The sequence below is a fragment of the Thamnophis sirtalis genome, unplaced genomic scaffold (assembly GCF_051295495.1).
Source record: "Thamnophis sirtalis isolate CommonGarterSnake01/CBP01778 unplaced genomic scaffold, rThaSir2_p1.2 scaffold_7, whole genome shotgun sequence".
Classification (NCBI taxonomy): Eukaryota; Metazoa; Chordata; class Lepidosauria; order Squamata; family Natricidae; genus Thamnophis; species Thamnophis sirtalis.
The window spans coordinates 51,508,331-51,749,538 of record NW_028261387.1 but is presented as its reverse complement, the minus strand read 5'-3'; the positions used below and the strand labels follow the sequence as shown (position 1 = coordinate 51,749,538).

General features: G+C 38.5%; 3 protein-coding genes, 1 long non-coding RNA gene and 2 other non-coding genes across 16 annotated transcripts; 3 read left to right on the top strand and 3 right to left on the bottom strand.

The window, feature by feature from the left end:
* Nucleotides 1-79,120: 79,120 nt before the first annotated feature.
* MDM4 (MDM4 regulator of p53) lies at nucleotides 79,121-109,122 on the bottom strand. Of its 7 annotated transcripts, none has more exons than XM_087720024.1 (11): nucleotides 108,950-109,122; nucleotides 102,313-102,417; nucleotides 101,995-102,069; nucleotides 97,308-97,441; nucleotides 94,349-94,398; nucleotides 90,189-90,256; nucleotides 89,263-89,362; nucleotides 88,082-88,239; nucleotides 86,337-86,504; nucleotides 85,806-85,886; nucleotides 79,121-80,760 (listed from the first exon to the last, which is right to left on the bottom strand). In XM_087720024.1, the coding sequence occupies exons 2-11, from the start codon at nucleotides 102,382-102,384 to the stop codon at nucleotides 80,206-80,208; spliced, it is 1,461 nt and encodes a 486-aa protein (XP_087576150.1). In that variant the 5' UTR covers nucleotides 102,385-102,417; nucleotides 108,950-109,122; the 3' UTR covers nucleotides 79,121-80,205. The 7 variants fall into 7 exon arrangements, with proteins under 7 accessions (XP_087576150.1, XP_087576152.1, XP_087576153.1 ...); XM_087720026.1 differs by having other exon boundaries at nucleotides 89,263-89,359; nucleotides 108,950-109,121; XM_087720027.1 differs by having other exon boundaries at nucleotides 79,121-80,757; nucleotides 108,950-109,120.
* A 1,770-nt stretch (nucleotides 109,123-110,892) lies between these two features.
* On the top strand, nucleotides 110,893-110,965 carry TRNAK-UUU (transfer RNA lysine (anticodon UUU)). Its single transcript has one exon. It is a non-coding gene; the product is annotated as a tRNA-Lys (tRNA).
* Nucleotides 110,966-111,227: 262 nt separating this feature from the next.
* Nucleotides 111,228-111,300, bottom strand: TRNAK-UUU (transfer RNA lysine (anticodon UUU)). Its single transcript has one exon. It is a non-coding gene; the product is annotated as a tRNA-Lys (tRNA).
* Nucleotides 111,301-121,391: 10,091 nt separating this feature from the next.
* Nucleotides 121,392-227,254, top strand: PIK3C2B (phosphatidylinositol-4-phosphate 3-kinase catalytic subunit type 2 beta). Of its 4 annotated transcripts, XM_087720021.1 has the most exons (34): nucleotides 121,392-121,642; nucleotides 133,963-134,076; nucleotides 141,946-142,982; nucleotides 146,327-146,427; nucleotides 147,424-147,578; nucleotides 149,445-149,565; nucleotides 162,316-162,427; nucleotides 165,349-165,428; nucleotides 165,844-165,907; nucleotides 172,517-172,663; nucleotides 173,744-173,777; nucleotides 175,425-175,620; nucleotides 178,620-178,742; nucleotides 184,138-184,305; nucleotides 185,889-186,000; nucleotides 194,782-194,924; nucleotides 199,760-199,948; nucleotides 201,047-201,140; nucleotides 202,274-202,368; nucleotides 207,941-208,121; nucleotides 209,430-209,537; nucleotides 212,319-212,411; nucleotides 212,598-212,727; nucleotides 214,197-214,333; nucleotides 215,799-215,968; nucleotides 218,884-219,040; nucleotides 219,949-220,058; nucleotides 220,236-220,437; nucleotides 220,605-220,729; nucleotides 221,542-221,659; nucleotides 222,182-222,263; nucleotides 223,855-223,961; nucleotides 224,071-224,199; nucleotides 225,278-227,254. In XM_087720021.1, exons 3-34 carry the CDS (start codon nucleotides 142,032-142,034, stop codon nucleotides 225,464-225,466), a joined length of 4,923 nt encoding a protein of 1,640 aa, XP_087576147.1. In that variant the 5' UTR covers nucleotides 121,392-121,642; nucleotides 133,963-134,076; nucleotides 141,946-142,031; the 3' UTR covers nucleotides 225,467-227,254. The 4 variants fall into 4 exon arrangements, with proteins under 4 accessions (XP_087576147.1, XP_087576148.1, XP_087576146.1 ...); XM_087720022.1 differs by lacking the exon at nucleotides 133,963-134,076 and having other exon boundaries at nucleotides 141,946-142,955; XM_087720020.1 differs by lacking the exon at nucleotides 133,963-134,076.
* LOC148044654 (uncharacterized) lies at nucleotides 222,122-233,375 on the bottom strand. Of its 2 annotated transcripts, none has more exons than XR_015697320.1 (3): nucleotides 233,262-233,375; nucleotides 224,216-224,321; nucleotides 222,122-222,257 (listed from the first exon to the last, which is right to left on the bottom strand). It is a non-coding gene; the product is annotated as an uncharacterized LOC148044654 (long non-coding RNA). The 2 variants fall into 2 exon arrangements; XR_015697321.1 differs by lacking the exon at nucleotides 233,262-233,375 and adding an exon at nucleotides 227,892-230,251.
* Nucleotides 233,366-240,949, top strand: PPP1R15B (protein phosphatase 1 regulatory subunit 15B). Its single transcript, XM_014076266.2, has 2 exons — nucleotides 233,366-234,831; nucleotides 238,647-240,949. Exons 1-2 carry the CDS (start codon nucleotides 233,599-233,601, stop codon nucleotides 238,857-238,859), a joined length of 1,446 nt encoding a protein of 481 aa, XP_013931741.2. The 5' UTR covers nucleotides 233,366-233,598; the 3' UTR covers nucleotides 238,860-240,949.
* The last annotated feature ends 259 nt before the right edge of the window (nucleotides 240,950-241,208 follow it).

Here is a 241,208-nt window from a genome sequence, read left to right as displayed (position 1 = left end):
TCTGATGGATGAAGGCGTTCTTAAATACGCATAGAATAATCCCATTAGTTACATTGAAGCATTTTGATTTCAATTATATTTTAATCAAATTTAGTTTTTGTTCTTTCTCCATTTGTCTTTCGGAGAATGGGTCCCAATATATCATTTGACACTCAAGTAGAATCCAGTTCTGAAAAGTCATCCACTCCTAACTTATACAGAGGGAAGCTCTGCAACTGTTCCAGTAAGAAAGAGGGGCCGAGAGCATCAGCAGAAGGAGCAGAGTTATTACTATGGTTGATTGATTGCACAATTAGCAGATGTTTAGACTGGGTTTGACATTTTTATGTACCTGTCAAGTCCTTCCCAAAGACCTGGGATAGGCAAGTGTTGTTGTATAATGGTGTTAGAGGTATTTATTTATTATTTATTAAACAAATCTATATAACCGCACAACTCACACTTAGGTAACTCCAGGTGGTATACAATATTTTTTTTGGAAAAAAAATGTCCTCCTTGCTGGATTTGATTTTCAATAACAGATCATTATTTTGTTTTCAGACTTTGTATATCTGACATGAGAAGTATTTGAGAAAACAAGTTTTCTTCCAGCTTTCTGGCCCTGGTTGCTTAGCCAACAAATAGGCCTGAGTTCTGTGACCCATTTGTCATCAGATATCCAGGAACTCCAACATTATCAATATCATCACCAGCAGCACAAAAATGTGAAATCCCAGCTGCCAGTTCTTTAGCTGGTGTTTGCCTTCATATCAAGTTCTTCCCAAGAACTTAGGATGTCATAATGTATTGGTATACTGCATGTGCGAATCTAAACCTTTTGTAATTGACACAAGGAAATGTTGTCAATGTGCATATTTTCTCAATGCCATCCAAGATTTTTGGGTACAGCACTCATAGATAATATATATTATTTTTATTATAATATGTAATATATAATTACACACACACATTGTGGATGTGTGGGTATGGGTGTGTAATTATATGTAATTTTACATACACACAGAAATGTATGTATGGGTATATCCACCCGATATCCAATAATAGGGCAGTTTATGAATTGATAGAAAAATTTAACACAAAAAAAAAAGAAAGAAAAAGAAACAACAGTGGCAAAGATGGGGGCGGGGCAGATGGGAATGAACAAGAAAAGGGCCTTCATTCATGCTCACCCAAGGCCTAGAAAAGCCAGGTTTTCAGGGTCCTTTGAAATACCATTAAAAGTATATTTTGGTCAGACTGTATCAAAAAGCTGCAGAGCTCCCATCAACTCAGATGCTTTATCAAAATCATTACTGCCCACTGATTTTGCTAGTCAGCATATGTTTCCACTAATTTGTATATTGATACTTACTTATAATTTTTAGGATAAATACCAAAGAACAAAACACCACGGGAGATGCCAGGATGGCATTAAACTTTTTTAAAAGTTTAAGAAAATGCTCCTGAATATGTTCAAAGCACCAGGGGGCCTTCTGTAATCTTCTGCAATGAATCCACATAGCAAGGATGGACTCCAGAATTTGACTCACAAGGAAGTCAATTTTGTGAAGCAACTCTCCCCCCCCCCCCATCCTCCACTCTTTGGAATGTTCACCATGGGTTGAAGGTAATTAAGAAGAAGGGAAATGATGTCTATATTTACATTCATTGGAGAAGAAGGGTTTACAAGTTAATAAGCAGTTCAACAGCAAATGTTCATTGAAAGGAATGCAATAGCATAAGTTATTTGCAGATTGTGCTCCACTATGGAGTCAAGCCACCAACTGCTCAGGGGGCAAAAAGCATCAGCTCTTAATGTATTAAGGTCAAGTCAGGGAACTTGTCAGTTTCAGGCAGCAGCACAACGTATGCCAGAGGATACTAATTAACTAAGGTCACAGAACAGAGTTTGTTAACTTGCGAGTATCACTAATTAAGGAAACACCAGGTTACAGACAAAAGCTACTCAGGAAGAGATAGTAATCTGTCCAATTGTAAGTCAGGCAGCAAAGGATGGCATTGCAAGTCATAAACCAAAGTTGCACAGCCAAAACTCTTTTCTTGGTAATATGGTTTCCCAAGGTCTACAGGTTAGAGCGCAAAGGCCAGTCCTCCTGGATTCACCAACAGCCTCTTTCTATACTTCCATTTTAGAAGATCCTGACTAAGACTCCTTCAGATCATGCCTAGATCCTTATCTATTCATTTGATCCTGCCTTCTACCAGATTTTCACCAGGACCTACAAGAAGAGGATAATAAAAACTCTGATTATTCCGGCCATTACTCAACACTCAAGGGAGTGCAGCTAAAGAGAAGCAGCAGCACCAAGAGGACTTCTGAGTTTGGCAGTGGACTCTCTGCCATGTATTGAGTTTTGCATGTGACTAATGATACTGACTTGAGTGCTGAGACTGCCACCTTCCTCTGTGAGCTCTTAGTGCAAAACTAATCTTTGTATAGTATTTTAAGGAAGGCATTTCTAAAACATTGTCCTGAGATGTAGAGCTGGGGATGGAAGCAGTGTGATTGTCATTCCATTTAATGTGCATCCAAGACTGTAACTCTATTACCCTTTAAGCAACACAGGGACACTTAGAAGTGACCCTGCCGCTACAGACTTTGCTTTTCTTCAGAGCTAATAAGATGCAGGAAACAGTATAGTCCCAAGCTAGCTGTGTTGAAGCTGAATCTATTAAAATGCCCTTGTTATTTCTGCCTGCTCACATAAAAACTCTTCTTTTTTTTAATTTCTTCTCATCCTGCTATATTATCCAACAAGGGTTATGGGTAGCCCTTATTGCCTAGCTTTCCAGTGGGAACAAAACATTGTCATATGTGGTATTTAAAGACAGTTGATATGGGATACAACAAATATGCATGTTTTCTTTTTCTTTTTGGAACATGAAAGGCTCCTGTTTGTTATTCCAATGACTGAGCCTTATTCTCTTCCCTCAACACTTTTCCCAAGGCATTTTATGCCTCCACCTCCCCCAGCAATCACCTTCTGGAGGATTCTGGAGCAAGCACTTTAAAGATGTGTTTTTCAAACTTGACAACTTTTAAGATGTGGGGACTTCCACTCCCAGAATTCCCCAGCCTGCTGAAGTCCACACATCTTCAAAGTTGCCAAGTTGAGAAACACTGCCTTAAAATATTAGATGCTTTAGAAGAGCACGGTGTCAAACTCGTGGCATCATGTTGCCATCCCATAATGTTTCACGATGTTTTTCCCCTTCGCAGAGCTGGGGTGGGCATGGCCTGCATGTGACACATCCAGCCCATAGGCCACCAGTTCGACACCCCTGCCTTAGAGCATGTCTCTAAAAAAAATTTCCCAAATATTTTTTTAATAAAATCTATTTCATGCCTCAGGTTTTTCAGGTTCACTGATACCCTTCCTAGTTCATTGGTACATTAGGCTCTGAAACAGACAGGAATGAAAAGTTGAACACTGGGAATACAGGAGAGGGAATGAAAGAACAAAACAGATAAGGATTTATATAGAAAGTATAATTCAGCCATTTAGTCATCCCTGGGGAATGGTAAGAGTGAACATATAAATGCAACAAGTTGTTATATGGATATTTTGTTATGAACATTATGGACATATTAAGATCCATCCAGTATCTCAGGCCCAATCCATTTCCATCTGCACTAGTTAAAGACTTATTGAGTCTCAAGTATTCAAGCCAAAGTATAATAAGATAATCAACAGTAATTCATTACTTAGCATAGCACATAAATTTTGATGCTAGCAACAGTTTTGTTCCAATCCATTGACAAAAATATAGATGACAAATCTAGGTGGTAGTTCTGCCTTAAAATAAGAATCTTTCTCACAGAAACAACAAAGCAGCCACCAAATAGTAACAGCCACAAAATACATGGCTCTGAAGTGTAGCAGCCATACACTCATTGGTATAAATACAGCCAATTGCTTATGATGTGGATATCTTCCTTGTTGAATTGTTTCCTGCAAAGCACTTTTAGGCAATTGCTTTTCCTGCATTAGAATATTAGGAAACTATTCATTAGGACACAGGTGCATGATGGAGGGGTATTCCTGGCCTTTGACCCATGCCTGGAGACCACCCTCTAAGAAATGATGGATGGGATCAAGTCAAAAACTAAATCTGATTTATTTTCACATACATTTAAATGGGATTAAAATAAAATATAATTAATAGGATTTTTTTCCTAAACCCTATATATAATAATTTTCTCCTTCTGTCACACTGAAAATATGAGGTGATAATGACTTTTGAAAACCTATGGAGGCTATTTCAAGGGTTGGAGGGCTATAGGTGACTCTGAATGAGAGTGGGGAGGAGAGTGGAAGAGAGAGAGAGTGGGAGAGAGAGAGGGAGGGAGGGAGGGAGGGAGGGAGGGAGGTGTTGACCTATAAGTAATAAGGAGAACCTTCAACCCCTTCTTGAGTGTCTCCATTATTCCAAGCTACCTTAAGTATTTATTTTAAGATGTTACCATTATTTCTCTTGTCTTCTTCAACTGACAGTTTTGGTGAACTGGATGCTCAGTTACATTATTTTGCTCAATCTTTGTCCAAAAGTATTAATTTACCTCAAAAAGTAAGCTTTAAGTTTTATGGATCTAATACGTCCAAAATGTATATGTAGGTTAGTCCTTCTCCATTTTTGTCAGCAAAGGTTATAATACTAGAAACTACCAGACACCCTGAAACATGCATCCCTAGCCCTGTGTCCCTATACTTAATCAAGAAGTAGGATTTCTACTTCATTTTTTTTCTACTTCAAGACAAATTTAACTGGCAATTTTGGAATGCACCCATCTAGTGAGCAGACTATCAATAGGCTGCAATGAGGGTGTGTGTGTGCAGTTTTAGGAAGCAACTGAGAGTTCCTTTAACTCTGTCTACTTGTTTTAGAAATGTATGTCACAGTTTTCATTTATCATCTAAAATAGAAATCTGCCATCATTTTTCAACAGTTTTAATAGAATGGGGTGAAAGACTACAATATTTACGAAGACTCAGGCCTCATATGGTCCTGATCTTCAGATTAAAGCCTACCACTGTGGTAACCCTGAGTTTTTTTTAAAAAAACTTTGCAGATTTCTGTGAACCAGGTACACAATTAACGAATGGGCATTTTAGCAAAAATGAATACCAACATGCATCTTAAATTAAAGGTAGAACTAGGAAATGCAAGGATGTTCATAAAAACGAGTTTATGTTTTTGACAAGGCTACTGTTATCTTGAGATACCAAATTAGTCCATTCTATATGTGTGGAGGACTAATTTAAAACAAAACAAAAGGAACTAAGATGGTGGCAGATTTGGTAACAGAGAAAAGCTACAGCAGAGGAATGAGGGTCAAAGTTTGCAGAGAAGAGTTGCTCAGGGCTTTTTTGTACAATGATTATAAAACTCACTCTTCACTAAGTCAGTTGTATCAATTAAAAAAGAAGAAGTGTTGGCGGGGAAACTTGCGGCACTCTTCAGCAGTAATCATCTAATGCAGAATATTGCTGCATTAGCAGGTTTAAAAAACCCAGAGACTAATATGTAAGATGTGCCAAGATTCTGTAACTATAACGATGCCAGCTCTCTGTAGGAGACAGAAATTTGCCCTTGAGTATATCAGAAAGAATAGGAAAAACCAAAAAGTGTGAATTTTCATCAAGATGTTTGTAATGGCCTACTGCTAGAGGCACAATTGATGTTAATAGTAAAACAAGCCTAGGCTCATTTTTGGCAGATGCACCATCTATGATCCCACCTGGTTTGAAATAGCCTGCCTTCAGTAGTCATGGCCTTTGATTCGATCATTGCGATGTACTCCTCTAATGTTGGAAAATAGGACATTGAACAGGCGAATGTGGTGATTAACATAATAGCAATATAATACCAGTTCTGAAGGTGTTGCACCAATTGTTTATGGGTTATTGAGTCCAGTTTAAGGCTGTAGATGTTGACCAATGGAAGTTTTTTCCAAGATATGTTTTGCTGTGCCCCAATATTTGCTTCTTTCTTTGTTGTTGTTAGTTGCAAAGTTGTGTCTGACCCATCACGACCCCATGGAAAATGTTTCTCCAGGCCTTCATGTCCTCTACCATCCTCTGGAGTCCATTTAAGCTGACGCCTACTGCTTCGGTGACTCCATCCAGCCACCTCATTCTCTGTCATCCCTTTCTTCTTTTGCCCTCAATCTTTCCCAGCATTAGGCTCTTCTCCAGTGAGTCCTTCCTTCTCATTAGGTGGCCAAAGTACTTGAATTTCATCTTCAGAATCTGGCCTTCTAAAGAACAGTCAGGGTTGATCTCCTCTAGAACTGACCGGTTTGACCACTTGCAGTCCAAGGGACTCACAGGAGTCTTCTCCAGCACCATAGTTCAAAGGCCTCAATTGTTTGGCGCTCAGCCTTTCTCATGGTCCAACTTTCACAGCCATACATTGCAACTGGAAAAATCATAGTACTTCTTTCTTTAACTTCAATCAATTGAACTTCACCCAAACGTTTACTGGATAGGTCCAAATCTAGGCTGCCTTTATGCTTGCCCATTTTTAAGCAAGAATAGATTGACTGGAAAGTAGATGTGATATGGAAAGGTCTACAGTCTCCAAAAAAAGCCAATCCTCATTGTTTTAAAGTGCTACTTGCCACTCTCCTGAACCCCACAATGAATTAAACCTGTCAAGTTAGCTTTCCACTATTTGATTTACAGTATCTCAGCTAACACTGTGAAAAACCAATGTATCAGTTGCATTTTTAACCTATTACAAAACAAATGGGTTATCTGAATTGGCAAATAAGTCTGAATAATTTGGTTCTTGGGAAAAATTGATCAATGGCTTATAGTAAAATAGGAGCAAATAGCTCCATCAGCATATTTGAGTAGTTTGTAGTAACATGCATAAAGCTCAGTTCTATCTTTAGTGGCATCTAGGAAAAAAAGGCAACTCATATGCGTAGGAAGAATTTCAAATGGCTTTCTAGTGACTTTCACATATGAATATAGAAATAAGCAGATTATTTCATAGATACACAATAGTTTTTCATTAAAAGTCCCTTCACAGATTAATCTGCCCACATTCTCTTGGCATTTTGAAAATCTGCAAACATATATCACTTTCACCAGGCTTTTAATTGTTAAATTATGGTGATTGTTTTAACTTTTTACATTGTTTCTGTTTATAAATATTGATAATCTCTTTAACTATTCACCAAAGTAGATTAAATTGGTATCAGATTAAAATGGGACATGCAAAATCTTCTAGTACAATTTATTTTTCATAGATCTCTCAAATTTTGCATCTCTGGATTTAAAAGGACAATGTTGGTCCATTTGTCAATCTCGAATGAGCCTCCTAATTCATGAAGCCCCAATGAAGCATTTCTCTAGTTCAGTCTATTTTTTTATTCTTTAATTATCACTCAGGATTCAAATTAGGAAGTAAAAGTAGTGCTTTCTTATCTGCTAGTTAATGAAATTTCAAATCACATGTTCTAGATTTGAATTTATGTTTCTTCTCTGGGCTGAAGCATTATTACAAAGAAATCACTCTAATCTAAATGAAACAGCAATTGGGTCTCATCTCCATCCCATGGGCGGGATGAAGCAATGGATACAATTGCTCTCAAGTCCACATTTACCAATGTAAATGTGCAATTATATTTGGGAAATGTTCCATCTTATAATTCGGTATTAAGACTTACATGCAAAACCACACAGCACAGTTTTCATTGTATCAAATGTACCATCTAACATATATTACACCAAAATTGTTAGTACAAGTCAGCTGTTGCTTAGTTTTCCTGAATTGCTAACAATTGGGCTTCATAAACATAGAATTATATCTCAGTCATATCAGAACTAATCAAAGCCAAATCTACACCAGTGGTTCCCAATGCTCCACAGGGGGGAAATTTGATTTTTAATGGGGGCAATTTGAACCTTTTTGAACCACTGATCTACACCTTTGTCAAGTTGGAAAAGAGGGAATGGAACCAATGTTTTCTATGGCAAATCCATTTTCTATTCACACACAGGAAGGATAATTTTCCACTCTGAGCTTGTAACTCGGGTATATTTGCAGCCTGTTGCAGCATGTTCACCCTGGGAACATTGCCCTCAACAACAGAAGGAGCAAGGCTCTTTAATCCTTCAACTCCCCTTATTGGAGTCCTTCCTGACTCTGAACACTTTTGCTCTTAGCAAACATGGCATCACTAAGCACAGCATTTAATCTTCTGGTTAAATGTAATCATGTGCTTTAGCTCCATTGAGTAAATGGAGCTTAATTCCCATGTTTAAATTAAATGCATGCTTAAATAACTTCCTAAATGAAGGCTGCTGTCACCATGAAGCAATTTTTCTTTGATCTATGGTACACTTTCAAAGAAGTTACTCGGGGGCATAAATAGAGGATCAGCAGTGGCATTTTCCTTTTTTGCCATTTGATGCTCCAGTCCCCAACTACCCCTTTCTAAAATTTTCCATCCAGTCCTTGCCAAATACATACTATATTTGCCTTTTATTTAGTAGGAATTAATCCAAGCCTACACATGCTTAACATTTTTTGAAGAGAAAGGACACTTGGACAAAGATCTAAGAACAAGGTGAATTGAGACCTTACCTATCCTTACCAGATGAAGGGCCAAATAATACTGGTGATCATATTTAGCAATCTAGTTATGGCTGCCTCTCCTCAGTCTGACTCTCTCTGCTTTTATCTGGAAATGAAAAGAACAGGAATTGACTGAAAAGCAATGATAACCAATAAGGTCAGTCATGCCGATGTCTTATCAGGGATCACATATCAGTCACAGTAATGTCATAAAATGGGATGGGGAGACGTAACAGTATGAAATTGGTTCTGAGCAGTAGGGAAGTATTTTAGAGACCAAGGTCCTTGGGGAAGGTGGGCTGTAGGGAAGGGAACAAGAGAAGCCTGTGTAGAAATGTCATCTGTGGTTTTGAGCACAGCCCTACTTTACATTACCCTCTCATACCATCAACTATTTTAATTAGGCAGGTTCAGGGATGAAATTCATCAGGTTCTGGAGAACTGGTAGTGAAAATTTTGAATAGTTCAGAGAACTGGCAAATATCACCCCTGGCCCCAAAGTGGGGAGGTAATGGGGATTTTGCCGTATCCTTCCCCTGCCACGCCCACCAAACCACGCCCACAGAACTGGTAGTAACAAAAATTGAATTTCACCACTGGACAGGTTCTTCTGATGGCTTGCAGGGCCTTTTTACTTTGAGACAATAGTTAATGGTAATTCTCCTCCGTATTTTTAAAATTAATACATAAGTCCCGTTAAGCAAGCAGAAATATAAAATGGCCTTCAAAGTAAGAAAAGTATGCTTTGCCAGTGTTGAAATTTGTCAGGAAGAAGCCAAGATGGACAACAGTGGCTTACAAAATGCATTCCGAGATTCTTAGATTGTGAGATACTCGGTGACACAAATATTCATATGTTTGATACAGACCATTTTTCTATTGTTACTGTTGTTTTTAGCCTTCCCTGCGCTAAGGAATTTGGGAAGTTCTGGGACATGGTTTTTCTCTAGCTTGGTGACTACCAATGTGTCAGACTTAATTCTATAAATATGCATTCTGGGGAATTAGAGAAGAATCCCATCCATATTTATTTTGTGAAGCACAATCTTAATATGAGGAAAGGTCTCAGAGACAGGCCACCTGAAATAATCTGGATTTAGCAAAAGTCATTAGCCTTATAAAACAGCAAAGAACATAAGAACTGAGAAAAGTTTACTGTAACATACACTACTGTATCCCCAGTGGTGAGATTCAGCCAGTTTGCACCACTTCGGGAGAACCGGTTGTTAACTTTCTGAGCAGGGACGTGCAGTCAGGGGAAGCAGGAGAGGCAGAGCCTCACCACTGTCCTCATGAAAAGAAAAAAAAGGAAAAGGAAAAAGGCAAGAGCTGAGGTAGTTGCTGCCAGAGCCACCATGGATGACTCTGCTTAGTGCTTAACTGTTTAAAAAAGCCTCTAAAAAAGTGCCCTCTACAGGAGGCAGCAGGAGAACGATGTGCCTCATCTAGTCTGACTTTAGGCATTTTATGATCACTCGAGCAGAGTTAAGCAAGGGTTAAAAGCCAAAAAAATTCCTGACGTAGATGAGGCACGTTGTTCTTTTGCCACCTCCTGTAGAGGGCGCTTTTTAGAGGATTTTTTAAACTGTTAAGCACTAAGCAAAGTTATCCATGGTGACTCTGGCAGCAACTAGCTCAGCCTGACCTCAGCTCTTGCCTTTTTCCTTTTACATTTTTTCTTTCTTTTCTTATGGCAGGCAAGAGCAGAGTTGAAATCCTCTCTGAAAAGGTACGTGTGGGTCGGAGGGAGGGGGAGGAATTCAAACTTCATCCTCCTGGTGCAACTTTGTGTGTGTGTGTGTGTGTGTTTGAGAGAGGGGAGGGAGCATATTGAGACAGTTCTTTAGTGTATGTACTATGTAACACTCTAATACTATGCCTTTAGGTCTTCTGAAATTTTAATTATCCAATCATAGGCAAAAACAATGTTTTCAGTAGAATGAATTTCTACTTACACCTGCCAGCCAAAATGCTGCTAGTGGTATTGCTAACATGGGCTGAGAAGGAAAACCTAAATTTTCTGAATCCTGGTGCAATTTGTGTTTCTGTGTGTTTGAGAGAGGGGGAGGGAGGGAGAGAGGGAGGAAGGAGGGGAAGGGAGAAGAAAAAGAAAAAGAAAGAAGGAAACTTATTTAGCAAAGGAGAAAAATAAATGCTTTAAATCGGAACTGAGCATGCCTGGTTGTGGAATTCTGGGAGTTGAAGTCCACAAGTCTAAAAAAATTGCTGCCTCACCAGCCATAAATCTCACCGCACATCACTGTTTCTGAGTAGCTTGGTGATTGTTGGAAGAAATCATTAGGGCAGAGAACAGGTTGTTAACTTATTTGAATCCCACCACTGTGTATCCCATAGCTCCTTTCTTGTTAATCAAAGAATTGGTGCTGTTTGCTTGTTTCTCTTTCCTGTGGCCAACTGGAATGAGCCTCTATGCAGCTGTCAACTCCAAAGGGAGAAGAGGGCTGATCACAATGTTTTCTGAAAGGCCGTAATTTTTCAGGAGATCAAAAAGGAAAGTTAGGAATCATGATCACCATTGCAGCTAATATAGGTTAGGCTTCAGATGACTGATCATCATTTTAAAAAAAGTGGAAAGTTTCCCCCTCCAACTATAACAATTTCTTTTTGGGAGCCCATGTCACTGCTGGATATAAGCAAAACAAAGAGGAAGAGGCACAGCAATCGCATTGTCTTATACATATGAACATTCATATGTAGCTTCCATTCAATTTTCCCCATCCCTCCTCTTCTTCCGACCTTTTCCCTTTTTTATGTCAAGTCTTATTTGTAATTGCAATGAGTGTGGTTTTCAGGCTGGAGGGTCATAACAGAGTTACAGTTTCCCTCAGAAATTCACCTTCTTTATATATGGCACAAAGGCTTTGGGGAATGGAGATGGGGTAGGACTGGGGAGTTTTTATTAATGTCAATGTAAACTTTGTAAAAGAAATAATTGCTGTGCCCAGAGTGAGGATCAAATTGGGTCACTGTGAGCTAGACAGGAGCTCTTCTCAGTCTCCACCAAATCTAAAGGCAAGAAGTTCTCCACTTCAGCTGCAAGCAAAAATAATGTGGAGCCAAATATTATTTATTTTTTCATCCTGCTTTCTACCTATTATAAATAAACACAGAGGTACTTTTAATTAGCGAGAGGATCTTTATGATATTTAGGGAACACTGGAATGTCAACACAGCATGAAACGTTCAATTTTTGATGAGACTGACATTCACTCGGCAATGTGTTTCTCCTTATCTATTTGGGGATTTTAAATGTAATTACTGCACCAGGGCTGTGTGCTAAAGAAGTGATATGAATGGTGCAGGTACAATGCTTAAATAAAAAAGCCAAGAACATCAATATTTAGGAACCGTTGCTTCTTAGGCCAGATTTTGCTGCAGGGAATAAGAATGTGCCTTCTACCAATCCAAATCATATTTGGCTGTTTTTCTATTTTGCAGAATCTGATCAGTCAGTGAGAACTGAGCTCATACAAATCACTTTGGCAGGCTGCACAACTTCCTTCAGACTGATTGACTGGTTTCTGAGTGAGTTGCTGAAAGCAACCCCTCCAAAAGTAAGAGGAGTTAGGAGCTTGGGGGAGAAATAAGGCCAGGAAAAAAAACTACTTTCAATTTTGTTTTAAATTGAATGCAATTAGTATGACTGGTATTTAATAATGTTCCTCTTTCTGGCATTTTAAAAATTATAACTTATTGTCAACTTTCAAGAGCAATTGTGCAGTGCAACCATGGGCATTAACCACAAGTCAAAGTGATAAGAAAAGAATAACACACTGACTGCACAATACAACTCTGTCCGTATATATTTACATCCCAATGCTTGACAAAAGTACCCAAGTCATGCAACTTGTGTTATGACATTATGATGCATGTTTTTTGCATGTTTCCTTGCTCCTTTTCTGGATACTTCAAAATGCAGCAGTCAAGATTGAATGGAATGGATGGAAACAGCCTCAAGGCTTCCACTAGTGCATACGTGGGGTATAATGCTACCCAATGGAACCCCCCCCCAACACAAAAATATGGAGGGCCAATGGCATTGGATGCTTGGAGATACATAGCTTCCAGCATAGGTGATAAAAGGACAATGCAGCTATTTCATTTTTCCTTGCTTACTGAATTTTAAATGATGTTGGGGGGGGGGGGGAGAAATAGTGATGACTATGGAAAGCCTGAAAATTGAACATAGTAATGCATTCAACTTCTTCACTACCATCACAGTAAAAATCTATGGATGAGGCACAGTGATTCTATAATAAAAGTTCCCACTGAAACCACCCAATTAATGACCCAAATCTAGGATGAAACTCAATTCATTCAGTTTTACAGGTTATATTTTTATGGGTCTTATTAAGTAACTTTTGTGAAGTGTGGATACTAGAAGTCAACATGTATAAAATGTTATGCGTATGATTGCCTTCCAGGTGAGTTTAATGATTCCTTCACCTCATAATATGAAATGAGGATGCCACACCAGAACCAATTATAGCAAAAACTAGAAGAGAAATGTTCACATCCCTGTTAGTACGATGCCTAATGCAACAACTTCCATTAAACAAGCAATGGTACAAATCAATGAATTCACTAAAAGTTAATAACTGGATATCCATGCAACCCTAAAACAAACAAACAAAAATGATGTTACTTTTTAACAATGAAATGTTTCCCTCTTGTTTCACTGAAATAGGCCAACAATATTCTTTACAGACTTCTGTCATTCTACTTTTCCAATGGAAGGGGAAGGTGATGGAAGTGATCATCCAACATCTCTGAATTGCACAATCTTAGAGAAGGTTACTCTATAAGTTTTGTTATTATTATTTCAGAAGTAAGTATATATGCCCCCCCCCCAATAGAAAAATGCTTGTTTTCTTCAACACTATCACACAATAACCCAGAAATAAAGACTAGTTTTCTTCTGATTTCTGAGCATCACAATTTAATTGCCACTGGATATGTGTAAATGGATTGTGAGCTCCATTAATTGTTGGCACTAAATTATCCTTTGTGCCCATTTTAGTGCAGTTTCCTTTAGGAAAGATTAGCTGCACTCCATAGAACATCCTCAGAATAGCTGAAGGCATTCAAACTAATAGCTGTTCTCTACAGAGCTGAATACAGAAACCTAACATTGTAGACCATTGCTTTAAGATCTTAGTGGAACTAGGTTTGTTGAAAATATCCAATACATGATGGGATCTGCAAGCATCCTATTCCCAACAAACAACAATCTAGAATACCATGTTTGGCCATGGCATCCATCATAGTTCTAACTTTTTTTTCAGACAACTAAAATCTGTGAGGAGCTTACGATTACACAAGGTGGACATGGTCATCAGAAATAACCCTTTCAGAAAATACTTCATTAGAATGTTCTACACACTGAGTACAACAATAAATACTAAGGATTCATGAAAACCTGACATTTTGTTTTGCCCTTTCACTGCGTAGTGTTTTAATTTAACAAAGCTAATTGTTGTTCTTATGTTTGATTATGAGGCAAATAGTAATTGTGAAGCTGTTTTTTTCACAGTTCTTTTAAATATGTTTTTGTTTGTTGGAGGTTTTTTCTTACTGTCTCTTTTTCTTCCAAACAGAATATTTCTGCTGCCTTGTAGTACAATAAAATACAATAAAAGCATTTGGTTAACATAAGGACAGACATCATCAAATGTTACAGTTAACAGTAACTATATGCAACAATATATCATACTTACATCATTATGTATACATAAAAATATATAAATGATTGAAAGAATCAGCAAAAAAACAAATTAGAATTTGGTTGTTTAAAAAAATCAGACACAAAAGAAAGCACAGGCAATAACGAGGTGGCATTGCAGTAATTAGTATTTTAATGTATATTTTATGCCCTCTCTCTGTCTCTCCTTTCATAATCTCTCCATGCTGTCACCATGGAAAAGTAACTGGTTAAAGAGACCAACCTCAAAAGTCATCTAATGTGAGGACCTGTCAATGCCCTTAAAATACTAAAGATTTTTTTTACAAAAACAAAAATTTTCCATGCCATTAATGTTGTGGTCATAAAGCAGGTCACCACATGGCTGTACATAATAGTACAACTACTTTTTTTTTTTTTGCAGTAATTGTTAAGTGAACTTATTGTTCACTATTAGCAGTTTTTCCTGAAAATAAGAAAGCAACTCTGGTTTCCAGCAAAAATGTCGTAAATTGGGACACTGAAAATGGTCATAAATGCCAGCCATTTGCCAAGAATCTAAAACACAGTCATGTGACTGCTGAGGGAGCAGCTATTGAAACTTTGACTCCAGGGGATAAGTCTCTTTTTCAGGGTCCATCATAAGTTTAAATGGTTGCTAAACAACTGTTGTAAATCAAGGACTACCTATACATTATTAGAAACAGAGCTTCAAGAGAATCTTGGATCACAGATAAGACAAGGCAGAGATACATACTTGTTATTGTTGTGATACCTCAGGTGTAATGTGAACTTTTGGGGGTATATACCTTAATACTTTCATGAGTAGTTAAATACTTAATAAAGGATCCATTGCTCAGAGATACAAAGACGTTTTGTAATGAAATCAATCATAGGTTTAAATTATTGATTGATTCTAATTACCAATAATCAAGTAGCAAGTATTAAACCAGAAGGACAAATAGCCTGACCTTGTGAATTCAAGCATCACAGTTGAAATAAACATGAGTACCATTTTTAAAAATTCTTTCTAGCTTCTCTCCTTTGGATTTCTTCTCAATACAGATGTCCTGTTTGTGTTTGTCTAAATGGCTTTCTGCCTCACCTGCATGCCGGCGAATCAGAAAAGCTACAAATCAGTGAAGGTCCCATTAAAGACAGCCTGGACTTGCCTCCATGAATTATTAGCTTGAAAGTGGTGCCTTGATAACATCACTAATCAGGAAAGAATAGTCAGAGAATGAACTGCGTGCTGTGAATTATAATAGCTGCAAAATTTTATAGGACGTGCTTATTGGGACTTATGGGCCACTATGTAGCTCATGGGAGGAAGCAATTGCACAAGGGGGATGTTTTAGACTGCCAGGTATAAGTCCATTCTAGATGTTGTCTCATAAAAAGACAATGAAATGTCTTTCTGTAACCTAATTGTCTTCTCTTTATGTTCAGTTCAGAAGTCTGTCATTGGCTGGTCAGGTGAAGGTGGATGCTGGAGGAGAAAAACATGACAAGCATATTAATGCAGAGTACTCCTAGAGTTCTACTTAAACATCTTAAATGGAAGAGAAATATTAAATGAGTGAGAAAAAAATAACTAGTTTGATTTAGTTAAATAAAAGATCAAAGGTTAAATTTACAATTGTGCAAAATGGGAAAGAATGAGATAGTCAGGCAATACAAAATAATACTATGTTATTATTGCCATTTTTTAACTTGGACTACAGATTGGATTATATCACCCTACAACTGGATCACTTCAATTTGAGGATCAAGATTCCCAGAAAGTGATGTATTAATCTTTGGTTGAATGCAAAGAGAAGTGTACATTATATTACAGGACAACTATAACCAGCCCACTAAAATAATGGGATAAGCACAGAAGAAAACTAAGTCTGGGTTTATCACCCATTGCTTCAACACTAAATATTTATTGTTATGAACATGTATCTACCAAAATGTATCCAGGGAAAGATAATAATTTATATCAATTGCAAGACTTAATCTTTAATAAAACAAAGATGAAATCTTTTGAGACTGTTTCATTGAGATGATCAAACCCACTGTACCTTTTGCAGTATATTCAAATAAGCAAAATAGTGCAAAACAAATTACAAAAGAGAGTTGACTGAAATTGAAAACCTTGTAACACAAAACTCAGAACATCTGTTGGGGCTGATAAGTTGTTACTGAAATATGACTCGGAAACCTTACAAGTCAAAGATTGTATGATTAAATGGATACAGAATGTAAAGGAACAATTAATATGCAACAATGGAAATATCAATGGAAGAGAAGTATCAAATTTGCTGTGAATACTACACTGAAAAAAGTGATGAAAGATGTTTTATTGCTGGTATATTTTGTTGATTGCCAAAATAATACATATTGCAAAAATTGCTGGAAATGCAGCAATTAGATTGTATCATTGTTTCATACTTGCTGGAAATACTATAAAGCTCAACAATTTTGAAAGATAATTTACTACAGAATACCTTAACTATTGATTTTTCTTCCCTGCCAGCTGTTTTTCTGTTAAGCATCACTAAATTTTATATCTCTACAAAGTATATGGAGCTGGCTTTATGTACAATAACAGCTGCCAGGAGACATTATTTGTTTTTGTTTTTGGTTTTACTGGAAATCACATAGCACTCCTTCTTTAGAAGAACAGCAACCAAATTCTGCAAGTACACATCAATGCAAAAAATAACTTTGCATTTAGATTTTTTTAAAAAAAATAATTCAATCTGTAAATAATTTATGGCCCATAACTCTGCACTTATTTTTGTTTATTTATTAAGAAAATTATTTATATGCCACCCAACTCACTCAGAGTAACTCTGGGAAGCTTACAGAAACAAAATTTCAAATACAAAATCTGGTTTTGCATCCAACATTTAGATTTCTTTAATCTTAAATCTTGAGGATGTTTCCACTGGGATTGCTGAAAAAGCACATTGGAGACAATCACCTGTTCTCTTGGAGCCTGCTGGAAGATGTAGCTGCCACACACATCACAGTGTGAAGGGCATCGCTTCAACATCTTTCAGGCCTCTGTTTCAAAACTACAGTGGTGCCATAGAGAATAAGGATAGAAGAATTAAGATTTAATTAATTTAATTAAGAATTAATTAAGAGTTAAGGATAGAAGAAGGTGTCTATGCTGATTGTAGCACCTGCATTTGGGAAATCACCCATAAATTGCACTGCCAGAAATCTGTGATTGCTACTGAGCTTTAGTACAGGTAAGTACTTAGTTAAATAGAAGAGCCAGTCTGATGTAGGGGTGAAGGCTAAAAACCGACTACAATGAGTTATAGTGCTGCCTTAGGAACAAAACAAATGGGTGACCATTTGGGCCAGTCTCTCTTTTTCAGCTCTAAGAAGGAGGCAAAGGTAAATTATTTCCAAAATCTTGCCAAGAAAACATGTCCAGGGAGTTACCTGGAGTCAATGTTGACTCAAAATCACAAATATATACACATACATATGCTCACACACAGTGCTTGCGCATGTGTATCCCTCAGTTAATGTCTATCCTACATAGCAAACAAATTTATGACAGATTTAGGACTACTCAAAATTAAAACTGTCCTTGTAAGTATATGCAGCATCCACAGAGCCATGGCTTGCCATCAGAAGTGGGTGCTCGAACATTTGAGGGTTTTAAGAAGAAATTGGGCAACCATTTGTCTGAAATGCTATAGAGTTTTCTGCTGAAACAGAGGCCTCAATTAGAAGACTTCCAAGGTCCCTTCTAACTCTGTTATTCTGTAAGTGATCACAATTCAAGCACGTCGCAACCAGTGCACCTTTACAATGATTGCATATCATGGCCAAATGATCACCATTTGCAAGCTTCACAATCAACTTCCAACAAATCAAGTCAATGGAAAAGCTGTCAATGAATTGCAAGTTGTGATCACATGATGTCACACTTAACTGCAACAGAATTGGTCACATACGTTTGGAACTCTCATATCTTTCACTTAACAAAGTGTCTCTTAGCAATGGAGTTGGCAGTCCCAATTGTAACCCTTAAGTGAGGACTACTAAAAGTGAAGAGCTCTAGCACATGGGTGTCAAACTCAATCACGTCACATGACGTATTGTGATGTATCGTGACATTTTTTGCCTTTGCGGAGCTGGGGTAGATATAGCCTGTGCGTGATGTATCTGGCCTGCAGGCTGCCAGAGTTTGATAGGCTTATTCTAGCATAAACAAAAATTAGGCTTTCAGCTCCTGGTTGTTCACCTGAATCTAAAAATACAATGCAAGATACAGTCTTCCTATTATAGACATTGTGATTGGCTGCATCAGAGGCCCTGGATTTCCATTCATTTCTTTAAAGATCATTCGGAGGCACGGGATTAAGTACCATCAATATGCGGACGATACGCAGTTGTATCTGTTCGCCCCGTGCCAACTCAATGAAGCGGTGGACGTGATGAACCGGGGCCTTGAGGCTGTTAAAGACTGGATGAGAGCTAACAAACTGGTACTCAACCCGGAAAAGACCGAATGGCTGTTGTGTTTTCCTCCCAAAAATTTGGCTAACGTTCCATCAATCAGGCTGGGGGGGCAAAATTTATCCCCCTCAGATAGGGTCCGCAACTTGGGAGTCCTCCTGGATCCACAGCTGAGTTTTGACCACCACTTGTCGGCCGTGACCAGGGGGGCATTTGCCCAGGTTCGCCTGGTGCGCCAGTTGCGGCCCTACCTGAACCGGGAGGCTCTCACAACAGTCACTCGAGCCCTTGTGATCTCTAGGCTGGAATACTGCAATGTGCTCTACATGGGGCTGCCCTTGAAGAGCATCCGGCGACTTCAGCTAGTCCAGAACGCGGCCGCGCGAGTGATCATGGGCGCACCACGGTTCGCCCATATAACACCAATCCTCCGTGAGCTGCGCTGGCTACCTGTTGATCGTCGGGTGCACTTCAAGGTCTTACTTACCACCTATAAAGCGCTCCATGGTAGTGGATCTGACTATTTGAGAGACCGCCTCCTGCCAATTACCTCCCTGCGTCCCATCAGATCGCACAGAGTAGGCCTCCTCTGAATTCCATCCGCCAGCCAGTGCCGACTGGCGACTACGCGGAGGAGAGCCTTCTCAGTTGCAGCTCCGACATTATGGAACAACCTCCCCGTGGAGATCCGTACCCTCACCACAGTCCAGGCCTTCCGCACAGCCCTCAAGAACTGGCTATCCCGTCAGGCCTGGGGATAGGATTACACTAACCCCGCCCGAATGTTGAGTGAATGTTGTGTTTTTACGATTAATTTTCTTTTTATCACGATTCTTTTCTTTTTAAGTCTTGTCTCGCACTCCCTTCCCTTATTGTTGTAAGCCGCCCTGAGTCCCCTCGGGGAAAAGGGCGGCATATAAATTTCCAATAAAATGAAAATGAAAAAAATGAAAAAATAAAGTCCATTGCAACAAAAAATCGATCAGCAATCCTTTTGTACAGTTTAGTCGAAGATCATCATTATAGTTTGTCCATCCTTTGCAAAATGACACATTTTTCTTTAAGGCCTCCAGTGGAATAACAGTGGGGGGGGGGGAATCTAAATTCAGTTTTCTTTAAAAAAAACATAGCTGAACTAGATGCACAGGTAGAAAGTGTGGTATGATAATGAATAGTGCTGCATGCTTGTTTTATATGAATTTTGTGTCAAGAATACTTACTGCATGATCCAGAGTTCAATCAAAGTTCCAACACTTCCATAGCAATATTGAGGCCAACAAGTTGCATAACTAGCATCCTAATCCTCTGTTCTTAAATATCCTCTGGGTCTTCAAACTTTAGGTCTACTTCCTGCTTAGCAGTCATAGTTTCTTAGTTTCTACTGCCACAGCCTATCCTCCAAGGGGTATCCTATCCAATATCTACATTCCAACCACAGTATGCATTTCTGCTAAATGCTTTGATGGGGAAAAGGAAAAAGAAATTGCTAGTTCATATTCAGGATACTCACACTCTAGAACATATATAAAACAATGAGACTTGATAAACCAATTAAATCACTGCACAGTAATACAGTAAGTGGAGATGGATTTTTTGTAACTAGAAATAGTCATTATGATATTGATAACTGCTGCAATGCTATTTTATGGTTTTTACTGAGGACTATGTACAGCTTCTACTATAGTAAAATAGTTTCAAATAGTTTCAAAACGTAATGTTTGAAAATAAATACGACATAATTTCATTCAACCTGGAAATCAGTTCTAGATTGCAATGCCATAGATGGATTTGTATCATATTTGAAATTTAGATTTCCCTTGGCAAAAAACTAATGTTCAATTATTTGTCAAATGAGGGCAGATCTTCACTCTTTAGGCAAACATACCATAATTCCTTTGTTACATCTATCATTGTTAATATTCATATGTCAGACAATAATATGTGTAGAAATATATATTTGTGCCAGAAGCAATTTAATCCAAAGTGTAAATTCTCTACTTCCAAGTTCTTCACTCTATTGCAAATACATTTCTCCAGTTAGTGTTTGGATGTGTCTCATCAAGGCCAATATAAGGCTATGAGTTGGCACAAACAAATCTACAGAGGCAAGTTGTATGCAATATCTTGTGCCCTCACACAAGAGAACATTCAGAGTGGTCTGTGTGTATATGCCCTGCTTGTAATACGTAGTATTGACCAGTAGATTCAATAATATTCCCTCTTCAGTGTGGCTACTGAAATTGAGGCAGTTGTACATGCCTACATTTAAAAGGCCCTATCTATCACCCTATCCACTATCTGGACCTGTCCCAACAGTCAGTTGTGTTCTTCCTATTAAATGATAAAGACTGCAAAATCAACTAGGAAGTTGGCCAAATTCTGTGCTACAGTAATCATCAGATTTAAACACAACACAGATATGCTTAGCTTCTGTGATGGAAAGGCTTTTATCTTGGATATTTTGCATTTAGCCTCCTACGTTGTGTTCTACAACCGTACATTCTCAAATAAATAAAATTGATTTTTAAGATTCAATCATAGCAAGTCCACGTTACAATCATGTCTGTATTCTAAACAATTAACTGAACATAATGGTCGAGGGAAGGTTGTTTGTTTTTTGATAGTTCAGTAAGTCTCAGAGGAAATTCTCAAGAAGGACATTATGATTTGGTACAAAACAGCCAATACAAAAATAATAAGTTGTACACTGCTGACTTGAAACCAGATAAATTACAGCCTTTTCAATCATATACCAAACTCCAGTTCTGTGCTTAATTCCCCATGACAGTCACAGGCACATCACTGCTGTGCCATCACTGATAGAACTGGAATTTGGCATGCATCTTGAAATGGTCACACAGAACTTTATTTACTGTTGTTTTCTTCATTAAAATTTATCTGTGTATTTCAATACACAAATGACAAATATATAATACTTTTGTACAGGTTATGCAGAAGAAGTGCAAGCTGAGCTAGAAGGTAGGGTTAAACACATCAACTGTTTGGAATCATTACATTTCCACAAGAGACCCAAGTCCAACCCATATTCCCTATTTAGTGCCAATTTAGCTTTGACTCTTAGTTGACTAGATTCTTAAAGGTAGCAATAATAAAATCTTCTGTGCTTTGAACTCAATTAATGGTCCTGGTTATTTTTAGCTGCTAGGTAATCCTTGATTTACAAGCACCATTGGGACCCTCCATTGCTAAGTGAGGCAGTTGTTGACATGATTTGCACCCAATTCTACAACCTTTCTTGCCATAGTCATTAAACAAATCACAGTGGTCATTAAGTGAAATATGCAATCATTAAGTGAATCCTGCTTCCTCCATTGAGTTTGCTTATTGGAAACTGGCTGGGAAAGTTGCAAATGGTGATCACGTGACCTCAGGACATTGCAACCATTCTTATATGCCAGTAGGAAGAGCCCAATTTTTAGCATGTGACCACAGTGATACTGTGACAGTCGTAATACAAGGACTAGTCATAAGTCACTTTGTTCCGCACAATTGTAATTTCAAATGGTCACTAAACCAATTTCGTTGTATTTAAGTACAATGACAATAAAGATTATACTTAAATGAATGTAAGTCAAAGACTGCCTGTATCCAAAATAATTCTCCTTCTCTCCTTTTTGAAATGTAATGAAAAGAGCACAACAACTATTGTGTTTTTTTCTCTAAAGAACAAAATGCAATTTTAGGCACCAGTGTAATTAGACTAGGAAACAAAGTACTGCCAGTGAAAGTATTAATGAAGCTATCCTCTGTTGTAATTCTTTTGATGAAACTTGCTACTGCCAGAGTTTGCTTTTAATGAAACACACACAAAAATCAAACAAGAAAGCAACATATCTTCCAGTAAGGCATTATATGAGACCAGGAGTATTGACGAGTAAAGTATACATATGCCTGCAAGGAAGTGTGTGAAGGAATGCAATTTTAACTTGGAGAAGGGAGAAGATAAAGCTAAGTCATTACAGAAAATATATGAATGCTGAGAAAGTAGAACGTATGAGAAAGAAGCTCAAAGCAACTCCACCTTGACTGTGTTAGGTATAAGTCAAAGTAAATGTTGGCAAGCTTTCAAGATACTGTAACAATACTCTAACTCATTGGCCCCCAACCTTTGGGGCTCCAGGGACCAGTTCCATGGAGAGAGGTTTTTTCCATGGACTGGAAGGGATGTGGTTTCATCTGCTGCCTGCATCCTGTGGATGGGGATTCACTTCACAATTCAGTTTTTTCTGGAACGCCATCACTCTGCTAAACAAATAATTCCCTCACCACTGTCAAACCATTCACTAAGGCTGCATTACTATTACTATTAGTCTTCTCATCGTTCCTATCACCCATCTCCTCCCACTTATGACTGCAGGGCTATAACTTTGTTGCTTGTATCCTTACAATTTTTATTGATATTGATCGTTTCCTAATTGTTTCTTTGTACCCTTATGACTATCATTAAGTGTTGTACCTTATGATTCTTGATGAATTTATCTTGTCTTTTTATGTACACTGAGAGTATATTCACGAAAGACAAATTCCCTGTGTGTCCAATCACACTTGGCCAATAAAGAATTCTATTCTATTCCTTGCACACCCTGGTTTCTCACATGCTGAGTACCAGCATTAAAGAATATTCCAAGATTCCATGTGATTCCTGACTCCTAACCTTAACTACCTCAAAGAACTAACGTTAGGTATCGCCTTCTCCTATTCTGCCTCAAACCTTTCTTCCTTCAAAGAATGGAGAAATCAATGCTTTGCTTGCTAAGAGGCAGTCAACTGTAAGAGAATTTCCACCAGAATAGAATGTGGTTCAGACACACAATAATGCCTTTAATATGAGAATTATGAATAGTTTTCCACTTATACAGCAATGATTCATTGTACCTTTAAAAAGTACCTCTTCCTGAGTAAATATGAAGGACATTGGGGGGAAAAGATGTGAAGAATGGCTTATTTTAAAATAGGAAAAAAATACTGCATAACTTATAGTTCTATTTGCAGTCTAAAAGCTAGCTGTAAGAGTACACTCCTGTTCCATCTAAAGGTATCATCATCCTCTTGTACACCAGATTTATTTTACTTTTACAATGGGCACTTTTATATTCACTCATTACCTCCCCGTCCTCAGCTTTCTCACTGTACACATTATGCATAACTCCCTGGAAGTACAGATTGCATGCCAGATCCCTCTTTAAGTGCATAATAAAAATAAAATAAAATAAAACTTTGGAGTAGAGGTGGAGGGATAAACATTGCTGAGTTTTCCTTTTACAAGAGAATGGCTATTATTTGGAGTAATGAAAGCTCCCAGAAACTGCAGTCAAGGAACCCTCGGCTGGCTAACATTATGTCCAAGTCTTTATTTAGGAATTATGGTATGTAACAGAAACAGAAGAGAATTATCAGTCCTGTATATCATGAGTTTGGTTCAGTTGATGTTAGGCTTAGCTCTCACAAAACAGAGCTTAGCTCTCACAAAAACCAATGGACCATTTTCATAACTAGTGTTCTACTTCTTTTTGGTGAAGTAGACTTTTTCTTATTTTAGGTAAAGGTAAAGGTTCCCCTCGCACATATGTGCTAGTCACTCCCGACTCTAGGGGGTGGTGTTCATCTCTGTTTCAAAGCTGAAGAGCCAGGGCTGTCCGACGAAGTCTCCATGGTCATGTGGCCAGCATGACTAAATGCCAAAGATGCACAGAATGCTGTTACCTTCCCACCAGGTAAGTTCTTATTTTTCTACTTGTATTTTTACATGCTTTTGAACTGCTAGGTCGGCAGAAGCTGGGACAAGTAACGGGAGTTCTGTCATGCTGCCCTAGGGATTCAAACTGCCAAACTGCCAACCTTTCTGATCGACAAGCTCAGTCTCTTAGCCACTGAGCCACCATGTTCCAGGTACCTTATCTGCACATAATATGTTTTGGGAAAAGACTCTTCTGTAATCTTGGACAATTACACAACTAAGGAAGCTATGAGAGAAACAGTTCACATCCTTAGGTATATCTTCCACAGCATGGTAGTCTCCAGATACATTAAATTGAAGCAGACATGGTACCTGGTTAATGGCCATGCTATCTGGGATGATGAAAGTTGTAGTTTAGCAAATCTGAAAGATGTTGAACTATAGAGGGCTGTTCTCTGCTGAAATGCTGGACAGCTCCATACTCGTTTCTAGCTTTTGAGAGTCAACCAAGCTACCGGTAGTAGCTTGACTTGCAATGACATTCAAAATTAAGATGGACTTCAAAAAAGCTATTTCAGACCATATTCTTCTCTATGGTCACATGACCACATTTCAGGCACTTGATAACTGGCTCTCATTTACAATCTGTTGTAGCATCTTACAATCGCCTGACCACAGTTTGCAACATTTTTGCCACTCACTTAATGACAACTTGATTTGTTTAAAACCACATGATTTATATTATGTCTGGAGTGACTCGCCTTATAACAATCATAAAAATGGTCATAAAATCTGTCACATGGTGCCTCAACTTACAACCACAACAACGTTTGACTGAAATTCTGGGCTCCATTGTGGTCTTAAGTTGAAGAATACCAATAAATGGCCAGATTAAATTTCCCTTTTCCTAATCCAATTGAATTAGGCTTAAGTAGCTTCCTAAGCATAATAACAACCAACTTTCTTTTACTAACCCTTCATTTCTGATACAACTTAATTTCTTTCCTTTCCCTAGCAATTTATATATATTCACAGAAATCCTACGTTGCTAATAACCTAGTCACAATTTATTGTAATGAATTCCTTTTTTAAAAGCCATAAATCAAATCTTATACTTAGTAGATACTGTCAGTGGTGAAATTCAATTTTTTTACTACCGGTTCTGTGGGTGTGGCTTGGTAGGCATGGCAGGGGAAGGATAGTGCAAAATCTCCATTCCCACCCCACTCTGGGGACAGGCAGAGGTGGTATTTGCTGGTTCTCCAAACTACTCAAAATTCTGCAGAACCTGCCAGAACCTGCTGAATTTCGCCCCTAGATACTGTATATATAATACCAGGGCCTATAGGAGAAGGAATTAGGGAGGATATGGAAAATAAAAGCCAGTGTAGTGGGTAATAGGAGTCGTAGTATGAACAGTGGTGGGTGGTAGGAGCCATGGCCCTGACTCCTAAGTTAGGGGAATGACTCCAACAGGTCCTGGGAACAACATCAGAGCTCTCTGTCCAGAAAACTGCAGTATTATGTACAACTATAATACTCCACAAGAATTCTCAAACTCCCAGGCTTCTGGGTAGACAATTAGCTTTTGAAATTAAAAAAAATATACTATAAAACCAATTATTTTCTGATTGTAGCTCTTCCTTTCCCTTTTTCTATTAGAACATAATAATAATGTAAGAGAAAGAGAAAAAAAGAAAACCTTCTGTCCTATTTTCTATACTCCTGCCTCTTATCAATTTTCATTCCAGACTAAAGCACCCTAAATACATTAGTCTTTCTTTATAAGAGAAATGTTCTAATCCTATTAAACACTTTATTTCTTTTTGCACCTTTTCCATCTCTGTTATCCTTTTTTCAGTTACATTGATCAGAAATATATACACTGGTCCAAGGACTGTTTCACCATATATTTATAAAAGCACATTTATATATTGTTTATTGTCAGCCAAAAAAAAAAAATTGCAAGCAAGAAAAAAATTCCTTTTTTTAAAATAGCAGCTGCACAGTGAGTTTCCATGGAATTACTCCAAGACCTCTTTTCCGACTATTCACTGGCAGCTCAGATACATTAATCTATATATGAAGTTTAGATTTTTTTTAAAATCAATGTGCATCAGTTTGTCTGTGTTTACCTTTAACAGCAATTGCTATCTTGACACCATTTATCTAATCTGAAGATGCTCTTTTGAACTATTTTACAACCCTTTTTTCATTTTAAAACTCTGCTATTCATCTTTAACTCTAGATTGTTGAGAAACAGCTGAGAAGATCAGTCCCATCACTAAAGTCCATCTATTTTTTCCTACTCTCTTTATTCTTTAGACTCTTCCCAGTCCATAAAAACTTCTTCTCTCTTTTCCCAGGGTCCCTGAATTTGCTTCAGAGATTTGCCAAGGGACTTAAACAAGGAACATAAATTTTGCTCAGTAGTTGGAATAAACAGGCTGAATTTGTTTTGACTTAGAGGACACCCTTCCCTAGTAAATTAGGGCTGTAGGATATACTGGAAAAAATGTAGAATAAGCCACAATAAAGCAACTTTACTGTTGCTCATAAAACTACATAAGTGTGTCCATGAACTCATCAAAGGTTGAGCTTGAATTAACAAGGGCTTTATCTCTATTTATTTAGATTGTACAAATTATGCCTTGCAACAGCCATTGCAATGCTGCAGCCTGTACTAACTCAGTAGCTGTAAATCTCATTATACACGTCTTTTTGCTCGAAGTGCAGCCATAGGATCATGGAAGATTAACTTAACACAGCCTGAGCTTATTCAATTATTGCTGCATTTTGGACTGAAGTCTACAGGACTAATAATATGATTTTGCAAGTAATTTTTGCATATCAAGGATACAGATTTCCTTCTTGGTTATATCCCCTATATTTGGAATCCCCTAAAGTGTCAAGAATTATCTATCTTCTGCATTGTAGAAGAATGTGGATAGAATAACTGCACTAAACTGGAAAGCTAAATCTATTTCTGATTTGCAGAAATTGATTGTTTGTATGTGGTTCTCAATTAGCGCTTGACAGCAATTAACAAGAGTTGGGAGTTTGAATGTAGCACCTAGATGCATCTGCCACATAATCCTAAAAAAAAGATACAGGTAGTCCTCGAATTATGATCACAGTTGAGGCCAAAACTTATGTTGCTAAATGAGACATTTGTTAAGTGAGTTTGCCCATATAATTCATATTTGAATATAATTCATATTTGTTCCTGAAATCTGGCAACGGAAGTGCAAATCTCTCAGTAGCCATATAGATATTTACCACTTCTCTTGCCAGGGTTGTTAAGTGAATCATTGCAGTTGATAAATGAATAACCCAGTTGTTAAGTGAATCTGGCTTTCCCATTGACTTGGCAGCTCAGAAAGTTGCAAAAGGGGATCACATAACCCTGGGACACTGCGACCGTCATAAAAATGAGTCAGTTGCCAAACGTCTGGATTTTGATCACATGACCATGGGGATGCTGCAAAGGTCGTAACTGTGAAAACAGCATAAGTCACTTTTTTCAGTGCCGTTGTAACTGAACGGTCAGTGAATGAAGTGTTGTAAGTTGAGGACTACCTGCAATCTGCTTTAAAGAGTTGCAGACAGGTGCTACATTTGCACACCTATGCGCTCTGAAACTCCTCTTTGGAACACAATCCAAAGCATTGCATTGTCCTGGTCTCTATTAACATTCAGATTTGTCAGTTTACTGCTAGAGGACCAAGGAAGGATCCTTCCAAGTAATATGGTCAAAATGGATATTTATGATATGATAGTCCAGGCCTTTTTCTTTAATTTCAACATCATAAAGTTAACCCAGACTTAGATATAAATTTCTTTCTGCTAGTTGGATATCCTAACATGATTATAAAAATATTTAAATCACTGTAAACTGAAAAACAAAACCCATGGGGCTGGAAGGGATTTTAAGAAGATTAAACAATCCATATTCTTGCGCATATATAATTTTACCACTCATATTTCCTCTGCAGCAGCTTTTTGGGGCATACATTTACCTCGACTTATGATCGGACATAAATTCTTCTAAGCATTAGCACAGTACACTGATTTTAGAGATTATTTCTCTAGCTGGTGCTTTCCTTTGCAGTGCTAATGTTTTATCAGTTCATGAGTAATGGTGCCTGCCCAAGCCGTTATCATTTGAAATGGCAGGTAGTACAGAAGCATACCATAGTGCAATCAAGTCAGAGCAAGCTAAAGATTACGAAAGGCATGTCTAAATCTTTGGCTTGCCTGGACTGCTTTGAGTGAAGAGGAATTGTCTTAGGCCACATATCATATAGCCGTGATGGTGAACCTATGGCACATATGACATAGGCAGCATGCAGTACAAGCCGTCGCTCTAGTTCAGCCCCACCATGCATGCGCGTGCACTTCCCACCAGCCAGCTAGTCATTGGGTCTCTGCTACACAAGCACAGGGCGTGTTTGGGAGGCAGGGGTGCATACGCAGAGAATGGGGGCACATGTGGGGGCCATGTGCACATGCCTGAGGCATGTTCGGGGGGCATGTGGGGGGCATATGCATGTGCAGGGGCAGGAGGTGGGGGCATGTGCGGGGCCTCGTGCATTTCTTATTGGAGGTTAGGGCACGCACATGCACCTTTGCGCACACATTCATGCGTTGGCCACTCGCTCTGGAAAGGGTTAGCCATCACTGCCATATAGTAACTATCTCGAAAAAAAATTACACAATAATGTTAAAGATTTACAAACTTATGGGGCCGCTGTCCAGTGGGTTGAGCACACCTGGATTACAACATGGCTGGATTATGAACTCAGATCAAAGTAATGACTAAAATGGAGTGTCTAAGTATAAATCTAGCTGCAACACAGAAGTGTGCAGAGGAGATTAGAATACTTTCCCATTCTTGGGACCAGTAGAACAGGCCCGTTTTGTTATCCAGCACTACAGCTTTAATATTGAATCTAGCAGCTACTACATATTAGGCATATAATAGATAACCCAAAGATAGTAAAAACTGGATTACATGTTGCTGATGCTGAAAAGGTCCATTTAGTGTAGCCTTTCAAGCTTGAGGTCTGCCTATAATAAGAACAGGAGGAGAAGATCCCTGGGTGGATAAATACAGTTTCTAAAACTTTACATATTGGAAGTTTCCAAAAGCCTCATTCCATATCCTACATTCAGGCTGCACTGCATTTCTATAGGATTATTTTTATGATCATCTCCTGTATTAATTTGCTTCAATATATTTACTCTTACACGGCTGGCACTCTTCATTTCAGTCTCTGGTCTATAACAAAGCTTTTTTACACATGGAAACCAGTTAGGGGCAAGAAATCAGGAGAAAGAAAATAATGCTTTACAATATAATTTAGAAGATTTTTGAGATAAATAGGGATTCTTCTTAGACTGGATATATTTTGACCTATGATTCTACACATTGAATATGTCAGAGGTTTGCAATAGTGGTGAATATCTGTAGCTCGAATGTAGGATGAGATTAAACGTTCATGTTCTGAGTTTCTGGGTTTGTTTCCGAGTGTTTCTCATTCTTTTTTCTGTAGGTATTCCTTTTTTATTATTATTAAGAGCTTTTTCACATAAATAGCAGGATTAACACACATGCATCAAAAAAACTCACAAGCAAACACAACTTTTATCATTTGAGTGAGTTTAAGAAGAATCTATGTATTGTTTCCCTAATGATTAAGCTATCCACATTTTTCAGTTTCTATTCTATCCAGTAGCATACATCCTGCATAGGTTAAGACCGGTAATTCTCAATTTTGGCAACTTTAAGATATGTAGACTTTAACTCCCTGAATTTCTCAGCCAGCTATGAAGTTGAAGTCCACATATTTTAAAGATGCCAGGATTGGAAAAACACTGGTTTAGACCATGTTATTGAACCCTGCAAAATTTAAACTAGGACTTTTCAGATGTGGAAGTATCTTTCACATCTGAAAAGTCCAAGTTCTCCAGAATTGTTCATTAGTGCAGAGGTTGTATTCTGCCGGCTCGCCCTGGTTCAAGTGAACCAGTAGTAGCGGCCGTGGGAGGCTCCACCTACCTGCCTAGACATCATCACAGATGCTCTGTGCATGTGCAAAAGCGCTGTGCGTGAGCGAAGCAAGCACACGCTCCTGGTTCAAAACTGGTAGCAAAGGTAAGAGGATTTCATGCCTGCATTAGAGATGTGAGGTTCCCAGTTCCCAGCAGGGTTTCTAACTCCCATCTAAGCCCTTTGAACTTCTCCTACCAACAAGGGCTCTAAAAGGCCCTTCTGAATTAGCAGAGTTAGTTCAGACCACCTCCAAGGCAGAATTAGTTATGAACAGACAACACAGCTTTACCTTATTACCTGAACTGTAGAATACAAATTAAGAACAGCTCCATTTTACACTTGCATTAAAACAATAGCCCATATCCAGCCACAGCCAGATTTATACAGATACATAAACACAGAACTGCAAGAACTACTTTACATAACAATAACTGCTGAGCTGGATGAGAATTAATCTCTCCCCACATCCTTACTCTAATTCCCGAGGTAGGTTTGTTTGAATATACAGAGTCTCTTTCTCTCTCTCTCTTGCTCACACACACACAATATTCAGGTAGGCTTACAAAACAAATGAACAGTATCTTTAATCCCCAAACATATTCACCAAATTCAACAACCTTTCCTCTCCCTTACTTTTGATTCCTCTTCCATCTCCCCCTCACTGGGCCCAATCGAAAACCAAAGTCAAATCTGGTCCTTGAGACTTCTGTCATGATCATCTGAGGAAATGCAGGCAGCAGCAACATCCCTCACCCCCACCATGATGGTCACTAAATGGTATCACCTTCTTGGCATCTGTCCTCTCACCATCTGGTGTATTGGATTGATTTCAATACATGGGGGAGGGGGTTAAACCTGCCCGCCTTTCCCCTTCCCTTGAACCCAAACTGCAGCCAGACCTCTTCCCAAGGCAAAAACTCCCTCTTATTCCCAAGCAGGCCTTCTGATTTGTCACCTATATCCCCTTTCCTAAATTGCTTCTGACTGACAAGAAATCTTTCTTTAACTCCCTCCCTCACTGGAATGCTTTATCACTTATCTCTATTTTGTCTTCTTAAGCTGTGGGGCTCATCTGTCTCTAACTTGAAAGCTTTGCCTTTTTCCTCTTTTACGTTCAGTCTCACTTTAAATCTCCGATTCTCTTTTTATCGCCTCAGGTTGCCTCACAAACCTCAAGGCTTCCTTTCCTTTTTCCTAGCCATTTCTTCCAGGCTAGGTCAAGCCTAACTGTGCTACAAAGGGCCCTTAAAATTTGCTTCTCCCTCCTCAGCCTTTTAACACATTTTGTTTCATCCAGAATACCTTACATATCTTTTCCAAACTCTTTAAGTTTTTGTTATGTCTTCTTCTCAGTGTTGGAGCGACTCTGCCCTCCCTTATTCTGATTTCTTGCAGCTCCTTTTATCTACTTTATCTCATCATGTAATCTAATTTCATTATTTCCATGTTTTCCTTTACTTCCTGATAATTTGCTGATTGCAAACTCTAGATACATGGAGCCCTAGCATTCAAATGATTTCCTTGCTTCTCATGGCAAACTCCTAGTAGGTTGCCCAAGAGTCATAATTTCTCCCAAGGTATTGCAACAAGATACTGGGTTACACTTATAACACAGACCCAGTCCCAAAAATAGCATATTCATACTGAATGTGTTTGTCAGTGATAGAGTGGTGTTTCTTTCTTCATTCATTCAAAAGATTGATGTCCCATCTTTTGTTCAGGAGCCCAGGGTTGCATCAATAGTACTTCTTTCTTCATCATTTGCCAAGGATAACAACCTGCAAGATACTTCGAACTGAGAGAGATCGATGGGGTTCACAGGGAGTTCTGTAGATTAAACTGAGTTTGAATCTTGGTTTCCCTGCAGAAAATGGGTACAGAAAATTACTCTTCTGCTCCTATAATAAAAGAAATTGCAATTAATTAGGAAAGATAATTGGTAGGAGATTCAGAGCAGAAAAAATGCTTAGCTTTGCATGTCTAGAATTCTACTTTCTGTGACAAACTAAATCACCATCTTGAAGATTTACTTTTAAGATTATAAAATTAAATGTTCATAAAACATTGGTCGGTAATTGTCTATTGCAGAGCAGAAGAACTGGGAAGAGATGCCACCTTCGTGGTTAGATGTGGCTTTCCCAGAAGCAGTGGGCTGATCGTTGGAGGTTGCCTTGAACCTGAGGTGGAATTCAGCAGGTTCTGACCACTTCAGGAGAACCGGTAGTAGAAATTTTGAGTAGTTCAGAGAACCAGTAAATACCACCTCTGACTGCCCCTGCCCCCATCTATTCTCTGCCTCCTGAGTGCTACCTGATCGGGAGGAAATGGGAATTTTGCAGTAATTGTTCCCTGCCACACCCACCGAGCCACGCCCACCGAGCCACGCCCACTGAGCCATGTCACACCCACAGAACTGGTAGTAAAAAAAATTTGAAACCTACTACTGCCTTGAACCACACTCCATGAGGCACAGCCTGTCTAGAGCACCAACATTTGAATACTGAGTTCTGGAAGCCTAAATTAAATGAACCCATATAGTCTGATTCTGCTGGATTATTCCTATTTTCTTAAAGGTGTTTGGAGAGAGGAGAAATTTCCCTTCTTACAATGGGGCCAGATGCCAGAATCAAGTTCACAGTTTTGTTTTGTTTTGTTTTGCAATGGGCACTGGCAGATGAGATCATTCCTGACTACAAGCTCACTTTTAGATCTCAGAGGCATTTTGCTTGGATTCCTGTTGATTCCAGTCATGTGAAGAAGAATGAACAGTGTCCCTCATTTTGCCAAGGACAATAACCAAAAGAGAGGAGGGAGTAAAAATCCTGTCGCAAAAATGCCTTCCAGGCAAAACATCCTGGGAACTTCAGATTCTGCCCTCCATATCTGCCTGCAGGCTGCATCACAATTATGTTGCTTGAAGAATGCAGCCTTTTTATTAATCTCATTGCTGCGGTGCCATTCTGGAGCCATATTAAATCTTAATTAGGAGAAAATCTATTTCTGATTTGCGGAGAGAAAGAAGGTGTATGAGAAATTAATATTAATAGATACTAGCCGTTTTGTGTTACCCGCTGCTGAAATGCAATCCAGAAATCAGTGAAAGGTTGCAGGGCGAAGCGGTGGAGGGCAGCTGATCCACCCTCAGAAGCTGCTCAGCAATCATTCAGGTAGACTTTTGAGAAAATAGATAAAAGCTCTCTGGCAAAGCAGGCAAAGCTGAGCTGATGGTTGTGGCCTCTTTGGAGACCTTTCCTGAACTGATAGAGATAAAGCCAAGAGGGTCAAGTTGATAGGCAGATGAATTCCATTTTAGAGGAGCAAACATTTAATTAAGTCACATCAGCCTGTCTTCCCACATCAGCTTGCCTTTGTTTTGTGAAATTCTCCTATGTCTTAAGCAAAACAAAAACCACACAGCCTCTTCACAAATTTAATCTTTCAGAATAATTAAATTTCCTAATATGGAGTGTACTCTCAGTCATTTTGTTCACACACATTCCCAGGCTGGTGTTTAAGAGCTGAAAGGCAGCCGGTCAGAAAGGGCCTTTCCTTGAATTATCCCAGCAGACCTCTTTTTGTTTATGAAATACATGGCCCACCAGTAGCTGAAGTAGCAATAGCTGGATAAAGGCATGACCCAGTCCAAGATTATTCTCCCAATAGGTGCTGACTACGGGAGATAGATATGCATTTCAGCCTCTTTATATCTATTTGGAAAAAGGAATTGTTGTGAAGTACTTGCAACAAAGGTCTTTAGAAAATGGTAAGGGCATTCAAGTACTTTGCCCACCTAATGAGAAGGAAGGACTCACTGGAAAAGAGCCTAATGCTAGGAAAGATTAAGGGCAAAAGAAGAAGAGGACGACAAGAGAATGAGGTCGGCATGAGCTTAAATGAACTCCGAGGCAGGAGGGCCTGGAGGAACATTGTCCATGGGGTTGCGATGGGTTGGACACAACTTTGCAACTAACACCAAAGGCCATTCAGACAATTTGTAGGAAACCAGCAAGATCTGGCTACAAGCTCATGTGCACAGATTCTTTATGTGGCAATGGGAGTCCACAGCTAGAGTTATAATGGTATATGAGAAACAACTTTGGAGACGGGAGGAAGAGCCACAGACTTGACAACTGGTGATATCTCAATATCAGGATCAAGGCTCAGGGAGTGCTAGCCTAATGGAGCAGCATCAGCTGGGTCAATCAGATGAGCAACAGCTGAGGCTGAGTGAAGCAAACCACAGCTGCAGCAAGTTGGCCAGGAGATTCCAGGTGAGGACTGGGAGCAACTACCACCCATTAGCAATGTGGAGGAGATGGAATCCACACCTCCTCCTGATCCAAGAAGACGTAGACCAGAGAGGAGAAAGGTACAATGTTGGTCAGCTAGACTACTAAGGGTGAAAGAGGCACCCGTGCCTCTCATGAAGGACTGACCCAGCATTGCCTACCTAATCTAGCCTTGAGGACTTAAGCATTGGTGGAGCAACATGCTCAGTTCTGTGCCTTGTCTGTTCGTGCCATGTATCCTGACTTATAAGTTTTGGTTAATGCGACCTTACCATAAAGATAGCGCTAGTACTTCTGGTTTTGCTTCTTGTTTGGACTACTTCGCAGTAGTAACGAGCAGTTTTGTTACTACTAGTGAATGACAAAAAAGGGACTTTGGGATTGCTCAATGAACTCAATTAAAATGCTGATGCAAAAGGTGGCTTCTATGAAAAATATCTAAATGCTACATTTATATTATTACTGATGATGATGATTACGAATGTTAGTTATGGAAACAAGGCTGGGAGATACTCCTTCACTCATATTCATGGGTTTCCATTACTGTCTGATGAGCTATTATGACAATTAAAATGTTGATCAAAATATTGCTTCGTACTTGTTTATACCAATTTATAGGCTGCCCTTCTCAAAAACAAGTGGCTAACAAGTTAAAAACAACACAAACAACCTAATAAATGCATAATTGGCAGCAGAGATAAAACCAACCCGCCCATCAAATCAGCAGCTCCTTTATGTTTTTGTTTCTGAAATTCTAAAGTGCTGTTTATTATGTGCGACATGAATTCAAATGACTGAAACAAATTGTGATTCTTGTTTTTTTACACCAGTAACAACTATTTAATTATTTGCCTCTAATTTGGTGCTTAGAAGTTATTAACCTCAAAGTTCACATGAGAAACAGAAAACTTCCCTGTATAAACCAAATCAAGAGACTATGAAAATGCATGTGAGATAAAACTTTTGAAAGAGCAGAGATTCTGGCTGTAATTTTTTATACACAGTCATACTATTTGTAATATTGAAAACAAACTCAGAAAGCTCCATCAAATATACTCCATACCAAACATGATTGAAACAGGACTTGCTCTAGTAATACTGTATGCATTACACATTCATAATTATTATGCTGGATTATTTGTTCAGCATTAATTTATTAAGAAAATTAATTCTGAATGCTTAAGCTAAAATTAAGACAAGTGATGAATAAATCATGATGGCTCATCCCCCTGTAGCCTTAGGACTAGCAACTGCAGGTTGTACTGATCCGTGGTCTGACCTTGTGCTTGGCCAAAACTGGATTTTAATTATTTCTGATCTTCTAAAGTTAACAAGATGGTGGAGCTGATCTTGTCTTTTGAGAAAAAAGGTGCAAAATCAATGGACTTTAAAGAAATAATGTATCCTTCACTGCTGAATGCAGAGGCCCATAAATGAGGAGACAGACAGAGAAAGACTTCCAGAACATCTTCTAGCACTAGTAAGTTCAACTCCAAGCCCTAAATATCTTTGATCTTTTCCAATCCTTTCTAAATCTTGAGCAGTGCCTTGTAAATCTTTGATTATAAGAAAATTGCAACCCCAACAGTGAATACACAAACTGTGTTGCTAAATATTTAAAATTGCTACAGCAACTGATCTGAAGGGATTAGAAAAAGATCTATTGGAGTGACAGTTATTAAACACTAAATCCCAGTAAATGTTATAAAGCAGATGAATTATTCAGAGCCCTGACAGCCATCCCAGTGCTGACAAACCAGAAAGACATCTGCATTGGGGCTGGTGGGCTTGCTAGATGAGTGACAACTCCAGAAGTAGAGGTGTGTGTTTTCCAAGAGGAAGCAATGGCTTTCAGTAGAATCGAAGGAAAGGAAATTGACCCAGTGTAGCACAAAAAGGGTGATTGTATAAAATGGCAGCATGGTATAAGTTCAAAGGAATGACTGAATTATTAAACCACGTTTTGGTATATAAAAGGAGAGAAGATTAAGAATTCTAGTTGCAAAACAGCATGCTTGCAATAATTAATAAAAGGGTCCCAGAACATGTAGATCAATTGAGTTATTTTTCCATCTTGCCCAGTATATTTTTTCAACTGTACACAACGTATTGTCTTTCAGATAAGTTGTAGCATGGTCCACACAATCATTAGGCCACGTGATCCAATTGGAGAAGATTAGTTCTCTTTAAGAAAGCCAGTTTGATGTATCATTGTAGTTAAGGCATCTGGCTAGAAACCTGGAGATAATGAATTCTAGTTCTGCTTTAGATATAGAGTCCAACAAAGTAACTTTCAGTCAATCACTCTCTCTCAGCCCTAGGAAACAGGCAGTTGAAAACTATTTATGAAATCTTGCCAAGAAAAACTGCAGGAACTTGTCCAGGCAGTTATCGGACACAACACAGACTTGAAGATGAGAGTGAGTGAGTGAGTGAGTGAGTGAGTGAGTGAGTGAGTGAGTGAGTGAGTGAGTGAGTGAGTGACAGGGAGGGAGAGAGAGAGAGGGAGAGAGAGAGAGAGAGAGAGAGAGAGAGAGAGAGAGAGAGAGAGAGAGAGAGAGAGAGAGAGAGAGAGAGAGAGAGAGAGAGAGAGAGAGAGAGAGAGAGATCATTTCCTGTGGCAATGGCTCTAAAATACAGAGATCTACTTTTTTTCTTCTAACTGGGGCTCTTAAGGAGCCTGAGATTCAGATTGAATGCTAAATAATTATAACCAGAACTTTTCCTTTGAGGACTAATGGATGATTAGTTAGAAACAAGGCATGGTTATTTCAATATATGATTATTGTGATGAGATTATTATATGCACAGATTCAACATTACCCATTATGAAGGAATGGTTGGTGAAAATTGAGAGATCTTGCCAAGATGGATACATTAATTTCTTTTTATTAGAGAAAAGACACTCACTTTTTATGACCCTGTGGTCCCTATTTACATCTATTGGTGACTGGAAACCTTTTATGGACTTTTACTATAAAGTGGGAAAAAATGAACTGTTGATTTATGGCTTTGATAATTAGAATAGATTACAGAAAGAAGAGCAATATGATGTAACTTTAGAGAGAAAGATAAAAATACAATTGTACTTGTAACTGCTGTGAAGAATATTGAAACTGTTTTGTATCTTTTTTTCCTTTCTTTTCTATTTTTCTTCAACTATTTTCTTTCTTACACTTTTTGCTTTCTCTTCATTTCCTTTTTTTCTTATTTACTATTAGTTGTTTTATTTTCTTTTTCCAAAAAAGTCAATGAAAATCATATAAAAAAGAGATTGAATGTAAAACATGAGTTCAATCACCCCTTTCTTAGCATTAAGCAACTATGATACAGGTAATCCTTGCTTACTAACTGACTCATTCAGCAACTCCTCAAAGTTATGATGAAACAGTAGGTTTATGACCAGTCCTCAAATTTGTGTCCCTGCAGTTTATGGGATCACAATTCACAATCAGTACATTTTTATAATAGTCACAGTATCTCACAGTTGCATGCTGTCTTTGCAATCTTCACATTTGGCTTATGACAAACAAAGTCAATGGGGAAGCTGGCAGGAAGTTGCAAGTTACAGTCATGTGATGTCACACTTAATGTCTCATGGTGAATTGCTTAATAACTGCAGCAGATCTGAGCTGAATCCCATGTGGTCATATGACATTTCACTTAATGACAGAGTTGTCAGTCCCAATTGAGGTTGGCAAGTAAGGACCACCTGTGTAACAATCTTAGAGGCCTCTCCCCTACTTATACTTAATGATGACACAAACACACCTTAGCATTGCAACATCTTTTTGCTGTACAGTTCCCATGATATTGTCATCATCCCGTATTCAGCCCATGAATGAGACACTTTAATCTAATCTGCATGGTACTGCTGTTACCCACACTGTTCTCCTTGTTCTAGCATTGTCCAAGGGCAGCCACAGGATGAATAAAATCTTCCACCCATTACTTTGGAGTGGGCAGCTGATTGCAATGACTTAATCAGGTATCAGGAATAGGGACAACAAATTTAATGCCAGTAAAACTTATCTGCTGACACAGTGATGAGTAGAAAGCACTTATAGTCAGCAGGAGGGGAAAGGCTCTGAGATGCAACTTAACTCTCCATTAAAAATGTGAAAGGATTTTAGTACCAAAGAACTGTAGATGTATATGTTCAAAGGGACCATATAAGTCATTAAGACCAAACCCCTGCTTAGTGCAGGAATCTGCTGAACATTCACTGTGCTTGTCCATATGGCTCCCATTTGAAAACTACAGCAAGCAGGCATCTACCACTGTTCTAAGCAAACTGTTTCACTGCTTAACAGCTCTTTCTATCAGGAAATTCCTCCTAGCATTCAAGCTGTTAGTCCTTGTCCTGTTCTCAGTTCCTGTAAAGAATAGTCTGTCTTTTTCTAGTTCAATATGCTCATCTCCTTTAACCATTCCTCTTAGGGTTTGGTTTCCAAATTCCACTTTATGAGAGTCTTAGCTCTCCTTTGAACCCACTCTAGCTTCGCCCTGACTCTGTCAGAAGTGCAGTGCCCACAGCTAGCAGCAGTACTGTGTTGCCTAATCGATGCAAAATATAAATGAAATCATCGTCCATGGATGGGGAACCATTAAAGAATCAGACTCTTTAGGATACTGAGTGCCCTTTGCTTCACTGGGCCCATCTCTGGCATCTTGCAATGCATTCCTGATTCCATTTGTTCCTTTGTTTCCTGTCCCTTGAACTAGATAAGGACTTTGACTTACCTTGCCGTTGTGTCCCATAACCACAACTTCAGACTGCCTTATTAGGCTACATGATTTCTGTTCTTTGCCAGCATGCCAGTGTACACATCTCACTCTCCATCCATACACAAGCATGAATGCTTTCCATGCCAGCTCCTCCATGCACCACCCTGTTTTTTTGTTCCTTGCTGTCTGTATTAGCCTGTATTAGCCAGATTCAAAGCTTGCCTGACCTATGCTGTCACATTGACCTCTGAAGCATGTGAATACATGCACTTGGCTAGCACTTTCCTTGATGCCTACAACCAGACCTGAGATTACCTTACATGATCTATGTGCAAAGCTTCTATTAATACAGTCCAAGATTACAAATTGGTTATTATAGTTGCTCATTACACTGCTTATTCATGATCAGTTGGTGGTCCATTTGCATTTCTAGATTCTTCTCACATGCACACTCGCCAAACCAGTCGTCCCCCCCATAATTTTTTATCCATTCATTTGATTATTTCTATTCAGATGTAAGATTTTGCAGTTATCAACATTGAACATCCATGGATCTGCTTGGTGTCATCTACAGCAGGGATCACCAACCTTTTGGACCTCAGGGGCCACTAAATTCATAATTTTAAATCCCACGGACCACTAATATGATTTTTTAAAAAGATAAATAGTATTTAGAACAATATAAAAATGCAGGCCACCAAAATTTTCTCACAGACCACCAGTGGTCCATGGACCACTAGTTAGTGACCACTGATCTACAGAACTGATATTCCAATTTCATTGTATTTAAGTACAATGACAATAAATATTATACTTATATTCATTCCTTTCATTCCATTCTCAAGGATATTTATAATAATGTTGAGCAACAGTAGGCCAAGAAAAAAATTGTAAAGAATCCATCTTGATACTTCCCTCCAGGATTATTTAAAAGCAGCCTTTGGCTGTGATTATTCAACCAGTTAACTGCAGTACCATCTAGCTAACATTCACCCATTTTGTCCACAAGGATCTTGTGAAAGAATTTGTCAGATGCTTTAATGACATCAAGATAAGACTACATGTGCAAAATTCACTTTATTTGATCAAGTAATAATTTTATGATAATAGAGAGATTTATTCTTTAGATATATTCTATAGGTGTCCATTTGGGTGTTTTTACACTGTAAATGGAAATTCTATAGCAATATAATCAACATAATTTCCAAAACTTCTTAGAAATTGAACAAAAAACATTTTTTTAGTATCTGTACCCATCCAAGATCCAAGAGCTATCCAATGCATGTTTTATTTCTAAACATATTTTGTGGAATAAGATGGGATTAGAAGATTTGCAAAATTTTCATTCCAGTTTGATATTACAGGGCAAATTAAGTTCATATGTTCACCCTACATATTATGTAAACCTACATTCTTAGATGTAATAAGAAAGAAAGGCTGACTGTTAAGAGAGCTAATGTAGGTGTTATGGACAATTATATACTGGTTCTGCCTCATTCATATTTTCCAAGTGGTCCAATCGATGCCACCTTCTATTGATTTTATTTATTTTTATATGCCTTTATTATTTTTTATAAATAACTCAAAACAGTGCACATGCCTAATACTCTTTCCTCCTCCTATTTTCTACACAACAGTAATCCTGTTTTACTATCACTTTTTCTGTATTTTATCTTACCATAAACCCATCATTTCACTAGGTGAGATAGTATAATTTTACACTGCCTGTTCAATTGATGACAGTAATCTCTATGAAGGCACTCATTTCCTATTTCCACCTATTAGAGAAGCAGATAGTAAAATATTCCACAAAGCAGTTATGAAAATTTAAGCTGAAAGATTTTTTTCTCCTCCATTATTTTATATGTAGAATCATTTGCCTGCTGAAAGTATTAAATCTATTGACGTTTTTTAGAAAAATTCAGGACTAACATTTATTTTATTTTATTTTAAGGATTAAATGATGTCTACTATTAGATTTTAAAATGACAGAATTGTTCTGTTCTGTTACTCTGCTTTTATAAATACTGCTGATGAAGGTGAGAAAACACAGCTTATCAGTTGGTATCTAGTTTCTTGAGTCATATCTTTTAAGCAGTCTTAAGTTCTGCAATAAATTAATTTTATTACATGCAAACAAAATTGGTAGCTAATTTAAAGCTAGATTTTTGGAGTGCAATAAAAAGTCCAAAATCAATTTTAAAATCAATTTTAAAAATAATGCAATAGCAGCAACAAATGATAATTAAAAGAAAGTCTTATCGGAAGTATAGCAAATAAATTTAAGAAAAGGTGACTTTGGAAACAGAGCTGGAGGGATTTATCTTCAGAAAATTAAATTAAAATCAGACTGTAGTATATTTTCTCTTTTTATTTTTTATTTCATAAAAAAAGGAAGCGTTTAGTGTTACATTGAACAAATATTGAAACAAATTGTTTAAATTTGCTCAAAAGCTCTACCTTTCACTTGCATAAAAAAATTCACAGAGCTGAATTGGATTAATATTTTTTAAAAAAACCTTCTATAAGATAAATAATGTCATTCCCGGAGGTGAATTTATTACATGTAACTTTCTTAGTATGTATAATGAAACTTTGGTTCTTGCTTAGGATTGCTTTATAGGAATAATCAACCAACTATAATGACCCAGATTGTTTGGGGGCAATTTGTTGGCTCTGTAAACTGCTTAGACTTAGAAGGTGCTATAAAGCACTATGAAGCAGATTATAAATCTAAATGCTATTGCTATCTTATGCCTTGGCCCGGGGGGATATGCCATGCTCAAGACCCTGTTTCCAGCTACTATCCAAGCAGCTTCTGAAGACAAGGAAGCTCACAGCTGAAATGCAGGCAGCTGACCAAAGGACCAAGCCAAGAGCAAAACCATAAAATACATTAGTTCCAGAAAAATTGTTGCTCTTCATGTTAATACTATACTCAGCATGATTAAACTAGGTAAAGTCAACCTGTGTGACCCAAAGTGATAAACTAATCCAGGCTTCTTATAGGAGAGTGTTCTCCAACAGGTACCTGAGCATTCAGCAGAAATGTCCTTAGTGAAAACACTCCATCATGTATATCCAAAAATTTCTATATGAAATCCCAGTTAAAAAATAGGACAATAGTCCTACTTGTTTGGTAAGCTTCATATATGCATACATGAAAATCATCTCTGAAAACAATCTTAACATTGCAGGTGGAAACCTGTTGCAGTCTAGAGACTGGGTATTTCATCATCTAGAGAAACATTTCATAGTCCTATCCCGGGATTAACCTATGGGAGAGGCTCTTACAATTGTACTCCTAGAGAAGTTGATGAGAATAGGTGATTATGAGCTGCTTCATATGAGAATGGGCAATCCTAGAGGGATTTTGTTTATTAATCCCCTAGAGGGATTAAGGGTGGCTCAGTGGCTAAGACACCAAGCTTGTCAATCAGAAAGGTCAGCAGTTTGGCGGTTCAAATCCCTAGCCCCATGTAACGGAGTGAGTTCCTGTTACTTGTCCCAGCTTCTGCCAACCTAGCAGTTCAAAGCATGCAAAAATGCAAGTAGAAAAATAGGAACCACCTTTGGTGGGAAGGTAACAATGTTCCATGTGCCTTCGGTGTTTAGTCATGCTGGCCACATGTCCATGGAGATGTTTTTGGATAACACTGGCTCTTTGGCTTTGAAACTGAGATAAGCACTGCCCCTAGAATTGGAAACTATTAGCACATATGTGCGAGGGGAACCTTTACCTTTAATCCTAGAGAAACTTTAGCCCCAAGCTGTACAGGAGTTTATAGGTTAATTTCTGTTTACTTAATCTCATGCAAGCTATTTGAAATATCAGTGAGACATCAACTATGAAATACTAGCTAATGTATTGTGAAGCACTGGAAATTTCTAAGTCATCTTCAAAGGCAGGTGTATATATAATTCATTATAGTAAGTGAATCTGGATGTTACTAATACATGTCTAACTCAAGCTAAGCTATCTTTATGCAAGAGAAGTAACAGGTGATATACTATTAATCTCTGCTTCATGGCAGATGACATATGACAACTTAGAGCAAAGAATTTGATCCTTAAGCAGAAGCCCAGCCCTTCTTAAATCGGATGGAACCATGCTGCCAAAACTAGTGACATCCTCAACTAATAGCAGTTATTGATTTAACGTGACCTGGTTTGTTCTTATTCAACTCACTACTAACTCTAGATACTTATTTAACATATTCACCTACAATCCTGAATCAGATGGGTGGGGAGGAAGGGAGAAATGCATTCCTTGAGACATAATCAGTGGACAATAAACTAGATAGACATGAAAATCTAAGTTATAAAAGTTCCCCATCATATTGTTCTGGTCTATTAATACATCCACTTCGTTTAAAGGCTTAAACTAAGAGTACTGCTAATAGAACAGAGAATATGAATTTTTAAAAAGGATTGCACTGATATTCTCTCAAGAATACCATTAAGACAAATTCTGAATCAAATGAAATGAATGCCCTTTGTGAGAAGGAGAGATCTTGTTTAAATTATCTGGTCTATGAATATATTATAGCTGCACACATCTTTTTCTTCTTCTCCCACCCCATATTTCTGCTATCCTGTTTCTTGGGTATCCATTTTTTAAAGTGTTATTATTGAACAAGTTTTCTGAGGATTCTAGAGGAAAATTTCATTATCATTAAACATCCATGAATTTGCTAAAGGTAAGTTAGCAAAAGAGTTGATTATTCCTAACTGCAGCCATGTGGACAAAGATGCTATAAGCAAAAATTACTCCAGCTTCCAATGTAATAAAATTTTGATTTCACTCTAAAAAAATGCTAATTATAAATGTAATGGTGGAGAATTGACTAGAGGACTGTGATCTCTGTATTTACATCTGTCTCAAGTCTATTTCCTGACTTACCTGTGACTTAGGACTGATTCACACATCATTCAAGGTCTTTTCATTTGAAGATTTACATGTGAATGTATTATCCGTCTGCCTTCATTGGCATTTCATTGTTTCAAATTAAATTGTTGTACCTACCACAATGATTGGGATGGTGTAGGCTGTGATGTAAAAAGCCCCCCTCCTGTTAGATCATAACCTGCATAACATAGAGGGGTTAAGATGTTGGATTAGGACAACTGCACCCAGGATTCAAGTCTAGCCTCATCTATGGAAACTCATTTATACTTGCGCCCAAACACAAACCTAACTTACATCTCAAGTTTGTTGATGTAAAAAATTGTAAGGGAATATAAACCATTTTGAGTGCCTAAAGAAAGATGAGGTATAAATCTAAAAAATGAACAAAGGAATTTATAATCTAGTGTTCTGTTTTCTATATTGTCCAACCAAACGCCTATGAGAATACACATAAGCAGGACATGTATAGTCACTGCCAAACAACTTGTAGTAAGTTACACATGCCTAGAATCATGTGGGTGTCACTGATAACCTGATCTGTTTCAGGAATCTTTGTAAAAAAGAAATTCAAAGTCAGGAACTATTCTAACATTTTTGAGGAATAAATTCCCTATATTACAATAGAAGGTAAAAAGAGCAACCCCTTTTCCCCAACTGCTAAAATATAACTCCCTGCAATCCCAGTCTAACCAATATAGTTGATGATAAGAGATGCTGGGAGTTCTTTACATTATTATTTTTTCCTGTATTTTATCACATAGAAGCTCATTTATAAGACAACAATGAAGAACAAAATAAGACACATTCACAGAGATGTGGGGTATTTGCAAATCTTGGGTATTTGCTGCCCCATACATGCTTGAAAGAAGATGGATAGGAACCCACCAACACCTTTTGAGGGGGGGGGAAATGCCATAACGAGGTTGCTGGAACTGAGAAGGTTACTGAGCAGCTGAATCTGCATTGGTACCTTCCCGGTTGATCTTAATGCCTGGGTCAAATGATTTTTGGAGGAGACAATCTTTGAAATATCAAGGTAAAGGCCCTGAGGGCTTTATAAATTAACGTCAACTCCTTAATTTGGATCAGGGCACTCATAGACAACCAGTGCAGTATTTTCAGGATTCGCATTGTATGGTTCCACTTAGTGAACCTATTTATCTATAAGGCAGTTGAATTCTGTAGCACTTGTAATTTTGAATTATTTTTAATTGTATCCCATATAGGGCAGTGGTTCTTAAATGTTTGACCCAGTTACCCCTTTTCCTGGTCTCAAACAATAACATAACCTCCACAAAAACAGATTCTGTTGTTTTATACAAGTGTCTCAGCAATGGCAATCCCAAACTAGATGTTTGACTCAGAAAGAAACAATTACAAATTGTTCCATTACCTCCAGGTTATACCCCAATTACTCCTGGCATAGAGTATGTCAAAGTAATCCCATCAAGAGGTATTAAAGCATGTAACAATCACTAAGAGTAAACTATTCAGGTCTAAGTAAGGTCTCAGCTGACATACCAGCTGAAGATGGATACAAGTCCTCCTTGATATCGTCAATTCTCAATGACACCATGCAAAGCAACTCCAGGTGGATGAAAATCATAAGAATAAAGCCACTAAAATCAACAACAGCTAAATGTAGCCTATAAACCAAGAGCATGAAGACAAAGGCTCTTGTCTTACACTTCACCTCCATCATAGTGTACCCTATTGGTCCCCAAGTCAACCAGCAGAGTCAGGTTTTAAGGCCTTTCCACAAGCCCAAAAAGAGCTAGTCTCATCTCCCCCAGCAAGATGTTCCAGAAGACAGAAGCCACAGTAGAAAAGATTCTTCTCTTAGACTCTGTTAACCAAAATTCCTTGACTGATGGATCTGCAGCAAGCCCCTTCTGCTGAAGAAAGTGGGGCAGGCCAATTCTATTGGGGCAAGACATTTCCTCAGATAACCTGGTCTTATGCCAGGAAGGGTTTTAAAAATGATAATATCTTGAATCTATTCTTGATAGTATCTACAAGTGAAACTTGAAAAATTAGAATATTGTTCAAAAGTTCATTTATTTCAGTAATGCAACTTAAAAGGTGAAACTAATATATGAGATAGACTCATTACATGCAAACCAAGATAGTTCAAGCTGTGATTTGTCATAATTGTGATGATTATGGCTTACAGCTCATGAAAACCCCAAATCCACCATCTCAAAATTAGAATATTACATGCCATCAATAAAACAAGGATTCTACATAGAACAATATCAGACCTCTGAAAGGTATAAGCATGCATATGTACTCAGTACTTGGTTTGGGCCCTTTTGCAGCAATTACTACCTCAATGCGGTGTGGCATGGAAGCTATCAGTCTGTGGCAGTGCTGAGGTATTATGGAAGACCAGGATGCTTCAATAGCGACCTTCAGCTCTTCTCCATTGTTCGGTCTCATGTCTCTCATCTTTCTCTTGGCAATGCCCCATAGATTCTCTATGGAGTTCAGGTCAGGTGAGTTTGCTGGCCAATCAAGCACAATAATCCCACAGTCATTGAACCAGGTTTTGGTGCTTTTGGCAGTGTGGGCAGATGCCAAGTCCTGCTGGAAAATGAAGTCAGCATCCCCATAAAGCTCATCTGCGGAAGGAAACATAAAGTGCTCCAAAATCTCATGGTAGATGGCTGCATTGACCCTGAACTTAACGAAGCACAGTGGACCAACACCGACAGATGACATGGCTCCCCAAATCAACACAGACTGTGGAAATTTCACACTGGACTTCAAGCATCTTGCAGTGTGTGCCTCTCCATTCTTCCTCCATACTCTGGGTACTTGGTTTCCAAATGAGATGCATTTTCTGCTCTTATCAGAAAAGAGGACTTTGGACCACTGAGGAACAGACCAGGTCTGTTTTTCTTTAGCCCAGGTAAGACGCTTCTGACATTCTTTGTTGTTCAGGAGTGGCTTGACAAGAGGAATACGACATTTGAAGCCCATGTCCAGGATCCGTCTGTGTGTGGTGGCTCTTGATGCACTGACTCCAACCTCAGTCCACTCCTTGTGAAAGTCCCAAACACTTTGGAATGGCCTTTTCCTGACAATCCACTCCAGGCTGCGGTCATCCCTGCTGCTTGTGCACCTTTTTCTTCCACACATTTCCCTTCCACATAACTTTCTATTAATGTGCTTTGATACAGCACTTTGGCAACATCCAACTTCTTTTGCAATTACCTTTTGAGGCTTTCCCTCAAAAGGGAAATGATGGTTTTCTGCACAACTGTCAGGTCAACAATCTTTCCCACCATTGTGATTCCTATTGAACCAGAGTGAGAGACCATTTAAAGGCTCAGGAACCCTTTGCAGGTGTTATGGCTTAATTAGCTGATTAAAGTGGGACACTTTGAGCCTAGAATATTGCACCTTTTCACAATATTTTCTGAGATTGTGGATTTGGGGTTTTCATAAGCTGTAAGCCATAATCATCACAATTATGACAACTCACAGCTTGAACTATCTTGCTTTGCATGTAATGAGTCTATCCCATATATTAGTTTCACCTTTTAAGTTGCATTACTGAAATAAATGAACTTTTGCACGATATTCTAATTTTTTGAGTTTCACCTGTATCCCATCTGGATTCAGTTGTCAAACATGTGCCTAGCCTTATCCTGTTTTAGGTAACAAGCAGAAAGTGCTAAGTCAGGTACTCTAAAGCTCTATATGACTAAAATCCCCAGCAATTCTGCATAAATACCATTCAATAAAAGAAAACTAGAATCTTAAGATCGTACAATTCGAGCACCGTAGGACTGAATAGAGTCCTCTGCTGATGGTCCAGGAGGTAGGATTGGACCACCATAATTCCCAACTCACCGAGATACATCAGTAATATCCATGAGGAATAACTGCAGAAAGTTATAGCACACCCTATCTCTCCCTTAATAAAAGTCATTGCTCAAAGGAGATACTAATACAAAAATCTAAGAAGCACTATAGAAATATTACTTAGAAAATCACAATGGCTTTCCCTAAGTATCTCCAGAGTTACTAGAAATATAGTGGAAGAAAAGGGAAACTGAAAGCATAATTAATACCCATGGAAGCCAGAATGATTATCCATTTAATGTTTTTCTTTTGCTCAGAACAGACATTGGCATTATGACTATTATGGTATTAGTGGCTCTAAGAAGGTACCTCAGGGAAAATGTAGGCATTTTAAAAGTTAATTTTAACCAATTGCAATTTATATAGCTGCTGCTAAAAGTGCTTTTGCCCCCAAGAAAAAGCTGCATTTATATCTGCTTGCCTCCACCCTTAAGAATAGAATGTTGCAGAGGTGTGGGTGGCTGGGTGGGTATTTTACTCCCACAAAACAAAGATTGAAAGGCCACCAAGCCTGCAAATAGCAGAACTTTTCCACCATTCTCATAAAAGACCAGCAGTCTAATCATAGGACAGTGTCATTCAGATTGTTAGAGTGACTTAACTATTTGTATTCCAGAAATGTAAACCTTTGGCTTCAAATCATGACATTCTTCACTGTTGGCCATTTTATATGAGGGTGCTAGTTGTTTTACCTCAGTTATATTAGGGGCGTGCAGTTTCTGTACCACTTGATCTCTTTCATCCTACACCCTACTTCAGTTGTTCCCAAACTTGGCAACTTTAAGACTTGTGGACTTCAACTCCCAGAATTCTCCAGCCAGCAGACCTCTGCTGGCTGGAGAATTCTGGGAGTTGAAGTCCACAAGTCTTAAAGTTGCCAAGATTGGGAACCACTGCCCTACTTTAACTGATATCACAATTTTTAATGAGTTGTATTATTTGGGGGGGGGTGCTGATGGGTATGCCCTGTCCTCCCCACCTGCCAATCTTAGAGCTGCATTTTGCAAAAGCTGAAGTTCATTAAGTTATTTGAAAGCGACTTCTTGCCCATTGAGGTAGACATAGTGTTGTTTTCACTGCATAAGAACTAACACAAAGCAACAAAGTCAAGGGAAGGGTTGGGTTCTAATAGAATGCAATGTGTTTTCAAAATGGTTATGTAACTGAAAAGGTATATATTTAAATATATTTTAAAAGTGCTCTTGCTTTGGAGGAAGTTCAGCATAGTTTATCAATATTTGCCTTCAGAACTCAGCTTGAATTTCAAGATTAAGCACAGAAACATATGTAGCAATAGCAGTTAGACTTATATACTGCTTCATAGAGCTTTCAGCCCTCTCTAAGCGGTTTACAGAGTCAGCATATTGCCCCCAACAACAATCCGGGTCCTCATTTTATCCACCTCGGGAGGAATGGAAGGCTGAGTCAACCCTGAGCCGGTGAGATTTGAACAGCCGAACTGCAGAACTGCAATAAGCTGAAGTAGCCTGCAGTGCTGCATTTAACCACTGCGCCACCTGGGCTCTTGATTTTAGTGATTTTAAGGAGGAGGATGAGGAGAATGTCACCTGTCCGTTAGCTGGATATACCCTTCTAGGACTGAAAAGCTGAAGAGCTGGCAATATTTTCTGGTCACAATAGAGGCCACACCATATATTGTGACCTAGGCTTCCCAAGAGCATGAAGCAAACTCCTTGTCACGACAAAAACCCTGTTTATTAATTTACTGTGAATTCTTCTCATTCACATCCAACAAAGTCTTTCAAGGGAGGATTTAAAGCCACAGACCTTATCTGGCTTGGAGAGCTGCCAGTCCCAGGGAGTCACAAACTAATTAAGTAAACTAATTGTCTCCTGCAAACTCCACTCCCCTTTTGCTCTGCTTTTATTTCCTCTGGGAGGGGTCATCGTCCATCTGTGGCCCCCTGTTCTTTAGTTCTTCCCTTCTCCTGACAGCTCTGCTTATGCGCACATCAGGAACAGGCTCCAGCTGTTCATCTGCCTCACTGATGTCTGACTGTGAAAGCAGCTGTTAACTGGCATACGGTCCCAGTCTCCTCTCTGCCTTCAACACAGAGTTCTCATTAGAGCCTTCCCCAGATTCCAGGACTGGCCCATGTTCCTCCCCACCCTCACTATTCGAACCTGCTGCAGATCTGCTGGCGAGCCACACCACCATAGTTTTTTTTGGGGGGGGGAATAGCCTGGTGGACAAATGATGCCACAAAAGGCATCAAAAAAGCCAGGATTTTCTAAGTTGCTTTGTGTGTGAGAGAGAGAGGGCGGGGAGAGGGAGAGGGAGAGAGAGAGTTCCTAGTGTTATCCTAGTAATAATAGTGTTAAACCTATTATTGGCTTACCTTCCTTTTATTCTGGCAACATGAAGTCCCTTGATGAAGTTAAAAGGGTTACAGGGACTTTTCAAAAAGTTCTTTGGAGACTGCCTGTGGCCGAGCCCTATCACAAACGTTTCTAAGCCAGTTGGCAGGGTTTCTAGACACAGTGTGAGACCAAATAGGGTTTTTTTCCCCCTCAACTCCTGATGAGCAACCATTCTTTCAAAAAAGTTTCTCCTTCTGCTAATAGGCATGTGTTGTTTCATAAGCACTTCAGCTTCTGTTCTGGGGGGGGGGAGTGGAAACCCTGCGATCTCACTTGAGAAGCAGCCTTTTCAGCATGAAACAATTGTCAAAGAAATTTTGCTCAGCTTGTGATACATTTCTCTGAAGTGCATATATAAGAATTCAAACAACCAATCCGATCATGTGCTGAGCCTCTGGTGCACTATTCTTCAGTGCCTGCTTAATGTATGTAGGAGCTAGTATTTAGTCCCATTCAGGAGAATACACCACTCTCTGCAGAATTAGAAATTCCTCCATTTATACAATGCCCTTTCAATTTGCTGCCTAAGGATTTGGGGGGGGGGGGGGCAGAATGACCTCCATTCAAGTTCTGACTGCATTTTCATTTACAAAAGATGGAGGAGCCTCTAGTGGGTTTAATGAACCTTTGGCTCATCAAGAGTAGTTGGCGGCTTCAGCAGGGGAACAAAGCACAATTGTTCCTCAATTCATATCCCCAGCAATAGGGTTGCTTCATCCAAAAAAAAAAAAAAAAAAGCAAGCAAGCAAAACATTCAGCTAACGTGCCAAGAAATGCTCTCTGCTTGGCTTGATTGCTGACTTTGTTTGCTAAACCAGGTCTTAGCAATCTGCTATATGAATTAAGGATGAATGGATGGATGGCAAATACCAAACACATTTAGATCCTTATTTGATGCATACAGTATACAGCCACATTCCGATACAGATTTTCATTTCCAGAAAATGAGGGCAGTTCATCACTTTGATGTTTGCCACTTGCAAGTGCAAATGAACTATTGCAGAAGAAAACATCATGGCTAAAACAGCATGGAGCATGGCATATGATTCCAGGCACTATACTTGGAGCAGCCCAAATTATCAAATGCTAATGAATGTGGAATCAAATGAAGGGCCTGTTTATTTTCTATAAAGTGTATACAACAGAGCATTCATAACATCTGTCGACCTCTTAGTGTTGGTTATATCATTAAATATCTGATGTGGAAATAGTGGACTTTGGTCATTTCATGGAATGATCGAATTGTATGCCCATTCCTACTGCATTTATAAACTAATGTCAACATTTCCAATCACATGAGAATAGACCTCCAGTGAAACTACCAGTGAATAAATGCTCTATTGGGCTGTGCATAGAAATGAGATAAGAAATAATAAGTTGACATATCAACTAGACAGTTGACCTGAATTAGTATTCAAGTGTCCATGAGTGCTAATAAGGATTTTGAAACTCCTGGTTATGCATCTGCAACATGATCATCATTCAGGTGATTTCCTGACCTGGCCTCTCTCAAAGGATTGGCAACATTATTTCATAGTGCAGATTTTGCAGATCTGATCCAGAGGACTTTAAACTATTTTGCAAAAGAAGCGAACCTAAAAAATAGTGGAATGGAATTGAAATAGATAAACAGCTGTTGGAGGCAGTCAGTAATAATGCAGGAGGGAATAGATGAAGTTATGTGACCCCAAAACTCCAATGATTCTACACAAATGCAGAGACTATGGGGAACAAACAGAAAGAACAACAGAAGTCTTAATACAGAAAGAAACATCTTGTTTAGTAAGCATTACTGAAACTGCTGGAATGAAATTGATGAGTAGAATGCAATGACTGAAAGGAATAATTTATTAAACCAGACAAAAGAGGTGTCAGAGCTGCCTTTTATGTGCAAGAAGTACATATATGTAGTAGGATCTAATATTTTTAACATGACTGTCCAGGTGAGGATATTTGATTTTAAAAAAAACAGTCAGAAGATGTTATAACGGATTCCCACACAGGTGACTGAGTTGGATCCAAGATCCCTTTCAATCCTTATTATTTTAAAATTCTATAGATAAGCATTATTTTGGGGGTAGGGTTAATAATTTATTCATCAGTTTATGAACGTCAACCCTGGCTTATATGGATTCCTCAGCATCTCCCATTAAAGAAGCACTACTAACAATTTCAGTGGATAATTTCTGAGTTCCACACAATTCCTTGCCAGTTGGATGCTCTCTTTAGAAAGAAATTGAAGCTACCATCTATAGATCGCTATTTACTACTGTGTGTCAAAATTTCAAAGATTCAGAAACTGAAATATCTTCTCAAAGTGAGATAATTTATCACGGTACTTCTACATACAGCCCTAAATTGACACTATAGATCAGTGTTAGACTAGTAAGTTATTGGGGGGGAGACTCTTCAGAGCAACCAGTGGAAAACTACTTCCATAGTACAGCCAAGAAAATGACAAGAATAGTGTATCTCTGATAAATCACTGGGAGTCCAGTGATTTATAAGATTTCACCTATCTAAATAGCTTGCCGTGACATAACAATACCATTATAAAAAGAGCTGAGCATCTTTGCAACCCAGCAACAAAAAACTGAAATAGGAAACCCTGCCTATTTCAAAGTGTGTTTCTCCCAAGAAATGGACCAAACCCTAAGTACTAATCTATTTTAAGTGCAAATAATTTGCCCCTTTATGGCCCAAGATTCTAAAGCAGAGTAGCCTAGAAATACTAATTTTAAAAAGAATAAACAGAAGAAAATGCTGTTCTTATCTCTATTGTGTTATTTTCAAAGGAATTTGCGTCTGTCCAGAGAGAGAACATAACTGTCTTGTGGTCAGAACAGGTAGAAAGAAATTGGATAATTTTAAAAACTGATTCAGAATTGGAGAGTTATCAGTCACAGATGCACCAATAATTTCTTCCCAATAATCAGCATTTCCAGATCATCCAGTTGTGCATTCACATTTATCTGCTTTAAGCAGTTCTGTTGAAGGCTATGAGAGTCAAACATTGACCTGGGGAAAATTCCTTCAAGAACTAAATTGTTCTTTGTTGAACAATCTAGGAGGTGTATCTCATTAATAGGCTGTGATGAAGAAAACAGTTCTGATCCTTGGTGAGCCATATTAATCAAACCTGATAGGGCGGAAACATAGTTAAATCTTTGTATCCTAAATTCTTCACAACACCTGTGTAATTGGGCCTCCTCATGAAAATAATTTTGGATCAGGTCAGAAGGAAACAGCCTGCAACCAGATGCATCCAGTGCAATAATAAGGCCTAGGTGGGAATGTTTCCTTTAACCAGAAACAGGAAAGCTGGAGTCCATTGCACTGCTCAGGCAAAGCACAAAGACAGAACTTTGAATTCAGTATAAATAGGGCTTGCAATGGTGTGCTTGACAGTCACTGGAAAATTCTCTTCTCTAAGTTTTTCAGTAAATTTACTTATGAGAGATCTGTATATCTTTCTGTATATATCTGTGGACATTCTCAGTCATCCAGGTCATGGTTGTTTCAAAGGTGCTTTTTCAAGAGGCAACTGGACTTTGTTTTTCCTTTAAGACATTTTGCTTCTCATCATCTTTCTGTATACCTTTTAGTAGTAGCAGCAGCAGTAGAGGAAAATGAGAGGGAAGTCTAGTATCAATTAGAAAATCTTGAGGCTTCTCTTTTTTTCCTGTAGTCCTTTCTTTCTCAACAAATCCTTTGCATATGGGGATCTAGTTTCATTAGTTTAATAGGAAACTTCTTGGTAAAAGCTTTTCCCATATACAAAACTGCACAATTGCTCACTGCTGTACCTATTGTGCTTTAGGATTAGCACATATTGTTACTGTTAGGTAAGCTCCCCGTTGGGAGAGCGAGTACATTCAGAGAAGCGTTGTGAGAGTGTTGTTGGAGAACACACAAACCAGCATACAGAGACACTATAATTTAAGTAGGCTTTTACTTTCGTAAAAACAGTCAAACAGTCCAAAAACATCAAACAGTCCAAGTCATACACGGATAAGACTGTCAGTCATTAATGTCTTTCAATTAAGGGATAATACGAATAACATAGTCCATAATCACACATACAGTCCGGTACTCAAAGTTTGCTAGCAGTTGCAAAACTTACAATAGATCACGGCACTTTCTAGCAGCTAGCTTCCAAAACACTTAGATCAGATCAGCCCAGCATCTAACAAAACAGAGAGCAAACAGTCATTCTGGCTCCCTCTTATGGCCAATTGAGGAAAACAGCAACCAATCGCATTTTACAGTATGATTTAAAGAAACAGGTATAGCATTGTGTTCTGACCCCCCTCCTTCTCCGTTCAGAAACGAAAGCCAAAAGCCATGTAACGAAAAAGGTTTCTTTTAATCAGTCCAAGCTCTTGTTGGCTGCAAGCCCAAATAAACAAAGATAATAGCTCTGGCAAAAGTCCTATAACTCACAAAACACTGCAAAACAGGATTCTATATATCAGGCCACTTATCCAAGTTAGCTTCTCTCGCTATATGAACACGCATGAGGAACGATCACGAGAACGTTGACTTCTGCCAACAGGGCATGGCACCAGCAGTCTCTTTTATCAGCAGGAGGGAATCTTGATCAGCATCAGCTGTTCGTAATCACCTCCTGTAGTTATGCTGGTCAGCCCTTCCCCTGCATGCATCCAGATACAACTCCCAAATGCTTTCATGAACATTCCCTTTGATCCAATGCTCTGCTGCCACCTGGTGGCCAACCAGTCTCTCCTTGCCCTGCTCAGAGTGGACACCCTGTCCAGGGTCCTCCAAGGCCAACTCATAAGACCCCTCGCTGTCAGATCCGGCGGCAGCTCTAACGGCTCCTGCTGGGCCGCAACACTATCCCCCACCACAGGGCCCTTCCCCCAGGTCCGACGCTCGGGATGCGGTCAGGAGGGGTTGATGACGGCCTCCACGGGAATGGTCCAAGACACCGGTGGCTGAACTTTTTAGCTAACCAGTGGAACGAATGATGCCATGGGGACCACCACACACGATCTCCTACAGCCACCTTCAATACCGCACGCCGAGACCCATCTGCCGCCCTTCGGTGATCCTTCCTCACTCAGCCCAGATAGCAGCACCCCACCTGGTGGACCACCGGAATCCCAGAGATGAAGTCCTGTGTGTGGGGACCGGGGTCGGCAAAAGGCAGTGAAGCTTCTTTTACGGTAATATTGAATTGCAAACTAGGGCATACAAAACCTTTGCTAGACCAATTCTCGAATACAGCTCATCTGTTTGGAATCCGCACTGTATATCCGATAGTAACACAATTAATTAATCCAGAGGTATTTCATGAGAAGAGTATTCCACTCTCTGCTCACAACAGAATACCTTATGCCACCACACACGATCTCCTACAGCCACCTCCAATACCGCACGCCAAGACCCATCTGCCGCCCTTCGGTGATCCTTCCTCACTCAGCCCAGATAGCAGCACCCCACCTGGTGGACCACCGGAATCCCAGAGATGAAGTCCTGTGTGTGGGGACTGGGGTCGGCAAGGGCTGCAATAATCTTGGAGAAGCTCCCCTCACAGACCTGGCCCTTTGACACTGGACACACGACCCTACACACTTCCGCACATCATTTCATAAGCGGGGCCACCAAAACGTATGGGAGACCAGGTGCAATGTCCAGAAAAACCCACAATGTCTCGCTGCAGGAGTGTCATGAAACTGAGAGAGCACCCGTCTACGGATGGGCCCTGCAGGAACATAGAGCTGGTCCAGATACTTCAAAAGATCCCCCTCAAAAGTTCACAGGGAAGCCGGCCCTACTTCCGCCTTTTGTTGCTCTACCCATTCGTCACCCCGCTGCGCATCCCGTATCAGAGACCATATGCTCACGGGATGATAAACTGCAGTGCAGGATGCGACGGGTAGAACAGTCCGGGTTGGAAGCGAGTTCATAGGGGCACTTCCTCCATGGCTGAGGGGGGTTAACAGGTTAACAGCTGAGAAATTTGACCAGCCAATACAACAATCTGCTGAGCCAGCTGGGCATTGTCATCACGGAGTTGCTCCATTGTAAACAGAATGGAGTTTTGTCAGGGCAGAAGTCAATCTGTTCTGACCCCCCTCCTTATCCATTCAGGAACGACAGCCAAAAGCCATGTAACGAAAAAGGTTTATTTTCATCAGTCCAAGCTCTTGTTGGCTGCAAGCCCAAATAAACAAAGATAATGGCTCTGGCAAAAGTCCTATAACTCACAAAACACTGCAAAATAGGATTCTATATATCAGGCCACTTATCCAAGTTAGCTTCTCTCGATATATGAACGTGCATGAGGAACGATCATGAGAACATTGACTTCTGCCAACAGGGCGTGGCAGTCAGCCCTTCTCCTGCATGCATCCTGAAAGAACTCCCAAATGCTTTCATGAACATTCCCTTTGATCCAATGCTCTGCCACCACCTGGTGGCCAACCAGTCTCTCCTCGCCCTGCTCGGAGTCGACACCCTGTCCAGGGGCCTCCACCTCCTCCAAGGCCGATTCATAAGACCCCTCACTGTCGGAGTCCGGCAGCAGCTCCAACGGCTCCTGCCAGGCGACAACAGCATTGTTACATGATTTATATATTGCCAACCCAACCGTTAGATTATATTCCTAACATTCCTACATTTGGCAAGAAGATCCCAAGCAACCTGTCAAGGTCCTTGGAGTACTCATATCAAAGGATCTAAGTGCCAGAGCTCACTATAAGAGCATTGCCAAAAAGGCATTAAGAGTTGTAAACCTAATCTTGTGAAGCTTCTTCTCCGGTAATATTGAATTGCAAACTAGGGCATACAAAACCTTTTGCTAGACCAATTCTCCAATACAACTCATCTGTTTGGAATCTGCACTGTATATCCGATATTAACACAATTGAGCAAATCCAGAGGTATTTCATGAGAAGAGTATTCCACTCTCTTCTCACAACAGAATACCTTATGCCACCAGGCTTGAAATTTTGGGCTTGGACAACCTAGAACTATACCGCCTATAGTCTGACTTAAGAATGGTACACAAAATTATCTGCTACCATGTCCTACCTATCAATGACTACTTCAGCTTCAACCACAATAATACACAAGCACACAATACTGTAGATACAAACTCAAGGTAAAACGGTTCAAACTCGATTGCAGAAAATACGACTTCAGCAACAGAGTGGTCAATGCCTGGAATGCACTACCTGACTCTGTTGTCACATTCTCAAACTCCCTTAACTTTAACCTTAAACTGTCTACTGTTGACCTCACCCTATTCCTATTTGTCTTATTCTATTTTTAGTTGGACTAAAGGATGAAATTGTTGGTATGTAATAGCTCTCCAGCTATTTCTTTTTAATGTTTTTTAAAATTATCTTTAATAAATTGAAACTCTTTTAGTTCAGAAAGAACAGAGAACACTACATTTAGAAATCAATTACAAATTTAAAGTTGTGGTAAAACAAAGCAAAACATGAATATCGTATTTTGTAATACTCTTACACCTATCATATATATTCATGATAAATAAAAATTAAAAGCTTTCAGGCATAGTTTGAAAATGTGACTATCAATAGAGCATCTCCAGGAAGCTGTTCAATTATGTGCATGACATCTTCACTACCTTCATATTGGAGTGCAAATGATCCTATTCAGGGGTGGGTTGCTGCCGGTTTACTGCTGGTTCAGTGCATGCACAGTTGCCCATAAATAGGTCTGTGCATGTGCAGAACATTAAAACATGGGCAGGAAAACATGCCACACCGACCGGGGAACCAGTTCGGAAGCATAGCAGGCCTGGGTTGCTGCCATTTCCAGCGACCCAGGCAGGCAAACTACAACCGCTTCACCTGAACCAGTCCGAACCAGTAGGAACCCACCTCTGATCCACTTGTGTGGGGCACTCATAAAAATATTATAATAATATATAAAAAGTAGGTCTGTTTTAGGGGAAAATAATACAGGTCTCATCCTATGATTTCATAATTTCATAAGCTCCAACATTTAGTAAACGTATAATGTAACCCAAGGAGAAAATGTTTCACCTTTTCAGGATATATAAAATCTAAGATTAGGAACTATCAGGGAAAAAAATTGTTCAACTTTATCATCAGAATTTATGAATGGAAAAGAAAAAACTATTTATTAGCCAAAGTTAATAGGAAAATGGAAATACCTAGGCAATGAATTCCTACATAAAAATGCTCAAACAACTTCTCATTTATTTATTACTGATCTGGTATAAATGGAAATGAAGGTGAGAATTCTTATTAGTTGGAGAATTGTTTTATTTTATCATTTTATTTTATTTTTTTATTTTGTGCAGCTGCTTCTATCCTAGGAATAAGCAACAATGTGTAAACTGTCTCTTTCCCATTTGTTACACCAGGTTAGATTCTGAACTGGAAAGGATCCAAATAAATCAATGTAATCCAAAATTATCTGGAGCAGAACTGAAATATCATCAACTACTGCGACATCTTGCCAAAAATATTAAATTGACATTTAATGTTAATTATACCACTGTGCTGGATACAGGCTTGTTTTCCTTAAAGTGCCTTTAAAGCCGTATGAGCAAACCACCTTTCTTTCAAGCATGCATTATCCCAAACCCCAATGGGTAATCTTGGTCTAGCAATTTTTAACAATCAAGAAGGATGAAGATCCAAAAAAACTTCCACATGATATACTAAATAAAGATAAAGGTTCTCCTGGCACATATGTGCTAGTTGTTCCCGACTATAGGGGGCCGTGCTCATCTCCATTTCAAAGCTGAAGAGCTAGCGTTGTCCGAAGACATCTCCTAGTCACGTGGCCAGCATGACTAAATGCCAAAGGCGCACGGAATGCTGTTACCTTCCCACCAAAGGTGATTCCTATTTTTTTTACTTGCATTCTTACATGCTTTCAAATTGCTAGGTTGGTAGAAGCTGGGACAAGTACCCTAACTAGACACCAATTAATTTGAAATCCTGCGGGCTGAGTTAGAAGTAAAGCTAAGTGAACTCATATTACTTCCAAATTCACATGTACAGACTCAGGCTGTAGGTTCTACTGTCTTCATCCTCAGATGTCAAAAAAGAAGTTACATTGTCCTCCCACATTAGCTAAATTAATGTCTATTTTCTAAAGCACAATGCAGGCAGAGCCTCAGGTGGCTGGTTCAATAGAGCTTGATTATCTACTCCCATTGGAATGATGTACAACTCAAAATGACAGGCATACAGATGGCCCAACGTATGCGCATCCAGTTTGGCTCACTGCACTCAAATTGTTAATTTGTAGAAGCTTGGGAAGCGTCTCCAGAGACAGGTCCTATTGTCCTCAGGAGGCTTGGGAAGTAGATGTGGGATGAAAAGGGAGGCTAATGTAAAAGATGTAAGCCTTGCCTCTTTGAATTCTTATTAATCCAGAATGATATTTCCCATTGATATACAAAACAGCTTTCTGTCTTTTTTTTCCTAATACAGATATAGATTTTAAATCAGGAATCAGTGTTGCAAAAAACCCAGTGTTTTCTTCTTAATGAATAAAATAGAAATGGAGAGGTTGAGGCTGCTGTTTCTACTCTGATCAGGATTGCTGCTATTAGAATACCCAGATCTATCAAAACCTGGAACTAAATGACACAAGATAACCAGTAAATTGATTGCAGCTTAAAGAAGCTGTAAATAAACCTTAAAGTGGGAGGAGGTCACACCTTTAGTGACATCTATGACCAGGATTATTTACATTCTTATAGAAATGTGTGTGTGTGTGTGTGTGTGTGTGTGTGTGTGTGTGTGTGTACTATGTGCTTTTATCCTCCAAAAGAAAGCATGAGAATAGGAGAAACATCCCCTCCCTCCCTTCTGTACATCGCTCTCAATTTCTTCCCAGGTCCTACTTTCTTCCTCCAAGCAAAGAACGCATTATTACCACAGTAGACAAGAGAAAAACTGGAGTGACCAGACGGTATGGTTAAAAAAAATGTAAAATGATTATTGTGATGGAGAGCCCAAAGCTTCACCTGGTTTATTGGTTTGTTTTTGACACAGCTCTGATAGTATTGACATTGGTCTCCGGATATACTTCAAGGTGCAAGTTATTACTTATAAAGCCCTACATGGTATTGGACCTTGAGAGACCGCCTCCTGCCAATTACCTCCCATAGACCCATTAGATCCCACAGATTAGGCCTCCTCCGAATTCCATCTGCCGGCCAATGCCGGCTGTCGACCACCCAGAGGAGGGCCTTCTCTGTGGCTGCTCCAGCCCTTTGGAACGAGCTCCCCATGGAGATTCGGACCCTCGCCACCCTTCAGGCCTTCCGGACAGCCGTTAAGGCCTGGCTGTCCCAGCAAGCCTGGGGTTGAGTTCCCCCCCTACTCGAATTTGCTGTGCTTGCTGTGTTTTTTAAATTGTTGTATCACTGTCCTGTTTGTCTTACTTTCTGTATTTGTTTTCCCCTTCCACTGGTTTTTGTTCAGCCGCCCTGAGTCCCTTCGGGGAATAGCAAATACATGGCCACCATTCTGACTTTTTTGACTGTATACTCTTTGAAGATTCTGCAGGAATCACCTAAAGAAAGGCTGGAGATGTCAGCCCAGCAATATAAAGAAAGGAAAACAGCCAAGCTCTTGAGCAGAAGCTCAGCAATCTATAGCTGAATTCATACATGGCAGTAAGTCATAAGGTGGCTTGTTTGAGCTGGACTTAATCTAAGATACATACTCAGGGACAATGGCTAATCATGATTCAGCATATTATGTAGATTTCCAAAGAAAGCACAGCTTAGTATATTTCAACTTAATCTATGTCTAGGTCAGTGGTTCCCAACCTTTTTTTGGCCATGTCCCACCTAAGCATCTCTAAAATCCTGTTGCTCCCCGCCCCCATGTGACATATAATTCTTACTTTACTCAAAAAGTGAACTTACTCATACAGAGGAAGCCTAAAGGGCCATTTACTTGGTTTAAACAAGATTCAAATTGCCCCCCATTAAAAATCAAATTGCCCCCCTGTGGGGCAGAACTCCCACCATAGCATTTTAGGAAATGGACAAGATCTTAAGACAAGTGCAAGGAAGCTTCTGAGATGTGATGGTAAAAGAATCCAGTCCCATTGAAAATGAGTACTTTCCAAGCACATGGATTTTGTTGCCTTGTTGTTATGTTGGAAGGATCAATGGGGAAGTGTGACTTCAACTTTCTGAATCAGCCTTCCTTGACATGAGAACTCTTCAAATGTACTGATTCTATTTTCAGTCTAGTGGCGGATTCCGGGAGCTGAAATCCACAAAGCATAAAATAATCAAGATGAGAAGGTACTCCATTCCATCTTATACACACACAAATAATATGGAAAATCTCTTGTAAACTACATATATGCCTTAAATTATCACCCTCTTGTTCACAGATTTGGGGGGTCTCTAATATTACTGATACAATAAGGACATTTAATGCAGAAGTCCTGATGAAATTCTGGAGAACATGTGTAATACTATAAAAGACTAAGGACAGCCACTGAAAAATAAACCTAATTTAAATGGATATATTCCCAGGGAAGTAGCATAAGGATTGGGTTGCAAACTTTGCTATAAAGGAAGACTTCAAGAAAACATAAGATGTGTTTTCTGAATGAGGAAATGGTTTGCACTCAGAATTCCAAATGTCTTGTTGATGATCAACAGCATTCCTCCCAGGGTGTGCTATTGATTCAGCTGAGTGGCACTGGGAGAAGTTTTTAGTTGTTATGGTAATACTGTCAAGGTAATAATCTGAATTTGAAGAAACACTGTCACCTACTGGCTGCGTAGAGTAGGTGAGCAGAGAAAGGTTGTCTATGAATTATCTACTGGTGTAACTTAGTTTAGTTATTTGGTTTAGCTCATGGTTTATATAGGAATAGCTCCTCATATTTTTAAAGATTCACAAATCTACAAATAATTTTGTATTGTGACTAACGACATACAGACTTGCTGGCAAGTTTTTAAGAAATAAACCACATAAACACGACTCAAAAACAGCCCAAAGCACATATCCTAATAGAGAAGTTCCTTGAAGACAGACTCCAGTCTAAAAGCTCAGAAGAGGAAATCTCTGATCCCAGTGATCGCAAATTCGATCTTGCATCATTATCCTGAGACGCATATATTTGCCTTCATTCCTAAGGAAAATTGTTTAAAATGTCCAGACCTCATCAGGCCAGATGTTACCAAAACAATAGGAAAAGGTAAGAGAGAAAAATAATGTACTAGTGAATTCTTCAGGACTAAAACATTAGGAGAGAATGAAGAAAGATGCATTGATTTAAATGGATCGGTCTTTGCTATATGCTTGTGATCTTCTAAAGCTCTTGAAACGTAATTCGTAATTCCTGAATAGTACATCCAGTTTTGGTTCCATGATATAAAAAAGATGTTGAGATACTAGAAAGAGTGCAGAGAAGAGCAACAAACATGATTAGAAGACTGGAGGCTAAAACACACAAAGAATGGCTGCTGGAATTGAGTAGGACTAGGGCAGTGATAAAATTCAATTTTTTTACTGCCGGTTCTGTGGGCGAGGCTTGGTGGATGTGGCAGGGGAAAGATATTGCAAAATCTCCATTCCCATCCCACTCCTCTAGGGCCAGCCAGAGGTGGTATTTGTCAATTCTTAGAACTACTTAAAATTTCCGCTAGCGGTTCTCCCGAACCTGTCAGAACCTGCTGAATTTCACCTCTGGGGTAGGGGGGTGACATGATAGCAGTGTTCCAATATCCAAGAAGTTGCCACAAAGAAGAAGGAGTCAACCTATTCTCCAAAACACTTGAAGGCAAGACAAGAAGCAATGTGTGGAAACTAATCAAGGAAAGGAGCAACTAAGAAGAAATCCTCTGACAATTAAAACAATCAGTGGAACGACTTGCCTCCAGAAGTTGCGGATGCTCCAACATTGGAAGTTTTTAAGAGGAGATTAGACAATCATTTGTTTGAAATGGTGAAGGGTTTGCTGCCTGAACAGAAGGTTGGACTTGAAGACCTCCAAGTTCCCTTCCAACTCTGTTATTCCTATCTATTTAGCAAGATATAAACTCAGTTACAGGTTTCCCTCCCATTTTAAATTTTCAGAAATTTGTAAACACTCTATGGCTGAAAGCCATCTAATCAACTGCTTGAAGGGCTAAACCAAGGAAAAATATTGATTAAAACGGTTAATCCTTTCTTGCTTTACCACACTTATGATGAATAGTTTTCAGCAGATTGGATTTTGCCTTGAACTTTTGGGGAAAGCCCAACTGAAGCTTAAAAGTCCACTGAATAAATCAATGGAGAAGAGTGCAGAATTTTCCCTACTCCAAAGAAAAAGAACCATTTATTTTAGATAAACAGATGGAGCTTCTGAAAGGCTAATTGAACTCAAATAGCTGCACACTGAATTGTTACTCCCAACTTTGAAGGCTAGATAGTCACAAGGCATGCTATATAATACATTGATCACAATAAGGCAACCAGTATAGTTTGCAAGACCAGCCAGAACTTCTCCAGATTTGGCCCTTTTTATAACTATTTGTTATAAATAGTTGATCTGGATTTCTGTTTATCTGGTTAAAACTCAATATTCTCAGGAAAATCTCAACATGTCCATTCTAGGCCCCCTCTATGATCTCCCAACTGCAGAAACTGATCATCTTAGTTCATATTTCAGGTTCACTCCACAAGAACTCTGGTAAGAAAATGGTTTTTAAAAAGTCCTCTAGTAAAACACAATGCCCATACACCTAATCTTTATTTTTTAAAAATTTTATTGATTTTTAATTAACTAAAAAAAAAAAGAGCAAAACACAAAGATAAATTGAATAAATAATTATGAATATTCATTAAGGACATTATCCAAGAGAAGAAACAAAAAAAGAATACATAAAAAGTGCTTTTGCAAAATAGTGAACAAAACACAACGAAGAAAAAATATAGTACATCATTATAACAGTAAACGATTTCAATTCTGTGTATACTTATCTAATGTATGTAACTATTATTCAAGTACCTATATGTTTCTAATAAATTTATATAACTTTTTATTGAACTGAATACTTATTTGACCAAGTGTGATTTTACACCAGTGGTGGGTTGCTACCAGTTCGCAACCCATGCGTAGTCACTAAAATCCAAAATGGCCCAGCAGCAGCGAGGGAAGCAGTTCAGGGGCAGTGCAGGCCTGGGTCACTGCCGCTTCTGCGATCCAGGCCTGAATTCCACTACCGCTTCGGCCAATAGGAGCAACCCACCTCTGTTAGACACCCAAGGAACTTGTCAATGAGTCCCACATTTCATTATACTTATCCATACAAGACTGCATCTATCCACTTAAAAATGATGACTGCAATCAGAACCATTGAATAAATGAGGTCATACATTTATCTAGTACAATGCTGCAATATTAGTCTTTTGGCCATAATACAGGCACAGGGAATCTATTTATGTTGTCTAGTTGTCAAATTCCATGTACTAAGGCAGAGTCCCCATCCTCCAGGCCGGCATGCACATGTGCACATGCAGCTCAACTTGCACAAGTTGTGCTGTGTATGCATGCGTACCAGCCCACCACTCATGTGGCCCATTTCCCCTCTTTCTCCCAGCTTAAACTGTAAATTTAGTTTACAGTTTAGCTCCCTCCTTGGTCCACTACGCAGTAAACTGTATATTGTATACTAAGTTTAAAAGAATATTATCCTCTGAAACTTTACTTTTTGTCACACAATCACGTTTATATAATTTACTACCCAAAACTGTAGAAACATATGTTTTAAAGTAGCTTTATCCTTATTACAGCTATACAAAATGCTATTTATGACAGCCCCTTTTCTATACAATTTTAATGGAGTTTAATTCATTCTAAACATTAATTTTTTATATAGTTCGTAGATTAAGGTTCATTGGATTTTTGCTGTAGACGTTTAAACCCTCTCATTGTCTACACAATATAGGAATATCTAATTTTTATTCCACTCATGTCTTAGCATCTGCATATCACATTGATTTATTGATAATGCATATCTAAAAAGTTAGCGGGTTTTTTTTTTAGTTTTAAAGGATTTAACAAGCTGTTCTAATATCTCTGCTTAATTTTTAATTAAAAGAAACAGGCAAAGGCAAAAAGAAACAAATTAGTAAATATTTAATCTGAGTACACCCAGAATGGCAAATCCCAGCAGATCCCAAGATGAATAAAACTTGCTAATAAGACAGAGGTAAGTCTACCAACATACTAATTATAGTTACAGCTAAGAAACCTTTTGGGAAAAGAATGATGGACCATCATACCCAAGTTTCCATAAAAGCCTTGCACCATGGGTTAGGCTATCTTCCAAAAGGCTAAATTAGCATAACTAGTAGGAATTTTAGGAGCTGCAATTTTGGTACATTTGGAGAGGATCAGCTGGATAAGGTTGATTTCTTTTGTCTTTCCACATAGAAAAAAAAATATCCATATGCAAAAAGCCCACTGGGATATTGTGAAATGCGGCAGCACAGACATATTCCAACTTTACACCCTCATTCCTCATTACAATTTAATCACCATCAAATGCTGAAAGACTTAAAGTAGGGCCAATAAATTTAAAGTGGATTCATTAAAAACATACAGAGCCTTACATTAAAAGGTAAATTGTTGAAAGGGTGTTTTCAATTGTAAGGATTTCTGTAGAGTAATTTTGTAGGATACATTTTGAATATATACTGAAATGGAAATGTGAATTTTTAATTTAATTGTAATCCCTAGATATATCCAGGAAGCTTGTAGAACAATTGGTGCTTCATAGTATACACTATGTCCAGCTAGACAAAGGCACATACACCACTTTGATGGATTTCACAAAGTTAAAACAGATTGAACCTGCTGAGTACTTACTAAGACCCTAGTGAAGACAGAAAAATATTTTTAAAATAGCATCCTGAGAAAAAGCACTAGCAAATCATTTCTGTATTGCTAACAGGATAACTATACAGAGGCTTCTATGAAATTACCAGGAGTCAAAACTCAGCCAAAATAATTTTTGATTGTGTGGACGCTTCCAAAAAATTTAGGCCAAACAAGTGAGAAGCAGAATGAATAGCGAGTTCGGTTCCGGTAAATAAGAGATAAATAGACTTGTTTATCTGGGTAAATATTCCAGTTCAAGACCTTGGGGAATAACATCATCTGAGAGTTCAGAATCAGAATAAAATTAACATGAATTCAATCATTTCACCAATCAAGTAATTAATTCTAATAACTCTACTGACATTAATTTCATTTTTAAATTAATTACCCTATTAATGATATTAATAAGCTAATTTAAATTAAAAATAAACAGCTGTAATTACTTGGCATTTTGTTTAAACACATCTTTACCTAACTTATGTAATCATGGTAATTATTGCAGGCATCCACATAATTGGAACTTCTGGGAGACAAAGTAACTGCTAATCCCTATGCTATTACATGCTTATACCAGTTGAAACAGAAACCAATAGCTTCTTCTCTGATTTCTTTCATCTTTATTTTCATCTTACCTAGCCAGTGGAATACTTTGCAGATGTACAGACAATCACCCTGCCCATGAATAAGTTGTGTTAACACTGCCTTTTCTCAACGGTTATATAAAGATTAAAGTGTCATAATAGGACTAGAGGACCAAATTCACCAAGGGATGATGAAGTCGTCCTTAACCAGTGGTGGTATTTAAAATTTTTAACTTCCGGTTCAGTGGGCGTGACTAGGTGAGCATGGCGTGGCTTGGTGGGCATGGCAGGGCAAGGATTCTGCAAAATCCCCATTTCCTCCCAATCAGCTGGGACTCAGGAAGCAGAGAATAGATGGGGGCGGGACCAGTCAGAGGTGGTATTTACCGGTTGTCCGAACAACTCAAAATTTCTGCTACCAGTTCTCCAGAACTGGTCAGAACCTGCTGAATACCACCCCTGTCCTTAACTCACAGTACTTAGCTGGAATCAATGAGAAAAGGCACTGTGATCCCGGCTTTGAGGAAAGTCAAACTTTGTAAACCTGCCAACACAACAGCCCCATTCATGAATTCTGCAAATAAGTGGTATACAACCTTTTCCGGTTGAAAGTGAAAAATATAGTAGGACCAAGCCCAACAAGCAGGCAGAGCCAAGCTCATAACTTTTAATTAAATACATTAAATACATAAATATATCTTCTTAAGTTTTTAGTAGATCTACCATATTGTTACATTAAAAAGTTGAGTTTGCTGGAATCTTACAAAGACATTAGGAGACTGCATGCAATCCTCAAACTGTGGCATTAAATATGCACATCTGGGAGAAGGCAATGCACAGGCTGGCTACACACGTCAATCTGCTACGAAGGCTTTCACAGGCAGAAGCTTCACTCACTCATCTGTGGCAAAGGAACAAATCACTTTCTAAAATATCAGGCTAAGAGGTACTGTTGGTCTTTATAGCAATCTCTAAATATTAAAAAGACCTATTGGATTTTGTATCCATATACAAATTTTGAAAAATACATCAGATACTACATAGTATTTGTTCTAGCATAGAAAGCATCCTACTGTACCTAAGTTGGTCACAATGAATGCCAATATATTTATTTCTGAAAACCAAAACTGAAATATAGCAAGATTTGCATTATTTATTGCGGAGTCAAAGATCATTGCCCAAACGTGAGACATGAATTTTGTGTGCAAAATGGCATGAGTTTAATCCTTGGCATCTTATAAGCATAATTCCCCTCTGAAACGAGAAGCTGATGTTGGTAAACACAGATGGGGATGAAGAAAATTGAAAATGCAGATTTCCAGTGGGAATACAGATTCTACATCTGTTAGTAAATGCAGATGGAAAGAAGTAATGAATTTCCATATTTTGCTAGCTTACAGCTCTCATAATTATCTGACCCAGTAAAAGGTACTGCTTCTAAGTTTCATTTGAGCCTCAACATTTTTTGGCCCTATTGAAATGCACCTGTGACAACAGAGTAATTGTGTTATTTTAGGATTGACTCACAATTAATTACCTTCTACTTACTGTAGAAATTAGTTTCACACAATGGAAATATGCAAAATAAAATAATGTGGCCCTGAGGGGAAGGAGTCTAGATACTAGCTAGCAATACTGAGTATTTATGTCTGGTATTACACCAAATATATGTATTAATGATTAATGCACAAAATATTTGTATTAATGATTCACCTATGGAGGTGGTTGGCAGCATCACATTTCTGGTATGCAGCTAAGGAGTAGACTAGCTTGGTAGCTCAACAGTGAGACACTGATGAAGCAGGCACAAGAGCACTTGCATTTTCTTCATTGCATGAGAAAAGTACATCTTCCTTCCTCTGTCCTTACCACTTTCTATAGACAGATGATCAAGAGCATCCTATCATATGGCATTACTGCTTCGGACAATAAGGCAGTGCAGAGAGTGGTGAAGAAGGCAGAAAAGGTTATTAGTTATTCACTTCCTTCTATCCAGGACATAGCATATAAGCGATGCTTAAAAGGGTCCACAGTATTGTCTCTGGGATGCTTCGCATCCTCTTCATGACCTGTTTCCCTTGTTACCTTCTGGGAGGAGGCTTTGTGGTATCTGAAGCAGAACATCTAGATTCTGACACAGTTTTGTTCCATTTAGTATCAACCTTGTGAACTCTCAAGTTTCCTCTTTCCGCAATATATTCAAAATGGACAGTGATTAATATATATGTATAGAAATTCATTTTTAATGTGTGTCAATGTCAACAAGGACTTTAGTTCATACAGGTTACATTTATTGACATTTACTGTATAAAAAAATTAAAATTGATTGCATTTGGTGCCATTTCTCATGTTTGTTTGATGGGATTTTAATCCTGTATTATTTCTCAACATAGGCTGACAAATTATTTTTATTCTGACAATCCTAAAAAGTTTGGGGGAAACCTCTCAGAGGTTCTAGGACCACATGTTAAGAAACACTGTTCTTGAAATAGTTTCCCAGCGTTATTTATTTGCATAGCACTACAATATTCATATAATGACGTTCTTTTGGAGTACTTCTGTTGTTTTGAGTGTTGTTATTGCTATTAGACTCTGGCCTGGTCATAAGTGGCTGTTTATAATATTTGGGAATTATTCAACCATTTCATTAAGTAAAACAGACCTTTTATACTATAACATTTATACAAATTTCCCGAGTCAGCTAGACAACATGTGAGATTTATCATTTTAGTTTAAAGAGGTATTCTGGTGACACTGGAAGCCATGGAAACACAGGAGATATTGCATCAACATTAATCACAAAGCCATCAGTATAGCTGACAGCAAGAAAGCACAAAATAAAATGAAACATGGTAAAACGTCAAGAGCATGCATTGTTCAAACAAACTCATTTCTCAAAGATTTTTATCACAAAACTCATTCCCACTGCCGTATTTGCAGTTTTTGCCAATTGGAAATGTCTAGAATGAGTCACTCCAAATTATACTTAATGCAATGTGCTCTTTGCACACAACCCCAATAGTTTTCTAATCCCTTGGGATCGAACCACAACTCAAAATGCACAATTGGTGAACAGCTCCTCAATGGACAGGAAACTTTGCAGTGAAGTGCAGTTGTGCAGCCTTAAAGCTGATCCATTTGCACAGTAAGCAATATTAAAAATTTAGATCCACACCACTATAGAAATAAAATACTAATTGTCCGAAGGTGCTTTTTCAGGAGGCAACTGGACTTTCTTGTTTTTCTTTGAAGACATTTCGCTTGTCATCCAAGAAGCTTCTTCAGTCCGACAGGAGAGTGGGGTATGGAAAGATTTACACTACTTGCAGACAGTTGATCATTTGCATCCTTTTAGAGGGTTGTTGAAGCACTTGGCGGTTTATCTGTGTCTTTAGGGGCACTGAGAAGTGCTCCTGGTTCCTGTAGTCTGCAATTTTTTTCTCTGGAAATCCATTCCTACCCCCACACCAGAGGTGGGTTGCTAATTTTTTTACTACCGGTCAGTTGTGTTTCCGTCCAGGAGGATGGGCGGAGCCTCCCACCGCCACTACTACTGGCAGCAACTTATCTCTGCCCCATACCATTCAAAGGTGTTCATCCCAAATTGTATAGCTTAAACTCTATAGAGGTTCTCAGTCATCCAGGTCATAGTTGTCCCAAAGGTGATTTTTCAGGAGGCAACTGGATTTTTTCAGGAAGCTACAGGAATCAGGAGTACTACTCAGGTGATCCTGAGGACACAGATAAGCCTCCAAGTGCTTCATTGACCCTCTGAAAGATTGAAAATGATTCAGCTGTCTTCAAGGAATATCAATCCTTCTATTCCCCACCATCCTATTAGTACTGAAGAAGGTTCTTGGGTGAGAAATGAAATGAAATGAAAAAAAAAAGTCCAGTTGCCTCCTGAAAAAGCACTTTTGGGACAACCATGACCTGGGTGACTGAGAACCTCTACATAAAATACTGATTATACTCACAAATAAACCAAGAATTTTAGGAATTGAAATAAATTATACCCCCAAATGGGGTTTGATTTATTCATAGCTGTGCTTAACACAAGTATGTACAGTAATATTTTAAAGTAACAATATATCCCATATATACTCATGGATTAGATAATCCTCACATGTTTAATCCAAATACCATGAAAAATACCACAAAAATTAGGTAGATTTTCACAGAATGTTGGTTAGAAATTTGTGGTTGGGCTTATCCATAGATGGCCTTATCCATGAGTTTACATGCCAGTTGCAGGATTGATATCCTGCCTTTCCAACAAGATAGCTTTCATGAGTATCTTCTTTAATTTTATCTCAACAAATGCAATGAGATAAATTGAAAAAAGAACTGTCCCAAAGTTATTCACTGAGAGGATTCTATGCCAGAGTGAACTTGAACTTAAGTCTCCCCAGATCTAGTCCAACCTTCTAGCCATTATAGCTTGCTGACCTTCAAGTGTGAATATTGAATTTAGCAGACTTCACTCTCCCTTTCAACTGAAATGCACATACCGGTAGTAAATACTGCCTTTAAAGATAAAAAAATATTGCCATTTTTCTTCTGTGTAGGAACATGCAGTCTTTCATTTTCTATATAAAATAGCTAGATTTCCCTGATTCTCTAATAAATCATGGCTAGTATTTCATACTGCTATTATTTTTGTTTCAAACTTTATGAATTAGTCTTTTATTTGCATTTCCAGAAAATGTCAGCAAGGACTTAAATAGTAATCTTACTGAATCATTAAAATAATACATGAGCAGAATCCACAATTTAATCTTCACCCTCCAGATGTTGCTAATCTTAACTTAATAACTTAATACTGGGATTTGATTCATCAATAACTGCAAGGCTACAGGACCACCATTCCTATAGCTGGGCTGTTTAAGGTAATATTAAAGTTCTATACCTTATTAGGAATAATAACAGCACACTGAAGCACAGTAAATTATTGAGTGGAGCTATACAGAGAATTGACTGCTACAATGCAAAGCAAATAAACCAGAGAATTGGAAAGCATTTGGCAAGATCTCAAAATGTCAAGGAGCCACATGTAGAGGTAAACAGTTTCATCACACTCTAATAAGTTCACTTCTATTTGAAAAAGAGAGACTTGTTAAATCTACAAGGAAATTCAGGGACAGATGGTTGCAATTCACCCAGGAATAGGTTAAAAAACAACAACAGCTCAAGCCTTCTGAGCATCTGGCAAAACCAATGATGCGCTCTTATTACACAAAAATATGCCTGCTCCTGTGTCTGGGGAATTCTGGGACTTGAAGTCCACACATCCTACCATTGCTAAAGAAACACTAATCTAGTAAGATGTTGGGGCAGGTGGGGAGAAAATTATATGGGGAGAAGACTGGTATGAGAATATAGTTCTAATGGCTGTAGTTAGGACAGATACAATACAGAAAGTATTTTTCAAAGCATTATAAGAATAAACACTCCCTTACCAATATAAATAAAACTGTTAATATCATGCATACTTCTTTAATTTAGGAATAGGAATAGGAAAGTTTATTTATAGGCCGCCCTTTTCCCTGGGGGGACTCAGGGCGGCTTACAATCCATAGGGGGGGGGAACACAAACAGTAAAACATATAACAATACATAATTAAAAATAAAACACAACATTCATTCATTTGGGTGGGGACAGATTACAATCTAACCCCAGGCCTGACGGGATAGCCAGATCTTAAGGGCTGTGCGGAAGGTCTGGAGGGTGGTGAGGGTACGGATCTCCACGGGGAGATCTCCACGGGGAGATCGTTCCACAGGGTCAGAGCTACTACCGAGAAGGCTCTCCTCCGCGTAGTCGCCAGTCGACACTGACTGGCAGATGGGATTCGGAGGAGGCCTAATCTGTGTGATCGAATTGGTCGCGAGGAGGTAATTGGCAGGAGGCGGTCTCTCAAGTACCCAGATCCACTACCATGAAGGGCTTTATGGGTGGTAAGTAGCACCTTGAAGCGCACCCGGAGATCAACAGGTAGCCAGCGCAGCTCGCGGAGGATAGGTGTTATGTGGGTGAACCGAGGTGCACCCACAATCGCAATTATATTTGAATATAATTTTTTGCAAGTATTGGTTAACTAGTGTTTTAGAGTTGATATATTAATGGATTAGAAAAATGATTTTTCCATGAAAGATTAGCCAACATATAACTAATAGAATCATTTTGAAATTGTGGTTATGAAACTAGTTCAGCTGTTCCCTGTGGAAAGTAATGCAGAGAAATTCAAGAAAATATTGAAAACATGTTTATACCAACATTCCTTTTATTTGATGCCAGCGCAACATACAGTATCAATACAAGAATATGAAAGACCAAACATAATATGCTCAAACCTGTTCCCCCAGTTAAACAAATAGCACAAATCACATTAACATGTCCAGATAGAATGGTAAGAATGTTGATTTGCTACCATGACAGCAGGTTTGGTGCTTCATTAATGTCTACAATTGGGGCACCTCTGCCAAGAAATGTTTTACCTTTGCATTTCTGCATAACTGAAGGTATCTGAAGGACAATAGTAGCTACCAACCTGCTCAGCAACCAACTATAGCGAATCAAACTCTTTAAGATTCCTTTTGCCTTATTGCTGGGAATGCTAGAAGTGGTGGAGGCAAGGCCATAATAATATAAAAGAAATCAAAGGCATTCCAGAGGCTTTTGCTTGCAGTTTTCTTTTGTTAAGAACACAGTATAAAGAGGCATTCTTCTTCAGATACCTCAGGTGAAATATAGCTGTCATGATTACTAGCCACTGGTGGACTTAACTTTATATAAATCTGTCTTTGAAAGCTGCCCAAGTTGGCAACTATCACTACAGGTTGTAGTGGAGAAACCTATAACGATGTAATAAATTCTTCCATCTGTCGTAAATCTCCATCAAGTTGAATGATAGGATACTCTTGACCCATCTATTCTGGATGCACACACAAGAAGTCTCTCACTATCCATGTTCTGAACATTATGCATTGCCTTTACACACAATTCTGCTTTAATTGTTTTTTCCCTCTGCTAAAACTCCCCAACATAGCAACATTTCCACAAATAGGAATTTAGGTTAGGATATGATAGGACAGGATAGGACAGGACAGGACAGGACAGAATAAACAGAATTAGAAGAGACCTTGGAGGTCTTCAAATCCAACCCCCTGCTTAAGCAGGAAACCCTATACATTTCAGACAAATGGTTGTCCAATTTTATAGTTTTCTTATGTATGATGTACACTGAAGATAGCATTTTATTTCATGGTATGAGGTGCAATGACAATAAAGTAAACTAACAATCTCTGCTCAGGCAGGAAACCCTATACCATTTCAGACAAATGGTTGACCAATCTCTTCTTTAAAACTTCCAGTGTTAGAGCATTCATAACTTCTGGAAGCAAGTTGTTCCAGTCATTAATTGTTTTGCCAGGAAATTTCTTCTCAGTTCTAGGTTGCTTTTCTCCTTAATTTCCATCTCTTGCTTCTTGTCCTACACTCAGGTGCTTTGGAGAATAGCTTGACTCTCTCTCTCCTTTGTGGCAACCCCTGAGATATTGGAACTCTGCTATCATGTCACTCCTTTCATCAAACTAGACATACCCAATTCCAGCAACCATTCTTTTTTTAGGCTCCAGTCCCTAATCATCTGTGTTGCTCTTCTCTGCACTCTTTCTAGTCTCAACATCTTTTTTACATCATTTCTGCATCTTCATCTACAAGAAAAGCAGTACACTACATTTTTTCAACTATACGCAGTATTTAAATAACCTTACAATATTGTAATCGCTAAGATTCAGTTGCTAATACCATTTCCTCAAAAATACAACCTACTCAGAAAGTAAGTCGTAGCTTGATTTTTACACGTGAGCCCAATACCTGAAGCTCTACCCCTGAAATAAGCCCTAATTAAGACCCCACCCATTCCGGGGTGCACAGGAAAAAATTAAGCTAGGGTGGGGATGGGGGGGGGGGGTGAAGCTGCCCTACTAATCATCGGATAGTTGCAGACAGGCCTCGCACATCTTGGCTCATTTCTTTTGCGGCAGCCGGCAAGGCTTTCTTGAAGGTCTCTGTAGCTGATCCTGAAGCCTCTCTAGCCAATAACACAGCTCCGGGTTGATCCAGAGCTCTGTTATTGGCTACAGAGGCCTTCAGGAAAGCCTGAATACGGTTCTTTTTCACAACAGGCATCCACTGGATCATTGATTTTTCCCATTCCCATCTCTCCGTTTAGAACCCATCAGAAACTACATAAAATCAATAAAACTACATAAAATTAATCTGTCATTAACCTAGCACTGTTGCCCCATTGCCTCCACAAAATCTAGTATTTCCTGATTAAGCATAGTCTTTGAAGTGGATGGGTATATTTTCATATTAAGCAACATAATTTTCAAATTACTATTTGTGCCTTTGAATCAGTCATAATTTCTACAACTGGCAGAACAAATCCATGTGGGTTTTTTGGCAATGTTTTCAGAAAATGTTAACCATTGCCTCATTCCTAGGGCTCAGAGAAAAAGACTGGCCCAAAGTCACCCAACTGGCTTCATTCCCAACTTAAATGTCCTGAATTTCAGCCTGGTACTTTTAAACATTACATCAAATTGGCTATCTAACAATTAAAAAATGCCCCTCACAAAAGAATATAATGGAATATTTTATCTTTCTGCATAGATATGCACAATATAAAGCAACATTTTAATTGGACTGTTCCAATAAACTCAAATTCCAGAAGCTTAAAGCTCTCTTAAATTTGAAGTATTGCTTACCAATTTTCATTGGATAGATATAATATTCTAGCTGTTGATTAGTTTAGCCCCAATAAAATCATTTGGGAAGGGTTGAGCAGAAACTTGAGATACACACTACAATTTTAGATATCCTCACAGGACTATCATATTCATACTACTGAATTCATGATTCCTAGTTTAATGTATATTTCATGGGATAATGTCTTGAATGAATTTGCTGCCATCTAGTTGTAACTGCTGGCAGCAAACCTTTTTAAGGAAATAAAAGGAAAAGGAAATAAAGACAGTTTCTAGGAAATTTTCCTTTTACATTTAGAGATGAGAGATAAAGGAAGAATTGAGGCTAAATCATGGAAAGTATTTGTGTGTCAAAGTGTTACAGAAGTTAACATAAGTTCTTGAACTTTATTCAAGAAAGTTCTCAATTTAAAGATTTCATCCAAGAAACCATTACAACTTTTAGTGAAACCAGAATATGCATTGTATTTGTTGGCCTGTAATAATTTTGCTATTAAAAAGGTAATATATATATTAAAAAGCTCATTCCCATGAATCTCCCTAGCAGATAAAAATTTCTTCTTAGCAAACTTCTCTTGTATATTGACTAAGCCCTGTTTGTTACAAAAAGGACAATATATTATTAAATAGCTCATTCCCATGAATTTCCCAAACAGCTGAAATTTTCTTCTTAGCAAATTCCTTTTACATTTTGACTACCGGTAAGCCCTAACTAGGGTTTAAAGGTCTTTTTTTATATATTACACCTGGTTCCACTTAAATAGAAAGAAAAATTAACTGAATTAATGGATTGCTAAAGGCTTATATTATTTATTGACGTGTCAAGAAAACATCAGCTCAATTTCAATGGATAAAACCATTCTGATACAGTGCACATAAATGCTAACAGTATTTATTTATTTTAAAAACCTGGTCAGAAAGGCAAAAAAAAAGTATTTCTCCTAGAAATACATTCACCAAAATGATTGGTATATTGATACACTTTATTGGGGACTAGATATAAACTATCCTCACAAATAGTCCAGCAACTTCAGCAGAGTATTGATGGAATCAGTATCTTCAGTCTGCAGCCTTCAGACTTTCTGTAAAATTCAGGTAACTGAAGATATCCACCAATCTGTAGGCCGTTTAACTGCAGTTAAAACAAAGCTAATACATGTTGAGCAGTGTGCTCTCTAGGTGTCCACAGTGTTAACATACAAGCATACAAACATCATCATTATGATCATATATATTATGTATATAAACAAACATGCGGTAATATATAAACAAATATGCAATAACATCAATCATATTATAACATATATTATCTTCCATTATAGTATTGATTATATAACCGTCAAAAATATTTACTCATTTTTCTTTCTCCTATAAACCATATTTCACCTAATTTCACTCCTCTAACCTCAATATCTGTCATTTAACCATTTATAGAATAGTTCCCATGTTATGAAATAGTCCGAATCTTCCTTTCCTTTAATTTTTAGGGTTAATCTATCCATCTCTGCACATTCCAGAATAAATTTTGATTATATCATCTGCGGGGCTTTCTGGATTTTTCCAACATTGTGCATATGCGATCCTAGCTGCTGTTAAGATGTGTAGAACCAAATATGTGTTATCCTTATTATAATTTCCTGGAAGCATGCCTAACAAAAATGTCTCAGGTTTTAGAACTATTTGTTGTCCTATCATATTTTCCAGCCATGTGTGTATCTTCTTCCAGCATAAAACAATAAAAAATATTTCAAAACAAAAACAAAAACTAAACTAATCCAAATTCTTTAAAATTATTTCCTGAATCCAAAGACAGGCATAGGTCAGACTAAAATCTTACTTCGAAAATAATAGAAGGCAAATTTATGGTTAATACCTATGTTTTTCTAGAACAAGGCTGCATTATAAGCCATATTGTTTTATTATTCAAATCTTCATTTCTGCAAATTGCTAGTATGCAATATGAAGTCAGTGTTCGTTAAACTATTTTGCCCAATCTTGTAATATAATCAGAGGCCGGAGAAAAATGCAAATTTTGTTCTACATCATTATGAACCTTCTATCAAAAAAACACCACCAGGCTTTTGCAAGTTTATTAATATTTGCTTTATTATCTCTTATTGTTCATCAAATGCTTATATTAACTGAAGTTTTTAAACTGTGTTTTTAATCTCTTTTTGCTAGAAGCAGCTTGTCAGTTTCCCAATTTTAATCAGTTTATGAACTTCATCAGTCTACTGTATGAACTTCAGAACTGAAAGAGGATGTGGCTTCTCCAAGTCATAACGCAACACTCATGGTACTGTGTCATATGCAGAGATGGAAAGATTTTCATGTCCAATACATTATCCTTTTGGTTGCCAGCTTTGTGATGTAGTTACCAACTTCTATGACTACCACTAGACAACTGGTTATTTCATAGGTGGTGATACAGCAGCTACCAATGACAGTGGCACAGGAAAAAGTCCAATTGTTCCACTTCAAGCTTAGGTATGGTGCTGTTTGAAGATAATAAATTATGGCACAGAGTTGGAGCAACTGATTGCTCTTTAAAGTTTTCAGATTCCCCTTTAGTGGGAACAATATTCTCTGGTTGCATTATTAAGTTATTTAACAATTCTACTACAAAGGTTTGCTGCACACTAATTAGCTTATCTTGTAAGTTATCCTATGTCTGTAACTCAGTAATTGTTTTGAAATTGAGATGACAATGTTCAGATGGCCATCCCCTTCTAAGTGTCACATTACAAATCAGATTGGTGGGTAGCATTACTTTATATATAACTGCATGTATTAATAATGCTAAAATATGTGCATTCCACAAACCACACATCTATAATCTTCTTAAATAGCAGCTGTTCAACATAGAAAGAACTCATAGTTCTGAAAGTATCATTGAATTTTGTCTCCATAGCATGTATTGTTTACGCATGTTTCCCTATGTTGTTTTATGAACTCTGCAAGTAAAATCCAAGATGTTAAATAAAGATGTAGAAATTCACAACCTAAAACAATGTAGGAAAGAAGAACTATGGAACTGATATTTTTTGTTACATCTCTTCTGTATAAAATGTCCTATCCTTAATCATCTGGCATTGAACGAATGCTCCCAATTATTTTAAAAAGTTTAACATGCAAGTTGTCAACCTGTTTTAATAGAACTTTGACTATTATGAAATAAGAAGCAGCTCCAATAAATCTTTAGATATTTTATTGTGCATACAGTAAGGATCTTTCTTAAATGATAACTTTATTTAAAAGATGAGTCTATGAGATCACATCCCATTCTACCATGCACCAGTTGAGCACCTTGACAAAATATGCAGCAAAGGCATATAGTAAGAGTTGATGGAAACTTAAGAGTTGATGGAAAAAATGTTTACTTCCCAAAATCAAAGTCACCGGTATCACTGTCTTCCAACAGAAAAGGACTTGAAACACGGAAGCAGCAAAAAGCAACTTAATATACATTTGGCTTAAGGTAGTCAGAAAGAATAAAAATAAATTAAGTTTCCATGTGAGCAATAGAGGAAAAATGCATTTCTCTATGGAGAAATACTGTGCTACTTTCAAACTTTCAAAAGTCCACTGCCACTTTATATACATTGTTTCAGTGAGCATCAACTGTTCTCTCTTTTGAGAGAAATTTCACAGTTTTAATGTAGAATGTTCTACTACTTAAGTTAATATTATAGGAACATCAAAAGATCTGGGGACATCAGCTCCTGAACAGAGATTTTGTAAAGAGCAATGTTTAAATAAGGCCTTGAACTGTTATATCTATAATTTATAATAGGATACAAACCTATCATCTATATAGCTTTTTCACATATCCAAAAATTTCTTGTTTACTTACAAAGACAGTGCAAAAAACTCCAAAGAAGTATTAATTGTGCGCTTTAGAAATGATAAGAAAAAAACATACTGGCAACATTCAGCAATAAGACTTGTTGATTTTACAGTTGACATCTTTACGCATATTACTTAACTTACAGTTATCATATGGTCTAAGCATGAACAAAATTTGATTGTGATTCCAAACGTAACTTTTAAAATTCCAATTTATTCCAGCTGTCTTCCAAAATTGAAATGGCTGAGAAATAAGATTCATGAGATATGTTTTTGTGTTATATTTAATGGTGAGAAATAAATTATTCCTTTCGTAAGTTCAGAATAAAATATATTATTTACTTTCCTTGAACAATACACTCTTAGCATGCAGAATTTTCTTATAACAGCTGAATACCAAATGTCCATAGTATCCAAACAAATAACACAGCTATGTTATGAATGTCTTAATCACCATCTGAATCTGTTTTTTACAGACTGGGCAAACTGATCGTGCTTTCTTCAATCGTTTTGCACAAGTGAAACAGGCCACCAAGTGAGCTGTCCTTCCGTGGACAATATTCCCATTCCGCGGCCTCTTCAGGCACACAAGGCAAGGCTTCAGTAATTCTTTGCTATTTTCAAGAGGTTGCACTTCTTTTTCTGTGCACTTAACAAACCGCAGAGAAGGTTCTTTGTCTTCACATCCCAAGGCTAGATCCAAAGAATCCATGGAGCTTTTAGAGGACAGGTTGGGCTTTGCCATTGAACTGCATAAGTCTTTAGGACGTACAATTGGAGCAGATATTGTCCTTCGGCAATCTGGGACATCTATGCCTTTCGGGTCTTCTTTACCGTGAATTGTAGCAATGTTAGATGTAGACATTGATTGTATTAGCCTGGGACAATCAGAGAACCAGTCTTTTCTTAAGGCCCAGCAGCGGAAGCAATATCGTTTAATGGGAGAATTGAACTTCTTGCATTTGATACACTGCCAACTGTCCTGCTGAACGAAAAGAAGCAGTAAAACTAATTAGAGATTTATGGATTCATATATAATTTTTCTTCTTCTTTATAAGGAAAAAGAACTCAAGTGCATTCAATAGTGGACCATTTAGTCCCTCAATTAAAACCAGTCAATATTCTAATTTGTTTATTAAAAATACTGAAGTCAAAATCTCTGATTAAGAAGCCCTTTTCCCATGAATCTTTTTCATTTCTATTCTAGTATTTCATTTTACTACACTAATTTTTTAATATCACATTCTAAATTCAAGAGATATTTAATTAATTTCTCAGCCTCCATAATTGTATATTTGTTGAAACTACACAGTTGATGGTGGCTAACTTGCTTACTCTTCATAGAAGATTGATGGCTTTTCAGTTTGAAACTATAATTTATCTGACCAATGGCAAGTTTGTCAAGACGATGCATACTGCAAAATATAGTCGACAAACAAAGTTTGATCTGCAATATAAATAATATTTATCTATTCCTTTATTCCCAAGTCAAAACAGCTACTTGGGCCAGCCAATCCAACCCTGTTTAATACAGGAATTCATTTTTAAGCATCTCCACACAGAGGGCTCTTCATGCTCTGCTTGACCATAGAATGTTGATTAGCAATTTGCTTCGCTACTGAACTGCAATTACTATTAAGATGTTTTTCCTAATATTCAACCAGAATCTTATTTCCTATAAAATGAGATCATTGTTCTACATCCTACACTCTTGAATGATAAAGAGTTTTGATATTCACTTGCATCTTCCACCTTCAGGTACTTCAAAAGTGCTGTCAGTTACCATATTTTTCGGAGTATAAGACGCACAGAAGTATAAAACACACCAAGGTTTTGAAGAGGCAATTTTTTTTTAAAAAAGTAGGTAGGTAGATAGAGGGATAGAGAGGGAGAGAAAGATAAATACAGTAGGTAGGTAGGGAGAGAGAGTAGGTAGGTAGGTAGGTAGAGGGATAGAGAGTAGGTAGGTAGATAGATAGAGGGAGAGAGAGAGAGGGAGGGAGAGAGAGGGAGGAGGGAAGAAGGGAGAGAGGGAGAGAAATAGAAATACAGTAGGTAGGTAGGGAGAGAGAGTAGTTAGGTAGGTAGAGGGATAGAGAGTAGGTAGGTAGGTAGATAAAGGGAGAGAGGGGGAGAGAGAGGAGGGAGGGAGAGAGGGAGAGAAATACAATAGGTAGGTAGGGAGAGGGGGAGAGAAAGAGAAATACAATAGGTAGGTAGGGAGAGAGAGTAGATAGGTAGGTAGAGGGATAGAGAGTAGGTAGGTAGGTAGGTAGGTAGGTAGGTAGGTAGGTAGGTAGGTAGGTAGGTAGGTAGGTAGAGGGAGAGAGGGAGAGAGGGAGAGGGAGGGGGAGGGGAGGGGGAGAGAGAGAGGGAGAGAGAGGGGGAGGGAGGGGGAGAGAGAGAGAAATACAATAGGTAGGTAGGGAGAGAGAGTAGGTAGGTAGGTAGATAGAGGGATAGAGAGGGAGGGAGAGAGAAATACAGTAGGTAGGTAGGGAGAGAGAGAGGGTAGGTAGATAGTTGTTTCCAGGTGTATTTATCCATGTGTTGGAGAAGGAAATCACTGACAACCTGCAGCACCTAAGACTTATTTCTGCTGGCACAGCACTTGATCAATGCAATTCTCATCAATCACTCTAACTAAAGAGTTTTCCGAAAGGGGGGGGGAGTTTTTGCACTCTGCAAACCTCTCCAAAATGGCCTGTTTTTCACGAAAACGGACCAGTTGTTTTTCAAATAAAAGGCATGAATAGCCTTGGGGCAGCTTGCAAGTGCTCCAGGGTGGCAAAAAAGAGCAAAAAAAAACAGCCCATTTTTTTCAAAAACGGGCTGATTTTGTCAAAGAAATTGCATGCATAGCCTTATGGAGGATTATAGAATGCTGCTGGGGGCGAGAGGGCAGAAAACGGCCCATTTTTTGCTCATTTCTGCCCTCCCCAGCCCCCAGGAGGTCTCTGAAAACCTTCATAAGGCTATGTATGGCCATTTTAGTGAAGGGGACAGGGCTTTGGGAGGCAAAAAAATGCTGTATTCGATGTATAAGACGCACTCAAATTTTCAGCCTCTTTTTTGAAGAAAAAAGGTGTGTCTTATACTTCGAAAAATACAGTATCTTTTTTAACCTTTAATTTAATTTTCAGAGTTTCCTAATAAGTTTTCAGCCTTCAATCATTCTCATCTTTTTTAATGCACATATATCGGTTTTTCTGAAAAATATTTAAAGTATAGTGGCCAGAACAGCATACAGTATTCAGATGGGATCTATCCAATACAGATTTCAGTGGAAAATATGCATTTTCTTGTATTTACTAACCATTATTTAAAAACAATGTTTCTATTGATGCAACTTACAGTTGCATTTTCCTTTTTAACAGTGTGTTACAATGCTGACTTGTAGAAATACATCTACTCTGCCGATGCACCTTTCCTGCCTTTAACACACTGCATAGGGTTTGTCTCCTGCTATTTCTTTCCATCAAGTGAGAGTAGGAGCACTTCCGATCCTGTCAATTAAGGAGTGTCAACTAGCAGGACCCAAGAAGTGTATCAACTGCCTCAGTATCTGACTCCCCCCACACACACACACACACTCCAAAAACTGGATGGCTTCTACTCTGATGTCCAGAACCTATTGAAGGTCGAGTTATTCTCCCAGGGTATAATGATGGTTGAGCCCCTTGTTGGATGGGTTCTTTTCTTCTGTACTATGATTCTTACTTTTTACTTTTTAATTAGTAGCAACTAAAGTAACGAGGCAACCTCTAAGCTGAATGAATGCATAAATAAATAACAGTAATAGCAATAGCCCTTAGAATTGTATACTGCTCCATAGTTCTTTACAGCACTCTCTTGAGTGGTTTACAATGTCAGCATGCTGCCCAACAATCTGGATCCTCATTTATTGGAAGGATGAGTCAACCTTGAGCCTTTCAGGATCGATCTCCAAGTTGTGGTTAGAGTCAGCTTTCAGTACTATATTCTAACCACTGCACCACCAGAGCTCCCAAATAAACCCATCTGCCACAGAATCAAGTATAGGTAATAAAATATAGGCAGAAAAACTTTCAAGGTATAATAGCAAAAAACTAGTTTCACTGGAATATCATTATGGTAGTATAAGATATTTCATATCTATTGTATAATGTTGAATTTGTTATTTCCACTAGGAAAACAGCTGAATCAAGGCAATTTTGAATTCTGTTTATATCTTTTAGAACATTAGCTAGACCAGCCTGCAGAATTTCTGGAGAGAAAAGCCAGATTAATATCTTTAAAATTACGCTGAAGAATTGCTGCTATGCCGATCAGCTTTCAGCAGCAAACCGCAGGAAAGAAGTTGGCAGTGTCCATGAGGCTACCAAAGGCAGTCAGCAGGATGTCTTCCAGAGTGAACGTAGCTGTGAAAGCCTGCAGAACGTCCTGGCAACAGCCACAGTTGCTACCACTGGATCAGCTTTTTTTTTTAATCACTGGATCAGCTATTTTTTTTAAAAAAACTGACAGGCTGCACAAAGCTGTTTGAGAGGCTGCTGCATGCACTCTGGGATCCATATGTGATGCAGGCCCAAGATAGCCTAACCAGCTCCTGCCTGCCTTCCATATTCAATCCCTTCATCAACATGTTAAAAGCTACTGGGACCAGGAACAAGGCCTGTGAACCTTACCTAATACTTTAGTTCACTGATGATGAGTCACTGATGAGCACTCTACAAGATTTTGATTTTCAAGCCTCATACAGATCTACTTAACAGACATGCCTTCCAGGCCCTTTGCTAATCACACCATGGGGAGAAATATAAAGGTAAATGTTCTGCTTTCTTGTCCTTAAATCCCAGCCCTTTCTCCATCCCCTCCTTCCATTTACCTAATTCATTTCTAATATGCCTACAAAAAGATAATTGTGTAGGGAGAAAAAAACAGCAGGGATATTAAGTTTTTTTCACCTGAATTATCTTTTCTTCTAAAGCAGGGGTGTAAAACTCGCAGTGTCACAGCAGTGTCACATGACATATCAAGACTTCCCCCCCTTCGCTAAACCGGGAGTAGGCGTGGCCTGCCCATGATGCATCTGGCCTACAGGTTGCGAGTTTGACAGCCCTGTTCTAAAGCAAGGTACACTATCCAGATCACTGTTAAAGCTATAGTAAGCAGGACAGAACTAGCAGAATTAAGAAGTGCTGCCATGGGGATGCACAATGAGCAAAACAGGAAGCATTTCCACCTATTTGTCTCAGCTCCAGAACATTTCAGTTCCATCTCTGCACAGGTACAGACAGTGAAAAAAAAACTCCTTTCTAAAATGTTTAGTTTGATTACTCTGACATTTCAGCTACTTGTTGAAAACTAATCCTGTAGTTTCAGAAGCGTGAGCTCAAAAAGCTAGGTACAGGTAGTCCTCGACTTATAACCATAAATGTGCCCAGAACTTCCATCACTTAAGTGGTTAAGTGAATTACAGCTGATTTTAATGGACTTTTTGTCACAGTTGTTAAGTGAATCATTGTGGTTAATGAATCCAGCTTCCCCTATTGACTTACTTGGAAGACCCCTGGGAAAGTTGCAAATAGTGATCACATGACCCTAGGACACTGGAATTTTGTGAATATATACTGGTTGCCAAGCGCCTGAATTTTAATCATACGACCACTTATGTTGTGGTTGTGTGAGAACTGTTCCCAAGACATTTTTTTCAGCACCATGATAACTTCAAACAGCCATTAAACGAACTGTCATAAAGTGAAGACTACCTGAATATCAGACCGAGTGATCAATGAAATGGGGGAATGATACAGAAAGTTGAAAAATTAAAAGAAGCATAAAATGACTAAACAGTTACTCTGAATTTCTTTAGGTCAATTAGACATGATTACTTTCCATTACTTCAGATTGTCCAATAAAAAACAATAGTAATGAAAACTGTTGGGATCTACCTCTTAAGTACTGGAAAAAAAGTTTTAACAAATTTTACTCAGCTTATAACCATAAACATTATAATCAAATCAAGTACACTGAATCTAGAAAACATACCTCAGAGGGAACATCAGTATCTGTATCATCACTTAAAAACTGAGAATCTTCAAGATCATCAGAATATGCTGTTTCATTCATCTATAATGAATGAATATAACATATAGATCAGAAAAGGAACATGTTAGCACAGTAAGTGCAAAAACATTAACTGGTCAATGCTTTAGATCAAAATCTACATCAATGTTTCCTAATGTTTAATTTCTTACTATAAAGAAAAAGTTTTATTTTTTTCAACTGGACTATGACAACAATATGACTAATTAATGCAGTTGTTAGTCCAGTTTAGTCTAGTGGTTAAGGCGCCAGGCTAGAAAGCCTGAGACCATGAGTTCTAATCCTGCCTTAGCCTGCCTAGCCTCTTGGGCTGGTCACTCACTCTCAGCTCACCTCACAGGGTTGTTTTTGTGGGGAAAGGAGGAGAAGGAAGCTGTGTGGAATACGTTTGCCGCATTTAATTATTTGTAAAAATAATAAATGTGGGAATAAGTAAGTAAGCAAGCAAGTAAATTCTACTAATTTAACAAATACCTTCCAATTATTGGAACCTACTACTTTATTATCTTCTTTTCTTTCTTCATTAACTTGTTCACAATCAACTATTTTTGATGGAACTGTGACACTAAAGTTATCTGAAGTGGCTTCATTGAGGAACCACAAGTCATCTGTAGTATCTGAAACAACAGCAGTATCCACATCCTAAAGAAGAATGAAGAAATACACGTTGAAGATTGTTAGACTTGCTATTTATTTGACTTTATAAAGGTAACTATAAAGTATGATCTCGCAAAGCTTCCCTTTATAGCCACAGGCAGCTAGGTAAAAATAACTTGCAATTTTCAATAACACCGCATTCTTCCTGCTTCAGCAATGTGTGCTGAGAAATTTTATTTAACATCCAATTAAACAAAAGTTATAATATAAATTATACAATAACCTCAGGAAGGAGATAATTAAATAGAAACACGTACATATGCATCAAGTATTCTAGGGCCTGGATGCTTTAAATAGTTTCATTTTTCAAAGGAAAAGGCAGTCTCATTATTGTAATGAGAAAAAAGAATTGGTCTTCCATCATTCTTCCCAAACTTTACGTGATATAGTAAAGTCCAAGAGCAGTCAGATCAGGTATGAAATCTCCTTAATTTAATATTGATGGCTTTCCAAATCCCTATTTTTTCCCCCATTATCCTGCATTACTTCCAAAACACCACATTCTGGAAGTCTTTCTTATTTCCTTAAAAGTCACCAATTATATGACACCCCACAACAGAAAAAAGTTTTTACTTTTATCTCTGTGTCATCCTTTTGTGATATACTAATTAATATTAATCATACATTATTAATTATATCAACTAATATTAATGTAATCTATAGCAGGATTCCCTAACCACTACCGGGCCGTGAGCTGTTAAAAACAGGGTCACCTGAAGCAGCAGGCCAGCATGCATGCATGCATCCCTCCTTGTGTGAACAGTGGGCGAGTGCGTACACATCAGGGGTGGGTTGCTGGCGGTACGTCCCGGTACACGTGTACTGGAGCCAGCCCAGAGCACTAGATACCGTTCCGGTACGGTGCTCCAGAGGGCCCACCCGCCAGCCCAAGCTCCTTAACGAAGTTTAAAGGCTTTTGCACTTCCGCACAGGCGCATGGTGCATACAGCACCTGCGCAATGCTCCGCGGAGCAGCTGGAGCGTCATGGACGGTCACGGAGGCACTTGAACGCATGCGTGTGCTGCGTTTGTCCATGAGGATGCTGCTGGCCCCGTTCCAACCGTACCGGGAACAGGATTTGCAACCCACCACTGGTAGACATGCACTCCATTTTGCATGCCCACTGTCACGCAAATGGAACTGCATGCACACACTTGCTCACTACTCACATTGCCTCTCCTCCCCCTCTCCCCGACTCTAGTCCACAAAACTAGACAAGTTGGGAACTCTGATATTCAGGCTAGAAAGCTGGAGATGGTAAGTTCCAGTTCCACCTTAGCTATGTAAGTCAGCTGGGTGACCTTGGGCCAACCATTCTCTCTCTCCCAGTTCCGTGGTCATGGTATATTTCAGTTGTTCCCTAAGGTTATCTAATGTGCTGGTATTTGTTTAGACTAAGTATCTATGTATTGTTGTGTTATTTTTCAGCCTCAACACAGCAACCAAAAATGTCAAAGACCACTTTGAGAATAAGAATCCTTTCCATTTTTAATAAAATAATGAAATCAGGCTAAGATATACAGGTTTGTGCATATACATCATACTACTTGCTAATGTTTACCTTATTTGTATGTATATCTGTTGAATCATTGCTTCTGGACTTGTAATTGTTTCTCAGATTCCCTAAAAACCACCATGGAAGGCCAGCTACATCCCATTCTTCAACCAACAAATCCAATGTGGTTTGCTCTTTTGAAAGGTTATCTATCAGTACACCATCTTCAAAAGTGAAAAGACATTTAATATAAAATAACTTTGCTTGTGAAATTAACTGGCAAACCGGATCACTTGGATGCAACTTACTCTAACATTATATCCATGTATATTCATCTGTGTGAATTACCAGTAGTCCTCAATCTGCAACCACATTAGGGGCCAGAATTTTTGTCTTAAGTCAGTGTGGTTGTAAAGCGAGTCATCACATGACTGGATTCAATTTTATGACTATTTTTACCACTAAACTAATCCAGCTTCCCAAATTGACATTTCTTGTCAGAAACTGCCTGGGAAAATTGCAAATGGTGATCAGCTGACCACAGGATACTGCAACCTGTTGTAAATGTAATCCTATTCACAAATATCTGAATTGTGATCATTTGATTGAGCTGATGTGATAGTAGTAATTGGAAGGACAAGTCATAAACCACTTTTTCTGAGGCCACTATAACTTAGAACCGTCATTAAGCAAATGGTTGTTAAGTCAAGGACTACCTGTATATATTTCTATTTCCTCCAAGACACATTATAAGCAAAAAGCTCTTTGTGTTCACTTCTGTTCATATATTGTATAATATTTAATGATAAGAGTTTAAATCTAACTTGAGAAAGCAGAAACATGAGTTTTTCTAAGAAATCAACAATAAATTTGTAATATCTTAAGAAGTTATCACTATCTTGTGAGACTATTCTAAAAGCTACATGAAATAGCTATGAAAACAGCATTCCCCTTTGACATTTTATTTATATGTGCAATTTTCACAAATTAAATTGACTACTTGAATATTACCTAATTTGTGTATTCACATGAGAAAGAAATAAAATATTTTCTAAAAAATACTTCTGAATATCTAACTGTATTAAGAAGAAATAATAATAGTTTTTTTAAAAAAGGAAAACCACATAGTACTCACAGGTTCAACAAAAACAACACAGTATGTACATATTCTACAAGATTCATTAGATAAACAATAGGTCTAATAGTCAAAGCAATTTAATCATGTCTAATTGAGAGGCCATATTTACCTTCTTTCTCCTTGTTTATATGGTATGTATGGTTTAAGGAAGATAAATCACCTTCATGGTCTTCCTGTTCAGTGCTGAAATTGCTCTCTCTGTTATTCTGCTTAAAGGAAAAAGGGAAAATAACTATTAGTTAAGATCTATGACAGAAGCACAGGGATGTAACACTTCCTTTCTTAGTCACCAGCTTAAGACCAACAGTCACATACAGTTCAAATACCATCAGAGTTACAGTAGAAATAAGACTTAACAAAAAATTGCATTTATTAACTGATCAAAACATTTGCTAAAGATCAAATAGATGCAGATAGACAACCTGATGGTTCCCTAAGTCTTTCACTACAACTCTCATGGGACTTGTAGCCCAAAACTTTTGGAAGATTCCAGGCTGCCTATGAACTTGTTGCGTGTGCACATGTGTATACACACACACACACAAACATACACAGAACATATTACAATACAGCTACAATAGGATAAATGTTTCCATAAAACTGCAAAGGAATGCTGTCAAGCTTATCTCTGTATCAACTTAGGTAGCTTTCTCTCTTGAGGTGGACAATACTGATTCAACAACAGTATGAGAAATCATCTTGATTCTCCTAAGGTTTTCAAGTATTGTGAGTTTTCATGAAGAAATAATATTTATCAGTCTCTGATAAATAAATAAAAAAACTCCCACCCAGTGAAAGCTGGTGTGACTAAGGAAAAGAAATGCTACATCCCAGAGAACATGTTCAGAGACTGGAACTCTGTAGGTAGAGAACAGAGAATGAGAACTCTGTCCCTGCTCTGTGGAGTCCCAAGAACTTCTGAAGAAGGCAAAGACTCATCAGTAAATAAGTCAGAAGTTCTAGCAATCCACTTTGCACAGGTACAGAGAAGGGACACTCTGTACGACAAAAGAAACCACCCAGCAATGGGTTTACCTTCAGCCGATCTTGACTTGGATTATCCTCACTCTGATCCTTTGTGAAAGCAAGTGTCTGTGCAGCATCTAGACAGCAGGTAAAGAAAGAAAAAAACCTTCCCTGGTAATAACCATTCTCACAATACAGAGGGAGCTCCTGTCAAACAAGCATACCAAGTTCTCCGTGTGTGGGTTTGAAATGGTTTGAAATTTCTCACCCAACTTTGTTCCATTTTTTTTAGCTCACTCACACATAGAGAATGGAGCTGATAGATCCATTAGCTGAATCCTAATTAGCTACCACCCTCTAGCACTACAATAACGATCATAGTAGACATATTTGTCCTATGCCATTTTTTAAAGAAAAGCCAGTGCATAGCTAGATCTGGGTCAGAACATGGTGAGTGCACTTCTAACTCAATGAGAAACTAACTCTACCATCCCTGCTATTTGCCATATTAGGAAATGCCCATTAGTGCCAGTACAATGTACCTTCCTTATCAATATGTAGATACGTTGGATGTAACTAGCTGGATCTTGAGGTGAAGGTAAATAATAATTTTTTTTTTTTTTTTGCTCTTGATATACCCTGGTACAGCTTATTCTAAAGGTGCTTTTCAAAAGGCAATGGGACTTTGTTTTTTCCCCTTGAAAATACAATAGCAATAGCAGAGTTGGAAGGGACGTTGGAGGCCTTCTAGTCCAATCCCCTGCCTAGGCAGGAAACCCTATACCGTTTCAGACAAATGGCTATCCAACATCTTCTTAAAGACTCCCAGCGTTGGGGCATTCATAACTTCTGGAGGCAAGCTGTTCCACTGATTGTTTTAACTGTCAGGAAATTTCTCCTCAGTTCTAAGTTGCTTCTCTCCTTGATTAGTTTCCACCCATTGCTTCTTGTTCTACCCTCAGGTGCCTTGGAGAATAGTTTGACTCCCTCTTCTTTGTGGCAACCCCTGAGATATTGGAACACTGCTATCATGTCTCCCCTAGTCCTTCTTTTCATTAAACTAGACATACCCAGTTCCTGCAACCATTCTTCATATGTTTTAGTCTCCAGTCCCCTAATCATCTTTTTTTGCTCTTCTCTGCACCCTTTCTAGAGTCTCCACATCTTTTCTACATTGTGGAGACCAAAACTGAATGCAGTATTCCAAGTGTGGCCTTACCAAGGCATTATAAAGTGGTATTAACACTTCATGTGATCTTGATTCTATCCCTCTGTTTATGCAGCCTAGAACTGTGTTGGCTTTTTTGGCAGCTGCTGCACACTGCTGGCTCATATTTAAATGGTTATCCACTAGGACTCCAAGATCCCTTTCACAGTTACTACTATTGAGCAAGATACCACCTATACTGTACGTGTGCATTTCGTTTTTGTTGCCTAAATGTAGAACCTTACTCTTTTCAAATGTTTCCGCTTCTCATCCAAGAAATGCTTTCAAGGATGAGAAGCGAAACGTTTTCAAGTGGGGGGGGGGAGTGCCTTTTGAAAAGCACCTTTGTGATATCCAGGACATGGATGATTCTCCATAGATATTCTAGCTTTTTTTTTTAAGATGCAATAATAAACTATGTTATTAACATGTCTATTTGCCTCTCAATACGGTTATGGGTTCTGTGATGGTCTTTCTCACCATAACAATGATCTAGCTAGATGCCAATTCAACTCTGAAGTTGCATACATGTGTGCCATGGAAAATGACAGATTAAAAGAGAAGTCAGAAGTTTTCAAATAGTTACATTCACTAACCATTCAGCAGCAGACATAATGCAACCTTCAGACTAAATTCGGAAACTGTAAAAACAACCGATTCAAGTTTCTGATAAGAATTATCTGCCTCTTTCCTCTTATACCAACTGGGGCAAAGAGAGGAGGGAGGTAACCTCACTCACTTATAGCCCTAATGTCATCCATTGCCAGCAACCCCTCCTGAAACACAAAAAAATAGGCTCTCTGCTCTACTGTCTAGAAGGGGAATAAAGGTGTGCACATCTTGTTTTAACTTTGTGAATGTATTCATCTCAAAATGAACTGGAATCAAATCAAAAACAAAGAAGGATTGCACTAAAAGAATCTTCTGCAAACTACACTGAAATTGCACACAAGAACTCAGTTCTAGCCAGATAGAGGTACTTCAGCAAGAAATTATGATGATCCTTAACCTGAGAATGAAGAGCTATTTACAATAGTCGCTTCTTTTTATATCAGATTGCAGAGCATGTTGCATGTTCTCTGAAGTGATTGGGTAGGACAACATAAATAGTATCATTAATATAAAGCTAGCACTAGGAGCAATTTTATAATGCACAAAGCAAAACTGTTGACTGATTGCTCAATTGTCCTGATTTAGGAAAACATCTTCAGATACAATGCTGAATTTTATTTTGCTATGCAGTTCGGTTTTGAATGTTATATGCCAATCTTTAATCATGTAAAAATAAAGTTTATTTCCTTTTTAGCTTTTAGAATTGTGTTAAATCACAGTCAGGCAGCCAATCAAATCATCCCCATAAATAAACACAAAACGCACTATCCTTAATATTATACTGATTTCTACAGAGCAAGGTCAGCAATACAAGTAGTCCTCACTTACCAACTGCCTTGCCAGTGACTGTTCAAAGTTACAAGAGTTGAGAAAAAAATCAGCTTTGCAACCAATCCTTGCATATATGGCAGTCACAAAGTTGGACAGCCACTTTTTGCGAGGTTCACAACCAGTTTCCAATGAACAGAATCAATTTGAGAATGCAAATGTGAAATCACAACTCAGAATCCCATGATGTCTTGCTTAATAACCACAGCGATTTGCTTAACCACAGAAGCAGAAGTGACATCCAGCCTCATGACATGATTTTTTTTTCTTAGCAACTGTCACACTTACTGCCAGTTGCCAGTCCCAATTGTGTTTAGTAAGCAAGGACTACCTGAATTCCTGTTTGAAACCCTGTTCTGGTGGAACAACACTGGATTAATTGTACGTCTAGTGGAGATGTTAACCGAGATTATCTATAACCAGACTAGTTATAAATTAATCCATTTTAACTAAAGGTGAAGAAATATACTGAAATCAAGATCTGTGCATACATTCTATATTTCTCTTAGTTGTTGTAGGTATACAGGTAGTCCTCGAGTTACGGTCGCAATTGAGCCCATGTCATAACTTGTAATGGCTGTAAAGTAGGTCAATCATGTGACCAACCCTGTTTTACTAGCTGTTCTTGCAGAGGTTGTTAAGCAAACACCATAGTCATTAAGTTAACGCATGGTTTATAGGCTGGTTTTATTGAAAACTAAAAATAAATGCTAGTTTATGACCAAACTATGACTGTGGGTCACTGCAAATGGCCATTAAAGCATCCTGTTTGCCAAATGCCCAAAGTGTGGTCATGAGAATGGGACCGGGGGGAGGGGGGGAAGGAGCACAACCATTGGAACCTCAAGCAGTTGTTAAGTCTAGAACTATCTGTGGTCTGATTTTTTTCTGAAATGGGAAGAGTTTGTGCTACTCTGGTCAAAGTCTAGCGTTGATTTTGTCTGAAATGCCAGCAATTGTTTGTGACTGAAACTATTAACTTCAGTATAACTGTCACACTACCCTGAGAACTACATTGATGTAGTTCAAAGAAGAAACAGAAACATTCTGTACTTCTCCAAAATGCTCCATTCCCACAATGGCAGGTCTGGATCATGCCTAAAAAAAGCCAACAGCACATTTATATGAAAAAAATGCATTTAATATTCTCATGCCAAACTCTCTGACAGTGTAGAAAGTACAAAGTTACCATAATTCAATAGACAGCTTAAAAATAATAAAAGCAAAACAAAACAGTATATAAACAGCTTTTGTTTTCTTCACCAGGAAAACGTTATGCATGCTCACAAACCCATTTTCTGCATCTCAAAAGGATTTGGGCAAAGGACAAAGCCGTAGAGATAGAAAGCCTGGAGACCAGCCTAGGGTATGTATATCAGCATACTTATAACCACTGAGAGCATGATGGTGATCCTGGTTCTAGTTTTATTTCAGTACATGTCAGGTTTTTTTTTGTTAGCCCGGGGCTGTAGAATCCCAGTACTCCCAATCCTCAGAGCAATTCATCTCAAGCAAACGCTTTCACATGTTTTTACTTACCAAGATTAATTTTACAAAAAAAAATGAATTTGAAGAAACCTACCTGTAGTACTGGCAAGAGTGACATTCCTTCTCAGCATATCATAAACAAGGCTGTGGAAAAATAATGAATAATGAGCAGAGAACATTACTTGTATAAAAGACATAATTATATAAAGAATAATATTTTTAAAAAGGTAAAGGTTTCCCCTGTCCAGTCAGGTCTGTCTCTAGGGAGCGATGCTCATCTCTTTTTCCTAGCTGAGGGAGCCAGTATTGTACAAAGACGCTTCCATGGTCACGTGGCCAGCATAACTATATGCTCAGGCACACGGAACGCTCTTTCCTTCCTGCTGAAATGGTACCTATTTATCTACTTGCATTTGCTTGCTTTCAAACCACTAGATGGCAGAAGGTGGGGCAGAAACAGGAGCTTGGGTCTCAAACTGACAACCTTTTGGTCAACAAGCTGTGTGTCTTAACCACACAGTCCCCGCACCCATGCATAAAGAATATTTCTCTTTAGTTCAAATATTATGCAAGATGAAGTACTAATGAGCTCTCCAAAATCATGATACAGCATATGATTAATAAGAAGGAAAAGTAATCTACATCAGATGCAGTTAGAGAAATAATAGGAGTAAATATGGCTAATTTCAAGTCAATTCAATTTTTTTTAAAAAAAACATGTTTAAACTTTTTTCTCAGAACCATTACCAGTTCTCTCGTGTCAGTTCTCAATCTGCCATTAAATCCTTATAGCCATAGCCATTGCTGGCACAAAGACTCTGCAGGAAAATTTATCATAAACTCACAATTAACACCATGAATTCTCATTCTGTCAAGAGAGGGATTTACTGTATGCATATAAAATTAAGCATGCCAAATATACCTGTACCTGCATACTTTTTAAAGGAAAAAAAATCTGTAATCCTGGGAAATGGACTGTTTGGATAAACCACTTGACCGAATGATGAGTATCAGATATGAAGCTGGGAGGCTTGATAAAACTTCCATCCACAGAACTGCAATAGCACTTAGACTTATACACCACCCCTTAGTGCTTTACGGCACTCTCTGAGTGGATTACAATGTCAGCATATTCTCCCCAACAATCTGGTCTTCATTTTATCAACCTCGGAAGGATGGAAGGATGAGTCTACCTTGAACCCCATTGGGATCAAATTCCAGCTATGGGCAGTTAGCTTGCATTACTGCATTCTAACCACTGTGCCACCAAGGTTCGCTAAGAAGAAACCAATTCCATTCACGGGTACAATTACAGTAAATCTAAGTATTTCAGACTTCAAGTTCTGTAGCTGTTTAGAAAACCTCCATGCAAATACAAAATCAAAACAGAAGTTAGAGGATAATGCTAAATTTCTAAGTTTACTATCTGAATAATTTTTAACAGGAAAGATATTCAAAAATAATAGTGACATTCAAAAATAACAGTGGCACCTATAGACTGAAATAAAATATTCAATTTATTAATTTACATACTATTACTCATTCCGCTGCATATGGATATAGGAATATTCAATCTGTGAAATTTTTGTTTCTGTGTAGTTCCATCCCAAATCTCTCTACTGCATAGTTAGGACTAAATTTACAGGACTTAACTATGCAATACTATACTTGTGCAATTAAGTCCCATGGCAACAGCATGGCCTTAAGTATGCGTCAGCATGGGAGCAGAGAGTAATTAACTAAACAAGAGTAGTATCTGCATATTAGCACTACACATGGATATTACCATGCTCATTTGCTTCCATTCTGCTATAGTCAAATATACTGAACAGCCAAAGAAAAAAAGAGATTGGAATATTCAGCATTCACATATAATTTATACCCAAACCATAGGAGATATGGCTAGAAATTCAAGCATGAATTTTCTTCTTCATTTATACTCTTAGAAAAAAGATAATAAAGGAATGTAACTAATCATGCAAATAAGAATGGACAAAGCATAAGCTTAAAGTAACCAAGTTCACCAAAAATATTAATGCTATTAATCAGGATGAAGTTAGTAAAACAAATTGGTTGCAGTCAGCGGTGTGCTAGTAAATGTTTAAGAACTGGCTCCGCCACCTCCATTGCCACCAATGCCCTGTATACAGGTAGTCCTTAACTTACAACAGTTTATTGAGTAACTGTTCAAAGTTACAACAGGATTGAAAATGGAATTTATGACTGTTTTTCATACTCACGTGTCAGTTATGATTAATATGTGTCACATTATGATTGTTATAGCATCCCCCATCAAAATTCCGATACTTGGGAACTGATTCATATTTATAATGGTAGCAGTGTCCCAGGATCATCAGGCGAGCACTTTGTGGACTCAGATTCACTTAATGACCGTCTGACTAACTTAACAACTTTAGCAATTCACTTAACAACTATCGCAAGAAAAGTCGAACAAAGTGGAGCAAAACTTACTTAACAAATGTTTCCACTTAACAGCAGAAATGTTGGCCTCCACTGTGGTCATATGTCAAGGACTACTTGTAATAGCACAGAACAGCTGTTTGTAAGCTAGACATCAAGGCTTAATTCTGCTTGCAAGTGGCTTGCAACATTTCTGAAAATTTAGCAATGGGTTCTCACAAACAAGGGCAAACTGGCTCTGTCACATCAGTGGTTGAAGGTTTATAAAAGTTTTTCAAGAAACCTAGACAGTTATGCGAATTTTTCAATATTCTTCACTACCTAGCCTATAATCTCTTCCAAGTATTATACAAGAGGATTAAGGAACATTGACAAAACATATTTTAGTAACTGTGTTCTAATATTTATTTATTAAATTCATATTTGCCACTGAAGTGTATGTATTTGATAATTTTGTCAGATGCCACCAATTACAACACAATTCTTACAACAAAGTATTCAGTTAGAAGTGTGTTCTCAAAGGGAGTATTGGGCCAGAATTCACTGTATCTACTCAAAATAAAAGAAAACTCTTTGCTTTAGATAATAAAATTTGCAAGATCATATTCCATGGGTATGACAGAATTTCCTACCATGGTTCTTTTACAGAAAAACTCTGACAGCCCAAAAGCTCCCCCAGCTGGTCTTTTCCACAGTGTACCATATGCTGCTGTTCTCTGTCATACAACTGTTTCTGTGCAATGTACTCTCCAAGATAGATCATACACTAAAAAAGAAAGAAAATCTCAGTTATGCTTTCTTCTACAAAAATCATCTCAGTAGAGTTTACTTTCCATTGTTTCAGTAATTTTCAAACCTGCTTTGTGTTTGTGTGGGCACGCACACACATTTTTCAATGCAATATAAACAAACAACAAAGGAACACCATAAAGACAGTTATGGGTCTCTATCATAATTCATTAAGCAAGACAAAAGTGTCCTGAAATATTTTTTAAAAATCAATAAAGGACTAATATGAATCCAAAGTATAAGGAAATCACAGAATACATTTAAAAAGGAAAAACAAACGTTATGATTCGGTAAGTAAAACAATCAGGAAAAATATAGTGAGTTTATAGCCTCCAACAGGAACAATGGGCTTATTATTAATTATGCTTATTATTTAATCCTACCGTAGTTTTAACTGCTTCATATTTATGTATGGCTTTATTAGCTATTGCATTTTATTTGAATAGTGACCACTCCATGAGGAAGAAAGGAGGTTTTAAAATGTGATATATAAATAATTAAAAATAAAAATCTGGCCTATCACATGAAAGCAGCCATACATTAGAATGTTTATTTCAAAAAAAAGTAATGTAATCTGAAAACCGAAAGAATTTACACCAGACCTTTGTTATATTAGATCAGGGGTAGTCAACCTTTTTATACCTACCATCCACTTTTGTATCTCTGTTAGTAATAAAATTTTCTAACCACCCACCGGTTCCACAGTAATGGTGATTTATAAAGTAGGGAAGTAACTTTACTTTATAAAATTTATAAAGCAGAGTTACAGCAAACTCCTACCGCCCATCATGAAAGCTGTAACGCTCACTAGTGGCGTAGGGACCAGGTTGACTACCACTGTATTAGATTATAGGTAAAGATAAATGTTCCCCTTGCATATATGTGCTAGTTGTTCCCAACTCTGGGGGCGGTGCTCATCTCCGTTTCAAAGCCTAAGAGCCAGCCCTGTCCAAAGACGTCTCTGTGGTTGTGTGGCTGGCATGACTAAACGCCGAAGGCGCACAGAACGCTGTTACCTTCTCACCAAAGGTGGTCCCTATTTTTCTACTTGCATTTTTACGTGCTTTCAAACTGCTAGGTTGGCAGAAATATTAGATTATTCTCTCATACAAATTATGTAGACTGCCACCTTTGTCTGCATAAGATTGGATGCATTCAGATGGTCTTTCCCAGGTAGCTAAAGGATCCAACCATATCTAGAAGAGACTTAAAATGTTCCCCAAAAATCTAGTGGGCATCTCTGCCCTGTGTTTTGTGAACTGGAAAGACCTTGTACAAGATTGCATTATCCTTCTGCCTTATACCCTCCAAGAAAGTGGATAGAGTGTTCTCTAAGTTATCCATCACTGCCTTTGGGCTTGACCTATGCCTATCCAGACTCATGCAAGTAGATTGTGGATCACATGGATCTGGATGACTGTCAATATTCCTTAGAAATAGATTGTGGTAAATCCCCTAAAATTATCTCTAGTTCTGATAGTGTTATATAATTATTGCCCCGTCTCCAACCTTCCCTTTTTTGGTATTGGTGAATCCAATATAAATATGAAGCAGGCTATCTGGAAGCTTTTCAGTTAGGCCTAAGCATGGAATTAAGATAGTACTTGTGATTCTTATAAATGACCACTAATAGGACCTGGCAGGACTGTGTCTCTTGGGATGCTTTTAGATCTCTCAGTGGCTTTTGTCATTATCCACCACAATATCTTACAGGATTGAATTATGGGGATAAGGATTGGAAGGACAGAGGTCAGTCTCTCCTTTTTAACATCTCTATGATGATGTTAGATAAAGTTAACTATTACTTTGGGGACAGTGTTGTCAGTATACCTAGGGGGGGGGGGGGGCATTATCCTCTTATCCTGGTGCCTGAAGGCTGTCGGGATCTGGATGGGATAGACCTACCTAAAGCTGAACCCAAACAGGACACTATTTGTCCATTGAGGTTCTCCATCTATACCAATCTTATCTCTGGATGGTCAGGCTCTACCTCTTGAAAACAGGTCCTGCTGATACAGCAAATGAAGATGTACCTAGAAGGCCTTTTGCTCAACTTTGGCTTGTGTACCAAGTTGCAAATCTTAGTTTGCAGAAGAAGACATCCTCAATACCGCCCAGTTAAACTATGGCAATGCAATTTACATGAAGCTGCCTGTAAAAGCTACTTAAAACCTGCAATTAACCCAAAATGCACCAGCCTGTGTGCTAACTAGTTCATGTTGTTGGGAACATATTCCCCCAATATTGTGGGCTCTGCAGTAGCTTTCACTTAATTACCACCCTGATGCAATTTAAAGTACTAATTGCTAGTTTTGACCTTTATGGTTTGGCATCATGTGACCTACTCTAACTAAATTGTCTGCTCTAACTTCTATGCAAAATTGCAGCTTCTCAATTATCCAGGTCATGGATGTCTCAATGGTGCTTTTCAAAATGCAACTGGACTTGTTTCTTGGATGTGAGGCAAAATGTTTTCAAAGAAAGCCCAGTTGCCTTTTGAAAAGCACCACTAGGATATGCCTTCTTTAACCTGTATCAGTCTCACCTATTAGATCACATAGAGAAAAAGTACTCTTGGTGCCCTAAAAAAAAAACCCAATACCCTTTTTATGACCCTGTAGTCCCTGTTTGGGATATCAGAAAATAAAAGTGGCTGTGCTCTATAGCCACAATGTCAATCTTCTTAAAGGCTTGCTATAGAAATCACTCCTGCATATCTCCAAGCACATTCAGGATGATGGTAAAGGCAGAGCTAATCTGGAAAGCATTTCTACTTGTTTTGGAGTCATCTCCATGTAAACTGCATTGCTGTAGTTTAACTGGGTGGTATTGAGGATGTCTTCTTGTGCAAACTAGGGTTTGCAACTTGGTACACCAGCCAAAGTTGAGCAAAAGTCCCTCTAGGTACATTTTTGTTTTATTCTTATTTCACTCTCAGAAACTTTTCTTTTATGTATTTAAGCTTACTTAAATGTTTTAAATTTGTTTTCTGTCATATAAATCATGGAGAATCAAACTAATAGTCTCTAAGTGCAAATTAAATAATAAAACATAACAAGGTAGGCTGTAGTCTAGCGCATAACCTGTAAGAGGAGCACATTTTTCAAGCTGTTTATTATGCATAGAATTTAATACCCCTTTCATGACAGCAGCAGCAAAAAAAAAATTCAGGAGAAAAAAAACCAAAATGAAGAAAGCTGGCAGTGCTTCTAGCTATTATAGAGAACAGGTTCTCACTGCGCTAAATGTAGGCTGCTATGGCAAATTAACATTTTAACATGGAAACTCATTCATTTGAAGCATTGGATTTGTTTTTTGCAAAAATATTGGAAGCTAAATAAGTTATTTAAATGCATAAGTATTTAAAATAAGTCAAACAACTCTGCAGGAATATCTGACACATTCCTAATGAAAAGCCACAGCATTTAATTCCTAGCTGACAGAATAACCCTATAAATCACAGCCTGTGTCATTTTTCTAATATGTACACACTTTGCATTTTAAACTTAAAAGAAATGATTTTATAGGATGTTTCCAGTTTAGCTGACATGACTTTTCCAATAGAGAAGAAATAAAAAGCATAATTTAAAAACATTCAAGCATTAATTGGTCACCAACATCTTACACCTAGCAAGTGCAAACAAGTTTAAGCTTACTTAAACTTAAATGCTCCAGCCCTATGAAATGAGCTGCCCCCAGAGATCCAGGCCCTACCTACTCTCATGGCCTTCCGCAAAGCTATTAAAACCTGGCTTTTCCGGCCCCTCTCTGATTGGGTGTATGTTGTGCTTTTTCTTAACTTTGTTGTGTCTCATTGTTTTAATTCTTTTTTAATAATTTTTCATTTCTGTAAGCCGCCCGGAGTCCTTCGGGATTGGGCGGCCTAGAAATTCAATAAATGAAATAAAATGAAATGAAGTTACCAAGCACCCAGATCACAATGTTATGGATGGGGGTAGGGTGGCTGCAATATTTGCAATGATTGGAAATGCTTTATAGCAGGGATGTCAATCATGTGACATATTGTGACTTTTTTCTCCTCACTAAACCAGGGGTGGGCGTGGCCAGCGCATGACACATCCAGCCTGCGGATCATAAGTATAGCACCTCTGCTTTATAGGCTGTAAAGCACCCTTTCCCAAACCACTTATAATTCAAATCATTGTTAAACAAATAAGTCAAGGACTACCTGTACATTTTCTTCTTTCTCTTCCACTTGTCAGGACTACTAGTTTTACTCTAGAACAGGAATGTCAAACTCCCGGCCCACCAACCACGCCCCATTTTAAGGAAAGGGAAAAGTCACGATATGTCACATGATGACAATGTGACGGTGCAGGTTTGACAACCCTGCTCTAGAAGCATACCCAGCATTAAAACTTTGCAGCCACATCACATGGAATAAGAATATGGATATAGACTTGGTCTGTAATGGATGCCATTAAAAAGCAAATTAGGACACATTTCTTTCTTAATTCAAATTTAGATAACCTGACTTTCCAGGGTAGAATTGTGTGCATAGAAACTCACCTCTTTTAACGTAAAAGTTTCACCCTTAGCACCTGCTGCATGCAGAACTTTCAGCAGTGGCAATTTTGGTCGTACCTATGATAAACCAAGTGGATTTTTTTTTAGACATGTTGTAGAAAGCTGGACAAATCAATATTAAAAAACTACTTCCCACAGGTTACAAATTTAAAGCTTTAAAAACCCTAATTCCAGGTAAGTTTCACGGCATCAAGCTAGCAGAGGAAAACAAATACAACTATTTCACAGAATCGCAGCAATGCTAACTTTTCCCTCTTTTACCAGATTACAGTCTTCAATTGAAAAATGAAATTATATTACCTGTTTGACTGGTTCAAGTGATGATTTGCAGGCATTCTCAGATGGCCGAAATTGTGCCGAGGTAGATGTCATTTTGGCAGTATAGTAGCTGTCAGTATTAGAAGCCTAAAATAGAAATCAGGTTTACTTCATAGATTTATACTCACTTCTCCTCCAGCTGATATACACATGTGCCAACTGATATACACAGAATTTTCTCCTCCAGTATTTTGCCACACTTTGTGAGATAGGTGGATAGGTGGGTTAAGACAAAGAGTCACCAACCCAAAACATCCAGCGAACTACCATAGCTGAAACTGAACTTGAACACCTATTCAGTGTTACTCTCACATAAGATTAAACATTATTTTCAGAAGCCTTTGAGGCCAATTTGATATACATCACATACGGATAACACCAGAAATGCATTAATGACTACCATGCCAATCATATTATCTTTTAATTTCGGTTATCCTAAGCTTGAAAGAAAACCTTGCAATGCCCACCTTATTAAATCTCTGAGAGAGGTACCTTTTTAAAAGTGTTGTTCCTTGCAATGTTCTTCAAACTGCTTGAAGCAAAAGAGAACAAATTGTGCTCTTTGACATGTTGAGACAAGTAGCTAACTTGTTAATGTGACTCATGGGATGTGAGCGTTGCTGACTCATTCAACCACTATAGGAAATTCTTCCTCCAAAGTTTACTCAGCAAGCAATGATGAGACCACTATCTGTCCCTATTAATTAAAAACTGATGGCAAATACATTTTATGCCACCATAATGCTTGAGAAAACTAAATATATAGTTTTCAAGTCAGAAAGACCCATTTAATTTTCACTAAGTTCAAGCAATGAAAAAGAGAACATCTCTAAACTTCCAATTTTTATTTTAGGATTACTGCAGTATCAAATTCAGTAGCACCAAACACATTTTAAATCATGGCAAAGTTTTGTGTATTGTATTATATACCACTCTATAATATGATAAAGATGTAATCTTATGTCTTTTCGAACACAAATAACATTAAGATTATAAAATCAAAGTATGCATAAAAAATAAAATTTAAAGCAGCCTCAACATTAAAAACAAAACAAAGCCAAAATTAAAACAGGGAAGCCCAGGCTACAAAGCAGTCTGCCATAAAGTATGGGGAGGAGGGGGGATGCAGGGATAGGGATGACAGGAACCAGAACTGCCAACCAGACTCAACGATTGAACAATCCAAGGACAGAGGCATGGGAATGGAATGTGAAACCAAAGAGGCACCAAAGCTTAGGACTGTTACCAAAACAACTAATTTGATCTTTATGGGTTCAGAATTTTCAGTTTTAAAATGCTTAAATGAGCAGTAAAATATTCTCAAGAACAAAAAGCAACAATAGCAACAATACCATTTTGGGAATGTTATTTAAAAGAATAAGGCCTCCCTTTTGAGGTGAAACTCAAAAAATTAGAATATGGTGTAAAAGTTCATTTATTTCAGTAATGCAACTTAAAAGGTGAAACTAATATATGAGATAGACTCATTACATGCAAACCAAGATAGTTCAAGCTATGATTTGTCATAATTGTGATGATTATGGCTTACAGCACATGAAAACCTCAAATCCACAATCTCAGAAAATTAGAATATTGTGAAAAGGTGCAATATTCTAGGCTCAAAGTGTCCCACTCTAATCAGTTAATTAAGCCATAACACCTGCAAAGGGTTCCTGAGGCTTTAAATGGTCTCTCAGTCTGGTTCAGTAGGAATCACAAACATGGGAAAGACTGCTGACCTAACAGTTGTGCAGAAAACCATCATTGACACCCTCCATAAGGAGGAAAAGCCTCAAAAGGTTTGCAAAAGAAGTTGGATGTTCCCAAAGTGCTGTTTCAAAGCACATTAATAGAAAGTTATGTGGAAGGGAAAAGTGTGGAAGAAAAAGGTGCACAAGCAGCAGGGATGACCGCAGCCTGGAGAGGATTGTCAGGAAAAGGCCATTCAAAAGTGTTTGGGACTTTCACAAGGAGTGGACTGAGGTTAGAGTCAGTGCATCAAGAGCAACCACACACAGACGGATCCTGGACATGGGCTTCAAATGTCATATTCCTCTTGTCAAGCCACTCCTGAACAACAAACAACATCAGAAGCGTCTTACCTGGGCTAAAGAAAAACAGACCTGGTCTGTTGCTTAGTGGTCTGCTTCTGTGTGGTATTAGTTTCACCTTTTAAGTTGCATTACTGAAATAAATGAACTTTTGCACAATATTCTAATTTTTCGAGTTTCATCTGTACAATCGTTTAATTAGTATAAGCATCATTTTATTCCCTTAAAAGAACTTGGGTTTGAATACACACCAGAAAATACACAAATTTGAATAGTGTGATCCCTAGCGCTTTACTGCTTTAACAATGAAAATTTTAAATCATGTCTAGAGGTGGGTGGTAATCTAAACAGCTGATAAAGTGTTGATAACAAACTTTGTCAAAGCTGACAAAGACATTTCCAGACATAAAAAACTCATCTGATTCTCTAATAACATTACTGAATCAGTAGGCACCATATGAGAGGGCCAACCCCCCTCTAGCTAACCCCATCTAGATAACCAATCATCTAGAAAAGGCTAAATGAACAATCATGGTTTATTCTCCATTATGTCTAAACTAGATTTCATTATATTAAGAACCTATTTACCGGTTCCACCACAAAATCGCGGAGAACAAAATCGCGCTCGACGAAAGCGCGCATTTGACGTCATCACAGTGCGACGAAAACATCGCGCTGTGATCGAAAAATGTAAAAATAAAGCTAAAACCTTACCCTAACCCCCCCAAACCTAACCCTAAACCTAACTCTAAACCTAACCCTTAACCTAACCCTAAATCTAACCCTAACCGTTAACGTAACGCTAAACCTAACGCTAACCCTTAACCTAACGCTAAACCTAACGCTAACGCTCTAAACCTAACCTTTAACCTAACCCTAACCCTAAACCTAACCCTTACCTTTATGTGAATCGGCTTGGTTTAATTTTAATTTTATTTCAATTTTTAATTTTTTTCGTCGCGCTGTGATGACGTCACATGCGCGCTTTCGTCGAGCGCGATTTTGTCCTCCGCGCTTTTGACGGGTCATGCTATTTACCAATCTTGATTAATTACTCTCACAGTGTAATTCATATCTTATGAGACACAAATTTGTATTCCAGCATGGCAACTGTAAAACAACATATTGATGACATCATGGACCAAGTCTATATATGAGTTTCCCCATATGGATATTAGGCAGGATAAATAAAAGAACCCATATTCCTAAAGCATACCGAGTAAGAAGTATGCACTCCAACACCTTTTTCTGAAAATCGCCATCCAACCAGGAGCAGAACCAGCATTAAACAGTATATTACGCAGTCAACTCAGCCAACTTTTGTATATATACACCATGGTTCAAAATTGTTGACTTTAAAACTAGATAGTAATGATGCATAAAATGACAGATAGCAAGCAACAGGCTATGCATATTTCCTTCTTACAGAATCAACAGAAACAGAAATGAAAATATGTATGAAAAATAGCCATAGTGAGATAGTTTAAAAAGCACGTAATCATGGAATTAATTTACTTATTTTCAGTTGGAAAAGGCATTCAATAAAATGGGCACATTTCTTATTTAAATGTATCCAGAGAAAGAAGGTCTCTCAATATTACAATGTCAAAAAATATACACTATGACATAAAAGATGTTTAATAGACTATACTAGTTGAAATAAATTTTTCCTAACAATGGAAAAATAATTTGCCATTCTGAGATTTTTTTTAACTTTATAGTTTAAACTAGAGTACTTGAATTTCCTAATGATCACCCATCAAAACAGATTCTACTTAGGTTTTGTCGACATCAGCAAAGGTCAAGCAGGTGCTGCCTCCTTTAAATCAAAAGCTTTCCATAGATTCTTCCCCAACCTAATCTGTTTCAAACATCAATGTTCTTATTTTTTGCTAGCGTTTTATACATGTCCATTGTAGTTACCAGATCATTTACTGAGATGTTACAAATAAGAGAACCCAATGACATTTGATATATCATACAGACTAAACATGTAGTTTATTTACAAGTGACATGCCAATCTAACCAATGTAATTCATGAGCTATCATTATGGCAAAATGAGTGAATGCACATGCTAAACGTGTTAACATTTTGTGTGAGGCTCTATCAATAATCTTAAAGTTTCTTGCCAGGATTTTTGCTGTAAGTGGCAAGTTAAGAAACCATAGTATTTAATAATTGAGGAACACAAATTAAGACACTAAGGACAGTAACAGCAAACATATTGGAGTGAACATTTAGTAGTAAAGCAAAGCTTTCTCTGCCTCCTTCTGCACTATAGCATTAAATGCATAATGTGAGTACTATTTATCATCCACAATTAAATAATGGAATATTGTCTTCCTATATACTTTGAATATAAATGTTTTTAATAAAAAAAGAAACAACAGTATTTCCTATATTGCAACAGCAGACATTAAAATAAACTTACTTTTATCTAAGGAAGACTCTTCAGTGAAGCATACACAAGATAAAATTTCTAATCTGTGAAAAGTTTACTAACTTCCTTGTCCCTAGTCAAAAGAGATACTATTTGGTTTTTCAGTTACTAATCTATCATATGGAGGGAATACGAAGTAGGTGTCTTGCCAGTGATACCCTTAAATTACTCACACAGTGGCTAGTTCACACATCACAGTAAGTCTGTAGTAATTCAACCCGGCATCTTAATGCAAAGTGAGAACCTAATAAAAGCTGTCATCTAGACAAGAAAGAAGCAGGAGTCTGTAATCTCCTGTCTCCACTAAAGTACTAATCAGTCACAACCATGCTTAATTTCCGATCTGAGATAAGGTCAGCTAAATACCGCCACCTGCTGAGAATAAAGGATGCTGATTATAATAAATTAAAGTCTCCTTCCAGTTTCATGCTGCAGTAAGATTTCCTCTTTTTGAAATGTCCTTATGCTAACAATTAATGTGAATAAACTAAATTTCTGTTCATATATAGCAACACCTGGAATAAAAAAATACTCAATATAGTGGTACCATTGGGTTTTTAAGTAAGTTCATTTTTAATTATTTATCCCACACATTCATATGGGTTGGAGATGAATTTCATGCATGACAACACTACTACAACACTTTCTAGCTGGTCAATAATATTCTCATTTAAATAATAATATAAAAATAAAAATTGGTTTTAAAAGAAAAAATGCAAAAGATCTACGCTTATGTTGAATATTTCTTTGCAATCATTATCCAGAAAGATAATGGATATTTTTTTCAATTTTTTAAACAAAACTTATACATTTTACAAAATATTGGAATTATTCTTGTAAGCTATATTGACAGTTGTTCAATCATGAAAATAAAACCATTAGGCTAACTAAAAATATTGGCCTTCAAAGATAAGAAAGTCCAGTTGCCTCCTGGGGGGAAAAAAAACACCTTTGGGTCTTTAATGCAGTTTTTTTTTTCAAACTTGGCCACTTAAACTCAGCATCAGTGCTGGGTGGGGAATTCTGATAGTTGAAGTCCACACATTTTAAAGTGGACTTAAACTTTGGAAAAACACTGCTTTAAAGCAACTATAGATCTGCTCTATTATTGCATTCCCATCTGCACCCATACACCTTTCTGCAATCTAGTCTGAAGCATTATGTAGTCTTACTGTGCTCTATCTGACCTGCAGAAAAACTGATAAGGCACTGGAGTGGGTACAATTATAGGCCCTTTGGTTACTTGGAGGGCAGGAGAAGGATATGAAATGAGGCCAGCCTGGAGTATCTTTGAGCCTTCCCATGTAATTATAGTACAGTAGTGGCCAAAATTGTGGAAACCTTTTGGGAAAAGTGTACAGTATTTTTGAGGTTTGGTGGCTAATAACACTACTTTTTGGGGAGTAGTATTGTAAAATTATATATCAATGGAAAGATAATTTAATCCAGAATGTAATGCAATAACTTTTATGAAGGATTTGCTATTAGAATAGCAGTTATAAAGAAGTAAAACACGTAGAAAAACAAGATTTACAAAAATAATCACTTATCTTCCCATGGAGTAGTTTAGTTCTGCAGCTGTTACAATGTGAAACCAAGTTTGAATGATTGCTTCTATTAACTGGGTTTTACTGCTGACTATATTTGGCTACAACTTTTCAGCGAATGCAGATAATTGAACAAACCTTGTTGCATTACATGCTTGATTAAATTATCTTTCCATTGATATATAATTTTATGGTACTACTCCCAAAATAAAAGTGGTGTTATTAGCCACCAAACCTCAAAAATATACTTTCCCCTAAAGGTTTTCACAATTTTAGCCACTACTGTATATCGCCCGTCTACCTCGGATACTGTAACTGCGATATTATTCACAACACAGACCGCGTTGCCCTGCCAGTCTAGTGGCCGTTAATCAGTTCTTAAGATGGGAAGTGGACAATAGACAGTAATGCACTCTGTTTCTCTCTCTTCCCCTGATCCCGTATCCTTTCTCTTGCACACCCGCCTAATTCTTCACTCTTTCCACTTTTAAACAACTTCCCTAGAAACCTCGTAGCCAGGTTTCTGCATCTGTCCCGCCGTGTTGGCAGTCTAAGCGGCTGCAAAAAAAAATGCACTCACGGTAAAACTCCTCAAGGCTGCTCCCACCCCAGCTGTTTAAGCTCACGCCGATCTCATCGCCTCCATTTTATTTTGGGAGGGGAAAGAAGGCAAAGCCGCCTTTTTTGCCTGCGAGTCAATATGGAGCCCCACGTTCTTCCGCCAGGATCATAGAGAGCAGAGGCTCCACTAAAGGAACAGCCGCCTCAAACTTCCGGGAATGGTCGATCTTTATGAGAGAGAAAGAGAAGCACCGTCTTCTCCGTCTGCTCTGCGCAGCAGAGGCGCTAACGAGTAAGAGTAACTTCCTGGGAAGCCAGGCTTTGGGGCGGAAATGCTTCCTCTTTGAAAGGACACGTAGACTACAGAAATGGGGAGAGTTGAGAACGCTACACTTTCGGGTTCACTCCTTGCTTAAAATATAGATGTTTCTGCTGAGCTGAGAAGGACAGACTTGAACCAAGCTCTCCAAAGTTCTGTTTTCCTTCATCATCATCATAAACAACCTGTCCAGTGTGTGTGTGTGTGTTTGTGTGTGTAATAAAATATCTAATCTTGCCCCTGTACAGGCAGTCCTCGACTTAACGACCACAATGAAGCTCAAAACTTCTGTTGCTAAGTGAACCATGTATTAAGTGAATTTTGCCCTGTTTCACGATATTTCTTGCCATAGTTGTTAAGTGAATCACTGTAGTTGTTAAATTAGTCAAAACTGTGGTTTAGTGAATCTGATTCCTCACTGACTTTGCTTGGCAGAAGGTCCCCAAAGGTGATCATGTGACAGACACGGCAACCGTCATAAATATGAGTCGGTTGCCAAGCGTCTTCATTTTCATCATGTGATGACCACAGAGATGCTGCAATGGTCATAAGTGTGAAAACTGGTCAGAAGTGATTTTTCAGTGCCATTGTAGCAGAGGTGCCAACAAGTGCCGTTGTAACTTTGAACGGTCACTAAATGAACTTAAAGATAAGTCAAGGACTACTATAATTATCTCTTTGCCTACCACTACTGTCCATGGAGCTGTGGTGCCTTTTGGACCCAAATATCTCAATCAGCTGAAATGTTTTCTTATGGTGGCTGGGTGGAAGACTGAAACCCCCTTATTGTGTGTATTTGTGTGTATGTGCAGGGTTGGTCAATACCACCCACCTTACAAACAAATACTATTGTAGTAGACTACCCTTCATATATCCGAGCGGTAAATGGTTTAGAATAGAATAGAATAGAATAGAATAGAATAGAATAGAATAGAATAGAATAGAATAGAATAGAATAGAATAGAATAGAATAGAATAGAACAGAACAGAACAGAACAGAACAGAACAGAACAGAACAGAATTCTTTATTGGCCAAGTGTAATTGGAGACATAAGGAATTTGTCTTTGGTGCAGATGCTCTCAGTGTACATAAAAAGACATGAAAAGAATCATAAGATACAACGCTTAATGATAGTCATAGGGTGCAAATAAGCAATCGGGTAACAATCAGTATCAATATAAATTATCATATCCTTTCCTAGAAATGCAAATTGTCGGTAACTTTTTCAAGCTTTAGAGACGATGAATCTGCAAATATTAGCAGCTAACCAAAGGAATTTTTTTTCTTCTCCTAAACTAATTTTTTTCAGCTGGATTTGCAACGTTGTTCACTAAATGTCTTCGTTTCTCACCATGAATATGTGCAGTAGGTAGCCACAGAAGTCATGCGAGATTTAAATTTAATATAAATTAAACAAATGTATTTATTTATGCCTTTAGATTCAATACAACATTTATAACCCATGCCGAATGCAAGGGAAACCTCAGGGATGCAAAAACAATCTCTTGTTCCATAATTACGACTGGAATAGTAAGCATCGAAGTTGCAAACCTGCAATTGGCCCTCGTAAATAAGAGAATGAGCTGTATACCAATCTGTTTTTTTTAATATATTGCATCTTTGAACAGCTACTCAGCATGGAGCCCGGATAGCTCAGTCGGTAGAGCATCAGACTTTTAATCTGAGGGTCCAGGGTTCAAGTCCCTGTTCGGGCGGGCAAATTTTTTTCTTCTTTTTTTTTTTATTCCGAACGTTCTTTTTAAAATTTCCCCTTCGTTTCTTCTTTATGTAGTTTATATATTTAATGTCGCCGATGTTTGCTAGGCGTACAGATGGATTTAAAACTAAAGTACCTCATTTCCTATGTATTTTAAAAAGACACCGGAATTTTATTCCTTTTTTTTCAATTTTATCCTTTGAAAGGACGTGGCTTAGGCGCAATATTTTTGGATGCGATTTTCTATTAAAAATCATTCTCGCCCGAACAGGGACTTGAACCCTGGACCCTCAGATTAAAAGTCTGATGCTCTACCGACTGAGCTATCCGGGCACTCTGCTTAAGCTTCTTTCCGCGTGCAAATGGCCTTATCAATTCCAGAAAGGAAAAGTTGAGTGTTATGTTTTTTTAATTGCAATTCTCAGTTTATGCCGAGTTCTATACTGGTAACCTATCCGTTTTCACTGATTTCTAGCTACGCTCATCTTTCATTCCTGTGTCCTTGTCAATTTCTCATTTTTCAGGGAGAGTGTGAAAAGGTACAAACAAGATAGAACAAGGTTTTGAAAAAGAATTATTAAAGGATCAAACTGGTAATCAAACAGCTACCTCAGCCTGAGTCTTAGTTGTGTAAGTAACATACAAATTTTGAAGATCCTGCTTAAAGCAATAACAGAAGGCATGCCACCTATTATTTTATTCCTTCGAAGTGAGCAATTAAAATATCTCTGCTTAAACTTTCCCTGCTCTCAGCTTTTCCTTGCGACAATCACAATTGGAACCAGAAGTTTCATTGTTAAACAAGGCAGTTGTTAAGTGCCCGATTTTACAACCTTTTTTGCCATGATTGTTAAGTGAATCACTGCAGTTGTTAAGTGAATCATTTGGTTATTAACCAGATTTGATCTTGTTTTTTGGAAGCTGGTTGGGAAAGTTACAAAAGGCCATCACATGATCCCAAGATAGAGAAAAGAAGGGGGGGGGGACACATGATAGTATTTTAGTATTTGAAAGGCTGCCACAAAGAAGAGAGGGTCAATTTATTCTCCAAAACATCAGAGGGCTGGACAAGAAATAATGGATGGAAACTAAAGATGGAGAGAAGCAACCTGGAATTGTGGAGAAACTTCCCAACAGTGAGGTCAATTAACCAGTGGAACAGGTTGCCTTCAGACATTGTGGGTGCTTCATCACTGGCGATTTTTAAAAAGAGACTGGACTGTCACTTGTCTGAAATGGTCTAGGATCTCCTGCTTGAGCAGGGGGCTGGACTAGAAGAGGTCCCTTCCAGCTCTATTCTCTATTCTAAACACATGACAGTTGCCAACAGCCTTCATTTTGATCATGAGACTATGAAGAGGTTGGTTGTAAATGTGAAAATGGTCATAAGTCACTTTTTTCAGTGAGTGCCATTGTAACGTCAAACAATTGTTAAAAGAATGGTTAAAAGTTGAGGAATTACTTGTACTAAATAAAAGGCACAGTAATTTTGCAAACACTCTATGGGAGAAAAATAACAACTTAAATCAAGACCTAACTTTTTAATTTTGTTTTGACAATCTTAAGGAAGTTCCTAGATATTTGTGTCATGGACAAGCAAACTTTCCCAGAAAAGGCCTCCTTGGTGCTCTCTGAGCTTGCTTGTTTGTTTGCAGACATTTCATTACCCTTCTAGGTGCCATCATCAATGCTAGTGAATATGAGGTTTGCTCTCTTGCCCTGCCAGTGTTGTTGCAAATGTGAGTTTCTTCTTGGCAGTTTACTCATTAAAGTATTGTTTTCTACTTGATTCTTTGTCTGGAATTAATCCTTGCTTATCTGGGTGGTGACCGCTGGAGAGGATGTGGCCTTTTTGTTTCCTTCTTAGCTTTTTTATTGTTTCTTTTGAATGATGATTAACTATGTTTTATCACTATGTGTCTATTGATGATAGATTTGTCTGAGTACTAAGTTTCCAGGAATTGCCTAGTGGTGTGTTTTTTTTTAGCTTTGTCTAGGATGCTTGCAATTTCCCAATTGAAATTCTGATTGAGTTTATCCATATCTTGGGAGATTAGGCAGGGAGGAGCTTTACAGCCTGTATGAAAAGTGCAGAGGATCCAAGAAGAACTGAAGTTATTGGTGACACAATACTACAGCATAGTGCATAATTCAGTTCATAAACTAGCTACTAGCAATTCATGTTTTCTGAGTCTTCAACTTCTTTCCTCTTTTGCCAGTTGCTTGCTTGACAGCCATGCAAAGACATCCTTAGCGCTCTCTCTCTCTCTCTCTCCCTCTCTCCCTCTCTCTCTCTCTCAGAGGGGCTGGAAGGGTGTGTGTAAGGTGGTCAGTAATGTTAAAGACTGGCAAGGACAATCATCTTCCTTCTGTAAGTAGCTGTTTTATTGTTTTGTGTACTTATTTTATCTTATTTAAGTAGTAAGTGCACAAAATAATAAATTTCCTTTTTTTATATCTTCTTTTTGTAGGTCATTCTTTGAGGCAAAAATTCAGTGACATCAACTTGGCAACTCCCACCCAGTCACATGAAGATAAATTTTATTAACTGACTTTTAATTCATATGCCACTCTTATTATCAGGATTAATTCTGAGACATGGCACCTTTTCAACAGATTTCTTGCCAAGATAAAGAGCTCCGTACACATTCAGACTTATCTACGCTGCATTCCCATTTATAATTTGAACCTCTGTCTGTTCTTAAAGGCTCCACACTTCTATTGGCTAATAGACATGAGTCAACCCTGCTCTCAACCTCGTCCCCACAATTCCTTTCCCCTGAGCATTTGTTTCTTTGACAGACAAACTGCAACTTGCTTGAAAATCATGTGGAAAACAGCAGGAACAACTTAGCTGCTGACATTTTACCAGTGAAAATAGAGACATTTTAGTAAGCTTCAGTTGTCAAGACTTGATACACAAATCCTTGTTTTTTTGGTATGGCACACTGTTAAAGCATAGAAAATAATGGTAGTTATATCTTAATCCCTAAGATTTATCTATAGTAGAGTGATAGTTTTAATTAAAAAAATAATCTTAGAAACATCACAAAAGCGTGTTTAACAATTATTTATTTACTTATTTATTTAAATAGCACTACTGAAATAATTTCTACTTAAGTAATCCTTTAACAAGCCCTTTAAATTTTCTGTACACCCTGAAGGGTTGTCACTTTATCTTTTATAAAACAGATATAATTCTGCCAGTTCTAATATGCACTGATTTCTCTGGTGCAATGATTTCCCTCTTTGTTTTGGGAACAGGTGAATTTTGTCAGAGGACTGATCAAATCATTTTTCAAATTAGAGATAATCTAAATATTTCTATTGATGGGCAATCATTAAATTTGCTACTAAAAACAAATAAAGCATAAGTTTCTTACATTGTAGCATTTTATTCCTTCCATCAAATATATGTGGCAAGTCTAAACTTGGTAAGAATTCAGTTTTTTGCATGGCTATTGCTATTGATGAAGTTTGAAAAGTTGGGATGAAGGCTTTTAATAAAAACCTCTATCTCAACTTTTGAAACTTTGTCACATACCCCAAAGATGGAACGGTGGTATAATGCCCACAATGTATAATCTCAATCTATCATTCCTGCATGGAAGCAGATAAGAATTTCTTGGCTCTCCACAAAATTTGCCATATTGTATCATTTAATTGTGTACCTGAATCTGGCTCCCAAACTTCTCTTCTGCCTAATGTAGGTTACTGTACTGATATCAAATTTCCAACAAACCTGAATTTTATTCTTGCTTCTTCAGGTTGCTTGAAATAATTAATGACTGATTTCTCAAAATTAGATAGCAAGCATTACATCACTCGCTTAACTCATCAAAATGAAATTTTGTCAGTACTTTATGATCCAATTGTTCTCTTCCTTACCATAAATTGCCAATTTTTATAAGCATATATTAGTGCACATAAACTCTTATTTTTCAAGTATTCTATTCTATCTTGGTTATAAAACCCTGATTTTATCATAAGGAAAACTAGTGGGGAAATAACTGGCATAAATAAATTACCCCAATGTGTAACCTTTTGAGAGTTTAAGAATTTTTAATCATCATGATGGTAAAGAAGTAAAACATTACAAAATACCAACTAATTTAGCTATGAGTTCAAAATCAATCTCAAGATGGAAAAGGTAGGTGATATATCTTCATCAGTAGCTTCCTTTCTTGGTTTCAGGTTAAGAATGTATTTCTAGTACATAAGAAAGATACAAGTTATGGTATGTGCAGATGCAACTGTAACTGAAACAAATTGTAAAGTTTAAAACAAATTATACAATAATTGCCAGTTTATTAAGCAAAAGCTCAAAAATTTCTTTCCAGATTTTGCATTGAGAATATTGCATGTTACATGGTGTTACATTAGTGTCTTTGTATGTTTCTAATCATTTATAGTTTTTGTGAACTGAAAAGAGCTTTACAATTCCATGATTGATTTCTTACTTTTGTTTAATTTTTAAACTGAAGGTTTTTTAAAGAATTGCTGGATTTCTTAAAACAATTGGAATAGTACTAAGGAAAGCAAGAAGTTGTTGAAACATGAAGTGGAAATTACAATTTCAGTACAAGTCTAATGCAATTTCTTTATGATTCAACTTAGATAGGATTTAGAGTAAACAAATACTCCTACAATACAGATGCTTACTCACTGCCAAGTAGAATGTATTCAATGAGTCAGATTTCCAGTGAACTACAATATACCATAGATTCCCTGCTATATAGTTATACTGTATTTCAGTGTTTTTCAACCTTTTTTGTGCAAAGGCACACTTTTTTCATGAAAAAAACCACGAGGCACACCACCATTAGAAAATGTTAAAAAAATTTAACTCTGTGCCTATATTGACTATATATAAGGTGTTTTTCCCACGGCACACCTTATACTATGTCACGGCACACTAGTGTGCCACGGCACAGTGGTTGAAAAACACTGATGTATTTTATTTGCTCCTCGGTGTAATTTTATTTTTGTCCACTTGGGAGCAGTGGAAACAATAAAACTTTAAATATGTTGAAATAAAATTCAATATTATTAATGTAAATAATTTCAATAAATTCAAATAAATAAAAGTATAGATGTTATTGCAATTGTATAATGCTACTACCAGATCTACGTTGCAGAAGTCCAGATGACCATCAAAATCTATACAGTATTAACATAACACCTTTATGAGATCAAGTGACTAAGGACAGTTTATATTTACTTATCAATCAAGATAGTAAAATGTATATTTTTAAGCATTTTACCTGTTGACAAATTCTTAGAATTTTGAAATAATCTGACATATACAACATGAGGCCATGTCAGTTCCAAAAACCTGGGATAAAGTTCTGAACAGTGTCACTAAATTGGCATTTTTAAGGAGACGGAGAGAAAAAAAGGTTTCAGTACTGATTCAGAATAATGTTAACTACATTTAATTTGAATTAAAGATAAATAAAAAGACATTAAATAGCATTTAGTTTTTCTCCTATATTATGTATGTATGATAAAAGTATGGGCGACTGATAGACAAGAAAATTGCAGTCTATTAAATGGCATCTTTATTGTGTTTAGATATTTCGTGGGTTTAACTTCTAAGAAGCTTCATTTCTGTCTAAAATGTTTAGATGATGATGATGGTGATGATGATGATGATGATGATTATGACGACGACGACACAATGACAACAATATCCATTCAGTCATGTCTGACTTCAAAATTCTATGGTCCAGTTCCAGAGGTGAAATCCAGCAGGTTCTGACAGGTTCAGGAGTGGAAATTTTGAGTAGTTCGGAGATCCGGCAATTGCCACTTCTGGCTGGCCCCAGAGTGGGATGGGAATGGAGATTTTACAGTATCCTTCTCCTGCCATGCCCACCAAGCCATACCACACCCACCAAGCCACGCCCACAGAACCGGTAGTAAAAAAATAGAATTTCACCACTGGCCAGGTCTCTCCTTAGCTTCCAATCTTTCACTATTTGAGTTTTTCTATGCTCTGGTTGGTGTCAGCTTTGTTGGTATCCCGCCACTGTGTTCTTTAATGGCTTCGTTTCCTTTTTACCGTTAACTCTTTCAAATATAATTGCTTACTCAAGTGGAAATGTCTGCTTAGTTATATGAAATTTCTCAGTCCCTGTGAGGGAAAGTACAAGCTGTATTCAATCACTGCAAGAAAAGAAAAGATACCATTCTAGAATAATATGTTAATGTGAAAAGAAGTTTGAATTACAGTATTCTTGCCTTCAGGAAGGCTCAGGGTATGTTTGTGAATATACTACATAGTTAAATAATTGGAAGCAATAATTCAAAAAAACCCGTTCTTTCCAGATTAATGGAAAGTACACCTATGAACAAAAAAAAATGCTCTATTCTTTTCAATTCAACATCAGAGGGGTCTCAAAAGTTAATTATTACTCAGCCGCAGCCATCAAAATCAGGTCATTAATCACTTGTGGGAATTACAGCAACCTCAGGTTGCCATAGAAGCCAAATGATTAAATTCTGTTCATACTTGGTTTTAAATGCATAAGGGTCCTTTTTCTCAATGTACCAAATCAATTTCAGTAATGCATTCTTGCAACAGGTTCTCACAGTGACATTGTAGTTGTACAGTTAATACACTAAAGTGACCAGATTTTAAGATTGGTAAAGCGAGGCACCATTGACCGGGCGGGGGGAGAATCGAAGGTGTGCCAAACACGTAGCCCAGTGTGCCCAGGTCCTTCTTGCCTGGCGTCATCTTCACCCTCTGGCCGCCCGAAGCCTTCCAGCCCAAGCACTAGCAGGAGTCACGGGGAAGGCTGGCCGAGTGGCCTCGCGCACACAGCTCGCCTCACCACCCGATGGAGGCTGCCCTGCTGCTGGTGCTGCTGCGCCTCTGCTCCGCCTTTAGAGGCCGCCTGAGCTGCTCCCACCTATTAGCTGGTTGCTCGGGGCCATGCCCCTCCCCTTTTGCATCCCTATTGTCTGGCAGGCCTCTCCGGTTCTTTTCTCACCCAACCCGCTCCCACGAAGCGTCCCCACCGATCGGTTAATTGCTGCCGTACGGTCCTGGAAGAAGAGGTGTGGTGAATTTTCTACGTTGAATCGGGTTCCCACACTTCCAAATGGAATTCATTCTCATCGTTCTCTCATCAGAGAGTTAACAAAGGGCGAGAGCCCCCTGGATGGGTGGATGGGAGAAATTCTAAGCGCTTGCCATGGGTGAGTGGACAAAAGGGTATCCGCAGTGCTTCCAGGACCCGCTGTGCGAGGGAAGAGCAGGGTGGAGCCTGAGGGAAGCTGGAGGGAGGGGGCTCGGAGGGAAGGGGAAGCCAAGATGGTGGTAGCTGAGGAGGTCTTGCAGCTGCCGCGGCTGCCAAGGAATTGCAGGATGATTATAGTGGCTGTGTGCCGGGAGGGCGGCCTATGGGGCTGGAGCCTGTGTGGCGGCTGCGCGCTGCCAAACACTAACAGGAGTCATGGGGCGGGCTTGCCGAGCAGCTTCGTGCACGCAGCTCACCTCGCTGCCCGATGGAGGCTGCCCTGCTGCTGGTGATGCTTCAGCACGATGCCACTGCCACCCCCTTGCTGGCTCTTCCTGCGCGGACGCCCACCACTCAGGAGCCACCCGAAGCCTTCCAACCTGCCCGGGGTGAGTCAGCCGTGGTGCAGCCAGTGGTGGGCAGGAAGGCTTCGGGCGGCTCCTAGGCGGTGGGCATCCAGGCGGGAAGAGCCAGCGAGGGGGTGGCGGTGGCATCTTTGGCATAATGAGCAGAGGGGCAGCAGTGCCAGCAGCAGGGCAGCCTCCATCGGGTGGCGAGACGAGTTGTGTGCGCGAGGCCGCTCGGCCAGCCTGCCCCACGACTCCTGTTAGTGCTTGGCAGCGCGTAGCCGCCACGCAGCCTCCAGCCCCGCAGGCCACCCTCCTGGCGCACAGCCACTATAGTCATCCTGCAATTCCTTGGCGGCCATAGCGGCTGTAAGACCTCCTCCTCCTCAGCCACCACCATCTTGGCTCTCCCTCCCTCCGAGCCCCCTCCCTCTGGCTTCCCTCAGGTCCCACCTTGCTCTTCCTTCACCCTCGCACAGCGGGTCCTGGCAGCACCGCCGACGCCCTTTCGTCTGCTCACCCATGGCAAGAACTTAGAATTTCTCCCGTCCACCCATCCAGGGGGCTCTCGCCCTTTGTTAACTCTCTGACGAGGGAACAGTAAGAATGAATTCCATTCGGAAGCGCGGGAACCCGATTCCACGTAGGAGAATTCACTACACCCCTTCTTCCAGGACCGTACAGCAGCAATTAACCGAACAGTGGGGACGCTTCGTGGGGGCGCTGGTGGGTGGGAAAAGAGCCGGAGAGGCCCGCCAGCCAATAGGGATGCAAAAGGGGAGGGGTCTGACCCCGAGCAACCAGCCAATGGGAGGGATCAGCTCAGGCGGCCTCTAATGGAAACTCCCAGCTAGCATAGTGAAAAGTCACCGGTGGATTTCTCAAAATCTTTGGAGTGAAACTGAGATACTAACTCGTCGTGCATTCTTTAAAAAAATTGGGACTTTTTTAAAACACCGCGGGACGTGGGACAAATTGTGAAAAATCATGACTGTACTGCCAAAAGCGGGACGTCTGGTCACCTTATAATACACTTAATATTAATCCTAATTCTAGTGGTAATTCATGCTTTGAGAATTACTTCTCAGCATGGATTCAGTCAAGATATGCTTCCTTTGTTCCTGACATTTATTTATTGTTATACTATATTATTTTATTTTTAAGATGGCCAGGAGTGAGACTGCTCTAGGTAACATTCTCTTTCAACTCCCACTTCCTTGGGGTACCTTATCAGATTTCATTTCCAAAAATTTGTACCTCTCCCCGTTCTGTTTCACACTCTTGGGTCGCTTTCCCATCCCCTATTATTTCTCATCCTAAATTCCAAGTAATGTTATTTTATTTGTTGTTTTTCTTTAAAACTTTTTTTTATTAAATAGGACCGTAAAAGATCCTCTGAACTTTCAATTTTTCCAGAAATCATTTAAGAGAGAAGGAAGATGTTGTAGGAGTAAGAGTGAACCTACACTAATTTTTTCAGAAGAAGAAAAAAATGTTGTACTGCTTTGATTTAGTCTTTGAGGCAGATTTGTCCTAATATTATCTGATGAAATGATTTTTACGATAGATAGTTTAAGGTATCAGAGTACTCTTTCTCACTTTGTAAGCTAACACAGCTGCCTTTCCATAAAGTTATTCTTATTTGATTGGATCTATTCTTAATGTGACAACATCTGTATCTAATATAATGTCCATTAAAAGTTGTGTTCTGGAAACTAAGAATATCTTACTGTTTTGGAATCCAAAAATTAGATGCCTAACTGGTTTCATATGATACAAAAAAAGCTGCCAACTAACACGAAGATAGTTGGCACTGGCAGTTAATGGAAAAGGATTGACATGAGCCTGACAACAGTTGTAGCATAAAATTGCATCATTTATTCCCTATTTAAAAAATATATATTAAAAAGCTTACAGCTTTCTTGCATGATTGAACATCTATTTTCCCCCCTCAAGGTGTTCCGCACAAAATGATACAGGTTTTGCTCCAAATCTGCAGTAACTAATCCCCACAACACTAAGACTAATATCTAAGACTGTATTACTATTAGTCTTTCCTAATACCTCTCTCTTTCCACTTATGACTATAACCATGTTGCTTGTATCTTTTAATTTTTCTATTGCTTTATTTGTTTCCTAGTATAATTTGATAGCTTATTAGTAACCTATGACTATCATTAAGTGTTGTATCTTATGATTCTTGATGAATGTATTCTATTTTATTTTTCTTCATGTACACTGAGAGCATATGCACCAAAGACAAACTCCTTGTGTGTCCAATCACAGTTGACCAATAAAAGAATTCTATTCCATTCCATTCATGCGACAAGTTTAAAATGAGATCTCACAAAAGAAAAATAAGAAAAAAAACAGAGCACGGCAAAGAAGAAAAAAGTCGCAAGCCAACTTTCTCATTTAATTTGCAACGCGTTTTGAAAAGCCACCAGGAAAACAAAACTTCCTGTGGCGCTTGAAACCATTTCACCGGTGGAATAAAGCAAAGGGTTTTGTCAGGCAACTTTAGTGGGTGCCCCAGATTGTAAAAAATCAACCTCTATCGCCTCGAGGCTGGAATGGGAGTGGGGTGGGGTGGGGGGTTGGGTCCGCGAGGCTTAAGAGACAGAAAACCGGGTTGGTTTTATGCGTTCCAGAAATGCAGCGGAGCGCCCGGAGTTGGCTGTTGGACGAAGTTCATCGAGCCGACGCACGAGGTCTCCAGAAGGGGGCGCGTTTCCTCTCCTCTCCCTTTTTTCCCCTCTATTGTCTCTCGTACGTTTTGCATCGCCTTGTCTCCCCCGCCTCGTTCTACGCTCGGCTCAGCGACGCATTTGCAAGCCCGGTGAGGTTCATTCAGCAGCAGTGGCGGCGGCGGCGGCGGCTAACTTTCCGAAGCGACTCATTTCCTGGGTGGATTTTAATGCCAGATGCTAGAGGATTAAGCGGATCATCCGGAGGGCTATCCCGGAATTTATTCCCCCCCCCCCGCCCCTCGAGGGGAGCCTGAACAGAAGCGAGGAACAAACGAAAGGCGAGAGGAATTCTCTCGTTCGGAAACTGCTACGAGAGGATCCAGGAAATCAGGTAGGAAAGCGACCAGCTGCAGAGAGCAGGGAATCGAGTGGCGGAATGCCTTTGTGAAAAGGGACTGGGGCAGGAAGACAGACCTTGCTAGTCAGGCATGAGGGAGAACTGTTGCAGCCGCCCAACCTTGGGAGAGTCGTTTAAAACCTTGACCAGCAGGTTGTAGGCTGATCCCAGCTCGCTAGTGAATGGTAGAGAGGCGGATCCTGCCCAGTTCCTGGAACAACCTCGCCCTACCTGCAGAGGTAGATGGTGTTTTTTAAAAAAAAAAATGGTTTTAACATCGTGTGATTTAGTAAGATCCTCCTGAGTGTGTTTCTACCGCATCCTATCCCAATGGCTGGGAGTGAAGTAGGGAGATAGGATCACAAAAAGGGGTGCGGTGAAGAGTGGAAAAACCTAATACTTTGAACGTGGACAGCAGTAGAAGCTTTTCAGGCTGCTCGAAAATCCTAATGCAATTCACCCGCCCCCTTTTTTTCTCCTTAAAACAAATATCTGAAGTAGCCTTCTCCAGCCAGCTTTCTGGAATCCTCATCCATAGGCTGCACTACATCCTCCATCATCCACAATTGGGCATCAGAGAGAGAGCGTGGTGGTGGGAGCTTAAAAGGCATGCATATGAATTCCTTATATTGGAGGGAGAATGTCCGGTTAGGATTTGGTTCACAGAATTGCAAGCATATTGTTGGAATTTCTCACCAAACTCCTGAGTAAAGGGCTTCTTTCATAACTATTCCAGGAGTTCTATACAAATGCATTATACTATCTATTATTAATGCTAAATGTCTGGTGGGATTTATTGGGATTTTACAATAGTCCTAATTAAAATGATGAAAGGCAGGATAAAAATCCTCAGTTGCAGAGTGATGTCTAATTTCCTTTGCAGAAGGGAAACAGGAGCTCTTGACCTATTAAAAAAATATGCCTCTTTGGGCCAGATACAGGTTGCTTAGAACCGATTTTCTTTGTGCTGTCCAGCCCAGCTTTGTAAAAATTAAAATAAATAAAAATAGGAACATGAAACTGGATTTGGAGGTCTGTAAGTGTAAGGCTATGTATTTAACAGGTTGATGGGGAAAAAACTGCAGCCTTGATTTAAGTCCATGGATTTTATGTCCTTCGCAACTGTTTCTGTATCATCTCCACTGTGAGGCTAGTAGCCTTGTAATCCAGTACTGCATTATGTCATTACAATGTAACATTGAAGCAGGTCTAAAGATGTCTTACTCTTTTTCATTTTAGTGGTTACTGAGAAGGTGTGTGATCCACCTTAGCACAATAGTTGATTTAGAGTTTTAATTTTTTTTATATTGGTTTAAAAGCCAACAATTGTTAAACTCCAGTTATACATTACAGTACTTACCTCGCTTCCTAAGCTTTATGCTATCTTTCCTTTAAGCATACAAATAATCCCGTCACATGTAATAATTTATTATTATCTTGAATTCATTATCCCCAAAGGCGAAATACAATCCTCCAGGCAATGTAAATAAAAACATAAATAGTATTACAACAAGAACAATTCTAGGATTCCTCTGAACTCACTAATTGGTGACTATGACATGGGAAGAAGGAAGAGGTCTGGTAAGTTTTGCTATTGATTTCCAGCAATCTTTAGAAGAGGCCAGTCCCTCTATTATTTAAGGCCAACTAGAAAAGCTTTATCTGCAGTGAAATCTGCCTGGCAATGGAAGAAGGCTGCCCCTCCCCAGCTGGTAGAGCTGTGCAGGTCAGGGCTCACTGACTACATTGCCATGGATTTTTAGCAAACAAAAGGCATAACATGACTGGGGCAGGCTGAACAGTTTCATTTATTTCAAGGAACAGTAGCAGGCATTTGGTTTGGAGCAGCAGGGAATTTTAAATCCACCATAGCTATCACCAAACTTCACGTCAACCTTTATCCAATCTGATACTCTCTGGTGTCTTGAATCAACTCCACCTACACAGTTCAGCATGAAAATATGAAGTACATGACTGTTGGGTATACAAAGAATGCCATATTTACCAGTTGGTATGCTGCCATCTAGTGTAGTGGCCCCCAACCTTTTGGGCACCAGGGACCGGTGCCGTGGAGAAAAGCCTTTCCGCGGACCAGAGGGGTGTGGTTTTGCATACTGCCTGCATCCCACAGATGGAGCTTCGCTTCTTTATGTGGCCCAATTGCTGGCATGCCATGGACTGGTGTCGGTCCGTGGACTGGGGATTGGGGACCCCTAATCTAATGGTCCTCTGGATTTTTGCAAGATGAGGCAGAAGGGAAGATGATTTCCCTTCCCTCACCCCCCCCCATTAAACACCTATCATTTAATTCCAATTCAATTCAATTCAGCCTTTATTGTCAGGGTACAACATGTGTACAATGAGATTGGCTGAGCCTCCCTTAGTGGACTCCCCCCCCCCCACACACACAACATAAATACATATCAATAACTCACAGTGAAAGAAAGAAAATCCCTAACCCAATAAATCATACTAACAGCACACAATCCTCTATACATATATTACATACATTACATTATAATATATTGCACCAATATGAACATGTTGCGCCAGCTCTGCAAGTCTATCATACTACATCGTTATGATATTACTTTGCATTCAGGAGTCTGACAGCCAACGGATAAAAGCTGTTCTTCAGCCTGTTTGTACGATTTAGGCAGTAGAGGTAAATCTACTAACTTGGAGGAAGTGCAAATGATGAACATATGCTGAGGATACCTTTGAAAATTAGCCTTCCCAAACTGGAGGTGGTGTGGGGCTGTACTGTTTGCCCTTTTTGTCATTCCTAAACAGGGATTCTCTTTCACATTTCTCTCCTCTGTCTACTTATCTCTTCCTCTAGTTTATTTCCATCCAGATCTGTTCTTTCATTTCCTTCTCCCATCTGCATCCTAATTCCCCCCATCCCCCCTTCTTTTTTGCTATTTTTGCTGGACGGGAAGGGGCCAGTATAGGTTTGTGTGCTTCTGTTTGTGAAGGAAAAACTGGTTCGTTTATACAGGTGGGGTGTCGATTTAATAAATGGATTGTCTTAATTTACAGGCAATGAATGTTATTAAACCATTAATTTAATCAGTATCTATTTTACCCTGGAATTTTCCTTTTGGGGGATAAGTGTGCAAGGATGCCTATTCCCACATAGCTATCCACATGCATACAGCCCCTTTGCCAGAGGGAGGGGAGTCTTAAAGATTGATTTCAGCTGCATCTGGAAACACCCAGGCTCTCACCGAGGGAAATCTGACATTGCACAAAATTTATGTAGAAATTTGATGTTTCTGCTTAATGATTCTTATGTGGGGGGGGGGAGATAGAGAGAGTTGTTTTAATTTCAGGATTATCTTCCTTGTGGGTAAAGGTGAAGTATTGTGTATTTAAGATTTAGGCAATCAACATGATAGGCTTGTCAGCATACGCTGTCCATTCATTAAGAGCCGAGGTGGCGCAGTGGGTAGAGTGCAGTACTGCGGTCTACTTCAGCTGACTGTTATCTGCAGTTCGGCGGTTCAAATCTCACCAGGCTCAAGGTTGACTCAGCCTTCCATCCTTCCGAGGTGGGTAAAATGAGGACCCAGATTGTTGTTGGGGGCAATATGCTGACTCTGTAAACCGCTTAGAGAGGGCTGAAAGCCCTATGAAGCGGTATATAAGTCTAACTGTTATTGCTATTGCTATGTAAGGTAGCAGTTGCTTTGCATGCCAAAAATTCCAGTTTGGGGGCTTCTGCAGAAATGTCTGGGAAAGGCAGAAGCCTGGAAGGTCATTACTACCAGTGTTGAGTTGATTCCAAGAACTTGCTAGTCAGTCTGCTTTTTAAACTTTAAAAGTCATAACTAGGAGCAGATATGATAATGAATAATTGCTCGTGGCTGCCTAGTGCTGACTCTAGAAATATCCAAAGAAGAATTTTTTTTGTACACAGAATATTAGAATAATAGCCTGGATTCTGCCCTTGGAGAAGGATTTCTGTTGATGGGAGTGTTTAAATGGATAATGCTGTACTAGGCAGTATTGCACTGCAGCACTTTGATGTATTTTTATTCAGTAGGAATCTCTGAACAGAGGTGGAGTGTCCTGTTCATTATTGGAAAGGGATGGTCTGTGCCACCCAAAAATATTATGAATGAATGGTTCTGTTGTGGACAGAAGCTGGAGGCACTGTTTGAACAAGGTTGCACCTAAAAAGAGGGAACACTTTGGTTTCTTTTATACTGAGATAAAGGGAAGAGACACCTTGCAAAAGAAGTGATATATTAGTTTTGTGCTGATACAGTCAGGAAAGACAGAACGTTCCAAGTTAAATACCGGCTGCTTCGTCTTGGAACTAACTCAAAGAAGAGCTTTTGTGCTTTGTGTATTTAAAAAAAAAACAAAGCTATAGCACAGCTCCTTCCAACATGATGCTGTCCAGAATATTTAGATGTGAAATACCCATCAGCTTTAGGCAACATAGGAAATGATCCAGGATTATGGCAGATGTAGAGTCAAGCATTTGAAAGGCCATTAATTTTGTTTTGTGGAAAGCAGCTGTTTATGGGCTCAACAAGGCATATTTTTCCCCCTTTTGCTCACTAGCTGCAGAGTTAACTTAAAATGTTAGGCTTTCCTTATCTGGTAAGGGATGATGGAGAATGCAAGTGTTGTTTGTTCATGTGATCTGTTCCATAGGTACAGGGAAGGAGGTTAATCACTTTCTCTACAGCTTTCCCAAGAACTCTGACAAAACAGCTGCAAGTCATTATAACACTGCTTGGTGAGGACTATTGTGTTAGATGAACTGGAAATAATTTGCTTAGGTGAAATGGCCAATGGTCATGTGGAAAAATCTGGCCTGTGAAAAGACAGTTGGGGATGATAGCAATATCAAGCGTAACAATATGTAACAAATTGTTTATTACAGCCATAAGGCCAGAAGCAATGACTTAATGTTTTAGATATGCAATTAATTTTAGTTAATTAAAAGTATTTGTGTTGATAATTAAGTTTGAAGCACGTTCCTCTATTTTTAATGCTTAGGATAGATTTCTGCATCGCTGCAGCCTCAACTACTCCTGTAAATTGTGCAATGTGCTATATTAGATTTATATGTACGCAAATACACTTGTGCTTTTGGCTCCTGATAGTACTCAACTAGATTTTCCAAAATTCTTAGCAGGTGGAGCATACTGTGTCCATCTGGGGAAAAATTGTCAATTATTTTGATGCTTATATACTGAGGAATAATCAGGATTTGGCTGTGACTGTCATTACAGAGCAGTTGGATGTCTGATCCTGTGCAAAGCTGGCCCCCTTTGTGTCTTTGCCTGAGTGATGCAGCTGACTGTTTCTGCAGTGCAAATTGTCATGCATGGCTGATTTGGACCGAAACTTCTGTATAGAAAATGAAAGCTGTGCAGAATTTACTTCTGAGAAGTAATAGAGTGACCCAGCAGTGAAGCTTATATAGTGTTAGGAGTGCAACTGGCGTGAAGGAGTTGATTTTGGCAAATCTTTCAGGTGGTTGTATGATACTAAGAATTTTTAAAATTGTTATTGTAAGAGATGAGAAATGTTGCAGGAGATGCTAAGAATGTACCATCTAAATTTTATGGGCTGTTTCTGGCCTGGGGGGGGGTGTTTTCACCCTTCCCAGGCTCCAAGAAAGCTGTGTCTGCATGTGCGGGGCAACAGGGAGGGGATCATGCACGCATGTGCAAAAGGCATGATGCGGGGGTGGGCATGTAAGCATGTGCGATAGCATACATGCACATGCTTTTGGCACCCGAGGCGAAAAAGGTTCGCCATCACTGCTCTAAAACATATTTAATTTTACATAACAGAAAATACTAAAATATGGGGTCAGGCATTCAACATAAACGGTGAATGAATTATTAGAACAAATGAAAATAACTTCTTATGTACAAAGAGTCAATCTGTTGAATTCACGGCTACAATACATACCAGTGGTCCCTAGCATGGCTTTGCTTAATGGGAGAAAATACAAATTCATGGGAGATCAGGCAACCTTAAGATATTTTAGTAGTTGTGTTTTTTATATAGTTCTTCCACTTGAAGGCTTCTTTAAATCAACTTCTGAGGTTATGAGCATGAGGATACTATTGTACTCGTGCCTAGTATATGGGCTTTACATTTTCATTTGATCCAATCCAGCTTTTCTAATATTTTTACAAGATTGAAACAATGCAATGCAAAACAAATTAGCTTAGTTAATTCTAAGCATTAGCTTATTAAGCTAATGAAGCTGAGTATGTTGCCTGTTTAGTCCAAGAGTATACTATGGCATTGTTTTGATGGTGCATTAGGACAGCTCATTAATTCAAGATCAGAACTATGCTCCTTTGCCTTATCTTATCATCCATCTGTGAACACATCCATTCTTGTTTCCTTTTGCTGGTTTTACCTTCCCAGATATTGAAATTGTAGGATGAATAGTTGAGTTTTCAAGGAATGAACGGAAAGAAGCTAAGACAACCTTATGGTTGGTGGGGTAGGTGTCCTGTGTCAGAGTGCCTGAAATCCTAGAGCAGCATCTTGGGGAAGATGCTGAAAATAACTTAAGTATGTCTCTTTTGTCTCCTTTGAAATCATATAACTTTTTATAAATAATACTTGGATACTATTGTTTATTCAGTTGTATAAGCATTATTGGTTTCTGCATATTGCCGTGAATGTATCCTACTTCTACCAAGACTATTAATCTCATGCTCTCTTTGATCAGGGAAGCACAAAGAAATATTGATGGTTTCTGCCTGTCATTTTGCTGTCTTGCATGTATACACAGAGATGCACATGCTTACCATTTTATTTTTTTCTCTGGACTGCAAGGTGTCTAAAATTTTCTCATGCCACTTAGTGTGCCATTCCCACTGATTAAAAGTTTAGCAAAGACCAGTGTTATTTGTGATGATACATGTTGAATAAGAAAATGCAGTCTGCAAGAAAACAATGGTGCTTAAAAAAATCGACTCTCGATTGGCTGGAGATCCTTGGGGCTGGTTTTAAGTTAGGATAACATAATTTACTTTTAAAAGAATCTAGAGTCAAACATTTGGTAATTCAGGGCTTAATTGATATCTACCCGTGTCCTATTTCATCATTATTTACACAAGATTAATGATGTCCTTATTTTCCACCGAGGCTCATGCTTCCTTTAGTTCAGTTACTCATTCATGTAAATCAGAGGTGGGAAACTATGTCTCTTTAATGACTTGTGGACTTCAACTCCCAGAATTCCTGATCCAGCCTGGTTCTGGGATTTGAAGTCCACAAGTCATAAAAGATACATAATTCCTCACCCCTGATGTAAATGAATGCTTGGTAAAAGATCAGACCGAAGATGACTTTCTTTCAGAACCTGCCAGGATTATAGTTGCTCTGCGTGGAAATAGTTTAGTTTAGTTTACTTTATTGTCATTGCACATCATACAACAAAATTAAATGCTATCTTCAGTGTACATTATAACTATAAAAATAAACACACACAGACATCCTTCACATGCTATACAATTGAAATTGAAATCCCAATACTGCATTAATATTGCACTATACCGTAGAATTCAATATAGTTACTGCCCTGGGATAGAAACTGTTTTTCAGCCTATTTGTCCTTGTTTTTATTATCCTGTACTGTCTGCCAGATAGTAATAGTTAAAAAAGGGGGGGGTGCCCAGGATGAGATGGATCTTTAAGAATGTTTTGAACTTTCTTAAGGCAGCGGGAGCTATAAAACTCTTCTGAAGAGGGGAGTGGGCAAACAATGATCCTCTGGCCAATGATGGTAACCCTCTGGAGTGCTGTCCTATCTGCTACTGTGCAATTGGCAAACATACACAGGTGCAATAAGTTAAAATACTCTCTATGGTATAGCGTTAGAAGGTCACCAGCAGTTTTTCATTCGTTTGTTGTTTCCTGAGAAGTCTCAGGTAGTATAATCTCTGCTGGGCCCTTTTGATCAGTGCTGCAATGTGAGTGACCCAGGTCAGGTCCTCTGTTATGATAAAGTAATAGATGTGTTCCAGTCTCATTCTTTTCAAGAAGCACAGGACAAAAATTAAAATGATATAACCTTTTAAAATAATAAAGTAAGATCTGTACAGTTGACCAGTTGATTCTGGGATACTTTAATATCCAGGTAATCCTTTTGTATATCTATACCTGCAAAAACAGGCATGCTGAATATACAGACATTTCACAAAGTCAAGCAATGCAAATAATAAACCATAACTCATTCTGATACATACCTACCACCAATGTCTTCCAGGTGAGTTGGATTTGGCCAGTTTTTAAAAAAAAATAAGGTTTCTATTAGACATACACTAATGCATGTCTCATTCAGAAGCTGTATTTCATCAGTGAACAGCTTTTCTTTTGGTAGAGATTACCCCATGTACAAATACTACTAGAAATAATCATAACATTTACACAACTTCTGGTTGCTTCTGTTCTAGTTCAAGTGAAGGCAGTAAACACTCTTTTCATTTGTCTAGAGGAGCAACCCATTATCCCATGATATTTGGACAACAAACTGATTTACTATAGGATGAGTAGGTTTTAGGGGTAGCCACCTACATCATATGCTTGATGATGTATCATTTTATACAGGATTGGATAATCCGATTTCACGAGGGTATATGTTGAAGAGTAAAACTAAACAATATACCTTGAATTGGAGTAGTGAAATTGTTAAAATTAGTGGAATTAGTGGTTCAAATTATAAACATTTTACTAGCTGCTAAAAATAAGCTGGTTTTGAAATTACTGATATTTATAACTTATGGAATAAAGAATTAGAATGTCTAGGAAAGGAATGTAAATGAATGCTTGTTTGAATTTGAAGCTTAAATTCATCCAACAAAAAATTATTCCATGTCTGTTGGGCTTTATATATTTTTCCTTTTTGTTTGCTTTGCTGTTGCAATTTCATAATTAATTTGTTGGATATTACTATTTTTCTGTATCCTTTTTTTCTGCATCTGTCTTTTAAAAAATGCAGTTAAAATTATTTGATAAAATATTAGTTTTAGTTCTGCTTTGATTTTATGGTTTTAGGAATCAGGTGCTCTTGTACCTGTCTACATCCTCCCCAAAGAGGGTGGACCTGTGCTGGGCCCTCCTTCTTCAGCTCAGCAGCTGCAAGCGATCTTCATGCTTGGCAGTTCATGCTGCCAGTGAGGAGAGGGGGAGTGGAGGATGGGGGACAGGCTTGGCTGTGAATTCCCACAGACTTCAGTACAATCTTTCTGCTTGACTTCCCATGTCTGTCTCCTGAGCTGAGCAGGTGGTGCTCAGCTGTTAGAAATACAAGAGCTCTGGCCTCAGGCTGCTCACATTTGGGCTGCTGTAGCCCACAAGTATTCAGATACATGTCCCTTCTACCAGATGGGTTACCCTCCCCCCTGCAACTTGCTTTTAAAGGGCTTCTTTTCATGTGGTTTCTTGCAGTTATAAGCCAAAATTGGGGAGGGCAAGCAGAGAGCTACAGAGGACAGCTTTCTGAATTTGCTGCTGTTTCTGTAGAAAATCACTCCCCCCACCACACTGCCTGCATTTTCTTAGCATCCTGAGATAAGACATTGCATCTCTGCATTTGATATTAGACGATCAGCTAACAACCACCACAACAACAACAGTCCGAGTATTCAGCACCAATATTTCAATGCAGTTTGGCATGGAAAAATGCGCCACTGTATCCATAAAAAGGGGCAAAATCACTACATGTGAGGGAATTGAAATGCCCAATGGCCAACTAATTAAATGCAACAAAAATGAAGCCTACAGCAGTTGGATAACATCAAGCATGGAGAAGTAAAAACTATTGTCAGTGGAGAGTACATCAACAGAGTTAGGAAAATTTTGAAATCTAAATTGAATGGTGGAAATACAATCAAGGCCATAAATACCTGGGCAATACCAGTTATAAGATACACAGCTGGTATAGTTAACTGGGCACAAGCTGATTTGGACATTTTGGACCGAAAAACCAGGAAACTAATGACAATGCACTACAGTTTACATCCACGTGGTGATACTGATAGACTATATCTGCCCCGAAAATCAGGTGGCAGAGGATTATTACAAGTGAAGCAAATAGTTGAAGAAGAAAAACATGCACTGGCTCATTATTTAAAAGAAAGTCAAGAACATCTATTAATCAAAGTAAAGAACAAAAATCTATTGAAGGTCCAACAGACGAAACAAGAATACAGAAAAGTTGTGATAAAATCAAGAATGGAGCGTTGGCAGAAAAAAGCATTGCATGCAATTTCTGAAAAAAAATAAAAGATAAAGTGGACAGTGAAAAAACATGGTTATGATTAACAGCAGGTACATTAAAGAAAGAAACAGAGTCACTAATCCTGGCTGTGCAAGAACAAGCTATCCGCACAAATGCCATTAAGGCCAAAATCGAAAAATCCTCTGATGATGCCAAATGGAGCATTTGCAAAGAAGCTGATGAAACTGTTGATCACATACTCAGCTGCTGTAAAAAAATCACGCAGACTGATTATAAATTGCGGCACAATTCAGTAGCACAAATGATCCATTGGAATTTGTGCAAAAATTATAATATTAAAACAGCAACAAACTGGTGGGAACATAAGCCTGAAAAAGTCACCGAAAATCAGATGGTCAAGATCTTGCGGGATTTTCGCATACAAACGGACAAAATACTGGCGCATAATACACCAGACATCACACTGGTTGAGAAAAATAAGGTTACAATCATAGACATCGCAATATCAGGTGATAGCAGGATCGACGAGAAGGAACATGAAAAAATTCCAAAATTCCAGGACTTAAAAATCAAAATTCAACGATTATGGCACAAACCAGCAGTGGTAATTCCAGTGGTAATTGGCACACTGGGTGCTATTCCAAAAGCACTGGAATTACATTTAAAACAGTTAAAAATTGACAAAATCACCATCAGTCAAATGCAAAAAGCCGCACTGCTTGGATCTGCACGCATATTACGAAAATACGTTACGATGTCCTAGGCCCCTGGGTGGGGCCTGACTAGTAACCAATGCCAAATCCGGCGAAACAACTGGCCGCTGTGATACAATTCTGTTGTTGCAAATAATAATAATAATATCACAAAGTACTGGGACTTGCAAATTGAAGTTGAGTGACTATGGAAAAAGAAATCATGTGTTGTCCCGATTGTAATTTGGAGCCCTTGGAGCAATACCCAAAGGGCTACCTCACTGATATTTTTAAGTTTATCAGACTTGAACATTCTGATTCTACAAAAAACCACCCTACTTGGAACAGCTTATATCCTTGGACGTTATCTTAACAGTTCCTAGGTCCTTGGTTAGGACTCAAGTTGTTGAGCTACCAACCAGCCCCAAAGGCTGTGAATCTCACCAAAGATTAACCACGCAATATAATGATGATGATGATGATGATGATGATGATGATGATGATGATGATGATGATGATGAACTTTCTGGGAAATAGGCCTAGAAGATTCACAGCAGATCAAAAAGCTTATCAAAGGACACAATTCAATATGCTTGGATGTCTGAGGTTTCTTTTATGCTTCTGAAATGGATTGTTTATGTAACAAATGTTAAATAACTCCAATAGTAGTGAATGGGCCACAGTGTGGCTCTTCTGATGTCTGCAAGACCCCAAAATAAAATATTTTTAAAATAATAAGATCACAACCACTGCATAAGCATGGTGCTGCAGCAGAAGAAATGCTTCCTCATTTTCATCAGCCATTATGCAGTACTGAATTATTCTGATTCCATTTCTCCCTTTTTGTAATTTTCATGTTTCCTACATTGTGTAGAGAAAATTCAGTGTCGTTTTGTCAAAAAAAAACAAACGGACCTTAGCTAAACAGGATTATTCTCATTTACATTTATTTTAGATGTAAAATAAGATGTACAATTTAAGATGTATAATTCTGAGCCCAGAAAAGCTTAACCAGGTGTTGCTATTTGCTAAAACAACATACCGTTCAGAATCCCTAAAAAGGGGATGGCTTCCAACTAGGTAATAGCTTTTGGCTAACCTTGAATGATTTGGAAAAATCAAGTAGAGTCAGACTTGGGTGGTTTTTGGGTGGTTTCCGCATCAGGAAATCCCAGGGTTTTAAACTAGATTAAAAAATAATAATAAAAAAAAAACACCAGCAGAAGACCATATATATCTGTCCATGAATTATTGCGGTCTGATTTCAACTTGAAAGGAACTTTATCTCTAATTGTTAGAAATTTGTACTTCAACCTGAAGAATATTGTTACACACAAAATTACTCCTTATAACTTTAGCCATTATTAATTTAAATATTTGTTTCCCAGATCCTTGTGAGATTCTTTACATTGGCTTTTAGCAAGAAGTGGAGGATCATTACCAATCCTGAATACCACATAGCATTGCTATTGTTCCTAATATCATACTTGCTAAAATAAAAGGTAATTATCAGTGACCCATGCATTTCTAAAAATGACTAAAATATGCTGTGCTCTATAAATTATATTTTATTAAATAGAATAAAATAAAATAGAATTATTTATTGGCCAAGTGTGATTGGACACACAAGGAATTTGATGCATATGGCCTCAGTGTATGTAAGGAGAATAAAAATACATTCATCAAGAATAAAACGATACAACACTTACCCTGTTTCCCTGAAAATAAGACCTCCCAGGATAATACACCCAATTGGGATTTTGAATGCATACGCTAAAATAATCCCTTCGCCAGAAATAAGCCCTCCCCCAAAATATTGCAACATAGCAGCAGGGATGAGGTGCCTCCTGCATCTCAAAAATAATAAGACGGCCCTGAAAATAAGGCCAAGTGCTTATTTCAGGGGTCAAGAGAAAATAAGACCCTGTCTTATTTTCGGGGAAACACGGTAGTGATAGGTTACTAATAAGCTATCAAATCGTACTAGGAAACAGTAAATAAAAACAATATAAATTGAAAGATACAAGCAATGTGGTTATAGTCAAAGTGGGGAGAGATAGATACTAGGAATGAAGAGAAAAATAATAGTAATACATTCTTAGTAAATTAGAGTGAATAATAGTTTTATGTGACAGGAAGACAGATTCCAGATGAATGTTAGGAGAAACTTTTTAGGAGTAAGAACATTTGAACAGCAGTTTTTACTTTGTTTTTCATTACAGCACTTTGCATAGGTGCACAGTGATTTGTTAATGCAGTTAACATATTTTTAAAGAATTATATCACCTATGCCCTGTATTCGTTCCTATTTTCCCTTGCTTGGTCACAGTGGATCTTGCTTAGTCAGTCTGCTTGTGAGGTTCCACATGATTTCAGAGTAACTCACCTGATTGGTGGCTTTTTCACTATCTCAGTGAAGATACTTAGTTGGAGTAGTCCTTTTTTCTTTGAAGTTGAGGCATTTATTGGAATAAGCTGAAAACAGTTTGTAGGCAGTTCCTGTAGAAGTACTGAGTCATGATTTTATTATCTTTTGCTTTTTCACTGGTACAGACCTCTGCAAATAACAAAGTCCATCTTTATTTTGTTTTTCCTATGATTTTCAATAATATAGCAGTTCATACTAATAACTGAATTAATGTTCATACACCTTAGAGATACAGAAAACCAACCACAGAATTCATTTTTTTGGGGGGGAGGAATTATTTTCTCAAGACTTTTGACAAAAATGCTGACTATTTGGGCATATCAACAACTATCAGTCTAGAAAGCTTATTTTCCTTCATGGCCATTTGATGATTACTTGCTGAAATAGATTTAAAAGGAATTCTATACCATAAAGAATTCTGGTGAGATAAAACAATTTAGGAATTCAAAGCCTTCCTCTTTTTTAGGACTTTGAAAGATAATTTTCAGGTTTAGTATAGAAATAATACTGATTCCCTTACTATTAAATGATGAATTTTGTTCTTTAAATATTGTTAATGATTGATTTAATGAAAGGATTGAATTTGACTCATTTGAATCCAAATTGGCACTTGTGTTAATTTTATAAAATGTTTGCAGAAGTAGCAAGATTGCCATCAATAATTAAAATTTCAATTTCATAAAATGTGGAACCTTCCTATTCCTTGCATAAAGCATAAATTTATTCTCCTGATTAAAGATGGTCACGGAATGAAAGAAGAGGTATTATGAATGTGTTTCAAGAATATTTAGAACAGAGTATGCAAATTTCCACAGGCCTGTGAATGATTATACAGTTAATTTATTAGTAATATATTTATATTTATAATTGCTAATAATTTATTTTATTGATACTTTGAAGCAGAGGGGGATTGTTGTAATTTAAACCGAGAAACAAATTAAACAGACTTTAAAAGCAAATTTTCCTTTTCAAACATCCAAAACAGAGATGGATACCCGACAGGATATGTTCTTATTCAAATCTCTTCCTGCTTCTCTGATAAACAAGGCTGTTGGTCTGTAAAATTAAAATGAGAGTATCTCTAGAGATGGAAATAATCTTACAGGAGTTGTTACCTTAGGGAAGAGAAGAGTCAGGAAAATAAGAGCTTCTGCTTTAGCTGTTCTCAGTTTTAATAGTGGTTAATAATTCAGCTTATTCTTTTTTTAAAAAAAATACCACTGGTTTTCATAATTTCCAATAGGAATTAGGTCCAATATTTTTGCTGGGAAACTACGTGAATATTGCAGCCTTTTGAACTGCATCTCTTTGCAGATCCAGATGGCCCTGACCCTGTTAACCATTTATAAGGTTTTTGAAGTCTTTAGCTGTTTTCTCAGGCCCTGAAGCCTGAAGGCTAGGTGGTTCTGCTGTTGATGTGGCTTTATGATTGGGAAGTATTGTTTGCCTTTTGTACTGTTAAAGGAAAATATTTGTAGCTCAGGATTGAAATGAGGGGCTCCTGGTGCTCTCTGAGATTCGTTGTTTTCTTGCAGACATTTCATTATCCAAACTAGGTAGCATAATTAGTGATAGCAGGAAATGGAGTTTGCTCTCAAGTTATATTCTAGTAGCTTGTCCTGTCGGTGTTGGTGTTGGTTGGAATGGTTTTGAGGTTCTTTGGTTGAGATGTTTACTGTTAGTTTGTTGACAGTTCCTTGATTGGGGTATTGTTTACTTCGTGATTGTTGGTTTAATGTTAATCTTGGTATTAATCTATGCTCATCTGGGTGTTGATTGCTGGTGGGGAGGTATTTTGGTCTTTTTGTTCCCTTTTTGGCTTGTCAATTGTTTCTTTTACACTGTATGTAGAAGTTATTTATGTGTCTATTCATGGCTAATTTGTCAAAGTGCCAGGCTTCCAGGAATTCTCTAGCATTTTTGGACTTGACTTGGTTTGGGAAGGTCACAGTTAACCAGTTAAGTCTGGTTAATATCCATATATTGTGAAATTAAAAGAGTTTCTTTAATTTCATGTCTTCTGATTATAAATGGGGGTTCATGGATGTGTTTTGCTAGTCTTCTGCCTGCTTGTCTCAGTGACGTGCAGTCAGGGGAGGCAGGGGAGGCAGGGCCTCACCACTGTCATCATGAAAAGAAAAGAAAAAATGTAAAAGGAAAAAGGGTGAGGTAGTTGCTGCCAGAGTCACAGTGGATGACTCTGCTTAGTGCTTAACTATTTAAAAAAGCCTCTAAAAAAGTGCCATCTACAGGAGGAGGCGGGAGAACCATGTGCCTCATTTAGTCTATCTTTATGATCATTCGAGCAGAGTTAAACAAGGGTTAAAAGCCAAAAAATTCCTTATGTAGATAAGGCACTTGGTTCTCTTGCCTCCTCCTGTAGAGGGCGTTTTTTTTAGAGGCTTTTTTAAACAGTTAAGCAAAGTCATCCATTGGGGACTCTGGCAGCAGCTAGCCCAGCCTGACCTCAGCAGCTCTTGCCTTTTTCCTTTTACATTTTCACATTTTCATCATGGCAGACAAGAGCAGAGTTGAAATCCTCTGTGAAACAGCTGGAAAAGGTATGTGGGTCGGAGGGAGGGGGAGGAATTCAAAATTAATGTAATTTGTAAGTAATTTTATTACTGTAAGTAATTTGTGTGTGTGTGTGTGTGTTTTACCCGCATCTGCTGGCGTGCGGGCTGGCACTTTTTTTTATGTTGGACATCGCAGCAGGGCTTTTGGATGCTTCGGTGCTATGTCCAACATAGAGGCGTCCCGTGCCCTGCAGCTATGTCCAACATAGAGGCGGGGCGCCTCCATGTTGGACAGAAGCGGCAGGGCGCTTTCTTTCGGCTTTTGCCCGCCCCGCAGGACAGAAGCGGTGGGAGCTTGCTTTCGGTTTTTGCCCGCCCTTCAGGACAGAAGCGACGGGGTGCTTGCTTTCGGCTTTTGCCCTCCCCGCAGGACAGAAGTGATGGGGCGCTTGCTTTCGGCTTTTGCCCGCCCCACAGGACAGAAGTGGCAGGGTGCTTGCTTTCGGCTTTTGCCCGCCCCACAGGGCAAAAGCCACAAGAAAGCGCCCTGCCACTTCTGTCTGACATAGAGGCGCCCCGCGCCCCGCAGCTGGGTCAGACATAGCTGCGGGGTGTGGGGCGCCTCTATGTCAGACAGAAGTGGTGGGGCGCTTTCTTTCGGCTTTTGTCCGCCCCACAGGACAGAAGTGGCAGCCGCTTTCTTTCGGCTTTTGCTCGCCCCGGACATAGCTGCAAGGCGGGCAAAAGCTGTTTTCTTTCTTTTTGCCCTACCAGCCATAAACCTCACCACACGTCACTGGCTTGTCTAACACAGTGGCTGTTGTAGTCTTTATACAATTTATTATGGATGATTGCTATTTTTCCTTCTGACAAATTCCATTCCTTATTAACACTACTGCATTACTGCTCTCTAAAACATCTGCAAGAATCAGCCAAGTTCAGAAAGCAGCAAGGATCCCTAATTTGCTTTGTGTGTTAGGGGTTATTCTCCAAACTTTTGGTTTTAACTTTTTTATGTCACCAAGAGTTCTAGGTGTAAGATGGGCAGCCATATTTGAATAAAAATGTTTTAATTTTTTTTGTGTGGTATAAAGCCACAGATTTGAAAAAATATTACAAATGCAGTTATGGAACCTATAGGTTCAATGAAACCAAACTGCAGCTATTTTCTTATTGTTCTATTGTACAGCACCCTACAAATGGGCTATAGGGGTCCCAGAAAGAGACTCAGATCTTTCCACTGTCCTGGGGCCACAGATTGCCCACCACAAGCTTAGAATGACAGTTTTTTTGAAAGAAAAACCATTTACGGTAAATTGCTTTCTCCAATCTAAAATCATAAACAGGGGCCCTGCTCCATTTATCCTTCCAGCCTAATGTGGTCACTCAGGAATGGACCCTATTTATTTTTATACTATCTTTGTTATTTTTGTAAATAACTGAAGGTGGTAAACATGTTTGTTCCTCTTCTTATTTTCCTTACACCAATAGTCCTGTGAAATGTGAGTTGGGCTGACAAACCCAAAGTCACCCATTCAGTTTTTGTGCTTCAGGCAGGACTAGAACTTCAGTCTCTAGCTTGATGCCTTAACCATTAGACCAAACTGTCTCTATATGTCTATTTTATGGCCATTTCACTGCTAGCAAATATATATTTATTCTATTACGCTTTTTGATCTTTAACTGTATGTGGACTACCATGGACCTTTGTAATCATTCATAATAATCTTACTTTTTAGTTTTTATCATTAACAGTGATTTATTTTTGAGTATCTTTAGCTGTTTTTATGTTGCAATTATGCAATATTTTGGATAGAATGATAGCTGATTGATTCAACTGAAAATGCCAAGGGTGGAATCTAAAATATATTATCTGTATTGAACAATGGAGCATTTCTTCTTTCTCTCTGGCTTTGCTATAGGTTGTGCATGTTTTAGCATTTGTTGCTGTCATTTCCCCTGCTGGTATATTTTGCCTCTAATTCATGAGGTGTTAATATGTTGTTGTGTTACTGCCTAAGAATAGTGTTAACAGAATGTTAAATGGCTTTCTCCTTTTCTGTTAATCACAGCAAGTATGATTATTAATTAAGTGCCTAGAGCATAGATAGATGGAATATCTTGACAAGGCTAAGGAGTTTACACTTACAGTAACACCTGCAAAACAAACCAGTACTTTAAATCCTTGCCAGGCTTCCCATAAAGGGTTTTTAACACATGCTTTAACAACTTCATCTCATTTTCCATTACTATAAATTGAGCAACACACACATTTCCAGATGTGCCTATTTATTTGCTATTTATTACAGTTTAATCCCCAGCAAAAAAAGTTGAAACTGCACACCTGTTCCCCACTTCCTTATATTCACAACAGTGTGTGTGAGCACAGAAAACAAAAAGAGAAACTGCTCCATGGTCTGATAATTTGTACCCTGTTCTTCTGATTGCAACCATTACACTACTGCTATATCAACTACAAATAAGGGTGTTTCATACTTCCTTTATGCATGCTTAGAATATGTCTAGAATTGAGGCTTCAGCATACTGACTGAGACTACATGCTTTTGCTAGTCCTCACAGCAGATCTGAAGTTTTCAAAGGGAATTTTATTCCATTTTTATACTGTATAATTTTCTATTCCTTGAAATTATTGTAAAATTTAATACCGATAAAAATGAGTAGAATTGAACAACATGACAGAATTTGAAATTGAATTATTATGTACAAATGCTGAACATATGATTACTAAAATGCATAAACCTCTGTTGAGATTTGAAATGGAAGAACAGGTCAAAAAGTACATGGTAAAATGGGCCACAATTAATGGATCAATGTTAGAGGACTGAAATTCACATTCTGTTAAAAGAGAGAACTTTTATAAAATGATGTATCATTGGTACCATAGAAATTATTTAAGATATTTAAAGATGCTTGAAAATCTGTAAAAATATGAAGAGACATTACCGTGCAAAGTGGACATGCAAAAAATTTTTTTTAAATGGATACAAACACACATGAGGCAAATAATTTTAAAGCTCAATATTCAGATTAAAACAATTGTTTTAATTGGATTTATGAATAGTCAATTGGAAAGACTTAGGGGATGTTGGTTTTGCATATGGTAATTGCAGTGAGACTATTGTATATACTGAGTTTCTGCAAAAAGAAGGCTGGGTCTTATTTTCTTTTGGAACCCCCCCCCCCTAAAAAATTGCTAGGCCTTCTTTTTGGAGAGTTCTAATTATTTACTCACCTCGCAGTAGTGACACTAACAGCCCTGCCTAGCAGAAGGTTGCTCCTGGACCACCTCTTCTGCGGTTGCTTGCCACCACTCACACACATTGTGTGAGTGGTGAAAGACATCTGAAGGCAAATCAGAGGCCTGGGTGATCTGTGCGAGTTGTGGCAAGTGGCCGCAGAAGAAGGCGAAGCAAGTGTCGGGGTGTTCAAGGCCTGGTAAGTAGGGCAGCTCCACCCCTGATTCTTACCCTAGCTTATTATTTACTTGTGTGCCTTGCCCCACCCCCTTAATTAGGACTAATTTTGTAGGTGGGGCTTAATTTGATCACATGCACTCAAATACGTGATAGGGCTTCTTTTCAAGGTGGGTCATCTTTTTGGAGAAACACGGTACCAAAACCGAAAGTCATTGAAATACCCAGTGGAGTAGATAGTGAAAATGATGGAATCTGCAGAAATGCCACAACTAACCTTTTTGATCAGGAATAAAGCAATAAGTACTTTCATTAAAAACTGGAAAATTCATATGGACATTTTGGTAAAAATGGGAAAAATGAATTGGTGATTGATGGTTTCAGGCATGCAGTATTTATTCAAACAGCATAAAGTTAAATTATGGAATTCAGTTTCTCAAGATTATGATAGCAACTTGAAAAGCTTTTAAGAGAAGATTAGACCAATTCATAGAGATTAAAGTATATGTTATGCTAAATATTATTGTGCACCATATCAGAAAAGGTATATCTATGAACTCTGGAAATATAAAGAGATGGTGCCACTGCTGTTATGTCCTGCTAAAGTATTTTTAATGGGTCCTTTTCTTGTCTTCTATGGAAGACAGTGTTGATCATTTAATGTGAATTTTCAGTCTAATTTGTCTTGATAGTAAGCACCTAAATGTTTACTTTATCTCGGGATCACCTTATCATTTTTTGCAGGAAAAACCTGTAAACCTGAATTACTTGATGAATTATTGAACATGAACATAATATTTCAGGATTGGTTTCCTAACAGGGTAAATATTTGTTGAGTGTTTAAGTTTTCAGCTGAGGTGATGGTGATTGTGTAGCCATAACAGACTGTTTTCTCAAGTGCTGATCAAACACATGAAAATCTTTCAGTAAAGCAGACAGATATTACTGAAACTTACTCTTATTGCCATGCTCTTTTGGTCTCTTCACTTGTAGGTGGCTGGTGGCACAGCATGCCTTGGTTCCGAAAACCTGAATTGAACATCCAGTAGTTACTGGTTTCAGCATTTGTTTTCCAAGAGATGTCTGCAACCAGAGGAAATGGAGAGCACTGGCAATCTTTGGAGTCTGTGGGGATTAGCCGTAAGGAGCTGGCTCTTGCAGAAGCCTTGCAGATGGAGTATGATGCCTTGTCCCGCCTGAGGCAAGACAAGGAGGAGAACCAGGCAAAGCAGAACACCGATCAACCTCTAATTTCTTGGGATGATCCCATTCTGGATTACAACATACCTGCTGTAAGGAATGACTGCCATAATATTAAGGTCATGAGAGGCCTCTCTGGCTCAGATTCAACCCTCAACTATAATGCACTCTCTGGCCAAGAAGTTTCAAGAGCTTTGGGGACCAACAATACTACCTCATCCAGATTGGTGCCTGAAGCAGAAAGTCAACCTTGGTTGAAGAATCCTCTGTCTAGTGACTATTTGTACATCTTTGATAGCACAGAGGGAGACTTCCTAAATGATCCGCTCAATAGTGCACCCTGCCAGCACAGCAATGGTGGTAAGTCACCCAAGAAGCTTTCTCCTCCCCCACTGCCACCTCGCATTGCCATCTGGAATACTTCTGAAGCAAATCAAGCTTCCCTCAAGGGACCCCAACCCAATAATATCAACATGTTCTCCTCATCTCACGAGAGAGCTGATGGAAAATTACTAGGTCGAAGAATCTCAGAAGAAGACCAATATAGCACAGTAGACTATGATGGCATCAATGACGCTATCACTCGACTCAATCTCAAGTCCACTTATGATACTGAACTTCTGAGAGAAGCCACTTGGAGTTGGAAGGAGGGCAGAAGCATTTTTGAGAAAGAAAGCAGTGGGAAGCCAGTTGCTCGCAGCAAAACCATGCCTCCTCAAGTCCCTCCCAGGACTTATGTCTCCAGATGTGGTGGATGGAAGAATGCTGCTCTCAACAAGAACCGGAGGATATCAGCAGATCCAGTAAGACAATTTGATGTAAACAAAAAGGTGGATGTTTAGTCCTTCTGCCAGAACATGGTTGAGAGCATAACATAAGCTTCTTAATGTTTTATATATCTATGCTTTAAATTAAGTAAGAATATTCTGGGTCAGAAGATTCCTAAACTTTGCCCCCCCCCCCTTAAGGCGATAAGAGGTCTATAAATTCAATTTAGTTTGATTCTTCTTTTTTAGAAGTAATAAAAGCAATATTATTTAAAACTATTTTTAAAAGAGAGTGAATATTTGTCAGCAGGGAGAATCAGTTAATCACTTTTTTCCTGTATCACTGTCCTTTTTTTGTTCTCTGATTCATAGCAAATGAAAATTTTCCATGGTGAAAGGTGTCAAATATAATGTATTGCTTGGCCCCTTTGCATTTCTAGTCTTCTAAATCAGTCATAGAATTGTATCATGTATGACTCATAATTTATAGTATTTCTGCACCAATCCTTAGAATATGAACAAAATATCTGTTCCAATAAATCAGCCAAGCCATCTGCAATTCTAGCTAATATAAAATTTAAGAGACACTCTTCCAGTATCAAAATTCGGCAATCTATGATGTATAACTGAAAACAGACAAAATTTATCATGTAGATCCATGCAAGGTAGTTCACTAGGATCAGTGGTGGTATTCAGTCAGTTTGGACCAGTTCGCCCTAACCAGTAGTGGAAATCGAGGGTTTCGATTTCCTGCCCACTCGCCCCAGCTCTGTGCAATCCTATTTAGGCACGTTTTCAAGCTGTGCACATACATACAAGCTGTGAGCAATGAAAGTGCATGTGCGGAAGACCAATCGCATGCGTGGCTGGGACGCGTGTGAGCGAAGTGAGCGCATGCTCTCATATTTTTGAACCGGTAAGAAAAGTAAGTGAATACCACCCCTGACCAGGACTCTACTGAAATAACAATTTAACTTCCTTATTCTAGTCAAAATGTTGGCTCTGGGATTCACTTCCCACTTGTATGTTTGGCTGCACCAAAGCTTGATATAATATGTCAGTGATATTAACTGTTTGCCTTGGGAGGGAAGGACTGTATGTCAGTGAAGCTATTTATACTGCATGATCCATAGAGTAACAGTCTGAGGAAAGGCAGTGTCCAGTTAAAACGGCATCAAAAGGGGAATCTGTCTGGCTGTTAGAGCTACTGTTTCCAAAATTATAGAACATTCATGTTTAAAAAGCTTGATATTTTATAAATAGTATCTTCTTAAATTGCTATTAGCACACAATATTGTGTACAATATACGCCAGCCTTTTCTTTTCATTATTTTTAATAAGTATGTTACAGCAGCATTCTGAGGAATAGGGGAAAAATTATTTAGCCCTGAGTCATGGGGAGTAATTTTACTAGTTTATCTGGGATTGTGAGTGGACAGTGTCATATTTTTGGAAATAAGAATAAATGAGAAATACCTCTGAAACATAAAGGATATAAATACAAACAACTTCTCTGAGCCTTTGGGGATTGACTTTCTGTGCATCTAAAAATGGCAGAAGCTTTCAAAGATCATGTAAGTAATTCTCTAATTTTGATGTGCCAGAAAGTAATTGCAGTAGAACATTAAAACTGTTTAAGTGAGTGTCTGTTGCATTCTGTGCCCACCTCCCCACATTTCTCTGTCTATTTAATGGGTTAATTGCTCTGACAGTAGGTCTTTTGTTTGCTTTGAAGAAGTGAATGGAAGCATTGGGCCCATGTGTGCACTCCATTTGGTTGAGCTTGGCATTCAAAATGTTTCTATCTCTACTTCTGTCTCATCCAACTGTGACATTTGGGAAAGAGGAACAAAATGAAACATTTTGAGAATCCTGCTTTAACCATTTTTCTACTTAGCTGGGCTTTTAGTTACAGTATTATGTGGTTTGGGAAGGGTTTATTTTTTTAATTTAAAAGTTATATAGTATGCTCTGTCCCACCACTTACAAACCATGTTTTCCCAAAAATAAGACAGGGTCTTATTTTTTCTTTTGACCCCCGAAATAAGCACTTGGCCTTCTTTTGTGGGAGGTTGTATTATTTTTGAGGTGCAGGAGGCGGCGAACGTGGTCACCTCATGGCTGATGCTGTGTTGCAATATTTTTGGGGAGGGCTTATTTTAGCGCATGCGCTCAAAAGCCCGATTGGGCTTATTATCCAGGTAGGTCTTATTTTCAGGAAAATAGGGTATCCAGCAGGAGTCTGAAAATGCAAGGCTATAAATTACCTATGATGGATATCATGTGCAATCTTTATTTAATCTATAAAAATAATTGTGATATATTGATTCAGAAATAATTACGGACCCAAGAACCAACCAGCCTATCTGAAAGATAATTTTGAGCTGAAATGTAAAGCCTTATACCACGTGGAGTAAATAGTAAAATCTTATTTCTGTAATAGTCATTATTGAAAAATGCAAAACAGTGCACTTACAATTCATTACAAATGCAAGCCTTCTACATCTTCAGTTTTGCTACAGACATATACCATATTTCTTAGAGTATAAGACACACCCTTTTCCCTCAAACAAGAGGCTGAAAATCTGGATGCGTCTTATACACAGAATACAGCATTTTTTGCCTCCCCAAACCCTGCCCCTTCACCAAAATGGCCGTGCATAGCGTTTAGGAGGCTTCCAGAGTGCTGCTGGGGGCTGGGGAAGGCAGAAATGAGCAAAAAACAGGCCATTTTTTGTTCAATTTTGCCTTCCCCCCAGGAGCACTCAACAAGCCTTCTAAAGGCTATACATGCCCATTTTTTGAGGAAAAATGGGCCCATTTTCACAAAAAATGGGCCGTTTTTGAGAGATCTGCAGAGCGCAAAAGCTTTTTAAAAAAATTTGCCTCTTCAAAATCTTGGTGCGTCTTATACTCCGATGCGTCTTATATTCCAAAAAATACAGTAAGTTTGGCTGAGTGACTTTGGGCCAGTCACTCTCCCAATCCACTCACATGGTTATTGTTGTGGGGAAAATAGGATGAGGAAAGAGTACTAAGTATGTTTGCTGCTTTTAGCTATTTATAAAAATAATAAAGGCTGGATAAAAATAAATAAATAAATAATAAACCTAAAGTCAAGTCATATATTGACTAGACATTGGGCATAGTAGTTCTTTGGTCCTCACAATCCCTAAGCCAGGAAAAAAAATGGCAAAAACATTTATAGGTTAATAAGACCTTTGATAACTTAGAGGGAAATAACTGTATTTATGTTATATGAAGTCAAGAGTTGTTCCCACCACATTCCTTAGTATATCTTTAACTGCTTTATAAAATAAATGAGGAATATATTCAAAATGTTAATTCATTGATGCTTCATTTATTTCATTTATTTCTCCCCACTCCCTGTCCACGTTTGGTATCAGGGCACTTCTCAGCATTATCCCGTGTCCAACGGTTATGAACTATTTGAGGTGTCTGAGGAGAAAGATGAAGAGGTTGCTGCATTCTGCCATATGCTTAATGTGTGAGTACCAGTCTAGGATAAGAAATAATCCCTCAGAGTGCCTTTCCTTGGCTTTCCTCTGCCTAAAATTTCTTCTGCAAATTGTGTTTGTGTGTGATTTTCTTTGTTCATGTAACCAATGGCCTAACCATTTGGACCAATTTATTGCTTAATTCTTGATGCTCAGGAAAAAAAATGCTCTTGGTCTAAAGATTATGTTGCATTGTGTTTAAGTGACATCTTCATTGAGCAGTGTCTTAACCTGCAAGTGATAGGATGAACCTAGGAAAGATTGTGATTCCTACCACAGTTATCTAGGACTGATAGAGGAGAGAAGGCATTTCTCTATCCTTTTTAAATCAGGGAACTAAAGAGTGTCACAGTGAGTTATCATAATAGTTCAATCCAGTGCAGCTTCATTTTGTGGTTTTAATCTATAGGAAATACTGTTTTCAGAAGGAGGTCAAGCCAATAGACACTTGTTCCACCTGCATGAAAATGTTTCTGTTTTGCCATCCATTTGCAAAATGTAACCATTTCTCTCTCTCCATGGTTTTTCTCATCCTTTTCCAGCATGTTTAAAACTAACACCTAGTCTAGATTAGCACCAACAGAGTCTACATTAGCACTCACCAGTGGCGGTGCTGTCTGCGGATCCTCAAATAGGAATATTGTCTCAATACTTTGAGTCAAACCATAATTTCACTGTTTAAGGACTAACCCATTTCCAGGCATTCATGTGATTCCATGGTGCATTGGAAATGTATGGTGCATTTAGATTGGAATCTCAGACTGGGTATTAACACAAATATAGTATCTTAGAAAAGATAAAAATGAACAAATGTGAAAACCCAATTTAGCAAAGTTTTAACATCATTAAAAGTGTGGAACAAATGAGAAAATTAAATCTTAAGATGAAGAGAAGAAAAAAAACACAAAAGCCTATCAGCATGACATATAATTATAGTAATTATAGTAATGTATATACTAATTGTACCCATTTTGTCTTGTCCACAGATTGAGATCTGGCTATAGTACCAAGGATTACTCCCTCACAGGTTATGTCTGGAGCACTGTCAATCTCGGCCCTGAACATCTTGGCCATGGGATTAGCTTGAAGGTGACCGTAGTTTATGATAGTCTACAAGAACCTCTCACATTCACTTGTGACTGTAAGTTTTTGGCTTCTCCTAGGAATTTTCTTCATTCTGTGCCAGTAGTGATCATAGCCTTGACCGTGCTTCAACAGATTTATATTTATCTACTTATATCATTCTTTGATTTAATGAAGCCAAGACTTATACAGTTACTTTGGATTGATCTGGTTAAACTAAAAAAAAAATCAGATTGTTTTTGCTAATTACAAAATCTCTGCACATTAAAATATACTTCACTTATCGATTATACTATTACAGTATTTAATTTGGAATTGCTGAGGATAGAATTTTATAATAGATATTTTCCGTTTGAATAATCCAAAATCTATCTAATGTTTTATAAGTTATTACTTGGCTTTCTTAATTCATTCATTTGGAGTTTTTGGCCTGATTGCATTATAAGGCTATATGGAGAGACACTCTGATTCTTGCATATATAGTTCATTTGAACACATTTTTTAATTGGGATGATATGTATTTGGATGAATTTAGTCCTACACTGATACTTTTCTCCCTTTTAACTCAATACATTAATTAGCCATTCTCTGAATGTGAAGAACCATGTTTTCCAATAAAGTCAATTTTAATGGAGTGATCCTTTTTTCTACTTGAAAAGGATTCTTTGTTCTTTTTTTTTTTTTTTGGTGATCCATATATTTCAGACTTTTCAAGGGCAATAATTTTCATCTTTTAAAGGCAAGAATATGAACTGAAATCATCTGATGCAATGGGATCCATTTCCATTTCATAATGTAAATGTGTTTTATTTTCTTTCTGAATTTCTCAGGATATTTTTATCCTGCAGACATATTAGTTTATGATTCATGCCTTATCTTCTGGGAACACTGTTTTTTCCCCCAGCGGGAAAGTATTGTTAGGACCCATGTCAAACTAACATTTCCAGCTTTCAGATAAGAAGCGTCAAATTTAAACTAATTTAGAATACATATAAATGCTTATAAATTGGACAGATTTGACTATTCAGTATTTCTTGTCTCATCAAATTAACCCTCTTCCTCTTTTCCTTTATTGTTTTTAGGAAAAATAATGTCATCTAACTGCTGAAATCTGGGTGGTTTGTTTTTTTAAGTCTGGAACCTTTTGTAGATCCCAATTTATACTTTGAAGATTTATGCCAGATTCTTCCAAGTTGCTGCTATTTAGATGTAATGAATTATAACCATTCATCACTTATTTCCTGTTGCCCACACCATGGGTATCTATGATTATAACTTCTGTAAATACCACAAAAAATGGGAACTAAAGTCCGGAATATCTGAAACATTCTAGAATAACTATCTCTACAGAAAACTGCATCAAATTATTTGTTGTTATTCTACTTTTTAGAATTTATGATTTTTGTTGTTATTACTTGGATACTGTGGTCTTTTGACTGCATTTATGACTCCACTGAAAAGAATATAAAATAAACATAGGTAGCATCTTTAGTTGGATACTACATCGGTTGGAAGGAATAGATGCTTTGTTGCCTTGGTAAATTGTAGCATCTAGTGATCTTGGTTGATCTAAACAATTAAGCCAAGTTAGTCCTGATAAGCATTTGGATTGAGAGCCACCTGGAAATTCCAAGCTGTTAGTTAGAAGAGCAACAACAGGAAATTATTTCCATAATATTGTCAAGAACCATGGATAAATAACCATGGCTGGATTATGGACAAATTACTTTATCTTTTTATATGTTTTATTGGCATCAGCTTGCATTCCCGTGATTAAAATGGCATGAATCCTTCATTGTTGTCCAAAGAAATGAATCTACTGGAATAACTACGCTTGATAGGTATGAAGAATTCCATGGATTTTTTGCCTTGGAAATCAATGCTGACTACTCTTTCCTTTCCTCCCTCTTGCCCCGCCTTGTAGGTTCCTCCACAGTGGACTTACTCATTTACCAGACCTTGTGTTACACTCACGATGAATTGTGCGACATTGATGTGGATGATTTTGTTCTCAAAATATGTGGTGTAGAAGAATTCCTCCAAAAGTGAGTGGATAATATAAAAACTTAGGTTGTAATGTGGAATCTGGTTTTGAATAGATATATAAAATATTCTCATCTGCCCTATTGTTTTCATTTCTGTTTTGCCTTCATTATCATTTTTATCCTTTATCCTTGTGAGCAGTAAAGAATTACATGACTAGGATTGCCGCTTTAACTGTTTTAGTAATTCTGATTTCCATACTAATTGTTTGTGGTGTCTTTTAAAATCATCCAAGTAATAGTAGTAATAGTAATGAGGACAGGTTTTATATCACTATGCAAGTGGTCCTTGACATACAATCACAAATGGGACTGGAATCTTGGTCATAGAGCAAAGCAGTCATTAAGCAAGATATCATGTGACTGCTTCAGTTGAGACTGCAATCCTGGCACTCCCTATTTCAATTGTTAAGCAGTCTTGTGGGTGGTTAAATGGACAGTGTCCCAGATGAGGAATATGGGGTGTCTCAGGAGGGGGGAAACTCTAGGAGACCTAATGGGAATGTCTCTCCACTCAAAAGCTGAAAATCTTCCCTGCCAAAATCCAGGATTTTCAGCTCCTGAGTAGAGAGATACTTGCATAGGCTGTGCCAGGCCTTCAGTGCCTTCTCCACCCACCCACCTTGAGGCACCATAATCACCCTACCTCTCTGCTCAGGAGCTGAACATTCTGCTTGGATTTTGGCTCTCCATCACCTCTGGCAACTGTCTTAAAGAGCTGCCTGCTGGAAGTTTTCAGCTCTGTGCCTTTTTGGATTACTGAAATCGAAGCAGGCAAGGAGATGAAATCCTTTGGCAGACAATTTATTCAGCCAGCATCCAAAGGTGAAAGGGAGTTAGAAAGTGGTGGCAATTTGAAAGCTTTGCTGCAGCTTTTCCATTGATCTTCAAAGTTACTTAGCATAAGTTTACAAAATCATGTGTTAGACTTCTGAAGATTAAAAGTTCTGCACATATTATAGAAAAGCTAGAATTTGAATTTGTTAAAAAAAATAGATCAGTGTTTCCATGCTATTAATCCAAATTACACAGCTTCCATGTTAAATACTCCTGGAACATGCTGGAATTATTTTAGTATCTTTAGAGTTGTAGTGAAGATATTTAATTTTGCATTTTGTAAAATGATTCGGTCTGCAAGAGATATTAGTTGGTTTTGGAAAATACAATTAATGCTCTGTTTATGAAATGCAAGCTTAGTAGAGAGTTATTTCAAGAGATGCTGTGACAGCACTGATGCTTAAACACATTAATGTACGAGTCAAATAAGTTGCTTGGGGGGGAAAATCACCTTCAGGTTATATTTTAAAATTCGACCAACTATAATATGGGGGATGTCTATGGAGATTCTTATCCAGGTTATGGTTGTCCAAAGGTGCTTTTTCCAAAAGGCAACTGGACATTCTTGTAATATGTGGGAAATCTGTAATTTTTTCTTTGCAATTAAATAATTATAGCTAAAAACTGGGGCTATCCTAATTTTTTTTTGTATGTGTCATTGTTCCAAATAATGTTCCCATTAGAAAGAAGTACTCTGAGGCAGGCAAGTTCCTTAAAGAACAGTTTATTGGAAACATCATATTGGCACAACTGGTAAAAGTCGACTCTAAAGTTCCCACGGCTTTCTTCTAATTAAAAAGTAAAAGTTTCCCCTTTCCCCCAAGTTACTAGTCACGCTGTCCAATCCAGTTGCTGGCTGGTTGCTTGGTTACTTCACTACTCCTCTGGTCAGCCACCTATGCGAACGTCCCTGGTTACCACAGGAAAGCTTTATTGTTTTGGGTACAAAACCCCATCTAACTATCCCCCCTCCCCCGCCTGTCCTCTGTTGTGTGGCAACCATGAAGCCTCCAAGGTGGCCTTAGCCAAGTCCACTTCATGGTTGACAACATGTCCATTGACAAGGATTTTTGTTGTTAGTTGCAAAGTCATGTCCAACCCATCATGGACAATGTTCCTCCAGGCCTTCCTGTCCTCTACCATCCTCTGGAGTGCATTTAAGCTCATTTCCACTGCTTTGGTGATTCCATCCATCCACCTCATTCTCTGTCTTCCCATTCTTCTTTTGTCCTCAGTGTTTCCCAGCATTACATAGGTTCTTCTCCAGTAAGTCCTTCCTTCTCATTATGTGGCCAAAGTATTTGAGTTTCATCTTCAGGATCTGGTCTTCTAAAAAGCAGTCAGGGTTGATGTCTTCTAGGACTCACTGGTTTGATTATCTTGCGATCCAAGGGATTCACAGGAATTTTCTCCAGCACCATAGTTTAAAGGCCTCAATTCTTTGGCACTTGGCTTTTCTTATGGTCCAACTTTCACAGCCATACATTGCAACTGGGAAAACCATAGCCTTGATGATATGCACTTTTGTTGTCAAGTGATGTCTCTGCTTTTTAGTATGCTGTCTAGATTTCCCACAGCTTTCCTCCCCAGGAAGAAGCGTCTTTTAATTTCTTGGCTGCAGTCCCTATCTGCAGTGATCTTGGAGCCCAAGAAAATAAAATCTGTCACTACCTCCATTTCTTCCCCATCTATTAGCCAGGAATTGAGAGAGCTGGATGCCATGATCTTAGTTTTCTTAATGTTGAGTTTCAAGCCAACTTTTGCATTCTCCTTCTTCACTCGCATCAAGAGGCTTTTTAGTTCCTCTCCACTTTATGCCATTAGAGTGGTATCATCTACATATCTGAGGTTGTTGATATTTCTGTCAGCAATCTTAATTCCAACTTTTGATTCCTCTAGCCCTGCCTTTCTCATGATGTGCTCTGCATATAAATTAAATAGTCATGGTGACAGTATACAGCCTTGCCGGACTTCTTTCCCAATTTTGAACCAATCAGTGGTTCCATGTCCAATTCTCACTATTGCTTCTTGACCCGCGTATAGGTTTCTGAAGAGAAAAATAGGATGGTCTGGTACTCCCATCTCTTTAAGAACTTGGCACAATTTGTTGTGATCCACACAATCAAAGGCTTTAGCATAGCCAATGAAGCAGAAGTAGATGTTTTTTGGAATTCCATAGCTTTCTCCATGATCCAGGACACGTTGGCAATTTGTTGACAAGTAGTTAACAAGAATAGTCAAGGGATAGTTAATGATGCTGAAGATGTATAAGCTGAGAACTACTCAAATCTTTTTTTCTGGTTTCCTGGTTTTATTTCTAACATGTTTTGATTGATAAATTGGATTGATAAAATCAAAAGGAGGCATGGATATCTCCTTTTACATTTTGTTTTTGAACAACAAAAATCGTTTCTCTTTTTAATTTCATTGGAATTATGTCATTTTTAAATACATGGAATAATGAAAATGCGATATGTTTTCAAGGGAAAATCAATAAACATCCTGATTGGTGAACAGTCAGTCAACTAACTAGGAGCTAGTATTCCAAATACTCAGTAGACCATTTGAAGTGATCTTCAGTCCTTCTTGACCATGGTGTGCTGTATTTCCAATCAGACAAATTACTCATTTATACACTGAGACATTTAGAGTAACCTTGTAGTTTTAAACTTAAGAGCTTGTGGTCCAGTTACAGCGGCTGAGTATGCAGCCTGGCAAGAGCAAACTGATTATTACGGACAGCAGCTTATTAAGGAATGGTCTTTAAAACCACAGAGGTCTTAGCAGAGAACCATTCAATACGTCAGAGAGACAGAGAGCATATGCATTAAAAAGAAACAAACCTCCCAAATTCTGCAATTATGGGTAACTCTGACCATTGTTTAAATGCATTCTTGTGGAAGCCTGCAACCATCAGCATGATTCAAACTACAGCCTGGTTTTCTCTTCATTGGTGAAAGGCAGTAAGTGGATGCATGCACATATTGTGCCTAAATGGCTCAGAGATCTCAATCTATCTCTTTGGGAATCACTTGGTGCATTAACACCTTTCAATATGCATTTTGAGTATTGGAAATACCTCATAACTGCTATCAATACTAAAGCTTCTTGTAAAATGAATCGAGAGAGCCAGTGTAGAGGAATGGAAGAGTGTCCTGGACTTTAAGCCAAAGGAATAATAATAATAACTTTCCCAATGATTTCTTACTAGGATTTTAAAATACTATTTTTACATGGTAGAGATGTAATAAACTATAAGCAAGGGGGAAAATATTTCCTTTTATGTAACATCACTTAATTAAAAGCAGAAGCAAGAGATTTGCATCAGAAGAAGAAAAAAATGACACTGCCAACCTAGAACCCACAGGCGCCTCTTGTTTTGTTTTGATTCTCCTTCCAGCAAAATCTGGCACTGTATTTATGGAAAGGAAAAGGCCTTTTTTATTATTGGAATCCATAACATAAAGGAGGGGAAGAAACAAGCTGCTTTCACCAACATATGTCTTCCAGATGTGTTGAAACTACACTTCCCAGAATTCCCAGTCAGCTTCTGCTTTATTGGCTGAGAATGGTAGGATTTGTGGTCCCATCATTTTAGGAAGGAATAGTTGGGGGAAACTGCTGTAAAGTATACTTGCTGTGGCAAAAGCCATTAGATGACTATGAATTAGACTGAGACTAAAGAGATTAGCTAAATTCAAATCTCTGTTTACAGTAGTTCTAGGATCACATATAATGCCTGTCTGATAATAGCATTGCTCCCTTACTGTTCTTTCTCAGATGTTTATTTTATTCTTTCCCTTCTTACAGATTTGGAACTCTAATTCATTTTTCCTAGACTAGCCTTTTTCAGTTTGATGTTTTGCGCAATACTGGATTTACAAACCCCATCTCCCAGTCAGCATGACCAATAATCATGCTGTTTAGAATAATGGAAAATGCACTTCAGCGAAGCAGAGTACCAGATTATGGAGAAGTGGCTTAAATGACCTTTTTAATCCCATTTTGTTGAATGTTTGTTTTACTCAGATATGCAAATAATGTTGAGATGTATCCATTATCAATGGCAATTTGAACAGTGAATTTTGCTTTCTATTTTACAAATGGCAATGCACAAACCATTACTCACTTGGTACATTGTGATTTTCTTATAAGAGGGTTGATATTTTCTCCTCTGCTTAATGCGAGGGAAACTGCTGTCCATTGTCCTTGTATACAAGGACAGCTTTGTTAGCCTGCAGGGAAGGTATCCTTCCATCTTTCTTTCTAAACACCACCTCACAGAATCTTTCCCATGCGTGTTGCCTTGTGCCTCTGTCAAAAAAGAAAAAAAGTGCAGCTTTTGCATTTGAAGACTAAACCATGTCAGCTATAGACTGCTATTTATTGTCCCTGTTTTGAAGGTCGAGCACATTAATCTGTGCTTTGTGGGTGTTCCTTGAATACTAATAAACGTACAAATGCTCAGTGGTTTTTTTAGGGAGATTAAACAATCAGTCAAAGCTCAAATGTGTGTATAGCCTGTAAAAGCTGCTCCTATACCGCTGTGTGTGCTTGTGTGCCCGTGCACATTGAAATGAGCTGCCTTGCCCCTTCTCTGCCCTGCCCCACATCCGCCTCCTTGGCAGGACACTGAGTGCCGGATGAAGAGAGCAGGAGTTCCTTGTTGCCCTTCCATCCACATGGAAATAGCTTTGATGAGCTGGTGTGCAAATGCCCTGGTCTATTAACCATGCCCCAAATGAGCCTTAGAAAACCTCTTTTTTTCCCCTAAGCTCTTTCTCTAGAATGTTTTGCTTAGCTTTAATTTTGTTCTCACTGCCTAATATAACCTGGAGAAGGATTAGCAAAACTGACAATAGATAACAGCAATGGTTCACATGTATTTCACCCTAATGCTGTTTTGACCTGCTTAGATGAGAGTTGCAACTGTAGTGATAATCAGCCCTATGATGTGGGTCAACCCATTATTTATTTATGTATTACAACATTTCTATCTTCCCTTAGTCAAATGATTTTTAGGGATTAACATGGTATGCTTAAAGAACCCACAGTGGGAGTAAGATCAGCATAAAATTAAAAGAACATAATGATAAAATAGCAGCTTAGTAATAAAAGAGGTCAAAATACCACTGAAATGGTTCAGTGTACTTAAAATGCTCTCCATAGCAGTTTTGTTTTCTGCATCTTTCTCAATGCAATCAGGAGGGAGGCTGCTTGGTTTCCACAGGGAACTGTTCTATAGGACCAGTTACTGGTACTACAAAGCTGAAACTCCTGGCCCAACTCCCTTTCTCTCCTAAAAGTAGGACATAAGAGTAGTTTTCCCCTAAACGACCTGATAGGCTGGATTGACACTCCTTGGTCCAAGTGGTCATGTGGATACCTAGGGCCCAAGCCATAAATAGTTTTATATTGCACATTAAATTAAGCCTAGACGATACAGTGCCTGTAGCAAAGGGACATCCACAGTCTGGTTCCAGTTAGCACAAGGGCAATATGCATGGTAATAAAGGCATGAGTTTTTGTTAGATGATCTTCTTGTGCCTTGCAAGGCTGCAGTTAATGTACCAACTGAAAGTCACAGTTCCTACTGGTTGCACTAGAGCCATGAATCCAGAAAGATCCTGGATCTTTCATGAATTCATGAAAGTCATGAATTCGCTCTATCAAGAGTAATTTCTGCCTACTCTGAGTTAATACTTATGTTGATGGAAGACCTTAGTAGACAAATAGTGCCTCTTGTGTGGGAACACAGGTTCAATCAGGTCTGTCCCATCCAGATCCTGATGGACTCAAGCATCCAACAATCTTCTCTATAACCTAAGGACAATATAAAGTTAATTATCATTAGCATACTGATGATAATGCATCCCAATTTGCTGGATAATTTCACCCACTCATATAGAAGTTTAGTAGTGGTTTAGAAAAATATTATGGTTGATTATATCAAAAGGTCTTGAGTTTTCAAAAGAAAGGAAGCACCAACAATAAGGTACAAATAAATATTTCCCTTCTTGCTGCAGAGCAGGGTAAGCAAGCATTCTGGTGACAAAATACTTGCTCACTGAATGGAGAAGTGCATATTGAGCATTTTCTTTAACCAGAGAAATGCCATGTAGACTCTCTGTCATTGGCACAGAAATGTATAGGAAAGAGTGAACGAAAGGAAGTCTTCACTGTCATGTGACCCCTGAACTATAATTCCCACATCCTGGTAGATCCTGCTGCTGCAAATACATTAGAAATTATCAGAGACAGAATTTCCTGCTGATTTTGGGCAGGAAATAATATAAAACAATGGAAAAAAAGTTATTCTGAATGTCAAGTATATTTAATAAGAAAGGGAGATGGCTTGGAATGTACAAATTCTCCCCAATAATGGGAGGGAAAGAAAGCCCCCTAAATTACATCCACTTTGAATATCCTCTCAAATACTGATAATAAAATAATAATTTTAAAAGACTGGTACCTGGCAATCCATCTCTGCTCTAAATGATTTTTGCTTTTCTTGTATTTCAACCTATATAATACCCTGTTTCCCTGAAAATAAGATCTCCCTGATCGGGCTTTTGAGCGCATGCACTAAAATAAGCCCTCCCCTGAAAATAAGCCCTCCCCAAAAATATTGCAACATAGCAGCAGCCATGAGGTGACTACGCCTCCTGCACCTCAAAAAATAATAAGACCTCCCTGAAAATAAGGCCAATCGCTTATTTCAGGGGGTCAAAAGAAAATAAGACCCTGTCTTATTTTTGGGGAAACACGGTAGACTTTTTTTGTTACAGTAATATATGGTATTGATGGCCAAACCAAATGCAAATTATAACACAAAGAACAACATAGGGTTTCTACATGCTATCAAGTCTCAGTGGAAATAGATGACCTGATTATTTTATTGTTCAGACAAATGATAAACTAGATTCTAGATACTGGTTCATTTGATTCAGAAAAGCTCTGCTTGAAGGTGGCATATATTCATTCATTTTATTTTCAATATTTATGCGGCCACTAACTCAAAGTGACTGCACAGCTAAGAAAAGGTCATCAACAAAATAGAGTACATTTAAAACAAACTAAAATTATGAAATGGCAGCAGACTAAAATATGCTACAACCCAACTATTGGGACTTGGCTCATCCAGACCCCAAAATATGGAGAAAGATATCTTAATTTCCTTTTTTAAAGACTTGCAGGTTTGGGATCCCAGGGAGCAGATTGTTCCAAAAGTGAAAGGCCCCACCCAGAAAAGATACCTCCAAGGTCTTCTAAGATGATAATGTCACATTGAAAAGGCCTGGAGTACACCACCTTATATTCTTGTATTCTTTATTGGTGGGGACTAGCACCTTGAATTGTACCCAGAGGTCTATTGCAAGCCACTTGAATCTGTGATGAAGTTGTAACGAGGAACATACATGATTACCTCTACTACTGCATTCTTGACCAAATGAACAAACACACATTCGCCTGGCCCAGAAATGGCTGCAATTTGTGCAAAAGACAAAGTTGTACAAAGACCTTTCTGGCCACAACTGCACATGCTCTATCAGCAAGTCCGGGAGGGGGGGGGACACCCAAATTGCACCAATCCCAGCTTATATCACAGGCCTGAGGCTTAGTCAACTCCATAGGTCTTTCCCAGCTGGAATCCACTTTGGAGTGAATTCAAATGATTTTATCCACCAGGTATTGAGAATAATCTTCACAGCAATCCTGGAAGTGCTCTCCCAGCTCCTCTTCTTCACCCAATGGAGATTGGGTTGCCCTGAACTGGACTGCCAAGCAACACTCATAGGAGACAAAGTTGCTAACACCTAGCTATCTGCAGGGGAGCACCCCAAACAACCTTCAGTCTCTCCCATCCCCCCCCCCAAAAAAAAACAATTAGCAACCCTCCCATCATTCCCATCCAGCCTTGGATGATAGGCACCCTCTATCCCTTGAGCCCAGCTAGATCTAAGTAATACACACCTGCTATATGGAGGAATAAAGGCTTTGGTCATAAACTGGTTTTCTGAATAGCTGATCTGTTCTTTCAGACAGCTGTCCCAGAGTAACTTTGCTGCAGTTTTAAAGCTTTGCAACAATTTTGTAGTTTCTCTTGCTGACTCAGCAATTACCAATAAATTGCTTTTATACTCAAAGCAGAAATGCTGTAGCATATACCACTTTTGAGTATGCCAATGACAAACTCGGACAAAATGGAAGAATTTTTGTTATTTTTAGGTATTTAAGCATGTGCCCTTGTGTATGTTCAAAATTTTGCCATCATTTTATAAAATCCATTATAGCAACATTGAAAGATAAGTGAGAGAATAGGATGTTTATTCTGAAAATACATTCTAAATCAGGACGGTCAAACTCCCAGCCCACGGGCCAGAGGAGCATTGGCCACGCTCATGCCCAGTTTAGCGAAGGGGGGGAGAAGTCCCGATACGTCACGTAATACTGCCGTGATGATGCGAGTTTGACACCTCTGTGTTCTAGACAAATATTAATCTCTTCATTTTTTTAAGTGACAAAGTTTCTGAATTTCCGTTTGGCTTTTATAAAATGCATTTTTTGAAAGCTTGAGGAGAACTCTGGGAAACTGACAACTTTCTTTACCAGCTTTTAAGCAAATATTTTGTTAATGATGAAAAGAAAAAGGGGATAGAAATTAAAGGCATCATAACTCAAACATCATGCCTGTTTCCATAAATCTATGTAACTGTTCTAGTTCACAATTTAATGTTGCTTAAATCTAACTTGTGGTGCTTTCCCCCACATAAGGCCTACTCAGTTAGCATTCTGCATAGCCTGACATGAAGGAATGAGGTTTCCCTAAAATAAAATCAATCTGCATATCTTGCTCTTCTTGGAAATAAAAGGAATGCTTCTTTTGTTTGTTTCTGTTTGTTTGTTACCTGCAAGAACTTAAAGTGTGGTGGTTCAAATGTCAACATCTTGTATCTTTTCCTCTTTTTTTGGTTAAAATCGGTAGAGAAAGCTAATAATTCAGTTTGGCCTGTGAGGGATAATTTTTGTCTTATACCTTCCAGTGTTAGTAGTATTAAAGGCAAGGGTATCTTCAGGTAGAATGGACCAAAATATATGTAAAATTAGATTTTGTAATATATACTAATGCTTCCTATCAGATTCTATATTCCATCATTTCCCCATTATTATTAAAAAGCAAATATTCATGAGACTAAACTAGATTTGCAATTGATTAGCTGCTAATTATAGATTGTCCTTGACTTAAAACTATAAAGGAGCTTGGGATTTCAGTTATAAATCATTGTGCTCCTAACTTGAGACATCATGTGACCACACAAGATTTATGACCATTTTGCAAGCAAGTCACCAATCATTAAAGTGAATTCCAGTGGTACCTTGGAACTCATTGTTAATCGGTTTGGGGAGGCATTATAAATACCAAAAACAATGAAACAAATGTTTCCCATAAGCTATAATATGAGAGAGTCACAAGGCAGATGACACCTATAAGTATTAGCTTGTGTGCTAAGTATGAAATAAACTATAAATACAGGGACAAAATTTTCTCATCAAAATACATTAAGTACCAAATCCAATGAGTTTCAAAGCAGTTGAGTACCAAGGTACCACAGTATGTGATTGTTAAAGAAATCCAGCATATCCAGTAGGCATTTTCTGTCTGAAAATGGCAAAAAAATGTCACAAATCACAGAACACATTACCACAGTACACTGCAATCATTCGTAAATGTGAGGCAGTTGCCAAGTGCCCAAAATGCAATCACTTGACCATGGGAGATGGGAAGGTGAAAGTAATCATTTCAAGGCTGGGTTATAAATAGCTTTTTAAAAAAATCCATCGTAACTTCAAGTGGTAGTTAAACAACCAGTTGTAAGTTGAGGAGTACCTGTATTTGGATAATTGGGAAAGAGCTTAGAATCTGGAATATAGAAATCTCCCTAATAGCAGATAGGTTTCCTTGTCATTTGGCTTGCTCTGATTAGCAATATTTAACTTGAATCTCTGGCAGGAAGTCTTTCACATTACCTCTTATATTTTATGATTCCACCCTGCTCTTTGGGAGCCCTTTTAATTAAACTGGTCTAAAGGTATACTTTTGGCCTTCCCATCAGTTGTCCTTAAAATTGGATAAATAAAGGAAATCATATTTGTCATGAAAAGCATATGCTGAAACACTATTGTCTTTTATTCATCAATGGGTTGTAGCAGTTCTTTATTACTTCCGCAAATGATTTTAAAAAAAATTGAGGGAGAACATGTTTGGATGCTCACGTCTTACAATAGATCATCTCCTTGCTTCTGTAGGATGCAAAATGATTGTGGGACAAAGTAGCAATGGAACAAGGCAAAAAGAAAGGATCAAAAGCCCCTGGTGCCTCCCTTCCAGCCCTTGGATGATAGATGGCCAGTCTAGAATTATATACTTAATCATTAGTTGAGTTCTAATTCACTATATCCAAGAACAAAGGATTATATGATGCAATTAAAATAAAAAAAACCTTTTAAAGCAATCAGTGAATTAAGTGTTGCAAATTGCCAGTATATCAAACGAATGTTTCTTTCAAGTCTGTTGTAGCACTTCCTTAAAAGGAAATACTATTCTGCTAGCAAATCTTACTTTTTAAAAACCTTCTTTTCCCAGACTTTGAAGTTTTGTTTTACTCTGCTTTTCTTTCTCCACTTTAAAAGCAACAAACCCTCTCTTTCTGTCCCTCCCTCCCCCCTCTCTGTCCCCTGACAATCACTTTTTTGTAATGACAGCTGTGCTGGATGGGCAAGCCAGGATGTAGGGTGGAGAGAGATAAGTCCTAACTTTTCCTTTTAGTCTAGCAGGTAAAAGGGCCAGACGTCCTGTTCCAACTACTATGAGGTGACTGCCCCTTTCCTCCTGAGCCCTTCTAACCATTCATTTTTCTAGAGGAGAAACTGCACAAGCCTCATAGCCTGTCCCAGGCCTTCTAAATTAACCTGTTGTCTTTGACCATTCTGTTGTTTTTATACAAAGCAGGTATCTCATTCCTCTTCTTGTCTTTTCTCTCAGTCAGCAAAACGACTTGGTTCGATCTTGAACATAGGTCAATAGAACAATAGGGAGTTGCATTTAGTAGTCTTCATTCTGATGCAAGCAGAAACCCAAACATCTGTTTCCAAGACTTTATAGCATCTGGGGTTTAGCAGAAACATTTGAATCTCAAATTATTTTAGTAGATACAAGCTTCAGGGAAATTGTGGTATGGTTATCTTTGGTTTCATGTTCCTTTTTCTGTTAGGTTATTGTTTTTTCTTTATTTTAAATCATGTACTACAAAAATTAAATCAATCTCTTTCCTTTTTAAATCATAAGTTTTAACTGCTATGTTTTCTACTAGACAATGAAAAACTGTGTGTGTGTGTGAGAGAGAGAGGGGGGGAGGGAGAGAGGGAGGGAGAGAAAGAGTATACATACATAAAAATAATGATTGAATTTGCAAATAGCTCTCTTGGGGAAGAGAACTGAAGCATAAAGTCTTGTATAACCAAGTGCGTGATTTATTCATTGTTTCTAAGCTAAGCAGTTGCAAAGGTAGAATATCCTTGTTCTGCATTATATACAGAATCATGAGTGCCCAGGGGATGTGGAGATGGGGCAGGAGGAGGCAAGTGAAATTAGATGCATCATTACATTATTGCAGAAGCAACATGGATTATGTCATTTATATCAGTTGTGTTCCATTACAATCAGAAATTACTGTACATAACTCATGTCAAAATTTGCACAATGATATCATGACCTGTATCTGACACTTATGTGTAGACCACTGTATATCTGGGTAATAGGAATTTTAGAAATCTTTGCTATTGGAATAATCTCAGTAATATACAGTGGAAAAAGTCCTTTACTTACATTTTCTATATTTATTTGTCTCATTCCAGCAAACATCCACTAGGAAATCATGAATATATTCAAAACTGCAGGAAGTTTGACATAGACATCCGGTTGCAGCTGATGAACAGGAAAGCTGTTCGCAGTGACCTGGCTAGGACGGTAAATGCCTGACATGTAAACATGAAAACAGAGTCTAACAAAATTGTTGCATTGTTTGTTTTTAATCCATAATTATCAATGGAGCAGCATTTGTTGCTGGTCTAGTTGTAAATCTTTAGTTGAGGATTGTATTCATAATTATTGTTAAAGAGGAATAGTAAGATTTAGCATATGTCTAATGCATGGGTGTCAAGCTCAACACATCACATTGCCATCATGTGATGTTTCGCGATGTTTTTCCCATTCGTGGAGCTGGGGTGGGCATGGCCTGCATGTGACGCATCTGGCCCTCAGGCCACCAGTTCGACACCCCTGGTCTAATGCTAGAAGGTAACAACATGCTCTCTAGTGTCTTAGACTCTTATTTATGTCCTTAGAAGTATCTGAGATTAAAATGATTATACCAAAAGTATAATGCCTACATTTTAATAAAATATATCCTAAAAAGTGATGCTAATTGTCTGAGAGTCTTCACGTATATCTTAGCAAAGATAAGCTGTCTCAGCAAAATGAGAAAAATCCTCAGGGACAATTCATACCCTGGACAGTATTTCTTTATTCTCTTACCATCGGGCAGGAGATAGCCAGAAGCACAGCCAGCCGAATAGACTGAAAAATAGCTTTTATCCATGAGCTGTCAGACTTCTAAAGGCAACGTAACACCACAATCAGGCTTAATGTGATAGACTTGCAGTGTCAGAGTAACGTGCAAAGTATATACCAGTGTAATATAATAGTATATACATATATGTATGTATGAGGATATGTGTGTTAGTTTATTACTTATGGGTTTAGGGATTTCTTTTTACTTATTGGTTTATTGAGACGTATTCTGTGTTGTTGGCTCGGCTGCACCAAGGAAGACTTATTCAATTTCCTTATACACATGCTGTGCATTGAGAATAAAGGTCTAATTGATTGATTGATTGATTGAAAGATTCCCTCCACCAAAAAAATCTGCCCAGGATAATACCCAAAGTTCAGCCCTGCACAATATCCGGTGATATTATTAACATTTCCCCTGAAGTCATCAGATGCAATTCACAATTATTAATCATCATAGTAATTCTGGCATCTGGCAGCTTGACTCCTGTTTAAATGCCTGATTTAACTCCTGTTTAAATGCCCTCCTGGTAGATGTGAACAGTGGGTTGATGTCAGTTGTGGGCCAGCTCTTTCATTTCATCCTGTCCAACAGCTCTAAACAGTGGGAGGCAAAGTGTAGCATTTTAAAAACAGGCAATGTAGAATACCTCTCTGGTACAAGTATGACTTTGATCAAATGTGCCGATACCTGGGAAGTGAGAACAACAATCACACCTGTCTGTTTCTGTTTATGCAGAACACTTGTTAGAGCTAATAGCTTCATTTTATACTTATACAGCTGCAATTAAAGTGTGCCTTGCATTGCAACTGCTACAGTGATATTTTGTGTTGGACAAATTGCATCTCCCTAACATAAGAAAAGTTATCAGTGGTATAATTTCAGGACAACAGCTTTAATAAACAGAATGTTAACAAGCCAATAGTGATGTATAAAAGTGTAGCCCTATGTATGTAAAAATTAAATGCTCAGAAGTGAACCCTCTGCTTAATATTTTTGTATAACAGACCAGAAAATCATCTGTTTAGCATCTTAAGATATCTTTTTTCAGAGGGCAGTCCTACAGGTCTATTCTGCTTCCTAAAAACCCTAAATCAAATTTAAAAACTATTTTCTAGAAACAAAATTGTTCCTGCAAATTAATAAGTAAGTAATCCTTTTGCCAGAAAGAAATTCACTGCTCTATCTCTTGGGAAGCATTTATGCATATAAATATCTTTTGTAGTAAAAGCATTACTACAAAAGCATCCCCTCCCCCCTTTTGGTTGTTAGCCGCCCCGAGTCCCTTGGGAGTGGGGCGGCATACAAATTAAATAAACATTCCAAACATTATTTATTTATGCATTCATTCAATTGATCAATGTATATGGCCGCTATTTTACAAAAAAGGGCTCAGGGTGTGCATATAAGGGTTAAAAACAATTGACCAACAACTATGAGGTCCAAGGTCACTAATACAACCCAACTCAAAACCAACAGAACTCATCTAATCATCTGGCCCAAATTACCTGGGGGAACAGCCAGGTCTTTAATAGCTTACAAATAGCTAAAAGGGCTGAGGCCATCTGGATCTCCAGAGGATGTTGTTTCATTGAGCAGGTGCTTCCACACAGAAAGCTTTACTCTGGGGTCCAATAAGATAATTAAAGTGACCTAAAATATGCTCTCCATGATAGATGAGTGAGGTAAGCAGACAGTATGGGAATCAAGTTGTCCTGCAAATAGCCTGGCCCCTGTGCCATGTAGGCTTTATAGGTAATGACCAGCACCTCCCAAAAGTCCACTGGGAGCTAGTGCAGTGGTGCTATATAGGCCTAAAAAGAAATCCCAACAGCTGCAGCTTCTGAATGCCTTTCAGGCCCAGAGTGCATTACAGTAATCCAAATGGGAGTTGATTAAGGTTTGAGTCACTGTGAGCAAAGCCTCCTGATCCAGGAATGGGTGAAATTGGCACACAATGAACTTGTAAGGATGTCCTCCTAGACATGCCTACCATTGATTCTTCAAGCAAGAGATATGAGCGAAGGAGGAGCCCTAAGTTGCACACTGTCTAAATGTTTCCCCATGCAGATGGAAAATCTCTGGATCCTTGTGGGGAGGGTTAGTGGTCGGAAGCTTTAAAACTCTTGGCCTTGCCAGGATGAAGCAGAAGTCTTAATCCAAACCCCAACACACTCATGGCATTGGATAAGAATCTTGATGGCATCACCTGGTTGGCCCAAGACAGAGATTTATAGCTTGGTTCATTATCGAACAATAACACAGGTGTAATAGAGAGACGTCAAGTATTGTTGAGCAACTGCTTTTCTTAATGTAGGTGAATGATGACCAAAGCCCTTCCACACTCAACCACTATGTTCATCTCCAAGAGAGGCCAATCAAGCAGACCATCACCAGGTAAAAATATATGAATGAAACTGCAGTGTAGTTGGTAGAGAAACTTAGCACAAATAGAACTTCTGTGGACTGTCTAGTCTAATATTAAATGACAAAAAGACACATAAAGAGACATAGCACTACCTGAGTTCTTAATGTGGACCAGCCATTTTTTGCAGGCCATATGGGGAAAGACTGCATCTCACTGGTAGGACACATGGTTAGCATGAAAATGTTCCATGTTCAACCTTGACAGCTCTAAATATGGCTGGGAAAAACTCATGACTGAAAACCTGAAGAATTGCTAATCAGGACAAACAGTTCTGAGCTAGAAGTGTGCATGTAGGCTTTGACTTGACATAAAACAATCCTCCACACGAAACAAACTTTTTTCCATTTTCTATTCTTACCTGTCCGTTGTTGCTTCTTCCTATAGGCAGGCCCTGAGCCTTCTTTTTGATACCTTCCACAATGAGGTGGATGCCTTCTTAGCAACTGAGGTAAGATGGCACTCTTCAGATTTGGGGAGGGAAGGGAATAATATCTTGATGGGAAGCTCAGTTCAGAAAATAGCAAGCACATTGGACTCTCAAACGGCTGGACATGTCAGTAACAGTTCCACAGCATAACCTCAGAGCCCTGTGTTGAAATCAGAGTGGTAAATCCCAACACCAGCAGCATAGTAGCAGGTGTTGAAACCAATTAGTTGGGTTGGGTTGATGCTGCCACTACGGCTATGTTTATCACTCTCAAGGTAAAGGACATGGAGCAGAGATGTTGCCATGCATGAGTACGTTTCCTGATTGCTACCACTATTAAGGAGCCTTTCCTGAGTGGGTACCCCAGTTTGGTGCTAGTCTTGCCTAAATTATGCTTTTTAATAATATTTGGAACATTGTTGCATTATTTGTGTGACTGAGTGTTGCTAGAAATGTAAGTATTATACTTTGGTAATCTGTAGGATATGAAATCACCCACCAAAATGTTGCAATGGGTAGCGTAGCAGTTCTATACATCTTCTAAGCCGCTCTCATCTCTAATTCCTCACAGCCACCCCATTGCAAGGCTTACAATTTTCAGAATTTGTACCATTGTACCATTGCAGAGAAGGTGCATCACTGTTTGAGTGGTATCAGTAAAAATTAAAATCAGACATGAGCAATGAGAAGGAGCAGCTGAATCTGGGTTGCCTTGGCTGTATTTTAGTAATGGTGGCAGGATGGCTATGGGAAGCATTGGTGGTAAATTGGCAGTGTGTAGAATGGTGGCAGACTCACAGTTTCACCTACAGAATCCATGAGGGACCAAGTGATACAAGAAAGTGCTCAATATTATTGTGCAAGACATAAAAAAAAGACTGTCATTCCTGTAATTCGTAGATTCGCTGCTACATTGGTGGCAAATTTGAAGAGCCCAGAGGCTTCATCCAGGCCTGCTAGGGTGCGGGGGTCTGTGATAATATGAAGAAAATAAGTGGTAAACATATTTCCCCCACTGTGGTTTTCTCCAGTATGTTCCCCCACATCTCATTGCTCACAGCTTGTTTTATTTCCTTTTTGAAACTGATTAGAGAGGTTGTTTTAGTGCTCTTTAAATGGGACTAGGTCTGCCTATAAAGATAGGCAGTTACACAGTTTTTGCTCACTTCACATTTTCCTCATTCCATCTTGACTGCTTTATGGGAGTCAGATTTCCCAACATAAAGTTGGGGCTATCAGCATAGGGGTGCTTGGGATGGCAGCAGTGGTGGGTTCCTATCAGACTGGATTGGTAGCGGAAATCAGGTGTACGTTTGCATACTGTTAGAGCCAGAAGCCACTGTACCAGTACGATCCCTCCCCTGGTCTGCCCCCACTCGCCACTCACTCGCTGACTCACCCTGCCTGTCCGGTCACTGCTTTCTCACTCTCTTGCCCTGCCTTTCTGCACCATGCTTGCCCCACCCACCCACTTCCTTTGCCGGAGCGGAGGATTCGTCTATTGGAAGAAGCCCCATGCTTCATTCTCTTTGACAGCCGCCTCGTTTGCACCAGGGTGGGGAGAGATCCATGGGTTAGAGGGAGGGAAGACCATCCCTAGCAGAAGCTTGGCTTTCTTCTCCCTCTAACCCATGGATTTCTCCCCATCCCACTACAAACAAGGTGGCTGTCAAAGAGAACAAAGCACTGGACTTCTTCCAACAGCCAAGTGCTCTGCTCCTGTTCCTTCCTTGTTTGTTGTAACTTGACAGCTTTAAGACCTGCACACTTCATATGCCAGGGTTCCTGAGCCAACATGACTGGAGGAGGAATTCTGGGAGTTGAAGTCCACAAGTCTTAAAGCTGTCAACTTTGAACACCCCTGGGGTTTGTTTTTTGTTGTAAAGGGTTAGGGTGCAAGGGTCTTGTAACTTGACAGATTTAAGACTTGCACACTTCAAATGCCAGAGTTTCTGAGCCAACATTTTGGTTTTTAAGTGAGTTTCACCACATTTTACAAATTGGGCACACCCACCCACATGACCGCCAAGCCATCACCCACAAAACAGGCCACGCCCACAGAATAAGTAGTAAAAAATGTGAAACCCACCCCAGACGGCAGCCAAGAGGTTGTTCTACTTAGCAGTATGAACTATCAGTCAAAGCAGCAAGAAAAAAAGAGAAAAAAATGGGTGTAGAGAAGCGATTCTCAGGTTGTATTTTTATAGTGTCAGCAGAGCACCACAAGGTAGAAAGTTCCTCTTTGTTTCAGTTTTCCTTTCTTTTAGAGATAGTTGTATATGTATGCATAAATGCATTTTGGTTTTGCTGCCAGGATCACATCTTTGTGAAGCTTTGGTCTTTGCCCAGCTTTTTCTTTCCATTTAGAATAATCTGTGTTATTCAGCTTTTGATGCAGAGATTAGAATGTTTGTTCTAGATCATATGAGTCACTGAAGTATGGGATAGGGAAGTAAGAGATCCTTGGAGTTCTTGCAAATATGATACATGGTCAGCCTGCATGCAAATATTCTCCTTATATTTATCTTATATTTTCTTACGATTTTACAGTTACTGAAAGGTAAGATATTTTATGCCTGTAAGGACACATCTGAATAGCTGAGATACAAAAAAAATGGAAAGAGGGAGTTGAGGAAAAACAAAGAACACGAGTTTAGAGTTTAGTATGAGTTTAGTACTTTTAAGGAGGAGACATATTGAAATCTTCATTTTTTTTAAAGCTAGCATTTCCTTTGAGTTCCTGTTTTAGAACCTATAATTTAAGAACTTAAAGAACTATAAAGAACTGTATAGAATAAGTCCCAAATCAATTGAATAGGACTTACTTCATAAACTTGCATTGACAGAATTTGTATCTTAAAGTCTCACTTGTCATTGAAGTCATAGATGCAGTATTAAGTGTGGTCTTACTAGTGCAGTTGGAAGGGACCATGGAGCTGTTTGAGCAGGAGACCTATACCATTATGGATAAGTGATTGTCCAATCTCTTCTTGAAAACCTCCTGTGATAGAACACCCACAACTTCTAGAAGCAGCTGTTCCAGTGATTAATTGTTGTCACTGTCAGGAAATTTCTCTTTAATTCTAGGTTGTATCACTCTTTCATAATTTTCAATGTTGTCCTCAGATGCTTTGGACAATAGGTCGATCCCCCTCTTTCTGTGACAGCCTCTCAGATAACTGCTACCACATCACCCCTAGTCCTTCTCTTTTCTAGAATAAACATACCAAGTTCCCCAACTGTTCACCATACAGTTTAGCCCCCAGGTGCCTATTTGTCTTTGTTGCTCTTCTCTGTACTATTTATTCAACATATCTCTTTTTTTTTGTATTGTGACCAGAATTGGATGCAGTATTCCAAGTATGGTCTTATTAGTGTAGTATAAAGTAGTATTACAACTTTATGTGATCTTGATGTTATCCTTCTGTTGATGCAGCTTAGTACTGTTTTGGCTTTTTTAACAATTGCATTACACTGCTGGCTCATATTTAAATGGTTTTCCACTAGGATACCTAGATTCCTCTCACATATAGAAACTATTCTATAGTTGTATATGGGGGGGGGCGGAGGTTGCCTATGTGTAAGACCTTACTTTTCCCCACACTGAATTACATTTTTTTGGATAGGGCCCAGTGTTCAAACATGTCAAGATCTTTCTGATTTTGAGTCTATCTTCTAAGATGTTGGTTGTTGCCTAATTTGGCATTTCTACAGATTTGATGAGTTCCTCTTTTATCCCTTTATTAAATAATTTATGAATAGATTGAAGACTGGGCATAAGAAAAAGCCCAATGCATTCTTCTTAACATTTAAATATAGTTCCACTGAGGACTGTACACTGAGTATGATTGATCAGCCAGTTGCAAATCCATCTAATGGTGATGCTATCTATCCCACATTTTTCTGTTACCAAGAAGTAGGTTATGGTCTACTTTGTCAAATGCCTTAATGAAGTCTAAGTAAACTATGTTCACAACATTTCCCTCATCCACTAATTTAGTCACTTTGTCAAATAATGCAGTAAGATTTGTCTGGCATGATATGTTTTTATTAAACCTATATTGGCTCCTAGTAATAGCTTTGCTCGTTTATAAGTGTTCCCAGATCTGTTGCTTAATTATCTTTTTCTTTTTCAGGAGGTATTGATGTCAGGCTAATTAATCTGTAGTTTCCTGAATCATTCCCCCCCCCCTCCCGTTTGAAGATTGGAACCAGATTGCAATTTTTTTGCAGTTCTCTGGTATTGCTCCAGGAGTTTTGAAACATTTAGTTTAATAGTTCTGAGATCCCGTCTGCCAGATCCATCAGAATCCTGGGATGCAATCCATCTGGTCCTGGCGATTTGAACTCATATAGAGTGGATAGATACTCTCTTAACATTTTGTTGCCTATTTTAACTTGCATTTCTATTCTGTCTTCTATGGTACTGCTTTTGATTGGTTAGCCTTTCCCCCCTCTTTTTTTTTGTAAAGATAGATGCAATTAAGCAATTCCAACTTTCTCCCTGCTGCCTGTTACTTCCTTGCCATCTTCTCCCATTAGTGGACCAATCATGATTGTATCACTGTGATTATGTATCTCTATGCTCAAAATGTTAGAGACTCTGCATCATTAGATAAATAAAGAGTTGGTGGTTTTATAAAGAAATGTGTGCATGGTGAAGGGAAAAAGTGTTATCAAAGGGAAAATAAAATATAGTGCAAAATAAGGTAAAATTTAAGCTTATTTGTTTAATCTACCCTTCTATCCAATCTAAGAAAGAAACAATTTATACAATACTTGGGACAAATATTATGCAGCTTTGTGTAAATTGTATGTATGAAAATGAGAGAAACATAGGGAGTTTAACTATTTCTTACTCTGTTTTAGAGTTTATTCATAAATACATAATTTCAAACACATGTAAAATCCTAAACAATTCATATTTGATTTCGTAAACGATTGAGTTGTTAGGTCCTCCATAAAAAAGGAAAAAACAATATTTTTATAGATTAATATATATATAGAAATTACAGAAATTGTTTGCGAAAATGATTTTAGTTTCCATAGAGCACAATTTTTACACTTTGCATCTTATTTTTCCTGTTTGATACACGCCAATCCCTTTCTTTCTGATTTTGCTTTATGGAAACCCATTTCGTTAAGTGCTGTCCAGTGAAGGAAGAGAATTGTAGATCTTTCTTCCACATCTTCTGCAAGTCTGATCCTTACTGACTATATGCAACAGAACCTTTTCAGGACTCTTAGCCAACAAATACCTGCATTTTGCACAGTAAAGTGCAGTAAACAACAGTGCCCCTTAGTGGCAATTCTTTCTATGCCTTCTGGAGCAATGAATTATATTGGTGGAAGATGTTAATAATATCAAATGTCTTTCAAATTCTACATGAAGGAATTTGAACATATTACATTCCTTCATGTAGAATTTGGAAATCATGTGATGCTACTTTTTTCCTTTTAAATTCAAGTATGACTTTAGTATTGAAATACATTAAAGACATATCTGAAACCATATTTGAATTTAAGGCAGAAAAAGTCTTAATAATTTTTCCACAAGTTTCTGATTAGTTTTTGGTCACAAAGATAGTGAAGAGAAAAAAAAGGACCACCTCAAGTTTAACTGAGTTTCTGTTTTTGATTTGTAGAAACTGATACATACATACATACATACATACATACATACATACATACATACATACATACATATTATGTGCTAAAGTTCACAAAAGCTCAATAGGATTTGTCAGAAGTAAGAAAAAGCGACAGACTCTTACTTTCTAAATTAGAATGTTTACTGTAGTAGTGCTTTTAGGTACATAGTGTATACATATTTCCAATAGATACAGCGGCCTTGTTTTAACTATCTGTATATAGATAGTACTACATAGGTAAAGGTAAAGGTTCCCCTTGCACATATGTGCTAATCGTTGCCAACTCTAGGGGGAAGTGCTGGTCTCCGTTTCAAAGCCAAAGAGCCAGCTCTGTCCGAAAATGTCTCCGTAGTCTGGTGATCAGCATGACTAAACGCCAAAGGTACACAGAACGCTGTTACTTTCCCACCAAAGTGGTTCCTATTTTTCTACTTGCATTTTTATATGCTTTCGAACTGCTAGGTTGGCAGAAGCTGGAACAAGAAACAAGAGCTCACTCCATTACGCGCCGCTAGGGATTCGAATTGCTGAACTGCCGATCTTTCTGATCAACAAGCTCAGCGTCTTAGCCACTGAGCCACTTGGTCCCTACATAGTACTATATAGAAAAATATGTTTGAAGTTTTCTATAGTACTATATAGAAAACTCCAAACAGAAACTTTTACCTGTTTCACTCCTTCCTGCCTTCCTGGCTCACACAACTTCATTTAGTGCTTTCATTTCTGAGAACAGGAAGAGAGCAAAATAAAAGTTTCTCTTTTTGATTTAGACACCTTTGCCAAGGTATCCTGCTCTAAAGATGTTCTTACTGTTGCTTTTGGGAAGAAATCTCACTGATATCAAAGGAGAGGAAATACTTGAGTTCCACACCCATGCCTGCTAGATCTTAATGATTGTCAGGCTCCCAAGCTGAGAGTTAATGCAAAGATATAAATAAGATCATTGTAACTGACTCCAGTGTTTCAATTATTCATCCAGGGAGATTTCCAACTGAAAGCAGAGCGGGTAGTCCAGTCTGTCATGGCCATTTGCAATGCTTTGGCTGCTGTTGAATCCCAGGAAATCACGGCAGCCCTGAATCAGCTACCGCCTTGTCCATCTCGCATGCAGCCCAAAATTCAGAAGGTAAGAAGCGAGAGTCTGAAAGTTCAGAAACACCAAGCTTGAATTTTAACATTAAAACCAAATACATGAAAATGGTAAGAGGGGAATTCAATGTATGCAAAAATAGGACAAGAGATGCTATTGCAGCTGCTTCCTCCTGCCCCCCCGCCCCCTTTTAACTACAGCAATGGTATGTTGCATTCTATCCAGAGGTGGTATTCACCCGGTTCTCTCCGGGTGAACCGGTAGGGGCAGCTGCAGGAGGCTCCGCCCACTCACCCTGATGTAATATGTGAGCGCTGCATATGCACAGAAGGTAGTGTGCATGCGCAAACACAGTGCATTTGCAGTGCATTTTTCAGACAAGGTGAATTTATTTACCTACCTACATAGATTTCTGTGCCACTCCAGACAAGTAAGACACTAATTAATATGTGGTGAGAGTTTAAGTTATTGCAGCTCAATCCATTTTGGACTCTTTCATATTCTTCATTTACATGGCCAGGTTTTACAAAATACTGTGTGATAATTGGTGGTTCCAAAAAGCTTAAAATAAATCACGTTATGATTTAGTGCAATGTGTAAACCCAGACAAGCTAATGGAATAGTTTAGGATTAGGTGATTGGTAACTATCTTGACCTGCATGATAGATGTGGTGTATGGATGAACTTTAAGCCATTAGCATTCGCAGAGCAAATGGAACTTGAGGCAGACCCTCAGAGAGGATTTATTTAAAAAGTCTGATCAAAGAAAATGCCCCTTGCCCAGGGGGTAATTTAAAAACCTATCTGGAAATGTGTTTACTTAAGACATTAGAAATTACCTTTGAGTTTACACTGATAGGTCAAACTGTAAATCTCCAGCCCACTTACTTGTTGCTAAGATTTCTGGGAGTTGGTCCATCTGGAGAACCTTTGGTTGGAGAATTTTAGCATTCAGAATAAAAAGATCAATGGGTACTTGGAGCAAAATGGTAGGATGGACGAATATTTGCTATGATGGTTTAGTGAATAAACTGAGTTAGGAAACATGTCTGGGTACTACATATAAGGTGATTGACTCATTACTTATTTTCAATTTTGTTTTTCTTTTCTGAACAGGATCCAAGTGTTTTGGCCATGAGGGAAAACAGAGGTAAACATTTCCTCTCTAATTAGTGAATTCAGGAGGCTTTAATATTCTGTTGTTTTCTATAACAACAAAAAGCAACCACAATAAAAACAATGACAGTATATATTAATTTTCTGAGTCATTTGAGTTCTTCATTTAGAATGAGTACATAAAATGGAACATTCCTTTGAGCAAACTCTTTTGACAGCTGATTTATCTTGATCAAACAGAGCAGTCGTGGAAGATTTTTTTAAAAAAATGCTAATGTGAGGCTATATTTGCTAATTTAAAAAAAAATGCTTTGTGAGGCTATATTTGCTAATTACAATATGAGAGTTCTTTGAAATAGAAATTCTTATAAGGTGTTTTTAAAAAAATAAAAATAAAAAAACGTGATAGTGTGATAGTTAACACTTTTTCTACCCATTTTCGCAATTGAAATAGATTCAGTTTTCACTCATAGAGCAAGCCGTATGACTATCAGCATGCTTTGTACAGTAGACATATCACAGCTTTATAGAAAAGGAGCATTCCAGGGAAGAATTTGGCATGGTCCTTGCTTTGGGGTTTTTTGTTTGCTTGTTTGTTTGCTTTGTTTTTTGTGGCCTATCAAAACTGGTTTTTATACAGATGTTAAGTGATAATATGGACATTAGTCAATTACTTGTAGAAAAGAAGACAGCCTCTTTTCACAACACATGATTAGGATGTGTTACTTAAGGTATTACTGGAATGCAGTGGCATAGTGGCTAAGACGCTGAGCTTGTCGATCAGAAAGGTTGGCAGTTCAGTGGTTCGAATCCCTAGTGACGCGTAACAAAGTGAGCTCCCATTATTTTTCCCAGCTTCTGCCAACATAGCAGTGCGAAAGCATGTAAACATGCAAGTAGAAAAATAGGGACCACCTTTGGTGGGAAGGTAACAGCATTTTGTTTGCCTTCACCATTTAGTCATGCCAGCCACATGACCACAGAGATGTCTTCGGACAGTGCTGGCTCTTCGGCTTTGAAATGGGGATGAGCACCGCCCCCTAGAGTCAGGAACGACTAGCACATATGTGCGAGGGGAACCTTTACCTTTACCCTACTTAAGATATTAGAAATTGTCTTCTAGAAGGCATGATTTGGGTAAAGATAAACCAGTAGTCAAAATGAGTAACTTTGGAAAAGAACATGCTACAGTACACCTAAACTGAGCTCACACGCTCAGAAAAGACATGGTTTTTTTAATCAGCTTTGCCCCCAAAAAACCATACTTGGCTGAGGTTGCTTAAACATTAAGCAATAAACAAACACCCTTCAGAAATGACAGTTGCAGGATTCAGAGCTGCTAAAACAAACAAACCATGTTATATAAGTAAGCAAGTAAAGATTTTATTTGTAATTTCCAAATGTTTCAAGTTTTAATTTTTAAACAATTTTTGCAAAACTTGCAAATTATGTTTTCTATACAGAACAATGAACAATAAAAATAAGCCTTATACCTGGGAATTTAGAACTGGAAAACTTCGTAATGGATGAGCACCATTTATAGAACAGCATCACTGTGGTTAAAATGTTTGCCATATGTATAAACTCCACAGGGACATATTCCTGATGGGCACTTAAAAATGAATTCTAGAATTCATTATGAATTCTCACAGTATTTAAATGGGTTTCCTCTCTCCAACAGAGAAAATTGTAGAAGCTTTGACAGCCTCTATCTTGGATCTGGTGGAGCTCTATTGCAATACCTTCAATGCAGACTTCCAGACAGTGGTACATGGGAATAGAAAGCATTCATTCTCCCAAGAGGCCCGACTGCTTTCCTGTCCTCTCTCCTTCAGAGTCTATGCTACTCATCGTATACCCATCACCTGGGCTACAAGGTAAACAAGAACATATTTTTGTCATAACTTGACAATGTTTAGAATAGAATAACAGTTGGAAGGGATCCCTGAGATCTTCTAGTCCAACCCCTGTTTAGGCAGGAAACCCTACACCACTTCAAACAAATGGTTATCCAACATCTTCTTAAAAATGTCCAGTGTTGGAGGATTCACAACTCCATTCAGTCACAAAAAATGTTTGGCAAAGGACAATAGACCTTTTAACCTAGACCTAGGGACTAAGTTGGAGACATCAGTCTTTAAGTCCACCTTCAGATGAGTAAGCTTTCTGGGTGACTGTGGACCACAAAGTTCCTTTTAGCTCTCTGTACCTCACACAGATAACAGTGGAAAAGGGACTGCTGTGTATGGCAAAAGGATGAAATGGAATATTAAAATAATAATGTACAAGTCTACAGCTATTGGCGGGATACTGGGAAGCTTCATTCTCATTTTGAAGTGCCCAGTCACTTATATCAACAAAGAGGTCATTTCTGGCACATGGGAGAGGGCATCTCTTGTGGTTCCCAGGCTATGGAATGCATCCCCAAGGAGATGTCTTTGGTCCCCTTTCCCAGTTTTAAAGAGAATGACAAAAACTGTCATGTACTGATCTTAATTTAATTGCATTGTCTTGTTTTTATGTTTTATAGATTTCTTTTTAATTGTTCTAGGCTGGCTTGAGTGTTGCATGAAATATAAATCTAATAAAATAACCAGGATTGTAGAATACAATTTTCTATGAAGATCACAGGGTTCATTTTTGCCATTGGGGTATAAAAATCAGAGAGAGCATCCATAAGGGAACTATATATATTTAATAGTACACATTCCACTCCCCCATGACAGGCTCTTAAAAGTACCTTTGAAGAGGACCTATTCCCCTTGAAAGAATGAGGTTAGCTGGTCAGATGAAGTCTAAATACTAGATTCTTTGTTCTCTAGAAACTCCCTGGAATGTTCCCCTAGCACAGTCCATAGGCAGGGACCCTCCCTCCTGGGCTTGGCTCTATAGACAGTGACAGATGGCTACTTCTCAGCCTGGGCTTCCCCTCTTTGGCCAAAGACTGCTAGTTGAGGGGACTCACCTAATGGATATAGAGACAATAAGAAGTGTGTGGAGGGGGGGATGTTTCTTCTTTGTAAACACTCTTTGCTCACGTGTTTTCATTCCAATAAAGACAGAGATGCAGTGACTGGGAGTAATCTACTTCCCCAGCAGCAGGAACATGTGAGAGATGTGGTTGCAGAAGTTAGCTACCATCCCTCCAGGGACTTCTTGCTTTTGTTCCATTCTTAATGTATTCCACTGAATGAGTGATTCTGAACAAAAGCAGTAGCCTGGGAAATCCAAGCCTGTCCTGACCTTTGTTACCCAGCAAAGTATCCTAGCATCATCGCTCCGCACCTGTCACATGGCTTGCTTTCTGACAGAGCACCCTGTGATGGCATTCTAAAAGGCATATATCTCTCCACTGGCTGAGAAGGAAGTAGGGAAACCCTTTTGAAAAGATGATAACCCTAAGAAACACCCTGTGGTTGTTATATTGAGGTGTGTGTGTGTGTGTGTGTGTGTGTGTGTGTGTGAGAGAGAGAGAGAGAGAGAGAGAGAGAGAGAGAGAGAGAGAATTTGTGGGAGAACTGTCCTTTTCTAGCCATCTTCCTCCTCCTCCTTTGTTCAACTATCTAAGTTGAAAAATGTCTCAGATAAGGCATATTTCAACTGAGATCTGGATCTGTTCAAAGGATTACTTAAAAAATGGTTTGGTTTAGACGTCCCAATCCTGGCCATGTGTTGGGTTGAATTTCTGTGCCCAAAGTTACACCTTTATTTGATGCCAGAAAGAAAGACTCAGGGATTCTTAGGATAACAGTAAAGATTGTAAACTTTAGAATCTTGAAATGTGGAATGTGGAAATTTCCCTTTAAATATCATAGGCATGAAAGAGAATTTTTGGGGGGGTTGTCATACAGTTAGCCACATTTTTAGACTGAATTTGGCATTTTTATCCATCTAACTCTAACCCTTCTCAGGAACCTCAGATAAACAGATAAAAAAAATTGTGATAGTTTTAGAGATATGGTCACAGGATGTTGCCTTTTGCAATTTACTTCTAGTGATTTTGTCAATAACCAAGTGGTTATTGTTATTCCAAAGTGTAAATCCAACCCATTTCCTAAAGCACACACATACACACACAGACACACACATGACCACCCGCCCACCGAGAGAGAGAGGGGGGGGGAAGGAGGGGGAAGAAAGCTGCTAGCTTTATAAAGTTTTATACAACTTGAAGTTTTTTGTCTCTTGCCTTCCAGTATTTTTATTGGTATATCACATAACCAATCATACAAAACAATGCCAGTATTATTTTAGTATGGAGGAAACGAGGAATATCCTGTGATATTATAAGTGTAGGTGTAGTATTATTATTAATTGTTCTTTTCCATCTCAGACATACAAAAGTGGCTAATAATAGCTTTTGAAATTAAACAAACTGTAAGGAAATTTTGTTGAAAGACTGAAAGCAGGCAAACACACTTTCGTATTCTCATGCCCACCCCTCAAACTAACTTCAGATAAAAAAATCTTTCAATGCTTCTGAAAATTTATTGGCCTTTAATGTATCTCAGGTGGGGAAGGGAAATTATAGCTGAGTCATCTATTAATTGGAGATTCCTCTGGTTGCATGAATAATCTTTAGGCACATTGTGGACAAAACACAAACCATCTGGATTTTTCTTTTATTAATTGTCCCTTGGGGGGTACCAAAGTGGATAGGACTTTTCTGGGCTTGGGAATAAAACCGATTCTCACCTGTGAATCAGTTGCTAAACAGGAAATAAATCAAGGCATTTCTTTTCAATTGAACCTCCTGTTTTTTTCTGCATTACAGTTATGCATTACTGAAAGCCTCCATTTTTCTTTTCTTTCTTTTGCATTGTGAGATAATGAGAATTTGCTCATCTGACCTTTATTGCCATCCATCTCTCCACAGCTATGAAGATTTCTACCTCTCCTGCTCACTCAGCCATGGGGGAAAAGAGCTTTGTACCCCCCTGCAAACCCGAAAAGCTCATGTATACAAGTACCTCTTTCATCTAATCATCTGGGACCAACAGTAAGACATCATCTCTTTAATCTTCCTTAGAAGTATAAGAACGGGAGAGATCTTGTACATTCTTAATGTGATGAGAGAGATGATGGATTTTTAAAAAATATATTTTTCTGTGAAATGTCTACTGCTCAGTGGCAAAGGATATGATACGCTATCTCCCGAGAAGGCTCAACCCATTTTTAAAATCTCAAGACAATGTGTCACTGAACCAGCCTGGAATAGATATAACTGAGTATCATCAACATACTGACAAAGTTTGTGTGTTTGTGTGTGCAAGCATCCCTTCAATTCATTATTGATTCCTGGTGACAGGCTAGACAAGTCCATGAATTGGCAGCATTTTCCGAAATAGCTTGCTGTTGCTTTCTTTTTGGGGCCAAGAGATAGTGACTGGCCCAGTCACACAATGGGCTTCATGCTAAAACTGGAATAGAACTCACAGCTTCATGTTTTGAAGCTCGATGTTTTAACCACTATGCCAAGCTGGCTTCAAGCTGGCAAAGCCTCATCCCAACATGGCCTGTGGCATCCCTCATTGGTGTATTCAGAAGCTCGACTATTCTACCCCTTTGTGCAATAATGTTTTTAGGCGTTCTGGTGGCACAGTTTTGCAGGTAAGCTCTACCCACTGTCTGGAGTTCGATCCTGATGGGGCTCGGTATTGAATCAGCCTTCCAGTCTTCTGAGATTGGTAAAATTATGACCTCTATTGCTGGGGGTAATACACTGACATTGTGAACTGCTCAGAGAATGGTGTAAAGCACAATGGAGTGCTATATAAGTCTTAAGTGCTATTGCTATCACTGTTATTCACTCAGGCAGGAATTAAAGCCCTGCAAAACTCTGTCATCCACCATCAATCTTCCAGAAGAATATCATTTAATAGTGGTATCAAATTCTGCTGAGAAGTCCAACAGGCCCAAGAGTTCTATATTGCAGACCTGACAAAGATAATCTATGAGAGCTAGTACTGTTTCTGGCTTATATTCAGAAACAGTTTGATCCCAGAGCACTGTCTTCCTTCATCAGAAACACAAGGTGACTTTAGAATGTGTTGGTCCATCCAAGAATAATAGATCAGAATATCTAAGTTGAAGTTAGGCAATGTCCAGCACATTGTGTCATCCAGTAGCAAAACAAAGCGGCCTTCATAAAATACAGAGTGCCTGACTATCCATTGAACCCAAATCCATGCACTGATAGTTATTGTTTATCCTCCTTTTTAATGGAAATTCTGCTTTATGTAATAAGGAATAGATACGCAATATAGGGAGCTGATTGTTATCTATTCTATCTGTTGTTTTTCTATTCCACATCAGGACTTCCACAGTGCTCGAGTTCTGTTTTTTGAGACCACAAATATAAGAAGCAAATCTACAATGGGACTTTATTTCTAATATCTCTATGCTATGATCCAAAATTGTTCTAAACACACACAAAATCATGTGGTGGAAACTGTATGTGGTTTGAAAACTGTAGGTTGCTCTTCCATGCTCTGAAGTAATCGATGTATTATAAAATAACCCAAATCCCCACCAATAAAAATGGAAAAAGCTTACAAAGCATGTAACACACATTCCTCTTAAATGAAGCTATTATTCCATGACTTCTGTACTAAAGTCTTTTATTTTTTACACGGGTAACCAACATGTGTGGCTTTCCCACCAAGTATTTGTTGGAAACTAGCTTGCAATATTAGAGGAGGGTGAACACAATAAACACAAAGAAAGTAGCTTCAGGCATGGCTTTCAGTGGCTTTTTGGCACATGTCCACGATGTGTTTGCAAACTTCAATCTGATCTTAAAAGGTGTGGGGAGGCTGTTTTTGTTTTGTTTTGGTGAAAGGGGGTGGGGAGGCTCACAGAGAAACAGATGGTGCAAAAGTGACAAACTGGTCTGCCACGCAAAGTGCAATTTGTCCCTAACTGCTTTTGTGATTCTGCAAAATAAACCCTGCATGCTTGGACAGTTCTTCCCAAGGGCAGATGTCTACATTTGAGAATCTGACAAAATAACTTCCGAGGTATATCGGATTGCAAAGCAACTGACAGAGGGACGGATTTCTTCTGTTAACCCTACACTCCCTGGCAGGGGGTATATAGTGCACTTTGGAATTGTTAAGGTGGCGGATAAGAGGAGTTGATCCAAAAATAGCTCAGGCAGCAAGAAGTCTGCTGCCTACTATTGAGCTACAGATAACACTTAGTATTTTTATTAAGCCATCAGAAAAGGCCGTGCAGAAAAGATAATTTTAGAAGTTGTCTCTTCCAGCGAAGAAAATCCTCAAGACTCACTGGAGACCACCATGGAAAGTGTGGCCTAAACTTCTCTTGGTAGGAGTGCTTTATTCAAGCAACTAAAAATGGATTAAACTACAGAGCGAAAAAAATGGAATGAGGCGCCTACCATGTAGCTGTTTCTGCATACCCCTAGCTAGCTGCCAGAAGGGTTTCCAGACATGAAAGATTTTGTACAGCACTTTTGGACTGTCTTTGGGTCACTATGAGGCTTCCCTGAGCCACAGCCGTACCCTCCAGCCCTGCTTATGCTACAGGATCAGCCTAGGATTCAGTTGAAAAATAGCTGTATAGAATGGAGGAATGGAAACTTTGGAAGAAGGTTAGTGAGCCCTTCCCCCCTTAATCCAGCCCAGAAACCTCCAGATGGAAATTTGGCATAGAGAGGACTTACGTGGAGGTTTTTTGTAGTGGTGATTCCCTCCTGTCTGAATTGGCTTCAGTGGAGTTTAGCACCAAAATCCATTTTGTATGGCAGAGCTCACTTAATAAATATATTTCTAAGCATATGCTACATGTCATTTTCTCAGCATTAATAACCACTTGTCAGCTATTGAAGGCAGGACTTTTAAGCAAAAGAAGTAGTATTTTCTGCATTTTTTTCACATTTTAAAATGTTTGGGAATGTGATTCTCAACTTGATGTCTTAGTGATTACCAGCACAATCTTTTTTTTTAAATTTAAATACCGCAGTTGTTCATTTGCTATAATGTTGAATGCTTAACTTGCACAACCTTAAATTAACTCCTGATTCAGCTGTGGAACTGGCTGTGATCAAATTACTTCCCTTAATTCATTCAGTTCCTGTAAAATTATAATAGCATTGAGAAAAGGCAAAGTAAAGCTTTCAACACTTTCATCCTGCTAAACTGTATTTTTGAATAACAAAATAGTTAGTGAAGTGTGAGGATAATTGTCATGTTTATTTCAATGGCTAGGCAGCCATTCAGCTCTTTATATAAGATTCTGTGTCCTACAATTATAAATTCTAGTATGCGTATTAGAAATCTCTAGTTGCTAATCCTTTCTCATAAACATTGCACTATGTATTGTTGTCTCTAGAGAACAAACCTTTTTCTTTCCTAGTAATTTAGCCTTTTGTTTCTGAGCCTCAAGAAGAACAACCCTAAATATTAAAAATCTTCTTTTCTTGTTTGCCTTTTTCCGTATGAAGAACTAACTTTTTCGTTCTGCCAGAACAGAGTGATTTCAGCCAAGGATTCATGTTGCCTTACCATGTTTTCTGCACTCGCTCCCCACACCCTACCCTATTCCATTCTGTGCAGCAGAAGCTTAGATGAGATACTGGTGTTAGAGCAGTGATAGTTTTTCAGCGTGACCTATTTCTTTTTGGCAGCAGCTATTTTCCAGAAATATTCTTGTTTTAGCAAAGAATCAATATAATTTGAAGGCTGGGGGGGCGGGGCATGTCCCAGACCTCTGCCTTATTTTTCCTTTCCTTCTTTGATAAAGAGATTAAATGCATTAATACATTAAGTACGTTAAAACAAAAATTATAGTTAACTAACACAAAACATAATGAAAGGGGGAAAGAAGAATTTGTCACAATTTTAGGCTGTAGGACATTGCTTACAAACTTAAATTTTGAGAAAGCTGGCTTGAGAAATCTTTTCATGCAAGTTTATGAAGGTTACTCCACATGCATGCGTGTTCATCTTTTGCGAAACCTGCCTATCCAATTCAGTCTGCCATTTAATATGTTGCAGTGTCCCAAAGCAGCCTTCCTCAGCCTAAGTGCCCCCAAGATTAGAAACCTCTTAACACCCAGATTTCTCTAAGCAACATACCCAGTGGACAATAAGTTCCAGAACAATGTTAAACTGGGGGATACTGTGAGAAATGAAAAGGAAAATTACAAGTACTTGTTTTAGAAGGCTTGCTAAAAGGAAGCCAAAACAGACCATATTGCCTTAGCACTTGCTTGCAATTGTCACGTCTTTACTGTTGGCACCTGCTAGCTAACATGCAGTTTAACTATTTTCTTTTTATCCAGGAAATGCTGAACATTCTCAGCATTTTCACCAAACAATGATCTTTAGAATCACAAGAAAGATAATAAAATTAGAACACAACCTAGTCCACAAAAGTCTAATTTGTCAGATATACTGTATGTTGCACTGAAATCCAGCCAGCTAAAAATACTATGATCTGACACCTCTACACGATTATTTTATCTCCAATGCTAATTGATTTATTGCATTTTAGTTGAGGTGTTACTTACACTTCGAAACACAAGGAATAACAATAAAGGTTAGTGAGTTCAAGTGAGGCTAGACAAGATAGATAATATGGCATTTATTCATGTCCTCTCATGTTTATAAGGATCCAGATTTAAGTAATGAATTTTATTTGCCATATATTTGGTCTAAGCCAATGGCCACTGAATGAAGAAAGGAATGAAGCCAATGGAGAACATAAACCTAGCAGAGATGAATTACAGATAAAAGATTAGATTAAGATAAAATAGATAACCTTTATTGTCATTTTTACCTTGAACACACTGGAACCCATTAAAAATGAAATTCTGTTGCCTGCTCTCAAAAGAAAGTATATATCAACCCATACATATACATAACACACATATACACATGATTACACAGATACACACCTGTATTTGTATACACACACACAGAAACACACACACTAATCACTTTCCATTTTGAATACATAGTGGAAAGAAGAAACTTGAGAATTCACAAGGTTGATGCTATAAGAAACAAAACTGAATATTTTGATTGAGCTGTGATTGTTATGAAAGAGGTCTTTTATATGCTCCATTTTAAATATCAGCTACATATCAGCATAGTAAAATGGAAATCACAGGTGTGGAATCTGTGATTCTTGAGAAATTGCTGAACTATAGCTTCATGAAACCCCTTCTAGGATGGCCAAATTTACCGTGAATTTTAATTCAGCAGCAACTGGAGGACCATAGGTTCCCCAGTCCTGTGAGTAGCTAGTGAGATAATTATTTTCTTTGATAGAAATTCTGTAGTGGAAATTCAATTGAACATTGCTTTAAAAAATATAATGTGAATCTATGGTATAATTTTAAGCTAAATTATTGTAATCTCTTTCAGGATATGTTTCCCAGTTCAAATGAATCGTCTGCCACGGGAGACTCTTCTGACAGCCACGCTCTTTGCTATTCCAGTCCCACCTCCTGGGAGTTCTTCGGAGACAAACAAGCAGCGCCGCACCCCAGAAGCTCTGGGCTGGGTCACTACTCCTCTTTTCAACTTTCGACAGTAAGTGTGCCTGCTCCTATTACTTCTGTGGGAGGAATAGTGAACTCCACTGAGGATAAACAATGCAGCTTTTCAGAACATTTGAGATGAATTCCAAGGAGTTCACTGTATTATTCTATTATAACAAGCATAGAAAAGGAATCTGAATAACTCTCATCAATTAGAGTTCAACTCATTAGCAAAAATATGCACTTAAATTGGCAGGTGAATGCATACTGTATACAGATAACCATATACTATATATTCATTAGATACATTGATATGAAGGGGAAAATTGCAAGGCCATACTTTATTTTTAATTGAATCATTGAATCAAACTTTCAAATAATAAATGATCCAATAGTTCCTATTAATTGTTAGCCTTTTGTTGCTTAACACCTAAGCCACAGATATGGGGACACATAAGGAATTGGAGTATGTATCCATGAAAAGATTGACAAGAGAGACTTGCCTATCCACAAAATAGCCATAGTGGTTGGGATGGTCATTCCTAAAACAATACTTTACTGAACTAGCCCCTCTTACCATATGCTCTATCTATAATTTCCAAGAGATAGTCCTCAGAGAAATAGGACATTTTCCTAGTTATTTTCTCTTTTAAAAATGTTTTACAAAATCAGATGTTTCAGGAAGCCTGATGAGTTGTAGAAAAACGTTTGGGGGGCATGTTAGTTCCTACAGGCATCAAGTTACCTACTTCTAATCTATTCTATCCCTTCAGAGAAGAAACAGTGGCCCAGAGAAAGCTGGTCAGGATGGCTCAAATGACTGTGTGGTTACCCAAGATATATAAATATAGCAGCCAACATTCCCCTGTATGTTTTTTGCTGCAAAAGTAATCCAAGATTATTTTTAGATTTTGTCCTGTATAATACAAAATCAAGACAAAAATACCCTGTTTCTCTGAAAATAAGACCTCCCTGGATAATAAGCCCAGTCGGGCTTTTGAGTGCATGGACTAAAATAAGCCCTCCCCGAAAATATTGCAACACAACAGCAGTCATGAGGTGACCATGCAACCACCTCCTGCACCTCAAAAATAATAAGACCTCTCTGAAAATAAGGCCAAGCGCTTATTTCAGGGATGAAAAAAAATAGGACACTGTCTTATTTTCAGGGAAACACAGTACCTGTCAATTTACAGAATTGAAAAAACTTGTTAAATGTTAGGAAAATCTTTCTTGTGGTAAAAATGGTTCAATAGTGGAGCCAAATTACCAAGAGAATGGAGAGCTTTCCTCAGCTGAATATGTTCAACAAAGACTGGACCACTATTTTCTAGAAATTCTTCATTTGGGCTCCATTTCCATGATTCTAAGTAAACAAATAAATATTGGTCATCTACACCTGCAAGTAATAATTATGCTCAACAAAGTTGGATTAAAAGTCTGCTTCAAAGAAAATGCTTTAATGAGCATTTTGAACAGTGACATTGATATTGTCAGGATAACAAAGCAGCTTGAGTTTGCTTGGGTAGATTCTGTTGGAATTGCTTCCTCTTGTAAATTAATATTGTGCTTTATACAGGATCTGAATTTGCCATCAGTGACTTTGCTTCTGTTTTTCTTTTCTTTTCTTCACAGAGTCCTGACTTGCGGAAGGAAACTCCTAGGTTTGTGGCCTGCAACTCAAGGTCCTTCTAGTGCCAGATCAATTGCTCCCAACTTTAACCAGCCCGATAGTGTTATTCTACAAGTGAGTTTCCTGCTACAGCTATAGTTTTTATGACCTAAATTCAGACAAGAGGAAGTTATAATGACACTATGTCCACAGTCTGCTGTTGTACAAGCACCCCTACTGGGCTTAATTTAAATTCCTCTTTCCAGAGATATACAATAACTGATTTGTGGAAATTTTGTGCTGAGCTTGATTCAGGTGTTGGTGAGGATTATGTTGCGTGACTTTCAAAAGAGAGTATCTTTGATTAATGTTAGTGCACTCCAAAATTATTGGCGTAGAGTTCCAGCTTTTCAAAGGGAGGAATGAAGAATCTATTCTACTCCATAGGTTTTTACACAGTAATGCAAAGTAGCAATTAAGATGTCAGATTAAGACTGGGAATTCCCAAGTTCTAATTAAACTCCAGTTATGGATGCTCATTTGTGTATTTGAGCCATCCAATATCACAGGGAGTAGCAGCAGGTAGAAATGAAGGGACATTCCCTTACAAGCTGCCTTAAGTTCTTGAGAAAAGTCGGGAAGTTAAATATAACAAATCACCACCTCTGCCACATCAACTAATGTGCTTCAACTTTGTCTGTGCTGGGTGGGACTGGTAGGAGTTTTATCGCATCATCTCGAGGGCCATAGCTTCCCTATCCATGATAAAGGATACAAGGATAACAATGCTGAAGGAAACCTCATTAGTTCTTTGGGTTTCAGGATTTACTTTTTAAATGAAAGAAGCAAAGATGCCATTATGACCCAAGGAATGAGGAGGAGGAGGTCATATTTAAATGAAAAATAAAAATGTTGTGAGAATGTGCTTTTAGTATTAATAATGTTTTACCCACACTCAATAAAGGAAGAATGCATATCTTTCCAAAAGCACAAGGAGTTTTGCACTTGTTAATTTTAAAGATCTGCATATCTTACATTTTAATATCTGAAGGGCTGTCACATAGAAAAGGGAGCGGACTTCGGCACTGTCTGGCCTTAGAGGGCAGGACCAGAACAAATGTGTTAACGGTAGAACAGGCTGCCAAATGAAGTGTGAGTTCTCCATCAGGCAGAGAATTTGCTTTAGGGCAGGAGTTTTCAAATATGATCAGCCTGTGAAAAAAATTTTTTTTTAAAAATCTTATAGCTCCTGATCAAGAAGCAAAGCGTTAGAAAATTGGATGTGTTTGAATGAACTTTTTTCTCCTTTAGTTTGAAAAACCCTGCTCTGGGAGATCCTGCACTGAGTAAGGAGTTAGACCAGATGACGGTCACTCCAACTCTATGATCCTTTGATTAATTTGTGTTCATAGATGGCCATTTAGAAATCATTACATTTTCAGTACCAAAAAAATGCATCTTAATTAGAGGTTTTTTGCAGTGAGACCAGTCTATCAGGGCAACCTGCTTCCACTTTCGCCTTTCAATCCCAATCCAGTAACCTTCTCAGGCAGTCACTTTCGCAACTAACTATTTTTGTGTTGAATTTGTATTTTACTGACATAGTGTCTCTTTATTTCTTTGTCAGTAAAATATAAATTCAGCATTATAATAAGACCATGAAGACTTGGTTGTCGCCCCAGGTGTGTCAAGGACCAAAGTGCTTACCTATATTAACATCCATGTTACAGTTCTACTTGGTTCCCTATATATTTGATTTGCATTGTTTTAATTGTTTTTAATTTGTTTTGATGTTCTATGACATACACCTCTCAGAGTGACTTGTGATACACAGTTATAGAAATCAAATAAATGAATCTTACAATAGTTTGAAAGACTGTGATTAAAGTCCTTGATGCCAGTTCTATCCTAAAGCTAAAACCCGGTAGCCATAAACTTCAATGAATGTCCTTTCAAATAGCAAACTTTTGCTCTGATAAACTTCAGATAAATTACTGGTCTTTACTAACTAGAGACACACTAATGCTATTCTATTCTGGTGGATTTTTGTTTAGGAAAGCTAAGATTATTATTATTAAGTTATCCTTTAATGCTCTTTCTTGTGAATACATGAAGGGAAAAAAATCAATGCTGGGATATAAGAAGCTTGATATAATTGTTTGCTCTTTCATAGAACTGTTTTCTTTATGAGGGAGAGGCAGTGCTGTTTCCCTGGATCTTGATTCCCTAAATCATTCTGATTCTTCTGTTAATACCTATAATGAAGTACAAGTCCTCGTAATTTATAACCCCTTATTGTTATTCACAGTATTTGTACACTCAACAGCAACTATTTCTTCTTTTTTGATTGCTTCGTTGTCTTTTCCTTCTTTTCAACTCTAGAGGATAACTTTCCTTCTCTCTCCTCCCCTGTGTTCTTTCCATGGTATTTGTGAATAGCATTTTGGCTATGAAATGAGATGGCAAAGTCTGCTGCTTAGGGTGTGGACAAAAGGAATGGAAGGCAAGGTAGAGATTGTTAAAGACTTGGCAGACAAAGAGGGAATCCAGCTGGGCTGGTTTAAAAAAAAATCTTCTCCCTTGGGTCATATCATGTACACACCACTGACTTGGAGTAAAAATGAGAATCATTACTGAGCATCTGACCTTGCTCCATTTACTTCCCTTCCCTGCTGCTGCAACTCTCTGACCTGCTTCTTCAGTATTGATTTATTTGGCCTGCAACCAAGCAGTTAATTTTACTTTTCCACAGTTACTGGTACTTACAAATCCATTGAGTTCTTCATGAATTAATATATTGTTTTCATCAAAGCTGCTACTAAGATACATTGAGCATGCAATAACAAATGCTTGCTCAGTGCATTTATGTGGACATCATATCTTTATCCATAATTGGATCTGGTTGAAACTTTCTAATTGACAAGAAATCTGATCGCATCTGTCATCTTAAAAAGAAAAACTCAAAGGAAATACCTTATTAATCTATATAACAGCAAAAAGGCTCAGATTCCGCAAGAATTTTAAAGTCTTTGACAGACTGAGGCAACCTTAAAACACTGGCATTTAACTTCAGTTTGATTTTCTAAGTATTTCCAAAGATGAAGCAAAGAGCAAAGAGTGACACTGACAGAAAACAAAGAGCAAATATGAAAGAATAAGCATATGAATTCAAATTTGAGCCTACTCTGTTGCAATTATTTTCCAGCCTGATTGCAATTGCAAAATGCATTACACTTTTTAGAGTAATGTAAACTGTATTAGGGAAGAACTGGCCAGAAGATCCATAAAATCACTAGTATTTACCCTGAGTTGAATGTATTTAGGGACAAATGAAATAGTAAGGGTGGTCCTGTTCTTTGCAATGATATTTGTGAGGTTTATGACCTTGTGCATCTTGAAGAAGTGAATATAACTCTCCATCATATAAACCCCACCAGGCGTGGATTTACCATTTGCCCCTTCTGGCTGGTTAAAGTAGCTAAGGAGAGGAGAATAAGTGAGATCCTAGCTATAACACCTTGTGGCAGGTGAGTGGGTGAAGTCTCAGTAGTCTTGAATGATAATCATAGTTTTATAGCCACTACCAACAGACTTTGGGGAGAAGATTCTCAAGAAAGTGATGGAACAACTAGTACATAGGATTTTGGAAGAAATAGATTGTCTGAACTCATGGCAGTTAGAATTCAGGACATAGGACATGGGGCAGCAATCTCATTAATAACTTAGGGGAAGATTATTTTCACTCGCTGTTTTAATACTATTGACCACAGTATTCTTCTGGGTCATTTGTGAAGATTGAAAGTGGGGGGGGGGGTGAGGCACCATAATGTGATGATTTTTTTTCCAGAGTGGACAGATCCAATAAGAGTAGGACATGTGGAGCCCTCAAATGCTCCAGGATGAGGTGCACTAGGGCTCAATCTTTCTTATACTGCTTTAAAATATACATAAAGCCATTGGAAGCTAACCTGTCAGTTTGGGATGAAATACCTTCAATATATTTTAATTTTTTATATTATGTTTAAACTGCAAAGATTCAGTTGATTATGACTAGTGAAGTGTGTGTGTGTGTGTGTGAAGTTATATAGCTCCACCTTGTATTGACTTGGAATTGTAATATAGATGGCTTGAGCCAATGCTTGGAGACTCCTGTATTGGAAAAAGGAAAAAAAAAACCTAAATCCTAATCCCAGCAAGACAAGGGTGGTATTAATTGAGAAAGCTATTGACTAGGACAGATGTCAAACTGGCAGCCTGCAGGCTGGATGCATCATGTGCTGGCCACACCCACCCCAGCTCCACAAAGGCAAAAAAGTTACAATACGTCATGTGATGTCACGTGATGTGATCAAATTTGACAACTGTGTTCTAGGACAATACAATAAAAGAGCACATTCATAATCTAGACTTGTTCTTGGAATCATAGTTCTTGCTACAGGAGCTGTTGAAGACAGAGACCAGGAAAGCTTTGGACCACCTGTATCTGATATTCCAGTTGCAGCCTTTCCTAGAACAGAACAAACTGAGAATAATCACTCATATCCTTGTCAACTCTTGCTTAGATTGCTGTAATTTGTTCTACATGGGATATGTTTGAAGACTACCCAGAAGCTGTATTTCGTGCAAAATGAAGCTACAAGTGTGCTTACTAGATGATCTCAACATTGCCACATAATACTATTACTATAGGAGCTGGATTAGTTACCAGGTTATTTTGAAGTGTGTATTCCATATGTGGTTTAGGTCCTGGGCATTTTGGAGATCACCAGTCCCAGGGAAATTCAGTTTATCCAATCCTGATAGTTACTGAAGTTACCAACCCAATATAAAGTACAGTGGGATAAGATACAGAAGTGAGCATTTTTTTTTCCTATCAAAGATTCTTTTATTACATTTTCATTCTCCTTTATACAATCACTTAAATACTGTGCAGTTGAAAAAAAAAGAAGCAATAAACAACTCATAACACTTCTATCCTACATACACCCTTCCTTCTACCCCTCCAACTTTCATTTCTCCCTTCCAACAATCCCCTCTTCTACTTCCCCTCCCCCTCAGCCATTCCTTTCTCCCCTTCCCACCATCTCACCCTCCTTACATTCCCTTCTCACTCCCTCTTAATTCCCCCCTCTTCTTTCCCTCTACACCTCGCTTCGGTGTATTTCTAGTATTCATTGGTCTATTTGTTTTGTACTAAAACAAAAGAAAAATAAAAGGAAAAGAAAGAAGAAAAGAAAAAAAAGCAAAAAAAAGCAACAGTATCCAAGTGCATTCATTGTTCTGAAAATTGAGTCTATATTTCCACCCTCCCCCCAACCCACCCCCTGAACCCCCCTCCCTGACCCCCTTCCGACTTCCCAGGTCCCATTCCCGGCATCGTTCTTTATCAAGCAAAGTCTGGAGTATATTGAAACCAAATAGATTAGAAGTTACAAAATAATAAAAATAAAAAAAAATAAAGAACAAAAAAGAAAAGAATAATAAAAAGAAAAAAAGGGGGGAACCCCCCCCCCCAAGAAAGAGAAGTCAATATACTCTCTAACATTAAACTCAGCTTCTCATTATTTTTAAAATCTTAAACAATGTCTTTACCTGCTTCCGCATATAAATTCTATACCTCCCATCCTGCCTTTACCCGTGTCCGCATATATATTTTATCCTCATCCATTGCTCCTCTCATATTTACTCCACCCTCGTGTAGACTCTCCAGATAATCTTTCTTAACCTTGTATTCAAATAACAATTTATACAAAAATCAGCTTACATTCTGGATCAAGGTAATCTAATTGAACTTTCACTACCCTTCCATCTACCCCACGCCACCCGACTCCATTCATCCCAAACCACAATCCAAGAAAACTATGGTCTCCGCTCTCCTCGCCCCAAAGAATAGATCATGCGCAGTTTAAATTAAGATTCAAACAAGTCTTATATAAGTCCCATACAATATATGTCCAAATTCAGCACCGCTTCTTTCAGTCTCAATATCTCTTCATCGGTATACAGCTTTGTCATTTTATACCAGACAGGAGTCCTGAAATTTTATTCAAATTAAAAATTTAAGAAGTATTTTAAAGGCATAGCTGGATCTTTATTCTTTACTCTTCTGCCCTTCCGGAAGGGGAAAGCAACACCCTCCGCCTTGTAGCCACGTGTCCCGCTGCTTATCTTCTCCTTCTCCTTGTCTTTCTCCAAGTCCGGGTGAATCAGGAAGTCCCGCCTTCAGAGTTTTGTAGTAAAAATCTCGGGCTTCGCAAACAGAATTGAGACGATATTTTTGGTTCTCAAATGTGACTGTGATACCAGATGGCACTTCCCATTTATATTGTATCTGAGAATCTCTGAGTTTTTCAGTTAAGAAAGTGTAGTCTCTCCTTGCTCTTAATATTTGAGATGGTATTTCTTTAAAAACATTCAAGTCCTGTCCATCGATTCGCAGCCTGTTATTGTAGAACTTCTGTATTATCGCATTTCTGGATTCTCTTGTGGTGAAATATATAATTATGTCCCTCGGAAGCTGTCGTTGTTTTGCTACACACGAGTTCTGGCGATAAATTTTTTGAATCTGCCAATCAAAGTTAAATCCCGGACTTCCCACCGAACGTCTGAAAGCCTCAAAAAAGGTCTGTTTCAAATTCTCCTGTTCCTTTTCACGCAATCCTCTGACTCTTATTGCAAACGCAGTCTTATTGTAATTTATCATAACGAGTTGTTTTTGAGCATTTTCAACTTCCTGTTGTAACATTTGAATTTTAGATGTCAAATTAGAATTAGCTTTTTCCAAAAGTTCCAATTTGTCCTCCATTTCAGAAACATAGTCTGTCATAACAGTCATAACTCCGATCATATCTTCCCTTGTTTGAGCAATCTTGGCATCCAGTTTATCATATAAGTCCGATAAAAGTTGTTTAATTTCCTGTCTGAACTCTTTAAGGGTTTCAAAAAGAAATTCTTGCGTTAAGAGATCTCCAGTAGAGGGCGTGGGAGGCAAGGGCAGCGATTTTGTAACAATTTCTTGAGATGTATTATTAAGGAAACGCTTAGACTGCTTCGATTTGGGAGCCATTATAAAAAACACACAAACAAACAAGCAAACAAACAAAGTCTCTGCTCCCCTCGGTTTTAAATGGGATACTATTTATAGACTTTTAACAGTTAATAAGGAGAAGTGAGCATTTTCAATGGGGACAGTCTCGTCCTCTAGAAGAGCCTACACCACAAGGTAAGTGTGTCTCCTATGCTTTTGGCCATCTGGACACATGTCAGGTTAATTTTCCTGGAAGACCTTTAGAGATTGAATGCCTTGAGCTAATCCTAGAATGTAAGAATCTAGTTACTCACTGGAATTGTTTAATGTGTTGTAATATATTGTTAGAATGCAGTCAGATTGAAGTGATGTGTATGTGAATGCATGAATATTCACATTTTAGATTTATTATATGTTTGTAATTCTCTCTTCAACATTCTAAACTAGCATTAGCTAATAGTTAGATTGCAGGAGAAAAGGGGAAGATTGGAGTTAACATTTGCTTTTGACTTTCTAGTGAAGTCATAAAGACTCAAAATATGGATTCTGATCCAACAGTTAATGCTTCTCATAGTCATAGTGCTACATTAGTTTTCCAAAGCAACTTGCTCACTCTGGATCCTTCTTAATTAAGCCATATATTTAAACCCTAAATTATTTATTTAGTCTGTTTGCTTGTCTAGTATGTTCTCTGATATTTCCACTAATTATGTATAAGAAGAAATCCTGGAGATATGTCTATCTAGATTTTTTTATGCCTCATATCTGCAGGCTGGGCACAAAGAACAACCGTGCATTTGTGGTCACTTAAATTAGAATTTACTATGGAGACAGGTCTGTTGGCATACTCAGAGCTGAAAAGTACATTCCTTCTGCATATGGTGTAGTGTGTATTGCCAGAATAGTGGTTGCAGAATTCAGATTAAACTTGGCAAATCAATACTCATTTACTTTTGTGCTAATATGGTGAATCACAGTTTGCATGGTATGTGGTTGCGCAGTCAGATGATTCAGTGTTTGCGGTTTCCTTAGTAACCTTAGGATGGTCAGGCTAAAAGGATAGGAGGTTTGGCATTAACCCTTTCTTTGATTCTTTTTCCTGGTTTATTCTTTGGTCTCCCTAGTCATCAAGCAGCTCCCAGAAACTGAAAACTGGGGTAGCTTGGCTTTACATTAATCCTATACAGTTGACTCAACTCAAATCACTTTTTCCCCTGTCTTCCTTGCTTTGAAGAAAAATTACTTTTAAAAGCAATGAAATATGAGTGAAGGACAAGTATAAAAGCACTACATTAATGGTCTGTTCTAAATTGGATTAAGTGGAAATACATACTGCTACATCTTGACTCCTATTACTAGGAGGGGCCATTTAACTTGTTAACTATTTTTACCAGAGACAATCTATAAAATAGATTAGATCCCGAAATACAGTGCATGATGTAACTCAGTCAATATGTTGACCTGCACATTATACCTTCTGAAATGGATAATTAATGAACACGGAAGAGACCAGACAAAATGGAAAGACAGTAAGATATTGCTTCAATTATAAGAAACCTTTTTCTCAAGTTGTTTGTAATTCTGTAGATTTTCGTACTACATGGATATAGGGATAAATTAAGCAAGATGAATAATTTAAGCTTCTAATTTTTCCCTTTACTGTGAGACATGTCACAATTTCTGTGCTGTCTAAATTGCCACTCAGAATAGTAATATTCTAATACAACTGGGAAAAGCTAAGATGCTTTCAGACTAGTTTCATGAAGCGATATGAGAAAAGATTGCTTGCAATTAGATTGCCTTATAAATCAAGTGCCTACATTTCCAATATCAAAGAACCGTTTTTTTGGATGCTGATCAAGTCTCTGTACTATTCTCCTCTCTTGCAGATTGATTTTCCCAGCTCATCATTTGAAATTAAGTTTACCAGCCCACCAGCAGCAGAATTCAGTCCCCAGTACAACTTCAACAGTCTCTTTGAGGGAGACCAGCGGAAACTAAAGGAGGTTATGCAGAAGGAATCCCTTTATTGGTGAGCGGATGGAGTATTTATCCTGATCCATGTCCATTCATGCTGTTGGTGAAAGAAAGTCTGAAATGTTCATATTTTTGAGTAAGCCAGGTTACCTCAGGGGAGGAAGGTTGGGGTGCAAAACTGCAACTCCAGCAGAAGTCCTGCTTCCTTAACCAGTACCACCCATTCTCTGTTCAGAAGGAAGTGGCAAGCAAGTGCTATCCACTTTCCTCCTCAAGAAGTGGCTGCAGCTGCCCTTTGTTTTTGTCAATAAAAAACACAGGTGCCAAGTGACTTTTAATAAAACGTGTTATAGTAGTTAGGAAAGGTGCTGCCAAACTTCTTCAATTTTTTTTTTGCTACCATATGCTAAAATGGCTTTCCTCCTTTTATAGCCAAACTCTTAAGCTCCTCATTTTACCTCAAAAATCCTGTCCCCCCCAAAAACAGATCTTGGAACGTAGCTCAGAAGATGCCATCAGGCAACTGAAGTTGTACATTTCTCCTTGAGGCAATGTGTCCATCTTGTTGCTGATATGTTTTCTTTTTTACATAGAATTGCTAAACAAGGCGGTTCCACCACAAAACCGCGGACGACAAAATCGCAGTCGACGAAAGCGCGTATGTGACGTCATCACAGCACGATGAAAAAATCGAAAAATGTAAAAATAAAGCGAAAACCTTACCCTAACCCCACCAAACCTAACCCTAAACCTAACCCTAAACCTAACCCTTAACCTAACCCTAAACCTAACCCTAAACCTAACCCTTAACGTAATGAAAAACCTAACGCTAACCCTTAACCTAACGCTAAACGTAACGCTAACACTCTAAACCTAACCCTAACCCTTAACCTAACCCTAACCCTTAACCTAACCCTTACCTTTATGTGAATCGGCTTGCTGTAATTTAATTTTTATTTCAATTTTTCGATCTTTTTCGTCACGTTGTGATGACGTCACATATGCGATTTCATCGACCGCGCTTTTGTGGAACACGGTTTTGACGGGTCACGAAACAAAGGCTAGCTGCACATAGATATTCAGATGGTCTGTGTTTCTCTTGTCAACTAGCCCCAGGCATTATGGGAATGGTGGGGCACAATGTTGTATGTTCCAGTTTTCCAAACTTATAGATCTCCATACATTTTGATCTACAAATATCACTGTCCTCAGCAAGCATAACCAACAACGATGTTTATCTGCAAACCAGCATTCAGAAGCATGCAGAGTTGAATGGGTTCCATTCTCCCACTGCTTCCTTTCCATAAATTAATTATTCAAGAAATTTCTTCCACCTGCCTACTTCGTTTTTAATGGAACTGATCATCCCTTCTTAGTTTTATAGCATTTTTTCCTAATAATAGGAAGGATCAGGTGACATGAACTGCCCATGGGACTTACTTCACCAAAAAGCATGATGTGCTTTAATTGGATCAAACAGCAAGGGAGTTAATCCCATTCATTTTTTTTCCAGGGTGCAATACTTTAAGAAAGAAACACCCATTAACAGGAAATCCAGACTTGGACCATCAGTTGTCCCCTTTCATTCATGGAAGGAGGAAGACTATGATATATATATACATATTGAGTCATGATTTACAGAGTAACATAAGGTAAAAAGAGAAGTTTCCTATCCTGAGAAACGTCTGTGCTAAACTCCCACAATAAGAATTCAAAAGGAGATAAAAGTTCAACAGAATTAAATTAAAAACCTACATATGGAACCTATGCCAGGGATGATGAACCTTTGGGGCTTGATGTGTCAAACATTCAGAAAATGCCTACCTTAAATTTGCTTGTGTGTCATACACTACCCCATCTTAGACAAAAGAGGTCTCTCTGGATCTCCTCTTCTCTGGACTCTCCTCTCTAGACCCTCTGGAAGTCACAAGAGAGGGCCATGCTCTTCTAGAGCCTCAAAAATAATGTGATGCATACCTCAGAAACTATGGGAGAGCAAAGCCCTCTCACTTGTATTTCAGATGTCGTGATCTGGTGTGCCAACAAAAATACCATAGGCTCGCCAACTCTGGCCTGTGTCCTGGTTTCATCTTCCTTTAAATTAGAAATGGAATAGAAGTGAATAGAAATGAAAAGATTTCCAATATGGTGCCTTTCAAATATTTTGGAATTCGAATTCTTGGAATTCCCAACCTTGTTTTCAACTTTGAGTTTTTAGTTCTTGAGCATGGTGACTGGGAACCCTGGGAATTGCAGTCCCAACATATTTGGAATTTCCTAGTCTGGACTAATTTGTAATCATAGCCTTGAGTTACAGTACAGTCTCTGCACAAATTTCTAACTTTTGTGTGTGTGCTCTGTTGGTTTGGATGCTCTAGTGATGTGCTATATTTTAAAGGACCCATCTTCTTAAATTCCATTATTCCCTTACATATTATTTTTTATTACAACAAACAATATTGTTCTTTGGAATTTGTCTCTTAAAATGGGGTGAACCTGCAACAATGGAGCTTTGTAATTAAAGGCAACAAACCCTTCAAAGTTTAATAGCTCTGTGCCTCTTCATGTTAGACAGGCTGGTGCTGCAATTACATTTTTATTGCTTCCCCTACCACTACCATTACCATAAATCAGGTTGGGTGGGGGGTATAAAAGACTTAAAACAGTGGAAATTCAGCAGACGAGGTATTGCTTGTCTGCACTATAAAAATTGAGGAGGCTATTATAGAGATAAGGGGTAGATTGGAAGTAACTGCAGTCCCTGTTTCTGTAAGCTGTTAACTGCAATGTCTTTTGGAAAGATAGCATTTATGCTAGGTGGCATGATCATATCCATTATTTATTTTTTTACTATCTCCATAAATTTTTGCCAGTATACTTGCATATATTTTAGGAGGAAGCAATTGCTGAGTGGTGTAAAGTAGAGAAACCAGTCCTTCCTTATATGGCGCAGGAGGAAATCATACATATTTTCCTGCCTGCTCTGGGTCATTGCTAGAGTGGGAGGTTCTCATGGGTGGGCAACAATTGCACTCTCCATCTTTGTTCTGGCCCCAGTGAATTAATTTCCTGGACACAACTAAAGAACACTTGTGGGAACAGAGCTAGCATTATTATATGTGATTGCCCCTCCTATCTAGCTTTGCCAAGGCCTCTGCAAGCTGCTTCCCCTCTTTTTCAAGTAACAATGCAATTAGGTTGAAATACATGGATATGGATCCTAACCACAGCCTATTATAACCCCAAGCTCCCTCCAGAGTTTCCTTGCCTTAAAGCATAGAAAGCTTGATTCCCCTAGGACTGAAAAACAATCTCCACCCCAGGAAACTGTTTCCATGAGTTTCAGTTGGAATGTTTGGCGAGAGATGGCCTTTTCCTCACTGCTGAATAGCCACTGGTCAGAGTGGCTGTGTAAGCTTCAATCCCTTCCCCCAAAAGAGGACACCGATTTCAATCAAATATGCATATACTAGTTGATATGCAGGGATGCAGAAGTAGAAGCCATTCCGTTAATTACAAAACGCATAGAATACATTAGCCCACAAATGCTGCTTTCAGTAGGGTTTGATTTGGACCGCATAAACAATGTCTATGAGCATCTGCAGAGCGTGTTTTCTCTTCACTAAGTACAAACCATTGCCAGTCAGCTAAAATGGGGATGAACAGATCTTATACAACTTGCTGCACTTTTTGAGTAATCCTGATCCTCATACAGGAATGTAACCTATGTTACCCCATTCAGAAGCATGTTGAATTGTCAGTATGAATTGTGGAAAGGCAAAGGCAAAGTTACATGCAAGACCAGAGATTGTTCACTCTTTCGAATGACCCATTACATGCAGTTCTCAACTTACAACCATAATTGGGAGTACAATTTCCATGGTAAATTGTTGTAGTCAGATGGATTTTACAACAATTTTATGGCAGTCAAATAAGTGAATTATGTGATTGTTAAGCAAATCCAGCTTCCTTAATGGGCTTTTTTTTTTTTTGCCAGAAATCCTCAGAAAAAGGTTGCAAATTATCATCAAGTGACTGCAGGATGCTACAACCAGTTACAAATGCAAGCCAGTTGCCAATTGGCAACTTTGGGATTGTGATCACACAATACTCTTACAGTTGGTATAAGTACAGGTAGTAAGTCGTTTTTTTGAAGGGCATCGCAAATTTGAATCTTTGTTAAACAAATGGGTTATAAGTTGACGACTACCTGTACTTCTGCTAGGAAGCAGCTTCTTCCTGAACTTTGTACATGTCATAATTGACTGCAGCTTTCTTTTTTTCAGTAGCCCTTTGGGAAGACTCTTATTTTAATCCCATTAGATAGGAGATGGAATTGCTTCAGCTTCTCTCATTAGCCATCTGATTCTGTCTTTTTTCTTGGAAAGAAAATGATTTAGCTGCTAATTGAAACAGAATAGGATATTTTCACATGAATTTGCTGCTCTCTGGTGGTTACACATATGGCCACATCTTTGTGATCCTGTGCAAACCAATATCACGGTATTTTTCTGCAAACAAAAAAGTGTATGATCAAATGGCACAGGCTAGTTTTATAATGGTCCTACATAGAGTATTTTAATAGCATATAGTATTATGATCACCTACAATGCATGTCACATTTTCTCTGTATGATACAGAGATTTTTTTTAAAAAGAAGTTAATCCCAATCCATACATCCATAATCTAGTAAATATAATGGAAAAGGGAAGGGAATGGGGGTAGCAAAGCAGAAACAATTCTTTAAATTTTAAGGTGCTAGCAGCCTAATCTTGACAGGTAAGTCTGTGTGCTTTTAATCTAAAAGTAGTCCATCAGTTAATGTCTAATTGCATAATTGTGAAAAAACTGCATAAATGTTATTACATTTGTGTCTTTCTCTCATCTCAGGCTAACTGAAGCAGACAAAAAGAGATTATGGGAGAAGCGTTATTACTGCCATTCTGAGCCAGGTTCGCTGCCTCTGCTGCTTGCTAGTGCCCCAAGCTGGGAGTGGGCCTGTTTGCCTGACATCTATGCCCTGTTGAAACAATGGACATACATGAATCATCAAGATGCTCTTGGACTGTTACATGCAGCGTAAGTAATAGCAAGTATTGGAAATGTTAAAAGTGCACAGTGAACAAATAGGGTGATACATTGCATTTTGATTAATCAGATCTTCCACCCGTCCATCCATCTCCTCAATGCTGGCAGTTGGATTAATTTGTTTTTCTATACTAGCTTCTTAGCAGTGGTGGGATTCAAATTTTTTTACTACCGGTTCTGTGGACATGGCTTGGTGGGCATGGCAGGGGAAAGATACTGTAAAATCTCCAATCCTTTCCCACTGCAGGGGAAGGATACTGCAAAATCCCCATTCCCTCCCGATCAGCTGTGACTTGGGAGGCAGAGAATAGATGGGAGCGGGGCCAGTCAGAGGTGGTATTTACCGATTCTCCAATCTACTCAAAATTTCCATTACTGGTTCTCCAGAACTGGTCAGAACCTGTGGAATACCACCTCTGCTCCTTAGGCCCAATCCTGTCTTGATTCATTGTCAGTAAAATGTGTTGAACTCACTAAATAAAAGATGAATAAATGTATGAGACCTGGTTATCCATGGGACTGTTTGTCTCTTGTCATTTCTGCCCATCATGTGAGCTGATGGATTGGCATGCACCAGATCCCATCAATTGGAACAGTGCCATTTGATAGGCACCCAGGAAGTTGTACTACAATCTGTGCAGTGTTTGCCCTCTCAAATGACACCCACTCCCTCCAAAACTGATACGGCTTGCACCTTGACTTTATTCAAACAAACCCTTAAAAGCTAGCTTATCATCAGGATTAAAGTAGGGGGCGATCCCCTTGCATACATGGTTGATTTGTGAGAATTTTGTATTTTTCTGGATAGCTGATTTTCGTGTTGCTTACATATTACTATTTTTAAATTATGTACTATAGGCTATAGCAGAAGAATCCCATCTTCTTGGTTGTAAAAACATGTTGTGGTAGTAATAATTGCGATGTGGTGTGGGGGTATCTTCATGAACTAGTTGCTATAGTGGCACAGACTGCAGTAAGAGATGGTATCAATGAGTTACAGATATTGTTGGAAAGGATTCTCAGTTTGGGGCTAGGGCATTGTGTCTAGTGAACATCTGTTATAAATTCTCTTACTGATAATGGCTACAGGTTCCCAGATCAGGAAGTGAGAAGGACAGCTGTACAGTGGATTGATTCCATAAGTGATGCTGAGCTATTAGATTATCTGCCCCAGTTGGTACAGGTGAGTCAATGTGCTTATTGAAAGAACTGCCAAGGCCTTAGCTGGGAAATTATTGCTGTCAATTTGGGAACGTGCCTACAAATGGCTTGTAACTCAATACAGGGTTATGTCTAGCAAGGAAATCGCTATGCTAGAGTCTTTGTTTCAAGGAACTGATAAATTGTTCTCCTAGGGTAGCATTTCTCTAAACAGTTAGGAATGTCATAGCTTCCTAAATTTTCAGGATGGTTCTTCTGCTGAGAAATCAGTTGTAATGAGATTATTTTGACCAAATAAATCTGACTAATTTTTATAAGTAGATCATATATTTCAGGTCATACTTTTATATTTTTGTTTGGTAGTTAATAGTTTTCAGTTTCCTTCTTCCGTGCTCTGGCACAGGGTGAGTAAGTTCACAAGTAACCCTCATTTTGCAGTCCCAGATCATCTCTAACGAAGTTCAGTAGTAACATAGCAAATGTAGCTTCACAGGTTTATTTTTTTTCTTTTGAGACTAGAATGAGATAGTTGGGGAAATAATTTGCCTGCAAGATAAAATATATTGATTTCTACTCTGAACTCCTCCAAGGCTCCCCAGAGATAGATAAAAAAACGTTCAGTTCTCCCAACTGGTAAGATCTTGATCCATTCCCTTTCAGCCCCTGCAATCAAAATAGATTTTGAAAATTAAAATAAAATAAAGCTGATTTCCACCAAGAAGCCAATTTATTATGTCTTCTGCATGTGGATATACCAAATTTTTACAGCTATAATGCAGATTGGGGTTATTCCTGCTACACTTATTAAAATGACAAAGGCTATGTATGTGTGTAAATACTTATTTATACATAATTTTTCCTTTTTATTGTGCTGTAACATCTCTTGTTGTACAATCATAAAGGTGCTATAATCTTTTAAGTGTCCCCTCTTTTTAAGTGTAAAGAATAAAGTAGTAATAGCATTCCATTAATGGATGTTTATGAGTGTATCCTTGGGGATTTTCCAAGCAGTTTATTGTGGAAAGCAATTTGTATTTTCTTGCATTATGCACCAGTGCCACATCTTTCTGTCTCCATGCTTCTGTAGCTCACTGCAGGTTTTATAGCTTGTATAGCTGGTTTTTGCTGGAAAACCAATTTGTTTTCTTTTTCTAGGCTCTTAAATATGAATGCTACTTGGACAGTCCCTTGGTGCGGTTTCTTATGAAGCGAGCCATCTGTGATCTGAGGATCACCCACTATTTTTTCTGGTAATATTGGTGGACCTAATGAGGGTAGAATGGGAGGATAAGTGCTGGTAGGGAAAAGGAGATTCTAATTGCATTGTTGCTAACATATTTTTTTTTATCCCATTAATTATATTGCCCACTAATAGCCAGGCTTGGGATAAAACAGTTTTTTGGTTAAGATTTTTATCTATATAGTTAATACACAGGGATATTTCATATAATTCCTGTTCAGTGGAGTTCCTGATGGTCTCTGAACTTGGTTGTTTGCTTGCAAACATTTCATTACCCAAAATAGGTCATATCAGTATGAGTGAATATGGAGTGTGCTGTAGTTTGCCCTGATAATTTAGAGAGGGTATAGTTTCTACACACGTAAAATATGAAAAATAAAAGGGAAAGTACTGCATGTAAGCAGGCAAAAAACAGCAACAAACCTCATGCAGACTTACAATAGTTCATTTAGTGACTGAAGTTAGAAAGACACAGAAAAAAGTGACTTATGACCATTTGTTTATGATCATTGCAGCATCTTCATGGCTACATGATCAAAATTCAGACACTTGGCAACTGACTCATGTGTATGACGGTTGCAGTGTCCCAGGGTCATGTGTTGCAGTGTCCCAGGTTGCAGTGTCCCAGGGTCACCTTTTGTGAACTTCTAACAAGCAAAGCCAATGGGGAAGCCAGATTCACTTAACAACTGTATTACTAACTTAACAACTGCAGCAATTCACTTAACAGCTGTGGTAACAAAGGTTGTAAAATGGAGTGAAATTCATTTAACAACTTAGTAACAGAAATGTTGGGCTCAATTGTGGTCATAAGTAGAGGACTACCTGTAACATGTTCACTTAGTCTGCATAGGAGAAGAGAGGGTGAGTTTTTGCTTAGTCACTTCTACTAATGTAGATAATTTGAAGTATGGCTCCGTTCTCCTGTGGGCTCCTTGGAGAATCCAAGCACAAGGTTAACTTTGTCCATTAGCCTAGAGACTGAGTTATGAAATTGTTGACCACGCTTCCTCTGACTGGAAGAGTTCAGTTTTTTTAACACAGTCCAGCCTGAAGAGACGTAAATATATTTTCTCTAGGTTAATAGACAATAATTTGACTCATTTGTAGTGTTTGTATGTAATTTTATTGTTTGTTGTTTATTGTTTCTGTTATTCTTAATGTGTCAAATCACTTAACAGCGATTTGCGTGGCTTTCCGTTCCGACGGACCACCACTCGAGTGCTCTGAGGGTATCACACCTCAAGGGCAATGGGGCTATAAGCCTTGTTCTGGCAAGGGCTGTAAGCCGGCATTGTCCCTGGCAACAAGTGGAGCCGCATTGCGCTCTGAAGCCATTTTTTTGCTGCGGTTGGGAGTTGGTTCGCCACTCTTGTGCTTGGCGCATTGTCCCTGTAATAATTGTTGTCGACGCTGCTGCCGGCTTGCAAAGGCAACAAGCGGTCAGCGCCCACTGAATTCCTTGAGCCGCCGCTGCTGCCACCATTCCAATAGCTAGAGAAGCCGCTAGAAGTGGCAGGCGACCATTTTGGATTGCCGATTTGAATTTCGTGCTCCTCCTTTGGCTGCAATGTAACAGCTCAGAGTTTTCACGCCAAAAGTTAGCGCCGACGTATCAGCAGCCGTCAATCTAATGCTACGTAAAACAAACCAAGCAGCAGCATGGGCACTGAGAGCTGCTACGGCAGCTTCGTTCTTTAATAGAACTTCCCTTGTATGTCTCAAGCAACTGCAGGCAAGAATAGTGCCAGAGGATATGCATTTAAACCAGGATGTAAATAAGCTGATGGCAGCAATTAAATACTGTTCTGACGCTACCCTTAATGCAGCCAAGTTTGCTTCCCAAATGGTGGCTTCTAATGCCACTTCACGCTGACTTCTATGGCTCTGCCATTGGCAGGTGGATATGTGTTCCAAATGGCGCTTGGCATCTGCCCCATTTAAGGGTGGGACGTTATTTGGCGATGCGCTAGATCCTGTTTTAATAGAGACAAGGGACAAGGACAAGGTGCTTCCATTGGCTAATAGACACACTGACAGAAGAACTCAGCCATATTTTCACTGTCAGTCCTTTCATGCCATAGATACTGGGGGCAATACGGCCCCATATCTTCCCAACTACAACAGGCCGTTCAATCAGGGACACGACCACTCTCAGGAGCTCTTAGAAGCTACAGATAGAAATAGACAGCAGACCCAGGCCAGGCGGCCATTTCGTGATGCCTCCAACTGGCCTTTCCATTGCTATAGGTGACTCCCAAGGGGATGGCCCCATTGGTGGTTGCCTCACATCTTTTGCACCCCAGTGGGAAAATACCATATCAGACTTGCGGGTCATTCAAACGGTGAGGCTGGGACTCACACCAGAATTCCTCTCCATCCCCCCAAGACGGTTCATCAAGTGTCCTTTTCCCAGGCGTCAGGTAAAAAGAGGCCTCATGAGCACCGAGATCCAACACCTGTTGGACATCCAAGCCATAGAGGCAGTGCCCCTGGGACAGGAAAGACTAGGATTTTATTCAATCTTATTCCTAGTAACCAAAAGCTCAGGGGGGTGGAGAGCTATTTTAGATTTGAAAAGACTCAATCTCCACCTAAAATATCAACACTTAAAGATGCAGTCACTCAAGACCATCCTGGGCTACATCCGCAAGGGCAACCTGATGACATCAGTCGACATCAAAGAAGCGTACCTCCACGTTCCAATATATCCAGTGCACAGTAGGTTTCTGTGGTTCGAGTTTGCAGGGTGCCAGTTTCAGTACAAGGCCATGTCATTTGGCCTCTCATCAGCCCCGTGAATCTTCATGAAGCTGCTGGCAGCCATCGCTGTATATCTTCGCTCTCTACCAGTAAGAGTGAATTGCTATCTCGACGACATCCTGCTCCTGTCATCGTTCCAGGACCAAGCAAGGCGAGTTCTTCAGACCACAATCATCACGCTTCAACTACACGGATTCGTCATAAATTTTCCGAAGAGCCACTTGCAGCCATCCACCAGCCTGCTGCACCTCGGGACTGTCATCAACTCCGAGATCTGCAAGGTATTTCTATCTCAGGATCCCAGACGCAGCATCCAGACACTGGTGAGTCAGATTTGCTACAGAGAACTTTACCATTGGCAACCCTTTCCTAACTCTTAGGGAAAATGATTTATTGTATAGACATTGTTCCCTGGGCAAGGTTCCATGCACGCGCCCTCCAATGGTTTTTGCTCCCTTTCCAGAGAGCCCACACCAGTCACTCCCTCACCAGGGTACAGCTACTGCCCAAGGTGACGAGGTCGCTGCTGTGGTACAGAGGGCGTGCCCCTTCAAGGAACTGACACGTATCGTAGTAACGACAGACACCAGCCTATTTGGGTGGGGAGCCCATGCTCTGACCTGAGTAGCGCAGGGTCGTTGGAGTGCGCAGGAACTGCGGAACAGTATAAATTGGTTAGAGCTTCGCGCAGTTTGGTTGCTCTGATCAAGTTTTGGGACTTGGTGAGGGCTCAGAGCATACTAGTCCTCACAGACAATATAGCCGCCAAAGCCCATGTCACCTGACGGGGGCACTCTGTCGCGGTTACTCATGCTGGAATTGGAGAAGCTACATAACTAGCAGAGGCTCACACGCTGTCAATCCAGGTGGAGCACATTTCGGGCTCCACGAACGTGCAAGCAGACTGGCTGAGCATGGTGGACCATGCAGAATGGCGTCTGCATCTTGCCCTGCTTCAAGAACTATCCCTCCGGTTTGGTTACCCCATGGTGGACTTGTTTGCTCAGTCCCACAGCACCCACCTTCCAAGATTCTTTGCCAGGTTCTAGGAACCAGGGGCGGAAGCCATTGATGCACTTTGCAGCCCTTGGCCACAGGTCTGCTTTCTGCCTTTCCGCCAATACTGATCATTCCACAGGCCATTCAGAAACTATTGGCGGAGGGGAAAGAGGTGCTTCTGATTGCACCAATGTGGCCGAGACGTCCCTGGTACAGAGACCTCATCAATCTCTCGTTATCATGCCTGTGGCAAATACCAGATGACAGGATATCCCTCTCACAAGGGGCTCTAATCCATCCGAACCCCCAGTGGATGCAACTTGCCATGTGGCACTTGAGTGGGATATCCTAGCCCGTCAGAATTTTTCAGACATAAGGACGATTCAAGCTACCAGATGCCCAGCTACCACGCTCATCTATGATGCCACCTGGTGTGCATTCTGCAGGTGGTGCCGCAATTCTGACATTGAACCCACTTTGGCTTTGATACCTCAGGTACTTGATTTTCTACAGATAGGCATAGACAAGGGGCTAACACTTAGCACTCTTCAACGCCAACTCACAGCATTGTCGAAGGTGCTTGATGACTGTCAGGGTCACCCCCTAACTCTCCACCCGAGGGTACGGACTTTCCTCAGGGGGTTTACAAATATCAACCCACGTTGTGGTTCACCACTATTCCACGTAGGATTTGACTGTAGTACTCCAGGCCCTCACTAAAGCACCGTTCGAGCCCATTCGTACCATCAGCCTTAAATTGTTGACCCTTAAAACAGTTTTTCTTGTAGCTATTACATCAGCTAGGAGGGTGTTGGAACTGGCCACGCTGTCAGTACACCAGGACCTCTGTATATTTCACCCGGACAGAATGGTTCTCCGACTGGACCCTGCATTTCTCCTCAAGATCAACACTTGGTTCCACCAGGCACAGGAACTTATTCTCCCGGACTTCTGTCCACACCCAGCGCACCCGCAAGAGAGACAGTGGCACCATCTGGATGTTTGCAGGGTGCTCCGTCACTATGTGAAACATACAACTTCCTTCAGAAAATCGAAAGCTTTAATTGTGTCCTTTCAGCCAATGTCGATGGGCCAGAAGGCGTCTTCCATCACCATCGGTCGCTGGCTGAAGGTGTGTATTGCTCTTACCTACGAAAGTCAACCTAGACCAGCTCCCTGGTGCATCACTTCACATTCCACTCAGAGTGCAGCCACCTCGGTGGCCTGGGCAACACAAGCCTCTATTGAGGACATATGCAGGGCGGCGACCTGGTCATCAATGTTTTGTCAAACATTATAAACTGGATGTGTTTGCCTCTGTGAAAGCCTCATTCGGGCGGCAGGTATTACAAAGGGTTCTTCCAACTTCTAGGACCCTGGCCCAGCCTAGCTCCTGCCCTTAGTTTCATTGCTTTGGCATGTCCCATGCTTGGATTCTCCAAGCAGCGCACAGGAGAATGACCATTAACTTTACCTGAATGGTCCTTCTATGTGCGCTGTGGTAGAATCCAACCTCACACTTGGCACCGGCCGGTCTAGGGACTCTCGTGCTCAATTGCCACAAGTTCATTGACCTTCACTTTCTGGTCCAGACTCATATTTCCATCTCTCGGATCGGCTGTGCCTTCGTACAAAACTGAACTCTTCCAGTCAGAGGAGGCGTGGTCAACGATTTCATAACTCAGTCTTTAGACTAATGGACAAAGTTAACTCTGTGCTTGAATTCTCCTGCAGCGCATATAGAAGGACAGTTCAGGTAAGTCAACGGTCGTTCCATACAAACATTTCTATTTCCAGTGACAAAATTTCTGTATTCCCAGGCTTCTGAAAGATGGTTTGAAGGATTCTCAGTTTAGCATTCGTTACCAGTACCTGCTGGCAGCTCTGTTATGTTGTTGTGGAAAGGGTCTGCGAGAGGAGTTTGATCGTCAATGTTGGCTGGTTAACACCTTGGCTAAGCTGGCTCAACAAGTCCGTGAGGCTGCTCCATCATCGCGACAGGTACACATGGTTTTATGGTGACTGGAGGAAAGAGCAGAGAGGATTAAGAATGATAGACTTCATGTGCAATGATGAAATACTGCTTATTTAACAAAAAGTAGAAATGATTCTGCCAACCTAGCCGTTCGAAAGTATGTAAAAATGCAAGTAGAAAAATAGGAACCACCTTTGTTGGGAAGGTAATAGCGTTCTGTGCTCCTTTGGCATTTAGTCATGCCAGTCATATGACCAGAGACGTCTTCAGAAAGCGCTGGCTCTTCGGCTTTGAAACAGAGATGAGCACTGCCCCCTAGAGTCAGGAATGACTAGCACATATGCATGAGGGGAACCTTTACCTTTAACTTTAATGTTCCTTCCATGTTCTAAGATACATCTAAATGTTCTTATCTACATCTCTAGGTATCTAGTGCAGTATGCTGTGGTCTTGGTTATCTGTAACATGGAAACAGGATCCTAATTTCTTTTCACTGTCTTAACTATGTGCATTGCAAAAGATTGCAAGTACTTTATACCTTGCATAATGTTCCTTCCATAGGGAACACAGTGTCTAAGACGCTGAGCTGGTTGATCAGAAAGGTCGGCAGTTTGGCGATTCGAATTCCCAGCGCTGTATAATGGAGTGAATTTCCATTACTTGTCCCAGCTTCTGCCAACCTAGCCATTCGAAAGCATGTAAAAATGCAAGTAGAAAAATAGGAACCACCTTTTTTGGGAAGGTAACAGCATTCCATGCACCTTATGAAAAAGGTGGTACCTCCTGAAAGCAGAAATTGCATGGTAGATCTAAGTATTAATTTGCTAAGACTTGAATACAAATTTTAATTTGCCACTATTTTGGGATCAAGTGGGTCTTGTTATTTACAAAGGCTCCATTTTTGTGGATAACAAGACTATGAAAAGAAAATACTTTCCACATGCACAAGAGTCAATTCACTATTTAGCACATGTGTAAAAATATACAAAAAACCTCAAAGCTATGAATATATGAAACTGCTCAAGAATAATAAGGTCTGGTTTATATTTTTCAGCTGTAGATACAGAAAATTACAACTAATGATTCCACAAATAACAAGGGCTACGTGTAAATGATTTTAAGCAATTTTTTTCAAAGTTTTCCATACATCTAATTATTAGAACTTTTCATGATGTTGTGGCTTGTTTTCGCCAAATTTCACCTCAGGTTACTAACAATTTTATGAAAAAATACTTTTTAGTGGTGAAAAATAACCTGCTTTGAAAAGGGAATGGAAAGGGACATGAATAAACTGCAGTTTAGAGCTTACAGTTTTTGTTTTGTTTTTCCTTTAGGCCATCCTTCGTGAAGGACTAGAGGATGTCAGGCAGTTCTTCAATGTCAATGGCTCCTGTCGACTACCACTTAGCCCCAGTCTGCTGGTGAAAGGAATTGTGCCCAGAGTATGTTGTTGACTGATTAAAATGCTTTTATTTATATACTGTGGAAATGGGATTAGTTCTTCCTTCAACACCTTAGGAGTCACTCATTGGGACTCCATGTGTTTCATGTGCCAAAACCATCCAAGCTCCAGAGTAGCATTTCTATAACCAGTCTTTATGCAACATCTTACCTCTTTAGTATGAAAATAATTGGCTTCTATCACTTAATCTACCCATTATTTCTTGTGGCTTTGTTTTAGTTGGGCAATAATAATATCCATGAGGAATAACATAATACAATACAATAGCAGAGTTGGAAGGGACCTTGGAGGTCTTCTAGTCAAACCCCCTGTCTAGGCAGGAAACTCTATACCGTTCCAGACAAATGGCTATCCAACATCTTCTTAAAGACTTCCAGTGTTGGGGCATTCACAACTTCTGGAGGCAAGCTGTTCCACTGATTAATTGTTCTAACTGTCAGGAAATTTCTCCTCAGTTCTAAGTTGCTTCTCTCCTTGATTAGTTTCCATCCATTGCTTCTTGTTTTACCCTCAGGTGCCTTGGAGAATAGTTTGACTCCCTCTTCTTTGTGGCAACGCCTGAGATGTTGGAACACTGCTATCATGTCTCCCCTAGTCCTTTCTATTAAACTAGACCAGTGTTTTTCAACCTTTTTTCTGCAAAGGCACACTTTTTTCATGAAAAAAATCACGAGGCACACCACCATTAGAAAATGTTAAAAAAATTTAACTCTGTGCCTATATTGACTATATATAAAGTAATTCTCCCACGGCACACCTTACACTATGTCACGGCACACTAGTGTGCCGCGGCACAGTGGTTGAAAAACACTGAACTAGACATACCCAGTTCCTGCAACCGTTCTTCATATGTTTTAGTGTACAGTCCCCTAATCATCTTTGTTACTCTTCTCTGCACTCTTTCTAGAGTCTCCACATATTTTCTACATCGTGGCGACCAAAACTGAATGCAGTATTCCAAGTGTGGCCTTACCAAGGCATTATAAAGTGGTATTAACACTTCACGTGAGCTTGATACTATCCCTCTGTTTATGTAGCCTAGAACTGTGTTGGCTTTTTTGGCAGCTGCTGCATACTGCTGGCTCATATTTAAATGGTTGCCCACTAGGACTCCAAGATCCCTCTCACAGTTACTACTATTGAGCAAGGTACCACCTATACTGTACCTGTGCATTTCGTTTTTCTTGCCTAAATGTAGAACCTTAATCTTTTCACCATTGAATTTCATTTTATTAGATAGTGCCAATGTTCAAGTTTGTCAAGATCTTTCTGTATCTTAAGCATGTCTTCTGGAGTGTTGGCTATTCCTGCCAGCTTGGTGTCATCTGCAAATGTGATAAGTTCCCCATTTATTCCCTCATCCAAATCATTGATGAACATGTTGAAGAGGACTGGGCCTAAAACAGAGCCTTGGGATACTCCACTGCATACTTCTCTCCATGTAGATGCAGTTCCATTGAGGACTACACGTTGACTGTGGTTGGTCAGCCAGTTACGAATCCATCTAGTGGTGATGCTGTCCAACCCACATTCTTCTACTTTATCTGGTAGTAGGTTATGGTCTACCTTATCAAATGCCTTACTGAAGTGCAAGTAAACTATATCGACGGCATTCCTCTGGTCCACTAATTTTGTCACTTTGTCAAAGAATGCAATAAGATTAGTCTGGCATGATCTATTTTTGACAAACCGATCTTGGCTTTTGGCTATTACTTGGTTTACTTCTAGGTGTTCACTAATTCGTGAACACGGTTCGCTTGATTATCTTTTCCAGAATCTTTCCTTGTATTGAGGTCAGGCTGATAGGTCTGTAGTTTCTTGGATCTGTTTTTCCCCCCTCTTTTTTGAAGATGGGAACCACATCAGCTCTTTTCCAGTCCTCTGGCAGTTCCCCGGTGCTTCAGGATCTCTGAAAGATATAGTTCAGTGGTTCTGAGATCTCATCTGCCAGTTCCTTTAGAACCCTAGGGTATAATCCATCTGGTCCTGGTGATTTGAACTTGTATAGGGTAGACAGGTACTCACTTACCATTTTCTACCCTATTTCAACTTGTGTTCCTAATCTGATTTTTGTGGTGCTGTTTTTGATAGGTTGGACTGTTTTATCCCTTTGTGTAAAGACAGATGCAAAACATGAGTTAAATAGTTCTGCTTTCTCCCTGTTGCTTGTCACCTTCTTGCCACTTTCTCCCAGCAATGAACCAATCGTTTCCTTAATCTTTTATTTGTTTTTAACATTTTGGAAGAAGCTTTTTTTCTTATTTTTTATTTTTTCTTTATTTTTCTTCATTGTGAGCCTTAGCTTTCCTTACTTCATCTTTACAGGCTCGGGCTATTTGCTGACATTCTGCCTTAGTTATGTCCCCCTCTTTCCACTTTTTATACTTAACTTTTTTGTCTTTCAATTTGTCAGAGAGTTTTTTATGCAGCCATGCTGGTTTCTTTTGGGAGCTATTATTTTTCTTCTTCATTGGTATTATGCTAGACTGAGCTTTTGTAATCTCATTTTTCAAAATTTTCCAAGCTTCTTGAGTTGTTTTCACCTTGAGGATTCTCATCCATGGAATTCTTCCCAAGCTCTCTCTAAGTTTATTGCAATTAGCTCTCTTAAATCCAATACTCTACCTTTGATCTGATCCTAAATCTACATTGCATAGTAATTCTTCTCCCAATGCTTGGATCACTGGACTCCCATATTGCTAGGTTGCTTGATTGTAACACTCGCCTCCCACCTTTGATCTCCGTTTTTCTTTGCTTGCAGGATTGTTCCTATTTCAATTCAAATGCTGTCCCTCTGAAGCTCTCTTTCCAGAATGTTGACTCCCTTGCAGAAAATATCCGTGTTATTTTTAAGGTAAGTGCTAGACTGGAATTGTTTAGTTTTTAAGGAAGATCACTGTTAGATTAAAATCTTCCTTCTGATTAGAGGTGACATTGCATGTTTTAAAAAGATGAAACATGTTTACTAACTTTCTCTTAATATAAATTATTAAAAAACCCTGGAAATAATCTGCCTTACATCATGCCTTTGTTCCCACAGTGTGGAGATGATCTTCGCCAAGATATGCTAACCCTGCAAATGATTCGTATAATGAACAAGATCTGGGTGCAAGAAGGTTTGAACATGCGCATGGTCATATTCCGTTGTTTTTCTACAGGCCGTGGTCGGGGTAAGCCTAGATCCAAGTATGAAACATTTTCAGTTTCCTTTACCTTCCTCACCTTCATTTACAGACTAATAGGATTCTTGGGGGACCATATGGAATAATAAGATCAGAACAGATTTATTATCTCTTTGGGCAAATATTGAGAATACAGAAAGTGCCTTGCCAAATAATCTGTGAGTAGATTATTAGTTTCCCAGTATGCCAATTGTTCCTTCCTAAGGCATAGCTACATAAGGCATAGGGGGGTTTTTTGTACTCAAAATCAATCTGTGCCTGACACATATATAACAATGAATTTATGTTTGCAGTTTTATTTTCTTATCTGTTTTCTATTATTTTCACTGTTTTATTTGTTTCACATTTTAAAATGTGTTTGGAAATGGTTAGTGTTTTGAATATTATAATTAGATTAGATTATAAGTATTAACAGTAAAAAATTGTGTAAGGTATCTGTTAGTCAGCATAAAATATCCCTAAATATGGACGGGGTTTTTTTCTTAGTTGTTTTATCCACTATGTAAGAGTTTATTTTAATAACGATGTGATAAAAAATTATTCCAGTAAAATGATGCTGAGCACCTGCTTCAGGTTATGACAGATGCATTCTATATTTGCTACAATATCCTTCTATAGATACCTTCACAAGTGTCACCTACAATTTAGCAGCATAAGAGATTATGACAATTAAATAATTCAGCCTGTTGAATCTGAATCAACAGCTGCTTTCTTAGCAAAAAGAGAAGTTGTTGTTTTCTGAGTTTCTAAATTGTGGCTCTGTTGATACACGAGAAGGAGCTTGATAACCTCCAGTCCACGTGCTTTTTTGGGTGGCCTTCTGTGGAGCCCAGAAGAAGCTGACTGGGTGATTATGGTCAGTGACTGTTCCTCAGACCAACCTACTGTTGTGGGGACACAACATAAATAGGAGAAGGGAACCCGTATATATATATTACATCAAATTCTGGAAGGAAATCTGGGATAGAAATAAAATGCGACTGTTTGCCTACATGCTCCTTGGTAGACAAGCAGTTATCTGAAAGCAATTATTTGTTCCATGATAGCACAGCTATGAGGGAAAGTTTGGTGGCTTCCCTTTTCCTTTCAGCAGCCTGTTGGTTTCCTGATGCTAATGACATTGAGCAACTAACAGACATGAGCAGAACAGCTGAGAGAGAGGAGAAGTGGGTTGCCCTCCTTCCAACAACTGTTTAAATTACAATTTCCTGCCATCCGGGTGATCTTGAAGGTTCCCTTGGAGGTTCCCTTCCTCTGAATTATCTACTAAAGACTGCCTAGAAGATGTGTTTATACAATATGTGACGAGAATTTTACATATGGGCCTGAGATGGTTGTGCAATCCTTCCATTTAATGAAAATATCAACCTAGATACTGTTGGGCTGTACAGCCCAGATGTCTGAATGGCAATATCTTTCCTATAACCAACCTCATTTCCATCCTTTATGCATTACAGGGATGGTAGAAATGATCCCCAATGCAGAAACTTTGCGAAAAATTCAAGTGCAGCATGGTGTGACAGGTTCTTTCAAAGATCGTCCCCTTGCAGACTGGCTACAGAAGCACAACCCCAAGGAGGATGAATATGAAAAGGTAAAGAAAAGGAACAAGTAAAACAATAAAATCCTTTGCCTGAGAGCAGGCCTGAGGAGAGGGGGGTGCAGCCGGTACATTGTTCCAAGGCCCATGGAGCTCAAAGGGCCCATGAAGGGGATTTTTTTTAAAAAAAATTACAAAACCATTTTTTTAAGAAAAACAATATTGGATATATATACTTCATTCTCTATACTTTGTGTCAGAGGTGGGTTCCTACCAGTTCGCACCTATTCGGTAGAACCGGCTCATCAAATCTACCGAACCAGTTAGAAGAGGTTCCACCAGTGGACCCGGAAAGCAGGCCACACCTACAGAAGAGGTTTCAAATCTTTTTGAAACCCACCACTGCCCCACACACACAAACACAGAGAGACAGAGACAGAGACAGAGACAGACAGACAGACAGAGAGAAAGAAAGAAAGAAAGAAAGAAAGAAAGAAAGAAAGAAAGAAAGAAAGAAAGAAAGAAAGAAAAAGAAAGAAAGAAAACACATGGCTGGCAAGCCACTCCCATCAGGCCACACAGCCGGCAAGCCACTCCCACAAAGGAGGCCACACCCACAGAATAGGTTCCAAAAATTTTTGAAACCCACCACTGCTTTACACAAAGCAGTGGTGGGTATAGCAAAACTACCTTGCAGCCTTGTTTGACATAACTTTATGGTTGCACGACCCCCTTGCATCCTGTTTTGGGCCTAGTAGGCCTTGCTGCAGGCTCCTGGCAGCAAAAATGGGCCTAAGGGGGCGGGGGGAAGTCACACCATCCCCTCGCGTCCTGTTTTGAGCCTAATAGTACTGCAGGCCTCCCTGCAATTATGACATTACTGATATATGTGTCCATGTGTAGGTGAGGGGGCCCATACTAGTGTTGTTCTAGCACTTAATAATCCTCTCAGCGGCCCTGCCTAAGAATCAAAACCACAGAATTAAGTGCAGGAATTGTATCAATATGTTCTTTCTACATTTCGTAATTATGGTAATTACAAAAAGCAAAATAGAGGCACTGTAATTTAGATTTGTTTATGTGTTTTCAGAGCCATTTTATTTTTGTTTCTTTAGTACAGTAATGAATCAAGAAGCAGTTAGTTTTATTTTATTTGGCATTATAATGGTATTTTAAGTCTCTGAAAATGAGAAGCAATATTAAGAATCCTTTTTCTCCTTTACAAATTATATTTTAAAATGTCTGGATGCAGCGCTTAGCCACAAACACGTGATTTTGGCAAATGTATTCATTGTGTTAAGGTTACTTGCAGAAAGATTTGTAAATGAGAATGCCAGGTACTGCTGAATGTCTTCAACTTATTCTAGAAAGTGACATATCACGTGTTTTTGTTTGCTTCACACATGCATACCCTGTAATCCCCTTTGCAAAACTTTTAAAACTTTCTCTACCCATTGCCTTACCTACCTTTCCCACTGATTCTTTTCATAGCTATTCTAAATATATCTTCATCTTTCAGGCAGTGGAGAATTTCATTTACTCCTGTGCTGGCTGCTGTGTAGCCACTTATGTTTTGGGAATCTGTGACCGGCACAATGACAACATCATGCTCAAAACAACCGGGCACATGTTCCATATTGACTTTGGAAGGTTTCTGGGACATGCCCAGATGTTTGGCAACATCAAAAGGTGAGGAATCTTCTGAAATGCTCCTCAAAGACTCTGCATGGCTGCTTTGAAATCCTCATAGAATTTTCTGAGAATACATATGCATTCACACAAGTCATCATGCCTGGAACAGCTGTCAAAGGCATTTTATGACTGGCTATTTTGTTTTGTTTATTATTTTACTGTACATACCTGCCATCTCATATAATAACACTGAGTGGCTTACAACAGGTTGTTCTAAAGATTATTATTGTTGTTGTCGTTGTTGGTCACAGTCAGCCAGAGGTTTAGATTGGGTATTTATTATTTATTTATTTATACAGTATTACTAATGTTGATTGTTTATAATCTTCAGTTGACAAAACATCAGGGGATAACAATTTTTGAATGAACCTACCTCATATGGGTTAATGTCCACTTCAGCTTCATTGAGAAACTGACCAAGGGTGAGAAACGAAAGTGGGCACGTTGGTTTTTCACATAAGAAATGCTTTGCAACTGGGTGGATTCTATAGGATGATAGAAGGCAGTCTAAGAATACCATGACGTTAACATGGATATCACCATAGTTACACTTCAGGAAAAATGCTATTTGATATAAAAATGCAGCACTTGGCATTTAAATCAGCCAAGAACTTCTTTTTAAACATTTTCTGTAAAGTAGGATTCATTTGTAATGCAATACTTAAAATATTTCACTTGGATGGAAGACAACAGTACTTGGCACTTAGCTGTCTCTCCATTATTTGGCAACAAAAATGAGGCCTAATGTGAAAATAGTTTACACAAAATATAACTAATATAATCCCCAGTATAAAATTATGCTAAAGTTATCCATTAATGTTATCCATAGAATTTAAGACTAAATGACAAAACTAAGTATTTTAGTTTTTAACTAGAATGGCAGCCTTCGTTAATATCCTAGAATCGGCTTAGCAGAAGTAGTGGTACGCAGAAAATAATTAATATTTTATGCTGATTAAAACATAATTAACATTAAGTGAATAATAAATAATTGGTTGCTTTTCCTTTCTGCATTTTAATTTTAATATTTTTTACAAAATACTTCCGTGTCTGTTGCCCTTAGGCAAGGCCTGCAGTTTTACTAAAATTAACCAAGAGTATAAAAAGCATTAAAAGAATTCTTCAAGGAATGGAAATGCTTTCAACAGCTCATGTTAATGACTTTGGAATGTTTTGCCATTTATATATTTATATCCTGCTTTTATTATTTTTATAAATAACTTGTGCCACAAACACATCCAGCAGACTATTCTCTCATGCAATGTTGTGCAGACGAGAAGCCATGCTGATTCCAGCAATGCTGTTTATTTAAGATAAGAGCAGACTATAAACCAACATGTAGCTTCCGGCTAACAGCCCCTTTTATGGGAAGCTGTCACCCGTTAACCAATAACTTTAAAATACATCCCACACTTGCACGGCAGAAGTAAAAGCCTCTGCTTGTATCTGCGTGGACATAACACTCCCCACAACAAGAACTCTGTAAAGTGAATTGAGCTGAGAGAGAATGATTGACTCAAGATCATCCAGCTGGCTTCATGCCTAAGGCGGGAACTGGAATTCAGTCTCCTGGCTTCTAGCTTGGCACCTTAACCACTAGATCAAACTGGACTAACAATTATTTATTAACAAACGGTCAAACATTTCCTGATATTTCTCTTTGTTTTTGAGATGTAAGCCTCATGTGATAACCAAAGCTCTTCCATCTTCTGGACACACACAACCAAATGTTATCTCACAATAAAGTAAAATGTAATAATAGTAAAAAACATCTGAATTCAATTTTCCACCAAAGAAGTTATTTCAATTTGACAAAATTAACTTTGATTCTAATGCAGACTTAATTTCCAAACTTTTTATTCTTTTTTTAAATTTTAAGATGCGAAAGAAAAAAATGAAGGAGAGATTCAATAATATGTTGAAATAGAACGAGAATGCTATCATATCCTTGTGTATGAAAACAGTTATTAACAAAGAAAAGCATACAATAATAAGTCATATTAGAAGAGCTGCAAATACTACCATTCATTTCATTGATGCCTATGTCTCTAAGCATGAACAAAAGATACTGCTAGAAAATGCAGATCATGAACTCTTGAAAAGATTTCCAAAACATACCTTTCATTTTCATTTTCCCTTTATTTGTATGCCGCCCTTTTCCCTGGGGGGACTCAGGGCGGCTCACAGTTAAAAAAGGGGGGGGAGGACAAACAGTTTCCAACATACAGACAATACAATATATTAAAAAACACAACAGCCACACAATTCGAGTGGGGTTAGAGTCTTAACCCCAGGCCAGCCGGGACAGCCAGATCTTTAGGGCGGCGCGGAAGGACTGGAGGGTGGTGAGGGTCCGAATCTCCACGGGGAGTTCGTTCCAGAGGGTCGGAGCAGCCACCTAATAAAATACTAATAAAAATATCTTGTTAAATCTGCTGTTATCTTGCTAAAATCCAAAACTGTCATTCAGATGGAGTGTTCAAGAGAATATCTGAAGAACTTTAAAATACATCTGCTTGGAACAATTATCCTTGGTCATTTTAAATGTCATATTATTCATGGAATGACTGGAATATAACACACAACCAAATTGGGGCGTGTACTTTATGGAGTAGAGAAACAAAAGTAAATAGTATTTTTAAAAGTAAATACTATTTGTGTCATACTATGTAGTTTCATTATTAATATTTAAGTTGGTTTTACATAACAGTAGAAAAAAGAAAAATTAAATTCTAATATTGTTTTGTAAATAATATTTCAAAAGTTGATAAAAATCTTGTTTGAGTTATAAGTATGAGTTATTTTATTAACCTACTTGATGAATGAGTGTAGTTAGGAATGAAAAAGAAGTAATCCTTGAAGTAACTACAATTTTAGCCACTTTGAGATATATAGATGTACCTTCTCTATAGGGACCGAGCTCCATTTGTCTTCACATCAGACATGGCTTATGTTATCAATGGTGGTGATAAACCCTCCAGTCGTTTCCATGATTTTGTGGATCTCTGCTGCCAAGCTTACAACCTTATCCGGAAGCATACTCATCTCTTCATCAATCTTTTGGGACTGGTGAGAAAACATATTTTCCTCCCTATTGCTCATGCTCTTCAGAAACATTGCATCTGTCCAGTCAGCGCATTGTAATTCTTGCTGAACCCTTCATGTCAGTTGATTATTCAGGATACCCTTTGGAGTTTTGCATATTCTCCCTTTTTCAAGCTTTAAGCAAAGATCAAGACAGAAAATGCATAAGCTTATCTCCAATGATTGTCCTGCCCAAAGATCTCATTTTTATTCCTGAAACCACAAAGACTAAAGACTTGTTTTATTATTTTTCTTTAAACTGTATTTGGCATTTTTATCCAGCTTCCCAAGCACCTAAATTACTCAAATATTGCTGTTTGATAAGTTAAAGGTATTGTCACAAGATGTAAGCTGTTCCAAGTAAAGCTACCTTCTGCAATTGACTAGTGGTGATTTTGTCAATGCCGATGGTGTTCAAATGGTGCTCCAGTTGTTCTGGGATTGCCCCCAAGGAACCTATTACAATTGATTCTATTTTTACTTTTTTCCCTCACAGGCATTCTACCTCTATTTGCAGGTCTCCGTATTTTGAGATTTCTCTTGTTCTTTCTCTTCTCTTCTACTGTCTCCAGATACTGCAGTGACCACTTTCCAGACTTTTTTGTCATTCATATCAGCGATTCTAAAGTCTGGAGCAAGTGCTTTTCTGTGAATTCTAAAGACCTTGACGTCTTAGTGTCTTCATTTTCTATTTGTCTATTTAGTAGTCCCATAACTTTTTGCCTATGGGCAAATAGTAGTAATGATATGCAGAAAATACCATCAGTAATAGTATTTCAGGAAATCAGGAGTAGATGTTCCATTTCTAAAACTGGGATTGCCATAGTTCATATTTCCAACAGCTGCACCTCTTCATTTTCCAATGCTAATTTTTGGTCTCTTTTTGCATTCAGATGCTCTCCTGCGGGATTCCTGAACTCTCTGACCTTGAGGACCTAAAATATGTTTATGATGCACTTAGACCACAAGACTCTGAGGCAGATGCTACTACCTATTTTACCAGGTGAGAAGATATTAGTCTTAACTCTGATAATTAGAAACTCAAAAAAGGAAGACATCAAACATCTGTATCCCAAAATCTTTTTCACCAACACTGTTCTGGGATCTTTATCAAAATCATGGAGTAGCACAGTCAACTTTGCATCACCATATAACTTAGAAATTCCATCCTTTGATACAGATTGATAGAGTCCAGCCTGGGCAGTGTAGCCACGAAGCTCAACTTCTTCATTCACAACCTGGCCCAGATGAAGTTCACAACATCAGACTCCCGGCCAACATTGTCATTTGCCCCCCGTGTGCACACAATCAAGACATCTAGCCGTATCGTTGATATTTTTCTCTGCCGACATGAAAAGGTCTTCAATCCCAGCAAAGGATATGTGAGTCTTTTTTATGGCCGTTTTGTTAGAGGGCACTACAGTAGAGACAATGCTAGGGCATCTGCTCTAGATAAGTGACACTTAAAGCAAGGGATAGTTTATACCAAATACAGAAATAATGTGGAATCTGCAGTTGAACCATATGAACTTTCATCTTTGCCTTGCAGATTTATATTCTGAAGGTGAAACGAGAGCACCCTTCTGAGGTCACATTCATTCAGCGCACATTTGAAGAGTTCCAGGAGCTGCACAACAAGCTACGTCTCATCTTCCCCTCTTCGCATCTCCCAAGGTCAGTCTCCATTTTGCTTATAACCTTCATTTTTCCTTGATGCTGTACTCGGCACACTCCTGCAATTAACCAGGGAAACTGATTGTGTACTTATTTACAATTCTACATTTGCTTTCCTGAATGAAATGCAATTTTTCTATTAGGAAAGAATCAAAATTTGTGATTGAAGTAATAAAAAAGGTAATCTGGTTCTGGATCTGTACATTCACGGTGAGGCAATCAGTGGTTTTTCAGGAAGTGCATATTATCATTATTATTAACCCATGTTAATAGTACACAAGAGTGGGAAAAGCTGAAATGATTTCTGTTTAGGAAATAGATATAGGAGATGTGCTTATACATATAACCATATATACCCACTTTGACCTGTATTAAAAATAACCTAAGCAAAGACATCAGGTTCATAGAATATATAAAATGTGGCTGCATGCAGCATCTGAATTGCAGGCATGCGGTGAACACCCTGCCTTTTTGTCAAGCCAAGAAGAGTTTGATTCTTGCACGTTTATTAGGACAGTTACTTCTTAATAACATACAGTGATGTTGCAAGCAATCCTAAATTGGTTGCTTTCTTTCCATAGCTCTTTTTCTGGGAAGCACCATTTTCTGAACGTTTTTACTCCTTCTGGCTGAATGTATGGAGAGAAATCAGAATTTGGCATTCTCACCTTTTAACGTGAAGCAATTCCTTCCATGTACAGGACTTTTAAGGAGCAACTGTGTCTTTGAACCCTTCTGCTTCAGAAATTTTCTTGATGATTGGGCTCACTGCTTAAATGTCTTTTTCTCCCCCACCCAATCCAATTTCCCAGCTTCCCTAGCAGGTTTATAATTGGACGATCACGAGGAGAGGCAGCCGCTGAGAGGAGGAAAGAGGAATTGAATGGCTACATCTGGCATCTAATTCATGCAGCTCCGGAGGTTGCTGAGGTAACATGGATGAAGAGAGATCATACTAGCAAGACTAAGGAGAATTTGTAGGCAAAGGCTTCAATATATAATAGTTCCACCTGAATTATTCTGCAGTTTGTCCCCAGGATTCTTGTCTAGAGAATTTTGCTTGATTATTCTACTGAAAATTTAAATAGGTTTCTCTTTATTGTCACTCCTGAAATTACTGTAGACTGCTAGTACTGAAGCATGTTGGGCCCTAGGATGCATCAAGATTATCTTGATGCTTGATATTCTGCTAAATTATTTGCATTGCAGAAGAAAAAGACAAGTCTGAAATCTCTTACCCTCATACATGTGGTCCACATCTTTTGTGCAGTGATGGTGTATCCTCACTGCTACATTAATAATATTTGTGATAAGAAAAATGTCAAAAAGCTCAGTTTACATATCTAAGCTGAATCTTAACTCTTGGCACTGTGGGAGTGGGGACAGAAATAAGTGATACATTATTTGCAGAATAAGTAGTGTATTGTCTCTAATGTTGAGGTTTTCTTGCAGTGTGACCTGGTATACACGTTTTTCCACCCTCTTCCAAGGGACGAAATTGCTGCAGGAACCAATCCAGCACCAAAACCTGCAAGTAAATATCATTATTATACAAGTGGTAAGAGTTATCTGCTTCAAGATATTCCATGTTTGACTGATAGCTGGTCCTGAGAGGAATAAATAAAATATTTTCATGCAGCCTATCTTGGGAGAAAGTCCTTCATGCATTCCATTGGAAGAAGAAAACAATATTGGTTATTTACTATTTCTTCTTAAGAACTTATTCAGGGGTGGTTATATATTCTTCAGGACCTGAACTGTACGTATAATGATCAATAAGAGGCACCACACAAGCAATTTTATTTGGAACTAATCAGATGTACGTAGCCACATATCCATTTATGGAGTTTAAACCTTCTGGAAATTGCATTCATGGATCTTTCTTTGTTTAGACAACTATGTACAAGTCATAATCTTTAAGAGCTGTCCTAGTCCTGGTATTCAAAAGAATTACAGGAAGGGATGTATTATGTCCTGATATGTAGAGTCTATATTTAGAATGTTATATACAATATAGCTTCATTTTCTAAGCTCTAAACACTTAACAACAACATTTAACAACAGTTATTGGGTTCACAATTTCTGTTGCTAAGTTTTGGAAAGCTAAGCAGTTATAAAGCACATGGTCATGTAACTTTACCTCTTCGAAATGAAAATTACAATACTCTGGTTGCTGTTGTTAAGCAATCTCACAGTCATTAAGCACATCATGTGGTCACCATTTATGACCTCCTATTGGCTTTCTCGTTGACCGTGCTTATAGGAAGCTGTTAAAGAAGGTTGCAAATTCACATGATCATGGGAAGCTGTGATGTCATAATTGCAAGCCAGGTGCCTGGCACCTGGATCACAGTCATAAATGCAGGGATGTTGCAACTGATGTAAGACAATGACCTGTTTTAAGTAGTCATTCAGACATAAGTCTGAACAGTTGCTAAATGATTGGTCCTTAAGTAAGCACCACCTTATATTCTGTGAAGTGTTTTTACTAACATTTTCCATCAGACAGCAGTACACAACCCATTTCACTGTGTTTGGAACTCACCTGATACACATACAGTAACTACAGCTTTTTATGGGTTTAATCTTATGATAATGATGTTATCCATTCAAGTTGTGCCTGACTCTTGGTGATTCTACAGGCCAGGTCTTTCCACATCTTCCAATCTTGCACTAGTTCTTTGTCAATCCTATAGAGGAGGGGGTGTTCAACCCCTAGGCCATGGACCCATGGCTGCGCTAGTAAGCAAAGATTCATTTGCATAGGCACAGGATCTAAGTAGCACATGAAATCATGTGTCATCGTCATCCCCTGTCCATGGGGAAAAATTGGAGGCAGCTGTTATAGAGAACCCTTTAGACTTTTAACAAACATAACGTTTCTTATATTGACTCAAGAAATTCAAATGAGAATTCATGTATCAGTTAAAATGGGGCAAAATATATAGGACATTAAGTTACATTGATTTTGTATTAATATTCTTTATATTTTAGATTTTTAAAAGGGATTTTTAAATGTATGACAAATATTTTTTAGAAAAAGTACAAATATTTCTGCTCTTTGTAGCTGCCCCTATCTCTGATACTAAGCAAAATATAATTTAATTTATATTCATTTTTCTTAGATGCTGTATGGTCCCAACCAGTTGGAAAAGTTGGTGGGGAGGTGAAATTATCAATCTCCTATAAGAACAACAAGCTCTTTATAATGGTGATGCATATTCGTGGCCTCGTAAGTGCTTAACATTAGCTATTCTAATGGTGTCTTCTAATCAATTTTCTGCACATTTATATAGCCTAAAGAATTGATTCATCTAATCGACTTTATTTCTCTCTTTTAGCAGCCTACTCAGGATGGCAGTGATCCTGATCCTTATGTTAAGACTTATCTTCTGCCGGATCCTCAGAAAACCACTAAGAGGAAAACCAAAGTTGCTCGAAAAACTTGCAATCCAACTTATAATGAAATGGTATTTGTTTGTTCACCTTGTGTAAATGAAGTAGCCCTTGTATAGATTCAGAAGTCCCAAGTACAGGCAGAGTTGGAGCAGATAAAGTGGTGGGCTGACTCATTCTGAAAGCATTGTAGAATCTGAAAAGAAATGAATTTACTTTTTGAGCTCGCTGCTTGTCTGATTCTGGAGATTTAACATTTAAAGAGTGGATTCAATTCCAAAACCTTTGCTGAAATTATCAATTTGCTTAAGCCAGAATATAGACTATTCATTCTGGTGATAATTGTATGAAATAAGCTCATACTACAGTGTAGCTTACACAACTACAACCAACAAAACTTCTAATTAACATGGCATAAGTTTTGTACAGAGAATTACAATCTGATGCATTGCCTCTAGCTTCTAATACTTGCAAAACTGAGATGCACTTGCTATGCAAAAGGTGCCTATCTATCAAGAGTAGCCAGATCTGTATGTGATTCAGCAGGCATTAAAATATTGTCTTATCCATTAATATGTTGCCAATTGAAATTATATTATTCTATTTGCATGTATTGAAAAATTATAAAGTAGATTTGTTGTGCATTTGAAGGATTATAAAATGGATGAATGAAACAATAAATCAGAGAAATAACCTGGTAATTAAATGCACACATTCCATAAACAATCTAAAGTAGTGGCATTCCTAGGTAATCTAAGGAAAGAAATATCTGAAACCCAACAGCCAATCTTAGAGATGATGCTCAGTTAGCAAGACTAATTTGATTTACAAGGAAGCAGATTTTAGGCATGGTGATTGTCTAGTTATTGATATGGCTATACTAACCATATTATTCTAGCAAATGTAGTGAAATCTCATGTAGGAAGTGATCAAAGGAAATTGACTTCAAAAATACACTTCTGTCTAATAAAAAATCTTTTATTATTTTAGAATAAATTTTATTTTAAATAGTATATTAAAATATACTTTGCCTTACAGTTACTTTTTCATCACTGTAGTAGCTGCAAACAGTTGCTAAACGAGGCACTTGATAAATGATGAGAAAGTTAGAGGTGAGAAGTCTAATATTCTGCAACTTTTGATATCTTCCAGCTTGTCTATGATGGAATTCCTAAAGGAGATCTGCACCAGCGGGAGCTGCATCTGAGTGTCCTGAGTGAAGAGGGCTTTTGGGAGAACATCCTCCTTGGCGAGGTTATAATCAGACTACGAGATTTAGATCTGACACAGGAGAAGATGGGGTGGTTTGAACTGGGCTTTAGGAGCCATGGGATCATGTGAGAAGCAGGAAGGCAGCCTTAGCTTCTTTGGAACTACTTTGGCCCATGGAAGTCGCTGGGAACTAGTGCATGTTCCAGGAGTTGTATCCTGGTATAAAATTCGAAGGATTTAATTTTCTGCAAATAAGAAGATGGACATTTTGTTTCTGTGCAAATGAAGAGTTAATTTCCTGTGGAGAGTGAACATGTTGGGGTTAAGTCATGATAGGAAATCCTATGACTTGAAATGGCTGCTGTAGACTTTTATCTTTGAATACATTTACCTTGTGTCAAGGGAGCAATGACTTAACTGAGGGGGAGGGTTTAAATATTAAAGGCTTCCCCCTCCCCTTTGAAATATTTTTAATTTTTTTAAAACAATTTGAGGCCAGATGTGAATTGTAGGATGGAATCTAGATGGAGAGGAATTTTGCAGAGTAATGAATGTTATAAATTAAGTTCTTATTGGACTTTCATAAGTAATTTTTTATTTTAAAGGAACATTTGCATAAGTATGTGTGATGGGTTGGGAGATATGTGGATTCAGTATGAATGGAAGATTTAAACCCTTATCTCTGGGACAGGAGCTAGTGTGCTCCATCACAAGCCATCATGGAGACATTGCTTCCAAAGGAGAGCAGTAGTACTTGCACAAGCGTAGAACTTACATTTTTGATTTCTTATGATATAGAATCTAAAAAGCATGCTCTCCTGGATAAACATCTGGACTTATTTGGAGAAGGCAGAAGGCAACTCTGTTGTTGACTGCAACCATGCAGAAACAAAGGCCTTGATCTTAATGTGACTAAAAGCAATGTCTTATTTTTCAATCTTAGCTTTTCTAAATTGTCTCTTACATATATGATGTTCTAGTCAGTCTCAAGAGATTGGATGGGAAAATTTGTGCTGAGTCTTAGAAGCAAAGAGTTTTTCATTTACCCAAGCTAGGGAGTCATTGATTTCCTCTTTTCATAATCACAGTGTCAAAGTACTAATTCTTTAGATTAGCCAAGGATCTGTTTGCCCATCAATTTGTAAAGCATGGTCATTTATTTCCAGGCTACTTACCATAATTGAAATAAATAACATATTAATGAGTTTTTAAAACTTTTATTCATGACAGGCTTTTCCTCCAAGATAGCAAGTGAGAGGCAAAGTGGCTGGAACTTCTGAAAGTATTTGTGTTTATGATGTTATTGTAACAATTGTTTAAAGCTGTTGGCAATGACAAATTGCATTGTTGCCCTTTCTCCGAGAAGTAAAACTTTATAGAAATGATGTGGGGTTCGGGAAATTACCAAGTATGAAAACTTTTCTGTCTTAAGCAAAGATAATTTCTGTTGTTTTTTATTGTTATTAATATTTTTAAAAGAGACAAAGAGTTTTTCCACATCACAAGAACTTCTACACCACTTCCTTGCCTCAATGCCTACCATCTTCTAGCTCTTGCTGAACTCTTTACAGCGGGAACTCACCAAAAAAAAATTGGCATGTTTCTCAGGATATGAAAATGTGAACTCAATTTTTTTTAAGTAGTTATTCATGCCGAGTTCTATTTGGAGGAAAAAGCAAACTTGTGGGAGAAATCATTTTTGTTCTCTTTTGAGCTGAAGGCTTCTTTTTACTTTGTGTAATGATGTAACTGGATTTCAAAGAGACAACTATATGAATGAATTTGGGGCATGGCCTTTGATTATATCTTCCATTCTATAGGAAATGAGATAAAGGTGGCATCTTATGAATACTTGTGTCTTTCTACGTTGTAAAATGGTGACATTGGAAATAAATAAAGGAATTGGAATGCAATAGAGACTGTAGTATATCCATTTTAGTAGAAAAAGGATTGGAAATATATATGCCTTTTCAAATAACTATGTCATGAACATAAAATATTGTAAGATTTCCTTCAATGTATTGTAAAAATGGTTGAACTATAGCCCATTCGGTAAGAAAAGTAAGAATAGAAAATGAGTAGCTAACACCAACTATTGTTTCCCTTCTTAGTTTAGATACATTTAGAGAAAACTGATACTATTTTAAAATTACATGAAGAAATTACATTCCTAATTCCTCACTCATAATATTCTTTTGTATAAAACAGAAGTTAAACTCTTGATTTAGTTCTTCATGAAAACAGAAATTTCAATTTTCCTTGAAAAAGAGCTTTCCGTATAAATAGAATCAACAAAGATACAATAACCCAGAGCAGATGTCTGTGGTGTTTATGATCCTATTTTTGATTCTCTGATTACTGATGGTTCAGGAAATGAATATTTCATGGAAATTTCTTCACTTTCATTTTTCCATAGGTTTGACTCTGGAAAAGAGCTGGGCCTCTTTATACCAATGCATTCTTATATTCTACCCTTAGCTGTGCTAGACGGTCTGTGTGATGTAAGAAGCCTGCCTCTCTGGAGCTATTAATTAATGAAACAATTTAATCATACCTTCTTATATTATGGTACTTTTTTCTGAAGAGATGCCCAAGAGACATTGATAATACCTCACATTCAAACACTTCCTCACATTATGATGAAAGCCATGTTCAACATTATCTGATCAAGATTATGGAATACACAGGGGTAAGTTTGCAGTAGGAGCCTGAAAAAGAGACCAGCAAAACAGGTTTTCTAATCTCCCTATGCTCTAAAATAGTTTAAGAATATTTTGCAATAGGGTTTTACTATCTTTGCCATTCCAAGTTGCCCCCAATTTACTTGGTCATTTTACCTCTTCTTTGAATAAGGCTAAATGATGTGTTTCATGTTTTAATTCTGTTTTGATGTTATTGTACTATTATTCTGACCATGATAAATTACATATATTCCTGAAGGCATCTTGCTCATTCACAAAAAGATTGCTGCACATAACTAGTTACAAAGTAGTATAGTAGTTTACTGAAATGTTGCCTGCCACTGCTTCTACCTTTCCTGAAAGGTATTGCCTTTTATCCCAAATTGATTTTTTCTCTTCTTGGATAGGTGGGCATAAGAATAAAATACTGAACTGCATGTGACTAATAATTTACAGGTAGTCCTCAACTTACAACCCCAATTGAGCCCAAAATTTATGTTGCTAATTGAGAAATTTGTTAAGTGGGTTTTGCCCTATTTTATGACTTTTCTTGCCACAGTTGTTAAATGAAACACTGCATTGTTTGGTTAGTAGCACAATTGTTAAGTGAATTTGGTTTCCTCATTGATTTTGCTTTTTAGAAGGTTAGAAAGGGAGATCACATGACTCCTCATGACCATCATAACTATGAAACAGTTGCCAAGCATCTGAATTTTGATCACATGATGATGGGGATGCTGCAAAGGTTGTAATTATGAAAAATAGTCATGTCACAAGTGTAACTTTGAATAGTCACTAAACGAACTATTGTAAGTCAAGAACTATCTATATTTGCTAAAATTCTGGAAAAGTAGATAATGCTGGAAGCTAGTATTTGCTTTCACAATATGCCAAAATCCATTTTTAATTCAAATTATTACTTTTTAATGAAGCCAGGTAGGGCAAGGAGGATGGCCTGCATAAAGAGATGTAATCCCAGCCACACGTTAGGGAAACTGGAGTTAGAGTGACTCCAGTCACTCTAACTCCAGTTAGAGTCTAGATCAGTGGTAGTCAACCTGGTCCCTACTGCCCACTAGTGGGCGTTCCAGCTTTCATGTTGGGCGGTAGGGTTTGCTGTAGCTCTGCTTTATAAATTTTATAAAGTAAAGTTACTTCCCTACTTTATAAATCACCATTACTGTGGAACCGGTGGGCGGTTAGAAAATTTTACTACTAACAGAGATACAAAAGTGGGTGGTAGGTATAAAAAGTTGACTACCCCTAGATAGCTATGAACGCTGTTCTCAGACTGATAAAGAGTTTTAATTCCTATTTCTAAAATTGTCAAAACAGGTGCAGTCTGCTTCTCTATAAAACAGACAAGCCACCTCTCCTTTCCATAGACATATCTTAATCACTCTTATTAATCTGAATTCAGATTTGTTCTTGAAATGAACCATTTGCAGAGCATGCTATTATTAGAGACCTAACAACATTTAAAAGTACTCTGGGAAACATAAGATACAAATTGCCTATTCCAGGTTTATCAATCTTGGCAGCTTTAAGATGGATAAACTTCAACTCCCAGAATTCCCCGGGCAGTGACCCTGGCTTATTCTTGAATTGGAGAAGGATCTGTGTTTTCAAAAACTGTATACCAGTGGATATATTAATAACTGAAAACACAGCATCCCAACCACCAAGGTCATTTTTTTTCCTCTTATGGAATTTAACTCAAAAGAACAAAAAGCACATTTTCCTCTTTAACAATCAACATCTGACTGTACTTTTGGGAGAACCTTCAGTAGGAGTAGAATATATTTATCAGTGCAACTGATACATTTTTTACAAGTTACTAAAAGAAAATTAAAAGCTTTTTGGTTTGCTTATATTGTAGAAATGTGGGATGACTGACACAAGGATCATCTAAGGTTGACTGTGTTAATTACCTAGCAACATAATGACACCAATAGCATTGATTGCACAGGTATTGCAACAGTATTATAACATCAGAAAATCAACAATAACAATGGATAATTCCAATGGTCCTCTTGGCCATTATACAATTTTCCATGAGTTTCAGGTTCATACCAGGCTTTATGTGGCATGATAACATCTGCACTCCAAAAATGAGTAGGGTCGAGATTCATCTGAGGGCATATTAAGTGGTAAAATAGATGCCATAGATCATTTTGTCCCTTAAACTACCTTCAAACTCCAAGAATGGCACAGAGGGAATGCTAATATATCATACTTTTTACCTTCCTATGTACAGGGCGGGGCATAACCTTTTCCTAGGGCAGTGATGGGCAACCTTTTTGGCATGGTGTGTCAAAAATCGGCAAAAAATCAAGCATAACTCGCGTTGTGTGTCACTTCGACAAAAACATAATTTTGCGCAATTTATAGTTGCTGCTAATGGCGCTCACAGTTCCCGTTGGCACTCCGCTGTTCCCTGCTGTGGTGCGGTCGTAACCGACAGTCCCAGGAGTAGACTCTCTGTGCCGGCCTGACTGGAGAGAGGCGCGCACTGTTCCTGCGCTCCTCTCCTGCGGGTCCTCCCTCGCCGCGCTGATGATGTGTGTGCGCACGGCACGCACGCCTTACCAGCAGCCCCTGCGCTCAGAAAGGGGCGGCGGCGATACAGTAAGTGAGTGTGGGCGGGGGAAGATCACACGTCCCGCCCCCCCGTTCCTCCAGCACAGATTCTTTCATCCTCGGCGGCCGTGCAGGAGCCGAGAATGAATCGCATGAAATCCTGTGCGTGTCACCCCAAATGGCTACGCGTGTCAGCACTGACACGCGTGTCATAGGTTCGCCATCACTGTCCTAGGGGGTCACAGCAAGATCGACAGCAGTTTACAACTTCCGCGACACCTCATTTTAAAGCCCATAAAAAACTGAATTGAATGAGCTATTAAATGTTAAATTTGCTTTAAGAATGGCTGGAAAATTCGATTCGGAAATGCAAATGCGACTCAGCAATTGTTAAAGGAAAACAATGTCGAATTTTGGGGCAATGACGTCTGGCCGGGAAATTCGCCAGATCTCAATCCGGCAGAGAACATTGGGGCCATAATTAAGGATTAAGGATGAAGTGGAAGCTCTGATGATTCAGGAGCAAGGTCAAAATCGATATTCGGTTGAAACTTTGAGAATGAATTTGGAAACTGTGTTGAAAAATCTGGAAAATCGAACGGAACTGTTTGAAGATTTGTTGTGTTCTTATCCACCTCGTTTGAATGCTGTTCGAAGGGCTAATGGTGGTCATACTGACTATTAAATCGTGTCAATAAACTCAGTTTTTGATGGGCTTTCGAATGGTGTATGAATTATTTGTGTTGTTATTACAAGTGTTGCTGTGACCCCCTAGGAAAAGGTTATGCCCCGCCCTGTACTTGATGTAATTAATAGATTTCTGTTTAGGGAAAAGAAAGAGAATCAAGCAATTGTTTGGAAGCTTCAGCTATTGATTTTTTTTCTTGTGCAAGTGCCTAGTCTCCAAGAGAAAAAAAGTGGTGTACTTGTTATTTGATATTTCATGTATGTAATTAATCCACAATAATAGAAATGTATTTTCTTAAACATACCCTACAAATTCTGCAAGTTGGTATTTAATGAATGAACATACTAATCAGCACATGAGGATGTCTCTAATTAAAATATTGAGTTAATTTCCTAATTATATAGTGAGAACTAAATCACAAAATAGCTTATAAAATTGAATAAAATATTTTATCCTATTCTATCCTGGGAGAAAGCACTGGAAATAAAATGGAGGCTGATTGGAAAGAAAGATTCTCTTTATTGATGAAGCAGAACCACCAACCACATGTGATTCTGGGCCAGCTGACCAAATAGAATTGAGAGGAGCTTGGTTTTTATACCTTCTGGATTCTTATGGGGTCATGTAAGGGTCATTGCTGGCTCTATAGGCAAAAGGAGAAATGCAAATCCTAGGTGTTTGAGCTAATTTTGTCAAACTTTTGTTTGTTGCTTATCTGAGTTTCTTTCTTGACCCAGTCTTTCTGGATGGATTACATTGGGATGAGCTTTAAAAGATGGTTCTCAGTAAAAAAAAATTATGCAAAATCTCCAGCTGCACACTAATTTCTAGTAGAAGCAGAATTCAAATAAACTTTGATCTAAAATCTCAACTGATTCTCTGCTATCCTTGAAACAAGCCTAGCTTATCTAGTGGTTCCACCAAACTAAACAACCTTTGAAGTCTTGTCTACTACTATCTTATTACTATTTTTTGAGCAACCTAACTTTTGCACCAATTTGTAAAAGGGAATATTTTTCCTACACTTTCTATTCTTTTTATAAAGGCTTCACAAGTTTGCAGTTTATGTCAGTTTATAAGACATGATTACAAATCATAATGGCTAGATCACGTTTTGACTTTACAGGGTCAATAAAACATGCCATCTCAAGATATAATATGGGCGGTATATTTTGGCTGCCTGTGTTATGTGACCACAACAATGGTTTATTAGCCTGGTTTAGAGCTTGAAGTGTTATATGAGCACAGCCTATATGTTCACCAGCAACTAGCAGCAAGAAATAAAACACCCAACTCCAAGTTTAGAAATGGACTTGGAAATCTGCGTGAGAAGTAGAATCTGTAACATGTTGCAATGAAGTACTCCAATTCTGAATGCTAGTAAGCTCTCCGGTGATCCCCCAAATCTGAGTTAACAAATCCAAGGTTCACTTTTCCTGTTAACGGTTCTTGTGGGTTTATCCTTTCCTTCCTCAAACATCTCATGGATGGTGTCATTCTAACTGAAGAAAAGAACAGAAGATGTAGGTAGGATATCTCCTAAAGCAGGAGTCACAAACCTTTTGGACCTCAGGGACCACTAAATTCAAATTTTTAAATCCTGTGGACCCCTAATATGAATGTTTTTAAAAGATAAATAGTATTTAGTGCAATATAAAAAATGTAAATAATTTTTCTGTGGACCACCAAAATTTTCTCACGGACCACCAGTTGGTGACAGCTGTCCTAAATTGTTTCTGGCAAAGGTAGCAGTCAAATCTTGAGTCAAGAGAAACTATAAGGTTTACATTGAACTATATGCATTCACTATAATTTGCTAATTGTACTACTTCTGATCGTTCATTACTTTTTTTTTTAACTACTGGCTGATGCAATCCCTGGGCAGTGGCAACCTCCCAGTTAGCCCCATTCCCTCTCGACCGGAGGCGGGGCTACGTTTGACTAATCGCAAACTGTCAAAGGATGTCTACATTACCCGGATGGTGATGAAAGCCCCGCCCACCTCCTCCCGGCTGCTTTTCTGGAAACTGGAGTAGAGGCTGCACTTCTTCCCACCTTGCTACGAAATGGGCGCCTGCGCGTTTGCTCCCTCCTGAAAGGGGTCTTCTTTTCCGACCGCCGCCATTTTATTCCTCTCGTGGAACGTGCCGTGAAAAAGCCAAAAAGGGTCGCCGCCATTCGCTGAAAAGATGGCATGGGCCAGCTCGGGGAGCGCCCTCTTCCCCCTTAGAAATCCCTCAACTGTCACAGGCCGACAAAAGCGGCCGATTCACTTCGGGTGGAAGCGCTGAGGTAAGGAAGCACCACCACCCATGGAACCCCTGAGGGAAGGAGAGCAGGCGGCCTCTCGCCTCAACGCTTGCCCGCCCTCTTTGCCGGCCTCTCAGCCCGACGCCCCGTTTTCACTGCTGCGGCTCTTGGCACAGCTACTGCAGCGCCTTCTGCCCGGTCCGATCAGTCCCCTCTTCTGGCTGCCTTCCGACGTCCACGCCACCGCGCCGGAGACTTTGGTGCCAGTGTGGGAGACGCCCGGCCTGTCTCCCATTTTGGCCGTTCAGCACCAGCTGCGCGTGGTCTCTTCATCCTACGTGCTGGGGGGCACCGACAAGAACAACTCCGTGGCCGGATCTCTGCGAGCTAAGTTTCCCGAGCTCTTGCAGCCGGCCCCTTGGCAGCCGCATAAAGCCGTTCTCGACGAGCCAGAGACCGATTGCGGCTACCACAGCTTGGAAGTCGAGGAGCAGCTGCGGGAGGCCTGGGCCCCAAAGGACCGTGGTGGGGAAGCCCAAGAAGAGCGGGATCCCGCGAAGGCCTCGCAGTCTCTTGATAGCGACGGCGCTGAGCGGGAAGCGGCTGCGGAAGTTCGCTCCGAGATAGAAGCCCACCTGCCGTTGGTGGCCAGACCGGCCTGTACTAACAAGTTGATCGATTACATTCTGGGGGGCGCCTGCAGCGGGGATGAGAACGAGGAGGACAGCAACGATGAAGACGAAGAGAAGGAGGAGGATTGGTACGAGGAGGAGGAAGACGACGACGATGGCTTTGACAGTGAAGGATCCCTTTCAGAGTCGGAAATAAGCCAAGATGGAGAAAGCAGTGATCTGTGGAACTCTTTCTGTACCCCCGATCCATACGACCCGTGGAACTTCACAGCAGCTATGCAGACGGCTGAAAATATGGGAGAAGAAGGCTGGAAAAGAGAGTCAAATGAAGGCGAGGTGGTAGAGGAATCTTCCTCCTGGAGTGAAAGTTCTTGTGAGGAAGATGAATGGGAGTCTGGTAGCCTAGATGAATCTGAAAATTTGAAGTTGTGGAATTCTTTCATTAATTTGGACGATCCTTATAACCCTTTCCATTTTAAGGCACCATTTCAGACTGCAGGAAAGAAAGGGAAAAGTGACTTGAAAGGATCACCGGGTTTAAGCCTTAGCCCCTCTCAACATAGTATCTTACTTAGCTGTCAGCTTCGCCTGTTTGATAATGGAAGCACTGAAAATGTGAGGTATGGCATCCTCTCTAAAGAAAAGTGTAAGAAGAAGAAAAAGGTATGGTTACTTTTTATTTGTATATTGTTAATGTTAGGAGAGATTCTTTCAATAGTGAATTCATTTGCATTCTGGAATATGCAAAAAATTGGGATAACCTTTGCAAAAGATAAGTGTATGGTTTAAGTAGTGGATCAATTTTTTTAATGAAAGTTAAATCTTGAATTTATACTTTGCATTATCCCAGCCTCCTAGTAAATTGCTTCATTGTTTTCAGATTATAAAGACTTTTTAGAGAGATTTGGCCTCAGGGATCCAAGATGTAATAGCAAAAGTTCTGCTTGCTCAAACAACAATTTTTTAATTTTTTTAAAAAAATTTCAAGTATTTGGAGATATTTCTTAAAGAAAAATTAGACTTTCTCTTTCATATGCTCTTAAGAGTACTCCTTGTATTTTAATTACTTTATTTTGTTGATCTAATTAAAATGGGGCATTTAATGCAAAAAAGGCCAGGCTCTTTGATTTAAATGTGACTAATGGAGACACTGTCATACTATGTACAGCTTTTTCTAGAACAAAATCATAATTTAGCTGCTTCGCTTTTTCTGTGGCTATATTAAAAGATCTCTCCCCCCTTTCCTCCAGCTGATGAGTTACTAAGTTGGAAGTGTTACTATCTGGTGCAAGTTTGTATGGTTTTTTGCAGCTGCTTGCTCTTGATAACTTGTAACTTCATTAGGTGAAGCAGTGATCAGATAATATAGTGCTTAAAGTAGTTCTGTGTGGCTGAACACATGAAATTCCCTAGGATGACTTTTCAAAAGAGCATTTAATTATATTATTTAGTATTCTGCAAAAGTCTTTGTGGTAAATTGTTCTTAGATTGAAAAATTGGAATTAGTGTTCTTTAACTGATATATAATTTTAGACTTGAAAATTAATGTTCACTGCAGTGTTTCTTTTTATGAAGAAAAATAACAGTATATGTAGCACTTGCAATTTTAACATAAGGGATCTACTTTTTATTGAGACAGTTATATTCTCTTAATCCTCAAGAATCTAAACTCAATTCCAGTTTTGTAACCTGAAGTAGGCTTAGAGAGGGTGATTGGTCAGTGAGCTCTAAAGCTGTCTGATATCAGCTTTAAATATGCTTTTATATACAGACACATTAATTGGACATGCTTACCCATTCTGGTGTCTGCTACATATTTTGAACTCTACTATATGCTCTAGCTGGCATGACAGCTGTTGGGAATATCCTGAATTATCCAAAATATGTTATTCTTGTTTTAACCACTAGTTTGCACTAGCTTTTATGAAGCAGTATAGTGGATAACTCTAAAGAAAATGAAGTTAATGATTTACTGCTTATAATTTAAATATGTATGATGGTGCACTTCTAGAAGTCTTTGTTCCCCTTGGTTGATAGACTAATCTTATGACTTTTATCCTATTCTAATGATAATTTAGCATTTTTGCCATTTTAGTTTTGCCTTCTGGTTAAATAATACAGCTTGCATCTACCGTAATTTATATTGTCTAGAACTAGAGGGAATAAAGATGCCATAAAATAACATGTTTTCAGAAATTCCTAAAGATATAAAATTGTGTATTTTTGATCACCTTTCCCTGTAAATCATTCACTAACTACTTTCAAAACAAATTTCAAGTCCCTTGTGTATCTTTCTAGTGACACAGAAAATTAATGAAGATCTGTATGCAATATATAGCATAATATTACATGACCTGGTAATGGTACCCTAGAGAGAATTGTAGAATGATGTAAAAGGCAAGAAAGGATAAGGCACAGAGGGAAAAGCTGATGTAACTTAGGATTTTGTAAGAAGATACTATCTTTGAGTGGAATAATTGTATGTATAACCCTAGCACCACATTAAAATGCCAAGTAATATAGGACAAATTGTTTTAGGATAACTTAAATATAAGCTTTTGACCTGATTACAAAAGAAGTAAGTGAAAAAAATTGTTAAGCAAGGTAAAGTAGGTAAAGGTAAATAGTATTCTATTAATGAGGGAAGGGAGAGAAGTTACAGTAATTCTTTGTTAGATTTTTACTGTTTTAACATTTTGATGGTCCAATACTTAGTATATGTTGTCCTGATTCCTTAAATAGCTAAAATGTATTAAACTTTAATTGCTATAAACTGAGGGTTCTTTTTACAAACAAACATCATATATAACTAGTGCTTTTATAAATCATTTGAGCTTAACATGGAAGAAGCAACAAGTCAGGTCAAGTCAATAGGAACAATAGCAATATAGACTACAAAACACAGCCTACTTCTTGGTAAGATAGAACAATGTGGGATAGAAAATATCACCACCAGATGGATTTATAATTGGCTGATTAACGGCACTTGGCATGTAGCCTTTAATTGGAACTACATCTACATGTAGAGAAGCATGCAGTGGGGTACCTCAGAGTTCTGTCTTGGTCTCAGTGCTCTTCAACATCTTCATAAATGATCTAGATGAGGGGATTAAAGGGGATCTCATCGAATTTGCAGATGATACCAAGCTGGAAGAAATTGCTAAAGCTTTGAAAGATATACTCAAGATTCAAAAAGATCTTAACAAGAAAAATGGGCCTATCCAATAAGATGTAGTTCAGTGGTGAGAAAAGTAAGGCAGAAAAAAATAAATATGGTATAGAATAGATACCATGTTTTCCCGAAAATAAGACAGGGTCTTATTTTCTTTGGACCCCTGAAACAAACACTTGGCCTTATTTTCAGGGAGGGCTTATTATTTTTGAGATGCAGGAGGCGATGAGCATGATCACCTCATGGCTGCTGCTGTGTTGCAATATTTTCAGGGAGGGCTTATTTTCGGGAGAGGGCTTATTTTAGCGCATGTGCTCAAAAGTCAGATTGGGCTTATTATCTGGGAAGGTCTTATTTTCGGGGAAACAGAGTAATACCTGGCTCAATAGCTGTAACTGCAAGAGGGATCTAGGTCCTAAAGGACCACCATTTAAGTATGCTGCAGCTGCAAAAAAAAAAAATCCCAATGCAGTTCTAGGCTGCATTAATACAGGGGTAGCATCAAGATCATGAGAATAGTGCTACTTTAATACCACGCTAGTGTGGACTTGGAATACTACATCCAGTTCTGTTTACAGGATAAAAAAGATGTTGGGACCCTAGAAAGAGTGTCCAGAGAAGAGCAACAAATAGGTCTGTAGATTAAACCATAAGATGAACAGTTGCGGGAACTATATTTAGGCTAGCAAAGAGAAGGTCACACGATACCTGTCTTCCAGTACTTGAGGGACAATCACAGAAATGAGGGAGTTGACATATTCTCCTGAGGACAGGACAAGAAGCAACATGTGGAACTTGTTAAAGAGAGAGCCTACCTGTAACTAAGAAATTTCCCAACAGTGAGCGCAATTAAGCAATAGAACAGCCTGCCTCCCAGAGTTCTGAATACTCCATTGCTGGAGGTTTTCAAGAAAAGATTGGACATTCATTTGTCCAGAATGGCATAAGGACTACCTACCTTAGGCAGGGGGGTTGGACCAGGCTCCCTTCCACTCCTATGATTCATAGTTGAGAAAAAAATCATAACATATCAGAGTATACCTCCAAACGCAGCTGATTTTCTTTATGTGAGAAGTTTCCATGTAGTTTTAATAAATAACTTAGCAAGAAAGCAGTAACAGATTATTTATATAAATATTAGATTATACCACAACATAAACACCAAATGAAATATATATTTTATACAGGAATCTCTTCCACAATGACATAGTAGAATTTAAAAATATGCTATTTTAATGTCAAATATATTATAAAACAACATCATGTAAATGTCTGCTAATTTGATATAACTTTATACTTTACATAGGTGACTTTTCTTGAAGAAGTTACTGAGTATTATGTAAGCATTGAGGAAGATCGCAAGGGACCTTGGGAAGAACTTGCACGTGATGGATGCCGATTCCATAAACGAATTCAAGAGACTGAAGATGCTATTGGATATTGCTTAACAGTAGAGCACAGGCAACGAATCCGTAATAGATTACAGGAAATGTGTTATGAAAGACCTGATATTTTTTAAACCCTTGTTAATTATCCAGGGTAATATTTTTAATGATATGAGCATCTTTCAAGACATCTGCCTCTAATAGTATAAAACTCAGAATTGGAGTAATTGTAAAACTTTCTCAATTCTTTGCCAACAAATATGGTATAAAAGCTGGATGCAGTGTTGAAACAAGTCTTTTGAACATCCAGTGTGTGCATAAGTGGTCCTTTCTAATGATAATTTATCTATTTTTGCAAAAGCCAATCCAGACATGCGTCCTTGTGCATTTGTGGGTGTGTGTGTTCTGTCTCGTTCACATATATGTAAGGAAAGAAATGTGTCAAATTTTGCACTTTTGAAAAGAGAAAAATATTTTCAAGTATATTTATTGGGTTGGGAACCCAACAATGCAGTTCTGATTTAAAGTTTGTAAATTGCACCCTGTACTTATACTTGTATATACCTGAAAATTGTAATCTTATATTTCCTATAATTGAAATGAGTTTATACAATAATATGGTCTACTCCTCATTGGTCTTTTTCTTGCATATTTGATTTTACCAAAACATTTCTGCATAAAAGTATCTCTTATATTTTTAGATATTATTATTTGGTTGGAATAGAATGCTGTATATATACAATAAAATTGCAAACAGTATTGGGCTGCTAATCATAGGAACCACCAATTAAGTTAATAATACACTCTTCCACATTTTTTGGCAATATACCAGTCTAATGGATATAGCTGCTGTGAAGAGATCACCAAAATTCTGCAGCAGTTTTCTTTATTGTTTCAGAAGGAATCTGCTCTCAGTAAACACTGTAGTAAAGAAAATACAAAATACACTGATTTGATTGCAGCCTGCTCTAGAAATTTCAAACTTACAGGAAAAAAATAACATTCAATATTTGTAATGCTGATTGGTTACAAAGCTTACCAAAATAATCAGTATATTCTTACAGCAATTTAATCATTTCTAAGGATAGTTCTAGAAATATTTTTAATGCAGTAATTATTCTTAATCATTAATGTTATTTAGTCAGAATATATGTTTGGATTATTGTATGCTTTCCAAATAGCTGCTATAAATCCATATTCAGAATTATTGGGATAAATACATTGGTTTAAGTTATTGATTAGTTTTAGGTGTACTTTTCTAGAAGGAAGGAAGGAAGGAAGGAAGGAAGAAGGCATGCCAATAATACCCATTGCTACAATATGTACTTAACACAAATAATAAGAAATGGCTTTACTTTTTTTAATCTTATGTTTTACTGACCTCATTGTTTATACAATTGTTTGTTATAATGACAAGCACTCTGTGGTTTAGTCCAGGTAAATTCTAATAGAATAAATAGTCCTTAAAAAAACATTTTCGATATAACACAAAAGTATGCTTTGATATGTAATAGTCTAGATCAGTGTTTCTCAACCTTGACTACTTGAAGATGTCTGGACTTCAACTCCCAGAATTCCCCAGCCAGTGAATGCTGGCTGGGGAATTCTGGGAGTTGAAGTCCAGACATCTTCAAGTGGCCAAGGTTGAGAAACACTGGTCTAGATGATTTATATGTAGAATACTTGATATATATCTGAAAAATCCCTGTGCTATAAAATTTCATTGTGCTATCTGACACAATGACATTTCCAATTTAGTTGCACACTTGTGTATTTGGAACTTATATAAAACACACATCAGATAAAGCCACAGAGGATAGAAACATTTTCTATCTTGATACTGTTTTAAGTATTGTCTTTTATTGGTCAGTTATTGACTACTGGAAGGAATGATGATATTGTTTCTTAGTCTGAAGCCATTTAAAATGAGTGCAGATTCCTGAAATAAAAATTCATGGTTTTTTTTCTCTCTGTGTAGAATGATTTCATGGTGCTACAATGAAGGATATCTTTATAAATTTATTTAAGTCACAAGGCATGAAAAACTAATTCTAAAACTTTAAATCAAAACTGTAATTATCAGAATTTTATTTTTATATCATTTTAGAAAGGTGAACAAGAGACAGAAAACTGTTTGTTTATACAGGCTTAAAAGATTTGATTGTATCATTTGTTTTATATTTAAATATATATTTCTGTATATAATAAAACACTTTAAAACTAATCTATGGATTGTAATAAACTTTAAAATATCTGGAAACTTGTGCAGCTATGATACTGGGTTAAAATAAGGTATTCCTTGGGAGCACATAAATGCTTTTATAATTTGAGTTTATTAAATATTTGGAATTGCTAATTATTGTTAAGTACACAAGGATGATACCAAATGTTTTATGGAATTTGTTTTATTCAAGGTTGTCCCAAAATAGATTCTCTTGGATCTATTCCTAGTGTATGCTCATAAGCTGACAGAAGAGTTTACA

Bases quoted from the DNA above. Each gene is read 5' to 3' on its own strand.
- MDM4 (XM_087720024.1), bottom strand. From the start codon at position 102,384: ATGACATCTACCTCGGCACAATTTCGGCCATCTGAGAATGCCTGCAAA. The intron at 90,257-94,348 runs GTAGGTTTCTTC...CCTGCTGTCTAG, and splicing joins CACTCTTGCCAGTACTACAG to ATGCTGCACAGACACTTGCT. The intron at 85,887-86,336 runs GTATTTGTTAAA...CATTCATTATAG, and splicing joins TAGGTTCCAATAATTGGAAG to ATGAATGAAACAGCATATTC.
- PIK3C2B (XM_087720020.1), top strand. From the start codon at position 142,032: ATGTCTGCAACCAGAGGAAATGGAGAGCACTGGCAATCTTTGGAGTCT. The intron at 220,438-220,604 runs GTGAGTCTTTTT...TTTGCCTTGCAG, and splicing joins TCAATCCCAGCAAAGGATAT to ATTTATATTCTGAAGGTGAA. The intron at 224,200-225,277 runs GTATTTGTTTGT...GATATCTTCCAG, and splicing joins ATCCAACTTATAATGAAATG to CTTGTCTATGATGGAATTCC.
- PPP1R15B (XM_014076266.2), top strand. From the start codon at position 233,599: ATGGAACCCCTGAGGGAAGGAGAGCAGGCGGCCTCTCGCCTCAACGCT. The intron at 234,832-238,646 runs GTATGGTTACTT...TACTTTACATAG, and splicing joins AGTGTAAGAAGAAGAAAAAG to GTGACTTTTCTTGAAGAAGT.